At 41.7% G+C, this 243,793-nt stretch overlaps 1 protein-coding gene and 1 pseudogene across 1 annotated transcript; one reads left to right on the top strand and one right to left on the bottom strand.

Moving 5' to 3' along the window:
- Positions 1-101,883: 101,883 nt before the first annotated feature.
- On the top strand, positions 101,884-107,367 carry LOC139407949 (leucine-rich repeat-containing protein 40-like; annotated as a pseudogene).
- A 9,827-nt stretch (positions 107,368-117,194) lies between these two features.
- LOC139406606 (leucine-rich repeat-containing protein 7-like) lies at positions 117,195-243,333 on the bottom strand. The gene is made up of 28 exons (XM_071149374.1): positions 242,995-243,333; positions 189,092-189,294; positions 183,598-183,715; positions 183,329-183,407; positions 174,966-175,055; positions 169,757-169,813; positions 167,092-167,155; positions 162,640-162,714; positions 159,832-159,976; positions 159,092-159,164; positions 158,067-158,084; positions 156,682-156,811; positions 155,268-155,383; positions 154,342-154,411; positions 154,122-154,221; positions 150,656-150,780; positions 150,390-150,572; positions 150,001-150,135; positions 146,844-146,930; positions 145,397-145,508; positions 144,413-144,596; positions 140,153-141,938; positions 138,547-138,699; positions 137,333-137,452; positions 121,537-121,809; positions 121,080-121,172; positions 119,779-119,853; positions 117,195-117,453 (listed from the first exon to the last, which is right to left on the bottom strand). Exons 1-28 carry the CDS (start codon positions 243,017-243,019, stop codon positions 117,346-117,348), a joined length of 4,797 nt encoding a protein of 1,598 aa, XP_071005475.1. The 5' UTR covers positions 243,020-243,333; the 3' UTR covers positions 117,195-117,345.
- Between the last annotated feature and the right edge of the window lie 460 nt (positions 243,334-243,793).

A 243,793-nucleotide genomic window follows, 5' to 3' on the forward strand; every position in this document is an offset into this window, starting at 1 on the left:
CAATTTATATGGCACAGCTGTCAGTTTTTTGGTCCTTAAATGAAACTGGTATATATTTTTATATATCACAATTTTCTTTAACCGATTTTGGTCTTTAATGCAGGGCCGTTCCAGCCGTTATGAGCCGTCCTCCCCTCAGCAGCCTCCACTGGTTTGAATGATTGATGTGTACTCTATCTGTCACTGATAAGAAAAGAAAACAGGCCCCTAGTAAAAACTGGATGAAGTTAGGGTTGGGTATTTCCGGTGTAATGAAGATGGCGGCGTATTGTTTGCCTGTGTCTCTTCTCCGCTTGTTTTTGCAAAATAACTTTGTAAAATGTTACTTTTCATAGCTACTGTATAAGTCAGCCAATTCCATTTTTGTATTTAAATGCAACTTTTCTTGACACATACAGTAGTGTAGTTCTTCTTCTATTAAGGTGTAGAGCCTTGCAGGGGCATGAATTTTAAGCCCAAGCCAATCCTGTGACGTTCAGGCCCTACCCAATCCTGTGACGTTCAGGTCCAAGCCCTACCTAATCCTGTGACGTTCAGGCCCTACCCTACCCAGGCCTGATTGCTTCTGCCAAATTCAAGGCCCGACCTGCCCGAAACCCGAAATCAGAAATAACTTCCTCCGTTAGTAAATGCATTAGCTTCTCTCTCTGTATGTCACTCGCTCCCTGCACACAGCTCGCTCTGCATGTGTTCTGCTCATGGCGCTCTGAGTCTGTGAGTATCCATTGCATCCATCCAAACACACCAAGACAGTCATGAAGATGGCACGACAAAACGTTTTCCCCCTCAGGAGACTGAAAAGATTTGGCATGGGTCCCCAGATCCTCAAAAAGTTCTACAGCGGCACCATCGAGAGCATCCTGACCGGTTGCATCACTGCTCGGCATCTGACCGTAAGGCGCTACAGAGGGTAGTGCGTACGGCCTGGGAATTCACTGGGTCTAAGCTTCTGCAATTCAGGACCTTATAAATAGGCAGTGTCAAAAGAAGGCCCTAAATATGGTAAAAGACTCCAGCCACCCAAGTCATAGACTGTTCTCTCTGCTACCGCACGACAAGTGGTACCGATGCACCAAGTCTGGAACCAACAGGACCCTGAACAGCTTCTACCCCCAAGCCATAAAACTGCTAAACAGTTAGTTCAATATTTATGCAAATAGCTACCAGGTCTATTTGCTTTGACCCTTTTTTGTTTTTTTGACTCGTCCCATACGCTGCTGCTACTGTTTTACTATCTGTCACTTTAATCCTAGTTATACGTACATATCTACCTCAATAACCTCATACCCCTCCCTGCACATCGACTCAGTGCTGGACCCCTTATGTACAGTATAACCAAGTTATTGTTCCTCATTGTGTGCATATTATTACTTTTGTTATTAACTGTTCTACTTTTCTATTATTTCTCTATTCTCTCTGCATTGTTGGGAAGGGCCCGTAAGTTGTCATTTCACTGTTTGTCTACACCTGTTATTTATGAAGCATGTGACAAATGATTTGATCTGTCATGTCACACTAGTAGTTTTATCAACACCAATGACTAACAGACAATTGAGCTAAAGATTACAAGCAGGGTGTCAAAACAACCGTTTAAACTTAAAGACAACTTGCAAAGACTCCTCTTTCATGACAGGCCGAGAGTTTGACTGATACAGGACTATGTCAATAAATCCTGCATGCAGGCACAGGTCTGGTAAAAACGAAATCCATTCGTATTCATATAAATTGCAATTTTCTGTTTTAAATTGTGTTTCTTCTCTGCTCTTAACACGTTTTGGGTAGATTGAAAACAGTTTGAAGAGAGAGCAACTGAAAGGAGCTCAAGTTAGACACCCCAAACAGCAGGGAATGAGACCCTCGCCCAACAATTTGATAACCAAAATGTGACATAACTGTCAAAAAAGACACCAAAATTCAGCGCTGGGGGTGCGGTGATCTGTGTCAAAACAGCAGTTAATAGGAGCCACAGAGAAAAAGAGAAAAACATGGCAGCGCATAAAGACGGGTGCTGTTCAGCTCTCCTCCTCCACCTCTCAGATGAAATGCCAGTTTGCTTCAGGAGACGGTTCAAGCTGACAGAAGCAGACTCATGTGTTGGCTGAGGTATCTGGCTTGAGCCACAGCGTTGAAGTCTTCAGAAACGTTTGTGGAATATTCAACAGTAAACATACATGTTCTGTTTGATATGACAAAGCCGCCTTTGATTGTGCGGTCTTTCATTGCTCGAAGGCAAGAAGCACTGATCTCTGAACGAGGCAATTAATGGGGATGAAATCCCAGAAGTCCACTAGCCTGAGGCGATAGGAACCCTCCTCAAAAGATTGATTCACTGTTAATGTCATTGAGAAATCCCCCTCATTCCCTCTGCTCTGCTTCCAGTTGATAGAGAGACAGAAAGTCATTCTAGGCATTTCTTTAGAAATAGAACAGTATTATATATAGAGGGTAAGTAACTCTACGTACCAACCAGGCCTTGCATTTAGAAGGACTTTCCTTATCTGGAGTGACATGTCATTCATTAACCAGGAGACCCCTGCTCTGCAAATGTTGCCTTTACTTCAAATTGACCTGAATACTTTCTATTACCACAATAACTATGTGGTTGTACTGCTACAAAACAGTATTTTCAGCTCAGGCATTTTGTTCCTTTTACATATGTTCAGTTTACACTTCTTTCTTGATCACAACTGAAAAGATGATGAGAGATTTCCTCTGACTTTGATGTGGTTTCCAGGATGAGAAGAAAATACCTGACTATATGCCTAATAATTAATGTGGTCTTAAATTGCTAACCATTATGTGCAAAGTGAAATTGAGAGTTGGTTTCATTCTTGGCAGGCATTCAGTGGTGCTGTGTGATTGAATAGTGACAAGGCAAGGGCTAAGGTGAGTGTGGTATGTGGATAGCTCTCATATGTATCCACCTGCAGGGAAGCCAGTGATTCAGAGGTGAGTCAGCTATGTTAACACGGCATGCCGTGATCTGTAGTAATCTGCCTCCAGCTGTCTCCTAGTCACCAGCCACCACATTAATGGACTCTAATAAAATCAAACCACAATACAAGCACCATAAGGTGGGAAGACAGGCGGGTGGGATGGGGAGGAGGGACGGACACAAAAGCATCACAAGGGAGAGTAGTGCTATAAAAGGGAGATGCATTTCATTTCAAGGACCCCATCATCATGTCTTAATCAGCTTTATTACAAGGGATCTTCTCAGTTTCAAGCCTTGGGTGAAATTAAAAAGGAACAAACAGAGTGTGTGCTAGCTACAGCATGTGGATGTGGTAGTGGGTAAAGGCTGAGCTGCAGAAGGAAGGCGGCTAGCTACCTCTGATCAAAGTGTTTTAGGTGGTGTCCATGCAGATAAAGCAGGATTAGCAGGTCCTACTGAGCAAATAATTGCCCTTGCTTTGAAATCCCACTTTCTGAGGGAATGCTACAAAGGGTTTGCCATAGAGACCACTTTCAAGGAGAGGCGCTAATACCCCATTGGTCCCCTTTAATATATTGTTGATAAATTCTAATCAAGACTTTGTCATTATATAAGGCTTTCTTCCCAGGCACCTCCTGATACATTGTGGACTTCAATGGATGTCCTCAATTAATTACTTACTTTCTTATCTTTCTATTTTCCTTGGTCCAGATTTCCAGATTTAGCTAATGAAGTACATACCTGTGGAGTAAGCTTTTTACTCCCTCCATAGAATATTAATTAGAATTATTCTGAACTTCAGGCATTTACAATCATCTATTTATTTCCCAATTAACTAAAATCCCACCAAACCCTTAATCTGTTTAATTACGAGGGATAACCCTCGTGGCAACTTTACAGCGTCCATGAAAAACAATGAATATTGTCCAAGGATTCTAAGCAGTCATAGTAGCTACATGCCAAAGACCGGTGGAGTCTCATTTGGAGAACAGTCTACTGTGATACCGTACGTACTGTGCTGTGACATTTTGGGAAGTAAATACACAGAGACCATAGGAAGGCTTCAGAGAAATGACCAATTAGGACTGATCCAATACTGAAGATAATATATTGCCTATGCTCAACAATACTTTTCTCAGATAAAGGTAAAATGGCTATAATCTCACGTTGACAGCTTAATTGAAAATGCAAATGTAACTTTTTTTCTCATATTGTTGGAAGTTATACTTGCATACACTCAGGGAAGATCACACATGGCATGGCAAGCCGGTTTTCAGAGAGTTAATTATCAGTGTGTTTGAGAGACAGCAGAACAGCCCCCCCCCCCCCCCCCCCCCCCTCCAACCACCCAGCACCAGGTTCCTGTCTTGGTCTCTGAGGAAAACACACAAAGCTGCCTTCACTCAAGATGCTTCCATTGGAGTTTCACTGAGTGGACTGGGCAGGGTGCTGTGTGCTTAAAACATACACACAAGCACATCTGTGCGAGGTCAAAGGATCCCATCTCTCCTTTTGATCTCACGCGGTGTGTATAGCCATTTACAACAGCGCCAGCATGCTCCAACAAGACGCACACCTCCAGCCATAACTGCTAATTAATTACGTTTAGCAGGCAAGCCAGGCCAGTGCCCTGAGAGTAGTGTGTGGGCTGCGGGTTATGTGCTAATGCAACGGCCTTGTCACGATACCAATATATCAACAGTCAAGGTTGGCAAACCTTTGACTCAGTACGCCTACACCAACAACTGGCAATTTTTCTTGTTTATGTTATGTGACATGATCCATATGTAACCTTTATTTAATTAACTAGGCAAGTCATTTGGTTGTCATATAATATCATTTCCCTGGCTGATTAGTGTCGTCAGCTTGAGGTGTTAGGGCGCTGTATTTGTTGGCAACAGTTACTTGTGTCTAATCCTTGTAAGTTTCCATCAGATAAACTTTCCTTCACCCATTGCTCATTCATGACCATTAATAACCAGCTCTAAAGGCTTATAATAACTGTCAGGAGTGTTTAAAACATGGAAAGGTCGTATTGAGTGTACAAGGCTTTACAACTATCTCTGAATTAGAGATGGAATGCTTGAGAAGTCTGGGGCACCACTGCTGTTGTCCAGAGCAAGGCCCTCGTGTGGTGAACCATCACTCGATGCGAAACCGCCTCCACACTCCTATTGCTTTCCTTTAGAAATCCTGATTATAGTCCATCATCAATATTAATATATTGACTAAATAAGGGGGGACAACCAAATGACAGAAGACAGTCATTGGCACAAGACCACCTTGAACTTCAACTACTGTAGTCCAGACAACCTTTTCAATGAAAGCCTGACAGAATGGCTGTAATGATATTTTGTCATTTGATTAAGACAAAACAGAAGTCAAAATGCAAAAAGAACCACAGATTTTCCCCTCCCACAAAGAACAGCTTAACCGCCAACGTTCCTTCCTCCACCTCTCAATCTCCTCTTCCTGATGGAAACTTTTTAGCGCCGAACAATGCCCAATTACACGTCAAGATAAACACATCAAATGCCTATTTTAATTGTTCCAGATGCAGATTGGAATGAAATTAGAATAAAATTGGTCTTTTATACAACTTTCTGTCTTCATGACTGACTCATTCTGACACAATAGAGCTACAGTCTAATTTGTAAATACACAATGGCTCTTTGTCCCCTTTGTTGCATTTGACTCTCCAAAGCTGGCATAAATCTTTCAAAATTCATTAATAATCAGTGGCAACCTACGTGTACATCATATGAAATAACACTATGTCATATAGTGCAATTTTACTTGTTACTGAAGTGACTGAATAAGTACCACATGTCAACGTCATCTTTAAAAATGCACCACATGATATCTTTGTCGTTAAACCAAAGAAAATCGTGCTTAGAGACAACCTGCGCGCTTGGCTGTCACAACAGCTCTCATCTACGTCCAGGCCGGGACTGAAAGCTGTAATTTACAGTAAAATGAATTCTCTTGACTTTGTTAACTTTCTCAAAGTGCAGAGTAGGCAACGAGGGGCATGCTAATAAATGGTCAATTGTCTCCCAGAATTGGTTTTACAAGATAGGATTGATTAATAGATTATAAGACCATTATATGGCCAAGCTATAAAAATCGACGACTGTATATTCAACTGCTCTTTATACATAATACCTTACACATTCCAACGTTGTTTTTCTGTTTGTGATTACTTGGATTGCATTCATGACACATTCAAGCTATTCATAATGCCTTTTCAAAACCATTCATTCTGAATTAAAGGGTTTTTGTGACACCGACTTACATGTTGGAATTGGTGATACTATAAAGAGTCAGGAAAGGACCGCCTGTCCTTTCAAAAGCATGTGTTGAAAAACCCACAAGTGTGTCTCCCTATTTTTCACTCCGGCCCTGAGATAAAGGGCACAACTGGGAGCAGCAATATGTTCAATGCCTTGAGAGGGGAAGCCGTGACAGAGTGTGCATTCTGAACTGGCATTGTGGCTGTGTCGGCGGCTGTGTTCTGTGTTGAAAAGGTAGGATCTGCAAACTCCCAAGAGGCAACAGGCTGATTCAGGGGCTTTCAAGTATGTTATTAGAACAGAGAGGAAGGATTCATTGTATTATAACTTGATCAACTTTATGGCTGCTTGATGCGAAAGAAAAAGAGAAAAAGAAAGATATCTAAGCTATTATTGTTATTGTTCTGTGTTACATACAAAACCAATAAAGTGGTGTGTCTACCACAAAAGTGTATCTACTTTTAGAGGCATACACCTCTTATTGAGTATTCATACTGACACTATTTTCCTGAAACAACAGAGATTTGATAGGACTGTTCATGGTATACATTACCTCTATTTATAGAGCTGGATATACAGAATTGCCTATGTCATATTGATAAGTGGAGTAAACCCCTTTAGACAAAATTCCACCTGGAACAGTTGAAAATAACCCACCAAAATAGAAAGTGCTTTACGTGACAAACCAACTTAGGCGTTCACAAAATGTGCATATTATTTCATTTGTAATCCTTACAAGGCTATGGAGAAAATGTTCAATCTGATTCATGTGGGACGGTTTGTCCCAGTTCTGTGCCATAATCTAGCATGGTGAATTCAAAAGATATTACAATATTTACGGCAATTACAGATTGTTCATATATCTAGGCAAGGCTACAGAACAGTACCATTAGAGGGTCATGGGGGAAATAGCCAAGCTACTTAGAGTAGTCTCTTAAAGTTCACCACTCCTTCGAAATCCCTGGGTGCCTTCAAAATAATCTAACTGTGTGAATAATGTCCTGAATAAAATCAACATAATAACAAACAAATATTATCTTAAATGTTGAGAAAGTGTTTCTTTAGCATGTGTTTTGTGTGTAGTACTGTATTTGTGTTAGTGTCAGCAAGTCTTTCTTTGTAATGAAAACCAAAACAAGTGACAATGAATAGCAGGGTTGGGGTCAATTCCATTTCAATTATAATCAATTCAGAAAGTAAACCAAATTCCAATTCCAAATGTTCCTCATTGAAAAAGCATGAAAGAGAATTGGAATTTCAGTGCACTTCCTGAATTGACTGGAATTGAAATGGACTTGACCCCAACCCTGAAGAATAGTAATGGTTATCATATCAGAAAGTCTATCGCAACATTTCTGAGAGCAGTGTTTTACGTATAACATTTTCAAACATACAAGATCACTGTCTACAGATGTTTAGTATTGTAAGCTGAGGAAAATCCTTGTCTGTGGCTTGTGTAAAAAACTTTAGCACCTTACAGAGGAGCAAGCAGCAGAGTGAAATTTGCCTCACGAGAAGAGAGATTTGGAGGTGAATCCGAAAAGGTTTAATTAATTTTAAATGATTCTTTTCAGAGTGTTAGAGGCTCAAAGCAGTGGAGTGGAAAGCAGTTGGAGTGGCTAGTGCTTGGCAACCGGGATAATCTAGGCCCTCCTCAGCAAGCTCATTTAGGAGTCTTACATCAGCATGTAGGCATCCCGAGGTGGAGCTTTAACAGGGTCGCTAGTGGGGCTAGTGGGGTGTACTCAAAGTTTGTAAATCCACACAAGCTTCTTGCATAAAGCAAACTCACATTGCCATATTATTCAATGTGGACAATACACATATATAACTCTAAGCAGGGCTTTAAGGCACCTAACTATCCTACCCCAACTTACTGCTACGAGGAATCCTACTTTTCATTCAAACTCCATTATGTTCTTTGTGATTTCGTACAGGCAATGGGGGGAGGGGCGGGAGAGGCAGACATATTTATTTCTTCCTGAAAAATACATAATTACATAGCCTTTAGTGCTATTAGCTTGCAAATGCTGTAGCAAAGTAAGATCTAATTTAATAATCTGTGCTGAATCTAGATGTAATATGTAGTATGTTATTGCGCTTACTTTCCATGCAATGATACCATGCACATCTACTGTATCTTAACTCTAACCTGGCTTCCCATTTGGGTACCAGAATAGTTTGAAAGCGGCTTCATGATGACAGCAAATAGGGATTGGACCAACACTTGGATCCTTTACATAAGCAAAATGTACTTTGCTTTACTTTTAAGCACCAGTTAACATAGCGGTTAGAGTGTTGGCCTAGTGCTGGTTCGAATACCCGAGCTGACAAGGTGAAAACCAACCAGTCAGTATCTGGTGTGACCACCATTTGTCTAATGCACCACACATCTCCTTCGCATAGAGTTGATCAGACTGCTGATTGTGGCCTGTGGAATGTTGTCCAACTCCTCTTCAATGGCTGTACAAAGTTGCTGGATATTGGCGTGAATTGGAACACACATCGATCCAGAGCATCCCAAACATTCTTAATGGTTGACAGGTCTGGTGAGTATGCAGGCCATGGAAGAGCTGGGACATTTTCAGCTCCCAGGAATTGTGTACAGATCCGTGCAACATGGGGCCATGCATTATCATGCTGAAACATGAGGGGATGGCGGCGGATGAATGGCACGACAATGGGCCTCAGGATCTCGTCATGTTATATCTGTGCATTCAAATTGCCATTGATAAAATGCAATAGCATTCGTTTTCAGTAGCTTATGCCTGCCCATACCATAACCCCACCGCCACCATGGGGCAGTCTGGTCACGAGGTTGACATCAGCAAACCGCTCTCCCACACACGACGCCATACACCTTGTTGTGAGTCTGGTTAGACAGACTGTCAAATTCTCTAAAAATATGTTGGAGACGGGTTATGGCAGAGAAATTAACATTAAATTCTCTGGCAATAGCTCTGGTGGACATTGTTGCAGTCAGCATGCCAATTGCACGCTTACTCAAAACTTGAGACATCTGTGGCATTGTATTGTGAGACAAAACTGCACATATTAGAGTGGCCTTTTAATGCTGTTTAATAAGCTTCTTGACACACCACACCTGTTAGGTGGATGGCAGGTTAAATAAGCTTTTTGACACACCACACCTGTTAGGTGGATGGCAGGTTAAATAAGCTTCTTGACACACCACACCTGTTAGGTGGATGGCAGGTTAAATAAGCTTTTTGACACACCACACCTGTTAGGTGGATGGCAGGTTAAATAAGCTTTTTGAGAGAAATAAGCTTTTTGTGCAAATCAAATCCAATTTTATTTGTCACATACACATGGTTAGCAGATGTTAATGCGAGGGTAGCGAAATGCTTGTGCTTCTAGTTCCGACAATGCAGTAATAACCAACGAGTAATCTAACCTAACAATTTCACAACAACTACCTTATACACAGAAGTGTAATGGGATGAAGAATATGTACATAAAGATATATGAATGAGTGATGGTACAGAACGGCATAGACAAGATGCAGTAGATGGTATCGAGTACAGTATATACATATGAAATGAGTAATGTAGGGTATGTAAACATAAAAGTGGCATTGTTTAAAGTGGCTAGTGATACATGTATTACCTAAAGATGGCAAGATGCAGTAGATGGTATAGAGTACAGTATATACATATGAGATGAATAATGTAGGGTATGTAAACATTATATTAAGTGGCATTGTTTAAAGTGGCTAGTGATACATTTTTTACATACATTTTTCCAATGCATATGGACATTTCTGGGATCTTCTATTTCAGCTAATGAAACATAGGACCAACACTTCACAATTTTTGTTCAGTCTATATTACATGTGTCTACCTATCTACAGTTGAAGTCGGATGTTTACATACACTTAGGTTGGACTCATTAAAACTAGTTTTTCAACCACTCCACACATTTCTAGTTAACAAACTACAGTTTTGGCAAGTCGGTTAGGACATCTACTTTGTGTGTGACACAAGTCATTTTTTCAACAATTGTTCACAGACAGATTATTTCACTTACAATTCACTGCATCACAATTCCAGTGGGTAAGACGTTTACATACACTAAGTTGACTGTGCCTTTAAACAGCTTGGAAAATTCCAGAAAATTATTTGGAGGTGTAGCTGTGGATGTATTTCAAGGCCTACCTTCAAACTCGGTTCCTCTTTTCTTGACATCATGGGAAAATCAAAGGAAATCTGCCAAGACCTCAGAAAAATAATTGTAGAACTCTACAAGTCTGGTTCATCCTTGGGCACAATTTCCAAACGCCTGAAGGTACCATGTTCATCTGTACAAACAATAGTACGCAAGTATAAACACCATGGGACCACAAAGCTGTCATACCGCTCTGGAAGGAGACATATTTTGTCTCCTAGAGATGAGCGTACATTGGTGCGAAAAGTGCACATCAATCCCAGAACAACAGCAAAGGACCTTGTGAAGATGCTGGAAGAAACAGGTACAAAAGTATCTATATCCACTGTAAAACGAGTCGACATAACCTGAAAGGCAGCTCAGCAAGGAAGAAGCCACTGCTCCAAAACCGCCATAAAAAAGCCAGACTACTGGTTGCAACTGCACATGGGTACAAAGATCATACTTTTTGGAGAAATGTCCTCTGGTCTGATGAAACAAAAATAGAACTGTTTTCCGTTATGACCATAGTTATGTTTGGAGGAAAAAGGGTGAGGCTTGCAAGCTGAAGAACACCATTCCAACTGTGAAGCACGGGGGTGGCAGCATCATGTTGTGGGGGTGCTTTGCTTCAGGAGGGACTGGTAAACTTCACAACATAGATGGCATCATTGAAGCAACATCGCAAATGGGTCTTCCAAATGGACTATGACCCCAAGCATACTTCCAAAGTTGTGACAAAATGGCTTAAGGACAACAAAGTCAAGGTATTGGAGTGCCCATCACAAAGCCCAGTCCTCAATCCTCAAAATTTGTGGGCAGAACTGAAAAAGCTTGAGCGAGCAAGGAAGCCTACAAACCTGACTCAGTTACACCAGCTCTGTCAGTAAGAATGGCCCAAATTCACCCAACTTGTTGTGGGAAGCTTGTAGAAGGCTACTCAAAACGTTTGACCCAAGTTGGAAAACTCAAAACAATTTGAAGGCAATTCTACCAAACACTAATTAAATGAATGTAAACTTCTGACCCACTGGGAATGTGATGAAAGAAACAAAAGCTGAAATAAATCATTCTCTCTGCTCTTATTCTGACATTTCACATTCTTAAAATAAAGTGGTTATCCTAACTGACCTAAGAACCGGAATATTTACTATGATTAAATGTCAGGAATTGTGAAAAACTGAGTTTAAATGTATTTGGCTAAGGTGTATGTATGTAAACTTCCGACTTCAACTGTGCCTCTAAACATTATGGACACATTACTAAACAAATCAACAAGCACCTGCACAATAGCTGTTGCCGATCCCCTATGTAGAGCAGCTATCTCGCTACTGGTAATTTACAGCAATGTGTCCTTTCTGTAAGCTATCTCCACACAAAGGCAATAAAATGCTGAGCACGAAAGATACAGCTCCACAGGAAGGAGGCCTCAGTTTGGCAGTGAGATGAGGGGAAACAGTCCCCTCCTTGTTGTGGCCGAGTTGCTGCAGCTTATCGCTTGCTTGGCCTACATGACACGAGGGCCATGATAAGGGAGGCACACATGCAGCCTTTATTTTTGACTGCAACATGAAACTCACTCACTCGCAGATGAGTGGCAGGAACATCCTCAACCATTTATTCCCCATTCACATGAGTGGAACAAAGTGGCCAGGGCTAAATCTGGGTTGTTTGGGAAATGTATGAAACTATTCAAACAGTTTAATATTTTACTAGTTTAACTTTTGCAAGAAAATTGAGAAAATCCCCTAAGACTTTTTTGTCATAATGGATTTATTTGCCTCAAAACAAGTTGCATTCTTTTGAATAGTTTTGTTTTCTGTTTGTTTTTGACTGATTCACCACATTTAAATAGCTAAATTAAATATTTGAGTGTGTAGCTACCCTTCATTTTATGGAATGGCAAATTACAATTGCGCCATAAACAGACTCATATGCATAGCTTAGCTACCTGTTGATATCAGCTGCAGAGTGCTATGTTAAGCATCATCCTGAATATCGTCAGGGACTTGTCTAGATGTCCACTCTATGCAGAAGTGCAGAGGACACATTTTCTATCAGTGGAGAGAATTTGTGTTTGTAAGGAGCGTTCCTGGGGCCTTTGTTTTCAGGCCTTGATGTGTGACCAGTCGCTCTCAGGCCTCCCCTTTACCCCTGGCCTATTCTGCCAGTGTTCTGCCCACCCATACTGTCACAGCAGGGGAAGGGTTTCAGAGAGAGACTGAATCAAAAGCTCAAGGAGAAAAATTGCTTTTCAGTCTCTGCTGTGTGGGAATCGGATGAGGGGCCTCGCTCAAATCCGGTCTCCAGGCAACCAGAGCGATATGCCGGGGGAATATCATTAAAGTTGGAAAACTAAGCAGTCTTTCTGAATTTGTAAACCTAATCAGCACTGTTAAAAAAAGGGAAGAGGGGGAAAAGGATGACATGAAGCAACCATCAAAGTTTGTCCAATGTATTTTTTTATGAGTTTGCTTGTTTGTTTATTCATTAACTGATACTAATACCCTACATACTATGATTTTAAATTAAAGACATTAGAGAGTACAGCTAACAGCTGAACGAGTGAAAAGTGCAGCTCCAGACAGACAGACCCAGGTTGGGTGTGAAATAGGGGAACTGCCATCTCTGCAGCTGGCCCCTCCATCACAAGATTAATAAGTTGCCGTTTCCAGGCCGACCAGAACCTAGTGGGAACCATCCAGCGCTTCTGTGAATTGTGGGTAACGGCCTCACCACAAGCTGGCCTGGTTTACAGCTCTGTTTTGTCTTGCAGTCTTAAAGTGGAGAAAACATCTGTGACTAGAATGATGTCACCATGAAGGGTGTGCAACAAGTTCAAACAATAATAAAAAATAAAAAATCCAAAACAATAGCCAGGTTATACTACTGGGTTTACTTTCCAGTAACACGTTTTCAGCTTTACTGAAGAGTCTCTAATCATAAATGTTTGTATTGTCTCAGGGAATTAGACACAAGGTGGTTTCCAGGTGAATGAGAAGAAAAAAAACTGAAAAGTGTTATTCTATGATCATGAGTACTGTAGTAGTTCTGTAGTAGTTCAGCCCTCCACTACTGCATGACAAAGGCAACAATGAGTTGACACATCTTTAGATCCGCTGGTCAAAGTTGCTGTGATACAAACGTCTTTACAGATATCTTAGATAACTTGTCTGAGTTTTAAAAGGACTTAGATGTAAGTAAGTGTTCAACTATGTAATAACAGGATGTTATATAATTACACTAAGAATTTCTACAAAACGTTCAACAGGAAAATCCTTCATCCATAGAACTTTTGTGACAGTGATTCTACCCTGTCTAAATGGTGTTCTGGGGTGATATCTACATCCATCTATTTCAACTACATTAAAAACATGTTTTTTAACGAACAAGCTTTACCAGCTCTCTGAGTGATATCAAGAAACGAAAACAGTAAAATATGTATGATAACCTGATATTTCTATAAGGTATGATAACCTGATATTTCTATAAGGTTTCTAATAGCATAACATCTCCATACGCCCTACTTAGGGTAATAAGAGAGGATGCCCCTCTTTGTTCATAATTCTACAAATGAAATACCCATAAGAGCCTCAGAGATCAATTACCGAGTTGCACTACTTCCATGTTAAAGAGGGTATGCAGTGGCACTGCCCCCTAGTGGATCACTGGAAGACACCTCACACTCAGACTACTATTAGCATAAAGCATGGTATCCTTGGGATGTCCATACTCTAAACCCTAACCTAACCTAATCCTAACCCTTAACCATTTTACATTTCTACTTCAATGGGGTCGGGATGGTCCCAAGGATCCCGAATAGCACGGACCCATAAAGCACAGCACTGGGGTGATTGGAAATTTAGCTGACAGCAAGTTTATTTTTGGCTGATGCAACTAGAAGCTCTTTTTACTATTTTGAAACAAAATTGGGAGAAAAAAAACAGGAACATATGCTATGTCGTCAAGATAAACAAACATATAACTGTTTGTTTTATCAATTCTATCAATTCTAAATGATTTGCTGTCACATGACATTGCCACACAAGTCCCTGCTGTTAACTACGGTGAATGCTGCTTTGTTCGCCAAGGCTCATACATTTTTAATTCATCCAAAATAGCGTTTAACATTAAAACTGGGTCCTTTTATTCAGGTTTCACTGCACTGTACGGAATACAGTGGGAGTAATGAAGCAGAGCCTAGAGATAAGCACTTATATTATAGGTAATCACAACCCAGAGCAGCAACCTTAACACATAAAAAAACTCTGGGATTATCACCAAGTATTGTATTCGTTCAGTTCGTTCAGTATGAGTGAAAATCTGTGGTGTGTCACCCAGTATATTATCCATCCTAATGGAGAAGACGGTATTACTTCAAATTGATGTTGGCTTCCATTGACATTCATTGAGCCGGTCCTCTTCAATGTGAGCCTCTAAGTAAGTTTTGCCTTTAGAGAAACTGTAGCTCACTTTCTTTTCACGTACACAAGTGCATCAACACGCGCACGCACACACACCACACAGAGAGCATGGGGTGACATTTCCAATTGTCCAGTGATCTGTTTGTTGTGTTTGTGTTCCTGTGCTGCTGACCTTGCCCCCCGCACATATCTCTATGTTTTATTGTTGCCTGCCTGCCTGCCTGCCTGCCTGCCTGCCTGCCTGCCTGCCTGCCTGCCTGCCTGCCTGCCTGCCTGCCTGCCTGCTTGCCTGCCTGCCTGCCTGCCTGCCTGCCTGCCTGCCTGCCTGCCTGCCTGCCTGCCTGCCTGCCTGCCTGCCAGCCAGCCAGCCAGCCAGCCAACCAGAAGTAAACTTAACTAGTGATCCTTTTGCTCCCTGACATCACTGTACTGTGCTGGGCTGGAGACTAGAGGCTGGAGGCTGGATAGAGCAGCCGGGCCTGGCCGGTATCTGGTGATCGCCCACTGCCCCCCTGTGAGACAAACCCAACTCCCAGAAGAAAATTAGCGCATTTAGCTGTCAGCACCAGGCTCGCTTTTCAATCCAGACCAGCATTCACAGAGACCCGCTTTTTCCCCTCCCTCCTTTCTTTGGCTGGAAATGCGATCTCTATATAGCTCAAAGATCAAGAAAAAAGGTGTAAACTTCACATAAATGTGATCAAGTGTCTCTCTATCAGATTCCTTAGATCTCCCCACCACAATACCCATGCACCCACCCGGATTAACTCACTCCTCTTTGTGCCTCCCTCGCTCGCCCTCAAAAGAGAAGCAGACACAAGTGCAACACACGGTTTTACTACTATTCACAGTGGAACTTCTCAACACTGGAATGGAAAACAATTAGAATGGCAATGTTTATTGTTATTGGAAACCTTTATAGAACCCAAGCGCTGTTGAACATTTTACAACAAAATAGCAAACTTCCCCCAAAACCGTTTTAACATAGTAGACTTTGAACTACTTCGCCCTTCCTTTAAAGGGATCCACTCTGACTGACTGGCTCTACCCTAATTTACACAGTTTTCTCCATGACGGCCTATACTATAATAGGATTCGCCCATCCTCCCACCTTGGTGACAGTCCCTCTGCCGGGGGCTGGGGAAGGGGACAGGGGGCATGGGGGCCGGAGGGTATGAATGAGGGGCTGTGAAAGCGGGTGTGGCACGGGTCCTGGCTGTGCCTCTGTGTGTGTATGATTGTGACTGTGACTGAGTGACCCCCCCGGCCCTGCTCTGCTCGGCCTGCCAGAGGCATGACCCCCATCACACTGGAGTCCCAGTGCACCCTGAGCACTTCTCGTCTATCCGTCGCCAAGGAGGCAGACGGGAACGCAGGAACAACAAGTCATTTGTACCTGTAGAGGAGGACACTCCTGGGAAACAAACAGATGAGCCTCTCCCCCTGAATACAAGCCTTTCTCTCAGGGTAAACAGAACTGCATGAGAAACATACAAACTATCGGGAGGATCGCACTTAACTCTTTCAGCGCCTGCCGGAGGGCCTGGAGGGGGCAGAGGCAGAGAGAGGCAGAGGAGCGATTAGGCCACACCTGCTGGGAACTGGGGAGGGAGAGAAACTGGCCAGAAGGAGGACAACATCCTGAAGTAGCAAGGGAGTGTTCTACCAATGGCATGACATCAGAAGGTCACCATGATTACTTTCCTTGTGTTAGGGATGCACACAATCACAGCACCAGATCAGGTGTTGCAAATGTGTGCTCATACAGGTTCAGGAGAAATGCTGGGAAAGATGCTTTCTTGTATACTGGAGCCTCGGAGTGGAATTAGTTGTATCTGCCTATAAAAACAACGTCCTCTCTGGACAACTTTTAAAATAAAGTAAAAAACAGTTTGATGTCTTCTGTGCCCATATGAATAACCCCTATGATGTCACTGCAATGATGAGATAGATGTTCTTCTTCTTTGTTTGTACGTTTTATTATCTCATTGCCATACTGTGTTCAGCCGTGTTGGATCTTGCGTAGCCATCTTGTTTCAAGAGGACCACAAAGGAAATAAGTCACAGACTTTATTGTGTGTTATCCTCCCTGGAAATAAGTCCCAGGCATTATTGTGTGTTATCCTCCATGATTTAACAATGGAAATAAGTCCCAGACGTTATTGTGTGTTATCCTCCATGATTTAACAATGGAAATAAGTCCCAGACGTTATTGTGTGTTATCCTCCATGATTTAACAATGGAAATAAGTCCCAGACGTTATTGTGTGTTATCCTCCATGATTTAACAATGGAAATAAGTCCCAGACGTTATTGTGTGGTATCCTCCATGATTTAACTCATGTGCATGTATGGCTTTTTCAAGTTTTATGTGTGCTTGTTTTTTTTAATGGTCGAATGAATAAACGAAACTAAACCAAACATACCGTATACAGGTCCACAGCGTTCCACTTCATCCTAAAAAACATATGTCAACGTGTGCAGAAGTATGTGAACCTGCCATAAGAAGCTCTGCTTTTGTCCCTGTATTCTCTATCAATCCAAATGATTGAATCACTTAATCAATTCAAACAAAAACTTCAATAATTGAATGCTTTAATTGACAAACGCTGCATGTTTAATTCGATTGCGAAAGCGTAAAAGGGTTTTATTTTGATTGCAATCTGTACCTTGAGCAACTTGTGAAAAGCCTTCTATTGAACATATAACTCTTGCCAGTTCACATGGCTGTGCAGAAGACAACCCATTGTACACCCAAGGACATTTCAGTCTCTCCATCCAGAGAATTTACACTCCAGCACATAATAAGAGTCCTCATATCGACTCGCTACAGAAACACCATGCATCTGCTCCCAAATACTCCAGACAATAAACAACTCAGAAGAGCTGTTCAAATCTAATTCTCAGACAAAGTCTGACAAAAATAAATTACGTACCGCTTTTGGACAAAACTTTCCCAGAGTTTCCTTCAGATCCCCCATTATCTTGCAGAAAGTTAATTAAAGTGGCAAAGTTTAAATCAATGGGATTTTTTTTCCTTGGACCCGGACCGACAAACTGGTTGGTCAGAAATGAGTGATGGGCATGACAGGACTTCACAAGATTACTCAGGGAGACAAAACTCCCTAATGACCACCAAATGCTTTTTCCTGGATTACACTGGGAATCCTGGACTCCCTCTTTCTCTCCCCAAAACAGTCTAGTCTAAAGCCCCCATTTGCCTCATAATGTGACCACATCGTGTAATTCCACAGATCATTACCAACTTTCCAAAACTTAATTTTGCAATTACACGCGCAATTAATTAATAAATGTGCTAAATTAACTGTGGGGGCTAAGAGAGAGAGAGAGAGAGGGAGGGGGAGAGAGAGAGAGAGAGGGGGGGAGAGAGAGAGAGAGAGAGAGAGAGAGAGAGAGAGAGAGAGAGAGAGAGAGATTGTTAGTAAGGGATTGTGAAGTTAATCTGGTAAGCAGCTGGGGGGATATGGGGATAGTTCTTCAAGGCAGCCCTCTCGCCCTCTATCAGTGTGGGCGTCTAGAGGGATCCAGGGCGGTTAGTTATTGAGTACGATGGATGGATGGCAGAGCTCCCGTCCCGGAGGACGGATTAATGAGATCTATGAGCTCAGAGAACGACACCGCCACGCTAACAGCACCAACGCTAACCACGCCAGGTCTGAGGAGCAGCGGAGACGATTGGTAGTGTACCTCTCCACTTAATGCACGTCAACCCAGCCTCTGTACTGCCAGTCTGTCTGACTACTCCACTGACTGCCCACACTGTACCAGGACACTTACTGTATCAAAGGAGAGCACATCAAGTAATTTCAGCCAATTTAATAATGTCGGTCATTTACATGACCAAAGATAGATTCAATCTCTCCAGCATTGGATATTCTTCTCCATTTACTTTTCTGATTTTTCAGCCCCAAAATCTACAGATCATCGCATGATGCTGCACATCTTGGAAAGAGATTTATTCCCAGAAATGTTGGATCGGGCATTGCTTTGGGATTCACCTGAGGACCAGAGGTGTTTTTCTTTAATCCTCATATAAAACATTTGTCCACAAACCTGAAACTATCTAGCAAAGAAACTGTTGACACTATATACAGCTTCAGAGGTATTTGATAACCATTTACACAGTGCACTGGGTTTGTGTGTGTCGCTGACATTAAGTATAGAGAGGATAGGAAAAACATCATGCTTTGTTTCCAACAGGTTCATGGACCGTTAAAACCACTTTTGACAACAAACCTGAGCCCGTCCTCTATTAGTCCCCTCTTCAGTCATTAGATGATGTGTTTGAGGTGAATTCATTAATAATAAGGGTTAAGCACATCACGTTCCATTTTAAAGCCTTTAAAGCCAAAAAAATGAGGGGTTCAACAAGGGTTCTTCTAAGATCCTTTGAAGAATCTTAGGGTTCTTGGCACTGAAAATTGACCCCAAAACGTTATTCCAAGAACCCCATAGGGGGTGGGGTTCATCAAGGAACATCCTTAGTTGGTGGGGGTTCTTGCAGGAATCTAACTTCCCAACTAACATTTTTGGATTTTAATTTGAAAGGACAGCAGGTGCAGGCACCTAGATGAAAAATGTAAAGATCTCCTCAATTTAAGGTAAGGTTTGTCCCTTGTCTGACTTAATGTTGTTTTATGATACCATCTATCTTTTCATATTTGTGCAAATCTTTCTAAAACAGAAAATGGACCCAGTTCAATGGATATCAATCAATAAAGAGGTAAGAATATGTATGCTATAAGAATATGTTTTGGGTGCAGATGACTGAACTGCTCACTTTTGTGTCTGTGTCTGCAGGTATACAGACGAGAAGGCATGCACATCACATGTACCATCTTCCTCCCTTACCTCTTCAATGAATATCCCATAGGCCTCTACATTATTGACAAGGTATGTGTATGAAAACCATTATCAAACCAGCTTTTTTCATTCACAAAAACCAAAGTATGAGTACTGTTGTGTGCATGTTTTGTTAAACATCTGTATAATTAAACATGTTTGGATTCACAGACTTCACCCTCACTACACATCTGATGAATATAACAGGAAACCTGTTTGATCACGGTGCACTGCAAAATAATTCTGTCTATGGATACGGAGGACATCAACACATTAACATCAACACACCAGATGATATACCCACTGGACTTGGGGCTCTGCTGGGAGTTTACCTAATACTTTGATTTTTTTATTGTGCATTGCACAACTAAAATATGGTGTTATTGTTGTTATTGTTATGTGTAATAATAATAATAATAATAGAGGGGGGGGGGGGGGTAGTTCAAAAATGTACCCCAAAATGTTTTTCAAAAGGTTCTTCGAGGATCCATTAAAAGGGGTTCCTCCAGGAACCTTTTTAGAGTGTAGTGGTAGAAGTGGAGCCTGGATCAACTAGCGTAACCAGCCTGGATCAACTAGAGTAACCAGCCTGGATCAACTAGAGTAACCAGCCTGGCTCAACTAGAGTAACCAGCCTGGATCAACTAGAGTAATGCTAGAATCCTTAGTTGCTACATCCATTTTTGGATGTATAAATTATTGATATATGCCTATTGATTCTTGAAGAATATAAATTATAAATCCCTCATGAGTTAAGTTCAACTGTAGTACCCGACCAGTGGGGAACACTACAAAGCAGGATCAATTAGACAACTCATTTGTCTAAATATTCTGAAATCACTTTGTATTTTTTAGAGAGAGAAGCTTGAAATGAGGATGGTCTAACTGACTCAATAACCAAAAACATATCTAAGTTTAGCTTTATTAATGAATCTGAAAATCAGTAGTTTTTCCTGGTTGTTTATCAAAGTGAATTGGCTAACGCATTGATCCTGTTTTGTAGTACACACCTGTGAACCCAACATATACGCTTGTTATACTCCAATGTTTGTAAACAAAGTACATGCAAAAAAAACACTGTATAGCTTCAAAACATGGTTCAAACTATAACTTTGATATCATGGATGGTCAGTCCTTGCATGCATAGTAGGTTGATACATTACTATGTAAGTCCCATTATACCTAGCATAATTACTGAACTTTAGACATACGAGTTACCATACTGAGTTAGGAATATCAGCTTTTGGTTTTCTTGGACCTTATTTGTGGTACAATCTTCAAAATGTTCTTACATTTGATGTTCTGGTGCCTCTAGGGTCATTTAGAAAGCTGATTGAGGAACTTATTACTGATGAATATGTTTGTTTTTATGACCGTGTTTTTCCTTCAACTTGCATTTTGTATTTATATATTGATGTGTGTATTTTCTGTATTTTCTGCAATTTAGGGCTCATCTGTAAAATAGACATTGGTCTCAGTACGACTCCCTGATAAAATGAAGGTTAAAAAATATATATAAACTATAGCCATCACTTTTTGAGAATGGTTACATTTCTCCAGACCCATCGCTCAGCTTTTTATCAAGACACAGGTGGGATGAGCACTTTGTTATTGATTACATTAAGGATTCCTGCAGTCAATGACCAAAAGTGCCCTCTTTGACCTCAGGGGTGGAATGTTATTCAGATTTTTCATCATGAATAAAGGTTACTTTTTAAAAACGGACGGAAAGCCGGCGTTTCTATGTCAAACAGTTTGGTTATATTTCAGTCTTCTGTTATGTATTTCAAGTGTAATATTGGGATGTAAACTCAAAATGGAATACATTTCAACTCTATATCTGACATGGTACGTGTCTTCTTTTTTTTAAAGCCCATAACCATGTGTGTGAGGTGTACATTTTGGTTTCAAAGTAGATGTGTTTAAGACTACCAAGAATCACTCTGCGTAATCCTGATTTAGCCCACTGCAGTAAAAGGTTGTGAGGTGAGTCAGGCCCTAAACGCACTCCACAGCAGTTGGGAGCAACAAGAGGATTGTTCCATGACAAGTGATGGGGTACCATCTGCTGAAGACTGTAGCTCTCATTCCATTAGCAGATAGCAATGACACTAGCTACATGTGCTATAAGAACAACACTGTGACCGACAAGCATACAAGGATGTGGAAGGAACATTTTGCCAAACAATACAAGCTCTTAAATAGCAAATCCTTTTTACACCAAGTATAAAATATCGTACTTTGCGGATTTGACCTTTGACCATGACGATTAGGTCATCTTTTATTGAATAGTGCCTTTTAACAACTGTCCATGCACTTCTGATGGACTAAAATGCCACTTTCGCAAATTATATCATCATACAGTACATTCTTCTGTCAAAACAAAACAAAATCTGTCAAGAAAAAAATTCTGTGAATTAGAATGCTTCAATGACAGTCAATCATCCTTGTAATAAGCGGTGCAGGTAATTAGTGACTGGGAAAACTAATTACTCTGCTATAACCAGAGTTTTCTTCCTCCAGTTTCCCCTCGACATGGTTCATCAGATCGATCAAATGACAGCTATCAAACTCGTTAGGCTGTTCACTCACAATGCAAGGCCTCTAGAAGATGTTAAATGCGTCTGGGAATTCGGAAGAAAAAAACGTGGTAATCAACTCTCAGTGGGGTAACAACAGGTATTTTGTAATCAACCTCAACAAGTTTTATGTACGAGAGTTTCTTTTAGCATGATTATGAGGGCTTCATTACAGGAATAAGAGCAAGCATCTCAGTCTGGCACATTAAGAGAGACGGAGAGAGAGAAATAACCTGCACAATACTTGAACGGCTTCAGTTGCACTCTCCTTGATTATGCCTCCTCTCCATGGAAACCCAATTTGTGATTCTAAAATACAGATAGTTGATCATCAGATCAATCTGGCCTATGATTAGTTGACCAGAGCTTTTGTTAGTAACACTTCTAGAGACATGTGAAGGGAGGAGAGGAGGGAGAGAGGAGTAGAAGGGAGGGAGAGAGGAGAGAACAGATGGAGGTTGGAAGAAAGGAGGGGAGGGAGGGAGAAAGGGAGAGTTGGGCTGGCTGGGAGGGCTAAAGTGGGTCAGTGACTGAAGCCGTCTGGAATGTGATGTGGCGGTAGGTGCAGCTGCTTGTTAATTTCACTGAGTGCCACCCTGCCTGTGGGGCGATGCCACTGTTGTCGCCAGCCTCTCCAGTCTCTCTGGCTCCACGGTTCTGTACGCTTCGATCTCCTTGACTGCTCTGGTTTGGCGTTGCCCGCGCGTTTGCGGCTCCTTAAGTTTGCCATGTGCTGTGACCCGCTCCCGACCTCCTGCCATGATACAAACTACCGGATTGTTAGTAATCCCTAATTACCCAGAATACCCCTCTTCACTCAGTTCACCGCTTCTGATGTCCGCCTAATCAATTTGGACAACACCAAGATATTCCCTGGGATACGCAGGGTACTGCAAATTAGGAAGCAGGGCTGGTGCCCCATTTAAAACTCCAAGGGGAGGAGTGGAGGGAAATACTGTTGCATGGTGATGCCACTGGACAAGTCCCCACCCACCCCCCAAAAGGTAACTAAAATAACACTAGTTGAACAATTCACGAACTTCTGAGAAATCATGAACAGAGGGACACAAAAACTACATGACCAAAAGAATGTGGACACATACTCGTCAAACTTCTCATTCCAAGTTGGTCCTCCCTTTACTGCTATAACAGCCTCCACTCTTATGGGAAGGCTTTCCACTAGATTGTGGAACATTGCTGCAGGGACTTGCTTCCATTCAGCCACAAGATCATTAGTGAGGTCGGGCACTGATGTTGGGCAATTAGGCCTAGCTCGCAAATTCATCCCAAAGGTGTTCAATGGGGCTGAGTTCAGGGCTCTTTGCAGGTCAGTTCTTCCACACCGATCTCAACAAACCATTTCTATGGACCTCGCTTTGTGCACGGAGGCATTATCATGCTGAAACTGTTGCCACAAAGTTAGAAGTTCAGATGTGTCTAGAATGTCATTGTATGCCGATCCTTGGTATTGCGCATGGTGATCTTCAGCTTGTGTGTGGCTGCTCGGCCATTGAAACCCATTTCATGGAGCTCCCTACGAACAGTTCTTGTGCTGAAGTTACGAGACAGTCTGGAAATCGGTAGTGAGTGTTGTAACCGAGGACAGACTATTTTTACGCGCTATGCTTTCAGCACTTGGCGGTCCTGTGAGCTTGCGTGGCCTACCACTTTGTGTCTGAGCCGTTGTTGTTCCTAGACTTTTCCACTTCACATTAACAGCACTTAAAGTTGACCGGGGCAGCTCTAGCAGGGCAGAAACTTTACAAACCGACTTGTTGGATAGGGGGCATCCTATGACATTGCCATGTTGAAAGTCACTGAGCTCTTCAGTAAGGCCATTATATTGCCAATGTTTGTCCATGGAGATAACATGGCTGTGTGCTTGATTTTATACACCTGTCAGCAACAGGTGTGGCTGAAATAGCTGAATCCACTAATTTGAAGGGGTGTCCACATACTTTTGTATATATAGTCTATGTTCTAAATTAATTAACGTCATAAGGTTCCAACTGTCACAGTAACAGGTGTGAAGGTGAGGTAGAGGATTATTTGATGGCGGTATCCTCTTCCTGGGAAATACACAGCTATTTTCTTATAGAACTCATATACTTGTAAGGGGTGCGTAACTGGTGGCAGGGGAGTCAAACACAGGAGAGCAGGACTTGGTGAATAGCCGGAGCAGTTTGATATATAAAACTAACAGCATACAAAACAATAAACACATGGGTGCAAAACTCGTAGCGCACCAGTAACACATAGCACGAGTACTTACAAAATAAACAATTCCCGACAAGGACATGGGGGGAAACAGAGGGAAAATATAAAACATGTAATTAGGGAATTGAAACCAGTTGTGTGTGAAAACAAGACAAAACAAATGGAACATGAAAAATGGATCGAAGATGGCTAGAAGACCGGTGACGTCGACCGCCGAACACCGCCCGAACAAGTCGAGGAACCGACTTCGGTAGAAGTCGTGACAATACTACGTATCTGACTTGGTCAAAGACCACTGGGTTACTAACACATGCCGTGTCATTATCTAGGATTTCAGAAAGAAACTACTGACATGAAAAAGGAAGGTGTGGATAAGAAGGACATGACAACGAACAAACACGGTGAGGAGTTAGCTAAAGCCAAATAGATCTGGACCACTAGGCCAGTAATATTGGTATCTACCTTGTCAATATTAATAGTAGCTATGGAACAGGGATTCTTATGTCAAAGTTCCACAGTGAGTGTCACTGTATTCCCTTTCAAAATATCAGCTCAAATGTTTTTCAAACATCTTATTAGTGTTACTCATTTGCCCAACAAAATATTAAATATATATTTTTAAATACATCAATGATAGTGTCACATCTGCTCCTGCCATGCCCTCTAGTGCTCATCCTGTGTCTCCTTGACCTGCCGCCACTCCCCCAATGCTCTCTCCCTCTCCCTCTGTGTGTGTGTATGTGTTTGTGTGTGTATGTTGTGTGGGCGGAGACAGGTGTGCTGGAGTCAGAGCAGATCCCCACCAGCAACCTGTTCCATAATCAAGACCTCTATAAATACTCATTCCTGCCACTTTCACTCTGCCAGATGGTAATCTCTGCTCAGTCAGTCCATATTTCTAGCTGTTTGTTCCTGTTTTCTTGTTGGGCCTATTATCCCTTCCCTGACGCTGTTTTCCTCTCCGCTACAGTTCTGCCTCCAGTCCGACCTCTCATCAGTCCTGCTACTCTGCCCTGGATTCCCCACTCTACCCTCCCTTGGATTCCCCTCCGGACCTGCTTACCCTGTCCCACCACCTCCCTCAGCCTCCGCACCTGGTTTCCGGCAACCTGACCTGCACCCAATCTTCCCCCCGTGTTTCAATAAATACCTTGGTTACCTCATCCCAGTCTCCTAGTCTGAGTCTGCTCTTGGGTTGAAGAGCAGACTCCGCGTGACAGTTAGACATGTTTTGATGTTACATAAAGCTATATGGTTGTGTAGCATCAACAACAGGTTTGGCTCTAGCCAACCAGTAACATGGTTACAGGAGATGAATCTGGCCTGTATAACATAGTTGACAGTTGATCATATTTCACCTTTTCTGTGTCACCTTTCATCAGGGGCACACCATTGTTCTGAAGAAAACACAATACACAGCTTAGATTTTGCATGGTTAGGGGCAACAGCAAGAGATGTGGCAAAATTGAATCCACCAGAGGATATAGGGCCTTAAGGCACATAATTCAAGAAACAGAAAATGATCTCCAACTATGTCTTGAAATATGAATCAATTTAAAGTTTATAAAGCGCATACTGTAGGTATCAGACTCCAGAAATGTTGAAATATTACAATCAGTTACTTATACAATATACTACCTACAGCAATTTGCTTAGGTAGGAAACTCCAACAAATGTCTTGTTAAAGCGCTCTATGAGAATTGTATTGTTTCATTTGAAGGAAAAAACGATATCTTCAAACCATGTCCGCCTATTAAATGATGCATGTTATGCTCTTTGAATAATAGCTCTTTTAAAACTATTAGGTCAATAGCTTCACAAATGTCATTAAAATACCAATGTGGTGTTTATCTTTGGTTCCAGTTGTATTCCTGTTTGTTTACTGTAAGCCACTGGAAAGGAGTGGCTGCATGGATACTGTGCTGAGAATTGTGACTTCCCTATAGCAAAATGTCACCTTATGCTACATGCTTGATTCAAAAATAAGAGGTGGGTAGTTGTTACCAGGACAACAGAGTCTCATTTTACCCCACAGCCTATTTCCAACCTGTTACCAAATTACTAAGTACAGCTTCAAAGAACGGACACTAATGCTACTAATATGAAACTATACACTCTATTTAAAACGTAGTGTGTCAGCTTGGAAGTAAGACATTTTGGCAAAATATCAACTTCTTGGAGTTTCATGTGCCCCTGGCAAAATTCCATTAATAAAGGCATTTAAAGTTTAAAGTAAACGCAATAATGTCAGGCTTTGCTTTAATTTACAGAAGGTATATTTTTAAATGATTTACAAGATGTGCTGGTTGGAGACTTTTGGAGAAATGTTTAGTCATTTTATCCAAGTGTTCAAGCACAGCTATTGACCCAGCTATGCTGTATTAGTGGTAGCAGAAGTAGCACACTTCCAGACAAGCTATTGTTATGCTTAAGAATGCCTCTGGAAAGCCTGTCAATTGCATGCCATGCAAGTCATTGACAGTTCCTCAAAAAAGATTACGTTAATTTCCAAGAACCTCCTCTATCTTGTATGGCATCATAACAGTAAAAAAGTTGACTATAGCACAGCTTGGGACCAGGCTAGCACAAGACTGCTTCAACACAGACATTACTGTATTGTCACATAAAACAATTGGATTATGACAGACTAACTACACTACCATCCACAGATTAGGATGGTTGTTTGGGTGGTCAACCGCTCCATGTATTTTAACTACTTATCAAACACTTGACTACTTGAATCAGGTGAGCTAGTTCAGGCCTACAATAAAACTGTGAAACGTCCGGGGCTCAACTAGGAGAGATTTGAGAACCACCATTGTCACGGACAATGAGATACCAACACAATAAAAGCCATATAAAAAAACATGGCATTATTACAACAGTCACAGAGGGAGCTGTCATGGGAAGAGCGCAAATAATAATTGTATTTACTGTAGGTTCAGGGAAGTTGGACCAGAGTTTCTCAACTGGTTTTGCATCGGGACCCGACTTGAAATTGGTTCTTTAAGGTTGTCCAGTTGTGCGGATGATTCTACAGGATTTCTTTTAGGTTGCAAAAAAACGTTTTGCAAGAACGTTCCTAGAACACATTTAATTGGTTCTTTAAAAGGTTCCCAGAATGTTTCATTAGGTTGTGGGAACAGACTGGTGAGAACACTGTGGGGACATCACAAAATATATGTTCCCGAAACACAATAACTGTCCAGTTGTGCGGCTCAAAGGAGGCTGCTGAGGGGAAGACAGCTCACAATAATGGCCAGAACGGAGCGAATGTATTTGATACCATTCCACAAAGTCCACTCCAGACATTACCACTAGCCCGTCCTCCCCAATTAAGGTGTGCAGATAGTTTTGCAATGTTTATTTTAGTGTGCAAATAAACATTCACCTGATGGTACAAATTACATTTTAATTGTCACATGCTTCGCAAACAACTGGTGTAGACTAACAGTGAAATGGGCCCTTCCCAACAATGCAGAATACAATCAAATATAAAATAATAATAACGTTTCGTCTGTGTTCTGGGAATGATAAGAGATAGGTTCTCAAAACACAAAATATGCTCAGTGATGACATTCATACAGTGTTCAAATTAGGTTACGCATGACATCCCTAAAATGTTGTAAGAATGTTGACAGAACACCTGGTCTAAGTTGTTTAAAGGTTCCCAGAACATTTCATTAAGTCATGGGAGTTGTTTGGGGTGTTGCATGAAAATGCTTGTAATATTCACATAGGTTGAGCAGAACATTCCCACAATGTTGCACATTTACCTTGTCTTGGACGTCCTCAGAACCTTTCAAGAACATTTAGAATTTGTTATTTTAGTTTTACCTAATATTACCACAGCATTCTCAACATGCAAATTTGTAGCTCCATAAAGCATAAGAAAGCAGATTGTAATACATCCCCATTATGTTTCTCTCCAGATTGAATGGCAAGTCACATTTGAAAGTGATTTCGAGACACATGGCATTTTAATTTAGTTCATAGGACATTTGAACAGCATTTAAAGATGCACTATGCCAAAATTGCTCAGCCATTTCCTGGTTGCTAAAGTTCTAATAGTTAGCCTAATTTCAGTTTATGTGATAAAACAAGAATGTATTCATACCCCTTGACTTATTCATTCCCCTTGACTCATTATTCTGTTGTGTTACCGCCTGAATTCAAAATAGATTAAATAAATGTATTTATTTCACCCATTTACACACAATACCTCATAATGATGAAGTGAAAACAAGTTTTTAGAAATGTTAGCTTAATTATTGAACATAAGATGTCCTTTAGTTGTCACTACAACTTGATTGGAGTCCACCTGTGGCCAATTCGAATGTTTGGACATGATTTAGAAAGAAACACACCTGTCTATATAAGGTCCCACAGTTGACAGTGCATGTCAAAGCAGAAACTACACCAAGGAACTGTCAGTCGATCTCTGAGATAGAATTGTGATGAGGCATATCTGGGGAAAGGTAGAAAACCATTTCTTGAGTGTGGATATTTTCCAAGAGCAGTGGTCTCCATCATTGGGAAATTGCAAAAAATATAGAACTACCCAGACTCTGCCTAGAATTGGTTTCCCCAGCAAACTGTGCAACAGGGCAAGTAGGACCTTGGTCAGGGAGGTGACCAAGAACGCAATGTATTGCTCGATGTCTGAGCATGTCCCTGAACACCTCGCTGGAACAGTGATGGAAAATTGGCTAAGCCAAAGGGCATAACCAAGTACTTGTAGTGACCAGACACCGTGCTGAATGCCGTCTTCCACGCATCCCCCTTCCGGATGTGAATGACATTGTAGGCACTCCGCAGGTCCTGGTTGGTGAAGAACCGGGCCCCGCGGAGCTGCTCGATGGCTGACGGAAGCAGCTGGAGAGGGTACCGATATTTCGTGGAGATGTCATTGAGTCCACGGTAATCGATACAAGGGCGTAATCCTCCCTCCTTGGCTACTAAGAAGAAACCAGCCGACGCAGGGGACGTGGACCTGCAGATGAAACCCTGTTGGAGCACCTCTTGAATGTAGTCCTCCATGGCCTGGGTCTCAGCCACTGACAGAGGGTAGATGCGTCTGCGCAGAGGTGTAGCACTGGGAAAACAGGTCAATGGCATAGTCCCAGGAGTGATGAGGAGGTAGACAGGTAGTGTGGGTCTCGGAGAATTCCAAGATATTCCTCCTAGATGTTGGGCTGGAGGGCAACCACAGGACTCTCAACCGACGTGGAAAAACAGAGGACAGGAAAGCAGGTCTTCCGGCATTCAGGTGACCAGTCGGTGATTCTCATCCTCGACCATGAGATGGTAGGGTTGTGGCGCTGAAGCCAAGGTAGGCCGACAATGATCTTGTGAACTGGTGAACTGGTGATGAAGAAGAGGATGTCTTCCCCGGTGATTGGGCTCCACGGTGAGGGTGAGTAGTTGGGTGATGTGTGTGATGGTTCCGGATCCTAGAGGCCAACAGTAGAGACCTTGAACCGGAAAAGGAGAGGAGAGCGGGTAGGTAGTAATATTGAGAGAGGAAGCAATGGTCTGATCCATAAAGTTCCCCGCGGCGCCAGAATCCGCTAAAGCTGTAGACACAGAACATGAGGGACAGTCAGCCAGAGTGATAGGTACTAAAATGAGTCTGGAAGAGCAGTAGATCACTCCTGGTCCGGGGGATGTAACATCACGTGACCACCTCTCTCTGCTCTAGTGGATCCCAGATTCTGAAATAATGGACACCGCTGGCGCTTGTGACCTCCCTGGCCACAATACAGACAGAACCCCAGCTGCATCCATGTGGGTTTCTTCCGCCGCAGGAAGACGTGTGACCGCTACCTCCATGGGTTCAGGCACTGATCCCAAACACTTGCTGAAGGAGGGAGAGAAGCGATGGAGATGCTGACACTTCCGGAGGAGGTTATCCAGAAGGATGGCCATCGCAATGAGTGCGTCCAGGGTGAGGTTGTCATCTCGGCAGGCCAGTTCCATCTGGACCTCCTCGCGCAGACTTCTTCTACATAATGTGCTGAGCGCCAGCTCATTCCATCCACTGGAAGCTGCTAGTGTCCAGAAGGTAAGTGCATACCCAGCAGCCGTCTGATTCCCCTGCTGGAGCAGACACTCATCTCCCCCTCTGCCCTCCGCGGGATGATTGAAAATACATTAAAACAGAGCCATGAACCCCTCATAAGACTCGAGCTCCTCCTCTCTTCTCTCCCAGACGGCCGTAGCCCATTCCAATGCCTGCCCAGTCAGCAGAGAAATAACCGTGGCAACCTTAGACCTCTCGGTGGTGGGAGCTCCCATCTGATGTGCAAAATAGAGGGAGCACTGAAGGAGGAAGCCACGGCATTTGGATGGTGTCCCGTCATATTTCTCTGGTAGGGATAGACGGGCATCGCTGACCTAAGCGGGTTGCTAAATGGGCTCGTGTGCTGACTCTTTGGGTAGACTGGCTTTAGAATATCCTCCGCTGTTGAGGCGTTGTAGACTGCGGAGAACATCTTCCATGGCCGTCCCCAGTTGAACCAGCTGATCATGGAGTTGACAAAGAAGGTCACCTTGTTCATTGATCATCTGGGAGATGTCCGTTTGTCCTGCTGGTTCCATATTTTGAGATGGTATTCTATAATGATGGGGCAGTGAGTCGGAAGCAGGTGAAACATTTTAATAAAACAACAAAACGACACTAACATAAGGCAGTACGCCGATACACAAGAACAATACCAACTGGTGAGTGAACATGGGAGAGTGACATATAAATGGGAGGAAATGATGATGGTAATGGAGTCCAGGTGTGAATCATAATGAATCATAATGATTCACAGGTGTGCATAATGATGAGTACCAGGTGTGCGTAATGATGAATCCTAGGACCATTAGTTAGTACTCTGGCGATGTTGTACGCTGGAGGGGAGGAGCAGGAGCCGACGTGACACAATGACCACTCTGACCGAACCACAGAGTTCATTGGCTGAGATTGGGAGAACCTGCCAGAAGGACAACAGTCTCTACAGCACTTCACCAATGTGGGATTTATGGGAAAGTGGCCAGATGGAAGCCACTCCTGAGAAAAAGTCTCATGACAGCACACCTGGAGTTTTCAAATAGGCATGTGAAAGACTCTGAGATCATAAGGAAAAGGATTCTGTGGTCTGATGAGACAAAAAATGTACTCTTTGGCCTGAATACAAAGCGCTATGTCTGGAGAAAACAAGTCACAGCTCATCACCCGTCTAACAAAATCAAATAAAATGTTATTTGTCACATGCTTCATAAACAACAGGTGTAGACTAAATGTGAGCGTCGCTGCATGGCTATTTTCAGGTCTCTCCGGAGATGTTCGATCAGGTTCACGTCTAGGCTCTGGCTAGGCCACTCGAGCACATTCAGAGAATTGTCCCAAAGCCACTCCTGCTTTTTCATCAAGGATCTCTCTGTGCTTTGCTCCATTCATCTTTCCCTCTATACTGACTAGTCTCCCAGTCCCTGCCACTGAAAAACATCCTCACAGCATGCTGCTGCCAACACCATGCTTCAACGTAGATAGTGCCAGGTTTCCTCCAGACTTGATTCTTGGCAATCAGGCCAAAGAGTTCAATCTTGGTTTCATCAGACCAGAGAATCTTGATTCTCATGGTCTGAGAGTCTTTAGGTGCCTTTTGACAAACTCCAAGCGGACTGTCATGTGCCTTTTACTAAGGTGTGGCTTCCGTCTGGCCACTCTACCATAAAGGCCTGATTGGTGGAGTGCTGCAGAGATGGTTGTCCTTCTGGAAGGTTCTCCCATCTCCACAGAGGAACTCTGGAGCTCTGTCAGAGTGACCATCGGGTTCTTGGTCACCTCCCTGACCAATGCCCTTATCCCCCCATTGCTCAGTTTGGCCAGGTGGCCAGCTCGAGGAAGAGTCTTGGTGGATCCAAACTTTTTCTAATTAAGAATGATGGAGGCCACTGTGTTGGGGATCTTCTGCAATGCTGCAGAAATGTTTTGGAACCCTTCCCCAGATCTGTGCCTCAACACAATCCTGTCTCGGATCTCTACAGACAATTCCTTTGACCTCATGGCTTGGTTTTTGCTCTGGCATGCACTGTCAACTGTGGGACCTTATATAGACAGGTGTGTGCCTTTCCAAATCATGTCCAATTAATTAAATTCACCATAGGTGGACTCCAATCAAGTTGTAGAAACATCTCAAGGATGATCAATGGAAACAGGATGCACCTGAGCTCAATTTCAAGTCTCATCGCAAAGGGTCTGAATGCTTATGTAAATAAGGTATTTCTATTTTTTTATTTGTAATGAATGTGTAAAAATATCTACAAATAATTGTTCTCTTTGTCACTGTGGGGTATTGTGTGTAGATTGACGATGTTGTTTAATTTAATACATGTTTTAATAAGGCTGTAATGTAACACAATGTGGTACAAAGGAAGTGGTCAGAATACTTCCAGAATACACTGTTCCTTTTGTCCAGGTGGGAAAGGGCAGTGTGATTCGCCCTGCGGCCTTGTGAATGTTAAAATATTTCAAGGTCTTAATCACATCGGCTACGGAGAGTGTGATCACACAACCGTCGGGAACAGATGGTGCTCTCATGCATAGTTCAGTTTTGCTATCCTCTAAGCCAGCATAGAATGACTTTAGCTCATCTGGTAGGCTTGTGTCACTGGGCAGCTTGCGGCTGGTTTTCCCTTTGTTTGCAAACCCTTGCCACATCCGACGAGCATCAGAGCCATTGTAGTAGGATTCAATCTTAGTCCTGTATTGACACTTGTTTGATGGATCGTAGAAGGGCATACCAGGATAAGCGTCCGGATTAGTGTCCCACTCCTTGAAAGCAGAAGCTCTAGCCTTTAGCTCAGTAATCCATGGCTTCTGATTGGGATATGAACGTAGGTCAATGTGGGGATAACATTGTTGCTGCTGGGCTCTTGTTAATGAAGTTGGTGACTGATTTGGTAAACTCCTTAATGCCATCGGATTAACCCAGGGAAAATATTCCAGTCTGTGCTAGCGAAGCAAGTCTATGCTCTGGCTGTATCCACTTTACCGGACCACTTCTGTATTGAGCGCGTCACTGGTACTTTCCATTTGACCTTTTGCTTGTAGGCTCGAATCAGGAAGATGGAGTTATGATGAGATTTGCCAAATAGAGAGCGAGAGAGCTTTGTATGCGTCTCTGTGTGTGGAGTAAAGGTGATCTACAGTTTCTTTGCCTCTAGTTGCACAGGTAAAATGCTGGTAGAAATGAGTAAAACGGATTTCAGTTTTTATGCATTGAAGTCACTAGCCATGCAAGCGCCACCTCTGGGTGGTTGCTTATGACCCTATACAGCTCGTTGAGTGCGGTCTTAGTGCCAGCATTGTTTTGTGGTGGTAAACACCACCCCTACTGTGAAGCGTGGTGGTGGTAGCAATAATGCTATGGTGAAGCTTTTCAGTCGCAGGCACTGGGAGACTGGTAAGGATAGAGGGAACAATGAATAGAGCCAAATACAGGCAATTCCTTGATGAGAACCTGCTTCAGAGTGCAAACAACCTTAGACTGGGGGACGAAGATTTACATTCCAACAGGACAATGACCCCAAGCATACAGCCAAAGCAACGCTGGAATGGCTTCAGAACAAGAAAGTGAAAGTCCCTGAGTGGCCCAGCCAAATACCAGACTTGAATCCCATTGATAATCTGTGGAAAGACTTGAAGATTGCTGTTTGGCTCTGCTCCCCATCTAATTTAACAGAGCTTGAGAAAATCTGCAAGGAAGAATGGGAGAAAATAGGTTGAGTGATCAAGTTTGTCTTGAGTAGACAACAGTCAGTGAATTATGGGTCAGTGATACAGCTGTTGAGGCACATGACCAAAGACACAGTGGTTTTCAGGTGGATGTGTGTGTGTGATCCATCTCTCCATCTCCCATATGGGGTGAGAAGGGGAGGGGAAAGGAAGGCTGCCCTGCCTTGTGGTTATTCTAGAGAAACAACACAAACACATAGCTAACCTCCCGGGGAGTATCCTGGTGGCCAAGAAACAGCTGGCCTGCAGGGGATGAAGCTGGGAAAGGTCTGGCTGCAGGGCATAGGCAGTGCCTGGCACCACTTTGTCTGTCTGCCAGTTTGTCCCCCCCCCCCCCCCATCTCTGGTTGCATCTCTCTCTTTCTCGTCTCCCCTGACTCTTTCCACACCTCTCTCTCCAGTGACCCTGTAGCTTAGACCAGGTTTAGGTTCTCACAACTTTGAAGGGCGGGGCCGATCTCCACCCAGTAATGCAACCTTTGGTTTGAGCCTTGTCACTCTGTATTGTTTGGTCAATCCCCCAGGTAACTGACACACTTTCCAGGCAGCACTGGGATGCTCCTCCTGCACACTTTACCATCTCATATCTGTTAGAAAGCTAATAATACTTCCCAGAAATGGATGCAACTTTTCCTGCCAGTCCAGTCAGCGGCTCTGGGTCAGATTTCAGGTTATTAAATTAGTAACCAGCGCTCTACGGCAGGGTTTCCCAAACTTGGTCCTGGGGTCCTGGGGCACTACACCGATTATTAAAATAACCAACTCATCATCAAGCTTTGATTATTTCAATCAACTGTATAAAGACTGGGCAAAAGACAAAACTTGCACCCGGGGGCCAGAAGATAGAATGGCGTGGTGGTAAGATACTGTATCCACCAAGTGAGCGAAGGGGTTATAAGATGCTGCACATCCTCTGGGTAGGTGGATATGGGCATTTCCATGTAAAAAGCCCCATGAAATCCAATGTGCGGCTCAGAGGAGCACATCAAAGTTGGTGTCAAATGAAAGCTAAGGGTCTATATTTGTTTTTAATTGAGGCATATATACATTTTTCAACCATTTTCCATCCCAAAGATGTGGAAAAAGCAAAGGCTTTGAATTATGGTCAAACAGATGGAAAAGGGGTCTTAGACAACACATAGCAGAAAAAGTCTTAAAATGTATTAGAAATACATGTCTGCTTCCAACTCACACTCTCAAACACATAGATCCCCTGAACGCAGCTCACTTTCCAGCCCACTTTCAAGCTCACACTCTCAAACACATAGATCCCCTGAACGCAGCTCACTTTCCAGCCCACTTTCCAACTCACACTCTCAAACACATAGATCCCCTGAACGCAGCTCACTTTCCAGCCCAGTTTGTTTTTGATACACATTCTATTCTGAGCTCTGTTTATTTCTGTTTATTTCTCAGGAGGCTGAAGAAATTCGGCTTGTCACCAAAAGCACTCACAAACTTTTACAGATGCACAATCGAGAGCATCCTGTCGGGCTGTATCACCGCCTGGTACCGCAACTGCTCCGCCCACTACCGTAAGGCTCTCCAGAGGGTAGTGAGGTCTGCACAACGCATCACCGGGGGCAAACTACTTGCCCTCCAGGACACCTACACCACCCGATGTCACAGGAAGGCCATAAAGATCATCAAGGACAACAACCACCCGAGCCACTGCCTGTTCACCCCGCTATCATCCAGAAGGCGAGGTCAGTACAGGTGCATCAAAGCAGGGAGCGAGAGACTGAAAAACAGCTTCTATCTCAAGGCCATCCGACTGTTAAATAGCCATCACTAACATTGAGTGGCTGCTGCCAACATACTGACTCAACTCCAGCCACTTTAATAATGGAAAAATTGATGTAAAAATGTATCACTAGCCACTTTAAACAATGCCACTTAATATAATATTTGCATACCCTACATTACTCATCTCATCTCATATGTATATACTGTACTCTATACCATCTACTGCAGCTTGCCTATGCAGTTCTGTACCATCACTCATTCATATATCTTTGTGTACATATTCTTCATCCCTTTACACTTGTGTGTATAAGGTAGTTGTTGTGGAATTGTTAGGTTTGATTACTCGTTGGTTATTACTGCATTGTCGGAACTAGAAGCACAAGCATTTCGCTACACTCGCATTAACATCTGCTAACCATGTGTATGTGACAAATACAATTTTATTTTATTTTATTAGTACTCCCGTGTATCGTAGTTTTTGGCCATCCTCACTAACAACACTTTTTTCCTATTCCCTGCCTATACTTTTGCCTTTCAGATTTACTGTCATCAACCTCTTGCCTGATCTCCCGGACTACGTTATTAGCCTTTTCCCTGCCTGTACTGTTACCTTTTTGGAGTCCCTGTGTATGACCTACTTCCTGCCCCTGGACCCAGCTTCCTGCCTCCTCCCGTGGTCCTTTACTAATAAACACTCGCTGCGCCCTGCGCTTGAAACCAGCACTCTGTCTCCCATCGTACTCATTACAACGTTGAAGACCCCTGCGAACTAATATCAACATTTATATTTAGTTTTGGCAGAAATGATTTGCTTTCTGTAAATTTAAGAAATATTGTCTAGTGTCTTGCCATTCTGTCACCAAAAGAAAAACAATATCTTTAGGACATTTTTGTATTTCTTTACCTCATGAGGGAGGATTATGAAAGTTCACAGAAGTAACAACTAAAGGTACACCTACCAATTAGTTACAGTGTTTATATTGAAAAATATGATTTATGTAATTAAAATGCATCATTCTGTTTCCAAATCAGTAACAGAATGACCAGAAAATCAGTACGCAATGTGACTGCAACTGAATTGGCTTTTCTTTCTCTTTCTGTCATGTTGTGGTCTAAACAAGAGTGTGAACAGTCCAGTAGCAATGCGTGGGTAAAATCACTGAGGAAGCCAAGCCAAGCCTGTAAAAAAGCCATATTACAACCTATGTTGTGATAATTGCGTTGTTTGCTCTATAACCTATTTGTTCATACGCCAGCGTGATATACAATAAGGCCGTGACAACAACACAGTGGCCGAATAAATTCAACTACACATAGGTTTGTTTCATCACAAAACCGAAGAGCAACATCTGTCTGGTGAAGTCCACAAAGCAAATATTGCATATATCGCATACACACAGTTATCATTGCAGTATGGTCAAGCAAGTGAATGTTTTCAACAGTTTACTAAACAACTAGTGATTTACAACCAAATAAAATAAAATCAAATATTTGTCACATACACATGGTTAGCAGGTGTTAATGCAAGTGTAGCGAAATGCTTGAGCTTCTAGTTCCGACCATGCAGTAATATATCCTAACAATTTCACAACTACCTTATACACACAAGTGTAAATGAATGAATACGAATATGTGCATAAAATATATATAGATGAGTGATGGCCAAACGGCATAGGCAAGATGCAGTAGATGGTATAGAGTACAGTATATACATATGAGATGAGTAATGTAGGGTATGAAAACATATAAAGAGGCATTGTGATAACCACAGAGTTAGCACAAATCAGCACAAAGACAACAGGAGCACCACTGTTCCAGCACCATTTCAATTGAAACATTTAAACATCCTCAAATTATCATTTTATTTTTTTATTGTTTAAAAATTTGGAGCTACCTGGCTTCCCTTGGCACCCATGAATACACACCACTGAAACAGTCGTGAGTACCCATCCCGTGTACGAGCGTTGGGCAGGTAACAAGGTAAAAATATGTCGTTCTGCCCCCGAGCAAGGAAGTTAACGTACTGTTCCCCGGGCACCGATGTTGTGGATGTCAATTAAGGCAGCCCCCTGCACCTCTCTGATTCAGAGGTTGGGTTAAATGCGGAAGACACATTTCAGTTGAAAGCATTAAATTGTACAACTGACTAGGTATCTCCCTTTCCCCTCTCTCTCCCTGTCTTTCTTCTCTCTCTCTCCAGTTTATGTCACCTCTCCCAGCTTTTACTGACACCTACCCATGAGCCCCCTCTCTTTCCGTTTACTGTAACCAGCCCTCTCACCCACTGAGCACCTACCACACCTGACGTTCATGGACGTTGAAAAGTAGTTGAAATTTGTTCACTCCAAATCTGAACCAATCATAGATGTCTGTTTCACAAGTTTGGAGAGCATGGTACAGTACTATACAGTAGAGTTTAGTACAGTACAATAGAGCACACTAGAGTACAGTATTTACTGTACTGTACTGTACTACCATGTACTGTAATGTACTGAGCTATACTCTACTGTGCTGTGCTATGCTGTACTGTGATGTCCAAACTTGTGAAACATATACGTCTATGATTGGTACAAATTTGGTCCGGTCTGGAACAACCAAATTTGGTCTTGATTTGGGGCAGAGCTTTTTAGAATAATGGCCACTGTGTAGAATAATACACAAACAAAACATTGTGCTACAAAACCAACAACAATCAAGCACCTAAAAAATGGGTAGACTACCATGCCATATGTACTGAAACAATATATTAACTAAATGGTTCCTATACCAGTCTGTTGCTAAGGGTTACCAGAACAATTGCTTTTAATCCTCCTTAAATCACGACTGTAGTTTCTCCATATTTGGATTAGCTTTTTAGCTAAATTAGAAGTAGCTTTTAATATGCCCCAGTATAACAACTAAAGTTCTTCCCTGAGTTTAATCAGTTGACCCAAAATGTTATACACACTAAATATAATTTCTATTTTTTTGTCATATTCCATTTTGACGAGAGGAGGAAAAATATTTGGTCAATGTAATCCTACATGTCAAATTACAGAGATCAAAGCTTTGGCAAGCAGAAAAGACATTAACGACACAAACATTTGCTGTCTGTAATGGTTCATCTTTACCAAGGCCTACTCAAGGCCCAATTTCTAATTTCCATGAATTGCATTCTGTCTGTGTAAATCCTAATAACCCTTTTTAAGGCGTTTACTTGGGATCTGAGGTATTAGACATTGGACCAAGCTGGTCTCAATTGCATACTGGGAACAAACTGGAGCACAATGGCATAAGTGTCATCAAAGCATTATGATTTAAATTTCTGTAATTATTCACAACGTGAAAACATAATTGTACTCATCCCAACCATGCTGTTCTTTACAACACCATAAAGGAAAATTGGGCCTGAGGATCAGTCTTTGTGCACCTGCATTTTCCAGCCCTCTGCTCAAATCAGCAAAGATCATTATTTCCATTAGAAATGGTCATTATAAAATTATTTTCATAATGCCTTCATTTCGATCCTGTGAATCAACACAGAGGATTACTTTCATTTGAGCAGAATGAAATTAACAGTCACCACAATGCCCATGCTAAATATAAGCAGTGTAAATATTCCCACCTCTTTGAATGGCCACGAAGGCATTGAATAGAGCATTGAATAGAGCCAACAGACAGAAAACAGAATGCAGAGGTCCTAGAAGACTCAATCCCTCACATATCTGTCTGTGTTCCTTGCCTAGTAGACCAAATAAGAGTAGTGATGCTGTACTTATGTGAACAAAGCTCACACAATCCAGAGCTGCACCCACCTTGTTTAGCCTTCAGTTGTAGTGGACCACCAAATCCACAGTAAACAAAAGTGATGGAGACTGTCATTGTTACTCAACACCTAGGTTTACCTCAACTGTACTCACATCCCACCATACCATTGTCTGTACAAAATGCACTGAATCTAATTCTACCACGCCCAGAAATGTGCTTTTATTCTCTGTACCCAACGCACTAGACGACCAGATCTTATAGCATTTATCCGTACCCTTATCCTACTCTTCCTCTATTCCTCTGGTGATGTAGAAGTTAACCCAGGCCCTGTAGCCCCCAGTTCCTCTCCTTTTCTCCTGGCACTATGATTTGTTGACTTCTGTAACTGTAAAAGCCTTAGTTTCATGCATGTTAACACCAGAAGCCTACTCCCTACGTTTGTTTAATTCACTGCTTTAGCACACTCCGCCAACCCTGATGTCCTAGCCATGTCTGAATCCTGGCTTAGGAAGGCTTTGGGAAGGGTATCCTGGAAGGATATTGACCTCATTCCGTCAGTTGAGGTAATTCTTTAAAAGTGCTTTTCCTCACCATCTTCAATAAGCATGCCCCATTCAAAAAATGTTGAACTAAGAACAGATATAGCCCTTGGTTAACTCCAGACATAACTGCCATTGACCAGCACAAAAACATCCTGTGGCGTACTTCATTAGCATCGAATAGCCCCCGCGATATGCAACTGTTCAGGGAAGTTAGCTACCAATATACACAGGCAGTTAGGAAAGTAAGGGAATACCCCCCTGAATTGTACAAAAATGAATGGCAAGATATTGGCATTGGACAAACCATGTACACGATGTCCAATACCACCCAAAGCGGCGTTGATTCGTGCAAAGTATATGGCAAATGCCATATGGCAATTGCCAATTGTAACACCTCAAAAATCCAACAGGGGGCGAGTGCGCTCCACCGGGGTTTTTCATATTGGAAATGCAACCCAAGTCAACATCCAAAAGAAAAATTTTGAAAAAAGGATATTTTTTTCAAAAACTTTTCACCCCTTAAAAAAGTGCTTTCTGGGCCTTTTTTCGAAATTCTTTCGCTTTTTTTGTCAATTACACATGTGTAAGAACTGTATGATTATACTTTTGTCCAATTTTGATATCAAATTTTTTTTTTTTTTATTACATGCGCAGAAGGCATATGTTTTGTCCATTTGCAATATGATTTCATAGGAAGTCAAAAGTCAAAAGTCAAAAATGTCAAAATTTGGTAAAAAACTTCACACATCCTTAAAAAAGTGCTTTCTGGACCGTTTTTCAAAATTCTTTCGAATTTTGTGTCAATTACAAACGTATAAGAACTGTATCAACATACTTTATTTGTATTTTATTATCATAATTATTATTTTTTTTTTTTACTTGTGCATAAGGCATATGTTTTGTCCATTTGCAATATGATTTAATAGGATGTCAAAAGTCGAAAATTTGATTTTTTTTTTAAACTTTAAAAACTAAAAAAAGTGCTTTCTGGACCGTTTTTCGAAATTGTTTCGATTTTAAGACAATTAATCATGTGTAAGAAGTGTATGAATATACTTTTGTAAAATGTTATTATCATAATTTTATTTTTTTTACTTGTGCATAAGGAATATGATTTGTCCATTTGCAATATGATTTCATAGGAAGTCAAAAGTCAAAGTCAAAAGTCAATTTTTTGGGGGGCCAAAATTGACTGAACTGATGAACTCGGGACGGCCGGGCAGTGATAGTTGTTCATTTCCATCACTCGTTGTGTTGATTTCATCATGTCCATTTGGTGATGTTTTTTCACTATAGAATCATATTGCAAATGCGCGTGCAACTGGTAACCGGGAAAAAAAAAATGATGATTTCATTATGTCCATTTGTTTATGTTTCCTTACTTTTTCAAAGTCACTGTGCATTTGCAATATGTTTTACCATCACGAATTTGTCATGCTCAAAATTCAAACTATACTTTGCTCAAACTATACCTTTGTCAACTTGTATTATCATAATTTTTTTTTGTTTTACTTGTGCATAAGGCATATGTTTTGTCCATTTGCAATATGATGTCATAGGAAGTCAAAAGTCAAAGTCAAAAGTAACGATTTTCCTCCGTGCAACTGGTGATCTGAAATGTGCAACTGGTGATCTGAAATGTGCAACTGGTGATCTGAAATGTGCAACTGGTAACCCAAAAAAAAAATAATGTTGTTTATGTTTCCTTACTTTTTCAAAGTCACTGTGCATTTGCAATATGTTTCAATGGGCAGGTACCATCACGAATTTGTCATGCTATAAAAATCCTGCAGGAATGTGAAATTGACTGGCCCGATGAACTCGGGATGGCTTTGCAGTGATTCTGGGTCATCTCAATCGCTCGTTTGGGTTGATTTCAGAATGTCGCTTTTGGTGATGTTTTTTCACTATAGAATCATATTGCAAATGCACGTGCAACTGGTCACCCCAAAAAAAAAAAATTGGATTTTTTTTGTTTATGTTTCCTTACTTTTTCAAAGTCACTGTGCATTTGCAATATGTTTCAATGGGCAGGTACCATCACGAATTGGTCATGCTATACAAATCCTGCAGGAATGTGAAATTGACTACCCCGATGAACTCGGGATGGCTTTGCAGTGATTCTGGGTCATCTCAATGGCTCGTTTGGGTTGATTTCAGAATGTCGCTTTTGGTGATGTTTTTTCACTATAGAATCATATTGCAAATGCACGTGCAACTGGTCACCCAAAAATAAAAAAAATGTGTTTATGTTTCCTTACTTTTTCAAAGTCACTGTGCATTTGCAATATGTTTTTTCACTATAGAATCATATTGCAAATGCACGTGCAACTGGTCACCCAAAAATTAAAAAATGTTGTTTATGTTTCCTTACTTTTTCAAAGTCACTGTGCATTTGCAATATGTTTTTTCACTATAGAATCATATTGCAAATGCACGTGCAACTGGTCACCCAAAAATAAAAATTTTGGATTTTTTTTGTTTATGTTTCCTTACTTTTTCAAAGTCACTGTGCATTTGCAATATGTTTTTTCACTATAGAATCATATTGCAAATGCACGTGCAACTGGTCACCCAAAAATACAAATTTTGGATTTTTTTTGTTTATGTTTCCTTACTTTTTCAAAGTCACTGTGCATTTGCAATATGTTTCAATGGGCAGGTACCATCACGAATTGGTCATGCTATAAAAATCCTGCAGGAATGTGAAATTGACTGGCCCGATGAACTCGGGATGGCTTTGCAGTGATTCTGGTTCATCTCAATCGCTCGTTAGGGTTGATTTCAGAATGTCGCTTTTGGTGATGGTACCTCACTGTTTAAACATATTGCAAATGTACAAGAGTCAAGTGGACAAGAGTCCATCAGTCAATTAGATATCATTCTGACACCAAACTGATACAAACTGACACCAAACCCACTTTTTCCAACTCGTTTAGTAGCCAACTATTACATACTTCAGAGCTGGCCCAAAATTCACAACGCCTTGGGTTCAAACCATAAAAAAACCATAAAACACGTAGTTACGTTCTAGCTGCGGGTCCATTTCTTAAGTTATGTGTTGGCCTAGCTGAGGCGACCCCGAATCCCAAGTTTCGGCTCGATAGGTCATTTGGTGTCCGAGAAAAACCCTAATTGGTGCTGAAAATCCACTATTTTCCATGACTTGCTACGGGGTCCTTGAACGAGCTATCGGACAGAAACGTCGGGGTCCGTCTCTATGGGCCGAGCCGGTTTCAATGCACCTAGCCTTGCGTCTCTGAGACTTTTCTAAACGTCGTCATTTTCGTGATGGTCAAAATGAATTGAAGGTATTGCAAATGTACGAGGCTGTTTCTCGGTCCGAGAACCATCTAGAGCCACGTAACTCACCACGCACCATCGACCGGAGGTCTAGAACAGGTTTCTAAAGTTTCGGAACTCTAGGTCTGACGGTTCTTTTTTAGCTCGAACAAAGCTAACTATTGCAGCCACTGTCTGTCTCTATGCACCCCAATACGTCCCTCCTTCCAAGTTGTGTTTTAGTGTAATTTTTTTTTCCTTTGAATTTTTTGGGGAAAAATGACTGATTTACAGTTCATGGGGGTTGCCTAATCACACATATGAAGTTTTGGACAGATCTGACTTTTTTAACCCTTCGAAACAGCCCCTGAGACACCAATTATGGCACTTCCGGTTGGCACAGGAAGCTACAAATCAACACATAACCTCATTGGGGTATGCTGTTACAGAATCCTGAGTTTTAAGTCCTTACGTTAAGAATTGACTGATTTACACAGGGTTGAATGCACTATGTCTGTCAAACTGCAGGCAGGGTATGGGTAAACACTTTTAGGGGCATTTTAACCACTTCCGGTTGGTCCAGGAAGCTCAGAATCAACACAGGTAGACCTCATAGTGGCCTGATGGACTGGTACCGAAGACAGGTTCATACGGCATTCATAACCCATATAGACTTCAGGTTGAAATTAGGGGTGCAGGCAATGTATTCCTATGGGGAGAGATGACACTGTAATCTGTGAGATCAAAAAACACTGTTTTACTGTTAAGGGTTAATGCCACACGGTCAAGGTTAAGCTTGTACAGATCGGGAGGACCTTAGGAACATTCATGTGGTGGAATTTTTCTTCTCACCCTAACGGTTCTCTCACTGTCACTCAAAAGCAAATGACATTGTGGGGCAGGCTTCATTTTGGGCCTACTTTTCTAATGGTCGTTGCGCTTAGACCGAGCGAGCTACGGTCAAGCGGGATAGCTCGTTGAACTCAGCACAGTCTGGAGACTATGGTGATGCCATTTTTTATGTTGATTTCAGAATGCCATTTTGGTGATGGTCCCTCTCCGTTTAAACATATTGCAAATGCACAAAAGTCAACTAGCAAGTCAGTGTCCATCAGTCAATTAGATGTCATTATGACACCAAACCCACTTTTTACTACTCATTTAGAAGCCAACTATCACATATGTCAGAGCAGTCCCATAATTCACAGCGCCTTTAGTTTAAAACATAATAAAAAGGTAAAACACATAGTTACGTTCTAGCTGCGGGTCCAGTTCGGACATTATGTGAAGTCCTATGTGAGGCGACCCCGAATCCCGAGTTTCGGCTCGATAGGTCATTTGGTGTCCGAGAAAAACCCTAATTGGTGCTGAAAATCCACTTGTTTCCATGCCTTGCTACGGGGTCCTTGAACGAGCTATCGGACAGAAACGTTGGGGTCTGTCTCTATGGGCCGAGCCGGTTTCAATGCACCTAGCCTTGCGTCTCTGAGACTTTTCTAAACGTCGTCATTTTCGTAATGGTCAAAATGAATTGAAGGTATTGCAAATGTACGAGGCTGTTTCTCGGTCCGAGAACCATCTAGAGCCACGTAACTCACCACGCACCATCGACCGGAGGTCTAGAACAGGTTTCTAAAGTTTCGAAACTCTAGGTCTGACGGTTCTTTTTTAGCTCCAACAAAGCTAACTATTGCAGCCACTGTCTGTCTCTACGCACCCCAATACGTCCCTCCATCCAAGGTGTGTTTTAGTGTGATTTTTTTTTCCTTTGATTTTTTTGGGGAAAAATGACTGATTTACAGTTCATGGGGGTTGCCTAATCACACATATGAAGTTTTGGAAAGATCAGACTTTTTTAACCCCTCGAAACAGCCCCTGAGACACCAGTTATGGCACTTCCGGTTGGCACAGGAAGCTATAAATCAACACATATCCCCATTGGGGTATGCTGTTACAGAATCCTGAGTTTTAAGTCCTTACGTTAAGAACTGACTGATTTACACAGGGTTGAATGCACTATGTCTGTCAAACTGCAGGCAGGGTATGGGTAAACACTTTTAGGGGCATTTTAACCACTTCCGGTTGGTCCAGGAAGCTCAGAATCAACACAGGTAGACCTCATAGTGGCCTGATGGACTGGTACCGAAGACAGGTTCATACGGCATTCATAACCCATATAGACTTCAGGTTGAAATTAGGGGTGCAGGCAATGTATTCCTATGGGGAGAGATGACACTGTAATCTGTGAGATCAAAAAACACTGTTTTACTGTTAAGGGTTAATGCCACACGGTCAAGGTTAGGCTTGTACAGATCGGGAGGACCTTAGGAACATTCATGTGGTGGAATTTTTCTTCTCACCCTAACGGTTCTCTCACTGTCACTCAAAAGCAAATGACATTGTGGGGCAGGCTTCATTTTGGGCCTACTTTTCTAATGGTCGTTGCGCTTAGACCGAGCGAGCTACGGTCAAGCGGGATAGCTCGTTGAACTCAGCACAGTCTGGAGACTATGGTGATGCCATAGCCCCTGAGACACCATTTAAGGCACTTCCGGTTGGCACAGGAAGCTATAATTCACCACATATCCTCATTGGGGTATGCTTTTACAGAATCCTGAGTTTTAAGTCTTTACGTTAAGAACTGAGTTATTTACGGAGGTTTAGTATGTGTGTGTTATTTCAGAAAATCATAGAAAATCACAGAAATCTCGCAGAGCTCCGCAGCACACTTTAAAAAGATTCGTATGAACACCCTGCAACTGGATCTGTAACCGTTGAAAAAAAAAACGCCTATTTGTGACCATCGCCAAGTTGTCATTGTTCCGTTTCTCTTAAATGACGATAGATAAATGGCTGGTTCTTTTTTTATTGACACCGGAGGCTCCTTGACTTTGACCTGAAGTGGAAAAATAATTTCTCTATTTCCATTTTGGACCTTTAATCCCAGAAAAACGGCCATAACTCAAAAACCGTTGAGGCCTAGACGCCATCTTGTTCGGGGCCAACTGCCCATTATGCCAAACCTACGCTCACCAAGTTTCGGCTTCGAAATATTTTCAGTTTTCGAGATAAGGCCCCGTCGTGATTCGTGATGTTTTGCCAAATTGCCATTTGATTCCGTATGCCCTCTTGTGGGAAATTCCGGGATAGCGGAAAAACGGTCAAAAACTTGTTTATTTTATAAAACGGAAACCGAATGTCCGACAAAGTTCATTTGATGACTTCCCGGTAGGTCTGGCCCTACCGCACGGCCCGACACCGACCGCGAATTTTACAAATGTTTTCGGACGTCTAGTAAGGGACCGTACATTTGCAATATGGACTTTTTCACTGATCATACACGAAATGCCGAAATGTTCCCTTAATGTATGCAAAGGCTAGCATTTTCAAACAGATATTTGCTTCCTGTAGCACAAACTCCAAAAAAGTCTGGCACTGTAGTCCATGGCGAATAAGAGCACGTCCTCCCAGCTGCCCACTGCACTGAGGCTAGGAAACACCGTCACCACCGATAAATCTACGATAATCGAGAATTTCAGTAAGCATTTTTCTACGGCTGGCCATGCTTTCCACCTGGCTACCCCTTCCCCGTTCAACAGCTCTGCATCCCCCACAGCAACTTTCCCAAGCCTCCCCATTCTCCTTCACCCAAGTCCAGATAACTGATGTTCTGAAAGAGCTGCAAAATCTGAACCCCTATAAATCAGCTGGGCTAGACAATCTGGACCCTCTCTTTCTAAAATTATCCGCCGCAATTGTTCAACCTCTCTTCCATATTGTCTGAGATCCATGAAGATTGGAAAGCTGTCGAGGTCATCCCCCTTTCCAAAGGGGGAGACACTCTAGACCCAAACTGTTACAGATCTATATATGTCCTACCATGCCTTTCTAAAAAGTATTTGAAAGCCAAGTTAACAAACAGATCACCGACCATTTCGAATCCCACCGTACCTTTTCCGCTATGCGAGCTGGTCATCGGTGCACTTCAGCCACTCTCAAGGTCCTAAGCGATATCATAACCACCATAGACCTGGCCAAGGCTTTCGACTCTGTCAATCACCCCATTCTTATCAGCAGACTCAACAGCCTTGGTTTCTCAAATGACTGCCTTGCCTGGTTCACCAACTACTTCTCAGATAGAGTTCAGTGTGTCAAATTGGAGGGCCTGTTGTCCGGACCTCTGGTAGTCTCTATGGTGGTGCCACAGGGTTCAATTCTCAAGCCGACTCTTTTCTCTGTATACATCAATGATGTCGCTCTTGCTGCTGGTGATTCTCTGATCCACCACTACACAGACGACACCATTATGTATACTTCTGGCTCTTCCTTGGACACTGTGTTAAAGCTTCTTAAGGCTAGTGGGCAGTATCCTGAATTTCCGGATGACTGACGTGCCCAAAGTAAACTTTTACACAGGCCCAGACGCTAGGATATGCATATAATTGGTATAAATGGATATAAAACTGTTAGAATAATGTCTGTGAGTATAACAGCACTGATATGGCAGGCAAAAACCAGAGGAACATTTTTATTTTTGAGGTCACAGGCCTTTTCAATGCTAACCTATGGGATATACAAAAAAATAGGCCCCAGATTGCAGTTCCTATGGCTTCCACTAGATGTCAACAGTCTTTAGAAAGGGTTTCAGCCTTGTTTCTTGAAAATTGAACAAGTAGTTGTAGTTTATCCAAGGTGTTCTCATCAGGAAAGGTAGACTTTTGGCACGCATGAACGAGGGAGCGCTCTTCTTTATTTTCCTTTTCTATAGAACACCATTCTTTCCGTCTGAAATTGTATCATTTATTTACATATTGGGATACCTGAGGATTGATTAGAAACATTGTTTGACTTGTTTGGACGCAGCTTACCGGTAGCTTTTTGAAATCCTTTGTATGCATGTTGAAGGAGTGGATTACTGAAATCAATGGCACCAACTAAACAGACTTTTTGTATATAAAGAAGGACTTTATCAAACAAAACAAGTATTCATTGTGTAGCTGGGACCATTGGGATTGCAAAAGGTAGAGCTCTACCCCTTTAAGCACTGGGATAAAATGGTTTTATTTTTTTTGTCAAAGGTAAGTTATTTATTTTATCGCTATTTGTGATTTTTGTGAAGCAGGTGCTGGTTGAAAAAGTATTTTGATGTGGGGCGCTGTCATCAGATAATCGCATGGTATGCTTTCACCGTAAAGCCTTTTAAAAATCTGACAAGGGGGTTGGATTAACAAGAAGTTAAGCTTTTAAATGATGTTATACACTTGTATGTTCATGAATGTTTAATGTTACAATTCTGCCTCGTAAAACTGACCATCCTACTGATCCTTGACTTCGGCGATGCCATTTACAAAATAGCCTCCAACACTCTACTCAGCAAATTGGATGTAGTCTATCACAGTGCCATCCGTTTTGTGACCAAAGCCCCATATACTTCCCACCACTGCGACCTGTATGTTCTCGTTAGCTGGCCCTCGCTTCATATTCGATGCCAAACCCACTGGCTCCAGGTCATCTTTAAGTCTTTGGTAGGTAAAGCCCCGCCTTATCTCAGCTCACTGGTCACCATAGCAGCACCCACCTTTGGCCGCCTTTCCTTCCAGTTCTCTGCTGTCAATGACTGGAACGAATTGCAAAAATCACTGAATCTGGAGTCTTATATCTCCCTGTAAGCATCGGCTGTCAGAGCAGCTTACCAATCATTGCACCTGTACACAGCCCATCTGTAAATAGCCCACCTGACTACCTCATCCCCATATTGTTATATATTTTCTGCTCCTTTCTCATTCATCTTCTGCACATCTTTCACTCCAGTGTTTAATTGCGAAATTGTAATTATTTTGCCACTATGGCCTATTTATTGCCTTACCTCCCAAATCTTACTACATTTGCACACACTGTAAATATTTTTTTTATATTGTGTTATTGACTGTATGTTTGTTTATCCCATGTGTAACTCTGTGTTGTTTGTGTCGCACTGCTTTGCTTTATCTTGGCCAGGTTGCAGTTGTAAATGAGAACTTGTTCTCAACTGGCCTAGCTGGTTAAGTAAAGGTGAAATAAAAAATTATTTCAAAAAATCCTTTGGACAGTTACACAAACAACGATATAACGACAACCAAAAACCTTGATCAACATTGAAAAGGAAAAAGTGCAATGCTCACTCAGCATTAAAAACTCATTGTTTTATTTAAGCAAAGTTAAAAGCTTGACGTATCGGTTCTGATGAAGGCCATTGATGGCTGGAACGTCAAACTTTCGATAAAATAATGAGTTTTTAATGGTGAGTAAGCGGTGGGCCTTTTCTTTTTCAATACCCTTTACATTTTGACAGGTAAGTTTTTCTGTAAGATGGTCACCTTCCTTACATACAGGGGATTCGCTACAGAGAGTTGATCCTTGCTAAGGGCACCAAGTCCAACAAGATCTACAGCACCTTTACTTGAAGTGAGACAGTGTGTGTGTGTGTGTGTGTGTGTGTGTGTGTGTGTGTGTGTGTGTGTGTGTGTGTGTGTGTGTGTGTGTGTGTGTTGTCCCCCAGCCAGCAACAAGCAGAAGCAGCTTTGATCCTGGCTCAGGTGGCTGTATCCGCTCCGCCAGCGAGCTAGAGGTAGCCCTCAGCCCAGGAGGGTCCCAGGGGAGGTGTCTGGTTGACCAGAAAGCTCAACTTTAGGCATCCGATAGCTAAAGGATGGTCTTTCAAGGGGGGTGCAGAATTGGCTTTATATTCCATCATTCTGTCAGTCCCCCACCCCACCGCTCCTTTTGAGGGGCCCAGAGACACACATCACAATGTTACACCAAGGAACTTATACATAGACTTCAGCAGACACAATAATGATCAGTAACAATTCAAGTTCTATATCAGTCTGATAAAATCACAACATCCAGTAATAGTAACTCCATTAACTTCAATCTAAAGCACCTGCCTTTTCCTTTTTACATCCACACTGTTTATATTAGCCATCTCTTAGGCACAGAGGTAGGGTGTCAACCTGAGATGTATACTACAATGCAGGTTAACTGAGTTAGCAGAAAAAAATGAGTTAACTTTCATAAACAAGCAGAAATACATAAGTATTAAGTATTAAGTAAGTATTTTGTGGTTCATTCATTCATGACTTCGTGGCCACGCACGCCTCCAACTCAATCATCAAGTTTGCAGATGACACAACAGTAGTAGGCTTGATTACCAACAATGACGAGACAGCCTACTGGGAGGAGGTAAGGGCTCTGGGAGTGTGGTGCCAGGAAAATAACATCTCACTCAACGTCAACAAAACAAAGAACCTGATGGTGGACTTCAGGGAGCACCACCCTATCCACATCGACGGGACCACAGTGGAGAAGGTGGAAAGCTTCAAGTTCCTCGGTGTACACATCACTGACATACTGAAATGGTCCACCCACACCTCTTCAATCTCAGGAGGCTGAAGAAATTTGGCTTGGCACCTAAAACCCTCACAAACTTTTACAGATGCACAATTGAGAGCATCCTGTAGGGCTGTATCACCACCTGGTATGGCAGCTGCATCGCCCACAAACGTAGGGTGGTGCAGTCTGTCCAACACATCACCGGGGGCAAACTACCTGCACCCCAGGACACCTACATCACCCAATGTCACAGGAAGGCCAGAAAGATCACCAAGGACAATAACCACCTGAGCCACTGCCTGTTCACCCCACTATCATCCAGAAGGCGAGGTCAGTGCAGGTGCATCAAAGCTGGGACCGAGAGACTGAAAAACAGCTTCTATCTCAAAGCCAACAGACTGTTAAATAGCCATCACTAGCACATTAGAGGCAGCTGCCTATGTACCTGTATATCGACTTGAAATCACTGTCCACTTTAACAATGGCACACTAGTCACTTTAATAATGTTTACATATTTTGCATTACTCTTATGTATATACTGTATCTTAGTCTATGCCGCTCTGACATTGCTCGTCCATATATTTATATATTCTTAACTCCATTCCTTTACTTAGATTTGTGTGTACTGAAATTGTTAGATATTACTTGTTAGATAATACTGCACTTGTAACGATGTACGCTGAGAGTCGGAAAGCAAGTTCAGGGAGTGAATACATTTCATTAATAAATGAACATAACAAGAAACACGAACAGCACACCGACATAGCACAGATACAGGAACAATGACGTCTGGGGAAGAAACCAAAGGGAGTGACATATCATAGAGCAGGTAATCAAGGAGGTGATTGAGTCCAGGTGAGTGCCATTATCCGCAGACGCGCACCATAACGAGCAGCCTGGTGACCTAGAGGCCGGAGAGAGAGCATACGTGAGAGTACCCCTTCCCGGCGCGACCTGCTCCAGCCGCAGGACGCCAACCAGAAGGACGATCCCAGGGATCCGGGGCGAGCAGGTCACCGCAGCTGAGGCGCAGACACCTGATAAACTGTAGTGAGAGCCGGATGAGCCGGCTGAGACCTCCCGGTTACCTCGGTTGAGGCACGGGATCCTGTTCACCCAGCTGAGGCATGGGAGCCTATCGAACCCTCTGAGGTAGGGGAACCCTTCGAACCCGCCAAACTGGCTGAGGCCTCCCAGGTAGCTCCGATTCTGACACCTGGACCCGACATCACCTCCAAAAAAATAAAAAAACTCCCTAATGCTTCCCTTTAGTTCATTTTGTAAAGATGTACGCTGAGAATTGGGAAGCAAGTTCAGGGAGTGAATACATTTCATTAATAAATGAACAAAACAAGAAACACAAACAGCGCACTGACAGAACAGGAACAGATACAGCAACAATGACGGCTGGGGAAGAAACCAAAGGGAGTGACATATTTATAGGGCAGGTAATCAAGGAGGGGATTGAGTCCCGGTGAGTGTCATTATGCGCAGATGCGCACCATAACGAGCAGCCTGTTGACCTAGAGACCGAAGAGGGAGCACACGTGACAGCACTGGTGGAGCTAGAAGCATTTTGCTACACCCGCAATAACACCTGCTAAACAGGTGTATGTGACTAATAGAATTTGATTTGATTTAGTAGTAGTAGCAGTTGTGTGTATGTTTTGAGCTAAGGACACCATCATCTCCTGCTTCCAGACTTTTCACCACCTAGATTATATGGGTTGGATTTGCACTAAAAATGTAATGTCAGCACAATGGCATTGGTGTTGCATGCAATTATCAGATGCAAAGTGGGATCACATGGCTGAAATCTTGAACAAAAAGTGACTGTCTAAAAAAACTAATTGGAGAGCTTACAACTGAACAAAAAGGTAGGTAATGTTCATTTAAAAATACAACACAGACAAATGAATGACAGATTCCCTTACCCTCTTTATTGCAGGACTGTGAGGTACAGCTTTATGATTAATCAACATTGACACTAGTTCATCTTGAAGAATAGTTTTAAGTTAACAAATTAAACCATTTTAAACACTTCACTTCACAGAATCAACAGTATTTCATATAATTTAAATGTGCACAAGTAAGCTAACTCGTATTTAAAGGTTAGATATCGTAGTAACAAGTGGACTGTTATTAATAAAGCATAATTTCAGGTGAAAAGAAAGTAAATACCAGAGGTAGCCAACCTCGCTCCACTGATCCCTGATCTATTAGGTGAGCAGATTTATGTTCCAGCCCAGCAATAGCACACTTGATTATCAACTAATTAGGTTTGATAAATTGAATCAGGTGTGTCGGTACCGGGTTGGATCAGAAGCCTGCACCCTCAGCAGGGTTGGCCTGCTTCTGTTGTAATAGGTTTATATACTGTGTGTTACTTTTAAACTGTTTTTAAGTTCACAAAATTTGCTAACATACTGTAGGTACACAAATAATCCATTGTATACAAGGATTTACCCTTGTTCTCTTGGGACATTCGTTGGGATCTCTTCATCTGCAGACAGGTATTCGGGGCTCTCTGTATCTGAGGACAGAAAACATCACAAAGAAACAGGCTGCATTGTACTAAAATTAGACAGCACTGAATATTATATCGCTCTATCTCTGTGTCCTCAGTTTTTCTTGCTAGGGACTGGAACTGGAGAATATTTTCATAATGCCCTCCCACAAAGGAGCCTGCCCTATCCAGAGTAGCCTACTCTCTCTTCTCTGACAGCTGGAACTGTTAGCTAATCCTTTAACCCTCTTCCATGGCTGTTAGCTAAGTACCTGGCTACAAATGCATTTTGAGTTACAATAATAAATATGTCAAGATGGGTAGCTAACTATCTAATATGAAGTTAGCTAGCTGGTGATATTTAATTTAATTGGCTAGCTATGTGGTATGTAAAGTAGCTACTAGGGAACATTACGTTAGCAGCACATGTAACTGTAGGTCCTTTTCAAAATATATTTACTTACTTGAATAGGTTCTCCCACTGTCTCGATTTTCTGGGCTTTAGAAAACAAAATAATGGTAAATATTCCCGAAGTTTCCAGTGACAGCAAAACGCAGTCAGCCATGTGGATGATAGGAGGACTTCCACCAGATTGAATGGCCTTCCAACATGGCGCCTGGTACAGTTGCTAGGTGATTTGTGATGCAACTGTAAGCCCTCTATACAATGCTTGTGTCACGCCTTGGTCTTAGTATTTTGTGTTTTCTTTATTATTTTGGTCAGGCCAGGGTGTGACATGGGTTAATTATGTGGTGTGTTTTGTCTTGTTTTTTTTGTAGGTATTGGGATTGTGGTATAGTGGGGTTATCTAGAAAAGTCTATGGTTGCCTGAAGTGGTTCTCAATCAGAGGCAGGTGTTTATCGTTGTCTCTGATTGGGAACCATATTTAGGCAGCCATATTCTTTGAGTGTTTCGTGGGTGATTGTTCCTGTCTCTGTGTTTGTTTGCACCAGATAGGCTGTTTAGGTTTTCACGTTTGTTGTTTTGTATTGTTTGTGTTTTCATCTTTATTAAAGATGTATACAAATAACCACGCTGCATTTTGGTCCTCCTCTCCTTCGACGGAAGAAAACCGTAACAGCTTGAGTTGTCATTTAAACTGAAATTAGGCGAACTATTAGAATTTTAGCAACCAGGAAATGGCAGAACAATTTCTGCATATTGCAACTTTAACTTTCTAAAATATAAAGTTATATCAAAATATTTAGGCAAGTTAGCTGGCTAAGTCATTGATCCTTCTTTGTAGTATACCCCTAAAGCCCATAGAAAAGCAGTGAGTTGGAGGAGTTGCTTTTTCTCTCTTCCTCTACCACTCCCTCTTTCTGTCACCATATCGGGTTTTGTGATCAGGTAGATGAGACAGGTAGCAAGTCATCATCCACCAAGCCCTGAGGAGACAGTCTGGGCAGGGGAGGAAAGGGAACAGGGGGGCGGAGGCCCTGTCTTCAGGCCTGCCATATGCCTGTATGAACGTTAAGGTCAGAATTAAGAACATTTACATAATCCCACCCCTCCTCTGAGGTTGTTTTATGTGTTTACCAAACTGTAACCCATCATAGATTCATTCCAGTTCATGTCACTGTAGACTATGGGCCTGTCTCCTGACTTGCTGTGTGTGGCTGTGTTTGTTTTGAGGAATGGGATTTAGTGTCACACTAAGCACTTTGGGTTACTAATGCTTGTTTGTACATTCCCCGTTCCCACCCCCAAACTGCTTCCTTCTTTTGCCTTGGCAGGTACAGTAATTCCAATTTGCGCTAGCCTGTCAACTGAGTCTTTTCTCAATTTGACAGAATTCAAAATGTCTTGATGATGTCAGCTTCTTCAAGGTTCTTGTCAAAAAGCAGGGCTTATTACGTTGAGGAGGGATTAATGCACTGCACATACAAGTCATGACAACATCAGGCAACTTTGTTTCAGTACATGCTGATGAACCTACAGACTGTAGGTTATTACCTCTCTAATAACCCAAATCAGATAAGTTATAAAACACATCTTCAGTACTATTCAACACCAAGTTATCAACTAGAGCAATGAGGTTTATTTGAAGAGAAAATTTTGATTGACAGCACTGTATAGACACAATAATGTTATACTGTCCAGACTACCTTCTTCACTTAAATATTTGACTTGATAATAACCGCTTAGGAGAATTTGAGTTAAATGTTCAAGTTAGCTTATCACAGCGTATGTACAATCAAGTACAATTGCATTATCTACAAACAATGTATTAATGGACTATCAACCTCAACAAAAGAAGGAGAAAAAGCTAATAGAGGCACGTTTATCTTTAAGGTCAAATATGCAATTAACCTCTCTGTTGAACACTAAAATCCAATGTCTGACACAAAAATACTGTGGTGACTTTTGGACTCATAATTAAAAAAAAAACTTAAGCATGTTATCTTTTGAAAGAAAAAGGAAATCACAAAGAAAATACGTAAGTTGTCAGTGCCTCCTTGTCTCCCCTTCCCCACCCACAAGTAAACGCAGGGTGCAGGGTGTGAAGTATTCATGCACTCTTTCTAGCTGGCGGTGAGTTAACACAGCACTTATTATTGTCCGTTTTTTATGTTCCATATTGGTTACAGGGGAACAATTGAAATATAAAAAACGGAAGCCGGGTACATTGATATCAAGTTAGTCTTCTGTCAGGTCGGGGTCAATGGGACAGGAAGGGCTCCTGGTCTTTTTGGGAGCCCTCGGGGGAAGGGGATGAGACAACTAGCACCAGTTCACTGGGCGCCAGAGAGAGAATGGAGAGGGATCCTCCGCCCATTCCCAGGAGACTGAAATGGGAACAGGGCAGAGACTGTTGCAGGCAGCGGGGATGAAAAGCCACAGCCAGACGTCCTCCTCCTGATGTGGGTTAACAAAGGTTCAAAATCACTGGCAGGACAGCCAAGGCCCTGCTTACCCCACAGACAAAAGGGACCCACCCAACCCAGTGATGTATTTGTATTCATTAAGGATCCCCATAAACTACTCTTCCTGGGGTCCAGCAACATTAAGACAGTTAAATACAATTAAAAATGTTACATTACATTATGTTTCATAACTCTTTTCACAACACATTAAGTGTGTGCCCTCAGGTCAGTACTCTACTACCACATGTCACACAATACAAAATCCATGTGTATGTGTGTGTAGAGTGAGAGTTAGTATGTTTATGTGTATGTGTGTATCTGTGCCTGTGTTTGTCTCTCTTCATAGCCCCCGCTGTGCACAAGGTGTATTTTTTATGCGTTTTTAAAATCAGATTCTACTGCTTGCATCAGTTACCTGATGTGGAATAGAGTTCCACTTAGCCATGGCTCTATGCAGTACTGTGTGCCTCCCATAGTCTGTTCAGGACTTGGAGGTTGTGAAGAGACCTCTTGTGGGGTATGCATGGGTATACACATCAAGTACGGGCTCCTAACCAATTGTGCTATTTTGTGTGTTTTTTTGCATTGTTTTGTAACTTATTTTGACCGAAAAGAGTTTCTGGATTTCAGAACAGCGATTACTCACATCGAACTGGACGAAGATTTTTTTCTTCAATGAGACTGACGCGAAGGATATAATGTTGCTCCTGGACAAGGCCCAAATCCCCGTCATTCACATGCAGAAAAGAAGGAAATACTTTTCGCAGATCAGGGTGCCTTGAGAGAATTTGTTGGCGAGTGGGTAACCCGCCTCTACCATCCGTTCTATTGGCAAATGTGCAATCACTGGAGAATAAACTGGATGAGCTCTGTTCGAGACTATCCTACCAACGGGACATTAAAAACTGTAATATCTTGTGTTTCACCGAGCCATGGCTGAATGACAACACAATATACAGTTGGCTGGGTTTTCCGTGCATCGGCAGGACAGAACAGCTATGTCCGGTAAGATGAGGGGTGTGTGTCTATTTGTAAATGACAGCTGGTGCACAATGTCTAATATTAAGGTAGTCTCAAGGTATTGCTCACCTAAGGTAACCTCATGATAAGCTGTAGACCACACTATCTACCAAGAGCGTTTTTATCTATATTTTTGTAGCTGTCTATTTACCTCCACAAACCGACTCTGGCACTAAGACAGCACTCAACGAGCTGTATAAGATCATAAGCTCCCTTGCCCTCCATTTGGCAAATCTGACCATAGTTATATCCTCCTGATCCCTGCTTACAAGCAAAAACTAAAGCAGGAAGTACCAGTGACTTGCTCAATTTGGAAGTAGTCAGATGACGAGATTGCTAAACTACGGGATTATTTTGCTAGCACAGACTGGAATATGTTCTGGAATTCATCCAATGGCATTGAGGAGTATACCACCTCAGTCACCAGCTTCATCAATAAGTGCATCGACGACATTGTTCTCACAGTGACCGTACGTATATATCCCAACCAGAAGCTATAGATTACAGGCAACATCCGCACCAAGCTAAAGGCTAGAGCTTCCGCTTTCAAGGAGCGTGACACTAATCTAGACGATTATAAGAAATCCTGCTATGACCACAGCCGAACAATCTAGCAGACAAAGCATCAATGGAGGACTAAGATTGAATCTTACTACAGTCGTCGGATGTGGCAGTGCTTGCAAACTATTACGGACTACAAAGGGAAATGCACCCTGGACCTGCCCAGTGATGCGAGCCTACCAGACGGGCTAAATGCTTTTATGCTCGCTTCGAGGCAAGCAACACTGAAGCATGCATGAGAGCACCAGCTGTTCCATTCACAAGGCCACGGGGCCAGATGGATTACCAGGACATGTTCTCAGAGCATGTGCGGACTAACTGGCAAGTGTCTTCACTGATATTTTCAACCTCACCCTGAATGAGTCTGTAATACCTACATGTTTCAAGCAGACCCCCATAGTCCATGTGCCCAAGGAAGCGAAGGTAACCTGCCTAAATGACTACCTCCCCGTAGCACTCATGTTGGTAGCCATGAAGTGCTTTGAAAGTCGGGTCATGGCTCACATCAACATCATCATCCCAGAAACACTAGACCCACATCAATTTGCATACTGCCCCAACAGATCCACAGAAGATGCAATAACAATGCACTCCACACTATCCTTTCCCACCTGGACAAAAGGAACATCTATTTGAGAATGCTGTTCATTGACTCCAGCTCAGCATTCAACACCCTAGTGTCCACAAAGCTCATCACTAAGCTAAGGACTCTAGGACTAACACCTCCAACTGCAACTGGTTTCTGGACTTCCTGATGGGCCACTCCCAGGTGGTAAGCGTAGGCAACAACACATTTGCCACAATGATCCTCAACACAGGGTCCCCACAGGGGTGCATGGTTAGTCCCCTCCTGTACTCCCTGTACACCCACGACTGTGTGGCCAAGCACGACTCCAACATCATCGTTAAGTTTGCTGATGACTCAATGGTGGTAGGCCTGATCACCGACAACGATGAGACAGCCTATAGGGAGGAGGTCAGAGATCTGGCAGTGTGGTGCCAGAACAACAGACTCTCCCTCAACGTAAGCAAGACAAAGGAGATGATTGTGGACTGCAGGAAAAGGATCGCCAAACATGCCCCCATTCACATCGACGGGCTGTAGTGGAGCGGGTCGAGAGTGTCAAGTTCCTTGGTGTGCACATCACTAACAAACTATCATGGTCCAAACACACCAAGAAAGTTGTGAAGAGACCACGACAACACATTTTCCCCCTCAGGAGATTGAAAAGATTTAGCATAGGTCCCCAGATCCTCAAAAAGTTATACAGCTTCACCAGCTGCACCATGCTACCGCAATTCAAGCGGTACCGTGCAAAGATCTAGGTGCAAAAGGCCCCTTAACAGCTTCTACCCCCAAGCCATAAGACTGGTGAACAATTAATTAAATGGCCATCCGGATTATTTTCCATTGACACCCCCCCCCCCCCCCCCCCCCCCCCCCGTTAGTTTTTACACTGCTGCTACTGCTGTTTATTATCTATGCATAGTCACTTTACCCCTACCTACCTGTACAAATGATCTCAACTAACCTGTACTCCTGCACATTGACTCGGCACCGGTACCCCCTGCATATAGCTTCATTATTTATATTTTATTGTATTACTATTTTTTACTTTAGTTTATTTAGTAAATATTTTCTAAACTCTATTTTCTTAAATTTGCATTGTTGATTAAGGGCTTGTAAGTAACCATTTCAGGTCGACATCTCTTGTATTCGGTGCATGTGACAAATAAAATTAGATAAATTAAGTCAATCTCTCCTCTACTTTTAGCCATGAGAGATTGACATGCATATTATTAATGTTAGCTCTCCGTGTACATTTTAGGGCCAGCCGTGCTGTGCTGTTCTGAGCCAATTGTAAGTCCCTCTTTGTGGCATCTGTCAATAGTGTTATTAATTAAAGCAGAGAGCTTTATTATGGACTGACTTGTCCCCATCTTAGCTAATGTTGCATCAGCATGTTTTGACCATTATAGTTTACAATCCAGGGTTACGCCAAGCAGTCAACTTGCTCAATTTCCACATTATTCATTACAATATTTAGATTAGGTTTATGGTTTAGTGAATGATTTGGCCCAAATACAGACTAACTTATTTCTTGCCACCCATTCTGAACCCGACTACAGCTCTTCGTTAAGTGTTGAAGTGATTTCACTCGCTATAGTAGCTAACGTGTATAGTGTTGAGTCATCCGCATACATAGACACTCTGTTTTAACTTAAATCCAGTGGCATGTCATTAGTAAATATTGAAAAAAGTAAGGGGCCTAAACAGCTGCCCTGGGGAATGCCTGGTTCTAACTGGATTATGTTGGAAAGGCTTTCATTAAAGAACACCCGGTTCTGTTAGACAGGTAACTATTTATAGACTATATACCAGGCGGTGTAAAGCCATAACACATACGTTTTTACAGCAGCAGACTATGATTGATAATGTCAAAAGTCGCACTGAAGTCTAACAAAACAGCTCCCACAATCTTATTATCATATTTTTTTTTTCAGCCAATCATCAGTCATTTGTGTAATGTTGTACATGTTGAATACCTTTCCTTATAAGCATGCTGAATGTCTGTTGTCAATTTGTTTACTGTAAAATAGCATTGTATGTGGTCAAACACACATTTTTCCAAAAGTTTACAAAGGGTTGGTAACAGGTTTGGGTGTGCAAGTTCACATTTCAAACTGGTAATTTTCAAGAGATACCAGTACCTGTTACTTTATTGGTATATTGTGAATGTTCAACTTGTGGATGTCTCTGAAAACAACAGCACAGATAACTATAGAATGAAGTTAGATCTAAACGTGCAAGGATTGGTTTCTGAGTTCTAAAATCTCTACATTTAATTAACAAATCATATTTAATAACTCCAACACAATTCTGCTTGATTGAAACCCAGGCAGAGTGGTTAGTTATTGTGTAATTTCTACAATAATAATGACATTTCAAAAGAAGGAAGATAAAACCAATTAATAATATGAGTAATTGAAAAGGTTGTCATTGAAAATCTCATTGAACACTGAAAAGCTTATTTTTCTTTTTAAAGGTTCCACAATAATAACAGAGGGGCCTTGATCAAAAACAAAAAACGAAGGACCAACAAACGATAAACCTTGGAAAACTCATTGCCATTACAGGCTGATTTCACATCATTAATAGCATCAGGAAAATAGAACGTTCAGAAATGGCTCCCCTTAAAAGAAGGAAAGCTTTTGGCCTTAATTTACAAGTTATTTTTTTCTCAGATTGTCTGATAAAGGGTTACACACAATTGAGAGGTAACATGGCAAGGGAGAGAAACTGTAACGCTGCGAGCCAGCCTACAACGCTGTGTGCTGCCTGCCTGGCACAGAGAAAGCATGTTTAAGTCTGGGTGGACTTAGAGCAGTTCAGATTACCCCAGTTGCTGTAATAGTCACACATTAGCAATTACAGTTGTGGTTTCTTGCACGGGGCCCTTTTTGTCATGCTTGCTTGGTTTCAATTTGGTGCTTTCAGTATGTATTCTAGAGACATTCCAAAGTTCAGCCAGTGGGTCTAGTAAATACTGTGCTGTTTGGTTTGTGTGGGACAGATAAAATAAGTGAAGTGGAGAGAATCATGTTATTAAGGATGATATGTAGGTCTGTGTGTGGTTCATGCTGGTCTCAACAAAAGCATGCAACATGTAGCCTAAATGTGATATCAATTGTGGATATAAGGGTGACAAATGTGTTTTTAATGTGATCAAAGTAGAACGGCATGCTTTTTTTACTTACTTCAATAAAGATAAGGAAATGGACGTGAACTGCAATTCTAATCATGTGGCATGAAGAGGCTTGCCGTTTGTGTGCTACAAACGTCTCCAGTTTCACTATGGGTCAAAGTGACCAGAGAATTAACAATCAAGTTCAGGTGAATTTACCACCTAGGGGTTAGGGTACAGATCTACGATCAAGTTTCACTTCCAATGACTAGGAGGCTTGTCACTCACTCCGTATCACTGCACTGACCAGACAGAGGATCACTACTCGTATCCCTGACAGTTTTCACAACAAACCGGAAGAAATCTCCATCCATATAATTATTTGTCTATTCAATAAGTTGACCTGTGCATGCCCATATAGAACAGCTCATTCCGCAGCGGTTTCCCCTGACTGACTAGCTGGATTGTATGCTTGAGGAGATAGATTTGGGGGGAGGGTCTTTAGTAGTCTGGGACTAACCACCAACTGGTGGACCTTTGTCTAATATCTTCTGCAGAAACATGCTGTGTAATCCTTGGCTACCCTTTGATAAAGGCTGTTTCGTTTATGCCACGTGTCAAGTCCCTGAAGAACTGAATTATTAGCCTAGAAGATTAGAGCCAGCAAATATTCTACTGGCATTGTCTTAAAGGACTGTTTGAGTTTATGATACAAATAAGACGAGGCTAACACACCTCATAGTTTGCTTTTCATTAACCCTAAGAAGCTACCTAGAGCCTTTGGGCATTGGTCACAAATGTATCACACAACTCCTCTGAACCTGGGAGACCTGTGTAGACCATTTACAATGCTTCCTCCAACACCAGCAGTGAGTCAATGGGCACTATCACTGTGTTTATAGGGGTTACACTGACGTATTATGAATTAGAGTTAATATGACAGGCCAATGTTGTGTCTCATCTGGCTGGGGTTGTAGAGATTTCTTCATCTTGAAAGCACTAAGTAACACTTATGGCCATCTGAGTTCAAATACGTCAGAAGATGAAACTTTGCCACACCTCATTTGTAGAAAACAGACGGATTCAATCAAATGTATAAATTGCTAAATTATCCAAGATACAGTATGACAGAATATTTTGCTCGAATCATTCTGTGTCTCCCTCTAGTGTTCAGAAGCCTAGCAGGTTAAACCCAGCATGTTCAATTGCGAGTGTGTGAGAGTGTTCGTGTGTGTGTGTGTGTGTGTGTGTGTGTGTGTGTGTGTGTGTGTGTGTGTGTGTGTGTGTGTGTGTGTGTGTGTGTGCGCAAGCAGGAGTTATACATTTAAAAGGAAGATTCTCTGAAGAGGGATTGTTGTATGTGGAGCTTCACCATGGCACCTGCAAACAAAGCCCGGTCCAGCCTGCTCGCTCTCTCTAACACACACATGCACAAACACACACACTCGTCAACCTTTGGGATCTGACAGCTAAGCATGAAAGCAAAGGCGAAACTGAAGCTGAAAATTGCAGTGCGGCGAGAGAGAGGAGGTAGCTATCAGTGGGCTTCGGCTGAAACCTCATCGCTGGGATAGGGTTTCCACCGTGTTTTCATGCCCAGGTCAGCTGACCGTGGCCCCAGGGCTCTATTGGACGCCCTGCTCACAACCCCCGTAATGATGTAACCAGAGTGTGTGGGAACCAGAGTTCCGTGGCACACTGTGTGATAAATGCTACTTTCCCACTCCTGTGCCCGAGAATGGACGCAAATTAATCTGACCGTCTTAGTCCTGCCACTGGTTATCACGAAATCCAACCTGTGAGTGTGTGTGTGGTGTGTGTATATGACTGAGTGAATGAGTGAATGAGAGAGAGAAAGAGTGGGAAAATAGTAAGGGTGAAGAGAGGAAGAGAAATAGAAAGAGTGGGTGAGTGGTAGAGGCGAGACTTGTGCTCCCCTTTTTCACAGTCTCTCACTCAAACAACCCAATCAAGAGACTAGATACTACATCTTCAGGTTAGTGATTCACTTCAATTCCACAGCCATGGCCTTGTTCATATCTGGCCACAAAACATGAGCAGCATGTCCTCAGTGTCAGCACTCCCACAGCACAGTATTCCCTGCTATCTTCCCTTCGCTGCTTCAGAGACGCACTACAAAGGTATGTGGACACATGCTTGTCGAACATTTCATTCCAAAATCATGGGCATTAATATGGAGTTGGTCCACCCTTTGCTGCTATAACAGCCTGCACTCTTCTGGGAAGGCTTTCCACTAGATGTTGGAACATTGCTGCGGGGACTTGCTTGCATTCAGTCACAAGAGCATTAGTGAAGTCGGGCACTGATGTTGGGGCGATTAGGTCTGGCTTGCAGTCAGCGTTCCAATTCATCCAAAAGGCATTTGATGGGGTTGAGGTCAGCGCTCTATACAGGCCAGTCAAGTTCTTCACCACTGATCTCCACAAACCATTTCTGTATGGACCTCGCTTTGTGCACGGGGGCATTGTAATGCGAAACAGGAAAGGGCCTTCCCCAAACTGTTGCCACAAAGTTGGAAGCACAGAATCGTCTAGAATGTCATTGTATGCTATAGCGTTAAGATTTCCCTTCACTGTAACTAAGATTTGTCTGTCGGCCTGCCAGATGGTGAAGCGTGATTCATCACTCCAGAAAGCGTGTTTCCACTGCTACAGAGTCCAATGGTGGCGAGCTTTACACCACTCGAGCCAACGCTTGGTATTGCTCATCGTGATCTTAGGCTTGTGTCCGGCTGCTCGGCCATGGAAAACAATTTCATGAAGCTCCCGACGGACAGTTCTTGTGCTGATGTTGCTTCCAGAGACAGTTTTTAACTCGGTAGTGAGTGTTGCAACCAAGGACAGACTATTTTTACATGCTATGGACTTCAGCACTCTGTGGTCTCACTCTATGAGCTTGTGTGGCCTACCACTTCGTGGCTGAGCCGTTGTTGCTCCTAGTCATTTCCATTTCACAATAACAGCACTTAGGGTTTTCCATGTGTAACTCTGTGTTGTTGTCTGTGTCACACTGCTTTGCTTTATCTTGACCAGGTCGCAATTGCAAATGAGAACTTGTTCTCAACTAGCCTACCTGGTTAAATAAAGGTGAAATAAAAAAGAAATACAAAATTACAGATGCAGCTCCAATAGGGCAAAAATGTTATGCTCTGACTTGTTGCCACGTTGAAAGTCACTGAGCTCAGTAAGGCCATTCTACTGCCAATCTCTGTCTAAGGAGATTGCATGACTCTGTGCTCGATTTTATACACCTTTTCATTATTTTAATATCACCTTTATTTAACCAGGTAGGCTAGTTGAGAACAAGTTCTCATTTGCAATTGCGACCTGGCCAAGATAAAGCAAAGCAGTGTGACACAGACAACAACACAGAGTTACACATGGAGGAAACAATAAACAATAAACAAGCCAATAACACAATAAACAAATCAATGACACAGTAGAGGAAATAAAGTCTATATACAGTGTGTGGAAAAGGCATGAGGAGGTAGGCAAGAAATAGGCCATAGGAGCGAATAGTTACAATTTAGCAGATTAACACTGGAGTGATAAATGAGCAGATGATGATGTGCAAGGAGAGATACTGGTGTGCAAAAGAGCAGAGAAGTAAATAAAATAAAAACAGTATGGGGATGAGGTAGGTAGATTGGGTGGGCTATTTACAGATGGACTATGTACAGCTGCAGCGATCGGTTAGCTGCTCAAATAGTTGATGTTTAAAGTTGGTGAGGGAAATAAACTTCAGCTATTTTTTTGTTCGTTTTTTTTGCTGACACCTGTCAGCAGTGGGTGTGCCTGAAATGTACTTTTGTATATATAGTGTATCCCATGGCTAATTGCAAAACGATTTCCTGCCTCTCATGAATCCAGCTTTTAGTATAAAGGGAAATGAAGTAGAACATAACCAGGATTCTCAAGCTTAATGAGAAAATGCCTCGTTAATTACTTGGTAGCCGTGAGTGCTGATGCTCTCCTAGACCTCAATGCATGCTATTACAGCAGGCAGATTAACAGAGGCTGTGGGTAGAGTACAGCAGGACCATGGAGCCCTTCTCTCTGTGTAAGTCTGTTTGCATCCAGATGTCCTGTTCAATCAGCTTCTTCTTCATTTCCCCCAACATCAGACACTTGTAATTGCTTAAAGTTCACTTCACACAGGTAAATACATGACGCAAGGAACTATGGAGAACAGAGAAGCCAACTCCTGATAGATAAGTGCACTACAGTTCACCGGTCCCAAACGAATCGTGTAGGAGTCGACTGTAACACCTTCTGTATATTTATGTTACCGGAAGGACATACATACTCGCAGATGGAGGTGAGTTGATATTACAGTATAGCCACCAGTTTTACTTGGCATTGTCAGTTTTAAAACTCGTAATTGCATATCATGCAGTTAGAGCGCAATAACAGTCTTTAGAAAAAATAAGCATGGGAGGTGTTGTATTTGTGTTGTTTGCTTACAGTAGAGTGGTGCAGGTAATAATATCAGAAATTTCACATGAACAACCCTTAATGAGCAGAGCTGTTTACACCACAGGCCGGGTGGACTGTTAACATGTTTTGAACCTAAAAAACAGCCCAAAATATGAGCTGAAGTAGGCTCAGTTAGATACTGATGTCAGGATTTGTAACTTTACTTGTGTGCTCGCAGCAAGAGTAGTCTACTTGTCAAATATAACAGGGTTCATAACGAGCAGCCCCGTAGGCCAGATTTGGCCCATAGGTGATTTTCTTTGGCTTCCAAAGTTTTCTGAGCAAAACATTTACATTGTTATGGGGGAGGAGGGGGACATAAAAGACTGTAAAAACACCAGCAAATCAGCTCTATGTGATTTTCATTGAGGAAATCTGTTCCAAAGTATTCCTATGCATAATAGAGAGATAAATAAGATCAAATGCAAATGTGAGCAAGGTTTGAAATGGTTTAGTCAAATATTATATTGCAGTACATTTTCAGTACGAAATATTTGTAATTACCTTCCAGCCTCCTTACACTCCGCTCAACATAAAATCAGCCTGTGGCTGAATCTAGTTGATGATTTCTGAAATGTAGGCTAGTTGCCAATCCTCAAAGAAATACACAATGCGTTCAGAAAGTACTCATACCCCTTGACATATTCCACATTTTGTTGTGTTTCCGCCTAAATTTAAAATGTTTGCACATTTATTGAAAACAAAATACAGAAATAATACATTTACATAGGTACTCACACCTCTGAGTCAATATTCAAACATGTTTTAATCAACACTGTCAGCGATTACAGCCTCTAAATCTTCAAGCTCTGTCAAGCTGGTTGTTGGTCATTGCTAGACAGCCATTTCAGCCATTTCAAGTATTTCCATACATTTTCAAGCTGATTTAAGTCATATTTTAAATAGGCCACTCAGGAACATTCAATGTCATCCTGGTAAGTAACTCCAGTGTATATTTGGCTTTGTCTTTTAGGTTATTGTCCTGCGAAAGGTGAATTTGTCTCCCAGTGTCTGTTGGAAGCAGACTTTATCGAATTTTGCCTGTGCTTAGATCTATTCCATTTCTTTGTGTCCTGAAAAACTCCCTAGTCCTTGCCAATGACAAGCATACCCATAACATGATGCAGGCAGCACCATGCTTGAAAATATGAAGAGTGTTATTCAGTCATGTCTTGTGTTGGATTTGCACCAAATATAATGCTTAATATTCAGGAAATAAAGTTATTATCTTTGCCATATTTTTTACAGTTTTACTTTAGTGCCTTATTGCAAACAGGATGCATGTTTTTTCCTTCTTTTCACCCTGGCTTCCTTCTTTTCACCCTGTCATTTCGGTTAGTATTGTGCACTCTTAGAAATAAGGCTTCTGAAAGGGTTCTATGGCTGTCCCCATAGGAGAAGCATTTTTTTATGGAAAGGGTTATACATGGAACAAAAAAAAAGATTTTACCTGGAACCAAAAGGGATTCGTCAAAGGTTTCTCCTATGAGGATAGCCAAACAACCCTTTTTGGTTCTAGATAGATTAATAACTTCACAATGCTCAGAGGAATATTCAATGTCTGCTTTTATTACCCATTTACCCATAGGTACCCTTCTTTGTGGGGTATTGGAAAACCTCCCTGGTCTTTGTTGTTGAATCTGTGTTAGAAATTCACTGATCGACTGAGGGATCTTACATATAATTGTATGTGTGGGCTAAGAGACGTCATGTCAAACAGGATGCAACTTATTATGTGACTTGTGAAATTTTTACTCCCGAAGTTATTTAGGCTTGCCATAACAAAAGGGTTGAATACTTGAACTCAAGACATTTCAGCTTTTCATTTTTTATGAATTTGTAAACATTTTTTATTTTTTACATTTACAGTGCCTTGCGAAAGTATTCGGCCCCCTTGAACTTTGCGACCTTTTGCCACATTTCAGGCTTCAAACATAAAGATATAAAACTGTATTTTTTTGTGAAGAATCAACAACAAGTGGGACACAATCATGAAGTGGAACGACATTTATTGGATATTTCAAACTTTTTTAACAAATCAAAAACTGAAAAATTGGGCGTGCAAAATTATTCAGCCCCTTTACTTTCAGTGCAGCAAACTCTCTCCAGAAGTTCAGTGAGGATCTCTGAATGATCCAATGTTGACCTAAATGACTAATGATGATAAATACAATCCACCTGTGTGTAATCAAGTCTCCGTATAAATGCACCTGCACTGTGATAGTCTCAGAGGTCCGTTAAAAGCGCAGAGAGCATCATGAAGAACAAGGAACAAACCAGGCAGGTCCGAGATACTGTTGTGAAGAAGTTTAAAGCCGGATTTGGATACAAAAAGATTTCCCAAGCTTTAAACATCCCAAGGAGCACTGTGCAAGCGATAATATTGAAATGGAAGGAGTATCAGACCACTGCAAATCTACCAAGACCTAGCCGTCCCTCTAAACTTTCAGCTCATACAAGGAGAAGACTGATCAGAGATGCAGCCAAGAGGCCCATGATCACTCTGGATGAACTGCAGAGATCTACAGCTGAGGTGGGAGACTCTGTCCATAGGACAACAATCAGTCGTATATTGCACAAATCAGGCCTTTATGGAAGAGTGGCAAGAAGAAAGCCATTTCTTAAAGATATCCATAAAAAGTGTTGTTTAAAGTTTGCCACAAGACACCTGGGAGACACACCAAACATGTGGAAGAAGGTGCTCTGGTCAGATGAAACCAAAATTGAACTTTTTGGCAACAATGCAAAACGTTATGTTTGGCGTAAAAGCAACACAGCTGAACACACCATCCCCACTGTCAAACATGGTGGTGGCAGCATCATGGTTTGGGCCTGCTTTTCTTCAGCAGGGACAGGGAAGATGGTTAAAATTGATGGGAAGATGGATGGAGCCAAATACAGGACCATTCTGGAAGAAAACCTGATGGAGTCTGCAAAAGACCTGAGACTGGGACGGAGATTTGTCTTCCAACAAGACAATGATCCAAAACATAAAGCAAAATCTACAATGGAATGGTTCAAAAATAAACATATCCAGGTGTTAGAATGGCCAAGTCAAAGAGAATCTGTGGAAAGAACTGACAACTGCTGTTCACAAATGCTCTCCATCCAACCTCACTGAGCTCGAGCTGTTTTGCAAGGAGGAATGGGAAAAAAATTCAGTCTCTCGATGTGCAAAACTGATAGAGACATACCCCAAGCGACTTACAGCTGTAATCGCAGCAAAAGGTGGCGCTACAAAGTATTAACTTAAGGGGGCTGAATAATTTTGCACGCCCAATTTTTCTGTTTTTGATTTGTTAAAAAAGTTTGAAATATCCAATAAATGTTGTTCCACTTCATGATTGTGTCCCACTTGTTGTTGATTCTTCACAAAAAAATACAGTTTTATATCTTTATGTTTGAAGCCTGAAATGTGGCAAAAGGTCGCAAAGTTCAAGGGGGCCGAATACTTTTGCAAGGCACTGTAGTTGATTGTCATACTTCAGTAAAAGTGAAGATACAGTACCTTAATAGAAAATGACTCAAGTAAAAGTGATATACCACGGGTAGCTTTGTTATACCTCGGTAGCCAGAGATTTGTTTGGGGGGCCCCTACCTCGCGGTAAAACATTTTAGTGGCCCCCCTCTTAGATATTGTGACACACCCCCTTAACTCAAACAGTGCAAAATCATTCCTGGCTGGAATGCAATATTGCTCTGATTTAGCAAAAATGTGGAACACACGTAGACAATTGTCTATCCTTCATACACAAACAGCATTAGGATATCGTAAATGATTTTGTAAATATAGACCTGTAAACACACAGATACAGAAAGTGGGAAATATCAACTGTTAATATTTATGATGAATGTAAACCTACTTTTTGGTAGCTGTTCAATAGACAACTTTCTAAGTAAAATTTGCTCTCATTCACTAGTTCATGGTCCTGCCTGACCAAAATGGATACAGTTACAGATTTTTGATGTTGTGGCTTTTGTAACCAGCTCTAAGGCAAGTGGGGTCAGACACTGAGAACTGTCATTGTTATCTGTACTTTACTTTTCTATTTCTATTTTTAAAACCTGTACTTTTACTCCACTATATTCCTAAAGAAAATATATACTTTTAACTCCCATACATTTTCCTTGACACTCTAAAGTACTCATTACATTTCGATTGATCAGGCAGAACAGCAAAATGGCCAAATTCACACACCTATCAATGTAACGCGTTGTTATTCCTACTGCCTCTGATCTGGCAGACAAAAATAAATGAATACTGCTTCTGTAAATCATGTCTGATTGTTGGAGTGTGGCCGTGTCTGTCCGTAAAATAAAAAAACAAGAGCATGTTGTCGTCTGGTTTACCCAATAAGGAATTTGATGTTTAGCACTTACTTGAACTTTTACTCAGATAAAACCAGATACCTTTTACTCAAGTAGCATTTTACTAAGTGACTTTCACTTTTACTTGAGTCATTTTCTATTAAGGTACTGTTTCTTCACTTTTACTCAAGTGTGACAATTGAGTAGTTTTTCCACCACTGGCCCACTCCCCCACCAGTCCTCTCCTCAGACAGGTACTAGAGACAGAGACACCATGGAACTGGACTGCCACATGTCAGAAGGTCATTCAAGAGCAAAAATGCTGTCTGGAAATTGCTGGCCTAAAACTGTGCTATGTCCCTCACAACCAACCCTTCTTAATCACAGTCTATGACCTAACTACACTTGAACTAACCTGAGGTCACCCTTACAGGTTTTGTCACTCTCCACATCTCCTGCTGGGCATGCCACAGTCCGTAATCAATACCAACCACCCACAGTTAATATCGGCCACATTTTCATCCTATATGACTTCCAAAGGAATATAAAGAAACATGTAGGACGTGACTTGCAGAACATTTGACCAACGTTCAACATGAAAAAAAACATTGGCCAATAAGACGTTGTTTGTGACAGCCATTCACAGACTTTCTTTCACAACCAGACAACCAACCATTCCATTACTGGAGAATCCCCAGCATCGTTTCGGTTGGGATACCATTCCAGCTAGTCAATGTCTCTTTGGTATGCAAGCAGCATCCGGTGACTGTCTATAGTGACCTGTAGAAATGGAAACTGATCACGCCACAGCCACAATACCCCACCAGTCATACAAGAAGGATACTACCCTTGTTGCTGCAACTTGCCCAGAATGATTAGTATGAGCTGGTCAGGCTCCGGAAATACAACTCCACTGGCTACTTTTTATGGTTACTTTCCTGTAACTTGGTTACGCTAATGTGTGCTTGTGTCGTGAAAGGCTTGTTATTATAATTTGTGGAATTGTCCATTGTTGATATGCTGTACTGTAAGTGTGTGAATGAGTTCAAAACATGAACAAATGTTGAAAAACTTGTTGGCTTTGGCTATTCAAACACAACAGAGGCATGGCAGTGCCACTCATAGTCCTAGATAAGATGTACCAAGAGCCATATAAAACCATTTTAATGACGGAATGACAACAATACAAAATGTTAGCCATATTGGATTCAGAATATAATTGATTCGCACCAATAGGCATGAGTGTTGTACACAACTCTGAAAATAATGTCTCTTATTTACAAAATTCTTATTTAAAGGTGATTTACCCTCCATAAAATGTTAATATGTCAGCCATATTAGATTTTGGACACCATATTCGATTTGAGGCAAGAAAATATGTGATTGGGCCTTTGACTTAATTGCAAGATATAGGGCTAAAGATACAAAAGCCTTTAAGGAGCGTTGGACCCCTTAAGGAACTTTGGACATTTCAACGACTGAGACCAATTGTTTTCCTTAGAGCCAAAGATAATAGCCACAACATCAGGAAAATGTCAGGCAATGTTTACAGGTCTCCAGTACCTTTAGAAAGTATTCACATCCCTTGACTTTTTCCACATTTTGTTGCGTTAGAGCCTGAATTTAAAATGAGATGTTGTGTCACTGGCCTACACACACAATACCCCATAATGTCAAAGTGGAATTATGTTTGTAGACATTTTTTCAAATTAATTTAAAATGAAAAGCTGAAATGTCTTGAGTTCAATAAGTATTCAACCTCTACTTATGGTAAGCCTAAATAAGTTCAGGAGTAAATGTGTTTAACAACTCACATAATAAGTTGCATGGACTCACTCTGTGTGCAATAATAATGTTTGACATAATTTCTGAATGACTACCTCATCTCTGAACCCCACACATACAATTATCTGTAAGGTCCCTAGGTTGAGCAGTGAATTTCAAACACAGATTCAACAACAAAGACCAAGGAACTTTTCCAATGCCTCATAAAGAAGTGTACTATTGGTAGTAGACATTGAATACTCATTTTTTATTTTATTTAATTTAACCTTTATTGTGAAGTTATTGTGAAGTTATTAGTTACACTTGGGATGGTATATTACTACAAACATACAGATGTCCTTCCTAACTCAGCTGTGATAGGAGAAAACTGAGGATTAATTAATAACCAAAAAAGGTTATTCGGCTGTCCCAATAGGATAACCCTTTGACGAATCCCTTTTGGTTCCAGATAGAACTCTTTTGTTTCCAAGTAGAACCCTTTTGGGTTCCATGTGTAATCCTTTCCACAGAGGGTTCTACATGGAATCAAAAGAGTTCTACCTGAAACCAAAAAAGGTTATCCTATGGGGACAGCCACAGAACCGTTTTGGAATCCTTTTTTCAAACAGTGCACAATACTAACCTAAATGACAGAATGAAAAAAAGTAAGCCTGTACAGCATCAAAATATTACAAAACATGCATCCTGTTTGCAATATGGCACTAAGGTAAAGCTGAAAAAATATGGCAAAGAAAATAACTTTATGTCCTGAATACAAAGCGCTTTGTTTGGGGCAAATCCAACACAAGACATCACTGAGTACCACTCTTCAGATTTTCAAGCATGGTGTTCGCTGCATCTTGTTATGGCTAAGCTTGTTATCTGCAAGGACTGGGGAGTTTTTTTAAGGATAAAAAGAAACAAATAGAGCTAAGCACCTACAAAACCCTAGTGTTCAGTCTGCTTTCCAACAGACACTGGGAAACAAATTCACATTTAAACAGGACAGTAACCTAAAAACTACGCCAAATATACACTGGAGTTGCTTACCAAGACAACACGGAATGTTCCTAGTTACAGTTAAGAATATTGTGCAAATATTGTAAAATGCAGGTGTGTAAAGCTCTTAGAGACAGAAAGCTCTTAACCAGAAAGACTCACAGCTGTATTTGTTTTTAAATGTAACCTTTATTTAACTAGGAAAGTCAGTTAAGTTATCCCCAAAGCCAACTCCTCCTTTGGCCGGCTTTCCTTTCAGATCTCTGCTGCCAATGACTGGAATGAATTGTAAAAATCACTGAAGCCGGAGTCTTATATCTATCTCCCTCACTAACTTTAAGCATCAGCTGTCAGAGCAGCTTACCGATCATTGCACCTGTACACAGCCCATCTGTAAATAGCCCACCCAACTACCTCATCCCCCATATTGTTATTTATTTTTTGTTCCTTTGCACCCCAGTATCTCTACTTGCACATTCATCTTCTGCACATCTATCACTCCAGTGTTTAATTGCGAAATTGTAATTATTTCGCCACTATGGCCTATTTATTGCCTTACCTCCCTAATCTTACTACATTTGCACACACTGTATATAGACGTTTCTATTGTGTTATTGACTGTGTGTTTGTTTATCCCATGTGTAACTCTGTGTTGTTTGTGTCGCACTGCTTTGCTTTATCTTGGCTAGGTCACAGTTGTAAATGAGAACTTGTTCTCAACTGGCCTGCCTGGTTAAATAAAGGTGAAATAAATACAAAAAATACAAAAAAGAACAAATTCTTATTTACAATGAAGGCCTACCAGGGAACAGTGTGTTAACTGCCTTGTTCAGGGGGCGAATGATAGATTTTTACCTTGTCAGCTCAGGGATTCAATCCAGCAACCTTTTGGTTACTGGCCCAACGCTCTAACCACTACGCTACCTGCTACCAAAGGTGAGTCTAGCATGTATTGGCTCAGGGGTGTTAATTGTTAAGTAAATTAGATATTTCTGTATTTAATTTAAAATAAATTAGCAAAAATGTCTATAAACATGTTTTCACTTTCTTATTTGGGGGTTTTGTGTGTAGATGGGTGAGAGAAAATATATATATTTAATCCATTTTGAATTCAGGCTGTAACACAACAAAATGTGGAATAAGTCAAGGGGTATGAATATTCTCTGAAGGCACTGTATATTTCCAAGATGCATGAAGATATCCTTATATTGTATGTGTATGTAGGGCAAACAGCTGACTACTTGTATTTTAAATTCGAACAATATCAGAGCTTGCAATAAATGACATATTGCATTTGAGAAGGCGTCAGCCCAAATGGATAAAAGGAGTTCCTGTGCCCTCCAGGCATTCCCTGTGGCAGCCCTCACAGCCAAATTATATAAGGGTATTCCAATATTGAGGAGACTCATTTCTTTCACTGCACTTGTTGACTGGGTCATGTTAGGGTATACGACATGTCTGAGCCACCCTACAGAAAGGGTTAATACTCATCTGCCTACTCCTCCTACTGATTCTGCTCCAGCCTCTACCCCATCCTTCCCTCAGTTCCGAGAGTGCACCTCCACAGTCTTGGCCAATCCTGACCTTAATTAATACAAGCCTGGGTGGAAATGGGAACGAGGCTGGCTCTCAGGCCCTGGCCTCCCTCTGAGCCGCTCTCTGGGGTAATGAGAGAGCCGCGCATCGGGGGCTGCCAGCTGAGGGGAAGGGGTCACTGGGAATGGATTTGCAGGCCTTCAATGAGAAGCCACTCCATGCTGAGAGAAGATGGTCTGCTTTCGGACACCTGGTCATTAACATTGCTAATTAGTGGCCATTAATCAGCCCTGTGTGTGAGAGAGTGTGTGTGTGTGTGTGTGTGTGTGTGTGTGTGTGTGTGTGTGTGTGTGTGTCACAAGCTCAGTGTGGAGATTGCTGTTAAGACAAAGATTACTCAATACCAAAAAATATCTGGATGTGGTGTTGGGATAGATGACAGTTCCCCATCTGCACCACAGGTAAGCAGAAAATAGAGTGAGACACAACAGCCCCCCTCCAAGGCTAAATCAATTAACTATTATTAATGAAATGGCACTCTGATCTGCACTAACCCACATGAGAGGCTGGGAAGACAGTCTATTATTTTGAGGGATCAGCCAACCATGGTCTGTTTTGATATACTTTAAATTATCTACGGAGTATTTTCAGTTGGTGACCTTGATCAGAAATAATAATGGGTTTATAACAATAAATAAAATGTCAATTAGACAAAAATAACATTACAAACAGTTGGACTTAGCTCATGAGGCATGTACAAGTTATATTTTTCAAGAATCATGAATTTATAAATCCAGAAATGGTTGTAGCAACTGTGGATTTCCACTTTAATCCAAACATATGACCTTTATTTTCACTTTGGTATAATCTGGAACATGTGGTTATTGATCAGCAGAGCAGTTTCAAAGGATCATCTTTTAGTGATGCAATCTTGTTAACCAACATGCATCTCTTCAAATGGACATTTGACCTGGTGATGTGGTGAGGCACCAAGATTCACAAAAGGCAAAAAGAAAAACAATTCTTGTAGCATATTGCCAATAAGGCATAATTGTACCATGTCAACTGCATTATTGATATAATTTATGTAATTGTGATACAGTGCAAATGAATGTAAACTTTTTAAAACAGTATCACTGTCTATTCAAAACCAATCAAGCATGCAAAGTGTCGTAGCCCATGCAAAAAGTGTCGTAGCCCATGCAAAAAATATCGTAGCCCATGCAAAAGTGTCGTTGCCCATGCAAAAAGTGTCGTAGCCCATGCAAAAAGTGTCGTAGCCCATGCAAAAAGTGTCGTAGCCCATGCAAAAAGTGTCGTAGCCCATGCAAAAGTGTCGTAGCCCATGCAGAAAGTATCGTAGCCCATGCAGAAAGTATCGTAGCCCATGCAGAAAGTATCGTAGCCCATGCAAAAAGTGTCGTAGCCCATGCAAAAAGTGTCGTAGCCCATGCAAAAAGTGTCGTAGCCTGTGCAAAAGTGTCGTAGCCCATGCAAAAAGTGTCGTAGCCCATGCAAAAAGTGTCGTAGCCCATGCAAAAAGTATCATAGCCCATGCAAAAAGTGTCGTAGCCCATGCAAAAAGTGGCACCATAGCGCTGTGTCTTATCTTACTCTCCCACTTTTTATTTTTTCCGCCTCTCGCTTGCTTTTTATCCATCCCTTTTTCCTTTACATCCTCAAAATTGGGTTTTACTTGCTTTGATGTGATTTATGTGATTTCCCTGTTGAATAGGCTGGGGCAGATTACAATGACCAAATTATTAAAAAAATTGCATTCTGGTACAGTCATACAGATGGAGTACATTCTTCCGTTTTTCTCATGACAGATTGCTTGTGAAATTAGTGAGGCGAGCTGGTAAAATGCTAATGAGAGAGATGCATCAATGAGCTGTGTCATCCCTGGGGTGGGGGGGTGGGGGCTCACAAGGGGCACAAGAATTTGCTTTAGCGCTGGGGACAGCAGCTTAAATCCATCGCAGCCCCCTTAGCGAGCAAGCGCATTCCTTCAGTTTCAGGGGGGAGCTAAATCCCCCGAAAGTATTCACAGCACTGGAAAACAACTTAACCCACGCCACACGACACACAGAGGGTTCTTTTGATTGGTCCATTCAGCTTCTGGGATAAATAAACTGAAATGGTTGCAGACAACTCAGAGAGAAGCATGCAATCCATCGCACAACACAGCTGTTCCCTGGAAGTCTTACTGCAGAAGCATTAATTATTAGGAAATGCCACAACAGGCCAACTCTCCTCAAAGAAAAAAACTGCTGAATCCAAAAACATGTTCTACCTCTATTTACACATGTACACGAATAGAATTTCCTTAAGCACATATTATATACTGTATACAGTACATTTTTTTTATGAAACATCGAGACAATTTAAAATAGACTACAACTACAAACTTACAGAACACATTTTTTTTTTAAGGAAATGCTTAGTTTATCGACAGAATAAAACTGTATTTTCCCTGTATAGCTGTATATAAAAAAAACTCTGTTTGGCTGATGAAACGATGAGATAGAGGCGAGAGGCGGATGCAGCTCAACCCCCTCATTTAATCATCAGGCGAGGCCTTGAAGGGAAGAGCTCCATGGTAGACAAAAACCCTCACTGCCGGTAGCCTATTCGTCAGACTTCAGCTCAAGTTGATGACCAAGCCACTACCGCAAGAAAGGAACTCATAGAATAGTGCAAGATTCAAATTGAACCAACAAATGTCCTTGGACAAGAAAAATACACACACACCATCTCTCTCTACCCCCACTCTCTCTCTCTTTTTTCCCCCTCTCTCTCTTTCTCGCACACACACACTCACACGAAGGATGGAACAATAGACTTGCTGATGCAGTCCTGTCTGGCTTCATGCAACTAATTAATGCAGAGGTCCGTGTTTGCTGAGGACACTGCCATTGGAGGGGGAGAAATGAGGCCCTGGCAGCTTGTATCTCAGCAATTACAGTGTGAATTGCATGAGAGGATTACATGGAGTGCTTGAGGGAGCCAGGCTGCCTCATCTTGAGTACCAAAAACAGCTGCTTAGGGCCCATGCACCTGCTTGTTAACAGACCATTTTCACCTTCACTGCCATCTGAAACAAGAACGTTCTCTTTTTTTTATACACATAGTCCTCCTCAATAGTCTTCCAGCAGGAGGAAAGAAAGAGGTCTGAAAAATAAGGCCTGAATGAGGCTGGCAGTGTAAGTGGTTGGAGGTAAGGGGGGTTGGAGTGGAGGCTCCATAAGAAAGTGCTCTGGTTATAGTGGGCATTTTGGTAGCGAAACTGTGGTAAAACTGTCTTCAAAATGTTTGTTTTTCCATGATTATTTTCAATAGACATTAGTTTAAAGAGCAAATGAACCAAAACAACAAATTCTCCTCTTGAAAATGGCCTATGTGGCATCAATATGAGTCAGAAACATTTATTCTAGTGTCAAAATTGACTATGACGTGTAAATAGGATCATTTTGACCATAAAGTCAGTCCAAAACTGAGATTTGCGAGATTTAAGGAATCTAGTATATAACAGCTCATTCCCACAGCTGGAAGCACGACCCGGTCGTAATGCCCACTAAACACATGTGAGCAGAACACACACAGACCGTAGTAAATTTGGTTTCACTTTGGATATCCCTATTGTTCTAGTTAAGGACCATCAATAAATTACACAAAGTACTGTACATGGAATAATATTTACAAATGTCAATAGCTCTAAAGACCAACCAACCTCAAACCAACCTCAAACCACTATAACTTGTAGAAATTCATATACAAAGCCTTTAAATTATGCAACATGAAAATATTGTCCCATTTATATTGTGTAATTTATTGACAAATCTATTGACTATCTCTGTGGGGCTATCCAACGTCAAACTCAGTTTGCACACACCGGCCTGCTGAAGCTAATTGGCAAAAGAAGTTGGCTATCTTGCTAGCTAGCCTATACTACTTCCAGATACCACCTGGTTAGACCGTTTCCAGTTATTAGAAGGGTGAGTAACTATAACTGTGTACTGTTTTGGCAGTGTGAATGCACAAATGCTTCCCAAATGTGAATACACACAAGAGATACCCACATCTACTGTAAGCACGCCTCCAAGACCCACATCTCATTCTCAGTCGCATTTCCTAATAAAGAGTATTAAAAATTAGGCTAAATCAGTCAGTTCAGGCCCCCTTTAAGTCTGTAAAGTGTCTCTCAACCTAATATGGTGGACCCCCCTGCCCCCTGGGACTGTGCCCCCCTCAATGACACCACTGGTAGCAGGACTATGGTCCATATCTAGAGTGACCAGATTTAGCGACTAACATACAGTAGCCAGGCTTTCCTTTGACAGTTACAATGTAAATGAGAAGCTGGAATGAATGGTAAAGTCCCACCTACTCCCCCTGCTTTCTGTCTCCCAAGTCCTGTGGATCAACATATGCTTGGCTGTGCGTGCAGTGCATAGCAATGAGGCAGTGGCTACAGTAAAATAAGAAAAGATAAAGAGACAGCCAGAGTCTGGCCAATTCATAACCAACAAGGTAAAATACAATAGCTGTACAATTGAATTGTCATTGTCAACAATTTAAAACAGATTTTTTTTTTAAGGACAAGTTCACTTATTTGTTTTATCAAATCTTTATTCTAGATGTAAATGGCATGTTATAGAAGTGTCAAGACACTTTTTTTTGCGATTTCACTTGGTTTTGTGAAACTTAGACTTCCGCATGCTTGTTCTGCAGTTGCAGGGGCACAGATAAAACATGAACAAAGTTTCCAAAAACACCCAAACATGTCATTTTAGAAACAGCAATGCTCTCAGTATAGTAATGGAGCTCTTTAGATGTTGAAAACTTGAAATTGTGTCTTTCCGAACTTTATCCACCTCATATATTCCATTTTGTTGGACTTTAGCGATACTTCTCTGTGTAGCCCACGCATGTGAACATGGGAAAGTATGGCTCGAGTCCAACAAATTAGAATATAATTTTGCGTATTAAGTTCGTAATTAGGGATGTGACAAACGGACAGTTATATTTTTTCATTTAACAGTTTTCCGATAAAACTCGAATAAAAATCCACAAAATTCCACATTAATTCATAATGCAGCTGCCAGCAACGGTTTGTGTCTCATGGTGCGTTCCTTTCAGATGGTAAAGCATTATACCTGTACTACCATTACTGTACCTCAATTCCACCTCGCAAAGTTTGCATTTCCTTCTCATTTTACTTCTCAAAGTATTGCCATACAGAACTTTGCTACTTTCGCTTGTCTTTCTCTGCAATTTTTCCTACTGTTAACAAAGATGACGTAGAGGTGAAGAACTCCAAAATAATTGAGTCCTTGACTCCTTGCACGTCAACTCACATTTATTTGTATTTTATTTAATTTATTTCACCTTTATTTAACCAGGTACTCTAGTTGAGAACAAGTTCTCATTTGCAACTACGACCTGGCCAAGATAAAGCGTAGCAATTCGACACTTACAACAACACAGAGTTACACATGGAGTAAACAAAACATACAGTCAATAATACAGTAGAACAAAAGAAAACAAAAGTGCAAATGTAAGATAAGGAAAGAAATAGGCCATTGTGGCGAAGTAATTACAATATAGCAATTAAACACTGGAATGATAGATCGGCAGAAGATGAATGTGCAGGTAGAGATACTGGGGTGCAAAGGAGCAAAATAAATAAATAAATACCAGTATGGGGATGAGGTAGGTAGATAGATGGGCTATGTACAGGTGCAGTGATCTGTAAGCTGCTCTGACAGCTGGTGCTTAAAGCTAGTGAGGGAGATGTGAGTCTGCAGCTTCAGAGATTTTTGCAATTTGTTCCAGTCATGAGCAGCAGAGAACTGTAAGGGAAGACGACCAAAGGAGGAATTGGCTTTGGGGGTGACTAGTGAGATATACCTGCTGGAGCGCATGCTACGAGTGGGTGCTGCTATGGTGACCAGTGAGCTGAGATGTATTTATTTATTTAACCTTTATTTAACTAGGCAAGTCAGTTAAGAACAAATTCTTATTTTCAATGACGGCCTAGAAACAGTGGGTTAACTGCCTGTTCAAGGGCAGAACGATGGAGGGTTTGAACTTGCAACCTTCCGGTTACTAGTACCCTGCCGCCCCGATAAGGCGGGGCTTTACCTAGCAGAGACTTGTAGCCAGTGGATTTGGCGACGAGTACGAAGCGAGGGCCAACCAACGAGAGCGTACAGGTCGCAATGGTGGGTAGTGTATGGGGCTTTGGTGACAAAACGGATGGCACTGTGATAGACTGCATCCAGTTTGTTGAGTAAAGTGTTGGAGACTATTTTATAGATGACATCACCGAAGTCGAGGATCGGTAGGATGGTCAATTTTACAAGGGTATGTTTGGCAGCATGAGTGAAGGATGCTTTGTTGCGATATAGGAAGCCGATTCTAGATTTCATTTTGGATTGGAGATGCTTAATGTGAGTCTGGAAGGAGAGTTTACAGTCTAACAAGACACCCAGGTATTTGTAGTTGTCCACGTATTCTAAGTCAGAGCCGTCCAGAGTAGTGATGCTGGACGGGAGAGCAGGTGCGGGCAGTGATTGATTGAATAGCATGCATTTAGTTTTACAGTTGGAGGCCAAGGAAGGAGAGTTGTATGGCATTGAAGCTCGTCTGGAGGTTAGTTAACACAGTGTCCAAGGAGGGGCCAGAAGTATACAGAATGATGTCGTCTGCGTAGAGGTGGATCAGAGAATCACCAGCAGCAACATCATTGATGTATACAGAAAAGAGAGTCGGCCCGAGAATTGAACCCTGTGGCACAACCATAGAGACTGTCAGAGGTCCGAACAACAGGCCCTCCGATTTGACACACTGAACTCTATCAGAGAAGTAGTTGGTAAACCAGGCGAGGCAATCATTTGAGAAACCAAGGCTGTCGAGTCTGCCAATAAGAATGTTGTGATTGACAGAGTCGAAAGCCTTGGCCAGGTCGATGAATACGGCTGCACAGTAATGTCTCTTATCGATGACGGTTATGATGTCGTTTAGAACCTTGAGCGTGGCTGAGGTGCACCCATGACCAGCTCTGAAAAAAGATTACATAGCGGAGAAGGTATGGTGGGATTCGAAATGGTCAGTAATCTGTTTGTTAACTTGGCTTTCTAAGACCTTAGAAAGACAGAGTAGGATAGATATAGGTCTGTAGCCGTTTTGGTCCAGAGTGTCACTCCCTTTGAAGAGGGGGATGACCGCGGCAGCTTTCCAATTTTTGGGAATCTCAGATGATACGAAAGAGAGGTTGAACAGGCTAGTAATAGGGGTTGCAACAATTTTGGCTGATCATTTTAGAAAAAGAGGGTCCAGATTGTCTAGCCCGGCTGATTTGTAGGGGTCCAGATTTTGCAGCTCTTTCAGAACATCAGCTATCTGGATTTGGGTAAAGGAGAAATGGTGGGGGCTTTGGCAGGTTGCTGTGGAGGGTGTCGGGCAGTTGACCGGGGTAGGGGTAGCCAAGTGGAAAGCATGGCCAGCCGTAGAGAAATGCTTATTGAAATTCTCAATTATGAGTGTCAAGATTCGATTCCTCAAGGAGGAGTAGACTTCACTGTAAAATGCTTACTTTGAAGCCCTTTCTCAACAATGCAGAGTTAAAAAGTACTTTCATTTTTTGTGTGCTAAATGTATAAAAAATAAAATAGTAACACAATAAAATAACAATAAATTAGGCTATTCATAGGTTTCACCTCCAACACTCGATCGCGTCATGCCATTGTTATGAACGTTCTCAAGCCGCCCTTTATCGGTGAAGCCATAGTTGTGCCTCAAAGTGGTGATAATCCTAGTCATTCTGGACGGAGGCTAACTACTGTTTTATCTAAATTACACTATAGTGCCTGGAAATACGATGACATAGCTAAAGTAGTCAAATATTTAGTATGAAACAACTTTTCCAGCAATATCATGTTGTCAAATTTACTCTAGACATGGCAATGTTGTCATTAGCTAGCAAAGTTTGTCAAAAATAGCTAGCAATGCCAAAGTTACCCAGCTAAAATCTGGTGGCCTCACTTCAATCTTAGCTAGCTAGCTAACTTTATACTGCATCTAAAGTCAATGTGGTGATATCAAAATGATGACAAAAGGTTTTCCTGCTAATTATTTGCCTCCTTTTGAATGTCATTGTATTTACAAGCCACTGTAATGCACTTTAGATTAAATCTTCATCAGGGCTCATTGACAATGCATTGAGTAGAATGCTCAGTTGGGCATCAGTCCATGAAACATGCAATCCATGAATATACAATGAGTACCGGTACTGAGTCAATGTGCAGGGGGGTATGAGGTAATTGAGGTAATATGTACAGTTGAAGTCGGAAGTTTACATACACTTAGGTTGGAGTCATTAAAACTTGTTTTTCAACCACTCCACAAATTTCTTGTTAACAAACTATAGTTTTGGCAAGTCGATTAGGACATCTACTTTGTGCATGACACAAGTCATTTTTCCAACAATTTTTTACAGACAGATTATTTCACTTATCACAATTCCAGTGTGTCAGACGTTTACATACACTAAGTTGACTGTGCCTTTAAACAGCTTGAAAATTATGTCATGCCTTTAGAAGCTTCTGATAGACCAATTTACATCATTTGAGTCAATTGGAGGTGTACCTGTGGATGTATTTCAAGGTCTACCTTCAAATTCAGTGCCTCTTTGATGACATCATGGGAAAATCCACCTCTTTTTTTAGACAAGTCTAGTTCATCCTTGGGAGCAATTTCCAAATGCCTGTACAAACCAAACAATAGCACGCAAGTATAAACACCATTGGACCACGCAGCCGTCATACTGCTCAGGAAGGAGACGCGTTCTGTCTCCTAGAGATGAACGTACTTTGATGCAAAAAGTGCAAATCAATCTCAGAACAACAGCAAAGGACCTTGTGAAGATGCTGGAAGAAACAGGTACAAAAGTATCTATTTCCACAGTAAAACAAGTCCTATATCGACATAAACTGAAAGGCCACTCAGCAAGGAAGAAGCCACTGCTCCTAAACCGCCATAAAAAAAAAACAGACTACGGTTTGCAACTACACATGGGGACAAAGATGGTACTTTTTTGAGAAATGTCCTCTGGTCTGATGAAACAAAAATATAACTTTTTGGCCATAATGAGCATCGTTATGTTTGGAGGAAAAGGGGGGGGTCTTGCAAGCCGAAGAACACCATCCCAACCATGAAGCACGGGTGTGGCAGCATCATGTTGTGGGGGTGCTTTTCTGCAGGAAGGACTGGAGCACTTAACAAAATAGATGATATCATGAGGCAGGAAATTTATGTGGATATATTGAAGCAACATCTCCAAACATCAGTCAGGAAGTTAAAGCTTGGTCGCAAATGGGTCTTCCAAATGGACATTGACCCCAAGCATACTTCCAAAGTTGTGGCAAAATGGCTTAAGGACAACAAAGTCAAGGTATTGGAGTGGCCATCACAAAGCCCTGACCTCAACCCTATAGAACATTTATGGGCAGAAATGAAAAAGCTTGTGCGAGCAAGGAGGCCTACAAACCTGACTCAGTTACACCAGCTCTGTCAGGAGGAATGGGCCAAAATTCACCCAACTTATTGTGGGAAGCTTGTGGAAGGCTTCCTGAAGTGTTTGGCCCAAGTTAAACAATTTAAAGGCAATGCTACCAAATACTAATTTATTGTATGTAAACTTCTGACCCAGTGGGAATGTGAAATAAATCCTACTCTCTACTATTATTCTGACATTTCACATTCTTAAAATAAATTGGTGATCCTAACTGACCTAAGACTTGTGGAATTGTGAAAAACTGAGTTTAATGTATTTGGCTAAGGTGTATGTAGACTTCCGACTTCAACTGTATATATAGGTAGGGGGAAAAGTGACTTGGCAATCAGGATAGATAATAAACAGGGGTGAATGTAAATAGTCTGGGTAGCCATTTGATTAACATTTTAATGGCTTGGGGGTAGAAGCTGTTCAGGAGCCTTTGGAGTCCCAGACCTGTCACTGCGGTACCACTTGTCGTGAGGTGTTGCTGTTTCTAAAACAACGTACTTGGGTATTTTGGGGACCTTTGTTCATGTCTTATATGTGCCTCTTTAACTGCAGAACAATCATGAGGAAGTTTAATTGTTAGTGGGGTAAGTTTCATGAAACCAATACAAGTGAAATCGCCCCAAAAAAGTGCCTGGACATGTCTATAACATGCCATTTATATCCAAAATACAGATTTGGTAAAAAGAAAAGTGAACTTGTCCTTTAAAGCTCATCTGTGATGAGCAACTGCACATTGCTTCTCTCTACTATATGCGTGGCATTGAAAACAAGGCCCAGTCTAGCCCAACCAACCCCTCCTGCCATTCCAATCAGGGATTAAAGGTTCAAAATGAGAGGGAGGGAGGGGAAGAGTATTAGACACACAAACCATTCACATGATGTCACCAATATCAAACCAGCTACTAATACGCTTACTCACTGATCTGTGCCAATTCATTAAAAAGTTTGCAAATTATTGCGCTTAGTAAAGGTGTCTCTTGGAGGTGGGAACGGATAGGGAGTAAGGGGGAGGTAACGAAGGAGTGGGGGTGGCACAGGTGTTTAGATCAGATTAAAAATAATAAACCCCCTCCCCACTGGGTGTTCCCCTTTCACAAGTCCCCTGCTTTTCTTCCCAGCTGTTAAGAGCTACCTTGAACTACTAATTCCTCACGTGATTGGCCTTTACGAGTGGTGCTGAGTCTTAACCCGGGCCTTGGAGGGGTGATTTGTGGATGACCATGTGAATAACCTTGTTAGGGCCCATATTTCACTTCACACCCAATTAAGAGACGCAGTTACTACTTCACACTTCTCCCAGGAGCATGCTTTATTGACCAGCATTAAAAACGTAACCAAGGGAGCCTAAAGGCAATCACAGATCCCTATAAAGCCCGTTGGGTGTGTGGAGTCTCTGCTTTATTCAGGCCATTAGCACACACTATTCATATAAGCACACAGCACAGTCAACTGGGAGGTACTGTATGCAAAGGCTGATGTGTAATATGCAAATGCTTTATTACGCAACAATATCAATTACAACATTGTTACAGTTTGATGAATACAACATTTCCATATTTCAATGCAACGTGAATCATATTGACAATACAATCACAATAATATATATATATATTGGTCTTAAACATCTACAACATTAAGTAACATCTTTCAAGCTTTTCCTTGATCCAATTTCCTGGCTGGTTTAATTATTCCATTAGGGTGGTTAAACTGCCATTAAGACCCTTTAGTCACTAATGGTTCATCACTCAACCAATTACAATCTTTGGCAAGTGCTATTATTTCAGTTAGCTGACACGTCTATGAGCGATATCGCTGTTAATCTCAAAAATATGAAGACAGCATTAAGACAATGGTGCTGTTGCTGATCATACTCCAAATAAATGACTTTATTCACAAGGTTGTTTTCCCCCATTCCCTGTATGAGGAGACTAAGGAAAGGAAGCTACGCTCTCTGACCTCTACAAGCTCCACTCTAGCCTTCGTAGCTAGGTTTATTGCTATTTGTGTGTACTACACACTCATCCCTTTTAGCAATTCATAGTAAAAAGGAAGCTCTATTTTGCATCTCATTTGGGGCAGGCACAATTACAGTATAATCCTGTAATCAATGATTATGGATGAAAACCGTCATGAAATTCAAATAACCATCTTAACTGTTTCCAAACTATATATTTGTATGTTGTGGAACGAACAGCTGACTGAAGACTAGACGGCTGGCCATTCATGCTGTTGAGTCAGTTTCCGCAGTAACAAAGTGATGAAAGTTGGTTGCTCCTTGCTGAAACAAACAAGGTGTTGTAGCAAACAAGTCTTTGGTTGCCTAGGCAACGCCCCCCTCCTACAGCAGAAGCACATGAAGTCAGAAGCGTCTTTAAAAATATTTTTTAACGATTATAATGGTGAACAGCACTGCAGACAACAGTGAGGCAGGCAGGAGTCTCTCTCTGGACCGGAACAGGGACGCAGGGAAAGGGTTTCTCAGCACTGCCTGCGATGGACAGCTGTTACGCATGTCTGCTCTGCTCGCAGAGTCCCGCTTTGTTTGCTAATGCCTGGGAACCCACTGTATGTCCAGGTGAGCAAACGCTGACTATTCCATGTTTCAGAACAAGCGGAGGGCGAGGCAGCTCAATCCCTCCTCTTTCATCTCTCAATACAAGCAGTCATCTAGGCGGCATTTCAAAAACTTAACACAGACAATAGACGCTGCTGCATGAGCAGGGAGGGGGTTAAGGATTCTAGAAATCAACATGGGAAATGGAGAAATCTGGGACAGCCTGTCAACTTGTCAACATGATTAACACTAATAATGGCACAACTCTGTGTATATGTTGACAACTTGTTCAAAGCTGTGCTGTTTGGACGTCTTCATGAGTGGCAAGTGGCAGAGACTCTAAAGATGGCATAAACTGTCTTGTGGTGACTGACTGACTCAGCTGAGAGTATTGCTTTAGTGATTGCTGCTTGTGTGTGTGTGTGTGTGTGTGTGTGTGTGTGGGAGGGGGGGGGGGGGGTCACTCCCCTGGCCTCCAGCTTCTGTTCAAACAGTGTTCTCTCTTTACGAGTTGGGGAGTACAGCATCCTCCCCCAAACAGGCATCGAAAAGAATGACCTAAGTCTGACCTTTATTGACACAAACTTCAAAACACAGGCCTTTACTCGGCTCCTCATTGTGCAAATGAAGGTTATTACGTCAACTGATCAGCAAACTATAGGAAACTGTTGTTGTATCCCCAACAATAGCAAATTAGGAGGTAAATGTGACCAAGCGTAAGCATTAAGTGGTTTAGAAACTTGATTTAAGTACAGCAATGAATAAGTAGATAAGGTTCAAAAGCAACCAAATATCTATGAATGGAAAAATGTAAAGAACAGAATGCTATTCATGCTTGATTCTGAAGATGAGTATGATTTTGCATTTTGACAAACACTACACACAACAATTATTATAATTTTGTCACCTAGTATAACTACATAAAAATGTATTACAATTACATCTTTGAGAAACTAGTAATCTGTGGGAAATGAGGGGAGTTCTAATCTGCTCCATGGCATATTGCTCCCATATTCCATCACATCATTATATTAACATACTGCTTTTAGTAATTCAAGTAAAGGCTACTTTGAACTAGCATAATGATTATGATGATCATCATCTCAATATTTTATACCATATTATTGTGTGAGCAATTTAAACATATGAGTGCTTCTATTTCAAAGTAGTCAGAAGTAGTCAAAATGTTCTAATCAAGCAGGGGGATTGTTTGACAGGCTGCTATGTCAACTTGCATTTAGAATAGGTTATATTACAGTTCAGTGAACTAAGAGTAGAGTAACGAAAGTCTTTCCATGTGTAGGGATATGTAGTTCAATCATGTGCTAATTTCTGGCCTCAGTTGTTTAGTTAAAATATTGGACAATGTTTCAAATCTCTACACAATACAAAAATTCAGAGACAGAATGAAAATCAAAAATCGATGTTTATTGATTTAGCTGGCTGTGGATTTCACCAAAGCTTTTGTTCGTTCCAACAGTTGCATAGTTGAAACAGTGCCGTTGGCTCGGATGACGTTATCATTGTCACACATATCTATTAGGCAGGTTAGCTAAGAATTCAAGTTACACACATTACATTGAAAAGTGTGCTGTCTTTTAGGACAATTACACACTGCAATCTTAAACAGTTTACTTGGCTAATGCTTTTCATGGCAGCAGCAATCCAAGACCTGTGTAAGAGCTCAAGAGAGGTCCATCTTGAACAATAACGTCACCAGACAGGAGTTGGGAAGGGAAGATAGGTGATTTAACATTGAGCATGTTTATTTGTAATTTCTACCGTGACTTACTAAGACAGAAAGCTCAAAATAACCTAGGCACAATGTTTGAAGTACTGGTTGCCATCAAACATGGCAGCCATCCAAAAGGTCATGTATGTCAGCCCAGAGTTCTGGAATAGGTGTCCACAAAATTGAGTGTCTGCTTCACTTAGACTGACTGTCGCTTGTAATTGCAACTGTCATCATCAATTAAGAAGGAATGCAGCACAACACAACACCATTGCTTTACGCTGCATCCATCCAACCACAGGTCAACTACAAACAACACTCGCTCCTCTTCAGTGAACTGTATAGCTCGACAACATACAGATGTAGCATCTTAGTTTGACCTACTGTATACTGTCACAGCAAAAAAAAACCGCAGCAACAGGATTTGAACGTTTAGTCCATAACGTTGCTTGATTGGTGGTTAAGCTAATAGCTGGCCCACTGTAGGCTACATGAACAGTGCAGTACTTTTAATATAACAGTGTGTTTAAAAATAATAATAATAATAATTAAATTAAACAAAAACACTTTTGCTTTACATAACTTTTTTTTGCTGCAGTTTTATAGCAAATTTCCTGAAATTCTACTCATTTTGATGTGAGGTGGGGAGAAATTTTGACAGTTTTAAAAGCTAATTTCCTGCAAATCTATACATTTTGCCATGGTGGGAGACACATTTACAGTTTTAAAAGCACATTTCCTGCAATTCTACACATTTTTCCATATTAATATGATATCTTAGTGAGAGTCAATAACAAAATCAATGGGGGCCCCCTGGAGGTCCAGGCCCGGTCAGTAAATCAGCCTTGATTACTACAAGTTTAGATGGCTGGAAAAACTAACTAGACTCATTTACCACTCTAAAATGTTTTAACTGACATGGGCTTATTGAGTGACTGTCAGTGACTGACAAACAACAAGAGAACAACTACTGTTGCATAACCAAATAAATTCAGTCTGCAAACCTGACAGACAGTTAAAACAGCCAGCTGACAAAATACACTAAGAAGAAGCACAACAAAGATCCATATGTCATTGGTTTGTGTGCCAGCACACCAATTGGTCTCTAAGAGGTCTAAGAAATCCTGTTGCTAGGTTTTACATGTTGGAAACCATCCAAGAGCTCATGGAGGAGTGGACTGTTGGTCTGTGAATTTATCCACATAGACATCAACACCGTCATATTTACAATGTAAACTGGGACTGAGACTGAATGCATCACTACGGCTGGGCAACTTCAGAGGAGCTAGCCTAAACACACGTTGAGAGGACAATTCCTTTGACACCATTAATCTTTAATTATAATATCTAATTACTCAACCTATTTACTTGTCAGGAGTTCAGTTGGTAAACTCACAGTGGGGAACAGCCCCTTAGCAACCCTTCCTGGCCCCTACTTTGCCCTCCCAGCAGTGTCGGCGTGGCTGGTTGCTTCACCTGCCCAGCAGCAAGCTGTCCCAGGAATGTCCCAGGCTTGTCTGGGGCCCTCCCTCCACGTCATGATTAATGCACAGGCCTCTGCAGGGTCACACTCCATGGGCACAGCCTGAAACAGAAAGAGACCAACCTTGGGTGATGTCCAGGAGCATCCGCTGCAGACGCAGATATTTGGGCAAACAATTTAGTGGCCCATGAGGACGGCTCACAGCTGGTTGAAAAAGATTAATACTACAGATAACTGCCAAAAAATATTCATAATTAGGACCAGACTTAGAGAACGCCTCAGTAAGGTAAAAAAAAAGATATCAGTGATACAAATGTGCACATGGCTATTTATTTTGTATTGTTGTTTTGATGATTACTATGTATATTAGTATTATTTTACTAATAGACATTGACACACTTTTCTAGTATTGACACTTTTTTTTTCAAGCAATATTCTAATCTTGAATTTCCTATTCTTTTGTTTTATATACCTGTATATACTTCCATGGTTGGTTTCATTGACACCCCGCTTGTACAAACCCATGTTTACCCATTTTTACAACTTCTGATGATCATTGATTGACTTGGAGAGGATTAGCTTGAGCAAAGTGAGGTGTAGAATCTCTGATCTATAATAATATTCTTGGCCAAATAATAGGCGTTGTGCAATCAAGATTCAGAGAGCTACGCCTCTCCTTGACTCAAGTGATCCCTTTGACAAAACATGTGTGCTCAACCAGACATTGATTGATTGATTGATTGGAGACACCTTGTGTCAAATATAGAACATTTCCTAGGATTTTCTACCTGCAGCGACACTAGTCGGATAATTCTGGAAATCACAGTAAAAGCACAGTGCTATAATGCAAAACACAAGGCCCTAGCCATGGCTAAAGCTTTTTGAAATATTTTATGATTAACAACATGTAAATGACTCAGGAAAATGTATACTTTGTTTATAGTGAACTTCTAACCACATCACAACAGGCTGTGATGGGCCAAACGACACAACACTATTGTTATCATCATCATACAACGATGATTTATCAATCGTGTTTGACAAAAAGTGTATCTTTCCTGACATTTCAGATTTCTCACGTGTGCGCAGGCTTTTGTTTCAGAGCCTCGCTGTTGTTGCAGCTCACTCTCCTCCAGAGTTGAGAGCTCATACTTACACCCTGTATGTGTAGAGGCCTTCCAGCTACTAAACAACACAACAGCCACACACTAACACTGGGGAGGCCGGATAAACTAAGCTAAGCTAAGAGGAAGCCCTACACAGCCGCTAAAAAAATGTCTGTGAACATCACTGGATTGATGAACTGTTAAACCCTAAAGATGACAAGCTCAAACCAAATTATATTTTTTCCAAAAGAGAGCCAAGGCAAACTTAGAGGTTTTTGTGCCAGTTGTTGACACAATGGATGAAACAGGAGAAAGCTTTTGAGCACCCATAAACCAATATTTACCTGAGCTGAGGGTAACAAGTTCAAGATTATTTTGATATCAGGTGTCCTTCCTTCAGTGCTAAGCTGACTGAAAACAACATGCATTCTATCATCCCTGAAATGAATTGAGTTTTAGCAGGGGACTTTGTTGAAGGTTCTGTTGAACCCATCAGAAGTTCCGCTTGCACTCCAGAGGGATTAGGGTCCTTAAGAGCGTGGTAGTTCTCTAGCAGCCAAAAAAGCAAACAAACAAGAAAATAATTTCCATACACACAGCTGCCATAGTCATGCCTTTCCTGGGCTTGCTGCCGTAGTCACGCAGGTCCCTAACCACAAGCCATCTGTTGCCAACATCAACCCACACGGCCAATTGTTACTGTACACCTGTATGAAACTTGTGATCTTCTACCCACCTCCGACAGCACTTACAAACCAGAGCACGGTGGAAAATGATGTCACTTGTAGCCATGTGTATGTGTTTGTGTGTGTGTGAGTGTGGGAATACATTTAACTGTTTCTCTACAATCAAGTACGCACACACACATGCATGGACACACACACACACAGACACACAGATACAGTGTCAGGGATTTTCAAAACAGCAGGCACAAAATGTGCAGAAGAGCACTGGAGCTCGACACACCACACAAGAGGAGCCGAAAAAATCAATTTAGCTAAGCAAACAATCTCTCATGTAATGATGCCTAGTTATCCATTTATGTCATATCAGTCTAGCTGAGCCGGGAGAGTGAGCTGCTATGTGTGATATTCGACCATTGATTTGCACCACTGCTATTATTTTCCCCTCGACAACCCTCAACTCTCTGAAGTATATTTAGCCGCAAATAAGGGCTCCCCTGTGAGCATTGATGCTTTTGAGTCATTTTTACTGTTTTGCGTGGACATATAAGACAGAGTACGGATTTAGATATCGTTAACTTACGCCATATTTATTGTTATGAGCAAATAATGCTTCTACAGACAAGGAATATGTTGTTCTGATTTCCCCTCTCTGGTTTCTGAGAAGATTGGAATTTCAAAATAAGAACTACAACAACTTGCCTTTATTTCACCTGAAATACAATAGCATTTATAAAATACTGCACAATTATATTTGTCTTAAACCCTTTCCAAATATTTATTTTCAAGTGTTTTTATTTATAATTTCTTAACCAAAAGAAGCTGGGCAATGCAATAGTACCATGCAGCTACCATAATCCTACAATCAAGTTGCATAAGTTATTCTTGATGTCCTTAATATCTGCAATGTTGAGTATAGAACATAATACATTATCGAAAATGATCATATTCGGTGGTTTCAACAGATCTGACATACGGCGTATAACAGTGTAAAACTGAGGTTGGTGGAAGACTGATCCTGTCAATGCCTGTCCATTATGTAGGCTACCGTGAGTCACACAAGTTTGCTTGATTTGTCTGCAGAACAATTGTAAATTAAATGTAATTACAAATCAGAATTCCCAACCGATCTGAAAGTAAGAAGGGTCAAGAGATTGTCAACTATCTCTGTGTTGGTATTTGGAAAAACCATGACCCTAAAACCACTAGATTAGATAATAGATAGATATAATAGTTTGATTATAAATACACCGCCAGACTGATTTCATGTTAAAGTAGTGACATAAAATAATAATGTGACTAGTGAATGCCACATTCTGTAGTGCAGTAACATGCTACATGTTTTATATTGCTGCCTTTATCTGTTCATTGGTGAGTATATAGTGCCATCTGCTGGTTTAGGAGAGATGGGACTGTGGAGATTATTCATTGTTAAGGATTGTTATGGATGGCTTGAAACTTACAGTGTGGGTACCTTGAGGAAAATGGGGAAGGGTCATGCTTCTTCAATTTCAGTGAAGGGGAGGGTTAAGTATTGTTTAAATCTAGTCCAGGGGAGGGTCATGTCATTTGTAATTGATGAAATGTCTATATTTCTCAGTGTTTTAGAATTAGATGCTTATTAGGCTATATATCGATGTGTGCCCGATGCCGCCCCTCATCTCTGATTCCCTGCTGGGCGCACAATATCAAGTGCACCTATAGGCTATTTAGTGTGGTCTCAATCAAATTATCAATAGCCTATAGGCTACGAAGTGCATGCTCGGAAAAGCACAGAGCGAAGTTATATTTCTGAGATAGCTGCTGGGATAGGGTAAATTATATATATATTTTTAATTACCCTTATTGTAGCAGGTAAGTTGACTGAGAACACATTCCCATTTACAGCAACGACCTGGGGAATAGTTACAGGGGAGAGGAGGGGGGATGAATTAACCAATTGGAAGCTGGGGATGATTAGGTGGCCTTGACGGTATGAGGACCAGATTGTAATTTCATTTGTGTGGTATTTTAAAAGCTTCTGTTAGTATGTAAAATGACATAGAATTGCAGGATTTTTTAAATAAAAGGCAATATTTTCTCTGACCTGCAAATACGATGATAGACTCATGCAATGCTTTTACTATAAAGGAGATCTTTCCACCCCTACCCTTGTCCACAGTGGTCTGCGAAGCCACAATCTTCTTGCCCGCAGCCCTGTACACTATCAAAATTCATGTGCTGCCATGCAATAATTGCAGAACGAAGAACAGTTTCTTAAACTGCATATCTAAGCCTGTGGTCTGTCCATGAAGTGAGGGTAAATGGTAGGCATGTTCTCTGATATCCACTTTATGTTTTCATTATCATTTTGGATATTTGTACATTTTTATATTTAACCTTTATTTCACTAGGTAAGTCAGGTAAGAACAAATTCTTATTTACAATGACGGCCTTCACCGTCCAAACAGGACGACACTGGGCCAATTGAGCTCCGCCCGATCACGGCCGGTTGTGATACAGCCTGGATTCAAACCAGGGTGTCTGTAGTGACGCCTCTAGCACTGAGATGCAGTGTCTTAGACCGCTGCGCCATTCGGGAGCGAGGGTCACTTGTTTCAAGCGTTCAGGGAGGGCCATCCATTTTCATTTCAGAGAGGTCCGATTTTCTCCATGTAACCCTTATTATAAATAACGTTCACTCCCTTACCCATATACTATTTTTTGCCCAGAGTTAACTAGTAGCTAATATTTTTGATTATTGTTAAGATTTATGTGCAAGTGTTTATTCAGAATGTAAAAATGAGCATTAATTAAATTCATAACAAGGCATGCAAGATTATAAACAGAAATAAAGTAAAAACAACAAATGTGCTCTGAAAGAGTCAGGCCTATCTCACCTCTAACAAATAGAAACTGAAGAGGATTAAAACTACTTGTGAAAATGAAAAAATATATACATATATATATTTTTTAATACTAGAAAGAAATGGATGGCTTGCTTCCTGCAGCCACTACATATGACAGACATTTTTTTTCTTCTTTTACCTATTTACCTGATGTATTCTACTTTTGGGGGACTGGCACAGACATGTGTTGTGTTCAAAGCCTGCTTCCCATCCTGCTTGCCTTTGATTCCAGTGTTTAGTAGAGAGGGTAGTCTCCTCTGGAAAAAAAAAGAGAAGGGAGCAGGACCTGAACTATGAGTGAAGAGTGTGATTAGATCTATGTGATATTAGACTCGCACCACAGCTTGGTTGGCTGTCTCTACGTTTGATATAGGTTGATCTCAGAATGAAACAGAATAAAAAATACAAACAAAATACACAACAATATCCCAGCTAGCACATTTGGTTCCTTGGAAATTGTGGGAACATACGTTTTTGGTTTTCCATTGGTTCTGGGAACGAAGCCGTAAGTTTCCTGACCGATAAAATGCTCTGAAAACGGAAGTGAACATTTCCCCTGTTCTGGGAACGTGCATTTTTAGGTTGCAGGAAGGTTATGCTAACTTTTTACTATGGTTCTGAGAACGGAAATTCGAGATTATTCGTAGGTTTTTGAATAACTTAAAACTTTCACTGAATATTTCAATAAGACTTTCAATAACACTGCTTGCTTAGTTGTTTTAGGCCCCTATAAAATCCATAACATGTTTCCCTGATTCCATGTTCTCCAATTTGTTTTCCCAGTTTTACATTTTTTGAAGAAGAAAATGGGGGGGGGGGGGGGGGGGGTTCTCTCAATCTCTCAATATCACACTTTTTAATGGAAAAGTCCACAATAATGCTTAAACCACATCAGGGGACCACTTTTGGCATCTGGGAAATTTAGAATTTTGGGTGTAGTTACCCTTTCATGCATGTGCTCACCAGCCAGATACCATTTTTTGGTTAGAGGGGTTTCCGTAGCGCTTAGTGTCCGTAGTGTCATTTCAGAGTTTGCAAAACAAATGGCAACTAGATTTATACAAAAAATCATGGTATTATTCTGCCAGGTAGGCATAGGCTACTTTGTAGTTAACATTTCATTGAGAAGGTTTTTGGGAAAGCCTTTCCATCTACCAGCAGACCATTATCATTAGAATTATCGCTAATGGTTACACAAAGTGTAGACTAGACATACGCGTGCACCAGACACAACACACCTGTGTGAAACGGCATTCCTGTGCCGTTTCAGAAGAATACAAATCACTGATGCATTTTGTTCATGTCTTATGATTAACTTGGGCAAATTAACACATTTAGTTGATTTCCTAACAAATTCAATACATTTTTGAATAGTATTCCCTGACAAAGGCCATGCAGCCAAAACATGTCAGGGTTTTAAACTTTGTTTCCATTGAACATGCCATACAAATAAAGGCATTTTAATTAATTACATGAAGAGTGCCTTGGTCCTCCTTTCTTTTTGATTACCAATTTACCCCTTTTCGCAAAGAGCACATTCTGTCTACCAAAACCTACTATTGTGTACCTTAGCAGCGCTTCCCTTCCTCCTTTTTTTCTACATTTTCTAATATTGTTGAATTTCGTTTTAATGTCTAGATTCCGTGATTCCATCCACAACGTGGATTTTATAGGGCCCTAATTTTTTGAACTCCAAGCACTAATAGCACACATGGAAATGAATTTGCTTAGCCATTAATCATGCAAACACATTTTTTATTTTTTATTGTGGCATGGCATCATTGAGATTCAAACCTATGATGTTCTGTTCTCTATCCATGGAATTAGTCCACTGCACCACCAGGATGGACCTAGCATGCTATGTTAGTGGACAAGGCCAACACACATGAACACACTTAACAAGATAGAGGAGTGAGAGTTTTGCTGACGGTGAGAACAGAATGTATGAATGAATGTGTTTTCAATAACATTCTTAGAACGTTCTCAGAACATTAAGAAAACTTTCCAGAAAAACCACAAGAAAACATAAATAACTTTCAAAGAACATTACTTTAATTAGAACCATGAGGAAACCTGCAGAAAAAGTTGCGCTAAGTTTTTTTTTTTAACGTTATCTGAACTATTTGAGAACAGTCCCATGTCAAACCAGTTGGAGAACATTCCTAGAATATTACCAAACATGTAATTAAATGCAACCATGTTTGGACCTATAAGAAACGTTCTGTTAAAGTAATGAAATACCAAGAAAATAATGTTATTTTGTCATGTTCCTTAAAATGTGGTGAGAATGTCCAAAGAACATTATGGAAAGGTTGTATGCAAAATAACCATAGGACAACCATGCTCTCACCGAGCGTTAAGAAACATATGGTTCTCAGAACATTATGTGCTACCTGGGATGGCATGACTGAATATTGTGTAGATAAGATAAAGCCAAATGTTTTCATCTTTCCCATCAAAATCTGAGTAGAAAGCAAGGGGAGAAAAAATAATGATTAGAGCAAATAAAAAATTATTTGTCACAAACCGCTGGTGCTCTCCATCTCTCTCCACGGTCATGGTAATGCTTTAGGAAATTATTAATTCCTCTTGGGAGACAGACAGCATTGGATTAGTTAACGATTGACAGGTATACAGCTCTTCGCTTCCAGCAGTTTACATGCAAACACTCCCGACTCTAGACTACAGGTGCAGTAAACCTAATCCCAAAATCTGTAGTCAGAGCTAGCTTTAAACTACAGTCAGGGGCAATTACTGTAGCCCTGCAAAAGTCACCACTCGAATTTGATTTAGTCAGGCTAGAGAGAAAACACGTTTGGATGAGACATTCAAGACCTGTCTTATATTCTGCCAACTGCAGTGAAAACAGTTTGTCTAAGGGGAATTAGAAATGACTCTCTCACAGCTTTCCCACAGCCCAGGTCCAACACAGAAACCTATATGTGACTGCATGACACTATATATGCTTGTTTTGGGTTATTATAGTATCTAACCAACTTCTTTCTCAGATTGTGGGAGGGAGCGTCGTTGGGGGTCAGGAATGGCACGAGAGGTGCTTGGAGAGCAGCTTGGGTTGCAGGTGTGTCATGACAGAGTCTGGGCATTCTTCTCTGCCGCTTAAGCAGAAAAAACAACAGAAATTGAGTGAATTAAGACATATGCATGTACTAACAGCTCCAAAAAGGTATTTGACATGGTACTTCAACCTTCTACAAGAGAGGTGGAGCTCACATGATGTCATGGCAATTACTTACATGTTTTAAAGGGGGAAAGCTTAGGAAACATGAAAGGCTGTAAGGCTGTAATATATGAAAGGCATGAAAGGTTGTAATATACATGACTACCTATTATTTTCCTTATGTACTAAAGACTGAAGCTTTGATCCATAACAATTTAGGACAATTTATGTTAGACAAATGGTACATTGCTTATATTTCAGTATTCTATCAGTTAATTCAACTCATTGCTGCTTTTTGTAATAATGAAAAATCAACTAAACTTCTTGGTCCGACGCGAAAGGTAGGCTATTTCTCAGTATGGATGATTTATTGCATTGAACTTGGCAAAGTTTATCTGGCATCAGAGCAGCAACAAAGACTTGCCACAGTTTGATCTAGACAAGCAGTCAGTGTGAGCGTGGGGTTCAGTCAGAGACTCCATGATAACATTCACCGAAAGCACCTGGACTGTGCTTCAAGGTGTCAGATACCGCCACTCTGTACACTTAAGCAAACAGTGTTCCGCTCTTAGTCATCCCAAAATCCAGAGCAGTTCAAATAGTTTTGCAATCAAACGGCGGTCAAAGAGTTCCCGTCACCACTGCAAATACCTATCCGAAACCAAACACACTCCACTTCTGGCTGAGAAAGGACATGAATGAGTGCGAATAAGTTATAGGTCTGATTATAGTGGGTCAGATTTTCCACAATGATCATTCAATGTCATTATGAATTTGTGCATTTCTTGTCTCATTATCACAGCCATACATGAACTATGCAACTATGCAGTATGCATACAATTTCAATTCACCTCGGTGTCCTCAGTCCATTAAAGCCATCATGAATGTTCCTATGAAACATGTATTATTTGTCTATTTAGTAAAGGGAAAGAGACTTTCCACCCACAGATACCCTGTTGCCTTTCCAGCCAGTCTGCATTCCTGTGGGATACCCGCTCCGCCATTTCCCGATTGCTAGTTTGCCTAATTTCAGTATATGTGGCAAAACAAGCAAGTATAGTGTAGAGAATTATTGTACAATCTAAACCGCTGTGAAATATATTTCCATATATTTTCCATAACCAAAATATTGTATTTTCAGCTGTTTTGAAGCTGGTGTACTAAATCAAAAGCAAAATCAAAACTTCTAAAAAGGATGCATAGAAATAGCGTACATAGAACATATTGGCTTTCAATGACAGTGATAGATCTTCATTTTGTTGGGTCGACCAAAGAATCACATCTTACAGCTTTAACCTATTTCTTAGGTTATTTTTGAGCATTTTGTTATTGCCTATATGGCGCAAAATTGCTGGGACCATGGCTGGCAAGTGAGCTGCGTCACATAGTCTATGCCTAAAATGAAATTGCGGGACTGTGGTTGGGTTCGGGACCAGTTCATGCAGTAGGGGGGTGGGCGGGTGCGATATGAACAGCTGTGGGTGCAGGCGGGAGCGGGACGAATAAATCACAGACTTTTACTGTAACCTCCCTGGAGATTAAAGCTGTAAATATTGTGGAGAGTGTGCAGCAGCTTTTAGTTACCAGAGGTCGCTTTCACGCCGGCGTGACAAGCAATTTGAAACCACCAACACCATCAGTAATGAGTCCTAGACCACACTCCATCTTCCCCCATTACAAGACAGGAAATGTGTCACAGTCTGCCAGGCTAACCCCACAATTACTCGGCTTCCCCTTGGCTACCATTGGTGTGCTGTCGGCTCAACAGGAGTTTAAGGGCTGTCAGCAGGGTAACCTTCCTTCAGACTTCATCAAGCAGCAACCTGTCCCTTTGGAAATGAAGCACATCCGAAAACTTAGTTTAAAAACTCCGCAAAATTCCACTCCCATCACATCACACAGTAGGCCTATCCGTCTCCCCTGTTTGTTAGCCGTCTACCTGCCTGGTCTTTGGCACTGCGGTCTTCTATTTAAATCATTCACCGTTCTCACACATGCCCTGACAAATACCACCATGAAGATCCCAGAACAGGCCACTGTGGTCCATTTATATTGGCATGACATTATCATTTTCCCTAATAGCTTAATCATCCCTACATTTCTCCCCTTCACAGTGCCATGTTGTGACATAGGTTTCGTGAAGTCTTGTAGAATCTTGCAGCCTTGTAGACTGAGAGCCTTCATTGGCAGGCGCAGGCCACACAATCTATATTCACACACAGACACACACACACTGACCGAATAGATCAATACATTACAAGTGTATTGAGTTCCAAGAACTTACTCTCTTGGTCAGTGATTGCAAGGTGAGGGTGTGGGGTAAAGGATTAGTCCTTTAAAGCTAGAATCCGTAATTAAAACAATAAAGCATTCTCCCCGCCCCTGGCTGGAGAAATGTAACCATTCTCAAATTCATAGCCCTATGAGTGAAATGATTGACCATCCATGATATAAATGTAGAATTTTAACCATGTTTTGAGGCTATACAGTGTTTGTTTTCATTGTATACATTGTTTACAAACATTGGAGTAAAACAAACGTATATTTGGGGTTCTGATGGGGTATGACAGTTGAACTATTCTTGAAGAATCAATGGGTATAAGTCAAAAAATGGATGAAGCAACCAACCAACCATGGAGCAACCAACTCTAAGGAATTTAAGTGGACAATTACAAGTGTCTCCTATTAAACAGGATTGAAGATACCAGAAACTTTGTGTTGTGAAAAACAATGAAGTTATACATTAATTCTTCATCTTCTTCTGTGAGGTTTAACGGCGGTTGGCATCCTGTCACGCCCTGGCCATAGAGGCTTTTTATTCTCTATTTTGGTTAGGCCAGGGTGTGACTAGGGTGGGCGTTCTATGTTCTTTTTTCTATGTTTTTGTATTTCTTTGTTTTTGGCTGGGTATGGTTCTCAATCAGGGACAGCTGTCTGTCGTTGTCTCTGACTGATACTCTGACTCATACTTAGGCAGCCTGTTTTCCCACTAGGATTTGTGGGTATTTATTTTCTGTTTAGTGTGTTTTGCACCTGACGGAGCTGTTTCGGTTGTTTCTTTTGTTCCTTGTTGTATTTAGTGTTCAGTTTATTAAAATAATGATGAACACTTACCACGCTGCATCTTGGTCCTCACCTTCTTCCACCAACAGTCGTTACACATCCAATATGTTGCATTACCGCCACCAACTGGAAAGGATCTTCCTCCTACGCTGCTGCTGTATGACAATATGCTTGGCACCTGAAACACCATAATGGGGTTGGCACAAAAGCTTGCACAGGATAAGTGATATAAAGTGCCTTCAGAAAGTATTCTCACCCATTTACTATTTGCTATTTTTGTTGTGTTACAGCCTGAATTTAAAATGTATTCAATTCAGATTTTGTGTCACTGGCCTGCACATAGTAGCCGTTAATGTCAAGGGGGAATTATATACAGTGTCTTCAGAAAGTATTCAGATCAATTGACTTTTTCCACATTTGGTTGCGTAACAGCCTTATTCTAAAATGTATTACATATTTTTGGTTTGTCATTTTTTAAAATTTTTACCTTTATTTAACTAGGCAAGTCAGTTAAGAACAAATTCTTATTTTCAACGACGGCCTAGGAACAGTGGGTTAACTGCCTGTTCAGGGCAGAACAACAGATTTGTACCTTGTCAGCTCTGGGGTTTGAACTTGAAACCTTCCGGTTACTACACACAATACCCCATAACGACAGAGTGCTCTTGATGGTGCAGCGGTAATATTTGTAGAGGATCCGGGCGGCATGCAAAATTTCTTCAGCCACCTTAGGAAGTAGAGACGCTGTTGCGCCCTCTTGACAAGTGTGGTGGTGTTGTTGCTCCATGATAATTCCTCTGTGATGTGGATCGGGGCATGTTCCCTCTGCTTCCTGAAGTCAACAATGAACTCCTTTGTTTTGCTGAATTTGAGAGACAGGTTGTTGTCATGACACCACAATGCATTCTGACCAGTTGCATCACAGCCTGATATATGAATTGTATCGTCCACGACCGCAAGGCCCTCCAGCGGGTGGTGAAGACGGCCCAGTACATCACGGGGACCGTGCTCCCATCCATCCAGGACATATTCTCAAAACGGTGCCTGAGGAAGGCATGCAGCATTATCAAGGACCCCACATACCCCAGCCACAAGCTGTTGTCTCCCTTATCGTCAGGCAGACGGTATCGGACAATGAGGTCTGATACCAAAACGCTCAGAGACAATTTCTGTCCACAAGTCATCAGACTGCCGAACACTTGAACTGGACTGACCACCTGCTCTGATTCTCTGCACCTTAGCACAAATGCACACACCCACACACAGACACACACACCCACACACACACAGAGACATACACAACATACTGTATACTGTACATTGATGCTACACACACATCACAACTGCTGCTACCAGACTCTTATTAGTCTGCTCAGTCTTTTATTGTTGTTTTCATTGTTGAGAAGGGACCTGCAAGTAAGCAACTCGTTGGACAATGTATACCGACTAATAAAACTTGAAACTTACAGTGCCTTCAGAAATAACTCATACCCCTTGACTTATTCCACATTATCTTGTGTTACAGCCGTGATTAAATATATTTTTGCATCACCCATCAACACCCAATACCCCATAATGACAAAATGGAAATAACATGTTTCTAGACATTTTTGCACATTTATTGAAAAATAAATACAGAAATATCTCATTTACGTAAGTATTCACACACGAGTCTATAATTTTAGAATCACCTTTGTCAGTGATTACACATGTGAGTCTTTCTGGGTGAGTATCTAAGAGCTTTGCACACCTGGATTGTGCAATATTTGCACATTTTAGAATCACCTTTGTCAATGATTACACATGTGAGTCTTTCTGGGTAAGTCTCTAAGAGCTTTGCACACCTGAACTGTACAATTCTTGCACATTGTTATTTCTAAAATTCTTCAACCTCTGTCAAGTTTGTTGTTGATCATTGCTAGACAGCCATTTTCAAGTCTTGTAATAGATGTTCAAGCCAATTTAAGTCCAACCTGTAACTAGGCAACTCAGGAACATGTAATGTCATCTTTGTAAGCAACTCCAGTGTAAATGTGGCCTTGTGTTTTATGTTATTGTCCTGCTGAAAGGTGACTTTGTCTCCCAGTGTCTGTTGGAAAGCAGACTGAACCAGGTTTTCCCCTAGAATTTTGCCTGTGCTTAGCTCTATTCCGTTTGTTTTTATTCTAAAAAACTCCCTAGTCCTTGCCAATGATAAACATACCCATAACATGATGCAGCCACCACCATGCTTGAAAATATGAAGAGTGGTACGCAGTGATCAAATCAAATCATATTAGTCACATGCTTAACCAACAATGAAGTTTAAAAAAAAATATGGACAAGAATAAGAGATAAAAGTAACAGGTCATTCAAGAGCAGCAGTAAAATAACAATAGCGAGACTATATACAGGGGGGTACCGATACAGAGTCAATGTGCGGGGGTACCAGAAACCAGTTAGTTGAGGTAGTATGTACATGCAGGTAGAGTTATTAAAGTGACTATGCATAGATGACAACAGAGAGTAGCAGTTGCTTTGTATACAGGACATAGAGTTCATATCTTTAAAAGAGTTGTCAAAGTAGATTCTAGGGAAGGATTTAGCACAGAAAAAGAGGAACCGGCTGCTGTCCCTTATGGATTGTTGAAAACCACCAGAAAAAGCAGGCAACTGAAATGATCTGGGCCAAGGGTGACTGAAGGTAACTGTCTGGGAAGAAACAGTGCCTACCCACTGGGCAAACACTGGTTGAATCAATGTTGTTTCCATGTCAATTCAATAAAGTTACATTGAACCAACGTGGAATAGACATTGATGTCTGCGCCCAGTGGGTAGTTGTCATGACATATCATTAAAAAGGGTAGCTATGGTATTGGTTGGTGGTTGACTGATGACCACTTGAATGCATGTACTAACTAATGCAAACTATTCTCCCACTATTCTGCATTTGTAGTCTCAGAGCCGTCAGTCAGCCAGGAGCTGCCAGAGCCGTCAGCCAGCCAGGAGCTGCCAGAGCCGTCAGCCAGCCAGGAGCTGCCAGAGCCGTCAGCCAGCCAGGAGCTGCCAGAGCCGCCCTTCACTCCGGCGCTGCCGGAGTCCCCCGCCCGTCCGGCGCTGCCGGAGTCTCCCGTCCATTCGGGACCCGTGAGTCTCCAGTCCAAGATTGGTGGCGAGGGTCGCCGCTCTAAAGAGGCCACGGTGGCGGGCTAAGAGGCGCACTAAAACTATGGTAAAGTGGAGTCCACGTCCCGCGCCAGAGCCGCCACCGCGGACAGACGCCCACCCAGACCCTCCCCTATAGGTTCAGGTTTTGCGGCTGGAGTCCGCACCTTTGGGGAGGGGGGGTACTGTCACGTTCTGACTATAGTTCTGTTATTTTATCCTTTGTTTTAGTATGGTCCGGGCGTGAGTTGGGGTGGGCAGTCTGTCTTTCTATGTTGGTTTTTGTGTTCCGCCTAGTATGGTTCTCAATCAGAGGCAGGTGTCGTTAGTTGTGTCTGATTGAGAATCATACTTAGGTAGCCTGGGTTTCACTGTTGGTTTGTGGGTGTTTGTTTCCGTGTGAGTGTTTGTCGCCACACGGTACTGTTTCAGTTTTCGTTTTCATCACATCGTTTATTGTTTTGTATTTCAGTGTTCAGTTTGTTTTTAATAAATCGTCATGAACACTTACCACGCTGCATCTTGGTCCGATCCTTACTCTTCTTCAGACGAAGAGGAAATCTGCCGTTACAGAGTCAGCCAGATCAGAGGCTGTAGAGATGACCAGGGATGTTCTCTTGATAAGTGTGTGAATTGGGCCATTCCTGTCCTGCTAAGCATTCTATATGTAACAAGTACTTTTGGGTGTCAGGGAAAACGTATGGAGTAAAACGTTTTTTCAAAATATTTAGGAATGTAGTGAAATGAAAAGTAAATGTTGTCAAAAATATAAATAGTAAAGTACAGATACCCCCAAAAATGACTTAAGTAATACTTTGAAGTATTTTTACTTAGTTTGAAGACGTCAGCTGTCTCCAGCTGCAGCAGAATCCACTGGAGGAGCTGCCAGAAGGAGTGGGACAGCTCACTAACCTGGATGACATCGTAAACTCAGAATCGGGCTTAAAACACTATTGAAAAAAAGATGAAGGACAAAACGTGTCAAGGTAACAAAGTGTTTTTCTATTGTTGGTGAAAGGATCTTTCCAACAACCAGCTTACTGCCGCCCCTGACTGTCTGGGCAACTTGAATCATCTGGTGAAACTGAACCAACCTCTCTAACAACAAGCTGAAGAACCTTCCCTCAGGAATCAGTGTCATGGAAAGTAAGACAACATTAGCAGCAAGTTTTTGCTTTCTTTGTTGTTTAGTCTTTCTATATACTGTCTGCCGGATGGAAATGGGTGCGTCCACTTCAATATTCTTGTCATAAACATGGCTGAAGCATAACATCCTGTATGAAGGCCTCCGCAGATTGGACTGCACACATAATGAGCTTGAGAGCATACCTCCAATCTTGCCTCAAATGGTGTCTCTAGACCAGCTCTGTCTGAGACAAAACAAACTGCTCTTTCTTCCTGAACTGCCCTCCTCAAGGCTCAAGATAAGGATACTGATGGTCAGGTTTCCTAGATGAAGAGCTTTTGAATCTTAATGAGATCACCTGTATTAATTATTTGTAAATTAATAAGTGGCCTATGCAATCTCTGACAGCTTCATATCACCTGTCTGGTAGGAGCTGCATGTTGGTACCCACTTGGCACAGACGTCAATTCAACGCCTATTTCGCGTTAATTCAATGTTATTTCACTGAAATGATGTTGGAACAACATTGACTCAACCAGTGTGTGCCCTGTGGGTTATAACCAGATTGAGGTTAGAGGCAGAGCACGTGAAACATTTGTACACTCTTAGTGAATTGGAGCTGAGGGACAACAAGGTAAAGAGTGTCCCTGAGGAAATCACACTAGTTCAAGGCCTGGAGTGCCTAGACCTAATCAACAATGACATCAGCAGGTAAGTTTGCCTGATGTGATCTCCCCTGGTTTCTCCTCAGTGCATACTGTACTCTTTCACCTGTGCACATAACACATGTATACACAGCACAAATACCAACAAATCAAAACACCCCAAAATGTCCTGTGTAGTGTTTAACTGCCTGGAGCTATCATTGAGTGTTGTTGATTTTCTACTGTATGTCTTCCTTGTATGTGTGAGCCAGTCTGCCAGCTGCCCTTGGTCTAATGCTCAGACTGAATATCCTGACCCTGGAGCGCAACCCTCTGAGACACATCCACGGCGACCTGACTGTGAGGATGACATCTCATTACCTTCTCGAAGCTACTTCTCATCAATGTCTAAATACATACAAAGTCCTGTTTGTTTTACCAATGCAGTAGAACCTCAATGAACCTCAATGTCGAGTTTCAATGTAGCCAATTTAGACTCTGTGATCTGATTATTTTTGTGTACTCCACAGAAAATAACATATAAACTGATAAAATACTTGAGGGGTTGAATAAAAGGTACAGTCTTTTTCTGTCTATGCAGAAGGACATGTTCTCGTAGTCACTGACTAGACCGTTTTATTTACTTTGTAAGGTTTTGTGGAGAGGCCACTTTTCATTTACTAGACTGTCTCATATCTCTGGACAGATTTGATTTTTTCTTCTTCATTTTGATCTAAAGTGGATCCAGATGGCAACAGAGATGAGCCTGACAGATCAAAGTGCATGCCATTAAAACACTGAAGACTTTGGACTACACGTGTGTGAACTATTGTTTTGTGGCCGTGTTTGAAGCTCCTTAAACGTTCTACCACAAAAGGATACTGCAATGCCATAGCATTGCTTAGTCACACTTTCAGCATAGTTGTGATGTAATGTAGTGCTGTCAGTAAACTGTTATTTTGTGTGTGTGACCCTGGTCCCAGTGACAAGCAGGCGGTGTGTGTTCCTGATGACCTGTTTAATGCTGTGGACAGTGAGCCCATTGCCAGTGTCAGCAAGAACCAGCTGGCTGCAGTGCTTCCTAGGTACTCTGCTTATATCAGTGACTTCACACCACAGTCCAGGCCTCTGGAGGAAAAACACAAACAGTGTGGTAAGAATAACAACACTCTGAAAAGTTATCACAGTTGAAAAAGCCATTGTTGATAGAGAATGTCAGCTAACTGTTGTAATGACATTGTTGGATGTGTTTGAGGGAGCCTCTGCTTGGTCTTCACGGTTGTGGAGATGAGGGACTCTGTCTCTGACATCACACTGTCATTCACCAGGTAAGCACTCAGATCGTAAAGGTTTCAAAGTTTATTTATCAGATGGACAGGATACAGCAGGCCTAAAACAGTACAGGGAAATTCTTACATTAAAGGGATGTAATCATCGTAATATACACACGTAATGAGTTATACTGATGATTCATTTGACATGTCATATTTTGACAGGTTTTAAGTTGTTCCGGAGGTGCTGTACCAGGTTCCTACCTGGACACTTACTGCATTTATTTTGCCATTGGAGCCTATGATTTGAAGCGTAACTTATCTTGTTGTTTGTTGAACAACAACTATAGGGAGACCCTGCTGTAATATTGTTTACAAGATCATCAACCAATAGCAAAGTTTCATGGCATTCCAAACTGAAAAGCCTGTCTTAGTGCGGCTTATTTTTCTCTATATATGGAGAAAAATAAGTGTTATTTTTTAACAAAATGTGTACTAGCAAGCTTATTATTTTGTAAAAATGTTGCATTCAATGTTTCAGAACATAATGCATGGGTTTACTTTTGAATGTATGGTTATTGTAAGATAATCTGATACATTTCTGATTTACCTTGACCTGTTTGACACTCAGATCCAGACAGACTTTATAAGTGTTCTATGATTCTCAATAATTAATTTCTAATGACACTGTGGAGATACACTGAGTGTACAAATTAGGAACACCTGCTCTTTCCATGACATAGACTGACCAGGTGAATCCAGGTGAAAGCTATGATCCCTTATTGAAGTAACTTGTTAAATCCATTTCAATCAGTGTAGATGAAATGGAGTATATGGGTTAAAGAAGGATTTTTAAGCCTTGAGACATGGATTGTGTATGTGTGCCATTCAGAAGGTGAATGGGCAAGAATAAATATTTAGGTGCCTTTTGAACAGGGTATGTTAGAATGAGCCAGGCAGTTTGAGTGTGTCAACAACTTCTATCCTGCTGGGTTTCTCAAGCTCAACAGTTTCCCGTGTGTCAAGAATGGTCCACCACCCAAAGGACATCCAGCCAGCTTGACACAACTGTGGGAAGCATTGGAGTCAGCATGAGCCAGAATCCCTGTGGAATGCTTTCAACACCTTGTAGAGGCCATGCATTGACGAAGTGAGGCTGTTCTGAGGGCAAAAGGGGTTCCAACTCAATATTAGGAATGTGCTCCTGTTTTGTAAACTCAGATTGTTTACAGTACCTTTAAAAAAAAAGTAATTTGTCTTCTTCAGTCACTTTTGAACAACTATATGGATTCAAATCCAACCACATTAAAAGCGCACAAGGCAGCGGTGTGTTTGGTGCTTTGATCCTTTGTTAGTGTTGTCTTTATTCTTTTTCTAAACGGTATCACATGTGATATAACACCACCTAGTGGTAATGAAGTGAAGTGAAGTGTGGAGGGCAGTGAGAATATACCAGCCTTATCATATAAACATCTCACAAACATACACAACTGCATTATATGAAATATGTTCAAATTAACTTCATAATGTACAGTAGGGGAAAGAAATACTGTTTTTGATATGATCATTGTACAATATAAAGACCACAGAGGACCATGAGAATAACAAGTGACATTTTTATTATTTGTACAATATACTTTCATACATTATTCAAAACACTTCTTAGATACTGAAAAAATTTACATCCAAAGCCGAACATGGCTCTGTTATTTGCTGCACAACATTTTTTGTTCAATTTTAAATATTATTTATAAAAATGTATCTTAAATATTTACAGATAGCATCTGCAAAATGCATTCTAAATCCCCCCCACATACATATATACATATACATATATATACATATACATATATACACATACATACATATATATATATATATATATATAGTACCAGTAAAAAGTTGACACACCTACTTATTCCAGGGGTTTTCTTTATTTTTACTATTTTCTACATTGTAGAGTCAAAGTGAAGACATCCACATTATTAAATAACACATAACATGTAGTAACCAAAAAAGTGTTAAACAAATCAAAATATATTTTATATTTGAGATTCTTCAAAGTAGCCACCCTTTGCCTTGATGACTGCTTTGCACACTCTTGGCATTCTCTCAACCAGCTTCATGAGGTAGTCACCTGGAATGCATTTCAATTAACAGATGTGCCTTGTTAAAAGTTAATTTGTGGAAATTCATTCCTTCTTAATTCGTTTGAGCCAATCAGTTCTGTTGTGACATTGTAGGGGCGCCGACAGAGATGGCCGCCTCGCTTATCGTTCTCAGGAAACTATGCGGTATGTTGTTTTTTTAATGTATTATTTCTTACATTGTTACCCCAGGAAATCTTAGGTTTTATTACATACAGCCGGGAGGAACTATTGGATATAAGAGCAACGTCAACTTAACAACATTACGACCAGGAACACGACTTTCCCGAAGCAAATCCTCTGTTTGGTCCACCACCCAGGACAATAGATCGGATACCAGCAGGCGACCCAAAACAGCGGCGCCGCAGGAGGGGCAGAAGAAGTGGTCTTCTGGTCAGGCTCCGTAGACGGGCACATCGGGCACCGCTCCCGAGTTTACTACTTCCAGTCTCTTGACAACAAGATAGACAAAATCCAAGCAAGGGTTGCCTTCCAGAGAGACATCAGAGATTGTAAAGTTCTTTTTTTCATAGAAACGTGGCTACTCGAGACACACTATCGGAGTCGGTAGAGCCACCTGGTTTCTTCACGCATCGCGCCGACAGAAACAAACATCTCTCTGGTAAGAAGAAGGGCGGGCCTTATGATTAACGAGACGTGGTGTGATCATAACATACAGGAACTCAAGTCCTTTTGCTCACCTGACCTAGAATTCCTTACAATCAAATGTCGACCGCATTATCTACCAAGAGAATTCTCTTTGATTATAATCACAGCCGTATATATCCCCCCAAGCAGACACATCGATGGCCCTGAATGAACTTTATTTGATTCTATGTTCACTGGAAACCACATATCCTGAGGCTGCATTCATTGTAGCTGGGGATTTTAACAAGGCTAATCTGAAAACAAGACTCCCTAAATTTTATCAGCATTTCGAATGCGCTACTTGAGCTGAAAAAATCCTGGTCCATTGCTACTCTAACTTCTGCGACGCATAAAAAACCCTGTCCCACCCTCCTTACAGAAAATCTGACCACGACTCCATTTTGTTGCTCCCAATCTATAGACAGAAACTAAAACGGGAAATGCCCGTGCTCAGGTCTGTTCAACGCTGTTCCGACCAATCTGATTCCACGCTTCAAGATTGCTTCGATCACGTGGACTGGGATATGTTCTGCATAGCATCGAACAATAACATTGATGAATACGCTGATTCAGTGAGCGAGTTTATTAGCAAGTGCATCGGTGATGTTGTACCCACAGCAACTATTAAAACCTTCCCCAACCAGAAACTGTGGATTGATGACAGCATTTGTGCAAAACTGAAAGCGCGAACCACTGCTTTTAATCAGGGCAAGGCGACCGGAAACATGACCGAATACAGTGCAGCTATTCCCTCCGCAAGGCAATCAAACAAGCTAAGCGTCAGTATATAGTCAAAGTAGAGTCGCAATTCAACGGCTCAGACACGAGAGGTATGTGGCAGGGTCTACAGTCAATCACGGACTACAAAAAGAAAACCAGCCCCGTCGCCGACCACGATGTCCTGCTCCCAGACAAATCAAATAACTTCTTTGCTCTCTTTGAGGACAATACAGTGCCAACGACACGGCCCGCTACCAAAACCTGCGGACTCTCCTTCACTGCAGCCAACGTGAGTAAAGCATTTAAACGCGTTAACCCTCGCAAGGCTGCCGGCCCAGACGGCATCCCTAGCCGCGTCCTTAGAGCATGCGCAAACCAGCTGGCTGGTGTGTTTATGGACATATTCAATCAATCCTTATCCCAGTCTGCTGTTCCCACATGCTTCAAGAGGGCCACCATTGTTCCAGTTCCCAAGAAAGCTAAGGTAACTGAGCTAAATGACTACTACTCACCCCGTAGACCCAATAGGTCCACAGACGACGCAATCGCAATCACACTGCACACTGCCCTAACCCATCTGGACAAGAGGAATATCTATGTAAGAATGCTGTTCATCGATTACAGCTCAGCATTTAACATCATAGTACCCTCCAAACTTGTCATTAAGCTCGAGACCCTGGGTCTCGACCCTGCCCTGTGCAACTGGGTCCTGGACTTCCTGACGGGCCGCCCCCAGGTGGTGAGGGTAGGAAACAACATCTCCACCCCGCTGATCTTCAACACTGGGGCCCCACAAGGGTGCGTCCTCAGCCCTCTCCTGCAATCCCTGTTCACCCATGACTGCGTGGCCATGTACGCCTCCAACTCAATCATCAAATTTGCAGACGATACTACAGTGTGGCTCGATTACCAACAACGACAAGACGGCCTACAGGAAGGAGGTGAGGGCTCTTGGAGTGTGGTGTCAGGAAAATAACCTCACATTCAACGTCAACAAAACAAAGGAGATGATCGTGGACTTCAGGAAACAGCAGAGGGAGCACCCCCCCCCCCCCCATCCACATCGACGGGACAGTAGTGGAGAAGGTGGAAAGTTTTAAGTTCTTCGGCGTACACATCGCGGACAAACTGAAATGGTCCACCCACACAGACAGTGTGGTGAAGAAGGCGCAACAGCGCCTCCAACCTCAGGAGGCTGAAGAGATTCGGCTTAACACCAAAAACACTCACAAACTTTTACAGATGCACAATTGAGAGCATCCTGTCGGGCTGTATCACCGCCTGGTACGACAACTGCTCTGCCCACAACAGTAAGGCTCTCCAGAGGGTAGTGAAGTCTGCACAACGCATCACTGGGGGAAAATTACCTGCTCTCCAGGACACCTACACCACCCGAGGCCAAAAAGATCATCAAGGACAACAACCACCCGAGCCACTGCCTGTTCACCCCGCTATCATCCAGAAGGCGAGGTCAGTACAGGTGCATCAAAGCTGGGACCGAGAGACTGAAAAATAGCTTCTATCTCAAGGCCATCAGACTGTTAAACAGCCACCACTAACATTGAGTGGCTGCTGCCAACATACTGACTGAATGTAATAAATGTATCACTAGTCACTTTAAACTATGCCACTTTCTATAATGTTTACATACCCTTCACTACTCATCTCATATGTATATACTGTACTCTATACCATCTGCTGCATCTTGCCTATGCCATTCGGCCATCGCTCATCCATTTTATTTTTATGTACATATTCTTATTCATTCCTTTACACTTAGTAAGTTAGTTGTTGTGAAATTGTTAGATTACTTGTTAGATATTACTGCATGGTCAGAACTAGAAGCACAAGCATTTCGCTACACTCGCATTAACATCTGCTAACCATGTGTATGTGACAAATAACATTTGATTTGATTTACAGAAGTTAGCCCTATTTGGTAAAAGACAAAGTCCATATTATGGAAAGAACAGCTCAAATGAGCAAGGAGACATCATTACTTGAAGACATGAAGGTCAGTCAATCAGGATTTTTGGGGGGGAAAAGTTTCTTCAAGTGCAGTCGCAAAAACCATTAAATGCTATGATGAAACTGGCTCTCATGAGGACCGCCACAGGTAAGGAAGACCCAGAGTTACCTCATCTGCAGAAGATAAGTTCATTAGAGTTACCAGCCTCAGAAATCTGCAATTAACTGCACCTCATATTGCACCTCACAGAGTTCAAGTAACAGACACATCTCAACATCAACTGTTCAGAGAAGACTTTGTGAATCAGGCCTTCATGGTCGAATTGCTGCAAAGAAACCACTTCTAAAGGACACCAATAATAATAAGAGACTTGCTTTGGCCAAGAAACACAAGCAATGGACATTAGACCTGTGGTGAAATCTGTCCTTAGGTCTGATGAGTCCAAATTTGAGATTATTCGTTCCAACCGCAGTGTATTTGTGAGACGCAGAGTAGGTGAGCGGATTATCTCCACATGTGTGGTTCCCACCATGAAGCATGGAGGAGGTGTGATGGTGTGGGGGTGCTTTACTGGTGACACTGTCAGTGATTTATTTCAAATTCAAGGCACACATAACCAGCATAGCTACCACAGCATTCTGCAGCAATACACCATTCCATCTGGTTTGCGCATAGTGGGACTATCTTTTTTTTCAACAGGACAATGACCCAACACACCTCCAGGCTGTGTAAGGATTATTTGACCAATAAGGAGAGTGATGGAAAAGCAGCCAACAAGTGCTCAGCATATGTGGGAACTCCTTCAAGACTGTTGGAAAAGCATTCCAGGTGAAGACAAGGGTGTGCAAAACTGTCATCAAGGCAAAGGGTGGCTACTATGAAGAATCTCAAATATAAACATATGTTGATTTGTTTAACACTTTTTTGGTTACTACATGTGTTATTTTGTAGTTTTGATGTCTTCGCTACAATATAGGAAATAGTACAAATAAAGAAAAACCCTTGAATGCGTAGGTGTGTCCAAACTTTTGACTGGTGCTGTGTGTATATACACTGCTCAAAAAAAATTAAGGGAACACTTAAACAACACAATGTAACTCCAAGTCAATCTCACTATTGTGAAATCAAACTGCCCACTTAGGAAGCAACACTGATTGACATTAAATTCCACATGCTGTTGTGCAAATGGAATAGACAACAGGTGGAAATTATAGGCAATTAGCAAGACACCCCCAATAAAGGAGTGGTTCTGCAGGTGGTGGCCACAGACCACTTCTCAGTTCCTATGCTTCCTGGCTGATGTTTTGGTCACTTTTGAATGCTGCCGGTGCTTTCACTCTAGTGGTAGCATGAGACGGAGTCTACAACCCACACAAGTGGCTCAGGTAGTGCAGGATGACACATCAATGCGAGCTGTGGCAAGAAGGTTTGCTGTGTCTGTCAGCATAGTGTCCAGAGCATGGAGGCGCTATCAGGAGACAGGCCAGTACATCAGGAGACGTGGAGGAGGCCGTAGGAGGGCAACAACCCAGCAGCAGGACAGCTACCTCCGCCTTTGTGCAAGGAGGAGCACTGCCAGAGCCCTGCAAAATGACCTCCAGCAGGCCACAAATGTGCATGTGTCTGCTCAAACGGTCAGAAACAGACTCCATGAGGGTGGTATGAGGGCCCGACGTCCACAGGTGGGGGTTGTGCTTACAGCCCAACACCGTGCAGGACGTTTGGCATTTGCCAGAGAACACCAAGATTGGCAAATTTGCCACTGGCGTCCTGTGCTCTTCACAGATGAAAGCAGGTTCACACTGAGCACATGTGACAGACGTGACAGAGTCTGGAGACGCCGTGGAGAACGTTCTGCTGCCTGCAACATCCTCCAGCATGACCGGTTTGGCAGTGGGTCAGTCATGGTGTGGGGTGGCATGTCTTTGTGCTCGCCAGAGGTAGCCTGACTGCCATTAGGTACCGAGATGAGATCCTCAGACCCCTTGTGAGACCATTTGCTGGTGCGGTTGGCCCTGGGTTCCTCCTAATGCAAGACAATGCTAGACCTCATGTGGCTGGAGTGTGTCAGCAGTTCCTGCAAGAGGAAGGCATTGATGCTATGGACTGGCCCGCCCGTTCCCCAGACCTGAATCCAATTGAGCACATCTGGGACATCATGTCTCGCTCCATCCACCAACGCCACGTTGCACCACAGACTGTCCAGGAGTTGGCAGATGCTTTAGTCCTGGTCTGGGAGGAGATCCCTCAGGAGACCATCCGCCTCCTCATCAGGAACATGCCCAGGCGTTGTAGGGAGGTCATACAGGCACGTGGAGGCCACACCTACACTACTGAGCCTCATTTTGACTTGTTTTAAGGACATTACATCAAAGTTGGATCAGCCTGTAGTGTGGTTTTCCACTTTAATTTTGAGTGTGACTCCAAATCCAGACCTCCATGGGTTGATAAATTTGATTTCCATTGATAATTTTTGTGTGATTTTGTTGTCAGCACATTCAACTATGTAAAGAAAAAAAGTATTTAATAAGAATATTTCATTAATTCAGATCTAGGATGTGTTATTTTAGTGTTCCCTTTATTTTTTTGAGCAGTGTATATATATTACACACACTTCACCAATCTTTGTGTTAATACATAAAAAGAATGGAAGGATTAAACTTGCATGTGCAAATAAATAGTACAATAAACTGTCACTAAATTTGTCCAACTAAACAGAATTATTGTCTTTCAATAGTTAAAATTACTTTTTGCACAAAAAATGAAGCAGCATTCAAGTCCAGTTAGTCTTCATACTGCAAAAGCTTGGAGTACATTCACAATCTATATGAATAAATTATCTCAATTTGTTTTCAGTCACCATTATTTACATCAACACCGCAATTAGACAGAAAAGTACCATATATTCACTTTATATTTAATTGTATTTTAAACATATACAAAAATTACTCTTTTATATTCATATATATATATATAATATATTTGTATAACACAAATTCACAATTACTGTAGAAATATGGTTTTATACATTTGATAGCACAGCTTTTATTCTCCAAGTCATAAGTACTTCACCTATACTTTTTCATTGTCCTTATAAAATCTCGCAATTTGAGCAAAGCTAAGGTATATCAATATATTCTGAATAATAACCTGAAAACATTTAGTAAAAATAATTATATTATCAAACTTTCTCACAATATCTTGAATATTTTAACTCGTAATTTACTGGATATTGAAGTACAACGTACCAGCTTAGCTTGGCACAAATTCAACCAGGGTCCCTCCATAGGGTTATAGGTGCTTGGTTTTGCTCAAGAATGTCACAATTGATGCTACATTTGACAAAAATAGTAATGAAACATTGTTAGGGCTCATAAGGTATGTGATTTTGATTGTAATAAAATGGCACCAAATGTCACAATATAATAACGTCTCTTTGTAAACCTCACCGGTTTGCAATGAGAGAAACTTCTTTATGAGAGAGATCCCAAAATTTGAAAACACAGAGAATGTATCCAAAAAACATATCCAAAGACCATTATAACCATGAAAGCATGCTGTAATGTCAGAACTTAAAATGAACATCCATCCAGAAATGGAACAGAGTGAAATGCCTATTCTGGTCAGCAGCATTGTTAAAAAATATATATACATAATTCTCACATGAATACTTTTCCAATAGTGCATTCTCATAATAAACTGAGCTTAAAATGAAGACACCGACAGTAATTTGTGTTCTACAGAGTGGTGCTGAAAAGCTCAGCAAAATTACTTCAAATCATTGCGAACAAACTATTTTGTTTTTAACACAAACAGATGAGAAACAATGTTACAACTTTTCTGTATGGAAATTCTTTAGGAGTTGAATATGGGGGTGTGTGACATTACATACTCCTTGGTGCAATTGCAGCACATTCGTGTAAACACAATGTAGCCAGCAGATGGCCCCCTAGGGTAGTCTTGTAATCTAAAATAAACCCTTTCACATTTCCACAGATTGAATATTGCTTCTACTTTTAAAATGTAGCTAATTTGTGCAAACATATACATTATTGAGCAACTACCAAAAATCTACCTTATATAATGTAGTGACTGGTTGGGTATAACAATCAATATAGTGTTAATACACTAATGAAATAAACCGGTGAGAAAACCTAGAATAATTAAATAATAATTGTTGATAAATTGGCCCTGTATTAAGGTAGGATTTTTAAAAACATTTAATTTAAACAATTTAAGAACATTGTAAACATTTTATTTCTGTACCAATCCTCTCGCTACTGTTCATGTCTTTATTGTAAATTAAAAGATTTACCCACGGCATATACAAAGTTGAGGCAGTGTTTATGGTGATTAGAATTCCTAAAGAGCTAGTGTGTTTTCATGCTCTGAGAGTAAAATGAGAAGCTACAATGAAAAAGGTACAAAATAAAAGGCAATATAAATACGCAAAAAATGTCCAAATAAAAACTAAGAAAATTGCTCCAACCTATAGCCTCAGGCTGAATGACAAAAATGACTTTCCTTCACATCAACTCAAGAGATACAATTCCTGTTTACATAAAATTCATAGATAGGTTATAAGATATGTATCCTATAGTACATTTGGCACTAGTACTTGCCATTGGTCCAGCAATCGGCAAATGTCACTGTTCCTAGATAAAAACTGGTTGTATACATTTCCACAACCCGTTGGGAGAGAAGCAATGGTGTTATAAAAAAATATTTAAATTGTGCTCTCCCTCAAGATTACTAAGTCCACAGTTTTCTGGAAATTCTTCAGAAGAGACACAGCAGTTTCATGTTCCATGTGTAAAAAACTATGTCCATTGGCCTGCAATGCAAAAATTAAGCAGAGGGTGAACAGAGTGACGTGAGTGAGAAGTGGCAGGGCAGGGCAGGGCGGCACGGAGAGGACTGGGAACAGCCCTAGCTCAGAGGAGATAAACAAACAACACTGTCAAGGAAAAGAGGAGAGACAAAGCAGAGAGATGCACACAGGAAGAGGAGGAGGTCATGCTGTAAAGGAGAGAAGGAGGAGAGAAGTGGATCTTTAGAGGTATGTCCTTCAGCTAACACTTGCATCTGTGGAGAGAGAAGAGAGGTTTCTGCTTCTGCAGGCTACGGGTGGGCGAGGGGCGAGGGCTTCTACTAGCACACATTTAAAGCCACAGAGATACAAGAGACATGCCAATAACTGTAGGGACTATTCCAATCCCATTCAATTGTATTGGCACAGAGAGCCTGGCTTGTTCATGTAGGCTTCACTGTCAGGTGTTTGACTAGCCTCGACAGTAGCTTCACATGGACCAGGAATCTGACAATCTACAAAGGGTACAATTCCCTCTCTGCACTATGGTAAACACTTACTTTGACAGCGTCAATCCTATGTACTGTATGTGTGATGGTGAGTTCCCTTTAAAATAACAGCCGTCTACCTAAGCTAAATACAACACCACATCATAGTGTGTAATTCGTGTCTTATCGCATGGGGTGGCAGAGCTCTTATGCTCTTCCTAAAAGGTTGTCTCCTGAAATATTTAGAAAAAGAGACTCAGGGATCTGATGATACTGAAGTAGAAGGGAAGACTCAATACAATCTTTGCTGCACAGTGCAAAGTTGAAAGGTATAGAAAATAGTTGAGAAAAAATGGCTGCAGGGCTTTCAAGGTTATCAAAAAAGTTGAGATAAGGTGCCGTATCCACAAAGCATCTCAGAAAATATGCTAGGAATCCTATTAAAAACTGGTTTAAGACAACAAAAAACCCAGCTCAGAGTAGGTTTTAAGATGATGTTAAGACGCTGCTCCGACAAACACAGGAGTAATTTAATCAATTTACAAGTTTCACTCAGCTGGTAATCATGAGAGTTTGAGGTGCCGCAAAGGAAATATAGTGATGACGCACATTGATATTGTTTGATTGGGAATAACCAATCGCGATGAAGCATCGCCAGCTGTGAACTATATCACACTTCTGATAATGTTGAATGTGACTGTAGGCTACACGAAATGTTGAAATGGTAAAATGTTTGAAATCATTTTCACCTGACACGATAACTTTGCCTATTCTTAATTATTGCCTAATATGTTGGCCTGCATAACCTTTTTTTAACCAATTATGATAATTGTTAAAAGTTTAATTTCTATAATATTACCGTTATATCAACACACTCGTCACTCCCGTTAAACAACTCTATATCGCTTTGGCACAGTAGGCATCAAGTCAGGTTGTATAATTTTCATCAAACACAATCAAAGCTAACATAGGCCCTAGTTGCCTTCAATTGCCCAAACGATAGGCATGGTCAATTTAGGAATCTTTTTACCAATGTGATATTGTGCTCCAAAGGGATAACTTGAAATAACATTATGTAGGTTAATTAAATAATTGAAAGAAAAAAAAGGTGTTTATTTATTAGTCTAGTGGTTAATACTGTAAGTGTTTGAATATCATGGGAAATTGCCCTTGTGTGAAATCATTGTGAAAAGCACAAGGGGGAATTGTTGCATGTAGTCTAGGTCTAGATTACTAATGGATTGATCAGATATGTTTTGATATTTCTTCTTTTAACCACTCCAAAGCAATTACATGTGGCGCAGGAACATTTAGCAAATATCTGGCGACTAGGTGGGACTCTTATGAAAGAGGCTTCATGCATAGCTTTTATTTTTACTCATAAGAGTAGGAGTAAAATGTCTCTATTCTCAGCACAACCAATTTTTTACTCTTAGACGCTTTGTAGATACGGGCCAGGTTGTACTTTGACCTTCACTAGTATTTCAGAAACAAACCAATTCATCCAGCACATTACATTGCTGGTTACTACTTAGTTTTCAGGCATCTAAAACATCACATTAGGAATCTTATCATATCAGTAAAGTTACTTGTATGTGATCCACTTAGATTAAATCTGTTTCCATTGGCCTTTATTAGGAAACAATAACCACTCTTCCTTTTGTCTGACTTAGGGACAAGTAAAGCATGTTGGAGGTTTGACAGAGGTCAAAACAGAGGACCATGCTCACTTGGTAGACACACGTACATCCAGCACAAAATGCCACATGCAAAGCCTCTACAGGCAATGTGGAGGAGGGAGGATGCGCTCACAGACTCAGAGGACAACGATGATCGATGCGGTGATGAAGAACACGGTTACCTTCAGTATTTTGTCCCCAGGCTGTAGCAGGTTGGAGGCCGGTCCATCAGGCTGTACCCTAGTAACAAAGATACCCTATAAGTCAAAAGTGATATGAGATTAGGAACCACATGGTGAAGATGGTTTAGAATCTGTGCCTTTCAAACTGGTTGTTTGTTGCTTTTGTTTGTATTTTCCTCAAACTCAAGATATGTGCGTGATTTTGATTGACATGCTATTGCAAACATAAACTTGATAGGTTTAACTAGTCTGTAAAAAGCAGACAACTATCATAAGGATTTTTCACAATCTAAAAAAAAAAATGGAAGTCTATGTGTGCTGTTGGATAAATTCAAGAACTAGGTGTACTTACATGGCATTTACCTTTAATGAAAACATTTTAACAGTACTAAAATAGTTACTTTAAAAAAAAATCTATATTTCCAAAAATATGGACACTGGGGGGGATGTTTTTTCCATTGCATGTTTCCAAAAAATGGCAGAGATTTTAAGTATACCAATCTTTGCATGCGTTTAAACTATATAATACTATATGAAGAGCCTCAATCAACGCAGTTAAACCTCACTTGAACCCGAATTACGTTACTATCATCTAATGACTCAGGTATTATTACAGCAGGGACTCCTTGAGGCATCACGGGAAAGCAGGCTCTCAGAAGATATCCTCAGCAATCAGCATGCACCACCTTTCAGTGGGGTGTTAAGATGGGAGATGATATGCACACAAAATATACAACACATTCAATGGCTATAACAATTTTTACAACATTGAATCTGAGTTCAATTCCTATGGCTTACAAGACCTTCCCCGTACAAATCTAATGTCAATGAGAAGAAACTAGGCTTTGATATTTTAAAACGAATAATAAGAGAAAATGTTGCCAGTGGCAACAACATAACTGATTTCGGAAAATTCTAAATGGAAATCTATAAACATTTTTCTCACTGGCTCTTTTCTTTGCTGTTACATGGCAACAAGACATTATTGAACTATTTGACGTTCGCCAACCTTATGACTGACTACATTACAAATCATTGCCGCAAAAGTGTTGCCTTTTCTTGATTCTTGCTCATCATTGGCGTATAACAAAACGGTTCAAAGTTAACCAAGTCAACTGCAGCACCCCATACAGCAATGCAGCAGCACCTGTTACCATGGAAACTCTGAAGTGAAACAGACAGTGATGTGCAGTGGTTATTGAAACACCTTAAGGAATAAGAGAAAAATGGAACATGTTCCTATGGCACAGACTGCACAGAATCAGATGCACACAGAGAACATTTAGTTGCTTTAATTTTACCATGTCAGAAGGCTTGAAAGGGTTCCCTTGGCCACTGATTCCCCCTGAGATGCTGAACCCTAAACCTGGATTCTTCTCTATCCGCACACAGAACTGCCAAAAGACACAAAAACAACATCATGCCAGAAATAGACATTTGGTATTGTATAACTGTGCAATTACATGGTGCAACATCTCTCCTCTCTATATACCGCTAGCCATAATATAGGCCTCTCAGAGATCTGTTGGTGACAGATTGAGAGAAAGGGAGAGAGCGGGAGAAAGAGAGTGTAAAGATGATTGAAATGGAGGGGGTGATCGAGAGACACAGACAGACAAAAACAGAGAAAGAAAGAGAAACACCGAGACAATCAAAGAGACATATAGAGACAGAGAGAGAGAGAGAGAGAGAGAGAAACACAGAGACAATTAAAGAGACAGATAGAGAGAGAAAGAGAGAGAAAGAGTAATGGCCAACCTGCTCCTGGAAGTCGTCCATGCTCTTCTGGCCTTTGGTCTGGATGAGGCAGCGTGCACTCTGGGGACGGGTGGTGGTGGCCATGGGCAGGGGAGACTGGTACTGTTGGATGGAGATCTTGTTGATGGCACCCTCATACTGCTGGTCCCGCACTGAGCGGTGTGGGGGTGTGGCCGATGTGGATGTCACGATCATGGTCTGTGATTGGTGGGGGTGGTGGTGGTGGCCGCCTGCCTGTGGGTAATTCAACCCGTTAGGCAAAGAGTCAGGAAGCTGCAAAGATGCAAACGTCACGTCTTACAAAATGGCAGATAACATACAGATGAGGTGCAGCATGCTTCTTCAAACCTGAATTACCACATAGAAACGTTCCTTCAAATCAAATGTTATTTGTCACATGCCCTGAATACAACTGGTGTAGACTTTACCGTGAAATGCTTGCTTACGGGCCCTTCCCAATAGTGCAGTTTAAAAGTAATAATTAAAATAAAATAGTAACACAAGAGGAATAAAATAAAATACACAAGAAAGGAGCTATATACAGGGAGTACCAGATCAATATGCAGAGTTACGAGGTATTTGAGGTAGATATGTACATGATTTCAAACCGATTTAAAAACTAACAAGGCCACTTCAGTGTCGTCTACATGATATATACTGAACAAAAAATATAAACGCAACATGCAACAATTTCAAAGATTTTACTGAATTTTGCAGTTCATATGAGGAAATCAGTCAATTGCCATCAATAAAATGCAATTGTGTTTGTTGTCCATAGCTTGCACCTGCCCATACCATAACCCCACTGCCACCGTGGATCACTCTGTTCACAACGTTGACATTATAAAACCAACGTCTGATGTTGTGAGACCGGTTGGATGTACTGCCAAATTCTCTAAAAGGAAGTTGGAGGCGGCTTATGGTGGAGAAATGAACATTCAATTCTCTGGCAACAGATCTGGTGATCATTCCTGCAGTCAGCATGCCAACTGCACACTACCTCAAAACTTGAACATCTGTGGCAGTGTGTTGTTTTAGAGGGCCTTTTATTGTCCCAAGCACAAGGGGCACCTGTGTAATGGTCATGATGTTTCATCACCTTCTTGATATGCCACACCTGTCAGGTAGATGGATTATCTTGGTAAAGGAGAAATGCTCACCAACAGGGATGTAAACACATTTGTGCACACAATTTGAGAGAAATACGCTTTTTGTGAATATGTAACACCTATGGGATATTTTATTTCAGCTGATGAAACATGTGACCAACACTTTACATGTTGCATTTATATTTTTGTTCAATGTAAGTAATAAAACAGGACACACAACCCACAGTTTTCTCTGTGCATTAATAATTCAGAGGAAGCCCCTGGTCTACCCTTATCATTATTCTTGCACTGATGGTTAGAATGTGACCACAATGAAATGACTAAGACACTGACAAACAGAGGTTGCCATGGAGACCAGGCAAGAATGGAGCACTGCTGGAATGAATTATGGCGCTTAGGCATTCCACAAGAGGAATAAAATAAAATACACAAGAATGAACCTACACAGTACCAGATCAATGTGAAGAGGTACGAGGTATTTGAGGTAGAAATCTACATGAAGGCCATAGATTTTAAAGCAGATTGAAGTCCCTGGTCTAACTTTTTCATTATTCTTACACTGATGGTTAGAATGTGACCACAGTGAAGTGACTAAGACACTGACAAACAAAGGTTGCCATGGAGACCAAACAAGAATAGAGCGCTTCTGGAATGAATCATGGAGCTTAGAAATGACTCCTGACATTTAAAAACATTGACATACTGTAGCAATCACTTAAGTGATAATGACCGAGAAGCCGGTGTTTGGAGGATATTTTGGCAATTTCAAAACTGAAACAATGTTGTAAAATGTCAGAAAGACAGACAACAAGGTTTATACAAATCTCCGCTGTTGAAAGCGAAATGTTAGTGTAAAAGAAATGTGAGATAATGTCTAGATGTTTTTATAGTGGAGATCAAGTTTATAAATTGCCTGGCTGGGCTGATGAGACAGTGGATTGTGCAGTCCGATGAAACAGAGTAAATAAGAATTTTAACGTCATAGATTTAGGCGGTGGTGACTTGTGGAATGGACACTGGCTGGAATGCGGTTTTAACCAATCAGCATTCAGGATTAGACACACCCGTTGTATAAAAGTAAATAAATGAGCCCATTTCAAAATAAATTAAAAAAGGTGGAGGAACCTTAAGAAGTACAAAAGGGACAAGACCGGGAATCATGACGCATATGGTTTTACAAGTGCCTTCAGAATGTAATCACACACAGACTTTTTCAACATTTTGTTGTGTAACAAAGTGGGATTTAAAAGGATTTAATTTCCATTTTTTGACAAGGTTCTACACAAAATTGTTGTCAATTAATGGAAAATAAAACACTAATATATCTTGATTCCATAAGTATTCAACCCCCTAAGTCACTAAATATTGTCTTATTTCACTGCAGAGCCCCCAGCCCTGCTCAATTTGCCTTAGATAGCCCTGGTGTCCCACCCCCCACACATGCGGTGACATCACCTGGCTTAACTGGTGCCTCTAGAGACAAAACCTCACTCATCGTCACTCATTGCCTAGGTTTAGCTCCACTGTATTCACATCCTACCATACCCTTGTCTGTACATTATGCCTTGGATCTATTCTTCCACGCCCAGAAATCTGTTCCTTTTATTGTCTGTTCCGAACGCACTAGACAACCAGTTCTTATAGCCTTTAGCCACACCCTGATCCTACTCCTCTGCTCCTCTGGTGGTGTAGAGGTTAATCCAGGCCATGCAGCCCGGCAACACCGGCAACACGCTAGCGTCCCACCTGGCCAACATCCAGTGAGATTGCAGAACGACAAATTCAAATACAACATTTTAAAAATTCAGAAAAGATACAACTATTTTACATAGGTTTAAAGATTAACTTCTTGTGAATCCAACCACGATGTCAGATTTCAAAAATGCTTTACGGCAAAAGCATACCTTACGATTATTTGAGAACATAGCCCAGCAGACAAATCATTACAAACAGTAACCAGCCAAGTAGAAGAGTTACACAAGTCAGAAATAGAGATAAAATGAATCACTTACCTTTGATGATCTTTATAGGGTTGCACTCAGAAGACATTCATTTATTCAATAAATGTTCCTTTTGTTCATAAAGTCTCTCTTTATATCCAAAAACCTCAGTTTTGTTTGCATGTTTTCTTCAGTAATCCACAGGCTCAAACGCAGTCACAACAGGCAGGCAAAAAATTCTAATTGTATCCGTAGAGTTCATAGAAACATGTCAAATTATGTTAATATTCAATCCTCAGGTTGTTTTTAGCCTAAATAGTCGATAGCATTTCAACCGGACAATAACGTTGTCAATATAAAAGGTAAACAAGAAAGGCACTCTCTCGGTATTCTCAGAATACAAGCCTGAAACAATTTCTAAAGACTGTTGACATCTAGTGGGAGGCATAGGAACTGCAATTTGAGTCCTAAGTCAATGGATACTGTAATGGCATTGAATAGAAAACTACAACAACAACAAAAAATCCTACTCCCTGAATGGATTTTTCTCAGGTTTTCGCCTGCCAAATCAGTTATGTTATACTCACAGACACTATTTTAACAGTTTCGGAAACGTTCAAGTGTTTTATATCCAAATCTACCAATTATATGCATATCCTATCTTCTGGGCCTGAGTAGAAGGCAGTTTAATTTGGGAACGCTTTTCATCCAAAATTCCAAATGCTGCCCAATACCCTGGAAAAGTTTTATTTTAATTTTTTTATTTCACCTTTATTTAACCAGGTAGGCTAGTTGAGAACAAGTTCTCATTTGCAACTGCGACCTGGCCAAAGTTAACATCAGAAGCCTCCTCCCTAAGTTTGTTTTATTCACTGCCTTAGCACTCTCCACCAACCCTGATGTTCTAGCCGTGTCTGAATCCTGGCTTAGGAAGGCCACCAAAAATCCTGAAATTTCCATCCCAACTACAACATTTTCTGACAAGATAGAACTGCCAAAGAGGGCGGAGTTGCAATCTACTTCAGAGATAGCCTGCAGAGTTCTGTCACACTATCCAGGTCTGTGCTCAAACAATTTGAGCTTCTACTTTTACAAATTCACCTTCCAAGAAACTGGCAGTGCCCTGGACAGCATATGTGAATTGATTGCCCTCCATCTATCTTCAGAGTTCGTACTGCTAGGTGACCTAAAATGGGATATGCTTCACACCCCAGCCTACAATCTAAGCTAGATGCCCTCAATCTCATTCAAATGATCAAGGATGGCGTAGCATCTTTCCAAGATGGCGTAGCAGTCAGACGTCTTTGTCCTGTCGTGTCCCTTGTATATATTGTCTTACATCTTTTCTTCGCATATCTTTTAAATATTTTGCTAAACCTCAACATCAAAATATTCTCCTGCAACCCGCCTCACCCAATGTGGCGTGGATCTGCTTTTTTTTCTGGAGTATTTATATTTACTTCGGATCTGGAATCCCTCAACTGAAGCTAACCAGCAAACTACCAGCTATCAGTCAGCAAACCATTGCCAGCGGTCATCAGCTAACCTTCAGCTCGGAAAGCTCTCGCCAGTTCGAACAATGTGACTCTAACCAGAGCATAACGGACCTATTATTTTTTATTCCCGGATCCCGAACATTTTCATCTGGATCTTCACAACGAGCTAACCGCAATCCCGGATGACTACTCCTGGTTAGCGTTCCCATCCCAGAGCAAGCACCAATTAGCTTGACGCTAGCCCGGCCAGGGCTCCTGTGCTACCACCAAAGCATACTCCTGGGCTACAATATCCAGACCCCTTCTACAGCCGGTACGGGGCATGGAACCCCGCAGATCCCCTACGACTGGAATACCGACATAATCTGCCCGAGGACTCCAACAGGCCCCTCAGGCGCAACGCCCGCTGAAGGCCCATTCTGCTAACCAGCTAGGCCTGCTAGCTACCTAGAGCTACTTTGAACCCTACTAATTCCACGACTGGTCTATCGACATCACCGCACGAAGAGGCAAAAACAGACTTACCCCCATCGCGACATCCCCCAAAGGCTAACTTTCTAGCCCCTGCTATCTGCTTGCTTGCTAACCTGTTCTGCTAACTGCTAGCTTGCCTGCCCGGTCTGCTAACTGCTAGCCCCTGCTAACTGCTTGCTTGATAACCCGGCCTGCTAACTACTAGCTTGCCCCGGTCTACTAGCTGTTAGCATCGGCCTGCTAACTGTCTGAATCGCCGTGTCCCCAGCCAGCCCAACCACTCACTGGTCCCACATGTTCACTTGGCTATGCATGCCTCTCTCTAATATCAATATGCCTCGTCCATTACTGTCCTGGTTAGTGATTGTCTTATTTTACTGTAGAGCCTCTAGCCCTGCTCAATATGCCTTAACCAACCATGTTGTTCCACCTCCTACATATGCGATGACATCACCTGGTTTAAACATTTCTAGAGACTATATCTCTCTCATCATTACTCAATGCCTAGGTTCACCTCCAATGTACTCACATCCTACCTTACCTTTGTCTGTACACTATGCCTTGAATCTATGCTATCTTGCCCAGAAACCTGCTCCATTTACTTTCTGTTCCGAACGTGCTAGACGGCCAGTTCGTATAGCCTTTCGCCGTACCCTTAGCCTACTTCTCCTCTGTTCCTCTGGTGATGTGGAGGTTAATCCATGTCCTGCAGTGCCTACCTCCACTCCCACCCCCCAGGTGCTCTCATTTGTTGACTTCTGTAACTGTAAAAGCCTTGGTTTCATGCATGTTAACATTAGAAGCCTACTCCCTAAGTTTGTTTTACTCACTGCTTTAGCACACTCTGCCAACCCAGATGTCTTAGCCGTGTCTGAATCCTGGCTTAGGAAAACCACCAAAAACCCTGAAATCTCCATCACTAACTGTAATGTTTTCAGCCAAGATAGAACTGCCAAAGGGGGCGGTGTTGCAATCTACTACAAAGATAGAAATACAGAACTCTGCAGGCTATCTAAGTCTGTACCCAAACAATTTGAGCTTCTACTTCTAAAAATTCACCTTTCCAGAAACAAGTCTCTCACTGTTGCCGCTTGCTATAGACCTCCCTCTGCCCCCAGCTGTGCTCTCGATGCCATATGTGAATTGATTGCCCCCCATCTATCTTCTGAGCTCGTGCTAATAGGTGACCTAAACTGGGACATGCTTAACACCCCGGCCATCCTACAATCTAAGCTTGATGCCCTCAATCTCAAACAAATTATCAATGAACCCACCAGGTATAACCCCAAATCAGTAAACACGGGCACACTCATAGATGTCATCCTAACTAACTCACCCTCCTAATACACCTCTGCTGTTTTCAATCAAGATCTCAGCGATCACTGCCTCATTGCCCGCACCAGTAATGGGTCTGCGACCAAACGACCACCCCTCATCACTGTCAAACGCTCCCTGAAACACTTCTGCGAGCAGGCCTTTCTATCGACCTGGCCGGGGTATCCTGGAATGACATTGACCTCATCCCGTCAGTAGATGATGCCTGGCTATTCTTTCAAAGTGCCTTCCTCAACATCTTAAATAAGCATGCCCCTCTCAAAAAATGTAGAACTAGGAATAGATATAGTCCTTGGTTCACTCCAGAGCTGTCTGTCCTTGACCAGCACAAAAACATCCTGTGGCGTTCTGCATTAGCATCGAATAGCCCCCGTGATATGCAACTTTTCAGGGAAGTTAGGAACAAATATACACAGGCAGTTAGAAAAGCTAAGGCAAGCTTTTTCAAACAGAAATGTGCATCCTGTAGTACTAACTCAAAATAGTTCTGGGACGCTGTAAAGTCCATGGAGAATAAGAGCACCTCCTCCCAGCTGCCCACTGCTCTGAGGCTAGGAAACACTGTCACCCCCGATAAATCCACTATAATTGAGAATTTCAATAAGCATTTCTCTACCGCTGGCCATGCTTTCCACATGGCTACCCCTACCCCGGTCAACTGCCCGGCACCCTCCACAGCAACCCGCCAACGCCCCCACCATTTCTCCTTTACCCAAATCCAGATAACTGATGTTCTGAAAGAGCCGCAAAATCTGGACCTCTACAAATCAGCCGGGCTAGACAATCTGGACCCTCTCTTTTTAAAATGATCTGCCAAAATTGTTGCAACCCCTATTACTAGCCTGTTCAACCTCTCTTTCATATCGTCTGAGATTCCCAAAGATTGGAAAGCTGCCGCGGTCATCCCCCTCTTCAAAGGCGGTGACACTCTAGACCCAAACTGCTACAGACCTATATCTATCCTACCCTGTCTTTCTAAGGTCTTCGAAAGCCAAGTTAATAACCTCTTGGAACTACCCATCCCGGATCCGGGAGAATTGTCATCAACTGACACTAATTAGCATAATGCAACGGACAAAAAATATTACTAGAAAATATTAATATTCATGAATTCACAAGTGAAATATAGTGAAACACAGCTTAGCCTTTTGTTAATCACCCTGTCATCTCAGATTTTGAAATTATGCTTTACAGCCAAAGCAAGACAAGCATTTGTGTAAGTTTATCGATAGCCTAGCATAGCATTATGTCCAGCTAGCAGCAGGCAACTTGGTCACGAAAATCAGAAAAGCAATCAAATTAAATCGTTTACCTTTGATGAGCTTCGGATGTTTTCACTCACGAGACTCCCAGTTAGACAGCAAATGTTCATTTAGTTCCATAAAGATTATTTTTATAGCCAAAATACCTCCGTTTGTTCTTCACGTTCTTCACGTGAGAAATCCACCGGAAACTGCGGTCACAACAACGGCAATTTTCTTTCCAAATTAGATCCATAATATCGACAGAAACATGGCAAACGTTTTTTATAATCAATCCTCAAGGTGTTTTTCAAATATCTATTTGATAATATATCAACCGGGACAGTTGGCTTCTTAGTAGGAGCGAGAGAAACAATGGCCGCATTTGTCTATTACTCACAAATCACTCTGAGAGCCACCAGCTGACCACTGACGCAATGTTGTCGATCACGCTCAATTTTTTTTTTTTTAAAGCCTGAAACTATGTCTTGTGACACTAGACACATTAGGGAAGCCATAGAAAAAGGAATCTGGTTGATATCCCTTTCACTGCTCAACACGCTCATTTTTCAAAAAAAAAAGCCTGAAACTATGTCTTGTGACACTAGACACATTAGGGAAGCCATAGAAAAAGGAATCTGGTTGATAACCCTTTCACTGCTCAATAGGGACGCATAGGAACGCAGAGGTTTCTAAATAAGATTCACTTCCTGATTGGATTTTTCTCAGGATTTCGCCTGCAATATCAGTTCTGTTATACTCATAGACAATATTTTTACAGTTTTGGAAACGTTAGAGTGTTTTCTATCCTAAGCTGTCAATTATATGCATATTCTATTATCTGGTCCTGAAAAATATCCCGTTTACTTTGGGAACATTATTTTTCCAAAAATTTCAAGAGGAACCTGTTGGGGCTAGGGGGGCACAAGGAGTTCCCTGAAGGGAACACGCTCTCCCATTCAGCTGATAAAAATATTCTTTAGAAATATTTAACTTTCAGACATTAACAAGTCCAATACAGCAAATGAAAGATAAACATCTTGTTAATCTCCCCATCGTGTCCGATTTTTAAAATGTTTTACAGCGAAAACACAACATATATTTATGTTAGACGACCACCAAATTCAAAAACACACAGAGCAATATTTCACAGTCGCAAAAGCATAAATATAGATAAAATGTATCACTAACCTTTGATTATCTCCATCAGATGACACTCATAGCACATCATGTTATACATTAATTGTGTGCTTTGTTCGATAATGTGCATATATATATATATATATAAAAATCTGTTTACATTAGCAGTTACGTGCAGAAATCTTTTGATTACAAAACATCCGGCGATTTTGCAGAAATACTCACAATAAACATTGATAAAAGATGCAAGTGTTATTCACAGAATTAAAGATAAATGTATTCTCTATGCAACCGCTGTGCCAGATTTTTTTTAAACTACAGAAAAATAATAATCTGAGAACGGCGCTCAGAACCCAAAGAAATAGCCGCCATTTTGGCGTCAACAGAAGCTACAAAAAACACTAAATATTCACTTACCTTTGAATATCTTCATCAGAAGGCAGTTCCAGGAATCCCAGTTCAACAACAAATTACTGATTTGTCCCATAAAGTTCCAAAAAGCCATAATTTAGCCACTTGTTGTTAGCTTGTTCAGCCCAGCATTCAGTCCTCAAAAAGCACGAGCAATTCCTCCAGACAAAAACTCAAAAAGTTCCGTTACAGGTCGTAGAAACAAGTCAAATGATGTATGCAATCCATATTTAGGATGTTTTAACTTCTTGCTCCTACTTGAGACGCAGATGTCTCAAGTAGACACCTGGAAATGCAAATGCGCTACGCTAAATGCTAAATGTACTCGTTAAAACTCAAACCTTAATCAAAATTCACATGCAGGGTATTGAATTAAAGCTACACTCGTTGTGAACCTAGCCAACAAGTCAGATTTTTAAAATGCTTTTCGGCGAAAGCATGAGAAGCTATTATCTGATAGCATGCAACACCTCAAAATGCCTGAATGCGACGTAAACAAAGACTTTGCTTATCCGGCGCTACACAAAACGCAGAAATAAAATATAAAACATTCATTACCTTTGACAAGCTTCTTTCTTGGCACTCCTATATGCCCCATAAACATCACTATTGGGCCTTTTTTTCGTTTAAATCGGTCCATATATACCCAAAATAGCTTTCTATGGAAGCTGTGTCATTCAGAAAAAAACATTGTTTTTAAACGCTGCGTCATTTTTTTAAATTAAAAAAGTCGACGATAAACTTTCACAAAACACTTCGAAATACTTTTGTAATCCAACTTTAGGTATTAGTAAACGTTTATAATCTATCAAAATGATTACAGGGCGATGTATATTCAATAGCTCCTCGTCTGCAAATCAATGGCTGCCAATGTGCACATTGAAAACATCCTGGTGGAGACCGGAAGAAACGGAATCCAGTTAGTTGGATTTTCCAACAAAAAACTCCATTGAAAATGACGACAATGGCGACATCGTGTGGAATCTGTATGAATTGCATGCAGGTCGATATTAAATTTTGCCCATGAAAGTGACTTATGGAAATTATTTTTAGCTTTCAGAGAGCAGTTTTTCTTGCGTTTTTCAATGAAACACACGATCTGTTATAGTCACAGCCGTGATTTAACCAGTTTTAGAAACTTCAGAGTGTTTTCTATCCACACATACTAATCATATGCATATACTATATTCCTGGCATGAGTAGCAGGACGCTGAAAAGTTGCGCGATTTTTAACAGAATGTTCGAAAAAGGAAGGGGTAGACTTAAGAGGTTTTAAACATTAATCAGCAATAAGGTTCCAACCGGAGAATTTCATTGTCTGAAGAAAAGCATAGGAACGCAAGAACACTCTCTCGTGACCGCGCGTAATGAGCGGCTTTCTGCCAGACCACTCACTCAAAGAGCTATTATGAGCCCCACCTTTATAGTAGAATCATACAACCAGAATCTAAAGACGGTGACATCTTGTGGAAGCCCTGGGAAGTGCATTCTCATCCATATCTAAGGTGGACATCCAATGGCACTGTTTTCTAAATTGAGTTCTCACTTCCTGTTTGGATTTCTTCTCGGGTTTTTGTCTGCCATATGAGTTATGTTATACTCACAGACATAATTCAAACAGTTTTAGAAACTTCAGAGTGTTTTCTATCCACCAGTAATAATCATATCCATATATACCCATTTGGGAAAGAGTAGGAGGCCGTTTCATCCAAAAGTGAAAATACTGCCCCCTAGCCTCAACAGGTTTTAAGCATCTCCAATCCAAAATTAAATCTAGAATCGGCTTCCTATATCGCAACAAAGCATCCTTCACTCATGCTGCCAAACATACCCTCGTAAAACTGACCATCCTACCGATCCTCGACTTCGGTGATGTCATCTATAAAATAGCCTCAAACACTCTACTCAACAAACCGGATGCAGTCTATCGCAGTCTATCACAGTCTATCTAGCCATCAGTTTTGTCACCAAAGCCCCATACACTACCCACCATTGCGACCTGTACGCTCTCGTTGGTTGGCCCTCGCTTCATACTCGTCGCCAAACCCACTGGCTACAGGTTATCTACAAGTCTCTGCTAGGTAAAGCCCCGCCTTATCTCAGGTCACTGGTCACCATAGCAGCACCCACTCGTAGCACGCGCTCCAGTAGGTATATTTCACTGGTCATCCCCAAAGCCAAAACTTCCTTTGGCCGCCTTTCCTTCCAGTTCTCTGCTTCCAATGACTGGAACGAATTGCAAAAATCACTGAAGCTGAAGACTTATATCTCCCCCTCTAACTTTAAGCATCAGCTGTCAGAGCAGCTTACCGGTCACTGTATATGTACACAGCCAATCTATAAATAGCACACCCAACTACCTCATCCCCATATTGTTATTTATCTTTTTGCTCCCCAGTATCTCTACTTGCACATCATCTGCACATACATCACTCCAGTGTTAATGCTAATTTGTAATTATTCCGCCTCTATTGCCTATTTATTGCCTTACCTCCCTAATCTTCTACATTTGCACACACTGTACATTTTCAATGGTGTTATTGACTGTACATTTGTTTATGTGTAACTCTGTGTTGTTGTTTTTGTCACACTGCTTTGCTTTATCTTGGCCAGGTCGCAGTTGTAAATGAGAACTTGTTCTCACCTGGTTAAATAAAGGTTAAAGAAATTTTTTAAAACATGCTAGAATCACCTTTGGTAGCGATCACAGCTGTGAGTCTTTCTAGGTAAATCTCTAAGAGCTTTGCACACCTGGATTGTACAATATTTGCCCATTATCAAATGCTTTATTCTTTCCTGCTCTGTCAAGTTTGTTGTTGATCATTGTTAGACAGCCATTTTCAAGTGTTGCCATAGATTTTCAAGCCGATGTAATTAAAAACTGTAACTAGGCAACTCCAGAACATTCAATGATGTCTTGGAAACAACTCCAGTGTATATTTGGCCTTGTGTTTTAGGTTATTGTCCTCCGGAAAAGTGAATTTATCTCCCAGTGTCTGTTGGAAAGCACACTGAACCAAGTTTTCCTCTCGGATTTAGCCTGTGCTTAGCTCTATTTCATTTATTTTTATCCTAAAACACTCACTAGTCCTTGCCAATGACAAGCAAACAGTGGGGCAAAAAAGTATTTAGTCAGCCACCAATTGTGCAAGTTCTCCCACTTAAAAAGATGAGAGAGGCCTATAATTTTCATCATAGGTACAATTCAACTATGACAGACAAAACGACAACAAAAAAAATCCAGAAAATCACATTGTAGGATTTTTAATGAATTTGTTTGCAAATTATGGTGGAAAATAAGTATTTGGTCAATAACAAAAGTTTCTCAATACTTTGTTATATACCCTTTGTTGGCAATGACAGAGGTAAAACGTTTTCTGTAAGTCTTCACAAGGTTTTCACACACTGTTGCTGGTATTTTGGCCCATTCCTCCATGCAGATCTCCTCTAGAGCAGTGATGTTTTGGGGCTGTTGCGGGGCAACACGGACTTTCAACTCCCTCCAAAGATTTTCTATGGGGTTGAGATCTGGAGACTGGCTAGGCCACTCCAGGACCTTGAAATACTTCTTACGAAGCCACTCCTTCGTTGCCCGGGCGGTGTGTTTGGGATCATTGTCATGCTGAAAGACCCAGCCACATTTAATCTTCAATGCCCTTGCTGATGGAAGGAGGTTTTCACTCAAAATCTCACAATACATGGTCCCTTTGCAGAAAAACAGCCCCAAAGCATGATGTTTCCACCCCCATGCTTCACAGTAGGTATGGTGTTCTTTGGATGCAACTCAGCATTCTTTGTCCTCCAAACATGACGAGTTGAGTTTTTACCAAAAATATTGTGGTTCTGGGATTTTTGCTCACCGTTCTTGTGATCATTTTGACCCCACGGGGTGAGATCTTGCGTGGAGCCCCATATCGAGGGAGATTATCAGTGGTCTTGTATGTCTTCCATTTCCTAATAATTGCTCCCACAGTTGATTTCTTCAAACCAAGCTGCTTACCTATTGCAGATTCAGTCTTCCCAGCCTGATGCAGGTCTACAATTTTGTTTCTGGTGTCCTTTGACAGCTCTTTGGTCTTGGCCATAGTGGAGTTTGGAGTGTGACTGTTTGATGTTGTGGACAGGTGTCTTTTATACTGATAACAAGTTCAAACAGGTGCCATTAATACAGGTAACGAGTGGAGGACAGAGGAGCCTCTTAAAGAAGAAGTTACAGGTCTGTGAGAACCAGAAATCTTGCTTGTTTGTAGGTGACCAAATACTTATTTTCAAATAAATTCATAAAAAATACTACAATGTGATTTTCTGGATTTTTTTTCTCATTTTGTCTGTCATAGTTGAAGTGTACCTATGATGAAAATTACAGGCCTCTCATCTTTTTAAGTGGGAGAACTTGCACAATTGGTGGCTGACTAAATACTTGTTTGCCCCACTGTACCTAAAACATAATGCAGCAAACACCATGCTTCAAAATATGAGGAGTGGTACTCAGTGATGTGTTGTGTTGGATTTTCCCCAAACATAACGCTTTGTTTTCAGGACTAAAAGTTCATTTTTTTTGCATTATTACTTTAGTGCCTTATTGCAAACAGGATGCATGTTTTGGAATATTGTTTATTCTGTACAGGCTATTCACTCTGTCATTTATGTTAAGATTGTGGAGTAACTACAATGTTGTTGATCCATCCTCAGCTATCTCCTATCACAACTATTAAACATTGTAACTGTTTAAATCACCACCGGCCTCATTCCTTAGCTGTTTCCTTCCTCTCCGGCAACTGAGTTAGGAAGAGCGCCTGTATCTTTGCAGTGACTGGATGTATTGATTCACCATCCAAAGTGTAATTATAACTTCACCATGCTCAAAGGGATGTTCAATGTCAGCTGGTTTTATTTTTGCCCTACTACAAATGGGTGCCCTTCTTTGCGAACCATTGGAAAACCTCCCTGGTCTTTGTGGTTAAATCTGTGCTTAAAATTCACTGCTCGACCAAGGCGACCTTACCAGTGATTGACTTGGACTGAAAAGGTGTCGTTACTCATGTTGGTTGCCAGTACAGTTTATATGTAGGTGAAGGAGCACCACAATACCTTTGAGCTAATATTTTATAATAGGAATTGGAGATCAAGCGGTAGAACATTTGAGGGGCCGGTATTCAGCTCCGGTGAGCTCATGCCCAAGTCAAGCACTGGACCATACAGACAATTCTATGTGTGGGGTACAGAAATGGGGTACTCATTTAAACACTATTACTACACACCGAGTGAGTCCATGCAGTCTATTATGTGACTTAAGCACATTTTTACTCCTGAACTTATTTAGGCTTGCCATAACAAAAGTTTGAATATACTTATTGACTCAAGACATTTCAGCGTTTCGTTTTTTACATTTATAAACATTTCCAAAAACCCAATTCCACTTTGACATAATAGGGTATTGTCTGTAGATCAGTGATACAAAATCTTAAATGCAGGCTGTAACAACAAAATGTGGAAAAAGTCAAGGGGTGTAAATACTTTCTGAAGGCACTGTAGGTGCTTGTAATGTCACCCTTTTTTAAAAAACAATGAATGTGTGGGGGTGGATTGGGATATGACATTAAATGTACCGATATGTCATAAATATACACTGAACAAAAATCCCAGACATTTTCCATCTGCACAAAAAGCTTATTTTAATAAGATTTTGTGCACAGATTTGTTTATATCCATGTTAGTGAGCATTTCTCCTTCGCCAAGACAATCCATCCACCTGACAGGTGTGGCATATCAAGAATCAGATGAAACAGCATGATCATTACACAGGTGCACCTTGTGCTGGGGACAACACAAGGCCACAGATGTCTTAAGTTTTGAGGGTGCATGCAATTGGCATGCTGACTGCAGGAATGTACACGAGAGCTGTTGCCAGAGAATTGAATGTTCATTTATCTACCATAAGCTGCATCCAATGTCGTTTTATAGAATTTGTCAGTACGTCCAAACGGCCTCATATAACTGTGTAACCATCCAGCTTCTTCACCTGTGTGATCGTCTGAGGCGGGGTGGGGGTGCTGATGAGTATTTATGTCTGTAATATAGCCCTTTTGTGGGGAAAAACTCAGTCTGATTGGTTGGGCCTGGCTCCCCAGTGGGTGGGTCTGCCATGGCTGCACCCCAGCCCAGTCATGTGAAACCCATAGATCATTAGTGTCTAATTGACTAATTTCCATACACCCATATATATGGGTTTGGCCGGTGTAGGCCGTCATTGTAAATAAGAATGTGTTCTTAACTGACTTGTCTAGTTAAATAAAGGTTAAACACAACACTCCCCTATGGGACTCCCAATCACGGCCGGTTGTGATACAGCCTGGATTCGAACCAGGGTGTCTGTAGTGATGCCTCTAGCACTGAGATTCAGTGCCTTAGACCGCTGCGCCAATCGGGAGCCCAAAACTTGGGAGCCCCAAACTTCAAATCTTTGAAACGGTTGCATGTTGCGTTTATATTTTTGTTCAATATATGAATGAGCTACCAGCCCAATGTTTCATTCAGCAAGCTGGGTGATAATGAGTACTATGTTATCAGCATAGTTCAGATGCAAACTAACAATGACATTAGAACACTCAGGCCTCCCACCCAGTCCTTTGCCAGTGTAAAGCACCAACCTTTTTCATTATGTTTTCTGGGGGCACGTCTCTCCTGCCCAGTGAGTAGGGGGCCCATTGAGTAGTGGGAGAGACCACCTCCTGGCCGTTGTCCAATATATTGCTCTGTTGAGAGGGGGTCTGGAGAGAGAACAGGGTAAAGGAACACAGTTTAGAGTATCATCACTGCTATGGGGGTAACCTGTATATGCTTCCAACATGACTACAGTTTTTGCAGAGATAAAGGTGAATCAACTTGCTGTATTGATTATAACGTTATAGTCATTGGTAATAATAATACTTTCGGAGGAGTATTGCAGCTAGTAATCCAGCATTCTTGGATCAATATCATGACCTTAACTTCTTTATAAGTTTAAAGTCCTAAACGTATGAATATATCAGTTGGGTTGTTTGCCTCCTGTCATTTTGTCCACTTACAATACCTATTTGATAAGAATAGGCTATCTGACAGGTTTAGAGAGATTTTGGCAGGCAAAAAAGTACAAGTTGACTTACATGCACTAAAATACCTATTCGGGAAAGATAAGCAAGCGAGAAACTCAGATAAAATCTCTTTGTTTCATTACAATGTGCTTGTCTGTGTCCTTAAATGCATAGTGTCTATAAACTAGGCCAAATTGCACTGAGGCTACTGAGTGACACAGGGTACAATAATAGCCTTACACAGTAATACTAACATAGAGTAGTACTGCTGTAACCCATAGAGCAGACACCGTAGCTGACACACATGCAACACACTGCTTTAATATTTCAGACAACAGATAAAAGACAGCGCTTGGCTTGAAGTTGAAATGGGAGGGATTCTTAAGGCTTCTTTCACACCAACACAGCTGAAATTGTATAATACTTGGCTTCACTGTATGCATTTTATGCTGATACTGTGATACATGAGTCTCGGGTCTAGGCTCGTTTTTTAATGCTGGTATCATTTCTGGGCTCAAGTTTCATCCTTCAAGATTAGAATGTACAATAATTGGAATACAAAGTGGACTATATTTAAAAAAGATATACAGGCATAGCATTTCAATGTAATAACATTCTCCATTGTAAGGAAAATGCAGCTTTTGGTAATATTGTGATGCTTATGATGAAAGATATTTTTAAGCTTTTATCCTGACAAAATAGTAAATATGCAGTACACTCCCTGTATCAAATGAATGTGAAAGGGTTGATCTGCACTGAGACTGTTTCTGTGTTTTCTGGTTCATACTCACATTGGGTAGAGGTAGCCACTGTGTTGTTTGGTTTTCATGCTTATTCATGTTATTGTAAAAGTTTATTGTCATGCTTCTGCTGGCATGCGGTGCAGCATAGCCTCCAGAGCACAGCATGCCGAAGTTTACTGTGTTGTGCTTAAGGACAGCGCTCTGATAGGAGGGAAACAATCACTTGACATGAGTAAATGGGTGAGCCACTGGGTTAACGGGATTGCACCAAGACACATTGCGTAGCTGCAACAGATAAAGTGAGCTTGACAAACAGAACAACAACAGAACAGAGTTACTACAGTAGGCTACCAGCACAAACACATTAAAACACACTCATGGATACAGTACTACTACGTATTTCATAAAAGCAACAGTATGTACTTTTCTTTAAGAGATGTTTAGCACTGAAGTACTTGCCTATTTTATCAAGGGCCGGTTTCCCGGACCCAGATTAAGCCTAGTCCTGGAGTGCTTTCTAGTTCAGAACTGGGTTTAATCAGTGTTAACTAGGTTTAATCAGTGTCACCATCATAATTCAGAGTCCACAGATGCAGGTAGTCCGGCGTACAATTGCGACACAGCTACATGGCTCTGAGTCTACCGTCCGCAGCCCAAATGCGGACCTGCCCAAAATTCCCAACCAACGCGGCTCCACGAACGCATCCTCCATTTCAATGAGGATTTGAAAGTATGAAAGCCATTGTTCCAATATTATAGAACACTGCTGTGCGTACGCGTACACATTTTGGTCTCTGACAGACCCTTTAGGGCAGGGATCATCAGCTAGATTTTTTTCTTGAGTAGATGGTCAGAGGGCCAGAACATAATTACAAATCATTTGATGAAGGGCAGGAGACATGTAAGAGAGGGATTTTTAAGCCTGGAGACAAATTAGACATGGATTGTGTATGTGTGCCATTCAGAGGGTAAATGGGCAAGACAAAAGACTTAAGTGATTTTGAACTGGGTATGGTAGTAGTTGCCAAGCGCACCAGTTTATGTCAAGAACTGCGGTGTAGCAACTCAATATAAGGAAGGTATTCCTAATGTTTGGTGTACTCAGTGTATATCTCTCTATTATGCGTGGGAATACTTTGGAAACTATATCCAACATTAAAATCACTTGGAGCTGATTTGCTGGTGTTTTTACAGTCTTTCATGTCCAACAATAAAACACTAGAAAAAAAGTTTGTTTTTTGTTTGTTTGATGCTCAGAAAACTTTTTGGGGAAAATAAAATCCCCCGCGGGCCACCAGTTGGGGGACCCTGCTTGAGGAAAACCGACCCAAACAGTAGTAGTACAGACAGATATACTTGTCTTGTTAAAGTATGATTTCATACTAACAGTAATAGAAAGAAAATAAAAGTTCAGAGAAAGGAGGTAAAGTGTTTGTGTAATTTATACATATAGTGAAACACAAAATGAGACTGGTGCCACAACTGGAGAACATAACTAAGCAGTGGACTGAACTCATGTCAATACTGGCGGTCATGCAGTCAGGTGGCGTGTGTGTCAAGACAACAGAAGGCCACATGTAGATGGTGTGCAATCGTGTAATAAACTGGAGGCAATGGTGTATTCCCAAAGTGAAAAAGAAGTTGTCAGACTTACCCGGTCTAATCGTTTGGCCTCTATATGTCTAAGCAGCTGTTGCCTCCAGTCTACTGGCATCTTAGAGGACATATCGTCAGGCTTATGCTGCAGCTGCATGGTGCGCATTTTCATCTCATCAGGGCTCTTTATATTCTCAGTGCAAATGCTCAGATTATAATCTGGGGAAATCTTCTCCAACAAGGCAGCCATGGTGGGTCTGGCAGACACAGGCCTGGCCTGGGACGCCCCGAACGTCTCCGTGCTGTAACTCCTGGCCGACAGAGGCCGCCGCTGTGTCAGGCTCTTAGTGGGGTAGCCCGTGATGGGCTTCTTAGGCTCCTGGTAGGAGGAGTAGTCTTCCTCATACCTGCCGTTCCTCTTGTTGTACTGTTGATCCTGCTGGGCCATGCTGGCCAGACTGTTCTGGTGCTCCAACATGCCTTTGAAATGCTGCCGGCCATAGTGGTCCGACTTCTGCTGCATCTCCTGGGCCTCCTGAACCCTGCGGAACAGGGCCAGCTCTGTGGAGCTGACCAGGGAGTCGGCCCGCCTCAGGAACCCAGGCCGGGAGCGCTGACTGGGGATGGGGAAAGGTTGCTGCTGCTGGGGAGGCTGGTTCTCCTCGTTGACTGAGGGCTGAGAGTAGGAGAACATCTGGTCCATGGGAGGGTAACCCCGGTAGCCCCTGGGGCTCACCAGCTCCTTGGGCAGGGTCTTCCCCGGATGGTTGACGTACTCAGAGGTGTTGGGGAAGGGTGGAGGGGCCCTCCTCTCCTGCTGCTGATTCCTCAAATCCATAGCCCCCTGAGGGTTGAAGCTCTGGTCGAAGTGGTAGACCTTCTTGGGGATGGAAGGCTTCTGCTGCTGGCTATTAGTTCCGTAGGCATCATCATCGTCCAGCATGGGAGCAGACTGGCTCCGGGACATGCTCTGCTCCATGGGGCCCGGCATGTCTGGACGGTCAACACTCCCCTGATTCTCTATGCTGGAGCTGTAGGTGTCCACGGGAATACTGTACACATTGTAGGAGCCCATGTCTATCTCATCAATGCTCTGAGACTTCTTGAACTTAGCCTTCACCTCCTTCATCATGGGAGAGAGGCGCTCAGAGCTCTTGCTCATCACCATGGCCCCAGAGCTTGGTCTAGTGGGCTTGGATTGGACATGTTGGTACATGTTGGCCTGCTGGCTGCTGCGCCCCTGCCCAGAGTTCCTGGAGTCTAGGTAACCCCACGTTCCTGTGGAGGGGAACGTGCCCGGCAGCTCTCCATGATGCATCTCCTGCTCAAAGTCGTTGCGGTCAGGATTGGGGCTGTTGCCTGGGGAGCTCAGCTTGGAGGGGAAAGCCGTGCGGTCCTCGAAGGGACTGGGCGTCCTCGTCCAGTTCTGCCACGGGTTTGGAGGGGGAGGCTGAGATACTTCAGTTTCGGGCGTGTTGCGGACATTATGGAATTGGTGGGAGGGGTGTTGGTGAGGGGCATCCTGCAGCTCCAAGGGGATGCCCACGATGCGCTCCTGCCTCATGAGGGGCCGGCGGCCCCCATGGGAGGTGGAGGCGCTGCAGGACTTGGAGCCCAGCATGGGGTTACCACTGCTGCTACCACTGGGAGTCTCCAGAGGAGCCTCTTCAGACACGAAGCCTGTGTTGTCATAGTGGGAGGAGTCGTTCCACTGGTCAAAGGTGTCGCTGAGGGGGCGCCGCTCGCTGCGCTGCTGCAGTGTGCTGGAGGGAAGGGTCTCTCTGGGGTCTCTCTGACTCAGTAGGGGCTTGGTCTCGATCGGCTTGGGGAACTGCTGGGCCAGCCTGCAGAAAGAGAGTGGGCACAGGTATCATAGCATATCATTTCATCAAGGTTTTACTTACAATACAGAATAGAGGGTAACATTCATAATGGACCTGAAAATATGCTTTGAAATACAGGTTTACATTTATTTCCAACTTGGAGTTTTGATAGGTCAAATCAAAGGCTGCATTAAAATAGAAAGGTACTGTGTATTTTAACCTCTTTGATCTCTAGGGGCGCTATTTCATTTTTGGATAAAAAACGTTCCCGTTTTAAGCGCGATATTTTGTCACGAAAAGATGCTCGACTATGCATATTCTTGACAGTTTTTGAAAGAAAACACTCTGAAGTTTCAGAATCTGCAAAGATATTGTCTGTAAGTGCCCCAGAACTCATTCTACAGGCGAAACCAAGATGATGCATCAACCAGGAAATGATCAGAATTTCTGAAGCTCTGTTTTCCATTGTCTCCTTATATGGCTGTGATTGCGCAAGGAATGAGCCTACACTTTCTGTCGTTCCCCCAAAGTGTTAGCAGCATTGTGACGTATTTGTAGGCATATCATTGGAAGATTGACCATAAGAGACTACATTTTCCAAGTGTCCGCCTGGTGTCCCTGCGTCGAAATTGGAGCGTAAAGCCAGGTGCAATTATTTTTCCATTTGAGAGCAAGGAGAAACCAGGCTTCCACGAAGGATATATCATTGAAGAGATATGTGGAAAAACACCTTGAGGATTGATTCTAAACCACGTTTGCCATGTTTCAGTCGATATTATGGAGTTAATTTGGAAAAAAGTTCGCGTTTTGAGGGCTGAATTTTCGTTTTTTTTTTTTTTTTTTTTTTTTTTTTTTGGTAGCCAAATGTGATGTACAAAACGGAGCTATTTCTAATACACAAAGAATCTTTTTGGAAAAACGGAGCATCTGCTATCTAACTGAGAGTCTCCTCATTGAAAACATCAGAAGTTCTTCAAAGGTAAGTTATTTTATTTGAAGGCTTTACTTGTTTTTGTGATAGTTGCCTGCTAAATGCTAACGCTAATGCTAACGCTAATGCTAACGCTAAATGCTACGCTAGCTAGCTACTGTTACACAAATGATTGTTTTCCTATGGTTGAAAAGCATATTTTGAAAATCTGAGATGACAGTGTTGTTAACAAAAGGCTAAGCTTGAGAGCTAGCATATTTATTTCATTTCATTTGCGATTTTCATGAATAGTTAACGTTGCGTTATGGTAATGAGCTTAGGTCTATAAATAGAATCCCGGATCCGGGTTTGGTCGTCGCAACAGGTTAAAGTAATGTTTGCCTGAAGCTATACTGCTGGCATTTCAAAGGGAATCCAATTGCTTTTTTACCAATATATCATAAATGGAAAATATGCGCAGATTTGAGCTGGACTGTTTTCCATAGAGGTCTGAAAGTATCAGTAGGAATATCAAACAAGTCAACTATAATTGTATCCACGGATGAAAAAAGTATTTTTCAGTGAGAGCTCAATCTGTATAATTTCAGCCAGGATTGGAAAAAATAACAATGTTCTTGGAAGTTCTGGCACAAACTGACTAAAACAGTTTCAAGAGCCCCAATGGTAGAGTAGTGTTTCAGCTGCATTTCAATGAAGAAGAGAGTGGAGAGGAACCGTCCCTGTGAGACAGACAGACAGAGACACAGACAGACAGACAGAGACACAGACAGGCAGACAGAGACACAGACAGACAGACAGACAGACAGAGACACAGACAGACAGACAGACAGACAGACAGACAGACAGACAGACAGACAGAGACACAGACACAGAGACAGAGACACAGAGACAGACAGACACAGAGACAGACAGACACAGAGACACAGAGACAGACAGACACAGAGACACAGAGACACACAGAGACAGACAGACACACAGAGACAGACAGACACACAGACACAGACACAGACACAGACACAGAGACAGACACAGACAGACAGACAGACAGACAGACAGACAGACAGACAGACAGACAGACAGACAGACAGACAGACAGACAGACAGACAGACAGAGAGACAGACAGAGACAGACAGAGACAGACAGACAGAGACAGACAGACAGACAGACAGGCAGACAGAGACAGACAGACAGACAGACAGACAGAAAAGAGACAGTGAGAGAGATGTCTGTTAATGAGAGATGTGCACTACACTTGACAGCTGGAGTTCCACCTCCTGTTCACCCAGGTGCCCTACACAACACCCCTCTGTCTCAGGAAACAAACAGGTGGAATCAATGCCTGCTGGATGACATATTGACACAGTACAGAAGAAGTACTGGAAGTGACACAGCTAGCAAGCACTTATCAGACCACAGGTTGCTGTGAGGCCACTGAGCCTCGGATTTTGCTAAGGGCGGACCGATACCGATCCTAGGTCACCGTAAGTTTGTTATCAGGCGAGTGTCTGTGTCTCTGGTTCAGTGTGAGGACTGTATGTTGAGAGTCAGTGAGCCACGACCCACCTGTTGGTCCAGTGTTGTTGAGGCACTCCTCCATCCTTCCCAGCAGCCTGCAGGGTGGACCCGTTCCCCGGGGGGTTGGAAGAGCCAGAAGAACCCTGGGACGGAGAGTAGTCTGAGTAGGTGGCCGACGAGCCACTGTTGTTCAGGCAATGCATCTTGTCTGGGTCTGACTCATCTATAGATTCTGACAGGGGAGTGGGAGAGAAAAGCATTGGTATGTCTCTGACGATAGCTACCTGTGAAATGAATCTGAATAGGGGCTTTAAGGAGACATCTCATTTTCAAAAGGTCACTGCTCATGTTTCCACATAAAATGTCGGTTAAAGCTTGGGGGCAAAAGATACTTGAGAGAATTGGATGCCGTTTCTCCTCAAATCCAACAGCGAGCCATTATGTAATGGATTGCAATTAATATGCTTCATACCGTACCTCATTAGAATACAACACTCCCCAAGGACATTCTATAATAATTGTGCATTTCAGGACTATGTTTTGTAATCTCACAGGAGGAAACACGCATGCAATTAGAAAGAACAATAGCAAACACAGGGATTTTCACTGGAGAGTTTAGAATGCTTGAGGATTTTTCATGTCAGAACAGGATTAGAGCGGAGGGTGAGTGTTTTTACTGATAGATGGTCAGCCTCCCACCGATCGAGATATCAGCCCAAAATGGCCTGTAGCAACTAGTCAATCAGCTCACTCTGGTTTATCAGAGTGTGAGATTAAAAATACAGTATAGCCTCAGAATATAGATACTGGCTTTAAGACACATATACTGTATAGTGTAGTTCTTATAATTGGAGCATACAGTAACAGCTCTTCTTCAACTGTCAAAGTTGACTGTAAATGCTCTAACATCAGTGATAGGCTAATTTACAGCATCCAGATAGGGGAACAGAGGACAGTTATTGCATATCCTTAAATGATATTGGTTGTGTTTGTACTGAATTAGAATACCAGCGACAAAAGTTTGGAGCCTACCTTTCTTGTCTTTCCCCAGTAATACAACTTTTGGTTTGTACATGGGCGGTTCCACCAGGGTGGGCCTCATATCAGAGATACGGATGTCATTCGGAGAGCCGCCCATAGAATCCTGAGAAGAAAAATGTGTTATTACACAACAAAAGACAGAAACATAAAAACACACACACACACAGCTTCTTTAACACCTTACCGACTTAACTCAACAATTTTGGTGAGGTTCCTGAGGGAGGAACTAACTAAAGGACACAAATATCGTACATAACTGTTCATTATTGTACTGCTTATATATATTGCACTCATAGTGTCTACAGGAACTGATATATTTTCTCTATTTCTCAGTGGGGTCCACTGGAGCATGTCCTATCTGTGACTTCCTGCTATCTTAGTGCCCAGAAGGCCAGCTGTTTGCTACAGGAGAGCCTGCTTCCCACACCTGATGTCCCACATCTGCAGCCCTGCTCTGCTCACTGTTCCCCCACAGGGCAGGCTGAGGTTGCTGAGCGAGGAGACACCACCAGCCCAGGTTGCCTGGCAATCCCCAGGAACCACATCCCAAGAACACCCACTACACAGCAGCGTCTTACTGACATCTGAATCTCACTCCATTTCCTGTCTCTGTCATTTTTACAATGCAAATAAGTGGCGCAAGTGTAAAAAGAAGCTGCAACAATTTCCAATAGTCGTGCGGTATATGTTGTAAAAGCTATAATTTCATAAGGAATACAATCCATATCTATGAGGGGGCTACTATGAGGGTTTAGTATGTTCAGTGCAGAAGTTAAATGACACGCAACGATGCTGTCGTGTAACGGTTGCATTCAAAGCTCAATTTGATATATATACACCTCTGTTTCAAGTATTCAAAGTGATTCAGTCCATTTTGACAGCTGCACCGTTTTCTGCTTTGGGTAAAAATGCCACCTTAAATCACTCCCAAGGTTATGTTTCCATAATTGACCAACACCTTCTCTGTGCCTGGGAGTAATTGACAAGGCAGGCTCGATGCTTTGACCACATCTCAAATGAATGCTTGATTAACTCATAACAAACAGCTGTGTAGAAACTGTAGTGTGTAATGCCACTAAGTGCTGGAGTTAGCCTTGGCACTGCCAGTCTTCTGCCCATTTGCACACAAAACTAACAGCTATATAAGCTACACTATAGTATACTGTATAAGCTTTACCAGTCATGATCCACAGACTTTACATGAAACAATTCAAGTCCAGCTGTAGTACTGTACATTATATACATTACAGATCAACATATCTTTGCAATATATAGTGTGGCTGTTAGCTTTCTTTCATCTTCATGGTTCATGCCAGTCAGACTTCGTTTCTCCAGATGTTTCATAGCCTTTGTCAGGGTGCACAGAGGCAGTGTGAAGTCACGCCAGCCGAGCCGTGGTTGAGCAGACTGCCTAATGTCTGATCTCACAGCCACTTACTATGAGGCAGAAACAGGAAGAAGCTGTAACGGCTGATGATGTATTCTCTGGCTGTGGCAGCTTGGGAACCACGCGATGTAAAGAAATCTAAGCAAACAAACAAACACACATACAAACAAATAAAAAATGTAGAGGACGTGTTCATGGTTCTACAAAAAAAAGTATGTGTGAGGTAAAGAAGCATGGGTTATGGCATCAGCACCCCCCACCCAGTGCCCCAGTTCTCATTGCGTCACTCAAGGGTCTCTTTTCCTGGAGCTTTGCGGGGGGAGACAACATGAGGCAATCCAAAGCAGTAATGGACACAAAGCACACAGGACATTGCAGCTCTGTCAAAGGGCATTGCAGCTCTGTCAAAGAGAGGTAGCGATATAGCAGAGTTTGCCAAGCACAGGAGGACCTTCCAGCTTTAAGGAAAATAAGCCGTTTCTAGCTGACACCTTGGAACCTATATCTACTGGAAAAGGGATTCTATATGTATTTTTATCTTACAGGTAAAAAATACATTTAAAAAAATCCCCATATCATCTTAACTTAAATCTATGTTAAAAGGACTAACAACCAGCATAAGTGCATTTACACCCCTGATGTATACGGCCCAAACCCTGGGCTCATACATTTATTTAAAAAATATTTAACCTTTATTTTGACATGGAGTCAATGCTGCAACCAAGGTCTCTTTTCAAGCACCACAATACACATCAAAATACAACAAACACATTAAACTACACATTCATATGCACAACAAAATACACATTATTATACACAACAATAGGCGAAAAATAAAAACACAATCATAAAAAACAGACACATTCTTCAGTAAAAAGGTCCTCTAACAAACGTCTGAAATGCAGTAAAGGCACCACTTGTGTACTGTAGATCATTCCACACAAGGTGGAAGGAAATTATAGGCTGATTCACCTAACTCTCTAGACACCAAAGGAGTCTCCAGAGTTAACCAACCCTGTGAACAGGTTTGATAACTTGTCATTTTAAATCTTAATAGAGACGTTAAGTAAGTCGAAAGTTTGTGGAGCAGGGCTATGTAAACAACAAGAGTGTAATGATGTGATCTACGTGACTTCAAAGAGGTCCAGTCAACCTTCTATTAAAGAATACAGTGAAGAGTAATAAAATGAAGGGCGCTATGAAAAACGTCATCCAAGGGCTTAAGAGTAGAGGCAGCTGCACTTTGATAAATAGTATCACCATAATCAAGAACAGGTAGAAAGGTTGACAGCACAATCTGCTTCCTGCTGACTAGAGAGACAAGATCTGTCTCTGTAAAAAAAAGCTAACTTTAAAGCTCAGTCGTATGTTTTTAAAACGATCAATCATTGTCAATCCAAATACCAAGGTATTTGTGTGCAGGGACTTGTTCGATTATAGAACCATTCGATGAGTAAAGATGTAATCCATCTGAGACAATCTTGCAAAAACTTGAAAACAACACATATTTAGTTTTGCCTGTATTAAGTATGAGTTATAAAATCAGTAAGGGATCCTGCACAAGTGCAAAATCAGACTGTAGCCTTGTCACAGCCAGGTCAGCACTCAGCAATTGTGTACATAATAGTACCATCCGCATATATATTTAAAAAAAATGTTTTTTACCGATTGACCAATAGCATTTATATAAATAGTGAAAAGAACAGGTCCTAGTATCAACCCCTGCGGAACACATTTATGTAATTCAAGACTTAACACCATCAATCACGATGGCCTGAGCTTAAAAAGAAATGACCGTAAGAAGATACAAGAGACAGTACATATTGTATGTCCTGCTTTATTCAGCTCCAGATGCTGGCCACTTGACTCTGGGAACAGGCGTTTAGAGATTACCTATTCAGATCTAGCCTCTGAATACCATTGACATTTAACACGGACCTTTGCTCTGTTTGTTCAACAGCCTCTGCTGTTCATTGTACAGTATTTTTCTAGCCTTATCACAGCCAAAACTTCAGCGCCAGGTTACCCCTTCGGGACTTGCAAATGCACTAATACTTAACATTTGAGTTATGGCCGAGTTAACTTCCATTTTAGCCACATTATGATATTATGCTTGCCAAAATAATGCACATTTTCGCACACTGCATTAAAAAACAATGACAACAGCACCTCAGCAGACACTAACTCCTCTGCGTATTCAGAGAAAGAGAGCTAACGATTTAACAAAGACCCAGTTGAGGCCATCATGGGGGCTTTGAGGCTTCCAGATGAAAGGATCCTATGATCTCTGCAGGTTTTATTCACATCACCTCTAAAAAGCTTCCATGGTCCTGGATTTAATACATCATCCTCTCAAGCTCTGTCATGCCTGGCAGTATGTCAAAAACACTGAACCCTCCCACTGGGCAAAAATTGGTTGGATCAATGTTGTTTCCATGTCATTTCAACCCAAAAAATGAAATGTAATGATGTAGAATCAATGTGGAAAACTGATTGGATTTGCAAAAAGTTATCAACGTAAGGGAATTTACTATATTTTTCGCCAACATTTGTACCTAAAGTCAATGACAGGGTGACATTTGTGACTCATTTCAGGAAATCCTTAAAGAGAAGGGTGGGCCTAAGGCTTAATAGGGTGTGAACAATGCTGAATGGGTGTAGACAAAGAAGGGCTGTCCAGTAGATGTACCTAAACATTCAAGGGCCATTTCCTCAAAATGGGGTTACAAGTTTATCAAATTTCAAAGCAGAATTACTTTTCCATTGTTCCTCAACTGTAGTGTATGATATACCATTCTCAACCTCAGAGTCTCTACTTTTATCCAATCTAAAAAACACAATTTCAAATTTTACTACACAAGACCGAATCGAGCCAGTCGTTCACATTTTTGGTTGATTTCACATTAGTTGACAACTGACGTCTGCGCCCAGTGGGCTGAGCCTACATTAATCTTTCGAAATTACGTTCAGTACAACTGGTCTCACCTCTACCGGAACTCTCACGTTGAAACAGAGGCAACTGAGGACAACTAAATCTGACATAATCGCCTGAAAGGACCTTGAGGCTGCAGTGTAAACATTTATGTCGTTACTCCCTTCCGCATCGTGCCCAATACAAGCTGTTGTTTAGTTTGTTTTCCTGGTGTTACAAGAGCGTAATAAGTACAACCTTCTTAATAACATGTCCACAAAGAGATTGTTCCTGTACCTCTGAGCTCTCAGTCAGATCCTCCTTGTCTTTGCGCTTTGGGATGTCGATGGCAGAATTGTGGATTACACCCTGCTCTGTCATCTGAGTCTTGTTGAACTCTCTTTCTCTCTCTTTCATCTCTCTCTCCATCACCTGGAACAGGACACTCTGAGTAAAACATATTTATCCCATTCATCCAAAAATGTATAATCTATGCATTTGTTTTTGTACATATATATACACACATATACGTATATATACATATTTACACACACACACACACACACACACACACACACATACATACATACATACAAATGAGAGAGAGCGAGAGAGCAAGAGAGAGAGAGAGAGAGAGAGATGGTATGTGTGGGTCTCTGGGTGTGTGGTGTGACCTGGCCTGTTACCTCTTTGGGGGGCATGGGCCAGGGGGGTTCATACTGTTCTTGTTTTCGTGACTCCATATTGGTACCAGAGCAGTTAGTGCTGAGGGGATGCTGGTTCTTGCCCACCATGTTCTGCACTGACTTCACCATGTTCTTCAGATCCTCTGGGTACGGTGTAGGGTAGCGCTTCAGATTGATCTCAACCTGGACAGAGAGGACGGGCAAAAATAAGCGGGAATAACAAAATAAAAACAGTGAGAAACGCTCAACAAAAAGTCCTATGAAACCTTGACTTTTCCAGAGTTGTCCTCTTCCTCCTTCTTCTCCTCGAACTCAAAGGCCACAGTCATCCTCTGCTGACGCTGTTCCTCCCATAAGGTGGGGTTGAAACTGTCACTGTCTGACTGGTAGTCTACGGAGGATGGGCAGAGAGACAGGGAGGTGTCACTGACTTACTGTGCACTGGTCTCACACTGATGCGATTCTGACATGCTCACTTCACCACCAGCATACAGTGCACTGGCACATAACCTAACCACCTGTCAACTCCCTCAAAGTAGAGTTCTTCACGGGTTCAACAGACCTGAAATTCCGAGATCCGAGCAGTTGCAAGCGTCTACGGCTCATAAACGCTGACTTCTGTTCGGATCTGGGTCGGATCTGATATAATTGCCACGGGTCTCAGGTATGTGCAATTAAAATGGATTTACCGACCGGACCCGATTTTACCCGTCATCTGTTAATTTAATGTGTGAGGTGATGATAACTGCACACGCTTATAATCTGTGTCAGCCAATTGCAACTCAATAAAGCGTATAGCTTATGTACAGCTGAAACTGCTTCCGGCTGCTCACCTCACGTGTGTCTGCTGTTGAGGAGAGAGAGAACGAGAGAGAGAGAGAGAGAGAGAGAGAGAGAGAGAAAGGAGTCTTGGCCTAGGCTACTGTTGATTGTGAAGATATTTTTCATTTAAGTAAAACTAAAGTTAGAAGAGAAAGAGTATAGTGAAAAGAAGCCGACAAGACAATGTCCTTGGGGACAGGTTTCAATACTGTAGTGGACAAAGATGATAAGAATGTTGTGTAACTGGAAATTTTAACTGTATGTGTCCACATAACTGAGCATGTGACTAACCTTGTGAAACTATCCTATTATAATCTCCTGTTCTCGGGAGAATCATCCTGTGTTGCAAACCAGCTTGCTCATGTGTCCTTGTATAAAAGGAGAACTGACAGTCCCGCCCAATAACAGGAAACTATAAAGATATTTGCTTATCACCCAATGCTTCAGAATTCTGACTGTCTACACTGTGCAGTGTAACTCTGTTGTTCCCTCTGATCTCAGATATAAATAACCTTAATTTGGTCTCCAGCAAATCCTTATTTTATAATATCCACCACAGTTGGCACGGCAACATGGACTGTGTGCTAGTCAGGTTTGATGGAATTCAAACTTTTATTTATTTACTATTATTATTGTATATACTTGTTATTATTGGAAGCCTATTTCAGAATCTGTTTGTTTCATATTGTTGAGCCATTTTCTTTGGCCAAATTAAGTTCCAACTGTAATGTTGTATTTTACACAATATAATAGAATTACCGCTAGGCCTGGGGCTACTCGCACTTAAAGCATGAAAAGCAAAAACCAAAGAGGGAAAGATTCAAACTGTATTTAATGTCGCAATATAAGAACCTGTTTGTATTTTCCCTATAAACAATGACTTGACTTACTTTGGATATTACCGAAATAAAGTAAAGACACTTTGGTGTGGTATGGTTATTATTAGGCTTAGCTACTGCAGGCCTACAAAGGTAGTGCGCACCAGTGCTCCAACTGATTCCGGACAATTGAACTTGAGGTGAGGAAGAATGTTACCAGAGTTACTCCTTTAATCTAACAGTATAATGCTTATCTTTATACAAAATATTCTAAATGGAAAATTAATGAATTAGCCCCCTTCTGTACGCCTATATCTGAGCAGACAAGTATAAAGAAATGCAGGCCGGTGTCGGGAACATGGCTCTGGCATATCTCTATCTTTCTCTCGGTCTCTCTAGGGCTAAGCCTAAGCTTCTTCTCCTTTACATTTATTTTAAAAATGTATGAATATCATAGAGAGGACACCTAGACCTGTAGGCCTAAATGCATGCAATGCCCTGATGCATTTAAATAAAAAGATGGCTATAAAGTTTTGAATATGCTACACATCAAACAGTTTTGTCATTTGTTAAGAGGTTTCATCTTTCTCTTCGGATCTGAACGAGTCTCTCGGATCTGAACCAGCACGGGTCTGTTTGGGTCTGTTTTTTCACAGGCTATTTCAGAACTGGTCTGACTTTCCTCAGGTCAATTCACCCACAACTTTTTGGACCCGTGAAGAGCTCTACCTCAAAGGGTAGTTCAGTGACACGTGCTCTGCACACGTACTACTATACATTACTAGAATGGATAACAGGGTATATCAAACACCATTAATCAATTGTAAATACATATCCATGACACCTTAGCCATCACTAAATCACACACGCCACACTGGTCCTCAAAACAGGGGCCCCTCAGGGGTGCATGCTCAGCCCCCTCCTGTACTCCCTGTTCTCTCATGACTGCACAGCCAGGCACAACTCCAAAACCATCATTACATTTGCAGATAAAGCAACAGTGGTAGGCCTGATCACCAACAACAACAAGACAGCCTATAGGGAGGAGGTCAGAAACCTGGCCGTGTGGTGCCAGGACAATGACCTCTCCCTCAACGTGATCAAGACAAAGGAGATGATTGTGGACTATAGGAAAAAGAGGACTGAGCACGCCCCCATTCTCATCAATGGGACTGCAGTGGAGCAGGTTAAGAGCATCAAGTTCTTTGATGTCCACATCCCAAACTAAAATGGTGCAAGCACACCAAGACAGTTGGGAAGCGGGCACGACAAAACCTATTCCCCCTCAGGGGACAAAAGATTTGGCATGGGTCCTCAAATCCTCAAAAGGTTCTACAGCTGCACCATCGAGAGCTGCTTGCATCACTGCCTGGTACGGCAACTGCTCAGCCTAAGACCGCAAGGCACTACAGAGGGCAGTGCGTACGGCCCAGTACATCATTGGGGCCAAGCTTCCTGCCATCCAGGACCTCTATACCAGGCAGTGTCAGAGGAAGGCCCCAAAAATGGTCAAAGACTCCAGCCACCCTAGTCATAGACTGTTCTCTCTGCTACTGCATGGCAAGCGGTACCGGAGTGCCATGTCTAGGTCCAAGAGGCTTCTAAACAGCTTCTACCGCCAAGCCATAAGACTCCTGAACATCTAGTCAAATGGCTACCCAGACTGTGCATTGCACCCCCCCCCCCCCCCGTCACCCCTCCACATCACTGCCACTCTCTGTTGTCATCTATGCATATAGCCACTTTAATAACGCTACCTACATGTACCTACTACCTCAACTAACCGGTGCCACCGCACATTGACTGTACCGGCACCCCCCTGTATATAGTTATTTTTTACTGCTGCTCTTTAATTACTTGTTACTTTTATCTCTTGTTCTTATCCATATTTCTTTGAAACTGCACTGTTCGTTAGGGGCTCGTAAGTAAGCATTTCAATGTAAGGTCTACACCTGTTGTATTCGGCGCAAGTGACTAATACAATTTGATTTGATAGTAGTACTACATCCACTTTGAGGGAATAGTTGGCTGTCAGGATTTCCCCTCATGTCAGCATGTGTTACATGTAATTTACATGTAATTTCTACCTCACCCTCATCATGTCGTGGTTGCTGAGGGAACATGTAGTTGGTGAGGACCCTCTGCTTGGTCTCTGGATGGGCCTCGGTCTGGAGAGGGATCAGGGCCTTGGACTGCACACAGCACACATCATTAACTCTTCAAGTACCGCTGATACACAGGTATTACATCATTAGAATGTATCAGTAAATGTAATTTCTTCCCAAGAAAACAACACATAAGATCATATTTACCTGATTGTCTGATAGCCAAAGAGCAGCAAGATCTTTTAGTTTTGTGAAAGTGAACGGAAGGTTTTTTAATCTGTGTAAGGGAGAAGAAGACAAAATAGGGAGTAAGAAGGCATATCATCTAATTGAGTACATATTTTTGTTTATTAAACTTCAAAAGGTTACTTAATTTGCGATTAAAAGTGAGAAGTGATTATATGGAAATAATTCAGACAAGTGGCTTCAGCTCAACTTCACATCATTCTCCACAGAGTGTGTAAGAGGCACATTGTGTTCTGATGTGTTCAAGGACACAGATCGACATATAGTCCAATGTGAAAATCCAAGACTATTCCTCTGCCAAACACAATCACAGCCTGTCTGCCTCTGACTGACTGACACCCACCACACAGGAAAGTTAACCAACACACAAAGGGGGAAAAGTAAGTTACCGTGGCAACACGCTCAGTGAACTTCGCTTTTACAACAGAAATCTGTCAGCGGGAGACAGTGTTGATGGCTACCGTAGGTAGAACGAAGCAGGGTTGGAGTGGTTGAACGCTCAGCTCTGTGGTGTCGCGTGTGGACACAGGTCTGCCTAATGGGTGCCGTGTATTTAGTGATAGTATGGTTTAATTACCTTGGATCAAGTAAATCACTGGCAGAGCAACTAAACATCTCATAAAGAGCTTAATTAGCCCGGGGGCAGGGGAAGTGCTTTCTAATGTTGTGCAGCTATCTTAATGGGCCATTAGCAAAATAATAACCACTAGTTTATATAAACTCCTCAGAAGAATGTCCCATTCCACCTACGCGCTATGTAAATAAATAGACACACAACACAAGCCTACAGTATTAAGCTGTTGTCTTATCAAGGAGAGTGTGAGGAACATATGGATTCACTGTGTGTGTGTGTGTGTGTGTGTGTGTGTGTGGTAACCAATAGTAACCTATTGTCGCTTAAATTGAGAACATGTAGCTTGGTCATCTGCCCAATTTCGTCAGGTAGAAACTCCAGCTTATTGGAGCGCAACGACATGACTGTCACATTCTTACAGTTCCCAATCTGCAACAAAAGGGATGCAAGCATACATTTCAATGATCACTTTCCATCTTCCTTTCACCAAACCATATCAATTACAGAAATACATGCATTGTGTGTGAGTGTACAGTGGGGTCTGGAATTATTGGTTCCCCTGATAAAGACCAGCATAAAAGACAGTGTAAAATAAATAACACAAATACTGAGATACACTATATATACAAAAAAGTATGTGGACACTCCTTCAAATTAGTGGATTTGGCTATTTCAGCCACACCCGTTGCTGACAGGTGTATAAAATCGAGTACGCCTCCACTGGACTCTGGAGCAGTGGAAACGCGTTCTTTGGAGTGATAAATCATGCTTAACCACCTGGCAGTCCGTTGGACGAATCTGGGTTTGGCGGATGACAGGAGAATAGTACCTGTCCCAATGCAGAGTGCCAACTGTAAAGTTTGGTGGATGAGGAATAATGGTCTGGGGCTGTTTTTCATAGTTCGGGCTAGGATCCTTAGTTCCAGTGAAAGGAAATCTTAAAGCTACAGCATACAATGACATTCTAGATGATTCTGTTCTTCCAACTTTTTGGCAACAGTTTGGGGAAGGCCCTTTCCTGTTTCAGCATGACAATGCCCCCCTGCACAAAGTAAGGTCAGTGTGGAAGAACTTGACTGGCCTGCACAGAGCCCTGACCTCAACCCCATGGAACACCTTTGGGGTGAATTGGAAAGCCCGACTTCAAGCCAGACCTAATCGCCCAACATCAATGGCGGACCTCACTAATGCTCTTGTGGCTGAATGGAAGTCCCCGCAGTAATGTTCCAACATCTAATGGAAAGCCTTCCCAGAAGAGTGAAGGCTGTTATTGCAGCAAAGGAGGGAACAACTCAATATTAATGCCCATGATTTTGGAAGGAGATGTTCAACGAGCAGGTGTCCACATACTTTTGGTCATGTAGTGTATATTGTATGCTCAAAAAATATATAAAAAATTATATTTGTTTTATACTAATACAATCGCTCTTGGTAAAGTTCATGATGCCATTGACCTTAACAAGGATCCCAGGACCAGTGGTAACAAAATAGCCTCATAACATCAAATATCCACCACCAGATTTTACAGTACGGATGAGGTATGTCCTGCATATGCATTGTTCTTTCGAAGGCCAAACCCACCATTGGTGTATCTGGCAAAAGATCTCATGTCATCGGACCTGTTTTGCTCATCTTTATCAAGGGATTGAAACATTTCGAACTCCACTGTATGTGTATGTGTGTATAGGATCAGTGTGAGGTTATTGGTGTGGGACAGACAGACGTACCTCCCTGGGTAGTTCAACAAGGAAGTTCTCATCAGCAGAAAACGTGCGGAGGTTATGCAGGTAGCCAATGGTTGGGGGCAGGGACTCCAATTCATTACAGCTGCAGTCAAACTCTTCTAAAAGCGATAAACTGGGTAGAGATAGAGAGAGGAGAAAGAGACCCTTTGGAATCCTTCGTGCCACAGCTACTTTCACTTGGTTAGTTATTGGTGTAAGAGCAACAAATTAAACATAACCAACACACTATCTACAATAATACAGGCAAAATCACAATTCTGCATAGATACTCTACTTCACATGTCTTTGATGTACCATGTTAATATTTGCATATCATTTTTGTTAAGAACCTACAAAGCACAGACCAACTTCATTCGTCTGCTAAAAATGTGCTGTGAATTCTTGAAGTGGAACATTTAGATATATCATAATGATACAAATATTATTTCACTCAAACACTTTGAGGAAAAGCCACCGGTAGATTAATTTCAGCCACAGGTTGCATTATTTTTTGTTGACAGATGGAGCCTCAGATGTTTGATCCCTCCTTGGTGTCCATGGAAACAAATATTAATTGGGTTCCCTTTAAGACTAGATGCATCTAAGACATGTACAGGCTACAGAGGTGAAAATGGTCAATCAAGTGGATTCGTGAGAATCATGACAATATTCAAAAACCATGACTTGATAGAATGAGATATTCCTCTAGAAGGCAAACTAAAATAAAATAAACATGATTTGAACATAAACTGTATTAATCCCACGAGAGGAAATTAATCATTGATGTTGCTGACTCCCTTTCACAATCAGTATCTGGTGGTGCAGAATCTCTTTTCAATCAGAATATAATCAACAGTATGCTTTTAAAAATATACATTGAATATTATTCTCCAATTGAACTTCATGAATGACAAACTTCACTCTATATCTTATATCTTAAACTCTAAAGCCACAGTGTTTATTGAGTCAAATGCCCTTGCCTCTTTGTCAGATTTGAAAGGACAATGGATTTGATGATTTGATTTGTAAGCTAAATCAACAACTGTCCAGCTTTAAAATGTCCTCCCACAGCCTCCAACAATTCTAAATTCAAGCTCCAACAGAGCGTATAGTGTACAATGTCAGTGTATATGACCAGGAGAGGACGAGGGGAAGAGAAGCCTCCCCTCACTGGACAGAGTTCATTTGTATTTATTGTACACACAGCAGTGTCATTAGCTTAACATTTGTCCCAGCTGGCCTCCCATATGCAGGACTTTCACTGGATCCCCTTCCCCGGCTGGAACATACAGTACAGACAGGGAACGTTAAGGTGAGCACTTGCCTGAATAAACATGCTGTGGCGAGGAGGAACGTATACAGGAGACAGTGATTCGCGGTCTACTTACCCTAATTTGGCGCGTCCACTAAGTGGCCCATTTTAGATGCATGTGAAATAACCACAACACACAAAACCGACCAATGACAAACCAAGAAAAAAAGGTGCACTGAAAACAGTATCACAGGCTTGGGGATAAGGATGAACATGACATGATGAACTGTAAGTTGGTGACCCCTGACCTATTAGATCACAGTCTCAATGACATGGCATGTTCAAAGTTGACCCACAGAATTTCCTCTGACTCATTATATTTTCCAGATTAAACTTTTGATATAATATAAACAGCATATCAAATAAAACAAATATATTAGGACGGCTGTTGAAACTGCAATACTGGCACAGAGTCAACTCCTCTAAGAGAGCCATATTCCACAACAAATGAATGGCATACACCCAAAATGTCAGTGCACATTTTGGAACAATGCTAAGCCGGAGGGGGGAAGAAAGAAAGAGAAAAAGAGAGAAAAAGAGAAAGAGCAAAAGAGAGAGAAAGAGAAAGAGAGAGAAAGAGAGAGAGAGAGAGAAAAAGAAAAAAGAGAGAGAGATGGATAGATCTATCTATCTCCTCTCAGTGCCGCTAACTGAGACACAATGTACTGCATCACTCTACTTGGTGTGAACAGTGATGGAACCAATCAGCGTTAGTCAATGTGAGGTGAGAAGGAGCAGCAAGGAGAAGGTGCCAGACTCAGCAGAGTTTCAGAACCCTTCTATCCACAGGCCGTGTTGAATACAGCTCAGCTCAGTAGCAAACCAGCGGAGGAGAAGACGAGATTCAACGTGTCAACCGGTTTTACCATCAAAATTGCTGTCTCTGACGCCTTTTAATTTGGTTATGCAATAGATGCCCTAAAATTGACTGCCATTCAGTTCCATGATAGATATTAACTAATAAACAAGACTTGGAATGTAGTTTAGCTTTTGGCGTAATAATTTCAAAACATTTTATTCGACTTGAGGGGAGTTCTGGGATTGCAATCTAAGAAGTGTATGTAAACAAAATAGTGCAATCAGTTTCCTAATCGGTCTCACCTTCCAATGGTGTTAGGCAGTGAGGTGAGCTGGTTGTCATCCACTTTTAATGTTGTGAGTTTTTTCAACATTCCTGCAATAGAGACAAACACTCATTTGATTATTTTAAAAAAGGAACAAACAAAAACAAAAAGCGAAGAACACAGTTAAAAGGAATTATTCAAACCCATTGCCAACATAATCCTCTTACCATTTCATTAATTTACAGCCAGGAAATTATTTAAAAACTTACTAAGTACAAAATAACTTCATTGTTTGTGTAAATTAAATCCCAGGATTCAAACAAATAAATGTTTCACTCCAAATACAAATGACATTTTAATGACGCAAGCCATTTGATTGTTAATGACAAAACAACTCAGGGAAATGCACTCTCAGATAACAGCCTCCGAGAGGAGCCACCATGATGAATGCAGTCATTACAGAATTAATCATCCTCTCTCAGCCTTCTTTCCTAATCATCCTTTCTTGATCCTTTCTCTATTCTCTTTAACCAGGAGATACCATTGGTTGCAGACGGGAGAGAGCAGAGACAATCTAACCAGGAGATACCATTTGTTGCAGATGGGAGAGAGCAGAGAGATTATAACCAGGTGATACCATTTGTTGCAGACGGGAGAGAGCAGAGAAAATATAACCAGGAGATACCGTTTGTTGCAGATGGAAGAGAGCAGAGAAAATCTAATCAGGAGACACTATTGTTGCAGAGGGAAGAGAACAGAGAAGTTCTATGGCTTCACCTATGGTGTCAGGCAGATGCTGCAGCATGTTGGAGGAGAGCAGGAGGTCCTCCAGGGACTCACAGCCAGAGATGTCAGTGTCCAGGCTTTCAATCCTGTTTTTAGCCAGGTCCAGGTAGCGCAGATGCCTCAGCTTCCCTATACACTTCAGAAGCAGGGGAGGGAGATACATGGAGCGATGGATGTTAGAGGGGGTGGGAGAGAGAGAGAGAGACAGAGACAGAGAGACAGACAGAGACAGAAAGAAAAAAGGGAGAGAGAGAGACAAAGTGAGTGAGTGAGAAAGGGAGACAGAGCAAAAAAGCAGGGTTTTGAGAGACAAAGCGATGGATGTTAGAGGGCGTGGGGGGAGAGAGAGAAGGCAGGGTTTTGAGAGACATGGACAGATGGATGTTAATATGTACAGACTCAGTGAGCATAGCCTTGCTATTGAGAAAGGCTGCCGTAGGCAGACATGGCTCTCAAGAGAAGGCAGGCTATGTACTCACTGCCCCCACAAAATGAGGTGGAAACTGAGCTGCACTTCCTAACCTCCTGCCCAATGTATGACCATATTAGAGAGACATATTTCCCTCAGATTACACAGATCCACAAAGAATTTGAAAACAAATCCAATTTTGATAAACTCCCATATCTACTGGGTGAAATTCCACAGTGTGCCATCACAGCAGCAAGATTTGTGACCTGTTGCCACAAGAAAAGGGCAACCAGTGAAGAACAAACACCAACACATATGTATGCTTATTTAGTTCACCTTGTGTACTTTAACCATTTGTACATTGTTACAACACACATACATATATATATATATATATATATATATATATATATACAGTGCCTTGCGGAAGTATTCGGCCCCCTTGAACTTTGCGACCTTTTGCCACATTTCAGGCTTCAAACATAAAGATATAAAACTGTATTTTTTTGTGAAGAATCAACAACAAGTGGGACACAATCATGAAGTGGAACGACATTTATTGGATATTTCAAACTTTTTTAACAAATCAAAAACTGAAAAATTGGGCGTGCAAAATTATTCAGCCCCCTTAAGTTAATACTTTGTAGCGCCACCTTTTGCTGCGATTACAGCTGTAAGTCGCTTGGGGTATGTCTCTATCAGTTTTGCACATCGAGAGACTGACATTTGTTCCCATTCCTCCTTGCAAAACAGCTCGAGCTCAGTGAGGTTGGATGGAGAGCATTTGTGAACAGCAGTTTTCAGTTCTTTCCACAGATTCTCGATTGGATTCAGGTCTGGACTTTGACTTGGCCATTCTAACACCTGGATAGGATTATTTGTGAACCATTCCATTGTAGATTTTGCTTTATGTTTTGGGACATTGTCTTGTTGGAAGACAAATCTCCGTCCCAGTCTCAGGTCTTTTGCAGACTCCATCAGGTTTTCTTCCAGAATGGTCCTGTATTTGGCTCCATCCATCTTCCCATCAATTTTAACCATCTTCCCTGTCCCTGCTGAAGAAAAGCAGGCCCAAACCATGATGCTGCCACCACCATGTTTGACAGTGGGGATGGTGTGTTCAATGTGATGAGCTGTGTTGCTTTTACGCCAGACATAACATTTTGCATTGTTGCCAAAAAGTTCAAATTTGGTTTCATCTGACCAGAGCACCTTCTTCCACATGTTTGGTGTGTCTCCCAGGTGGCTTGTGGCAAAAAACGACACTTTTTATGGATATCTTTAAGAAATGGCTTTCTTCTTGCCACTCTTCCATAAAGGCCTGATTTGTGCAATATACGACTGATTGTTGTCCTATGGACAGAGTCTCCCACCTCAGCTGTAGATCTCTGCAGTTCATCCAGAGTGATCATGGGCCTCTTGGCTGCATCTCTGATCAGTCTTCTCCTTGTATGAGCAGAAAGTTTAGAGGGACGGCCAGGTCTTGGTAGATTTGCAGTGGTCTGATACTCCTTCCATTTCAATATTATCGCTTGCACAGTGCTCCTTGGGATGTTTAAAGCTTGGGAAATCCTTTTGTATCCAAATCCGGCTTAAACTTCTTCACAACAGTATCTCGGACCTGCCTGGTGTGTTCCTTGTTCTTCATGATGCTCTCTGCGCTTTTAACGGACCTCTGAGACTATCACACTGCAGGTGCATTTATACGGAGACTTGATTACACACAGGTGGATTGTATTTATCATCATTAGTCATTTAGGTCAACATTGGATCATTCAGAGATCCTCACTGAACTTCTGGAGAGAGTTTGCTGCACTGAAAGTAAAGGGGCTGAATAATTTTGCACGCCCAATTTTTCCGTTTTTGATTTGTTAAAAAAGTTTGAAATATCCAATAAATGTCGTTCCACTTCATGATTGTGTCCCACTTGTTGTTGAGTCTTCAAAAAAAAAAAAATGTTTGAAGCCTGAAATGTGGCAAAAGGTCGCAAAGTTCAAGGGGGCCGAATACTTTCGCAAGGCACTGTATATATATATATATGTATATATCTTTATTGTTTTGAAACTTCTGTATGTTTAATGTTTACTGTTAATTTTTATTGTTTATTCCACTTTTGTATATTATCTACCTCACTTGCTTTGGCAATGTTAACACATGTTTCCCATGCCAATAAAGCCCCTTAAATTGAATTGTTAGAGGGGGTGGGAGACAGAGCAAAGAAAACAGGGGTTTGAGGGAACTTTTTTCAAAGGTTGCCCTATGGTGGTGCATAACTAACCCCTATGCACTGACCAACATGAACTAACTAGCGCATCACTGCCCATACACAGACTTCATTAGGGCCAATGAAAAATGACACAGACAGATAATAAATGGAGGTGTAGGCCTACCCCAGGTATTGTCTGCAGTGAGTTGTTGTCCATCCACAGCTCCTTTAGGTTATGGATCTGCTCCAGGACTTCAGGCTGAAACACAAAACACACACACATTACGTCTGTGTCTAGAACCAGCGCAGGAGGGCTGGACAGTAGAAAATATCCCAAAAACTAAGGCAGAGAGATAAGAAAGCCCTGGCCATTTTGTCTCATGGGCAGGCTGGCAAGTGGTATGTAGTTTTAAGTAAATGAAGTGCGGTTTTAACACCAATCAATATAAGAAGTGAATAACAATACCAATGGGCATAATTACTAAACAAAGTAGGCATGTCAATGATGGCATTTGCACAATGAGTGGTGCAAAGTCGCTACTCCAGATGTATTCTAGAATTAATCTCACGTTCCGTATTCTATAATGGAAGCGGTGTGTTTGAATCTCGTATAGAGTCCTGTGAGTGATTGTGTTCGATACAGACGTGTGGAGAGGTCTAGCCAGACTGTGTGGGACTATCGGGACTAAAGGCTCTACCTGACTATGTGAAATCACTCCATTAGACCAGGCTGGGAGACTAGGTGACAGTCCTCACGGTCCTTCATGCTGCCCTAATCAATTCCAATCTTTCTCATGCATTTCTTTTCGCAGCATGGTGTGGCTTTACTCAGTGGCATAGCACAGTTTACCGGGGCCCCCGCAAGGCTCGAGCAAGGACGGACCTTTTTTGTGTCTATAAAAAAAAAAAATTATGCCATGGGGCATGGAGATGTGAAGTTTTATTGCTAATCTCTTGCTATTTAACATATTTTGCATTGACGCTGAGAGAAAATGTTGCTGTTTAAGAGCTCATTTCCTGCTATTATATACATATTGCCATGAGGCTAACAGAAAGATCATCAGCTTAAAGCAAACTTACTGTAATGAAAAAAAAAATGCAATGGCTTATGACGTGTGGGGGGGTGCTACGCCTGTGGTTTTACTGGCAATCGATAAGGACTCCAAATGGTTTTCTGGAATATTCTCTATTTAGAGTATTTTTTAGTATTATTTATGTTTTTTATTTTATTTTACCTTTATTGAACTAGGCAAGTCAGTTAAGAACAAATTCTTATTTTCAATGACGGCCTTTCAATGACGGTTGTGAGGGTAGCTACAGTACCTTGTGTGTTCACTAAAAAGTTGTGATGTTTTATTAAGTTTGGAAAGGGCATGCTCCTAAAAAAAACTGGATGTGCTTGCTTCAGTTACATCATTTGTGATAGAAGTTGATAGAATCTCAGTATGGAATCAGGCAAAACCTAACAACAACAACAAAAACAGGAGGTACACAACCACTTCCTAAAACAATATTGAAATTCCTACAGTATCAACAGAGCCTTTACAACATAGCAATCTAAAATCAAACTGATGCTATGCATATTCTATTAACTACTGAACCAGAAATTGTTAGCAAACTTCAAACAAAAACTAATTAAGTTCCCTTCCCACCAAGGGTATAAACAAGGTTGACTGGCATTGGGTAATGGAAGCGCTGCTAAAAACTCTCTGTAGTTTCTGTGTCCCCTACCTTCCCTCTACCCTCCCAAAACATCACACAAAATCTCCAAATCCCCATTAAACTCATGAAGTGTTGAGTGTAATATGAGTCAATACTCCACTACTCACAATCTACAGTAGAGCCGGAGTCAGTACAGTAGCACCACACTGTTTTGCTTGTAAGTTTTAATGAGAAACAAAGAGAGGGGTTTGGTTGGCACCTTGTCCATATCTCCGGTTCTCTCCGGATAGAGATGAAACACTTGGTTAGTGCTCGGTGCAATGGAGCTTCCTGTGCAGAGGCATGTCTTCTTGTCCGTCTTTGAAGCTCTGCGGTGTAATTGCTGATGCCATCCACTGCTCTGCTCTCTACACCGGCCCTCTGAGCACCAGCACCCCCCCCCCCCCCCCCTCAAACATCTCTTCCTTCCCCAGGCAGGGACTAATTAGGAAACTTTCCTCACAGTACTCCCTGAATCACTTTCTGCCACTGTGACACACCCCTCAGCATCTGTTCTTGACTCAGCTGGACCCAAATGTGCTGAGGTCATCACCTCTGATGTTGCACTTTCCTGTAGTTCTGTCAGTGGCAGACATTTTTACATCTGCATCTTCTGCATTGCATGTGCTTAGCCTAGAGTAAGACAGACAACTTTTTCAGTCTCATTCATATCAGCTGCTTGTGCTGAATGTCTTCTTATGTCAAAAAAGGTCTTCTGAATCCTGGTCTTATACATGTAAATGTTGGCAGTTTAGTAAAACTGGGTATTAATATACAGCTTCTCAGCTGAAGACTGATTGCCACTAAAATAAGGCATGAGCTTAAATCCATTGGAGAGAGCTTTCATAGAGCCTCTGGTTCAGTCAGCCTCTTAGAAGCTCTTTTGACTGAAAGCTGTCTCCCTCCACAAAACAATACCAGTAAACCAGGGTGGATAAAGTCCATTCATTCTCAGGGCTGAAAAACACTTACATAGTCTAAGATTCACCACAAAAACCATCAGCTGAAGAAAATGCATGTTGGCACAAATTATAGGGTAGACAAGGAAGCAACAACAGCTTAAGGAATGTGAGAAAATGCACTCTATTTTCCCTGGGCTTCAAAATCACCAGGCAATAAAGCTACACTAGAGGGTTCTATCTGAGGGGAATTGAGATGGCAATTGGTAATGTTGCTCACACTATCAGCAAAAAGCAACAGGAGTCCTTGAATGGGGATGAGGTAGAGCAGTGGTTCCCAACCAGAGGCACTAGGACCCCAGGGGGTACTGGGCCTATCCACCAGGGGTACTTGAGAAGACTCATGAGCCCATAGGCCTACTGGTAAAATGCACATGAGGGGGTACTTCAGGCAGAGCAAAAATCAGTTGGTGGTAGAATAACTGAAAAGGGATGGGAACCACTGAGAGAATGAGATAGGTCATAAGTAGAAGGAGAAATGCTTGTATTTAAGTAGGGCACAGATTGGGAGTTAAGACTATTGCATGAGAAAGAGTAGGAAAACATTGGAGTCATTCTGAGCTGACTATTTGTGCTGGTCTGTCTTTCCCCTTGAGTGAGGAGGCGGCAGGTGCTGCTGTGTGCATTGCAGAGGGCTCTGTGGAGGCAGCCCGGGCCTCACACTAACAGCATATTTACAAATGCACAATTAAGGCATCAGTGGGACCTGTGGCACAGAGCATGTCATGCATGGCTCCAGCCAGCAGCTCTCCCCAGGGCTCCCCAGTCCTCAGCCCCAGTCCCAGCACAGTGTGAGATCTTGTTAAGCAGGGATGACTTTGAGACGTTACGTTACACCCTTGAAAGGCATCCCTCCCTGAGCATTCTGCATCCTCACACTTCATATCGCCCCCTTCCAGATATCCCATGGATTGTTGGTCAATGACCATGCAGCATTTTGATCAAACCTTGCCCTCACAGTACCTCTCTAGTGTATCATCCATTTCCCATTCTGAGAACCTGGGAATAGTATGACTGTTTTTATCTCCCTCCTCTGTTCTATTACTCTGCTCTAAACTTGAGGGGTATACTACAATGCAGGATCAATGAGTTAGCTAGCTAACTTGCCTAAATATTCTGAAATCATGTTTCATGGTCTCTTTGACTCAACTTCCAAAACGGTTTAGCTTTTGTAATGAACCAGGAAATCAATAGTCATTTCTGGTTGTTAATCAAAGTTAACTGGCTAACTCATTGATCCTGCTTTGTAGTATACCACTCCGGACCACTAATCAGTGAGATAAATACACAGAACACCGTCCAGAGAACATAGCCAATAGGATGAAAAGGGAGGGTTAAAAGAAAGGTAAACTAGTCAAATCACTAGCTAAAAAAAACACATTCATGGCTTACTCTATGGTTTCAGACTCAATGTTTTCTCCAGACTCTGTGGTCATTTACCGCTTACAGACCAGGCGATTGATTTAGACAACCACTAAATTAATGTGACATGGCCAGCATCAAGCACAGTGCATGGGGATCGGGCTGGATTGTTTGATAAATTCCCTGCCATTGTTTACTCCAGCTCCAACAGCCAATTAAAATGTGCTCGGTGGTGGGTGTCCTGATGTGCCAAGTCGTGCACATTTGAGCTACCCTAGTAAATAATGCATCAAGTGTACACACACACACACACACACACACACTCGCCTGCCTGCCTGCACACCCACCACCTATCCACAGGCACACACTCACGCACACACAAATGCCTGCCCGCCCAAACACGCACACACACACACACACACACACACACACACACACACACACACACACACACAGCGGGCGGGGGAGCAATGCTGGAGACCTAATGAGGGTGCAGAGCAGATTGAGGGGGGTCCTGCTCTGACTTGTCCCCCAGGTCTTCTGGGCCATGGATGCCTGTGTGGTGACAGCTGCTGTCCATGTGACTGGCGTCTTCAAATAGCCTCTTTTCTTACCAGTTCAGTGAATTCATTGCTTCCCAAGTCTAATCGCTCCAGCTGTGACAGTCTGTGTATTGACCTGCAGCAAACAAGAGGGAAGAGCCTCAGATTCTGGCATAGAAACAAAGTCCCCATTTAGAAAGGCCAATCACCAGCAACACTCCCTCCAAACCAGGCTTCCTGCAACTCTGCCATCCCAGAGGGGTATGGCATGCTAGCCAGACATCCCCACACATTCACATAATATTCACTGCAAATTTAAACAGCTCAAATCAAAACAATGCAGTTAGTTAGTTAATGATTAATATAACATGAAACGGCTTTCTCCATTGCACCAGGCAACACCTCAAATTAGACTCGTTCATCTATGCAATGTAATGTACACAACGTCAGCCGGGGAGAGCAATGTCAGAATGATTCAATCTAAGATGTTTTGCACGGCATTACTAGTTATATTGGCTTGGTATTGCAGAGGACCTTTGTCTTGAGTGGTGAATAGTGAGCGTCCATTGGTCAAATCACTAAAGCAGATACTGCTGTTTTATGTCATGATATAGAGCAGCTGGCCCACATAGCAATTAGTCAATTCCAATAATGATGTGAGAACAAACAGATCAGAACCCTCATGGCAGAATGTCTCTCCATCCTTCATAACATATCAAAGCCTATGTGTTATCTATACCCTTCCTCTAGGATACACTTCCCCTCCAATGACTCCACGGTAACATGATAAACTCATTAATTGAATGAGGACATTACACTTATCGCCAAAGGGAAACACGTTTCAGTTGGTTTACACAAATGAACAAACATCCCTTGCTGTGCCACACCTGAGGCGGAAGAGGAGGAGTTTACTTCATTCAACTTGGTTTCTAGTGTGGGGGATAAGTTTATTGGTCATGTTTGGATAAAAATAGTTTTCAATCAGGACACCTGAGGGAGCCAGCATGCACCAACTAATGTGAGCAGTGTGTGTGTCTGTCTCTGGGGCTTGCAGCTCAGCACTCTCCACGATGATAAATCACAACATCATTGGCTGTGCTCCACTGGCTACACACCTGTACACACACGTTCCAACATGGGGCCTTCTTCACATTTCATTTAGACATCAAATAACAAGGCCTGAGCAACAGGGACTGGCCACAGCACAGCACAGTGCCCCTCCTCTGACACATGCTACCCGTCGCACAGAGAGAGACAGATGGCATTTGCTTTAGAAGCTGCTATTTACCATGCTCTCACACTAATCTGCCCATTAGAATTCCAGCCTGGAATGTTACTCAGGCTATTTGGCCACCCGGAGGTGTATATTTCTATTTGTACTTATTATGGATCCCCAATGCCAAGGCAGCAACTACTCTTCCTGGGGTCCAGCAAAATTAAGGCAGTTATACAATATTAAAAACATAACACATTCACAACACATGAAGTGTGCCCTCAGGCCACTGCTCTACTACCACATATCTACAACATTAAAGCCATATGTACGTGTGTGTATAGCGTGTATGTTATTGTGGTATGCATGTGTCTGTGCTTGTGTCTCTTCACAGTCCCGCTGTTCCATAAGGTGTATTTTTATCTGTTTTTTAAATGTAATTTTACTGCTTGCATGTGTTACTTGATGTGGAATAGAGTTCCATGTAGTCATGGCTGTATGCAGTACTGTGCGCTTCCCATAGTCTATTCTTGACTGTGAAGAGACCTCTGGTGGCATGTCTTGTGGGGTATGCATGGGTGTCCAAGCTGTGCGCCAGTAGTTCAAACAGACAGCTCGGTGCATTCAACATGTCAAAACCTCTCACAAATACAAGTAGTGATGAAGTCAATCTCTCCTCTACTTTGAGCCAGGAGAGATTGACATGTATATTATTAATGTTAGCTCTCTGTGTATATCCAAGGGCCAGCCGTGCTGCCCTGTTCTGAGCCAATTGCAATTTTCCTAAGTCCCTCTTTTGTCGCACCTTACCACACAGTCCAGGTGCGACAAACTAGGGCCTGTAGGACCTGCCTTGTTGATAGTGCTGTTAAGAAGGCAGGGACAGACTTCTCCCCATCTTAGCTACTGTTGTATCAATATGTTTCGACCATGACAGTTACTCCAAGCAGTTTAGTCACCTCAATTTACTCAATTTCCACATTATTCATGACAATATTTAGCTGAGGTTTAAGGTTTGTGTGGTGCAGGGGTAATGATACAAATCGAAGCCTTCCATATGGAGTAGTATCTTGGGCAGGGTTGGATGATTCATAGGGGCTCTATGGGCATGTTGGCTGCTAAAACTGTCAAGGCTTTCATTAACAGACACGTTTCATGGTTAGATCAGTGGCTTCTACATAAGAGAGAGGGGACAGATCTGAGGTGGGTAAGCTGGCTAGAGTGCAATGGGAAGAGGGATATCATTTATTTTAGGTGCTTGGGGAAAGCACAGACATTGTAATAAAGGACTCTCTACTAACATGTGGATAGATAACACTCAAAGTTCAGCATGATAGTTCTCTCTATTTGCAGGAATCAGTGATATTGGCTGCAAGTTACCCATGAAGTTCAGTGAAAAGTATGTTGGCAAAGAGCAAAGTTTAGTTTATTGTAACCTTTCCTTTCAATCCCATGATCAAACACGCCTCTGTAGCTAACACTAGCTGCCCTGGTGAGGTGAGGTCTGTGTGCTGAGTCACTCACTTTGGCATCGTTTTCAGGTGGTTCTCTCGCAATTCCAGGATCCGTAACTTGGAAAGTCTGAAAGGTAGAGGATGTCAAAAACACACGCATCCACAAGACAGAAAACAGATTTTTCCATCTCAGTATTAATAGATGCTAATGCTATGCATAGGACAGTAATGTATTGGAGAAAAAAACATGACATCCCAACCTTAAATTCCATTACACTGAGCCCAAGAGTAATATCACTGCTGTTTTGATAAATCATGACTTTTTCTCCATTCATCATCAAACCAGATAGGAGATGCTGCTAAGTGACAGATCGAAATTGACTGGGGGGGGGGGGGGGTCCAAAATAGGGGAGGGTTGTAAAACAATTTGTTTGCTTTAGGGGGGGTTGTGCATTTTTTGGAGGGGCATAGGGGAGGGTAGTACGTTTTTTCCCTGCTTTACAGTAGCTCCTCTGCTCGTATTTTCCCGATAAACAACGGCTTGACTTACTTTTGATATTACCCTAATAAAGTTTGGAAACGTTTGTTATGGTTTGGTATGGTGTAGCTATTATTAAGCTTTAGCTACTGCAGGCCTATGATAAGAAGGTAGTTCGCCCCGGTGCTCCAACTGACTCTGACAGTTGAACTGTTTCAGATCTACCAAAGTTACTCCTATAATCTAACAATATAATGCTTATCTTTATTACCCTCCTTCTGTATGTCTATATCTGTATAGCAGATGCAGTAGCCATCTGACAAAGAAATGCATGTCTGATGTAAGCAGTAAAATTAGATTTTAAAAAACAGACACAAATACACTGTATGGAACAGCGGGGACTGTGAAGCAACACAAACATAGGCACAGACAGAAGCATACACACACATGAAAACATATGCACTATACACACACGTACACATGGATTTTGTATTGAAGATATGTGGTAGTGGTGGAGTAGGGGCCTGACGGCACACAGTGTGTTGTGGAATCTGTGAAGGTATTGTAATGTTTTTAAAAGAGTAGCTGCTGCCTTTTCAACAGCTAATGGGGATCCATAATAAATACAAATGTCGGTGTCGTAGCATGCCACCGGCATATCTATCTCTCTGGGGTTAGGCCTAAGCTTCTCTTCCTTATATATATATATAAAAACAAATGATAGTACCATATATATATATATATATAAATATATACACTGCTCAAAAAAATAAAGGGAACACAATGTAACTCCAAGTCAATCACACTTCTGTGAAATCAAACTGTCCACTTAGGAAGCAACACTGATTGACAATAAATTTCACATGCTGTTGTGCAAATGGAATAGACAACAGCTGGAAATTATAGGCAATTAGCAAGACACCCCCAATAAAGGAGTGGTTCTGCAGGTGATAACCGCAGACCACTTCTCAGTTCCTATGCTTCCTGGCTGATGTTTTGGTCACTTTTGAATGCTGCCGGTGCTTTCACTCTAGTGGTAGCATGAGACGGAGTCTACAACCCACACAAGTGGCTCAGGTAGTGCAGGATGGCACATCAATGCGAGCTGTGGCAAGAAGGTTTGCTGTGTCTGTCAGCATAGTGTCCAGAGCATGGAGGCGCTATCAGGAGACAGGCCAGTACATCAGGAGACGTGGAGGAGGCCGTAGGAGGGCAACAACCCAGCAGCAGGACCGCTACCTCCGCCTTTGTGCAAGGAGGAGCACTGCCAGAGCCCTGCAAAATGACCTCCAGCAGGCCACAAATGTGCATGTGTCTGCTCAAACGGTCAGAAACAGACTCCATGAGGGTGGTATGAGGGCCCGACGTCCACAGGTGGGGGTTGTGCTTACAGCCCAGCACTTCCTGCAAGAGGAATGCTATGGCTATGATGCTATGGACTGGCCCGCCCGTTCCCCAGACCTGAATTCAATTGAGCACATCTGGGACATCATGTCTCGCTCCATCCACCAACGCACGTTGCACCACAGACTGTCCAGGAGTTGGCGGATGCTTTAGTCCAGGTCTGGGAGGAGATCCCTCAGGAGATCATCTGCCACATCATCAGAAGCATGCCCAGGCATTGTAGGGAGGTCATACAGGCACGCACACACTACTGAGCCACACACACTACTGAGGCCACACACACTACTGAGCCTCATTTTTACTTGTTTTAAGGACATTACATCAAAGTTGGATCAGCCTGTAGTGTGGTTTTCCACTTTAATTTTGAGACATCCAGACATCCATGGGTTGATAAATTTGATTTCCATTGATAATTTTTGTGTGATTTTGTTGTCAGCACATTCAGCTACGTAAAGAAAAAAGTATTTAATAAGAATATTTCATTCATTCAGATCTAGGATGTGTTATGTTAGTGTTCCCTTTATTTTTTTGAGCAGTGTATTTGCCCTGATGCATTTTGTGCTAATCTCTGACAGCTGAACCGCGGGCCGGACAATTATTGTTTTAGGAAAGTAAATGTGGCTCATTTGGCCAACATCCCTCATTTATTGATGGCGCTGGCTGCGCTAGGTTGGATCTGAATGTATATGGATGTCCATAAAATTTCTTAAAATGTCCGGTAAATTAAAATATTCCCTGTCATGTTATGGTGCCAAACTCTGATATTGTTTTTATGAAGATTTTAGAATATTCACATTAAAATCTGTCACCAATTGGATGGAAACCTAGCTATAGACACCGAAAAAGTACCTTTGATTATGCCTGCACATCATGGTTCACCAGCAGCCCCAAACATCTAAAGAATAAGCTACCAGCCAAACAAGCTTGTAAGAATTGTACTCATACTCATCTGGAGGTTGAGAATGTTTTCGTCTCTATCTCTGTAATGTGTCTGTATATACAGTGGGTCAAAAAAGTATTTAGTCAGCCACTAATTGTGCAAGTTCTCGCACTTAAAAACATGAGAGAGGCCTGTAATTTTCATCATAGGTACACTTCAACTATGACAGACAAAATGAGGAAAAAAAATCCAGAAAATCACATTGTAGTATTTTTTATGAATTTATTTGCAAATGATGGTGGACAATAAGTATTTGTCCAATAAACTTTTGTTATCTCAATACTTTGTTATAAACCCTTTGTTGGCAATGACAGAGGTCAAACGTTTTCTGTAAGTCTTCACAAGGTTTTCACACACTGTTGCTGGTATTTTGGCCCATTCCTCCATGCAGATCTCCTCTAGAGCAGTGATGTTTTGGGGCTGTTGCTGGGCAACACGGACTTTCAACTCCCTCCAAAGATTTTCTATGGGGTTGAGATCTGAAGACTGGCTAGGCCACTCCAGGACCTTGAAATGCTTCTTACGAAGGCACTCCTTCGTTGCCCGGGCGGTGTGTTTGGGATCATTGTCATGCTGAAAGACCCAGCCACGTTTCATCTTCAATGCCCTTGCTGATGGAAGGAGGTTTTCACTCAAAATCTCACGATACATGGCCCCATTCATTCTTTCCTTTACACGGATCAGTCGTCCTGGTCCCTTTGCAGAAAAACAGCCCCAAAGCATGAGGTTTCCACCCCCATGCTTCACAGTACGTATGGTGTTCTTTGGATGCAACTCTTCTTTGGATGCATTCTTTGTCCTCCAAACACAACGAGTTGAGTTTTTACCAAAAATATATATTTTGGTTTCATCTGACCATATGACATTCTCCCAATCTTCTTCTGGATCATCCAAATGCTCTCTAGCAAACTTCAGACGGGCCTGGACATGTACTGGCTTAAGCAGGGGGACACGTCTGGCACTGCAGGATTTGAGTCCCTGGCGGCGTAGTGTGTTACTGATGGTAGGCTTTGTTACTTTGGTCCCAGCTCTCTACAGGTCATTCACTAGGTCCCCCCGTGTGGTTCTGGGATTTTTGCTCACCGTTCTTGTGATCATTTTGACCCCACGGGGTGAGATCTTGCGTGGAGCCCCAGATCGAGGGAGATTATCAGTGGTCTTGTATGTCTTCCATTTCCTAATAATTGCTCCCACAGTTGATTTCTTCAAACCAAGCTGCTTACCTATTGCAGATTCAGTCTTCCCAGCCTGGTGCAGGTCTACAATTTTGTTTCTGGTGTACTTTGACAGCTCTTTGGTCTTGGCCATAGTGGAGTTTGGAGTGTGACTGTGTGATGTTGTGGACAGGTGTCTTTTATACTGATAACAAGTTCAAACAGTTGCCATTAATACAGGTAACGAGTGGAGGACAGAGGAGCCTCTTAAAGAAGAAGTTACAGGTCTGTGAGAGCCAGAAATCTTGCTTGTTTGTAGGTGACCAAATACTTATTTTCCATCATAATTTGCAAATAAATTCATTAAAAATCCTACAATGTGATTTTCTGGAGAAAAAAAAATCACATTTTGTCTGTCATAGTTGAAGTGTACCTATGATGAAAATTACAGGCCTCTCTCATCTTTTTAAGTGGGAAAACTTGCACAATTGGTGGCTGACTAAATACTTTTTTGCCCCACTGTATTTCATTGTATATGTATTTATGTAAAAAATAGGGAACACAATGGAAATAAATCCCAGATCAATCAATAATTCAATCTAAACTGTGCAGCAGGCGCTTGGTGAATGGAAAGAGACTGTTGCAAAACACCAAAAAGTTTAATGACATTCAGAGATTGTCAAGCCAAGCCTTCGATACTGGGTATCAAAATGTTGAAAAACTGATTTCCCCCCAGCTGATCACTGTCTGCAGACGGCTCTGATCATAGGTTAATGACACAGGCAGGGAGAGAGAGTCTGTGGTGCTCGGCAAACGCTCACCCTTCTGACCCGTAGCCCTGCGTGGCATCGACTGGGCCACAAAAGCATGCTGAAGTGGCAAAGTTGATATCCACGTTCATAAACACATGGTCGCTACAGTTATTGTTATTTGTGGTCGTAAATATTATTTTGGAGTTAATTAGATGAGGAGGTAGTGTGTTTAATTAAGGGTCATGTGAAAATATTTATAACTTTGGGGAGGGGGGTGCATTTTTTTTCAGGACACCTAGAGTTGGACGGTCCCTCGCCACCAGTACATTTAGATCTGTCCCTAAACCATTGCTTTATTCATGCAAGCCCCAGGCAAGTGACGTTTACCAGGCGTTGTGTGCAGAGAATGAAGAACAGTCTGTTTGAACCCACCCAGGCATACTGGTAACTGAATAAAAGCTCCAATCCAAACACAGAGGGCCTCTCCTTCTGCAACTGAGGGCCCTAGGCCCCACAACACCAGAACAAGGGAGTCCATAGGCTGAACTCACCTCCCAAAGTTGGCGGGGAGGTATTCCAGAAAGGCATCGTTTAAGAAGAGCTGTGTCAGGTTGAGGAGCTGGGTGAAGCCCTCTGGGAGCCTACAGTGGAGAGATGGGCAATGAGAGAGACGGAAAGGGAGAGAGAGAAAGAATCCCTGTGCAGATGTCATCACAGTACAGTACCCCTTGGATATAAAAAAATTACACAGCACGGAAGAAGTACAAAAAGAAGCTCCTGAAGGACAATCCAGAGACACTATTTGCTGACCGCTATAAAGAGGGGAACGTAAGCAACTTCATTTTCCACAAAGACCATCCCCTGGCATGGCACAGTGCTATAAGAGCACACTACCCCTATGTCAAGAGAGAGGGTATTGGCCCAGGGTGGAAACTCAGAATACTAGACATTGAGGAAATTTAAACAACCTCTGTCAACGTGTACAAGCCTGGGACAGTAATGGTGCAGGGCATGCTCAAGCAGTTCCAGCAGGACTTTTACGGGATCAAAGAGAGAGCACATCAGGAAAAGCTCTCTCGGTGACGACTCGTCCATCCTGAGTAGAGGTCGACCGATTATGATTTTTCTACGCCCATATAGATGCCGATTATTTGAGGACCAAAAAAGCCGATACTGATTAATTGGCCGCTTTTTAAAAATGTATTTGTAATAATGACAATTACAACAATACTGAATGAACACTTATTTTAACTTGATATAATACATCAATAAAATCTATTTAGCCTCAAGTAAATAATGAAACATGTTCAATTTGGTTTAAATAATGAAAAAAAAAAGTGTTGGGGAAGAAAGTAAAAGTGCAATATGTGCTATGTAAGAAATCTAACGTTTCAGTTCCTTGCTCAGAACATGAGAACATATGAAAGCTGGTGGTTCCTTTTAACTCGAGTCTTCAATATTCCCAGGTAAGAACTTTTAGGTTGGAATTATAGGACTATTTCCCTCTATACATTTGTATTTCATTAACCTTTGACTATTGAATTTTCTTATAGGCACTTTAGTATTGCCAGTGTAACAGTTTAGCTTCCGTCCCTCTCCTCGCTCCTCCCTGGGCTCGAACCAGCAACACAACGACAACAGCCATCATCGAAGCAGCGTTACCCATGCAGAGCAAGGGGAACAACTACTCGAAGGCTCAGCGCGAGTGACGGTTGAAACGCTATTAGCGCGCGCTAACTAGCTAGCCATTTCACTTCGGTTACACCAGCCTCGTCTCGGGAGTTGATAGGCTTGAAGTCATAAACAGCGCAATGCTTGACGCACAACGAAGAGCTGCTGGCAAAATGCACGATAGTGCTGTTTGAATGAATGTTTACGTGCCTGCTTCTGCCTACCACCGCTCAGTCAGATTATATGCAACGCAGGACACGCTAGATAATATCTAGTAATATCATCAAACATGTGTAGTTAACTAGTGGTTATGATTGATTGTTTTTTAAGTTTAATGCTAGCTAGCAACTTACCTTGGCTTACTGCATTCGCGTAACAGGCAGTCTGCTTGTGGAGTGCACCGAGAGAGAGGCAGGTCGTTATTGCGTTGGACTAGTTAACTGTAAGGTTGCAAGATTGAATCCCCCAAGCTGACAAGGTGAAAATCTGCTGTTCTGCCCCTGAACGAGGCAGTTAACCCACCGTTCCTAGGTCGTCATTGAAAATAAGAATGTGTTCCTCTCAAGGCTAGGGGGCACTATTTTAATTTTTGGAAAAATAACGTTCCCAAAGTAAACCGGCTATTTCTCAGGGCCAGATGCTAGAATATGCATAGAATTGACAGCTTAGGATAGAAAACACTCTAACGTTTCCAAAACTGTAAAAATATTGTCTGTGAGTATAACAGAACTGATATTGCAGGCGAAAGCCTGAGAAAAATCCAATCAGGAAGTGACTCTTATTTTGAAACCTCTGCGTTCCTATGCATCGCTATTGACTATTGAAAGGGATATCAACCAGATTCCTTTTTCTATGGCTTCCCTAATGTGTCTACAGTCACTAGACATAGTTTCAGGCTTTTATTTTGAAAAATTAGAGTGAACGACAACATTGCGTCAGTGGTCAGCTGGTGGCTCTCAGAGTGATTTGTGCGTAATAGACAAAGGCGGCCATTGTTCCTCTCGCTCCTAGTGAAAAGCCAATTGTCCCGGTTGATATATTATCGAATAGATATTTGAAAAACACCTTGAGGATTGATTATAAAAAACGTTTGCCATGTTTCTGTCGATATTATGGAACTAATTTGTCATTTTTATCAGCGCTGTCGTGACCGCAAATTCCGGGGGATTTCTCAACCAAACGTGAACAAGAAAATGAGGTATTTCGGCTATAAAAATAATCTTTATGGAGCAAAATGAACATTTGCTGTCTAACTGGGAGTCTCGTGAGTGAAAACATCCGAAGCTCATCAAAGGTAAACTATTTAATTTGATTGCTTTTCTGATTTTCGTGACCAAGCTTCCTGCTGCTAGCTGGACATAATGCTATGCTAGGCTATCGATAAACTTACACAAATGTTTGTCTTGCTTTGGCTGTAAAGCATAATTTCAAAATCTGAGATGACAGGGTGACAAGGCTAAGCTGTGTTTCACTATATTTCACTTGTGATTTCATGAAAATGAATATTTTCTAGTAAGATTTTTTGTCCGTTGCGTTATGCTAATTAGTGTAGTTGATGACAATTCTCCCGGATCCGGGAGGGGTAGTTCTAAGAAGTTAATTAACTGACTTGCCTAGTTAAATAAAGGTATAAAAAAAATACAACATGTTTTTTTATTTTTGTATTATCGGCGCCCCAAAATACCAATTTCCGATTGTTATGAAAACTTGAAATCGGCCCTAATTAATCGGTCGACCTCTAATCCTGAGTGAGTCTGATCACACCTCTTCAAACTGTCCTGCAGACGAGGATAGTCATCCCTCCGGCACTGAACACACCCAGGTCCCACAACTGCACTACTCATCCATCATTGAAAGGGATGAATTCACAGAGCTGGAGAGAGACATGGAGCTCAGAGTCCACACTATCCAGACAGAACAGACCCACAAAACAGACCACCACAACAACAGAGAAACACATGGCACATGTAACAGCAGTGAAGGAGGAGAGAGAGAAACACATGGCACAGGTAACAGCAGTGAAGAAGGAGAGAGAGAAACACATGGCACAGCTAACAGCAGTGAAGGAGGAGGGAGAGAAACACATGGCATAGCTAACAGCAGTGAAGGAGGAGGGAGAGAAACACATGGCACAGCTAACAGCAGTGAAGGAGGAGGGAGAGAAACACATGGCACAGCTAACAGCAGTGAAGGAGGAGAGAGAGAAACACATGGCACAGCTAACAGCAGTGAAGGAGGAGGGAGAGAAACACATGGCACAGCTAACAGCAGTGAAGGAGGAGGTGAGAAAGCTGAGGTGTTACAGACACTCCCCCAGAGAAGCCAGCAAAACATCCCACCTCAGACACACACCACAACCTCAACACCACAATGGGACCGACAACATAGGACACACCAACCCAACAGACCCCACCCGCTCCTAACAGCCCCCGTCAGCTCCACCGATAGCTCTCCTGACAACCCATTGAGGACACACAAAAGCCAGAAAATGTGCTCCTCATTGACTCAAATGGCAAATTAGCTTTTTCCCAAACACAAACTGGCTAAACTCTGGTGCCCAAACACTAGGCATGTCCTAGAGCTGTTGTCAGAGGACAGACTAGGACAGACACATTATAAATCACACAGTCACAAATGACCTGAGAACCCAGCAGGAAAGGATGGCCACAGCACTCAACGGAGTGATTGAAAAAGCTTCTTCCACTTTCTCCAACGCACAAGTGGTTATCTCCACCCTGCTATCACAAAAATACATTCACCTTGCCACCATACAGCGGGTGAACGCAAGCATTTCCCGTGACTGTGCCTCAAAATCTAATGTCTACTTGACCCACCATTCCACCCTAGACTTAAACAACCTTTACCACCAGGCAGAAATCCCAACTTTTGCCAGGACCTGGAAGGACGTCACCCTCAACCGCAGACCAGCGAGACACCCTGAGAACCCACGCCAAGAGGATCTACACCCATAGCTTCACAAGCCACACCCCAACCAGCTGAGACCATCCCAAACAAACCCTGGCCACACCCTATATTTATTATTTTTATTTTACCTTTATTTAACTTAAGAACAAATTCTAATTTTCAATGGTGGCCTAGGAACAGTGGGTTAACTGGGGCAGGATGACACCTTGTCAGCTCGGGGATTTGAACTTGCAACCTTTTGGTTACTAGTCCAATGCTCTAGCAACTAGGCTACGCTGCCGCCCCATATAGGTCCCCCCAACCTGGAATATACAAGGTCTGAGGTCATCTGCCTTTGGCCTAAAGAGCAGGAACCCAGACTTCATCAAAGAAATTGGAAATACAGACACTGTTATCCTACAAGAAACATGGTATAGATGAGACAGACCAACTGGTTACCTTTTAGGTTACAGAGAGCTGGTAGTCCCATCCACCAAACTACCAGGTGTTAAAAAGGGAAGAGAGTAGTTTTAGACCCCCAACCCTAGCCTGTGGTTGACCAAATAGAATTCCTGGTAATAAAATTGGGCCAATGGCCAGATAACAAGTATCCCATTTCAGGCTCAATGTATAGACAACTTGAACCAATGAGAACTTGCCACATGTAGCTATGAGTCCCGGACTGACATTCCTCCCATGTCTCTGACACATTAATCATGTAATCCCTATTACAGAAAAACAACTAATTCCCTCTTGACCTCAAGTCCTCTGCATTGTGTATGTATCTTAAAATATTACTACATCACTGACCTCAACCCAGAGTCTCTCAGAGCATTCATAGTCAGGCCATTAACACCCCTATCAGATCACAGCAAAATCAGTCTACTTAAACAGAGCAATACTCAATCATGAGGAGGCATCAAAGCCAAAATAACTGCACTATATTAAGAAATGCTATAGATGGAAAGAAAGTAGTGTAGAAACCTACCAAAAACAATTAGGCAACAACAAATGCAATCCCTTTTAGACAACTGGACAAAACGTTTCACTGTAATAGTGAAGGTGTAAACCTGGCAGCAGAATGCCTAAACAATATATTTGACCTTTCAGCTTCCCTATCAAATCTAAAAAAAAAATTTCAAGCACAAAACCTAAGAAAATCAACAACAATGACAAATGATTTGATAAAGAATGCAAAAACCTAAGAAAGAAATTGAGAAACCTATCCAACCAAAAACATAGAGACCCGGAAGACTTGAGTCTACGCCTTCACTATGGTGAATCAATAAAACAATACAGAAATACACTACAGAAAAATAAGGAACAGCACACAATGTAATTGAAGAATCCATAGCATCTAACCACTTCTGGGAAAATTGGAACACAATAAACAAACAACAACACAAAGAGTTATCTATCCAAAACAGAGATGTGTGGATAAACCACTTCTGGCACTATAACAAAGAACAAACAGCAAAAACATATACATGATCAATTACAAATCTTCGAATCAGCTATTAAAGACAACCAGAACCCACTGGATTATCCAATTCAACTGAATGAACAAAAGGACAAAATATACAAACCCTTCCAACCCAAAAAGGCCTGTGGTGTTGATGGTATCCTACATGAAATGATAAAACATACAGACCACAAATTCCAATTAGCTATACTTAAACTCTTTAACATCATCCTCAGCTCTGGCATCTTCCTTAATATTTGGAACCAAGGACTGACAACCCAAATCCACAAATGTGGAGACAAATTTGACTCCAATAACTACCATGAGATATGCGTCAACAACAACCTGTGGAAAATCCACTGCAATATCATTAACAGGAGACATGTACATTTCCTCAGTGAAAACAATGTACTGAGCAATTGTCAAATTGGATGTTTACCAATTTACTGTATGACAGACCAGGTATTCACCATGCACACCCTAATTGACAAACAAACTAACCAAAACAAAGGCAAAGTCTTCTCATGCTTTGTTGACTTCAAAAAAAGCTTTTGACTCAATTTGGCATGAGGGTCTGCTATACAAATTGATGGAAAGTGGAGTTGGGGGAAAACATATTACATTATCAAATCCAAGTACACATACAACAAGTGTGCAGTTAAAATTGGCAAAAAAACACACATTTCTTTCCACAGTGCCGTGGGGTGAGACAGGGATGCTGCTTAAGTCCCACCCTCTTCAACACATATATCAACAAATTGGCAAGAGCACTAGAACAGTCTGCAGCACCCAGCCTCAACCTACTAGAATCTGAAGTAAAATGTCTAAGGTCTAGTGATGATCTGGTGCTTCTGTCCCCAACCAAGGAGGGCATACAGCAGAACATAGATGTTCTGCACATTCTGTTAGACCTGGACCTGTTCCAACAAAGGTCCAGTTTCCAGGACCACAAATACAAATTATTTCAAGACACTGCTGCTTTAGAGCACATAAACTATACATACCTCGGCCTAAACATCAGTGCCACAGGTACGAACTTGCGCAAAGCTGTGAACGATCTGAGAGACAAGGCAAGAAGGGCCTTCTATGCCATCAAAAGGAACATAAATTTAACATACCAATTAGGATCTGGCAAAAAATACTTGAATCAGTTATAGAACCCATTGCCCTTTATGGTTTTCACAAAATGGGACAAACACCAAATTGAGACTGCATGCAGAATTCAGAGAAAATATTCTTAGTGTACAACGTAAAACAACAAATAATGCATGCAGAGGATAATTAGGCCCATACCCACTAATGATCAAAATCCAGAAAAGACATGTTAAATTCTACAACCAACTAAAAGGAAGTGATTCCCAAACCTTCCATAACAAAGCCATCACCTACAGAGATATGTATTTTGAGAAGAGTCCCCTAAGCAAGATGTTCCTGGGGCTCTGTTCACAAACACAAACAGACCCCACAGAGCACCAGGACAGCAACACAATTAGACTAAACTTGACACGTTGGAAAGAACTAACAAAAAAACTGAGCAAACTACAATGCTAATTGGCCCTAAAAAGAGAGCACACAGTGGCAGAATACATGACCACTGTGACTGACCCAAAATGAAGGAAAGCTTTGACTATGTAAAGACTCAGTGAGCATAGCCTTGCTATTGAGAAAGGTTGCCGTATGCAGACCTGGCTCTCAAGAGAAGACAGGCTATGTTCACACTGCCCACAAAATGAGGTGGAAACTGAGATGCACTTCCTAACCTCCTGCCAAATGTATGACCATATTAAAGACACATATTTCCCTTAAATTACACAGACCCACAAAGATTTTGAAAACAAATCCAATTTGATAAACTCCCATATCTATTTGGTGAAATACCATGGGGTGCAATCACAGCAGCAAGATTTGTGACCTGTTGCCACAAGAAAAGGGCAACCAGTGAAGAACAAACACCATTGTAAATACAACCCATATTTATGTTTATTTATTTCCCCTTTTGTACTTTAACTATTTGCGCATTGTTACAACACTGTATATAGATATAATGACAATTGAAATGTCTCTATTATTTTGGAAATAATGAGTGTAATATTTACTGTTCACTTTTTATTGTTTTTTTCACTTTTGTTTATCCATTTCACTTGCTTTGGCAATGTAAACATATGTTTCCCATGCTAATAAAGCCCCTTGAATTGATTTGAAAGAGAGAGGCAGGTAGAAAAAGAATCTACGAGAACCCATTTGTTTGTCAACCTATGATTTCCCACCAACAAATGCTAAATGTATGATGTATTGCTCAGGGGTAACTCCCTGGTTTTCCAATGTATTTTATAGCATGAGGCACATTATGTCAAGTACTCGCAGAGAGACCTGCATTACCCTCTGTAAGGACAGGAAACTACTCAATATTTAACAAATGGCATACAGTATTTACACAATGCAGGAAAGAAATGTCTTACGTAAAAAGTGATGGAATTGTTTCCATTCTTCTATGCTAATCATTTAAATTCAGACAAAAGCCTCAGATACACAAATACAACAGTCTCCCATGTAGTTATTTTCCTCATTCTGTTTATCTGTTCATTTCAAAGTTGCCATGAGGTGTCTAAAATCTCTATATATATATATATATATATATATATATATATATATATACATATATATATATATATATATATATAAATGTATTTCTACAGCCAATTTGACTGAAAGCATTTTCATATGAAAATTCCTTTTTTTTTATTTTTTAGGTAATCTGTGATTGTTTCTTGATACAAAGCAACAGACACAGCTGTTGGCAATGATAATACAGCATTACCATTGTCCCTATAGACTACAGCCATCCCACCACAATGATACACTTCTTTCTTCACTTACTTGGCAATAGGATTTACACTGGCCTCCACAACAGATAGGCATTTACAGCATTTAATGTTGTCTGGGAACTCTTGAATACCTAAAGAAGGAATGGAAACATGTTTGTCATTCATAACAAATGAACACACATTTTTAATACTCATGCCTCGTCATATTGTACATCATGCTGATATTTAGAGTGACAGTATCAGTAGAGAGTCGACAATTTAGAATATATCAGAGTAGAAACTAGCAGAGATTGCTGTGGACATCACATCTCACTCGCTTACCATTTTTACTGATGTCCAACTCCCTCAGGTTTACAAGGCTGGCTATGGTGGTTGGCAGGTTTGACAGGTCATTGTCAGGTATGCTCAGTTTACGGAGAGCCTGACAGTTAAATAGTTGCTATGGAGAGAGAGGGGCAGAACAGAAACAAGTTATACTGGTGTTATATCAATCTCTTAGCCTGCGGTGTTGAAAAAGTGTAGACTTTGTGAGATTTCATGCACTGTTTCAATAAGGCCGGTCTCTAATGATCCTGCTGTGCTGTTGTTAAATGTGAAACATGAGAGAAACGCTGAGGCAACGTCTTTTTCAATGTTCTGACACGTTTCCCCTTCACTGTAAGAGCAGCAACTCTCAGTTGAGTAACCTTGTAGGACAACATTAGTAGTCCACAGCTCTATATGAAGGGAGGGAGAGAGCCACATCAGTCCTCCCCAGAGAGAGAGAGAGAGAGAGAGATGGAGCATAGAGAGAGGGAGAGAGCCACATCAGTCCTCCTCAGAGAGATGGAGCATAGAGGAGGGAGGGAGAGAGACATCAGTCCTCCTCAGAGAGAGAGAGAGAGAGAGATGGAGCATAGAGAGAGGGAGAGAGCCACATCAGTCCTCCTCAGAGAGATGGAGCATAGAGGAGGGAGGGAGAGCCACATCAGTCCTCCTCAGAGAGAGCGAGGCAGAGGGAAAGAGAGATATGTAGCATAGAGGAGGGAGGGAGAGAGAGACATCAGTCCTCCTCAGAGAGAGTGAGGGAGAGAGAAAGAGAGAGATGGAGCATGGAGGGAGGGAGGGAGGGAGGGAGGGAGGGAGGGAGGGAGGGAGGGAGGGAGGGAGGGAGGGAGGGACACATCAGACCTCAGAGAGAGCGAGGGAGAGAGAGAGATGGAGCATTAAGGAGGAAGGGAGAGAGAGAGAGAGAGAAAGCATAGAGGGAGGGAGGTTGAAAACGGTGCTATGCAGAGTTAGTGTGCATGCGCATCATGCCATATGCAGTATGTTTGAGATAACAGTTTAATAATCACCATTCTAACTGTGTAACATGAATAATGAAGATCAATATTTACATTCATAAATGTACAGAATTTGTTTTAACAAAGCCAGCCAATACAGTATCAACAAGCGCTTCCTCCCATCTCTGTAGTCCATTCCTTTCTCCATGTAAAATATAGATTAGAGCAGTTGATTCCTTTCTAAATGTAGAACAGAGACTAGAGAGGGACAAGTTCTAAGGGCCTACATCCCAAATGGAACCTTATTCCCTATACAGTCCACTACCTTTGACCAGGGCCCATAGGGAAGCATAGGGAAGAGGATGCCATTTGAGACAGTCAGGGAGACATTACAGTCCAGTAAGGACATTACTGTAACACGTCCATTATGAGAGGCCATTACTCTTTAAGAGCTATAATAGCCAGAGGGGGAGTATCTACATCAATGGAGACTGGAGAGGATCAGGACAGCCAGCGTTGTCCAGTCTTGCCCAAGGCATCACTTACATAAAAGACCACACACTTTGGATCTATCAATGCCTGGTTCTTATGCAACCCTGTGAGGCACCACACTGGCTCTGAACTCTCTTCACAAAGACCCTGAACAAACCTCACTGAGATCCATAACTTAACGTATCTAATTGGGAGTTGGTTGATGAACACAATACACTGTCAAATGTATTAAACAAATAATAATTCATTAATTCCACAGAACCTCTGAAGGATATCACTGTACACATTCAGACAATTAATTGTTGAAATTCATGAATGTTGTATTGAACTTCATTGAATGTTAAAATTGTATTGAATGCTATGATGTATTCATCCAGGAGTTCCCATTTCAAATGAAGACACTATTGTCATAACATCTAGACTGTAATAGATCTCCTTTGAAAGTTTTAATGAAACCTACATTCACTGAATGTATTGTTTTCTATTCAGTGTGAAGGTTAGATAAAAGTCAGCAAGTCCATTGAGTGGGGGCTTCAGGCACAGAGCACACGCTACATCGCTCTATGAGAAACTGAAGAGTTTATTCCAAAACGCTACAGTATATCCACCAATTTTTCACACTTGTACTTTTTTGTCAGAATTTTCTTCATGTATGTGCAAAATATTACTGATCTCAGATTTGTTACTCATATATTTGAACTGTGTGTATAAAATGTTCTTTTTTTCCTCAAACTCTATATCTCCATTGTTTAGCAGGAATTAACTTTGTATACTTGTCTGTGATATGTGGATGTCTCACATAGCTATCTTAAGATGAATACACTTACTGTAACTCACTCTGGGTAAGATTACTAAAAATGACTTAAATGTCAAATGTACACTACCGTTCAAAAGTTTGGGGTCACTTAGAAATGTCCATGTTTTTGAAAGAAAAGCACATTTTTTTGTCCATTAAAATAAATACAGTGTAGCCAATGTTGTAAATGACTATTGCAGCTGGAAACTGCAGAAGTTTTATGGAATATCTATATACAGTACAGAGGCCCATTATCAGCAACCATCACTCCTGTATTCCAATGGCAAGTTGTGTTAGTTAATCAAATTTTATAATTTTAAAATGCTAAATGATCATTAGAAAACAATTTTGCAATTATGTTAGCACTATTGAAATCAAATCAAATAAAATTGTATTTGTCACATACACATGGTTAGCAGATGTTAATGCGAGTGTAGCGAAATGCTTGTGCTTCTAGTTCCGACAATGCAGTAATAACCAACAAGTAATCTAACTAACAATTCCAAAACTACTGTCTTATACACAGTGTAAGGGGATAAAGAATATGTACATAAAGATATATGGATGAGTGATGGTACAGAGCAGCATAGGCAAGATACAGTAGATGGTATCGAGTACAGTATATACATATGAGATGAGCATGTAAACAAAGTGGCACAGTTAAAGTGGCTAGTGATACATGTACTACACAATGATGCAGTTGATGATATAGAGCACAGCACATACGTATACATATGAGATGAATAATGTAGGGTATGTAAACATTATATTAGGTAGCATTGTTTAAAGTGGCTAGTGATATATTTTACATCATTTCCCATCAATTCCCATTATTAAAGTGGCTGGAGTTGAGTCAGTGTGTTGGCAGCAGCCACTCAATGTTAGTGGTGGCTGTTTAACAGTCTGATGGCCTTGAGATAGAAGCTGTTTTTCAGTCTCTCGGTCCCAGCTTTGATGCACCTGTACTGACCTCGCCTTCTGGATGATAGCGGGGTGAATAGGCAGTGGCTCGGGTGGTTGTTGTCCTTGATGATCTTTATGGCCTTCCTGTAACATCGGGTGGTGTAGGTGTCCTGGAGGGCAGGTAGTTTGCCCCCGGTGATGCGTTGTGCAGACCTCACTACTCTCTGGAGAGCCTTACGGTTGAGGGCGGAGCAGTTGCCATACCAGGCGGTGATACAGCCCGCCAGGATGCTCTCGATTGTGCATCTGTAGAAGTTTGTGAGTGCTTTTGGTGACGAGCCAAATTTCTTCAGCCTCCTGAGGTTGAAGAGGCGCTGCTGCGCCTTCTTCACGATGCTGTCTGTGTGAGTGGACCAATTCAGTTTGTCTGTGAAGTGTATGCCGAGGAACTTAAAACTTACTACCCTCTCCACTACTGTTCCATCGATGTGGATAGGGGGGTGTTCCCTCTGCTGTTTCCTGAAGTCCACAATCATCTCCTTAGTTTTGTTGACGTTGAGTGTGAGGTTATTTTCCTGACACCACACTCCGAGGGCCCTCACCTCCTCCCTGTAGGCCGTCTCGTCGTTGTTGGTAATCAAGCCTACCACTGTTGTGTCGTCCGCAAACTTGATGATTGAGTTGGAGGCGTGCGTGGCCACGCAGTCGTGGGTGAACAGGGAGTACAGGAGAGGGCTCAGAACGCACCCTTGTTGGGCCCCAGTGTTGAGGATCAGCGGGGTGGAGATGTTGTTGCCTATCCTCACCACCTGGGGGCGGCCCGTCAGGAAGTCCAGTACCCAGTTGCACAGGGCGGGGTCGAGACCCAGGGTCTCGAGCTTGATGACGAGCTTGGAGGGTACTATGGTGTTGAATGCCAAGCTGTAGTCGATGAACAGCATTCTCACATAGGTATTCCTCTTGTCCAGATGGGTTAGGGCAGTGTGCAGTGTGGTTGAGATTGCATCGTCTGTGGACCTATTTGGGCGGTAAGCAAATTGGAGTGGGTCTAGGGTGTCAGGTAGGGTGGAGGTGATATGGTCCTTGACTAGTCTCTCAAAGCACTTCATGATGACGGAAGTGAGTGCTACGGGGCGGTAGTCGTTTAGCTCAGTTACCTTAGCTTTCTTGGAAAGTTTTTCTATTGAAAACTGTTGTTCTGATTAAAGAAGCAATACAATTGGCCTTCTTTAGACCAGTTGAGTATCTGGAGCATCAGCATTTGTGGGTTCGATTACAGGCTCAAAATAGCCAGAAACAAAGAACTTTCTTCTGAAACTCATCAGTCTATTCTTGTTCTGAGAAATGAAGGATATTCCATGCGAGAAATTGCCAAGAAACTGAACATCTAGTACAACGCTGTGTACTACTCCCTTCACAGACAGAGCAAACTGGCTCTAACCAGAATAGAAAGAGGAGTGGGAGGCCCCGGTACACAACTGAGCAAGAGGACAAGTACATTAGAGTGTCTAGTTTGAGAAACAGATGCCTCACAAGTCCTCAACTGGCAGCTTCATTAAAAAGTACCCACAAAACACCAATCTCAACTTCAACAGTGAAGAGGTGACTCCAGGATGCTGGCCTGAGGTCACAAATGTATCATTTGTACAGTTCTTTGTTAAAATAAATGTAGTTATTTGCTACATTTGACCGTGTAAAACCTAGCAGTACTACTTATTTCTCTGAGAGCGAGTCAAACATATAGCGTTTAAAAAAAAACATGATTATTTCTCGCTGAAATGAAACCATCAAGTGAAAGATTTCAAACAACTACATGTCTGTCATTGAAGTGAAGAAAAAACACACTTTCATAAATTCAAAAAATAAAAGTACATTTTACACCTTTTCTGAAAATATAGTGTATTGGAAAGAAACTCTTAAACTGCTATCTCATTGACTGGGAGCTGTCCATGGTGCTTATTCATAACCAACCCCCTTCTCTCCTGACCACATAGCTTCTTTCTCCCTCTCTCCCTCTCTGAATGTTTTTCTCTCTGCTTTATTAACAGCTCATCTACAGACAGGAAGGGCATTACGCCACTCTTTGGTCTGTGGGGGTTTGGTTGGCTTGGCAACGCATTTAGACAATAAACACTGAGCGCCAAATGAAGAGAGAGAGTGCATAGAGCTGAGATAATGTTGACATCGATCAGTATGCCATGCTTTGTAATGTTGGGAAATGGTCTGAACTATGACTTTACAGAGTCCCTTTTATACACTTCACCCATTTCATCCCACAGCCCAGCCCCAGCCCTCAGGACCCAGTCCCAGCTCTCAGACCCAAGCCTCAGTCCCAGGCCCAAGCCCCTTCAGAACCCACCTTGGGCAGCTCCTCAATCTGGTTGGCGTCCAGGTAGAGCTCCTCCAGCGTGCGCTCGAAGCTGAAGATCTCCTTGGGCACCTGCTGCAGACTGCAGTGGGAGTAGTCCAGCACTGAGATGACCTCTTCCTCACCCCGGAAGCACCGGCATGGCACCAGGCGCCCAATGATCTTCCTCTTAGTTGTCATCTCCAGACACTGCACTGTAGTGGGGGAGGGGGAGGGGAGACAAAGTAGAGAGAGATAAGTGAGACAACATAAACTAGCTGAGCGTTCCTCTGACCCACTCTGCTTTAAATAATCTCACCATTGCTTGGCCCTTGTATCGCCAGCCTCCTGATAAGGTCAGGACAGCACCGCATAAGACGAAATGGAATTAGCCGCAGCCATGCCAAACCACACTTGTCAAACTGGCTCTTAATTGTCTCTGATAAAGTTAAGTGCAATTAGCCAACCTTAGTCAAAGCCCCCATTCACACTGTTACACGGCACAGTAATACCAGCCTACCTCACTGCCAGTCCCACACACTCCTAATTCACCAATGTGAAGTATAGAGTAATTTCACACACATAAAAATGTCATATTCTGCTCTTGACAACAACTCCTATAGCTATATTTCTTTAGCAAAGGATATTTACTGGGGAACGTCAATGGTAGATATCAGGGCTCATAACATAGTCTCTAACTAATAAATATTGATAGACTACCTGCACATCCCCGCTGGGCCAACTAACACTGTGAGGAACATGTTTGTGTGAAGACAATTTACACTAAATAATTAGCTGCTCTGCCGCATATTCCTCTCTCTTGGAGGTTGTATAAGAGGGGTCTTGTAAAAAGAAGTCAATCATTCCCCCAAGATAATGAAAGTTCTGATTAAGTAGTGGTAAAAATGTGAATGTACCCTTGTGATAATAAAACATATTTCTATCATACTCAACCCTGGCAGCCATTGTTCAGCCTCTGCTGATAACTTAGGCCCATAGTAGTCACAGCATCACAAACGCAGGGACATCAAATTAACAAGACACTTGTTCATCCTTTTACTTTTTCCGGTTTTATTAATTGTAAATACCACATTAAATACCACAAAAATACCAAGACACAGCAATTATCTTGTAAAGCTGTTATTGCCCCAAAACATTGGGATGCTCTTTGTAACTACAAGTAGTCTGTGAATTACCCTGTCCCTGTACAAATCAAGTGTTTACTGTAACTGGGCCCTGACTGTAAACCTTACAAAGTTGTGTATTTTGTCAGCAGGGTAGGTTGAGAGCCAGGGGCAGCTGGGTGATGATTCACAGCCTCCACCAGCCAGCAGCAACTCCACAGCCAACAGGCTGGGGCCCACCACTCATCTTTGTTTTCCACCCAAACACACAACAAAAACAGACACGGCACAGGCAGAACAACCTGCTTTCCAGAAGCCACATTCTCCATCTAATAGTCTTTGTATTGTTCTGTAGTCTCATTGTAAAGGAGACAAACAACCTTGTTTCAATCGGAGTGCCTTGTAAAGATCCTCTCTTCCAGATGCAGTAGGGCAGAGCAGAGAGATGAATGACATTTCAGCTTGGGAGACATAAATCCTGTATGGAGCCGGGCTCTCAGGAGTACATATCAGACAAGGTCACAGTGAAATCCCTCCATCATCTCCCCACTCCTACTTCCAGGAACAAAGCAGCAACTGCAGTTCCCTCTCCTGTCCTCTGCTCAACAACACAGCATCAGGGGTCACACCCACAGAGAGGTCAGAGAGGTGTCAGCAGCCAATCAAGACGCAGGGAAGAGGCTGTCTGAGCAGCAAATCTATTAAGCCAGTGATATAGCACAAAATACACTTAGAAATACACAGCAGCTTCATGTGTCTCCTAATCAGAGCCTTTGAGTGGGATCCCTGCTCTAATGACTATGGCTGTATAGCTTACAGAGGGGCTCTCATAGAAGTATAATAGTGACTATATAGGGCCTCTTCACACAGATCAGACCTGCAGGACTCTAGGCTCAGCTGCCTCTGTACGTGACAATTCCCAATGGGGCGAGAGAATCTGAAGTCAAATGTCTACTGATGATCTGGTGCTTCTGTCCCCAACCAACGAGGGCCTACAGCAGCACCTAGATCTTCTGCAAAGACGGTCAGACCTGGGCTCTGACTGTAAACCTCAGTAAGACAAAAATAATGGTGTTACAAAAAAAAAAGATCCAGTTGCCAGAAATACCAGAAATACAAAATTCCATCTAGACACCGTTGCCCTAGAACACACAAAAATTATACATACCTCAGCCAAATGTCAGCGACACAGGTAAGTTCCACAAAGCTGTGAACAATCTGAGAGAAAAGGCAAGAAGGGCCTTCTACGCCATTAAGAGGAACATAACATTTTACATACCAATTAGGATCTGGCTAAAAATACTTGAATCAGTTATAGAACCCATTGCCCTTTATGGTTGTGAGGTCTGGTGTCCTCTCACCAACAAAGAATTCTCAAAATGCGACAAACACCAAACTGAGACTCTGAATGCAGAATTCTGCAAAAAAAGATCCTCCGTGTACAACGTACAACACCAAATAATGCATGCAGAGCAGAATTAGGCCAATACCAGCTAATTATCAAAATCCAGAAAAGAGACGTTCAATTCTACAACCACCTAAAAGGAAGCGATTCGCAAACCTTCCATAACAAAGCCATCACCTACACCGAGAGAACCTGGAGAAGAGTCCCCTAAGCAAGCTGGTCCTGGGGCTCTGTTCACAAACAGACCTCATAGAGCCCCAGGACAGCAACACAATTAGACCCAACCAAATCATGAGAAAACAAAAAGTTAATTACTTGACACATTGAAAATAATGTATAGAAAAACTGAGCAAACTAGAATGCTATTTGGCACTAAACAGAGAGTACACAGTGGCAGAATACCTGACCACTGTGACGGATCCAAAATTAAGGAAAGTTTTGACAATGTACAGACTCAGTGAGCATAGGTTTGCTATTGAGAGCGGCCGCCGTAGGCAGACCTGGCTCTCAAAAGAAGACAGGCTATGCGCACACTGCCCACAAAACCTCCTGCCAAATGTATGACCATATTAGGGACACATATTTCCCTCAGATTACACAGACACACAAAGAATTTGAAAACCAGTGAAGAACAAACACCATTGTAAATACAACCCATATTTATGTTGATTTTTTGCACATTGTTAAAACACTGTATAAAACCACAATATGACATATTCCTTCTGAACTTTTGTGAGCTTAATGTTTACGGTTCACTTAATATTGTTTATTTCACTTTTGTTTATTATCTATTTCACTTGCTTTGGCAATGGAAACATATGTTTCCCATGCCAATAAATCCCTTTGAATTTAATTTAGAGAGAGGGGGGCTGAAGACAGGCAGCAGAGAGAAAGCAGAAGCAGTATCAGCCAGACAAGATAAGGCTATTTTATCTCCACACTAGTATATAAAGCAGGTTGATAAAGCCACAAACATTTTACACACTTGATCCCCAGTAATAAGGCCCATTGAGGTGTGGTATATGGCCAATATACCACGGCTAAGAGCTGTTCTTAACACGATGCAACGCGGAGTGCCTGGACACATCCCTTAGCCATGGCATATTGGCCAAATATCACAAACCCCCAAGGTGCCTTATTGCTATTATAAACTGGTTACCAACATAATTAGAGGAGTACAAATAAATGTGTTGTCATATCCATGGTATACCACGGCTCTCAGACAAACAGCATTCAGGGCTCGAACCACCCAATTTATAATTGAAAATGTATCACTTGTTGAATTGTATGCAGCTGATTAAGCTTCTATTAAGAATATCATTTTGTACACAGTACAATGTGTATTATTCTATTCTACCCAGTCTTGCCAAGTGTCAAAGAGAAAAAGAAGAAGTGATAAATAAAAGCATTAAAGTATATTGTGTTAATACAAGTGATTTCTGCTCAGGGTGCTATGGAAACCACATGACAGAGGACCAGATTCTGCAAAGGTGAGGATTGAGGACACCTGCTCAGCTCCATCTCCATCTCTCTCTCAGTTCTATGGGAACATCTCTGCTGGTTAGATTTAGTTTGCCAGGCAAGTCATTCCAAATGTCTCTAAAGTGAGGCCTAACTCTAGAGTATAATAGACTAAATAACTAAAGGCATGTGGACACCTGCTCGTCGAACATCTCATTCCAAAATCATTGGCATTAATATGGAGTCAGTTCTCCCTTTGCTGCTATAACAGCCTCCACTCTTCTGGGAAGGTTTTCCACTAGATGTTGGAACATTGCTGCAGGGACTTGCTTCCATTCAGTCACAAGAGCATTAGCGAGGTCAGGCACTGATTAGGCCTGGCTCTCAGTCGGCGTTCCCAATACGTTCCAAAGGTGTTCGATGGGGTTGAGGTCAGGGCTCTGTGCAGGCCAGTCAAGTTCTTCCATACTGATCTCATCAAACCATTTCTGTATGGACCTTGCTTTGTGCTGGGGGGCATTGTTGTCCTGAAAGAGGAAAAGCCATTCCCAAAACTGTTGTCACAAAGTTGGAAGCACAGAATCGTCTAGAATGTCATTATATGCTGTAGAGCTAAGATTTCCCTTCACTGGAACTAAGGGGCCTAGTCCTACCATGAAAACAGCCCCAGCCCATTATTCCTCCTCCACCAACTATACAGGTGGCACTATGCAATGGGGGAGGTAGCGTTCTCCTGACAATTGTCCATCGGCCTTGTGCTGAAGTTGCTTCCAGAAGCAGTTTGGGACTTGGTAGTGAGTGCTGCAACCAAGGACAGACAATTTTTACGCACTACACGCTTCAGCACTCGGCGGTCCCGCTCTGTGAGGCCTACCACTTCACAGCTGAAATTTGATGAACTGACTTGTTGGAAAGGTGGCATCCTATGACGGTGTCATGTTGAAAGTCCGTGAGCTCTTCAGTAAGGCCATTCTACTGCCAATGTTAGTCTATGGAGATTGCATGGCCGTGTGCTTGATTTTATACACCTGTCAGCAACTGGTGTGGCTGAAATAGCCAAATCCACTAATTTGAAGGGGTGTCCCAATACCTTTGTATATATAATGTATCTAGAGTCGATTGACCTACAGTCGTTTTGCCCCTGAACAAGGCAGTTAACCCAGTGTTCCTAGGCCGTCAATGAAAATAAGAATTTGTTCTTAACTGACAGGCCTAGTTAAATAAAGGTATTAATAAATAAGATAAAACAATTGGATGTGTCTCAATCCACCGCATTCGCCAATGTAGCACTTCCGCATCTGCGGTGAAAGGTGGAAGACCTAGAGCGGTGTTTGTCAGACAATGAGACATACAGAAAACCGGTCTTCTCACGAAAACGCCTGTAGCATCTGAACGGTTGTAAACCAACAAAATATAGTAAACGATGGTGGTCTCTGTTTTGCTCTATGACCCCCAAAAGTGTCACAGGACTCGTCTGATAGTAACCGTTTAAAAAAAAATGGAGGTATGAAGGTAGTTGTGTGCCTACCCAGAAAAAGGGATTCAATATGTGCAAATATATATACAGTGCCTTGCGAAAGTATTCGACCCCCTTGAACTTTGCGACCTTTCGCCACATTTCAGGCTTCAAACATAAAGATATAAAACTGTATTTTTTTGTGAAGAATCAACAACAAGTGGGACACAATCATGAAGTGGAACGACATTTATTAGATATTTCAAACTTTTTTAACAAATCAAAAACTGAAAAATTGGGCGTGCAAAATTATTCAGCCCCCATAAGTTAATACTTTGTAGCGTCACCTTTTGCTGCGATTACAGCTGTAAGTCGCTTGGGGTATGTCTCTATCAGTTTTGCACATCGAGAGACTGACATTTTTTCCCATTCCTCCTTGCAAAACAGCTCGAGCTCAGTGAGGTTGGATGGAGAGCATTTGTGAACAGCAGTTTTCAGTTCTTTCCACAGATTCTCGATTAGATTCAGGTCTGGACTTTGACTTGGCCATTCTAACACCTGGATATGTTTATTTTTGAACCATTCCATTGTAGATTTTGCTTTATGTTTTGGATCATTGTCTTGTTTGAAGACAAATCTCCGTCCCAGTCTCAGGTCTTTTGCAGACTCCATCAGGTTATCTTCCAGAATGGCCCTGTATTTGGCTCCATCCATCTTCCCATCAATTTTAACCATCTTCCCTGTCCCTGCTGAAGAAAAGCAGGCCCAAACCATGATGCTGCCACCACCATGTTTGACAGTGGGGATGGTGTGTTCAGCTGTGTTGCTTTTACGCCAAACATAACGTTTTGCATTGTTGCCAAAAAGTTCAATTTTGGTTTCATCTGACCAGAGCACCTTCTTCCACATGTTTGGTGTGTCTCCCAGGTGGCTTGTGGCAAACTTTAAACGACACTTTTTATGGATCTCTTTAAGAAATGGCTTTCTTCTTGCCACTCTTCCATAAAGGCCAGATTTGTGCAATATACGACTGATTGTTGTCCTATGGACAGAGTCTCCCACCTCAGCTGAAGATCTCTGCAGTTCATCCAGAGCGATCATGGGCCTCTTGGCTGCATCTCTGATCAGTCTTCTCCTTGTATGAGCTGAAAGTTTAGAGGGACGGCCAGGTCTTGGTAGATTTGCAGTGGTCTGATACTCCTTCCATTTCAATATTATTGCTTGCACAGTGCTCCTTGGGATGTTTAAAGCTTGGGAAATCTTTTTGTATCCAAATCCGGCTTTAAACTTCTTCACAACAGTATCTCGGACCTGCCTGGTGTGTTCCTTGTTCTTCATGATGCTCTCTGGGCTTTTAACGGACCTCTGAGACTATCACAGTGCAGGTGCATTTATACGGAGACTTGATTACACACAGGTGGATTGTATTTATCATCATTAGTCATTTAGGTCAACATTGGATCATTCAGAGATCCTCACTGAACTTCTGGAGAGAGTTTGCTGCACTGAAAGTAAAGGGGCTGAATAATTTTGCACGCCCAATTTTTCAGTTTTTGATTTGTTAAAAAAGTTTGAAATATCCAATAAATGTCGTTCCACTTCATGATTGTGTCCCACTTGTTGTTGATTCTTCACAAAAAAAATACAGTTTTATATCTTTATGTTTGAAGCCTGAAATGTGGCAAAAGGTCGCAAAGTTCAAGGGGGCCGAATACTTTCTCAAGGCACTGTATTTCCTAAGCTTTCTTATATATCCTAGATATAGGCCAAACACTTCAAAACCTATTTTTTGACTGTACTGTCATTGATGACTGTTATTCAATGCGTTTCTCTGGGCTATAGTAGTAAAGGCGAAATTCAATATCTTATTAAATATTTTGAATATACAGTACCAGTTAAAGGTTTGGACATGTGACATGTTAAAGGAAATATTCATAGCCTGTTATACATTAAAAAGTATTAGTAAATTCATAGTATGTGAGGATCTTAAAACATCCAAGGTTAAAAAGATCATGCATTCAGTATTAGTTGATAGAGATTGATAATTCATATAATTGTGTTAAAGTTCAAATCCGTCAAGCGTACAAAGGGTACGAATTGTGAGAGTAATGTGTAAACCTTATATTGATTACTTTATTTTGCGGTGCCTAAAAGTGTTAATCTGTGATCTACGAAATGCTCTTAATCTATGAGCCTGAGATCGATTGCTCTGGTCTCCACTCATATTCCTGGGGAAATCGCGGTCTTTTCTCATTGCACTAAAAGTTTAATTGAGAAAACACCGTATCACTCTCGTGATTATTTCTCCCCTGTTTTCAGGTATGTTATTGATGATAGAAAATAGTAATTTAAATGTAATAACTCGCTAACATGTCAAGAGTGTTTAAGGTGTATCTTAGTAACATCTTGAGGAAGTTAGAGTTAAGTTTGCAGAGAGTAATATGAGCCCTGCTCGGTTGTAGCGAAGAATAGCATCGTACTGAGAGTAGCTGCCATTTTATGTTGATTGTTAATGAACATGTGCGTTGGTTTTTTTGTTTGAATTTTACCCCTTTTTCTCACCAATTTTGTAGTATCCAATTGTTGTAGTAGCTACTATCTTGTCTCATTGCTACAACTCCCGTACGGGCTCGGGAGAGACGAAGGTTGAAAGTCATGCGTCCTCCGATACACAACCCAACCAAGCCGCACTGCTTCTTAACACAGCGCGCATCCAACCTGGAAGCCAGCCGCACCAATGTGTCGGAGGAAATACTGTGCACCTGGCAACCTTGGTTAGTGCGCACTGCGCCCGGCCCGCCACAGGAGTCGCTGCAGTACAGTGCCCTTAACCACTGCGCCACCCGGGAGGCCACATGTGCGTTGTTAATACAGTGCCTTGCGAAAGTATTCGGCCCCCTTGAACTTTGCGACCTTTTGCCACATTTCAGGCTTCAAACATAAAGATATAAAACTGTATTTGTTTGTGAAGAATCAACAACAAGTGGGACACAATCATGAAGTGGAACGACATTTATTGGATATTTCAAACTTTTTTAACAAATCAAAAACTGAAAAATTGGGCGTGCAAAATTATTCAGCCCCTTTACTTTCAGTGCAGCAAACTCTCTCCAGAAGTTCAGTGAGGATCTCTGAATGATCCAATGTTGACCTAAATTAGTAATGATGATAAATACAATCCACCTGTGTGTAATCAAGTCTCCGTATAAATGCACCTGCACTGTGATAGTCTCAGAGGTCCGTTAAAAGCGCAGAGAGCATCATGAAGAACAAGGAACACACCAGGCAGGTCCGAGATACTGTTGTGAAGAAGTTTAAAGCCGGATTTGGATACAAAAAGCTTTAAACATCCCAAGGAGCACTGTGCAAGCGATAATATTGAAATGGAAAGAGTATCAGACCACTGCAAATCTACCAAGACCTGGCCGTCCCTCTAAACTTTCAGCTTATACAAGGAGAAGACTGATCAGAGATGCAGCCAAGAGGCCTATGATCACTCTGGATGAACTGCAGAGATCTACAGCTGAGGTGGGAGACTCTGTCCATAGTACAACAATCAGTCGTATATTGCACAAATCTGGCCTTTATGGAAGAGTGGCAAGAAGAAAGCCATTTCTTAAAGATATCCATAAAAAGTGTTGTTTAAAGTTTGCCACAAGCCACCTGGGAGACACACCAAACATGTGGAAGAAGGTGCTCTGGTCAGATGAAACCAAAATTGAACTTTTTGGCAACAATGCAAAACGTTATGTTTGGCGTAAAAGCAACACAGCTGAACACACCATCCCCACTGTCAAACATGGTGGTGGCAGCATCATGGTTTGGGCCTGCTTTTCTTCAGCGGGGACAGGGAAGATGGTTAAAATTGATGGGAAGATGGATGGAGCCAAATACAGGACCATTCTGGAAGAAAACCTTATGGAGTCTGCAAAAGACCTGAGACTGGGACGGAGATTTGTCTTCCAACAAGACAATGATCCAAAACATAAAGCAAAATCTACAATGGAATGGTTCAAAAATAAACATATCCAGGTGTTAGAATGGCCAAGTCAAAGTCCAGACCTGAATCCAATCGAGAATCTGTGGAAAGAACTGAAAACTGCTGTTCACAAATGCTCTCCATCCAACCTCACTGAGCTTGAGCTGTTTTGCAAGGAGGAATGGGAAAAAATGTCAGTCTCTCGATGTGCAAAACTGATAGAGACATACCCCAAGCTACTTACAGCTGTAATCGCAGCAAAAGGTGGCGCTACAAAGTATTAAATTAAATTAAATTAAAGGGGGCTGAATAATTTTGCACGCCCAATTTTTCAGTTTTTGATTTGTTAAAAAAGTTTGAAATATCCAATAAATGTCGTTCCACTTCATGATTGTGTCCCACTTGTTGTTGATTCTTCACAAAAAAATACAGTTTTATATCTTTATGTTTGAAGCCTGAAATGTGGCAAAAGGTCGCAAAGTTCAAGGGGGCCGAATACTTTCGCAAGGCACTGTAAGATATTTTGCTGTGTTATTTGTATAATGGGTTTTCTGTTGTTTTGTAATGTGTTACTTTTGTAAAATGATTGCACTAAAAGTTGAATTGAGAAAACAACACCGTATCACTCTCGTGATTATTTCTCCCCTGTTTTCAGGGGCGTAACAGACACACCTACTCATTCAAGGATTTTCTTTCTTTTTACTATTTTCTACATTGTAGAATAATAGTGAAGACATCAAAACTATGAAAAAAACACAAATGGACTCATGGAGTAACTAAAAAAAAAGTTAAACAAATCCAAATAAATGTTCTATTTGAGATTCTTCAAAGTAACCACCCTTTTGTCTTGACAACAGATTTTGCACATTTTCACAACCAGTTTCATGAGCTAGTCACGTGGAAAACATTTCAATTAACAGGTGTGCCTTGTTAAAAGGTAATTTGTGGAATTTCTTACCTTGTTAATGTGTTTGAGCCAATAAGCTGTGTTGTGACAAGGTAGGGGTGGTATACAGAAGATAGCTCTATTCGGTAAAAGACCAAGTCCACAATATGACAAGAACAGCTCAAATACGCAAAGAGAAACAACAGTTCATCATTACTTTAACCTCTACAGGATCATGGGTCCCCCGCTGGACGGTTGAGCTAACGTAGGCTAATGCGATTAGCATGAGGTTGTAAGTAACAAGAACATTCCCCAGGACACAGACATATCTGATATTGGAATAAACTTAAACTCTTCTTAATCGAACTGCACTATCCGATTTACAGTAGCTATTACAGTGAAAGAATACCATGCAATTGTTTGAGGAGAGATTCAATATCTACCTAGCAGCCAGTGGTGCAGGGGGAGATGATGACAAATTGAAAGCTTCCATTTTCTGCATGTTATTGGAGAGGATGCATTGGACATTTACAATAGCTTTCAGCAAGACGAGGCAAACTTGACATTGACTGTGCTAATGGATACATTTGAGGAGTACTTTGTACCAAGCCAGAACGTCACGTTTGAGAGATACAAGTTTTTCTCTCATGATCAGAAACAGGGAGTCAGTTTTGACCAGTATTTGGCTGAGCTGAACACACTGAGCAAAACGTGTAAATTTGAACATCTGAAAGACTCACTAGTGAAAGACAGGATAGTCTGTGGCATACTTGATAATGGACTCAAGGAGAGATTGCTGCGTGAGCAAGATTTAACTATGGATAAAGCAGTGAATATGTGTCGAGCAGCTGAAACCACCAGAGCACAAGCTAAAGAGCTGCGCAGGGATGAGATGTCAGTGCATAAAATAAAAAGAGAGGAGCAATACACAAATTACAAAACAAAAACAAGCAAAAGAGAGAAATCAAAACACTACATGTGGAAAATGTGGATTTATCCACAAGCCAAAAAAATGCAAAGCTGAGGCTACGAAGAAAAAGGTTCACACAGTCGAGGAGATTGAAGAATTCTTTGTTGATTCTGTGGAAATATGCAGTGCCGTAAATGCTGAATGGATTGTGCCATTGACTAGGATTGAAACTATAATACCATTCAAGCTTGATACTGGAGCACAGGTAAACCTGTTATCGCTGGATGACTACAAAACACTGAAGGTGAAGAGCAAAATACACCCGGTGAAAATTAAGGTTACTGGTTATACTGGGGAGAACGTACCAGTCAAAGGAAGCTGCATAGTAACTTTACAGCACAAAGGAAAACAGTTCAGAGCACAGCTGCTGATTGTGGAAAAGAGTGTACAGCCTATTCTAGGAATCAATGCATGTGAAAAGCTCAATTTGTTGAAAAGAGTATGTAGTGACATCACAGACTGAAAATGACCAAGAATCGCTACTGGCTGAGTATGAGGATGTGTTTGAGGGTCTTGGATGTTTACCAGGAGAACACAAAATATGTACTGATGACTCCAGTTGTGCATGCATGCAGAAAAGTTCCATTTGCACTGAGAAAAAAGCTCAAAGAGGAACTCAGACGCATGGAAAAGATGGACGTCATCACAAAAATGTATGAACCGACAGACTGGGTAAGCTCTCTGGTTACTGTGGTGAAAAAGAATGGCGATCTCAGGATATGTCTAGACCTGAGAGATCTCAACAAAGCAATCAAGAGAGAGCATTTCAAGTTGCCAACCAGAGAAGAGATAATGTCGCAGTTTGCTGGAGCAAAGTGGTTCAGTAAGCTTGATGCCTCATCAGGATTCTGGCAAATGAAGCTAGATGATACAAGCTCAAGGCTACGCACATTCAACACACCTGAGGGCAGGTACAGATTTCTTCGTCTACCATTTGGGATTCTCTCAGCGCAAGAGGTCTACCACAAGACAATCCACATGATCTTCGAGCACATTCCAGGAGTGGAGACTGTGATGGATGACATCATCGTCTGGGGGTCCACAAAAGAAGAACACGATGCAAGAGTGAGACAAGTGCTGGACCTGACACAAAAACTCACCCTAAAACTAAACAAGGACAAATGCGAGTTTGGTGTGAAAACACTTAACTTCGTGGGAGACGTACTTTCAGAGGATGGAGTCAAACCAGACCCGAGGAAAACATCAGCCATCAACAACATGGAGCGCCTGAAGAACAAGGACGATGTGAGACACTTCATGGGCATGATCACCTACCTTTCAAAGTTCATACTAGAGGTCGACCGATTAATCGGAATGGCCGATTAATTAGGGCCGATTTCAAGTTTTCATAACAATCGGAAATTGGTATTTTTGGACAATGATTTGGCCGTTTTTTTATATTTTTTTACACCTTTATTTAACTAGGCAAGTCAGAAGAACACAGAAGAACACAAAGAAGACATTATTATTTTCAATGACGGCCTAGGAACGGTGGGTTAACTGCCTTGTTCAGGGGCAGAACGACAGGTTTTTACCTTGTCAGCTCGGGGGAATCAATCTTGCAACCTTACAATTAACTAGTCCAACGCTTTCACCACCTGCCTCTCAGTGCACTACACGAGGAGCCTGCCTGTTACGCGAATGCAGTAAGAAGCCAAGGTAAGCTGCTAGCTAGCATTAAACTTATCTTATAAAAAACAATCAATCAATCATAATCAGTAGTTAACTACACATGGTTGATGATATTACTAGTTTATCTAGCGTGTCCTGCATTGCATATACATCGATGTGGTGCGCATTCGCGGAAAAAGGACTGTCGTTGCTCCAACGTGTACCTAACCATAAACATCAATGCCTTTCTTAAAATCAATACACAGAAGTATATATTTTTAAACCTGCATATTTAGCTAAAAGAAATCCAGGTTAGTAGGCAATATTAACCAGGTGAAATTGTGTCACTTCTCTTGAGTTCATTACACGCAGAGTCAGGGTATATGCGATAATAATAAACGTTTTGTTATCGAAATGATAGTTTCTGGATTCGACCATATTAATGACCAAAGGCTCGTATTTCTGTGTGTTATTATGTTAAAATTAAGTCTATGATTTGATATTTTGATAGAGCAGTCTGACTGAGCGATGGTAGGAAGCAGCAGGCTCGTAAGCATTCATTCAAACAGCACTTTCGTGCGTTTTGCCAGCAGCTCTTCACTGTGCTTCAATCATTGCGCTGTTTATGACTTCAAGCCTATTAACTCCCGAGATTAGGCTGGTGTAACCGATGTGAAATGGCTAGCTAGTTAGTGGAGTGTGTGCTAATAGCGTTTCAAACGTCACTCGCTCTGAGACTTGGAGTAGTTGTTCCCCTTGCTCTGCATGGGTAACGCTGCTTCGAGGGTGGCTGTTGTCGATGCGTTTCTCGTTCAAGCCCAGGTAGGGGCGAGGAGAAGGACGGAAGCTATACTGTTACACTGGCAATACTAAAGTGCCTATAAGAACATCCAATAGTCAAAGGTATATGGAATACAAATGGTATAGAGAGAAATAATCCTATAAATACTATATTAACTACAACCTAAAACCTCTTACCTTGGAATATTGAAGTCTCATGTTAAAAGGAACCACCAGCTTTCATATGTTCTCATGTTCTGAGCAAGGAACTTAAACGTTAGCTTTTTTACATGGCCCATATTGCACTTTTACTTTCTTCTCCAACACTTTGTTTTTGCATTATTTAAACCAAATTGAACATGTCTCATTATTTATTTGAGGCTAAAATGATTTTTATTGATGCATTATATTAAGTTAAAATAAGTGTTCATTCAGTATTGTTGTAATGGTCATTATTACAAATAAATAAATAGGCTGATTAATCGGTATCGGCTTTTTCGGTCCTCCAATAATCGGTATCGGTGTTGAAAAATCATAATCGGTCAACCTCTAGTTCATACCTCAACTGTCAGCACAGTCCGCTCCACTCAGATGTCTTCTGGAACTGAGAAAATGAATGGGAATGGTCCCATGAACAGGAAAACTGCTTCAAAAACCTAAAGAAGACAATCTCAGAAGAGCCAGTGCTCAGGTTCTATGATCCAGAGAAAAGCAGAAGGATTTCTGCAGACGCGTCACAGTTTGGCAAGGTATGCACAAATAGAGAAAGAACTAGAGGCGAGCACATACGCTTGCGAAAGGTTTCACCAATACGTCTACGGACGAGACTTCGAAGCAGAAACAGACCACAAACCATTGGTGTCAATCATGTCTAAGCCACTGAATGATTGTCCAATGAGAACCCAGAGAATGTTGATCAGACTGCAAAAGTATGATGTGAAGATGATCTATACCCCGGGAAAGTTCATGTTCGCCGCTGACACTCTTTATCGAGCAGTCGACAAGAAGGAGAGCACACAGAAAAACACAGATTCAATCCTACGTCGACATGATTGTAGCATCACTTCCTGTGTCTTCTGAGAGAATGGAGCAGATCAAAAGAGAGACCGCAGCTGACCAAACAATGACAGAGTTTAAAGAAACAACACTGATAGGATGGCCTGCACAGAAAAACAACTGTCCAAGGAGAGTACAGGAACCATGGATGTGCAGAGCAGAGCTCACCGTTGTGGATGACATGGTGTTCAACATTGTCATTCCCATGACACTACGCAAAGAAATGCTACAGAAAATACACAAGAGGGCCTCCGGGGTGGCACAGTGGTTAAGGGTGCTGTACTGCAGCGCCAGCTGTTCCACCAGAGACCCTGGGTTCGCGCCCAGGCTCTGTCGTAACCAGCTGCGACTGGGAGAATTGCTAAAAAATTCAAAAAAGGGGCACCTGGAATGAATGTTTGGTTTTGTGAAAAGAAATAGGGCCACAATAGAGTATTGCTGGACAGACTATATTTAGTTGAAAAATTTATTATTTTTAAGGAAGAAAATTGTGTTATTGAAAATTGCATGTTATGCAGGTTGAGTAAACAAATGTGATGTTACGAGTAGTTACATAGAAAAGTAGTTTTCTTTTAAAGGAAAGAAGATGTGTTGTGATGTGTTAATAACATTTAGACTACATTACCCAGCAGGCTATGCGGGCTATACTGATGATTAAAGAATGCCTTGCATGGCTAAACATGGAGTTTTCTAGCTGAAGTATATGTTAATTAAAAGTTTGTCATCATATAAGGATCTAACATAACAGTAGCATTGCCTTTAAATTGTTTAACTTGGGTCAAACATTTTGGGGAGCCTTCCACAAGCTTCCCATAATAAGTTGGGTGAATTTTGGCCCATTCCTCCTGACAGAGCTTGTGAAACAGAGTCAGGTTTGTAGGTCTCCTTGCTCACACATGCTTTTTCAGTTCTGCCCACAAATTTTCTATAGGATTGAGGTCAGGACTTTGTGATGGCCACTCCAATACCTTGACTTTGTTGTCCTTAAGCCATTTTGCCATAACTGGAAGTATACTTGGGGTCATTGTCCATTTGGAAGACCCATTTGCGACCAAGCTTTAACTTCCTGACTGATGTCTGGAGATGTTGCTTCAATATATCCACATAATTTTAATTCCTCATGATGCCATCTATTTTGTGAAGTGCACCAGTCCCTCCTGCAGCAAAGAACCCCCACAACATGATGCTGCCACCCCCGTGCTTCACGGTTGGGAAGGTGTTCTTCGGCTTGCAAGCCTCCCCTTTTTTCCTCCAAACATAACGATGGTCATTATGGCCAAACAGTTCTATTTTTAGTTCATCAGACCAGAGGACATTTCTCCAAAAATAACAATCTTTGTCCCCATGTGCAATCGCAAACCGTAGTTTGGCTTTTTTATGCAGGTTTTGGAGCAGCGGTTTCTTCCTTGCTGAAGCGGCCTTTCAGGTTATGTCGATATGGGACTCGTTTTACTGTGGATATAGATATTTTTGTACCCGTTTCCTCCAGCATCTTCACAAGGTCCTTTGCTGTTGTTCTGGGATTGATTTGCACTTTTTGCACCAAAGTACGTTCATCTCTAGGAGACAGAACACGTCTCGTTCCTGAGCGGTATGATGGCTGCGTGGTCCCGTAGTGTGAACGTGGTACCTTCAAGCATTTGGAAATTGCTCTCAAGGATGAACCAGACTTGTGGAGGTCTCCATTTCTTTTCTGGGGTCTTAGCTGATTTATTTTGATTTTCCCATGATGTCAAGCAAAGAGGCACTGAGTTTGAAGGTAGGCCTTGAAATACATCCACAGGTTCACCTCCAATTGACTCAATAGATGTCAATTAGCCTATCAGAAGCTTCTAAAGCCATGACATCATTTTCAGGAATTTTCCACGCTGTTTAAAGGCACAGTCAACTTAGTGTATGTAAACTTCTGACCCACTGGAATAGGGATACAGTGAATTATAAGTGAAATAATCTGTCTGTAAACAATTGTTGGAAAAATTACTTGTGTCATGCTCAAAGTAGATGTCCTAACCGACTTGCCAAAACCATAGTTTGTTAATAACAAGGAATTTGTGGATTGGTTGAAAAACGAGTTAAAGACTCCAACCTAAGTGTATGTGAACTGTACACTGCAGCTAGTGGCCAAATCTAAATTGCACCTCGGCTGGAATAATACATTATGGCCTTTCTCTTGCATTTCAAATGTGATGGTACAATTTATTTTTTAAAGCATGTTTTTTTCTTGGTATCATCTTTTACCAGATCTAATGTGTAGTAGTCTCCCACATACATTTCGCATTTCTACAAACATCAAAGTGTTTTCATTCAAATGGTATCAAGAATATCGATATCCTTGCTTCAGGTCCGGAGCAATAGGCAGTTAGATTTGGGTATGTCATTTTATTAAGACATGAAGGTCAATCAATCTGGAAAATTTCAAGAAATGTGAAAGTGCATTCGCAAAAAAAACATCAAGCTCTATGATAAAACTGGCTCTCATGAGGACCGCCACAGGAAAGGAATCCCCCAGAGTTACCTCTGCTGCAGAGGTTAAGTTCATTAGAGTTACCAGCCTCAGAAATTGCAGCCCAAATAAATGCTTCACAGAGTTCAAGTAACAGACACATCTCAACATCAATAGTTGAGAGGATACTGTGTTAATCAGGCCTTCACGGTTGAATTGCTGCAAATAAACCACTACTAAAGGACACCAATAATAAGAAGAGAACTGCTTGGGCCAAGAAACACAAGCAATGGACATTAGACCGGTGGAAATATGTCCTTTAGTCTGATGAGTACAAATTTGAGATTTTTGGTGTATTTTTGGTGTCTTTGTGAGATGCAGAGTAGGCCCACTGTGAAGGATGGAGGAGGAGGTGTGAAGGTGCTTTGCTGGTGACACTACCTGTGATTTATTTGGAATTCAAGGCACACATAACCAGCATAGCTACCACAGCATTCTTCAGCGATACACCATTCCATCTGGTTTGCGCTTTGTGGGACTATCATTTGTTTTTCAACAGGACAATGACCCAAAACCCAGCTCCATGCTGTGTAAGGGCTATTTGACCAAGAAGGAGAGTGATGGAGTGCTGCATCAGATGACCTGGCCTCCACAATCACCTGACCTCAACCCAATTAGTTTGGGATGAGTTGGGCCGCAGAGTGAAGGAAAAGCAGCCAACAAGTGCTCAACACATGTTGGAACTCCTTCAAAACTGTTGGAAAAGCATTCCAGGTGAAGCTGGTTGAAAGAATGCCAAGATGCAAAGTTGTCATCAAGGCAAAGGGTGGCTACTTTAAAGAATTTCACTTTTTTGGTTACTACACATGATTCCATGTGTGTTATTTCATAGTTTTGATGTCTTCACTATTATTTTACAATGTAGAAAATCATAAAAATAAAGAAAAACCCTTGAATGAGTAGGTGTCCAAACTTTTGACTGGTACTGTATATTTGTTTTATATCTAAAGGGGTCCTTAAATTCAAAATAAATAGCTAAATGATCCATAGTATGACCATCTTTAAAAAATGTATGACAGCTTAGAACTCCCCCTTCAATGGCTTAACATTTGAAGAAATAAAATATGTATTTTTTTTGTTGGCTTTTCAAGAACATTTCTGAGAACATACTCATCAATGGAGATGTTGCCTGTAAAGGGGGTTTATTTGTGGCTGAAGATTTGAATAAATCAGCAAGCTCGGTCTTATTACTTGAAATGAAAGTTGTCATTTGTGTCTATGTTAGTGGCTCCGGTGAGAGAAGCTTCTCTCCCAGGAAATGTGGAACAGCAGAACACTGTATATACACTCATAAAAAATGCATGTGTATCCAACAGCTGGAATTCCCCAGGGTCAGCTTGCAGCCAACATGACATGTGCAGCTCCTCACAAAAGCTCCAATCCGTTACCCCGGTAACCATCTCTAAAGGGTCAATATGTACTTTTATAGAGTCATTTATTTATTTACAGGACAGTCAATATTCAGGAGCCAAGGCAAATTAGCATTGATTAAGATATCCAGAGAACATTGTGACTGCACCATATAAAATATCTCCAATGTTTACAGCATATTATAGGTTTAGAGAAGAAGGCAAAAAATAATGTTTTTTTCCTCTGTGAACAACATAGTAATAAGGATAGATGCTGCAGGATGGATTGAGAGCTATGGCTTGCCTGGTTTTAAATAATGAAAGATTATTATTATTATTATGAAATAAATCAAGCCATCTGTAAAAGGTCCTCGTAGTACGGGTTTATTCAGAGAGCCTGTGCAGAACCTATGACCCACTGACAGAAAGACAAACACAGAAAGACAAACAGGCAGACAGACCCTATAGTCTGTGACACGGTGACTATGCTACCAGTATTAAAACACACACCATCTGCTCCCTAGCTGGCATCTCCATGCATCCTGTAGGTCTAATCATACATATTCAATGATATGTAACGTTTTATGTGAATGTTCTGTCATAATGCTTACACAAGGTTGTCATAAACTTAGCTTAGACTGTGAGATTACATTTAATGATGGTTTACAGTAACACTTACACTATATGACAAAAAGGTATGTGGACATCTGCTCATCGAACATCTCATTCCAAAATAATGGTCATTAATTTGGAGTTGGTCCTGCCTTTGCTGCTATAACAGCCTCCACTCTTCTGGCAAGGCTTTCCACTAGATGTTGGCACATTGGCTTGCGTTCCAATTCATCCCAAAGGTGTTCGATGGGGTTGAGGTCAGGGCTCTGTGCAGGCCAGTCAAGTTATTAAACACCAATCTCAACAAACCATTTATGTATGGACCTAGCTTTGTGCACGGGGGCACAGGCATGCTGAAACTGGAGAAGGCCTTTCCCAAACTGTTGCCACAAAGTTGGAAGCACAGAATCGTCTAGAATGTCATTGTATGCTGTAGAGTTAAGATTTCCCTTCACTGGAAATAAGGGGCCTAGCCCAAACAATGAAAAACAGCCCCAAACCATTATTCCGCCTCCACCAAATTGTACAGTTGGCACTATGCAGTCGGGCAGGTAGCGTTCGCCTGGCATCCTCCAAACCCAGATTTGTCCATCAGACTGCCAGATGGTGAAGCATGATCCATCACTCCAGAGATCGCGTTTACAATGCTCCAGAGTCCACTGGTGGCGAGCTTTACACCACTCCAGCCAACGCTTGGCATTGCGCATGGTGATCTTAGGCTTGTGTGCGGCTGCTCGGCCATGGAAACTCAATTCATGAAGCTCCCGACGAACAGTTATTGTGCTGAAGTTGCTTCCAGAAGCAGTTTGAGACTTGTAGTGAATGTTGCAACCGGGGATAGGCCATTTGTATGCACTCAGCACTCGGCAGTCCCGTTCTGTGAGCTTGTGACGCCTACCACTTCGCGGCAGAGTCGTTGTTGCTCCTAGATGTTCCCACTTCACAATAACAGCACTTACAGTTGACCGGTGCAGCTCTAGCAGGGAAGAAATTTGACGAACTGACTTGTTGGAAAGGTGGCATCCTATGAAGGTTCTATGTTGAAAGTCACTGAGCTCTTCATTAAGGCCATTCTACTGCCAATGTTTGTCTAGGGATATTGAATGGCTGTGTGCTCGATTTTATACACCTGTCAGCAACGGGAATCCACTAATTTGAAGGGGTGTCCACATACTTTTGTATATATAGTGTATGTCATGTCACATTATGTGCCATAAATAGGTTAGGAAGGTCTCAGTGAGTCATGCTTCATAACAGCCAGGTTAGTGGCGGAGACCAGCATGGAGAGTAAATTAAACAAAAGTAACAGCAAAAGAAAATACAAAACATTGCGATGAAACACGAGAGCAGTCGAACTCGTTTCAAACACGAGAGCAGTCGAACTCGTTTCAAACACGAGAGCAGTCGAACTCGTTTCAAACACGAGAGCAGTCGAACACGTTTCAAACACTAGAGCAGTCGAACTCGTTTCAAACACTAAATGCTCTACTTTTACAACCCCAAAGCCCTCTGTTGTAATTTGCTAGCATTGCTTAACAAGGTGTATTATTTGCCACCAATAATTCAGACATCAGTCAATTAATATGTACTGTCATGATGTCTAGCAGCGATGGGAATTTGCAACAGCTGGCTAAGCCCAAGTTGAAGGTTGACAACTTTGTCAATGGCTCCTTTGAATGGAGACACAGAGCAGAAGTCCCAAAGCAGTCAAAGTGTCACGTCAATATGAACACGTATGCCTACATACTTTTCAAGGGATACACACAAGAGGGAAGTTAGTACAAATATAGCATGTCTAACTCTCATCCAGCTCCCCTATTTGTTCTACTCACACTATTACTGTGCCTGCAGCCCTGTCAGAGAAGATGCAGTTTATTTAACAGTGAGCAGCACATCCCTCTGAAGCAGCATGGGCCAGTTTGATTCACTTGACTGGTCTTCTACCTCCACTGTGAAGCCCTTGGGTTAGGTTGGGTTGAGAACAGGGCCCTGTGGAAGTCCCAGCCATGTTAGGAGGAGTCAGACCAGCACGGCTCCGTCACAATGTGCAGTCATACAACACAAGCATCACAAGCTGGACATCAGTCAACAGTGGATTACAAAAGTTTACAGATGAGACTATGGAGGGCACACAAAGTCACTAGAAACAGACTTCTTGTCAGTTTAAATGCTTTTAGAAAAATGTAAATGGGTATGAAATCACACACACAGCAGCATGTATGAGGCATACTATTTCCTCAAGAGAATGTCCAACTATGTCTGTGCTATTGGAATGTCTCATCTTAACTCAGCAGACTTACAGGATACCCGGGTTCAGACCCCAGTCACTCACACTAATAAACAGCTTCTCAGAAAGAAATGTCAATAGCCTTGGTGCTGTTGGATTGGTGTTACGCCACACTATATAGCCTAGTGTGGTAGACCAGTGTTAGAGCACGCTATGCAGCCCAGGATAACAATCCCCGGACATTAAGATTAGAAAGATACTCAAGGGCACATGACACAGAGAGGCAATGAAAAAGGGTGAGAAAGATGATGTGTCAGACAGAAGAGCGTGTGAATCTCTCTCCAACTGGCAGTAGGAGGGAGAGACCAGTTGAATGAGAGCAGAGTCAGATCAAGTTACTGAGCACACCTTGCCAGCATTTTATATTTTATCTCGGGCACCAACTATATGTTTGGATTATCCGTGATAGACATTTTCACCTCAGGGTGTCTGCAAAGCTAAATGGAGTCTAATCCTCCAACAACACTAGCTACATGATAAACACAAATAGGAAGGATTCACTTTAAGATTCAAAGTGTATCCAACCAACAGTTGTAATACATTAATTAAAATTAGAGTCCACCTAGAGTAAAACTACTACATGTACTGTGTAAACACATAAAATATATAAAACCATTCAAGCAGTCATTTGAAATTAACCCCTAGCATGGGTGTGCATTGATAGTATCAGATATGATTAAGTACACATTTAATCTAAGAAAATATTATATAATTGTCCATAAAAGGCATGTAGAGTCTCTAGTCTCACATTTCTAAATGCAAAATGACTTTTTAGTAGTAGTACACATCCAGATGAGACAACAGACAGACTACTGGTACAGATCTGTTTACTGAGAGCTTATTTGTAAGACTCTCAAGAACATGAAATGGAGTCAGACTCAGCCATACAAATAATTGGTGGACTGACTTCATACTCTGTGGCCTTAGAGAGCCATACATCATGAGTGGAGGCTCTCTCCATTTAAACATGGTGCCCAGGGATCTACTGCAGTGTATCACTGATGCTCTCTCAGACACAAATACAGACGCACAGGCAGTGGCAGAGGGTAGGGACTAGGCATCTTCAGAATGATATCATCACAGCTGCCTCTCCTCTCATCATGGGCCAGTCAACACCATCATAATTTACACTGGAATGTGGATTTTAACATACTGTACTGCATATGGTTCAAACAATGACATCGATATACAGCATTGATCTGGAGCAAATCACATCTAGCATGTACCAGTTGATACAATGGCATCTGTCTATAAAGAACACTGAACAGCAAGAGAGAAAATGTTGGTTTCATAATTAATATGACACTTTATGACAGCCACAGCTGGCTGCAAAAACAAATATCTGTGCAGATAGAGATTAAAGGTTAACACAGGTAATTCTACATGTAACTTTACAAACCGGACTACACCCTCAATTGGTGATACAAAAATAAAATAAATGACTGTAGCTGGTTAAGGAGGGCAGGAAGCGGAGGCCGTGCAGACTTGACTGTGATACAGTATTAAAAGGTCACTCAGTCTACAGTAGATCTAGACAATGAAGATGTATGCTACATAACAGGACTGGGCTTCTGATTGAGCTATTCTAATCCTAGAATCCAGGTCAACATCAAAGGCACTTTGTTTCAAAAACTCTGACATCACTTAAAAATACTCCAAGTAGAATGACCAATTCAGTTGGTTTAACACAATGATTTCCAATAATAGTCTGACTGAACAAGGGAAATAATGTCATGTACCGTGCCATGAGTCATCCAGTGGAGGCTCCTCAGTGGAGGAAGGGGAGGACCATCCTCCTCACTGAATTTCATAAAAATAGTGAAACATTGTTTTGCAAAGAAGGTCTACAGTAGTCTCATCAGCACTCTGTAGGGTAGCAACATGGTGTAGCCAGAGGACAGCTAGTTTCTGTTCTCCTCTGGGTACATTAGACTTATAAAACCTAGGAGGCTCATGGTTCTCACCCACTTCCATAGACTTTTTTTTCTTCTTCTTCTTCTTCTTCTTCTTCTTCTTCTTCTTCTTCTTCTTCTTTTAGGGGTGGATCAGCTTAATATAGCGGAAAGATTGTTGCTTCCATCAATGTAATTGTCAGCACCATTTCCAATCCAACATATATTTTTGGGGTAAATATATATATCCATATACAGATACTTTGATTTGATACACTGCCGATTTTGCAGGTTTTCCTACTTACAAAGCATGTAGAGGTCTGTCATTTGTATCATAGGTACACTTCAACTGTGAGAGACAGTTGAATCTAAAACAAATATCCAGAAAATCACATTGTATGATTTTTAAGTAATGTGACACGAGCCTACCAGACAAGCTAAATCACTTCTATGCTCACTTCGAGGCAAGGAACACTGAGGCATGCATGAGAGCATCAGCTGTTCCGGACGACTGTGTGATCACACTCTCCGTAGCCGACGTGAGTAAGACCTTTAAACAGGTCAACATACACAAGGCTGCGGGGCCAGATGGATTACCAGGACGTGTGCTCCTGGCATGTGCTGACCAACTGGCAGGTGTCTTCACTGACATTTTCAACATGTCCCTGATTGAGTCTGTAATACCAACATGCTTCAAGCAGACCACCATAGTCCCTGTGCCCAAGAACACAAAGGCAACATGCCTAAATGACTACAGACCCATAGCACTCACGTCCGTAGCCATGAAGTGCTTTGAAAGGCTGGTAATGGCAAAGGCTGGTAATGGTTAACACATTAACACTATTATCCCAGAAACCCTAGACCCACTCCAATTTGCATTCCGCCCAAACAGATCCACAGATGATGCAATCTCTATTGCACTCCACACTGCCTGTTCATTGACTACAGCTCAGCGTAGTACCCTCAAAGCTCATCACCAAGCTAAGGAACCTGGGACTAAACACCTCCCTCTGCAACTGGATCCTGGACTTCCTGACAGGCCGCCCCCAGATGGTGAGGGTAGGTAGCAACACATCTGCCACGCTGATCCTCAACACTGGAGCTCCCCAGGGGTGCGTGCTCGGTCCCCTCCTGTACTCCCTGTTCACCCACAACTGCATGGCCAGGCACGACTTCAACACCCTCATTAAGTTTGCTGACGACACAACAGTGGTAGGTCTGATCACCGACAACGATGAGACAGCCTATAGGGAGGAGGTCAGAGACCTGGCCGGGTGGTGCCAGAATAACAACCATTTGGCATGGGTCCTGAGATCCTCAAAAGGTTCTACAGCTGCACCACTGCCTGGTACAGCAATTGCTCGGCCTCTGACCGCAAGGCACATCAGAGGGTATTGCGTACGGCCCAGTACATCACTGGGGCTAAGCTGCCTGCCATCCAGGACCTCTACACCAGGCGGTGTCAGAGGAAGGCCCTAAAAATTGTCAAAAACTCCAGCCACCCCAGTCATAGACTGTTCTCTCTAGTACCGCACGGCAAGCGGTACCGGAGTGCCAAATCTAGGACATAAAGGCTTCTCAACAGTTTTTAACCCCAAGCCATAAGACTCCTGAACAGGTAATCAAATGGTTACCTGGACTATTTGCATTGTGTTCCCCCTCCAACCCCTCTTTTACGCTGCTGCTGTTTATCTTATATGCATAGTCACTTTAACTATACATTCATGTACATACTACCTATATTGGCCCGACCAACCAGTGCTCCCGCACATTGGCTAACCGGGCTATCTGCATTGTGTCCCACCACCCGCCAACCCCTTTTTACATACTACCTCAATAAGCCTGACTAACAGATGTCTTCATATTTATTTTTACTGTTGTTTTATTTCTTTACTTACCCACACACACCCACATATACCTTTTTTTCCCGCACCATTGGTTAGAGTCTGTAAGTAAGCATTTCACAACACCTGTTGTATTCGGCGCACGTGACAAATAAACTTTGATTTGATGTACATACATTTTACAGACAATCTATTTTACAATAGTTATATTTTGTTTGTTTTTAGTCCTTCCTCTATTTCTGATGTCCATTTGTACTATTTCACAACATTTCTGAACATATATACATATTACAGACCCTGTATATCTTGCTGTTATTAGTCCCACCCTGCAGCTCCATTCAACCCCTCCCATCTATCTCTACACCATCCATTTTTGATTTTTATTTGCCATATATTTTTCAACTGTGCTGTGATGTATTGTCTCTTATCGATGGCGGTTATGATATCGTTTAGGACCTTGATCATGGCTGAGGTGCACCCATGACCTGCTCGGAAACCAGATCGCATAGCGGAGAAGGTACTGTGGGATTCAAAATGGTCTGTGATCTATTTGTTAACTTGGCTTTCAAAGACCTTAGAAAGGCAGGGTAGTATAGATATATGTCTATACAGTGCCTTGCGAAAGTATTCGGCCCCCTTGAACTTTGCGACCTTTTGCCACATTTCAGGCTTCAAACATAAAGATATAAAACTGTATTTTTTGTGAAGAATCAACAACAAGTGGGACACAATCATGAAGTGGAACGACATTTATTGGATATTTCAAACTTTTTTAGCAAATCAAAAACTGAAAAATTGGGCGTGCAAAATTATTCAACCCCCTTAAGTTAATACTTTGTAGCGCCACCTTTTGCTGCGATTACAGCTGTAAGTCGCTTGGGGTATGTCTCTATCAGTTTTGCACATCGAGAGACTGATTTTTTTTTCCCATTCCTCCTTGCAAAACAGCTCGAGCTCAGTGAGGTTGGATGGAGAGCATTTGTGAACAGCAGTTTTCAGTTCTTTCCACAGATTCTCGATTGGATTCAGGTCAGGACTTTGACTTGGCCATTCTAACACCTGGATATGTTTATTTTTGAACCATTCCATTGTAGATTTTGCTTTATGTTTTGGATCATTGTCTTGTTGGAAGACAAATCTCCGTCCCAGTCTCAGGTCTTTTGTAGACTCCATCAGGTTTTCTTCCAGAATGGTCCTGTATTTGGCTCCATCCATCTTCCCATCAATTTTAACCATCTTCCCTGTCCCTGCTGAAGAAAAGCAGGCCCAAACCATGATGCTGCCACCACCATGTTTGACAGTGGGGATGGTGTGTTCAGCTGTGTTGCTTTTACGCCAAACATAACGTTTTGCATTGTTGCCAAAAAGTTCAATTTTGGTTTCATCTGACCAGAGCACCTTCTTCCACATGTTTGGTGTGTCTCCCAGGTGGCTTGTGGCAAACTTTAAACAACACTTTTTATGGATATCTTTAAGAAATGGCTTTCTTCTTGCCACTCTTCCATAAAGGCCAGATTTGTGCAATATACGACTGATTGTTGTCCTATGGACAGAGTCTCCCACCTCAGCTGTAGATCTCTGCAGTTCATCCAGAGTGATCATGGACTTCTTGGCTGCATCTCTGATCAGTCTTCTCCTTGTATGAGCTGAAAGTTTAGAGGGACGGCCAGGTCTTGGTAGATTTGCAGTGGTCTGATACTCCTTCCATTTCAATATTATCGCTTGCACAGTGCTCCTTGGCGAGTTTAAAGCTTGGGAAATCTTTTTGATTCCAAATCCGGCTTTAAACTTCTTCACAACAGTATCTCGGACCTGCCTGGTGTGTTCCTTGTTCTTCATGATGCTCTCTGCGCTTTTAACGGACCTTTGAGACTATCACAGTGCAGGTGCATTTATACGGAGACTTGATTACACACAGGTGGATTGTATTTATCATCATTAGTCATTTAGGTCAACATTGGATCATTCAGAGATCCTCACTGAACTTATGGAGAGAGTTTGCTGCACTGAAAGTAAAGGGGCTGAATAATTTTGCACGCCCAATTTTTCAGTTTTTGATTTGTTAAAAAAGTTTGAAATATCCAATAAATGTCGTTCCACTTCATGATTGTGTCCCACTTGTTGTTGATTCTTCACAAAAAAATACAGTTTTATATCTTTATGTTTGAAGCCTGAAATGTGGCAAAAGGTTGCAAAGTTCAAGGGGGCCGAATACTTTCGCAAGGCACTGTAACAGTTTTGGTCTAGAGTGTCTCCCCCTTTGAAGAGGGGGATGACCGCAGCAGCTTTCTAATCTTTGGGGATCTCAGACGATACGAAAGAGAGTTTGAACAGGCTAGTAATAGGGGTTGCAACAATTGTGGTGGATCATTTTAGAAAGAGAGGGTCCAGATTGTCTAGACCGGGTGATTTGTAGGGGTCCAGATTTTGCAGCTCTTTCAGAAAATCAGTTATCTGGATTTGGGTGAAGGAGAAATGGAGAGGCTTGGGCAAGTTGCTGTGGGGGGTGCAGGACTGTTGACCGGGGTAAGGGTAGCTAGGTGGAAAGCATGGCCAGCCATGGAAAAATGCTTATTGAAATTCTCAATTATCGTGGATTTATCGGTGGTGACAGTGTTTCCAAGCCTCAGTGCAGTGGGCAGCTGGGAGGAGGTGCTCTTATTCTCCACAGACTTTACAGTGTCCCAGAACCTTTTGGAATTTGTACTACAGGATGCAAATTTCTGTTTGAAAACCCTAGCCTTAGCTTTCCTAACTTACTGTGTATATTGGTTCCTAACTTCCTTGAAAAGTTGCAAATCACAGGGGCTATTCGATGCTAATGCAGTACGCCACAGGATGTTTTTGTGCTGGTCAAGGGGAGTCAGGTCTGGAGTGAACCAAGGACTATATCTGTTCCTGGTTCTAAATTTTTTTGAATAGGGCGTGCTTATTTAAGATGGTGAGGAAAGCACTTTTAAAGAATAACCAGGCATCCTCTACTGACGGAATGAGGTCAATATCCTTCCAGGATACCCGGGCCAGGTCAATTATAAAGGCTTACCCGCTGAACTGTTTTCAGGAGCGTTTGACAGTGATGAGGGGTGGTCGTTGGACCGCAGACCCATTACGGATGCAGGCAATGAGTCAGTGATCACTGAGATCCTGGTTGAAGACAGAAGAGGTGTATTTGGAGGGCAGGTTGGTTAGGATGATATCTATGAGGGTGTCCGTGTTTATCGATTTGGGGTTGTACCTGGTAGGTTCATTGATAATTTGTTTGAGATTGAGCGCATCTAACTTAGATTGTTTGACGGCCGGGGTGTTAAGCATGTCCCAGTTTAGGTCACCTAACAGTACGAGCTCTGAAGATAGATGGGGGCAACCAATTCACATACAGTGTCCAGGGCATAGCTGGGGGCAGAAGGGGTTCTATAGCAAGTGGCAACGGTGAGAGACTTGTTTATGGAAAGGTGCATTTTTGAAAAGTAAATGCTCAAACTGTTTGGGCACAGATCTGGATGGCATGACAGAACTCTGCAGGATATCACTGCAGTAGATTGCAACTCCGCCCCATTTGGCAGTTCTATCTTGTCAGAAAATGTTATAGTTAGGGATGGAAATTTCAGGGTTTTTGGTGGCCTTCCTAAGCCAGCATTCAGACACGGCTATGACATGCCGTAAAGAATGCCATAAAGAACTGCTTCCTGTGCTTGGCCCTCCTATGTTGAACATAATAAACTGCTCTCTATCCACCGGATGTGTACCAAACTCAATAAAAGTGGCAGTAATAAAGCCTCTCTTGAAAAAGCCAAACCTTGACTCAGAAAATATAAAAAACTATCAGCCTATATCGAATCTTCCATTCCTGTCAAACATTTTAGAAAAGGCTGTTGCGCAGCAACTCACTGCCTTCCTGAAGACAAACAATGTATACGAAATGCTTCAGTCTGGTTTTAAACCCCATCATAGCACTGAGACGGCACTTGTGAAGGTGGTAAATTACATTTTAATGGCATCGGACCGAGGCTCTGCATCTGTCCTCGTGCTCCTAGACCTTAGTGCTGCTTTTGATACCATCGATCACCACATTCTTTTGGAGAGATTGGAAACCCAAATTGGTCTACACGGACAAGTTCTGGCCTGGTTTAGATCTTATCTGTCGGAAAGATATCAGTTTGTCTCTGTGAATGGTTTGTCCTCTGACAAATCAACTGTAAATTTCGGTGTTCCTCAAGGTTCCGTTTTAGGACCACTATTGTTTTCACTATATATTTTACCTCTTGGGGATGTTATTCGAAAACATAATGTTAACTTTCACTGCTATGCGGATGACACACAGCTGTACATTTCAATGAAACATGGTGAAGCCCCAAAATTGCCCTTGCTAGAAGCATGTGTTTCAGACATAAGGAAGTGGATGGCTGCAAACTTTCTACTTTTAAACTCGGACAAAACAGAGACTTGTTCTAGGTCCCAAGAAACAAAGAGATCTTCTGTTGAATCTGACAATTAATCTTAATGGTTGTACAGTCGTCTCAAATAAAACTGTGAAGGACCTTGGCGTTACTCTGGACCCTGATCTCTCTTTTGAAGAACATATCAAGACCATTTCAAGGACAGCTTTTTTCCATCTACGTAACATTGCAAAAATCAGAAACTTTCTGTCCAAAAATGATGCTGAAAAATGAATCCATGCGTTTGTTACATCTAGGTTAGACTACTGCAATGCTCTACTTTCCGGCTACCCGGATAAAGCACTAAATAAACTTCAGTTAGTGCTAAATACGGCTGCTAGAATCCTGACTAGAACCAAAAAATGTGATCATATTACTCCAGTGCTAGCCTCTCTACACTGGCTTCCTGTCAAAGCAAGGGCTGATTTCAAGGTTTTTCTGCTAACCTACAAAGCATTACATGGGCTTGCTCCTACCTATCTCTCTGATTTGGTCCTGCCGTACATACCTACACGTACGCTACGGTCACAAGACGCAGGCCTCCTAATTGTCCCTAGAATTTCTAAGCAAACAGCTGGAGGCAGGGCTTTCTCCTATAGAGCTCCATTTTTATGGAACGGTCTGCCTACCCATGTCAGAGACGCAAACTCGGTCTCAACCTTTAAGTCTTTACTGAAGACTCATCTCTTCAGTGGGTCATATGATTGAGTGTAGTCTGGCCCAGGAGTGGGAAGGTGAACGGAAAGGCTCTGGAGCAACGAACCGCCCTTGCTGTCTCTGCCTGGCCGGTTCCCCTCTTTCCACTGGGATTCTCTGCCTCTAACCCTATTACAGGGGCTGAGTCACTGGCTTATTACTGGGGCTCTCTCATGCCGTCTCTGGAGGGGGTGCGTCACCTGAGTGGGTTGATTCACTGATGTGGTCATACTGTCTGGGTTGCCCCCCCCCCCCCCCCCTTGGGTTGTGCCGTGGCGGAGGTCTTTGTGGGCTATACTCAGCCTTGTCTCAGGATGCTAAGTTGGTGGTTGAAGATATCCCTCTAGTGGTGTGGGGGCTGTGCTTTGGCAAAGTGGGTGGGGTTATATCCTTCCTGTTTGGCCCTGTCCGGGGGTGTCCTCGGATGGGGCCACAGTGTCTCCTGACCCATCCTGTCTCAGCCTCCAGTATTTATGCTGCAGTAGTTTATGTGTCGGGGGGCTAGGGTCAGTTTGTTATATCTGGAGTACTTCTCCTGTCCTATTCGGTGTCCTGTGTGAATCTAAGTGTGCATTCTCTAATTCTCTCCTTCTCTCTTTCTTTCTCTCTCTCGGAGGACCTGAGCCCTAGGACCATGCCCCAGGACTACCTGACATGATGACTCCTTGCTGTCCCCAGTCCACCTGACCGTGCTGCTGCTCCAGTTTCAACTGTTCTGCCTTATTATTATTCGACCATGCTGGTCATTTATGAACATTTGAACATCTTGGCCATGTTCTGTTATAATCTCCACCCGGCACAGCCAGAAGAGGACTGGCCACCCCACATAGCCTGGTTCCTCTCTAGGTTTCTTCCTAGGTTTTGGCCTTTCTAGGGAGTTTTTCCTAGCCACCGTGCTTCTACACCTGCATTGCTTGGTGTTTGGGGTTTTAGGCTGGGTTTCTGTACAGCACTTTGAGATATCAGCTGATGTACGAAGGGCTATATAAATAAATTTGATTTGATTTGATTTGTAACTTAGTCAGGTTTGTAGGCCTCCTTGTTCGCACACATTTTTTCAGTTCTGCCGACACATTTTCTATAGGACTGAGGTCAGGGCTTTGTGACTTTGTTGTCCTTAAGCCGTTTCGCCACAACTTTGGAGGTATGCTTGGGGTTGTTGTCCATTTGGAAGACCCATTTGTGACCAAGCTTTAACTTCCTGACTGATGTCTTGACATAATTTTCGATCCTCATGATGCCATCTATTTTGTAAAGTCCACCAGTCCCTCCTGCAGCAAAGCACCCCCAAAGCATGATGCTGCCACCCCGTGCTTCACGGTTGGCATAGTGTTCTTCGGCTTGCAAGCCTCCCCCTTTTTCCTCCAAACACAACAATGGTCATTACGGCCATCAGACCAGAGGACATTTCTCCAAAAAGTATGATCTTTGTCCCCATGTGCAATTGTGAATTATTAGTGAAATAATCTGTCTGTAAACAATTGTTAGAAAAATGACTTACAAAAAGTAGATGTCCTAACCGACATGCCAAAATTATAGTTTGTTATCAAGACATTTGTGGAGTGGTTGAAAAATGGGTTTTTATGTCTCCAACCGAAGTGTATGTAAACTTCCGACTTCAACTGTATTTTCAAAGAAGCTTGGATCATCATTATTTGGACCATATAGGTTAATAAGCCATATCTGTTAATTGTCTGATAACATATTTAAAATAATCCATCTACCTTGATGATCTGTTTGGACAATTTGCACATTTGGATCAAAATGACTGTTAATTAATACCATCACCCCTTTTGAATTTCTTTGTCCATGGAAGAAATATATTTCACCCCCCCAGTCCTTTTTCCACAAAACTTCATCTAAAATTGTTGAATGAGTTTCCTGTAAACAACAGATATTAAATGCCTTCTCTTTTAGCTAGGTAAATACTGATCGCCTTTTCTTATTATCTGCTTAGCCATTACAATTGTAACTGGCTATACTTATTTCCCCACTTACCATAATGAGACAACTTTCAATTCTATTTATCAAAATATATGTTTGTAAACGTAACATTAAAAAGTAACATGATGATTGAGAGTCTATATACCTGTACCATGATATTTGCATTGCTACTAAGTAAACCTCCAACTGGTCCCCACTATTCCACCCACTAAAAGCCCTCCTCATCCCGAGTTGGGTTGTCATCCCAATGCCCGGCAGACCACCCCCGACCCCCCGTATCACTTCCGTAGACTTACACATGAATTATTACAACTTCCAGAGGACGTTCTCCAGCCCATTATAGCTCTTGCAGCATGAACTGACATGTTGTCCACCCAATCAAAGGGTGGATTTGCTACCGGTACCACCTGTATACAGTCTCGTTAATGTTATTTTATTGTGTTACTTTTTATTATTTTTTACTTTCGTTTATTTGGTAAATACTTTCTTAACTCTTCTTGAACTGCACTGTTGGTTAAGGCATTGTAAGTAAGCATTTCACAGTAAGATCTACACTTGTTGTATTCGACGCATGTGACAAATAAAGTTTGACTTGAATCTGGTACTGAAAGCATAAGCTACAGCTAGCTAACACTGCACTGCATAAAATGTGGTGAGTAGTTGACTAAAAGAGAAAGACAATAGCTGAAAAGTTTTGAACAAATACGTTTCTTTAAAAATGAAGTAGAAACGAGAGAGCTAGCTATATTTCATTGTGTAATCTTTTCACTTTCACTTAGCTAGCGAATGCAGCTAGCTAGTTTAGCCTACTCAAACACCTGGGCTGTTTTTCATGGTTTGGGATAGGCCCCTTAGTTCCAGTTAAGGGAAATCTTAACACTACAGAATAGTAGAATCTAGACGATTCTGTGCTTCAAACTTTGTGGCAACAGTTTGGGGAAGGCCCTTTCCTGTTTCAGCATGACAATTCCCAAGTGCACAAAGCGAGGTCCATACAAAAATGGAGCTCAACGAAACACCTTTGTGATGAATTGAAATGCTGACTGCGAGCCAGGCCTAATCGTGCCCGACCTCCAGTGCGCGACCTCACTAATGCTCGTGGCTGAATGGAAGCAGGGCCCTGCAGCAATGTTCCAACATCTAGTGGAAAGCCTTCCCAGAAGAGTGGAGGCTGTTGTAGCAGCAAAGAGGGGACAAAATCCATATTAATGCCCATGATTTTGGAATGAGATGTTCGACGAACCGGTGTCCACATACTTTTGGTCATGTAGTGTATTTACCATCACAACAATACTCACATGTTCAATCACCAGGTGTGCTATTCACTGAGAAAACAATAGTGCAAATAAGGCTCAGCTCTTCTATTGGCTGCAGTCTGTATGCAAGGTTTTGCAGTCATGGATACTGACACTGCCATTGGTCGGCTGCAGAATTGCCTAATTAGCCTCACTAAATAGGTCACCGTTTTAGCCATACATTTCTGCCACACTGAACAGATACATACACACACACCCTCATGTTTCACTTGCTCTCTGGTCTTTGCCTGCCTGCTTGCCCATCCTCCTTTATAGCTCTAGGTGGATTTGAGGTTAGAAGGAATCATCTGTTACTACTCTGACTCTTCACGTAAATGTCAGACCATAGACCTCTGCAATAATTACAGGCAAAATGCTCAACATCAAAAGCCTGAGACCATTTACTGTAGAAAGTTTTTAAACTCAGTGAGTGAACTTGAGAATGTCCTTAAATACTTGGGATTTACTGGCTTCAGTTGTCTGAATTACAAGTGCGGAGAGAGGTTTCATGGCTTAAAATAGAATCATTTGTGTTCTTAAACTTAGCAGTCAGGTCACAGACTCTTAAACCAAGGAGCTATCCAAGCCTTCAAGTGAGTGACAAAAATCTGGTTAGAACATTATAGCATTACCAACAACCTCATCGTATGGTACAGCACTGAGGGATTTAGCTATATTTGAGTGTGCCTCTTTTGAGGCCAATCTCACCACCACTTTAGTTTTTTCTCTTTTCTTGGCAAAAAGCCTGTGATCCATGGCCCAGTTCTGCCTCTGTTGCAGAGGATCCTTGAGCATGAGAGTGGGCAGGAACCAGAGCATAATGATGTCTCACTCTCCGTTGCTAGAAATAGGGAATCTATCACAAACTTTGGGGTGAATATGGGGGAAAAGCCAGACAGGGCATGTACCAACAACCTATTATTACAGGGTAAGCATGCTATGTTGTGCCATAAAGATACAGGTATCCTGGCAGAGGCAGTATGCTTCCTATGCAGGGAGGATACACTATGTCCTCTCTTGAGAAGCAGGCCTATGTCCAAATCCCGACATGAACAGGAGCTCACTTCCAAAAAAGATCAGAGATGGGAGTATCCTATTCCTGCCACTGGTGTGGTGTCTAAGGAGGAACAGCTTGAGGGCTTTAACCATAAAGCACAGTGCTTTTCACACAGTAGAGTGAGGCTTTAACATCAATTCATGTCCAGGTAATAATCATTTATGTAGACACCTTTATACCTTTTACTATTTTCCCTTTACGTCAAAAAGTATATTTTGAAAATTAGCTTGTGTGCACTACTTTAATAGTGTTGACAACAGCTAAATGTCTGGAGAGAGTGCAATGCTGAGCAATAAAGTTAGGACTGAGGATGGTGGTGATTGGTGCTGTATTTTAGGTCACATCGATCGGGCCCTAGGAACTGGGGACACAATATAATGGAGACAGATCCAGGCCACCAGGCAGAGCAGACCTTTATAGAGAAGATGTAGGGGAAGTAGAACAGGTAACTCACTCTGCTGGAATCTGGCAACACCTACTGACATTTGGGACTGTTCTGTGGCACTCAAACCAAGGTATCACTGTAATCAACACTGAGCATTACATTTAAGTAATTTATCAGACACTTATCCAGGAGTGAGTGCATACATTTTAGAACCGGTCCCCTGCGGGAATCAAACCAATAACCCTGGTGTTGTAAGTGCCATGCTCTACCAACTAAGCTACAGGGCACAATTAATTGCCAAAAACGATTCATATGACAAGAATGTATTCAAATGTAACATCTGCAAGTGAACAAGCCTTGATGTACCTGAATATGTTTCCTTACCAGTATCTGCAAGAACATTGGCTAACGACCCAGTTCACTGCAATTTGTCTTCTTGTTTTGCCTGATATTTCTGCAGCACTTACGCCTCTGTATGACCCTAGCCTTGGCCCATGAACCACTATCTAAACCATGTCCACTGTCTCTGGCTGGGCAGGAATAAATTATTCCCCAAAGTAATAACTACTTTTAAACCTACAGATATCTGGATTAGTCTATTTCTTCTCCATCTGTCGGTACCAACCATTAGTTTGTGTGATTAACGGGGGCTGAGCTAGAGCGGTGTTTGTGAAACATTGGCGGATCCCAAATGGGCCCGGGTCTTTTTACAAAAAACATCTGTAGAGACCGAATGGTTTGATCTTACAACCCATTAAAAGCTATCTATGAAAAGTTGAGACTCTCACAAACACACACATGTAACAACTTTTGCTCTATGACAATCTACACAAGTCGATTGCTCTATCATAAGCTACACAATAGTTGTTAGAAGGTAAGGGGTTCTTCTACATAGAAGATCATAGAAGATCCAAGGACATATTGTCATTACAGTGCATTTGGAAAGTGTTCAGACCCCTTGCCTTTTTCCACATTGTGTAACGTTACAGACTTATTCTAAAATCAATTAAATAGATTTTTTCCCTCATCAATCTACACACAATACCCGATAATGTTTGCAAATATATATATATATTTTTTTTGTTGTTATTTTTTTTAAATCAAGGATGCAAACTGGTGAGGGCCCAAAAAGGTGACACTTTCTTTTTTTTTTTTACACTGAAACATGCAAAAAATCCCTGCTATGGGGAAATTCAGGTTTTAACTAATTAAACAACAAAGAATATAATCTACATGATCAGTCTGTGTGTAAAATAAAAAGTGGTTAATGTGAACCTAACTCGCAACTAAAAAATGTAAAGAAAGCAATCCAATGTTATTTGTTGCCTAGACTTTACTGCAAATGACACTCAAGTCTTGAGAAAAAAACAATACACTAATATTGCAGCTAGCCATGACAGCCTTTATAATAGAACACTTGTGACCACACACACACACATCTAAATATTGCACTTGGGAAGTATAAATAGAATGAAACAAACAGACATTCTATTTTTGCTCTATTATAGTGGTCACTATAGACATTGATCAAATGCACAAGGCTACATGTGTGCAAAAATAAGTTCACTGAGTAAAAAAATGTTTTAATCCCCCCACACACGTGTTACTGTCAAGTTCAACACAACAAAAACAATATCTTTGGTCTACACTACACATTATTACATTGTACACTTTTGTCTGTGGACATCTGTTCTTTGTTGGCATAATTGATCTCTTTCAGGCAGAGAGTATACCTGGCATACCCCTTTTTATCCACTGTATTGACAATGTGAGAAAGAGGGAAAGTGTGTGGTGTTCCTTTCACCTCTATAGTGGCATCCATCTTAAGCCAGGCCCAGCTCCAGCTACACTTGTAACAAGCAACGCCTCATTTTCACCTAATTATCTCATTCTGAAAAAAAATTAAGCACATAGAGGGAAAACATTAGTTCACAGATAGTAGTTAACTAGCTAACGAACTAACATTTCACACAGATTGCCAGGGTCCAGTAAGCAACTGACGTGTTATAACTTGGAGGAATGGCAAGGAGTCGTATAACGTTACCAGTTAATACTATAGCGAATTGGTTGGTTACTAATGTTAACTCATCTGACATTAGCTAGCTAACGTTAGCTGTCTGACATTATTAGCCAGCTAACTTTCACACCATAAACTCAATTATTTGATCAGTTGGCTAATGTTGCTCAACATTTCCCTGGCTAGCTAACGGATAATTCGATCCAGCTAGCAAGATACTTAACAATGCTAACAATACTTGTTCCACCACACTTTCTCCCTCACCTCAAACTTTCCAAATGCCAGTTGTTTTCGGTTACAGTTCATGAAGTACACTTCATCACCTTCTCACCCCCGTCTCCGTGGTCAGGCTTCTCAACTACCTCTTCGGTATTGTTCAGGGGACGCGCTGCTGTACGTTAACTGGCAAACTGCCTTTCCACTCTCTCGCTATCTTTCCAGAGCGCGCACTGATGCTGTAACTAGAAAATTGGTTGTCTCTTCTCTCTTCAGTCGCGTGCTGCATTCTGTTGTTATGTGAACAATTTGCTGAGCCTTGGATACAGCCAGTATTGCTCCAAATGCACATCACTAGTCATCCAGCAGTCATCTCTATTCATCCAGCAGTCATCACTAGTCATCCAGCAGTCATCCTTTGCTCCTTTCATCTTTCTCTCGATTCTGAATAGTCTCCCAGTCCCTGCCGCTGAAAAGTATCCCCACAGCATATCCCACTGACGTTCTAAGAACGTTCTAAGAAAGTTGCGTGATGGTCCCAAGGGAATGTTTGCTGCGGGACCTTTGTCTATATCCCTGTACCTTCCCAGGACCTAGCTGGGAACAATTTCAGGACTTTCATTTTACTAGTCCTTAGGACTTTGCGTGATGATCCCAGGGAACATTCTCTGGGAGACCTTTATGTAGTTCCCTGTAAGTTAGCAGGACATCACTGAAGACAGGACGTTCTCGGGACTTTCATTTTACTAGTCCTTAGGACGTCGAGTGATGATCCAAAGTGATCTTTCTATAATAATAAATATATGCCATTTAGCAGACGCTTTTATCCAAAGAGATGTACAGTCATACATTTGACCTATGGGTGGTCATGGGAATCAAAGCCATAACCCTGGCATTTCAATTGCCATGCTACTACCACTCTTCGGGGGTCATCGTGTACTGTAGTTCCCTGTAAGTTACCAAGATATCATGGAAGACCATGTCAGGACGTTTTCAGGACTGACATTTTACTAGTCCTTAGGACGTTGTGTGATGGTCACAAGGGAACGTTCTCTAGGGGACCTTTTTCTAGTTCCCGGTTTGTCTCGTGGAGGTTTTAGCACGTTCTTGGGACGTTGTGTCATGGTCCCCATGATGTTTTTTTTGTTCCCGGTTGGTCCCAAGAATGTCCTGGAGGACGTTTTTAGCATGTTCTTGAGACATTGTGTCATGGTCCCCTGGAGGTTTTGTCTAGTTCCCGGTTTGTCTCAGGGATGTTTTTAGGATGACATTTGGACATTGGTCATGGTCCCCTGGAAGGTTTCTCTAGTTCCCAGTTGGTCCCGAGGACGTCCCTGAGGAGATTTTAGCATGTTCTTGAGACGTTGTGTCATGCTCCCCTTGAGGTTTTGTCTAGTTCCCGGATTGGTCCCGGGGATGTCCTGATGACTTTAGGCGACCATTTCGTGACATCCTAATGACTCATTCTGCAGTGACGCTCCCCATCCAACCTGACTTGAAAGGATCTGCAGAGAGGAATGGGAGAAACTCCCCAAATACAGGTGTGCCAAGCTTGTAGCGTCATACACAAGAAGACTCGAGGCTGTAATCGCTGCCAAAGGTGCTTCAATAAAGTACTGAGAAAAGGGTTTGAATACTAGTAAATGTGATATTTCATCTTTACTACATTTGGAAAAATGTAAAATAAATCCGTTTTTGCTTTGCCATTTTGGGGTATTGTGTGTAGATGGATAAAAAAATATATATTTCTCATCAATTTCAGAGCAAGGCTCTAAGTAAACAGTCAAGGGGTCTGAATTCTTTCCGAATGCACAGTAATTCAGAATACTACACCAGGAGTAGGCCTATAATTTTGCCCCAGAGGATCAATAGCTTATTTTTTTAAATGCCTAGCTGTGGATTGTGTGTAGCCCAATCACAATGAATACAGTCGGGAATGAGTGGCAAATCTGTCAGTGAACAGCATGCAGCCAAAACAGGCCTTTCGCAATATTTCAAATACAATCACAGGAAAATATATGTCTATAAGCTACCAAAATATTTGATCAACTTCCAAATAGGCCTATTGAGCAAACAGCATTGGTTTACAAAGTAAAACAAAAGAGAGATAGGCTTTTGGCACTTGAGCGCATCAGCCAGCCCTGCTGAGTGAGCGGCACATCATTGAGTTTATTCAGTGAAACTGGAAAGCTTTTTTAGGACTATAATTTCCTCCTCATATTGTATATGTCTCCACAAACCTAGGCCTAGGCTATTGGTGGATTCACGACGAGGTTGTTTTAATTGATCTCAGATTGTCAGTGCCAAAGTAGCCGGTCATTTCGATCATTTGTGCGGTATAAAAAAAATGCAGTCATGTAAAATGATGTAGAATTGCATGCATTTTTCCTGGACCCTAGGCTAAAACCCCCCAAATAATCCCCATTTGTGCAACTTCTGCAACCACTTCTACACTACGTCAATATTCCACTATGCAAAAGCGGTGATAATTCATGCAAAGCTTTATTATAAAAGGTGATTATTTTTCATGCGTTCCAGTACCTCAGAGCCCCCCAGGTCACCTCTCTATTGAACTCACTTTTTGTTCCGGCACCTCCCAATTTACAAATGAAGCAATGCCTCTAGCCTACACACATTAGACCATCCTCTGCATCCATTATTACACTCATCCCATTAAGGCCCAACTTTAATGAGTCCTGGGGAACAAGTGACCTTCCCATACAGAACACATTTTACTCTCACACATAACTGCTGCATTTCAGAATTTCTCCATTGATGCATTATTCTGGGAAAGACTCCCCTCGCCTTTGCTAGCACCAATTTAATTTCTTTGTAGTCTGTGCCAGCCAATTTCTCTGCAAGGCTCTCCATCTCCATCTCATGTGCTCATTTATGAGCTACACACAACCCCGATCAACTACAGTACAGATTTTTCCTTTCACTCCTGCTCACAACACATTTTACCACCTCCCCCTCTCGATATACACCATTATGTACTTTGGCCAACCTCAAGCACCTTTTCCAACACACAACATCAATTTGGGGGCTAATAAAGCATTTAGCATCAGTACATGAAGCATTTAACTGTGCTAAACTACCACTTTAAATATGAAATAACAAATAAGCCGTGTTCATCAAACCTCGTCTCAGTAAATGCAGAGAGGAGAGAAAGGGAGAGAAAGGGAGAGATTTCTCCTTTTCACAGATCTTACAGTACATACAGTGCATTCAGAAAAGTAGTCAGACCCCTCAACTTCTTCCACATTTTGTTACGTTAGTCATATTCTAAAATGTATTAAATAGTTTATTTTCCAGATCAATTTACACACAACAGCCTATGACAACCAAGCAAAAACCTGTTTTTCGAAATTTTTGCACATTTATTACAAATTAAAAACTGAAATATCACATTTACATAAGTATTCAGACCTCTTACTCAGTACTTTGTTGAAGCACCTTTGGCAGCTATTACAGCCTCGAGTCTTCTTGGGTATGACGCTAGGAGCTTGGCAAACCTGAATTTGGGGAGTTTCTCCTATTCTTCTCTGCAGATCCTCTCAAGCTCTGTCAGGTTGATCAATGGATTATCAATGGAAAGAGGATGCACCTGAGCTCAATTGTGTCTCATAGCAAAGGGTCTGAATACTTGTAAATAAGGTATTTGTCAGGCAAGGTGCATGCACGTAGCTGGTGCATGAAGTCAGGCGCAGTAGAGCAGAGATGAGTGAACAATGCACTTTACTTAAGAAATAGCACAAAGTAACAATACCAATGTGCCAACAATAACAGTTGCCACAAAGCACAGGTGAAAACAGCACCTGGGGAAAAAAAACAGCCAGAAACATACCGACCTGAATAACAAACAATCACAGACAAAGAAATGGGGGAAACAGAGGGTTATATACATGACCAGTAATAGGGAAATGAAAACCAGGTGTGTGGAAAACATAGACAAAACCAATGGAAAATGAAAAGTGGATCGGTGACGTCGACTGCCGAGTGAAGCCCAAACAAGGAGAGGAACCAACTTCGGTGGAAGCCGTGACAGTATTTCAGTATTTTGATAATTTATTTTATTTGACCTGTTTTCACTTTGCAAGTAGGGGGTATTGTGTGGAGATTAATGAGGAAAACAATTTATTGAATACATTTTAGAATAAGGCTGAAACGTAACAAAATGTGGAAAAAGGGGTCTGAATACTTTCCAAATGCACTGTACACTAAGCCTGTCCCACTTCACTTCAATCTGCCTGAGAGGGGAACCTTGTGTGTGTGTGTGTGTGTGTGTGTGTGTGTGTGTGTGTGTGTGTGTGTGTGTGTGTGTGTGTGTGTGTGTGTGTGTGTGTGTGTGTGTGTGTGTGTGTGTGTTGTGAGGAGACGTGAAAGTTGCTTGGAGGTAGCTGAAACAGCCTGCAATCTCATTGAGGCAGCAGTAATCAGGTCCATGTTAGACAACACGGGCCCTGACACCAGACTGCTTCTGTACCACAGAGTAGTCCAGGCCTGATAAGCAGCACAATGGTAACTAGTGCTTGTGGCTTCAGAACATATCATCAACAAGGCTATGTAAATATGTTTTACCACTACAGGGATCTCCGCCGGTGTTATAGATGGCTGCAACAAACAACGCTGATACACTTGGACTTAGTTTCTGCCCAGCAGCAGTTAAGAGGAAATAATTAATACAGGGCCTTTATTAACATCAAAACAAAAACTTAAAAGCCCCACTTAGAAATAATTAAATGAAATCATGTTGTTTATCGATGACTTTCCAGTGCATAGCTAATGTAGTAGATATGCTGCCTGGGCATGCAGGCTCTCACATGATACCTCATTCTCCTGAGTGGCCTAGAACCACTTTCAGAGATAATCCAAAGCAAGTTTAAAAATGGAGGAGGAGAAGAAGAGAGCTGGATGCAACGGAGAGCATCCAGCTCTCTTCTTCTCCTCCTCGCACAAGCTTCACCCTGAGAGTGACTGGTGATCTACAAAACTGATTCTGGTGATCAAAATCCTGTTAGAATTAATCAGTGAAGTTCTCCACTGACACCTCCATGATTTGGGACTGACAGAGGAGAGCTCCTGCTAAATTACTGTCCTCACCATACCCAACAGGACGAATGATGAAAATATTTCTAATACTAATTTTTTTATTTTTCATCAGAAGATAGTGATTTCATGCTGACGTGAGTGAACCGAAAGAGAGGAAAGGCTGGTCAACAGTGTGCATTAGAAAGCAGGCTGGGGAACGAGGCATTGCAAATAATCAACCTGTATTGTCTAATTGGGATTCCAGTGGTGACGCAGCGGGCCATACCATTCAGAACTCTGGGAAAGGAATAAAGAAGAAAACAGACCCAATCCAGTATGCTTTGATTTCTCATAACAATATTTGCAACAAAAACATGATGTCTAAACTGGTACAGGAAGACAAAAACTAGGAACTGTCTAAAACAATACAAAGCAGTCGCAGGACTCTCCGATGTCAAGTGAAAACATTGCCAAAATTCCATCGCAAAATAAAAGCTCGCTCTACCTTAGGTGTCACCTAATGGACTGGCCTGAATTCACTCTGACAGCAACAATGTGCAAAGAATAGGATTTTAGAAAACCAAAACGAGCAATTCATGAACCCCTGTCCTTGATACTATAAAAGCTACAAGGTTAAGCACTGAGAATGAAATATCCTTTACTATATTCCATAAAACTATTATGAGGCCATGCAAGAATTTAACATATATTATTTATCTCAGATTTTACTTTGACCTACTTCAGAATTATATGCAGTGCAATATAATGGTATGAAGCTAAATGCAAAGACTGATACAAAGATAGATAAGACTGCTTTACAGAAGATGCAAACAATGCACATCTTCATTCACAGAATGACTATGATGACTTTCACTGGTGCTCACCCAGCGGGCAACATTTAGAATGGGACATCATAATAATGTGACATTCTTTTTGTTTGTTGGGTAATATGGTGTATCCCCTCCCCTTCCCTGTTATGCTGATTGCATTGGTACCAATCAACGCTGTTGGTGGAACCGATCACACAACCCTGAGATATCAAAATGGTATTATTTATTTCAACATTACTGGAAGACTGTGCAACACACATAACACGTCACGGGCCAGGTAGATTTTGTGGGTTTTTAGACCCATATGTACAGTTGAAGTCGGAAGTTCACATACACTTAGGTTGGAATCATTAAAACTCGTTTTCAACCACTCCACAAATTTCTTGTTAAGGTGCCCTGTAATCTGGGAGAATAGTGGAATTACACCGCAGCAATGTAAAAGCATTCTCTGAATTGAACCGTCTGGTCAGCATTCTTCAGATCCTCCCTCTCTAAGGACCACTAATGCCACCCACAACACCCATCAACCAGCCGTAGAACCACTAACCAGAAGCATGTGAGGTTATTACAACCCCAGAGCTCATTGTTGAAGGCCATCGGCCATGATTCATGTGGAAATTGCATCACAGTTGCATCTTATCAAATCAAACAAATGTATTTATAAAGCCCTTTTCACATCAGCCGATGTCAAATTGCTGTACAGAAACCCAGCCTAAAACCCCAAACAGCAAGCAATGCAAATTACATGTAGTAGCTAGAGTCATACTCCTAATGTATGTGGTATATTCATGCACATGACAGAATGTAGGTTGAATTAACCTCTACTTTCTATTGAAGTCCTCACTTCCTCCTTGACGACAACCTTGGCCATGTATACATTTTTCATACTTGTGGAAGTACTGCTTTGCCATAAAGACCCCAACCATGATGGTTATTCACGTACTACTGAATAATTCCACAGTGCTGTGTGTCACCCTCACACCTGCAGTGAGGTGAGAGAAAAAGTAGCAGAATATATATACAGCACCATTCAAAAGTTGACGCACTTACTCATTCAAGGGTTGTTCTTTATTTTTACTATTTTCTACATTGTACAATAATAGCAGTGAGAAAATGAGGAAATATTCTGCTTCGTTCTCTCTCTCACCTCACTGAGGGTGCACACACACACTATTTGACAAAAAGTATGTGGACACCTGCTCGTCGAACGTCTCATTCCAAAATGTTGGGTGAAGGGTTGCTACTTTGAAGGACCTCAAATATTTGTTTAACACTTTTTTTGGTTACTACATGATTCCATATATGTTATTTCATAGTTTATGTCTTCACCGTTATTCTACAATGTAGAAAATAGTTTAAAAAAACACAAAAAACAACAACCCTGGAACAAGTAGGTGCGTCCAAACTTTTGACTGGTAGTGTAGATAACACCCACACTCATTCATACTAACACACGCACGCACACATACACTCACATACAGTGCATTCGGAAAGTATTCAGACCCCTTGACTTTTTGTCATTATGGGGTATTGTGTGTAGATTGATGAGGAAAAAACAAACAATTTCATCAACTAGAATAAGGCTTTAACGTAACAAAATGTAGAAAAGGGGAAGGAACACTTTCCCGAATGCACTGTATGCTGCTGCTACTCTGTTTATCATATATCCTGATGCCTACTCTCATTTCCCTTGTTTTTTATATTTCTACTGATTACTGCATTGTTGGGGAAGAGCAAGCAAAAATGACAATTCACTGCACTTGTGCACGTGACAATAAAAGCATTCAACTTGATGTGCACTTAATGACACGTGATTCAAAAGGTAGATATTCTTGATGTAAAATGTTTTATTGATATAGAAAATGAAATGCCACCTGTAAGAAAAGAGTAAACCGGCATTTTTACAACCATTGGGAGATTCTGGACATAGTGACAAACAGAAATAATATCAGTAGATGTTTATTACCCTCCAAACATTCTACATCAAGCTTACAGAAGCAACAGTTCCTAAATCCAAGGTATTAACAGCATATTAAGAGAATAGGTGAATCATCCAAGTGTGTCTGCATGCAAGAGTTTGTATTAGTGTTATATAATGAAGCACCTTTTCAATAAATATGACAGGCTGATGTTTAGCCAACAAGGTCAAATAATTTATTTTTACCCCACATTAATATTTTTTTTTATTAAATCTTTTCATTTTCACAGATGCTCTTATCCAGAGCAACTTACTGTAGTGAGTGCATACATCTTCATACTTTTATACTGGTCCCTCATGGGAATTGAACCCACAACCCTGGTGTTGTAAGTGCCAAGCTCTACCAACTGAGCTACATGGGACCAGAGGATCAGATATTTAATAACAAACATACTCCATCAAAACGATAAAGAAGCCATGAAAATCATGCAAAGTTATGGTTTGTACAGAGTGTAAAAGGCGTTGTATGGTCAATCAGAGGTCTGCAATGGCCGTGCAGCATTTACGATGATGATACGGCCTCTGCAGAAATCAGGGCATTCATACATACATCTTGAGCATCGTGGAACAGAGCAGAGCTGTTGAGCAGAGCTGTTGTGAAGGAAGTTGTCAAGGAATTGAGTTTGTGTTTATGCAGGACCTCCCGCACCCACCTACCGTCAACCAATCATGTCAATGCGGAGCTATAAGGAGCCCTCCGCACTGTTACAACATTTGGGAGGCGCACAAAGATGCGGTACGGAGCTCAATTTGGCCTCAGCAATTGCGTCACACCCTCCATACAGAGCCTCCGGACACATTTTCGGCTCAAGCACAAATTGGATTTTATCCAAGATAATGGTGTTCAGTTCATCATACCTATTCTTTGCTTTGAAAAAAAGAGTGAACAGCTGGTAATAAAGCTTAATGAAACATGCAGAATGGGATGTGTTTCAATTGTGAGCTCTGACAATTAATGCATTAGCTCATTCCTTTTGTGACATGTGCAGGTCATTTTCTATAAACCTATATCAGCAGGAATGAAATTAAATGAAATTAGGTCTATGTCTATCTAAAATTGTACGATTTAGAACAGAATTGGTTTTTAATGCAGTATTGGAATGACTTCTTCAAAATAAGTTAACATGAGCCAGAAACTGAAGCTAGCTGGCTAACTCTAACACAATTGATTCTCAGGAGCACATCAGTCTCACTACACCTTCGGGAGTGCAAAAGGAGATAGCATTCACTTTAGGTACAACAAGGTAGTGTACAGTACAGCCTTGCCTACTACAGTAAGCATTCATGTAGGGTTAAAACACATTGTGAACTCAATAGCATCAGTTGACTGCAGCTTTATAAAATTACACATCTGTTTGGGTCTTCAGGCACATGATGAGTAGACATAATATAATGATTGACTAGTTGTGTTGTTGTCCTGAGATCTACCTCAGAGGCTATTATCTGCCATCCTCATCTCCCTTTTGCCCTCTAGCCAAGCCTGGCCAATGGCAACCCTGCTGAGACACAAATCAAAGCTGACTGCTGCTTGCCCTGTCTGTCCACTCAGACTACACACTTCTGTCAGCTGCCTGTTAGCACATGGTTAGCTACTCTTTATACATTCAGCATAAATGTACAACATACTGTACATTAGTCTTGCTTGGCCAGACTTACAGAAAAAAGAGGCCAGGTCTAATTTGACGAGAAGACAAGATGTGCATTGATCAAATTGGATGATTCTTAAAATGCAATTTCAGACTTTGTCAGCTTAACAAGTTGCTATGGGTCTTCCTAGGATATCAGTGGCCCTTCAGATTCAGAATATAAAAACACACAGAGAGATAGGAGTTTTTATTACTCGTCATCTTCAGTCAATTTCCGTCATTTCTATAGTTGAGATAATGGAATCCAAAAGGCAGGACTACTTTTACTCGCTAATGTGGGAACTCATACTATAATAAAAAAGCCAGTAGATTCATACAAAAAACACTGACCTTTCAGACAGGCAGAATAAGGCACAGAGCCAGGATGAACCCATGGCCAAAGCCTACCATTTCTAATTTTGCACTTCATATACTGGATCAATAGTTGAGAATTATTGGAAAGGAGAATGGGAAAAAGCAAATTCCTCAAGTGATACAGTCCATGTTGCTTCATGGTGCCATAATTATTAGGAGTAATAGGCTAGGTTGTCACAAAACATCAGACATCAGGTTTCTTGTTTTCAAGCCTGAGGGGAAAAGTGATCTGTTTGTTTTTGTCCCAGAAATAATGTAAAGGGTTAGTCCATTCTTTCTACACTACTGTTCTTCGTGGCCGAGGTCCAGGTAATGCAAATGCAATGCCACATAATCATAGAGGTGAGACCTTACACAGGAAGTGCATTTAATACTGCTCAATGTAGCAGTTTGCCTCTCTCAATTCAATTCAAGGACTTTATTGGCATGGGAAACACATGTTAACATTGCCAAAGCAAGTGAAATAGATAATAAACAAAAGTGAAATTAACAATAACAATTGACAGTAAACATTACACTCACAGAAGGTCCAAAAAAATAGACATTTAAAATGTCATTATGTCTATATACAGTGTTGTAACGATGTACAAATAGTTCAATTACAAAAGGAAAAATAAATCAACTTATATATGGGTTGTATTTACAATGGTGTTTGTTTCTTCACTGGTTGCCATTTTCTTGTGGCAACTGGTCACAAAACCTTCTGCTGTGATAGCACACTGCTATTTCACCCAGTAGATAGAGTTCAAAATTGGTTTTGTTTTCAAATTCTTTGTGGATCTGTGTAATCTAAGGGAAATATGTGTCTCTAATATGGTCATACATATGGCAGGAGGTTAGGAAGTGCAGCTCCGTTTCCACCTCATTTTGTGGGCAGTGTGAACATAGCCTGTCTTCTCGAGAGCCAGGTCTGCATACGTCGGCCTTTCTCAAGAGCAAGGCTATGCTCACTGACTCTGTACATAGTCAAAGCTTTCCTTCATTTTTGGTCAGTCACAGTGGTCATGTATTCTGCCACTGTGTACTCTCTGTTTATGGCCAATTAGCAATCTAGTTTGCTCTGTTTTTCTGTTAATTATTTTCAATGTGTCAAGTAATTATCTTTTTGTTTTCTCATGATTTGGTTGGGTCTAATTGTGTTGCTGTCCTGGGGCTCTATGAGGTCTGTTTGTGAACAGAGCCCCAGGACCAGCTTGCTTAGGGGACTCTTCTCCAGGTTCTCTCTGTGTAGGTGATGGCTTTGTTATGGAATGTTTGGGAATCTCTTCCTTTTAGGTGGTTGTAGAATTTAACAGCTCTTTCTGAATTTTGAGAATTAGCGGGTATCGGTCTAATTCAGCCCTGCATGCATTATTTGGTGTTTTACGTTGTACACGGAGGATACTTTTTGCAGAATTCTGCATGCAGAGTCTCAATTTGGTGTTTTTCCCATTTTGTAAATTCTTGGTTGGTGATTCAAGTATTTTTAGCCAGATCCTAATTGGTATGTCGAATTGTATGTTCCTTTTAATGGTATAGAAGGCCCTTCTTGCCTTGTCTCTCAGTTCGTTCACAGCTTTGTTGAAGTTACCTGCGGCGCTGATGTTTAGGCTGTATAGTTTTGTGTGTGCTCTAGGGCAACGGTGTCTGTCTCTCTCTTTCTGCCGCTCTCCTTACCACACACTGCATATGAATGAATGCAATTAGACATGGCCGACTGGCACCCTGATCCCCAATGCAGGCTGGTAGGGATATTTACCACACTCACAACAGATCTTTACCACTTTAAGCAAAATAAATTGAGATTATGCTGTGAGAAATATGCAGTGCTTCTGCAGTCAGCACAAGTTGCAAAGGGATACAGATTGTAATCGCTGGCTCTCTTTTCTTATCCACTTATCCACTTATCCACTGAGTTATCCATTGAGTTTTACAGATTAGAATAGACTCAACACACCTTAAAACTACTCAGCAGGAGGAAACAATATCCTAGAAGGCTTTAACAGAGGGTGTTTATAGTGGATAAAGGAAGTTAAATGGTAGAATATGGCCCAATGCTTGTAAACCCATGAAGAGCATTTTGTGACTTGCTCGACAGTAAAACTTACCAGCCTTGGTGACTAATATCTAAATGCCTCCATATTATTTCATGCAATGAAGTGAACAACTGTCAGGCAGGCAGTTATAAATTAAAATAGAGGAGCTATTCCCCTCAATGTGTACACTCTGACATTGGAAAAGAGGCAGTCAATTTATTCAAGTCATTACAGTATATTGTCCTCTCAATCAGTATCTTTTCATTGAAATGTCTAATAAAACACAGCCTACTGTACAGATGTAGGATCTTATTTTGAGCCAGTTTGCACCGGCAGGAAAATAATCCTGCAGCAACAGGACATCTGAATTGTTATATGGATTATAATTCATGGATATTTTTTGTAGAGGTTGATACATTATACGTTAGGGCAAATACAGTCTGATATTTTAAAGTAGAATTTACAAACTTCTGAAGCCTTTTTAAACTTAGAATACACTACAAGTTTGCATTTCCTGCCAAACAGAAACATTCTCATCAACAAAAGAGTGATCAAATTAAGATCCTACATCTGTATATTGCGAGTAGAAAGACAGACATTACAGCAATTTATGTTGCTTAGTTACAAGACAAACTACAGATGATTAAATGCTACTAGCAATAGAAACCCAAACCGTATCAAAACTGGATAATAACACAAATGCCTCATCTTGAACCTGATGGTGACAATTAAATCATCAGAAGGACAGATATTAGCGCAAGCTTATTGCTATGTCCTCTGTTATATCTGCAATGCAATAGTTATACCCCACTGGTAAACCCCTCCATGGTAGAGCCAGACACAGGAAGCTATATTTCCAGAGAGCATCTGATGAGCTCAACATTGGGTTATAGGAGATAAGGATTTGACCTGGATTCTGCAATGCCTCATCTCCAAGCCAACAGTGGGGTTCCCTTGGCAACTCAAAGCAGACACACCATAAGGTAATTAAGAAGGAATAGCATGTTTGGCAGATTCTGAAATTCGTCTTTAAGAGGTAGTGGGAGTGGCAGAACACACACCGATTTGGACATATTATGTGACACTTTCTGGTAATATGTTGTGGTTGAGGCGGCTGTCCAGACAGGGGCCGGGTGGATGGGTAGATGGTAGATGAGCTGCCCTTGGCGACAGGCCCCATGGCTCTCCCAGAGCGGCTGGCAGGGATCCAGGGGAATCAGGCCTGCCTGCCCTGCCTGGCTCCTCTCCTCTCTGCTACTGAAGAGAGGCCCCATTTATCTCCTGCCAGCGCCAGGGCCCATCATACAAACATCACTCCCCTTACACTGTCACTCCCAAATGTTGTGCTGCAGTCAGGCCTGATCCATTCCCATGGCAGTGCTTATGGGAGACACCACCATCGCCGCCACACCGAATCTCCTCCGTGCAATCCCACGGCAGGCCCGGGAGAGTAAAGTCTCCTGCCCATATGACTAACAATCAAACCACTCTCCACTTTAAGCTGGCCGCTCCCATCAGTGAACAGAAAATCAACTGCGGTGTAGATACCACACCAATTTTGACAACTGACTCCTATTAGCATCTATCAAGGTAAAAAATAAAGTAGAGAGTGAAGAGGAACTGAGAATAGATACTGTAGGATAAAATAGGTCCAAGGCTGTAACTGTATTCTCTCTGTAATATTGATTTCCTCTTCAGTTTTGACTCCAGAGTTGCATTTGTTGCCCTGGTATCTTGCTTCAGCAATGAACACACAGACTGGTGGGGAGGAGGGAAGTAAAATATCTGAGAAGAATACTGTTAGTAGAAATATATTGTATTTATTTGCAAAATGAAATGGCTGACATTTTCAGTGTGGCAGATGGACTTGCCAGTGAAATATTATGAATAAGATACTGCATGTAAGGAAGCACAGACAGCAGCTGCCCATGACCATGGACAGATGCCATACCAAAGAACACCTTTTCCACTGTGTTCATATCTTTTCATTTTTTACAAGTCTAAATATAGTTCTGAAGTCCTCTAAACTTCAGAACTATATTTAGACTTGTAAAATAAGAAAAGATGGTAATTAATTTGTCATTAGCAGTTGTTAAACTAACAGCAACTCTACAAATTTACAATTCATTAACACACAAAAATAAAACACATTTATGTTAATTGATGAAACCCACATATAGGGTTATGGCCGGGGGCTTAACCAAGTTGAAGATAATTTGATTATTTCCGCTTCCACTGCAGTTGTTTTAAGAGCACTAAAGTGTAATTACGAAAGGTTGAGATATATTAAAACCCCTAAAAGTCTAAGCACTTGGGATGGGGGGTGGGAGGGGGTTCTACTAAGCAAACATATGGAATTGTTTTAAGATGGTCATACCATGGATGATTTAGCCATTTGAGTTAGAATTTTAGGACCCCTGTAGGTATAAAATATATACAAATATTATTTGATAAATCATTGAATTTGGCCTGTACTGCTATAGCCCATAGAAACACATTGAATAACACATTCATAAATGGAAAAACAGACATTCCTTATGATTTAATTTGTGACTAAGGTTTTGAAGTGACTGTCCCATATCTAGGAGATATAAGAAAGCTCAGGATTTTTTTTATTAATTTTTTTTACAGATATTTAACTCCTTTTTTGGGAGGGCACAAAACTACTTCCAGTACCGGGTTACCTTCAGACGAGTCCCGTGACACTTGACACAGGGGGTTGTAGAACCAATTGGAGACCACCATTGCGTTTGTGAGAGTCCCCCCTTTCCATCATAGGGTCATATTAGACAGAAGTTGGCTCATCGGCTGTACCGACTTCAGAAAAGTCCCATGGGGCACAGAGAACACCATCGTGTTCGTGAGAGCCTCATCTTTCCATAGTTTGTAGGCCAAACCGGACGCTACAGTGCGGATGGCCGACATAGGTGGATGCGGTTAATTGAGACAAAGCCCATGAGAGATATCTCTAGCTTAAACAGGCAGATTTTTATGGGGATTTTTATATTATGTTAATTAGACTGATGCACGGGTGCGTTAATCAACTCTTAACGGGAAAGACCTGTTGTCAACTTTGAATGGCTAGCTAACTTTAATAGTACAGCCTGGAGCAGTTAGCTGCTGCCTCTCTGCCACAGTGAAGTGACTATTAACTGGCAGGTTGAGCTTTCATCTGCTCCCTTCAAAGGCACAAAATGTGAACAGTACCTGCTTACTAATGAGAATGGAAGACAGCTTTCAACCAGTAGCAGCAAAAATATGAACCAAATGAAAAATTAAACACCTTGGTCAAACATATGCAAAAAGGAAGCTATCAATGGCAAATTAAGCTGTATCCTTGACTGGACCTCTAAACAGATACATTCCCATAAATTGCAACATGATTTAGACACAAGCTAACCTGCATCATGGCAATGCATTATCAGTTCTAGTGACCTAATTACACCACTCATAAAACAGCAGGCAATTCATGACCTTCTCAATAATTGATCAATTTAAGAAACAGTTGATTGGATTGAGATTGGATTGTACTAATGGACTACTAATAGACAAATATGCTTCCTTTTGGGGAGGGGGGGGGGATAGATATATATATATATCTATGTGAAAAATAGTACTTTTTATGAATATTGCTAGCTAAAACAGAATACCATCATGGATACCATTTTTATGTATCTGTGTCCCATATGAAGAAAATCAGGGGTAGTTTCACGAGCCAATTCTAACTAGCATTATAGCAATGACTGGAAGGATACAGGAACAGTTAGCATGCTAGCTCTTCCAGTTCATCCATCTCTAGTGAAGTAGATAAATGGCTTCATTTTTTTTATTTTTTATAGAACATTATCGGGATTGAAAAACTATTTCAGTGACAACTTAAACAACCAAAACCATATTTGAGAACTAACAATCAAATAAAAAGCTAGAAAGTCAGGGATAATTGAAAATTCCAAAAACTGGGCATTCAGGACCCATGTACATTGATGTTATACTGTTTGAGCAGAGGAAGACAGCATTAACCATGGCGAAATGCATATAATTGCTGGAAATCAGCTTCAAATCTGCTAAATGTTCTCTCAGCTCAATGGAGAATTATTCATTGAATTGCAGAAAATTTACTTTTTAGAGGCAACATTTTCTCTCCTCCGCCTTGATACCTTTACCTTCGTAGCTAATAGGCTATGTTAGTTTTCACTTCCTCTTCCAATGGACTATTCATTTTAAAATCTATTCATTTTGAAATGGTTTACTTCTACTTGCAATTCAAATTCACCTGATGATAACACAACACAGGTTTGCCTGGGCGGGGGTCCCTGCCCGGGCAAGAAAAGTTCAAAAAACCCTGTTCTAAGATGAGCAGGGTTCACCTTGAATATCTCTGATACCAGAGGCACAATTATGTCAATCATGTATATCAGGGACAAGAATCAAGCCTGATGTCACCTATACTGTAGGTTAACGAAAAACAAATAATGGGTATATTTAATTCTAATATAAATACAACCAAGTCTTTATCAAACTTGAGTCCCAACTAAAGGAAATGATGCCTGTTTGTAACATAACATTCTCAATTGAGACACACTACTTCACTTGAATTAATCATATCTGCCTGAGGTGAATGCAGATCACTGCCAGCCTATATGTGAAATGTGTACATCATCTTCCAATTTTTTTATCAAATGGTAACATTTGTGATCAATTGAGTGAGCTACAATATTTAATTAATTATGTCATTGCTCACTATACAATTTCCTATTGATGGCAAGGCTATACAGTATTAACAATACAATTGTCACTTACGTTGTAGATGTGAGTAATTGTCCATTGGATTGTTTTACAGCATTTCTTTGAATCCAATTGTAATTCCAACACCGGGCCGTAGCCTTCTATAGCAGGTCTATGCAGGGGTGAGTAGCCTATTCAAGGAGCATCGAACCATGGTCCGGTGTTGGTTTGCCTTCCAGTGGCAAGGAATGAACGGGTCTCTTCCAAGCCAGAACAAATGAGCGTCCACATGCTAACCATATACGCTAGACTGTTAACAAATCATACAATTGTATTCCTATTCAAAGAGCAGATTTCAGGAGATGATAGGCTATTGATCAAGCTACTACGGGTATGCGCTTTATATCATTGTAAACCGATAGATGACCACCCAGCAATTGATCCCCATACTTTTATCAAAGTGTTCAAGTTCATAATGCAATTCTAATCTTCCTTACGCATAGGCTACAATCCCGTTTAGGCGAGGTGCACATACACCGCAAAAAGAACCGGGCTGAGGCTGATTATGGTTTGATAAATTACGCTCATTGGGTGATTCCGTCATCGAATTTCGAGACAAGCACGGGTTAAGTCCTCTGTCCTCATCGATGTCCTTCTTGGTGAGGTTACTGGAGGACTACTTACGAACGAAATAAAACGAGAGTTTCCTCTCCTTGCATCGATATGAGAGGAGACGAAACGGGGACGCAAGAGGAGTGGTCTGCGTGCATACGCGCGTGAGTGAAGTGCGCGGCAAGGGAAAACTGAGTTAGGATAAAACCTGATTAAACCGTTCATAAAACTAGAACTCCACTCCACTTTGACCACTGCTCCA

This window comes from Oncorhynchus clarkii, chromosome 4, assembly GCF_045791955.1.
Source record: "Oncorhynchus clarkii lewisi isolate Uvic-CL-2024 chromosome 4, UVic_Ocla_1.0, whole genome shotgun sequence".
NCBI classification, from domain to species: domain Eukaryota; kingdom Metazoa; phylum Chordata; class Actinopteri; order Salmoniformes; family Salmonidae; genus Oncorhynchus; species Oncorhynchus clarkii.

Excerpts from the sequence above, each read along its gene's own strand:
- LOC139406606 (XM_071149374.1), bottom strand. The coding sequence starts at position 243,019 with ATGGACAATTACTCACATCTACAAC. Across the intron at positions 154,412-155,267 it reads CTCAATTTAAGCGACAATAG|ATTAAAAAACCTTCCGTTCA; the intron begins GTTACTATTGGT and ends TCCCTTACACAG. Across the intron at positions 138,700-140,152 it reads AGGCCAAACGATTAGACCGG|AGCGCTGTCCTTAAGCACAA; the intron begins GTAAGTCTGACA and ends CCCTCCTATCAG.